Source organism: Callithrix jacchus, chromosome 16 (genome assembly GCF_049354715.1).
Source record: "Callithrix jacchus isolate 240 chromosome 16, calJac240_pri, whole genome shotgun sequence".
NCBI classification, from domain to species: domain Eukaryota; kingdom Metazoa; phylum Chordata; class Mammalia; order Primates; family Cebidae; genus Callithrix; species Callithrix jacchus.
Window position 1 is genome coordinate 27,818,676 of NC_133517.1, and position 288,358 is coordinate 28,107,033.

At 38.6% G+C, this 288,358-nt stretch overlaps 3 protein-coding genes and 3 pseudogenes across 13 annotated transcripts; 3 read left to right on the forward strand and 3 right to left on the reverse strand.

The window, feature by feature from the left end:
- Positions 1 to 2,738: 2,738 nt before the first annotated feature.
- LOC100399381 (septin-2 pseudogene) lies at positions 2,739 to 3,897 on the reverse strand (annotated as a pseudogene).
- Positions 3,898 to 15,452: 11,555 nt separating this feature from the next.
- LOC144579712 (thyroid receptor-interacting protein 11 pseudogene) lies at positions 15,453 to 20,870 on the forward strand (annotated as a pseudogene). The gene has a single exon (XR_013527887.1). The product of XR_013527887.1 is annotated as a thyroid receptor-interacting protein 11 pseudogene (transcript).
- A 10,657-nt stretch (positions 20,871 to 31,527) lies between these two features.
- On the reverse strand, positions 31,528 to 41,860 carry LOC100400472 (tubulin beta-4B chain). Its single transcript, XM_054246579.2, is given in 5 exon segments — positions 31,528 to 31,987; positions 31,990 to 32,919; positions 34,591 to 34,760; positions 40,638 to 40,727; positions 41,722 to 41,860. Coding segments are annotated over 3 exon segments (1,302 nt in total). The 5' UTR covers positions 34,661 to 34,760; positions 40,638 to 40,727; positions 41,722 to 41,860; the 3' UTR covers positions 31,528 to 31,685.
- On the reverse strand, positions 40,800 to 71,403 carry LOC144579711 (transient receptor potential cation channel subfamily A member 1-like). 10 transcript variants are annotated; one of them, XR_013527882.1, is made up of 12 exons: positions 71,139 to 71,403; positions 67,429 to 67,585; positions 64,749 to 64,924; positions 59,664 to 60,356; positions 58,337 to 58,445; positions 58,002 to 58,147; positions 51,992 to 52,091; positions 50,844 to 51,013; positions 47,757 to 47,920; positions 46,083 to 46,176; positions 45,298 to 45,505; positions 42,593 to 45,199 (listed from the first exon to the last, which is right to left on the reverse strand). XR_013527882.1 is itself a non-coding variant. In XM_078352631.1 (8 exons), exons 4-8 carry the CDS (start codon positions 64,800 to 64,802, stop codon positions 52,752 to 52,754), a joined length of 543 nt encoding a protein of 180 aa, XP_078208757.1. In that variant the 5' UTR covers positions 64,803 to 64,924; positions 65,751 to 65,864; positions 67,429 to 67,585; positions 71,139 to 71,403; the 3' UTR covers positions 52,622 to 52,751. The 10 variants fall into 10 exon arrangements, 3 of the variants coding, with proteins under 3 accessions (XP_078208757.1, XP_078208756.1, XP_078208755.1); XR_013527886.1 differs by lacking the exon at positions 47,757 to 47,920 and adding an exon at positions 65,751 to 65,864 and having other exon boundaries at positions 45,072 to 45,199; XR_013527885.1 differs by lacking the exon at positions 47,757 to 47,920 and having other exon boundaries at positions 45,072 to 45,199.
- On the forward strand, positions 68,897 to 229,578 carry LOC144579682 (uncharacterized). The gene is made up of 8 exons (XM_078352472.1): positions 68,897 to 68,922; positions 70,734 to 70,902; positions 71,002 to 71,612; positions 103,147 to 103,230; positions 106,600 to 106,722; positions 119,050 to 119,119; positions 219,719 to 219,839; positions 228,017 to 229,578. Exons 1-3 carry the CDS (start codon positions 68,897 to 68,899, stop codon positions 71,545 to 71,547), a joined length of 741 nt encoding a protein of 246 aa, XP_078208598.1. The 3' UTR covers positions 71,548 to 71,612; positions 103,147 to 103,230; positions 106,600 to 106,722; positions 119,050 to 119,119; positions 219,719 to 219,839; positions 228,017 to 229,578.
- Positions 229,579 to 285,776: 56,198 nt separating this feature from the next.
- On the forward strand, positions 285,777 to 286,620 carry LOC100405200 (dnaJ homolog subfamily B member 6 pseudogene; annotated as a pseudogene).
- Positions 286,621 to 288,358: the final 1,738 nt, after the last annotated feature.

Below are 288,358 nucleotides of genomic sequence, written 5' to 3' on the forward strand. Positions count from 1 at the left end.
CACACTAAGGAGCTTTTATCAAGGAGTTTTTATCATACGTAGTTCTACAAAACTGGAATGCTATGAGGCAGAACGCTCATGAAGACATTTCTTTCCAATGTGATATATATTTAGAGACAGATTGATTACAGTTAATAAATTTGCAACACTAATCTCTCATTTAAAAACTCAGTAACTGAGAAGAACATTATTTAGCATAAATATTCACTGAAGTTGCCCTCTTTCAAAAGAGAAAAACTAGCTTTGACTCCATGTAGCTTTCTGCTCCACCCACCTATAGTTGTGAAAGGGAGAGAGGCACCAAGCAGAATCAGTTATTGTTCCTTGCAGGAAACTAGAAATTCTTTCCACTTGCCCCGCTTCACCCACTTATTAAGTTGCAACTGGGACTACAGGTGTGTGTCATCATGCAGAGCTAATTTACTTTTTGTAGAGAAGGTGTCTCACTGTGTTGCCCAGGCCGGTTTCAAAATCCTCTCCTTAAACAATCCTCTCATCTTAGCCTTCCAAAACACTGAGATCACAGGCAGGAGCCACTGTGCCTAGTTGAAAAGCTCATATTTCTTAAAGTGCTTTGCTTGTAAATGCTGGACACAGCTTTTAAAAGCATATTTAAATAGCATGCGTACACAGGAGGCCCTCCACTTATTAGATGAATAACTCACATATGTCATGGAAAGAGATTAATAAAAATATTTTCTTCTTTGCAAGGGAAAAACCCAATGCTACTATTTCTTTAACATCTAAACAATAGTGCTTTATTGATAAAAGGTTAGTTTAAATGGATACAAAATTGCTGTGTAAAATAAGGGTTTTCAAAATACATTTCTGTAGATAGAGACTATCTCTTAGTAAAAGCAGTTATCTATTATCAAAAGTATAAGTTAGGTTTGGGTAGTACAACAAAAGGGGATCAGAGGTGCAGCAGTACAGGCGCTCCCTCGCGCTATTACCAGAGTGCCTGAAGTAGGACTTCCGTGCAAACATACACGGGGCTTACGTTAATCACTTGCAAATGCTTTTTTCTTTCTTTCTTTCTTTCTTTTTTTTTTTTTTACAGATTTTTCTAGCAAAGTTATTAAATGTCAAAAACTCAATTAATGGACTCTGCATGGATGTACTCTATAAAGTCATGGAACACTTTTTCTTAGTTACCTTCACACAATAAGCCATAACATACAGCTTTTGGCTATTTGCAAGCAACAGTGAAGGGGCAAAGTTAGCAAGAGCACCAGATTATTTTCTGTAGCACACTTTCATAACTAATATGTAACTGCCTCATTTTATGTTTTCTCTAATCCCCACAAAAAAACAAAAAACCCTGTCTCATCCTCAGATTAAGCATTTTCTCCATCTTCCTACACAACTATTGTCTCCTTTCATCTGTCACTTTCTGCGGTTGAATTTTCCAACTTTAGTGTAATTGATTAAAAAAAAAAAAAGGCAACCCCTGGAGCGTGCCACAGGGAGACGGGAGGAAAGGTGAGGCTGAGGCCACAGTGCACAGAAAACAGACCAGGCATGGCTTTGCCTGTGCACACCTGCCTACTAGCTACACTACAGACTTGAAATGTCTTCCGCTTTGACATGACACATGGTTATTACACAAAATGAATAAAATGACAATGGCTAAAAACAAATGAGACAGTTTGCACACACAAAAATGATTACTGCTATTTTCCTCCCATCAGAAAATCATGCAAAAAAGGAATATTTAAAGGAAACCCAAATCAAGAAAACCTGGTAGGCATCAGAAATCAGGGGTTCAGGGTGCCAAGGCCTTAGGGTGGGGACACTGTTCAATGGCAAGCTGGGCTCCAGGTTCATGCCCACCAACAGACCCCAATTTCCACAGGGAAGGCAGATCTTTTATATCTATGTTACAGAAAATCCACTAAAGTGCAGTATAAAATATAGAAAGGTTGGATTCTGAATAGGTAAACTGCTAATTTTCCTTAAATTTTTAAAAAATTTTGGTTAAGAGTTTACTGAATCTCATTTTGTAGGTAAGAATCTTAGTTGTGACTACTTTGATTTTCTCTATAGCACAGGATAACCAGTATTAGTGGAGATCATGTGGCTTACAGTGAGTTCTCTACATAGTGGTTTTAAAACGACCTAGCATCAGAATTAAGAGACTTCTTTAAAACTCACCTCTAAAAAAGCTATTTAAGTGTAAAGATATATCTCATTAGGTAATTCTACTGTTTTATTTGGTCAGCAGATAATAAACTCACAGACAAATGAACAGTATTTAATTATAGCAGCAAAACTGGTTTTAGATGTTGTGTACAAACATAAAAGCAAGGAAGCAAAGAGTCTTGACACGGTGTGATGTGGTAAGCAATGACCCTGCACCAGGCCAGCGGACCTTTCTACATTACCAGGCACACGCCTCTACCACCCAGGAACATAAGGGGTCAATCTGAATGGTCTAGATACAAATCAGGAGTGCTCATCAATGGTTAGTCAGTTGTTAAGTCAGTTAAATCAAAGAAATTCAGTAACTATACATGCTGATTCTTGGAAATCAATTCTAATGTTAGTGGTTAGGGAGAAAGAAAAGGAAAAGGTTCACCTCACAAAATACAGACTAACAGCAATGAAATACATATGTAAAAAGTACTTCATACACAAAAAATCAAATTGTTTTTAAAATTCAATTCTCAGGCACAGGTATGTTAAAATTATGAAAACACACGGCTGGATCACGCATCTGGAATGTTTTCTTTTTTATCCAGGAAAGTGTTTTCTTACACGTGGTCCCCGAGAGCCCTGCCATCACCGTCCCCGCCCTGCATCTGCATCTGCACCTGCGCCTGCATCCTGGCGATCATCTCTTGCATGCGGCGGAGCTCAGCTTCCTTTTCCAGTAAGATGTGGTCTTCATTCATGTGCTCGTTCTCCACTTTCCTGACACCTCTCTTGAGTCTCTCAGAAAGGAAGTTTTCATAATGAAGGTCCTGGGTCAGCTCCTGGAGACCCTGCATGTGGGTGATGAGCATGGTTCTCAGCTTCAGAAAGTCGCGCTCTGGGTTCTCCACCTCCACAACATCCCAGGGGTAGAGGCGGCCTCTGACCTTCTTTGCTTTGGCTTCAATCCTGACTGGATCCAACCACAGAGAATGGGATGCTAGCCTTGAGAAGTCTGGTCTGCTCTTTAAAATCTTCATCTTCGTCTGATTCTGCATCAGGTAAGTGATAGATTTTAATGTTATGTTCTTCAATTTCATCCAGAATCCTTTTCTTCAGCCGCTCCTGTTCCTTCAGGGTGAGGATGTCAGCTTTTGCAATGACAGGCACAATATTCACCTTGTTGTGTACTGCCTTCATAAACGCCACATCTAAGGGCTTAAGTCCATCTCCAAAAGGTGAAATGAAGTAAAAGCAACAGTGCACTCGATTATCAACGACATGCCGCCTGCTCAAGCCATTCTCGTCGTGCAGGTACCTCTCAAATTGCTCACCAATATAGGAGATGATCGTCTTAAAACAATCTCTGCAGTTGATGGCGTCACCATAGCCGGGGGTATCTACCACTGTCAGGCATAGCTTGACCCCTCGCTCTTCAATTTCAACAGTTGAAGCCTCAATTTGGACGGTTCTTTAATTTTCTCTGCAGCGCCAGGTATAACTCTTTCTGGGTAGAGATCAGTTAGGAATAGGCTGTTTATGAGAGTCGATTTTCCTAGACCTGATTCACCAACCACCATCAGTGTGAACTCAAGACCTTTTTTCACTGACTTTTGGTAAACTTGATTGGGGAGATTTGCAAATTCAACATAGCCAGGAGTTTCTGGATTTATAAACTGAGCTGGTTGTTGCTTAGACATCTTTTGTGAAGTTTCATCCGCCAACCAGCGAGAAAACAGGCGCCGACAGACCGCGCCACGGACCCTTCCTCCCTCCCTCCCTCCCTCCCTCCCTCCCTCCCTCCCTTCCTTCCTTCCTTCCTTCCTTCCTTCCTTCCTTCCTTCCTTCCTTCCTTCCTTCCTTCTTTCCTTCCTTCCTTCCTTTCTTTCTTTTCTTTTCTTTCTTTCTTTTTAGGTGAAGTTTTGCTCTGTCACCAGTCTGGAGCGCAGTGGCGCAGTCTTGGCTCACTGCAACCTCCGCCTCCTGGGTTCAAGCGATTCTTCCGCCTCAGCCTCCGGAGTAGCTGGGACCACAGGTGAGTGCCATCACGCCCAGCTACTTTTTGTATTTTTCATAGCGATGGGGTTTCACCATGTTGGCCAGGATGGTCTCAATCTCTTGACCTTGTGATCCACCCGCCTCGACTTCCCATAGTGCTGGGATTACAGACGTGAGCCACCGCGCCCGGCCCTCTTTTTTCTTTTTCTCTGTTGCCCAAGCCAGGTGCAGTGGCGCGATCTTGGCTCACTGCAACCTCTGCCTCCCAGGTTCAAGCGATTCTTGTGTCTCAGTCTCCCAAGTAGCTGGGACCACAGGTGCCCGCCACCATGCCTGGCTAATTTTTTTATTCTCGGTATAGACAGGGTTTTGCTATGTGGGTGGGGCTGTTCTCAAACTCCTGACCTCAGGTTTTCTGCCCGCCTTGGCTTCCTATAATGTTGGGATTACACCTATGAGCCACCGAACCCAGCTGCTGCTGTTTCTTTTCACATGAAGGAGCTCAGTTGGTGTAATTCCGGGCCTGAGCCTCCCTCTTTTCCTTTGCTCAGTTTGTCCCTAGGAGGTGGAAGACTCTTTGACTACTAGTGTCAACTCTGAGGAAGATACATTTCAGGAAAGATGAAGGGAGCTTGCTCAGCTCAGCTCTGCCCTCTTCCTTTTGGAAAACCTACCATTTCCCTCTGCACCCCAAAGCTCTGCCACTGCCTGTGAGCCCCGCTTCCACAAGCTGTACATTTGTCCTTCAAACTAAGCTTTAGTCTCCAACTTAGCTTTCCCATCATATATTTTACGTCATGCTTCACGTTTCATTTCTCAGCCAATTCAGATCTCCATCTGAGCTAAAAGTGTGTGTTTTTATTTTAGGACCTGTCCCATAACTCAATACTTAGCGCATGAACAAAGAACACTGACAAATATAAAGACAGGAAGGGAATTTGGGGAAGACAGGCTTTTAGTGGGAGCGAGGTCTTGTGGCTTTAGACTCATTGGACTTCAGTATATAAACAGTAATTGACCTTCACACTTTCTACAGGGTCATATGAGGTCAGATGCGCTTTTAAAATTGTGCAGTGGTCTATGGTGAGTTATTTTATTTTATTTTAAGTTCTAGAATACATGTGCAGAACATGCAGGCTTGTTACATAAGTAAACTTGTGCCATGGTGGTTTGCTGCACCTACCAACCCGTAGCCTAGGTCTTAAGTCCCAGATGCATTAACTATTTATCCTGATGCTCTTCGTCCCCCTGCCCCCACCCCCAACAGACAGATCCAAGTGTGTTTTTCTCCTCCCTGTGTCCATATGTTCTCGTTGTTCAGCTCCCACTTATACGTGAGAACATGCTTTGCTTGGTTTTCTGTTCCTGTGTTTGCTGAGGATAATTCACAATAGCAAATATATGGAATTAACCCAAATGCCCATCAGTGATAGACTGGATAAAGAAAATGTGGTCCATATACACCATGGAATACCATGCAGTCATAAAAAGGAAAGAAATCACGTCCTTTGCAGGGACACGAATGGAGCTGGAAGGTATAATGAAGTTTTTATCATACTGGGTAACCTCAACTTATAACAACTCTTTGTGCAAGCCATGGCTGTTTGTGTAGACCAGGGAGTGTACTTTGAGGACTCAAGAAAATGGTGCTGAGAACTTACTAAACCTACAGGGTTTGGGGCCTCAGCAAGGAGTGGAGAAGAACTTGGTTCTCCAATGGCCCCAACTGCAAGGGACCCAGCTTTTTTAGCACAAGCCTCCAGTGAGCACAGGGAGAACCAGATACAGGCTCACCCTGCAGCTCATCAAGCAGTCATTGCTCAGGAGAAGATGCAACCACAGAGCAAAGAGGCATCTTTATTTGTTAAAATGTTGGGGAGAAAACAATTTTCACTGGTTTTACTGTCTTCCTAGCTGGGGCTGCTAAGGCAATTCAGTCCTACGCTTGCTACATAATGCTTCTTTAAGTGATTAACAGCAACACAGGAAAGACTAGATTGGCTGCCCAAAATTCCATCTGCAAGCAGGACCAAGGAGAAAATTGGAGAGATTATCTTGGAATTCACTTGGCTTATGCATAGACTCCGGTTTCAAAATCCGGAATCATTTCTAGATGGGAACACAGTTACTACAGGTGTCTGTAGGTATGCCTGGAGGGAGAGCATGTGACAAAGACAAAGAATTCAAGAGAAAAACTGTACTAAGATCCTTATATTTGAGATATGTTTCTCTCTTATCCCCTTGGATAGTGCTTCTTAAGAGCTTAGGATGTATTCAAATCACCTAGAGGGTTTGTTAAAACCAGAGATGCTGAACCTCAGCTCCAGAGTTTCCAGTTCTGTGGAGCTGGGTGGGGTCTGAGCATCAGCATTCATAAAAAGGCCTCAATGAGGCTGATAGTTCTGGTCCAGGGACCACACTTTGAGAATCATAGCTCTGGGTGAGGAGGCATCAGAAGCATCAACAGCAGCTTCAGTTTAAGTGCCTGGCTGGGGTGATTTTCCAGCAGAAATGAATCTGGGTTAGAAGGGAAAATATTTTCCAGGCAGTGGGTTGATTAGGAATAAGCAATAGTATGATAAGTCCATTGAAAATCTATAATGGATGACAGTTTCTTGACCCATTAAATGACCTCACATTTTTAATAGAAAAAAAAAAACAAACAGAAAAACATTTCTGTATTTTTCTATTAAAATAATAAGTTTATTCCCATTTTTTCTGTTTCCTGGAACATGAAATAAACAGATGGTTGGCATCTCACATGTTGCCCCAGGTGAGAATATATTTTTGTTCAGATTTGCCCACTCACCACTTTTTCAACTTTTATTTTGGGTTCCAGGTACATTTGCAGCTTTGTTAAACAGGCACATTGCATGTCTCAGGGGTTTGGTGTAAAGATTATTTTGTCACGCAGGTAATCAGCATAGTACCTGATGGGTAGTTTTTTGATCCTGGCCCTCTTTCTACCCTCCACCTTCCAGTAAGCCCCAGTGTCTGTTGTTTTTTTTGTGTGTCCATGTGTACTTTATGTGGTTTAGTTCTGTGTCCCCCATTCAAATCTCATGCCAAACTGTAATCCCTAATGTTGGAAGAAGAGACTTATAGAAGGTGACTGGATCATAGAACTGGTATCTAATGGTTTAGCACCATACCCCTAGTGCTGTCTCATGATAGAGTTTCCATGAGATCTGGTTGTTTGAAAGTGTGTATCACCTCTTGCCACCCTCCTGCGGCCATGTGAAGATGTGCTTGCTTCCCCTTTGCCTGTCACAATGATTGTAAGTTTCCCGAGGACTTCCTAGAGGCAGAAAGCTGTCTAGCCTGCAGAACCATGAGCCAATTATACACGTTTTGCTTATAAATTATGCAGTTTCAGGTTGTTCTTCATTGCAGTACAAGAATGGACTAGTACAGTACTTAATGTTTAGCTCCCACTGATAAGGAAGAAAATGTGGTATTTGGTTTTCTGTTCCTGCATCTATTCCTTAAGATAATGGCCTCCAGCTACATCCATGCTCCTGCAGAGGACATAATCTCATTCTTTTATATGGCTGTGTAGCATTCCATAGATGTATCAGTTTTCTTTATCCAGTCTACTTTGGGTGGGCATTTAGGTTCATTTCATATCTTTGCTTTTGTGAATAATGCTGCAATGAACATATTCATATTCATATTCGGGTGTCTTTGTGGTAGAACAATTTATATTTCTTTGGATATATACCCAATAATGGAATTGCTGGGTCTAATGGTAATTCTGCTTTAAGTTCCTTGAGAACTTGTCAAACACCTTTCCATAAATGCTGAACTAATTTACATTTCATCAGCAGTTTATGAATGTTTCCTTTTCTCTGCAACCTCACCAGCATCTATTATTTTTTTGCTTTTTAATAATAGCCATTCCCACTGATGTGAGATGGTATCTCACTGTGGCTTTGATTTTAATTTCTCTATTTCTTGGTGATATTGAGCATTTTTTCCTATACTAGCATATGAAAAAAATGCCATGTCTTCTTTTCAAAAGAATGTGGCAAAAAAATGTCACGTCTTCTTTTGAAAAGTGTCTGTTTGGGTGCTTTGCCCCCTGTTCAATGGGGTTGTTTGTTTTTTGCTTGTGAGTTTAAGTTCCTGATAGATTCTGGGCATTGGACCTTTGTCAGATGCACAGTTTGCATGTATTTTCTCCCATTCGGTAGGTTGTCTGCTTATTCTATTGATAGTTTCTTTTGCTGCACAGGAGCTCTTTAGTTTAATTAGGTCCCATTCATCTGTTTTTGTTTTTGTTGCAACTGATTTTGGTGTCTTCATTGTGAAGTCTTTGACAGGGCCTATATCCAGATAATATTTCCTAGGTTATCTTTTAAGTATTTTATAGTTTTGGATTTTCAATTTAAGTACTAAATCCATCTTGAGTTGATTTTTGTACATGACATAAAAAAGGGGTCCAGTTTCAGTCTTCAGCGTGTAGCTACACAGTTATCCCGGCACCATTTATTGAATAGGGAGTCGGTTCCTCATTACTTTTTTCATAGACTTTTTGAAGATCAGATGGTTGTAGGTGTGTGGCATTATTTACGGGCTCTTTATTCTGTTCCATTGGTCTATGTGTCTGTTTTCATACCAGTGCCATTGCTGTTTTGGTTACTGTAGCTTGTAGTATAAAGTCAGGTAATGTAATGCCTTAAGTTTGTTCTTTTGTTTAGGATAGCCTTGGCTATTCAGTCTCCTCCTCCTCCTCCTGCTCCTCCTCCTCCTCCTCCCCCTCCTCCTCCTCCTCCTCCTCCTCCTCTTTTCTTCGCTCATGTGAATTTTAAAACAGTTTGTTCTAATTCTATGAAGAATGTGATTGGTAATTTGATAGGAATAGCATGAATCTATTAATCTCTTTGGACAATATGGCCATTTTAACAATATTGATTATTCCTATCTATGAGCATGGAATGTTTTTCTCATCTGTGTCATCTCTGACTTCTTTGAGCAGTGTTTCATAATTCTCATTATAGAGATCCTTCACCTTCCTGGGTAGTTGTATTCCTAGGTATTTTACTCTTGTCACTGCTGTGAATGAGATTGCATTATTTGCTTGGATGTTGGTGGTTTATAGAAATGCTACTAGGTTTTGTACATTGATATTGTACCCTGGAACTTTGCTGAAGTTCTTTATCACTTCCAGGAGCTCTGGGGCAGAGTCTACAGGATTTTCTAGGTGGAGAAATATACCATCTGCAAAGAGAAATAGTTAGACTTTCTCTCTTCCTACTTTGGTAACTTTTATTTCTATTTCTTGCCTAATTATTCTAGCTAGGACTTCCAGTACTATGTTGAATAAGAGTGGTGAGAGGGGCCTCCTTTTCTTGTTGATGTTCTCAAGGGAGATGCTTCCAGCTTTTGTCCATTCAGGATGGTGTTAACTGTGTGTTTGTCATAGATGGTTCTTGTTATTTTGAAATATGCTTCTTCAATGTCTAGTTTGTCGAGGATTTTTAATATGAATGAATGTTGAATTTTATTGAAAACATTTTCTGCCTCTATTGAGATGATGATGTGGGTTTTGTTTTCAATTCGGTTTATGTGGTGAAACATATTTATTGTCTTATGTATGTTGAACCAACGTTACATACCACAGATAAAGCCTGCTTGATCATGGTGAATTAGCTTTTTGATGTGCTGCTGTAGTTGGTTTGCTAGTATTTTGCTGAAGATTTTTGCAACTATGTTCACTGAGGATGTTGGCCTGAAGTTTTCTTTTTTTCTTGTGCATCTGCCAGGTTTTGGTAACAGGATGATGCTGGCCACATAGAATGAATTAGGGAAGAGTTTCGCCTCCTCAGTTACTTGGATTAGTTTTAATAGGAATGATACCAGCTCTTTATACATCTGGCAGAATTCAGCTGTGAGTCTATCTGGTCCTTGGATTATTCTGGTTCATACGTTTTCCATTATTGATCCAATTTCAGAATTCATTATTGGTCTATTGAAGGATTCAGTTTATTCCTGGTTCAATCTTGGGAGGTTATGTGTTTATAAAAGTTTATTCATTTCTTCTAGATTTTCCAGTTTGTGGGCATAGAGGGGTTCATAGTAGCCTTTGAGGGATTTTTTATAAATCTGTGTGCTGGATGGTAATGTCCTGTTTATAATTTCCTATTGTGTTTATTTGGATCTTCTCTCTTTTCTTCCTTATTAGTGTTACTAACAATCTATGGATCATATTTATTCTTTCAGAAAACAAACTCCTGGATTCATTGATTTTTTTGTATGATTTCTCCATCTTCATATCCAGCAGTCCAGCTCTGATTTTTGTTATTTCTTTTCTTCTGTTGACTTTAGATTTGGTTTACTCTTCCTTTTCTAATTTCTCTAGGTATGATATTATGTTGCTAATTTAATTTGAGATAGTTTTAACTTTTTGATGTGGGTATTTAGCATATACACTTCCCTCTTAACACTGTTTTAGCTGTGCCCAGAGATTCTGCTATGTTTTGTTTTCATTAGTTTCAAAGAATTTCTTGATTTTTGCCTTAAATTTATTGTTTACCCAAAAGTCATTCTGGAGAAGGTTGTTTAATTTCCATAAATTGTTTGATTTTGAGTAAATTTCTTAGTATTGATTCCTATTTTTTATTGTGCTATAGTCTGACAGTGTGGTTGGTTGTGTGTGTGTGTGTGTGTGTGTTAATTTGCTGGGGATTGTTTTGTAGCTGATTGTGTTGTTGATTTTAGAGCATGTGCAATGTGCAGATGAGATGAATGCATATTCTTCTGTCATTGGGTGGAGAGTTCTGTAAATGCCTGGGAGGTCTGTTTGGTCAAGTGTTGAGTTAAGGTCCCAAATATCTTTGTTAGTGTTTTGCCTTGATGATCCACCTAATAAATACTGTCTGTGGAGTACTGAAGTCTTCCACTATTATTGGGTGGTTATTGAAGTCTCCATAGATCTCTAAAACCTTGCTTTAGGAATCTGAGTGCTCCTGTGCTGAGTCCATATATATTTGAGATAGTTAGGACTTCTTGTTGAATTGAACTCTTTACCATTATGTAATGTCCTTCTTTTTCTTTTTGATCATTGTTGGTTTAAAGTCTGTTTTATCGGAAATTAGAAGAGCAATCTTTCCTTTTTTTTTTCCATTTTCTTGATAGAGGGAAATAAGGCATTGTGGCTTTTTGAGTTGCCGAAGTTCTTGTGCTGGTTCTTTCTCATCTGTGTGGGCTGATGCTCTTTAATCTTTGAAGTTACTGTCCTTTGGGTGGGTTTCTTCACTTGTATTTCTTTGATGCCCTCAGGAGTTTGATTGTGGTATAAGGTGGATTCAGTCAACTGGCCTCATTTCTGGAAGAAGTTAGGGGGCCATGGCTCAGCTCAGGACTACTGGACTGTATACTCTAACCCTAGAGGACGGGTGCCAGGCCCTGCCTTTGTTCTCTGGCCCCTTAAGAAACCTTCTGAGCTGAGGTGGTAAGGTGTTCCTGGTCTGCTGGCCACAACACTCTGATGGGTGGTGCCAGCTAAAGTGCTTCATCCGGGCAGTGGCAGCACGACTCATGCTCATTTGCACACGAGTTCGTGGCCATGGAAGTGCAGCAGGATGCACGGGTGTTGACTGGGACAGGGACCCGGGAGTGGGGCTGTGTCATCACTGTGCACTTGTGCTAGTGGCTGGAGTTGTGGGGGAGCAGCCGGAGCAAAGTTCCCGGAGTCCGTGTTTGCACTTGTGCTGGCAGACAGCTGTGGGGACTGGACAGTGGCGGGCATGAAGCTAGTGGCCTCCATACGCATGTTCACAGTGGTGGCAGTGGCAGCACAAGGTGGAGGCGAGGCCACCAGCAAACAGTGTTCATTCACACATTCACAGCGGCAGCAGTGTGAGTGTGGGGAGCGGGGTGGGGTTGCTTGCATCTGTGTGAGTGTTGACGCCAGCAGTGGCAGTGCAGCCAGGTGCCTGCTCATCAGGGAGGCAGGGGGAGCAGGGTGTGCTCACACAGGCACAGTACACAGGCACACACACACACACACACCAGTTGGGGAGAAGTGATCTCTGCCTGTGTGCCTTCTGGCAAAGCAGTGGGGATGTGACAGTGAGTGTGTGCGTGCTGTCAGTGCAGGCATGGAGGCTGCAGTGGGAGAGGGTGTGGAATCACCTGTGCAAGATTCCAGCTTGCTTATCTGTGTTTTCAACTCAATTTTTCAGATTGATTTTTGTGAGAAAAAAATGATTTGGGGACAGCATTTTGCTAAAAGGGAAACCCTGCAGAGGACTCTTTTACCCTATCTGCCTAAATAATGTCTTTCTAGCTCCTGTATCAACTAGGTGCTTGGTTTGGAAATGTCGGGACCCATGTGCTCTAGGCATTGAGCTTCAGTTTCCTCATCTATTAGAAAGGGAATATATTAGTTATTCTCTTATAGGCTAGTTATGATTTACTTTATGTGAAATGCTTAGAATGGACCATGCAGTGATGTACTGCAGTCGGTTTGTACTGGCTCACAATGATTGACAGTGACCTTTTTCTAACGCTGCCAATATCCTCATCCCCACATCCAGTGACGTCATGTTAACTGGCCATAGTGAGAATATCTACACCACAGAAACTGGCAAATACTATACATCAGGGGCTAGCTTGCCAGCACATCACTGATTAAGTGACATCATTAGTAAATTCTGTATAAATCTGAATGTTATTATTGCCCAGTAGGTACTACTGCTCCCTTATGGTTTTGAGAAGGCATCCTGATAGTTAAATAAATAAATTGAAATTAAAATAACACTATGGGGTACTTTTAGCAATATATTACCTCATGGGAATCAGTGCATACATTTGTGATCAAAATCTTAATCCTTAGTTTACTCAGATTGATTTTTGGCTCCATGAAAGTAGGAGCTTTCCTTGCTGCTGTAGCCCCCACATGTAGGACAGGTCTGGAATGGAGTAGGCACTTATAAATATTTGTTAAGTGAATAAATAAATGGATAAAAGTGTCCCAAACACTTGCATTTTCAAAAGACTTTCACATCTATTTCCTTTTCTTTTCAAAGCTACCCTTTAAGATGGATGGATAGGTCCTGTTTTATCCCCATTGCGTAGATGAGGAAATGTCAATGCAAAGAGGTGTCTAATTAGTGATTTGCTTCCTTTCATCATATGAAGTCCATTATGCCAGCGTTTCCCAAAATGTGTTCCAGAGATAATAAATCCTGAAGGATGTTAACAGTTAATATGTGCCGAGGGACCCATGGATATATAAGTTTAGAAAACAGTGAAGTAAAAAGATAAAAACGAATTGGCTCATTTACTGCTGGTTTTCTCAGAGCCTTATTAAGAAGTGTGCACTGTGAACCTGGGAGGTGGTGGGGACAGATACAGTGTGCAGCATCTTCCACATTTCACTAGAGTCTGCTTGTTGGGTTTTAAATGATGCCTCCGGCAGTATTAGTGTCAAGCATCACTAGGCAGTACTTTTCAGACTTTCACTTGCACAGGAACTGCCAAGATCTTAATCAAATGAAAATTCTGATGAGGATGGAAGAGGGCCTAGGGTGCGGCCTGAGATCCTACATACATTTTTTCTTTTTATTTGAAACAAGGTGTCACTCTTGCTCAGGCTGGGGTTCAGCGGCATGCTCACAGCTCACTGCAGCCTCAACTTCCTTGAGGTGTGGTGCCACCACACCTAGCTAATTTTTGTATGTTTTATAGAGATGGGTCTTCCTATCTTGCCCAAGCTGGTCTGGAGCTCCTGATCACAATCGATCTACCTGCGTCGGTCCCCACAAAGTGCTGGAATTACAAGTGTAAACCACCAGCCTGGCCAGGGATCTTGTATTTCTAAAAGGCTCTCAGAGGGTATCCAGGCTGCTGCTGGTCCACAGACCACACCTTGAATAGGAAGGCATTAGAACATATAAGAGTGAAGAAGAAATATTTGGCCTCTTATTGACAGAGCAAATGACAATGCTAAAACATCCTACTGACGCTCAGGACCAACTGTTTAAAGAAGCATGTTGTTTAGAGGGTGAGGGAATAAGGGACAAACCTCCATATTATGAGCAAGTTATGGACGAGCATAGAGCAGGACTTAACTAAATAGCTGGAGTAGGGCAGGTCCCTGCAGCTGAAGTCTAGGTGGTGAGTTAATTAATGAAGGACACAGAGATGACTAAAGGACCCTTGATTACTTTGTGGACTAAAGTAGCTTCATTTTTGACGTTAAAACCTAGATTCGAGGAGAAGACAGCAAGGCCCACTACTGGTTCAGAGTTAGTTATTGTTTTTTCTTTCTACCCACCAACTCAACTTTCATGAGTTACTAGTTTTTTTAAATATATATATGTATATATAATATATACATATATATTTATTCAAAATGAAATATAAATATGAGAAGCTGGAAGGGAAAACTGTGGACTGACATAAAAAGGTGTTAACTGACTGGGAGTGATGTCTCACGCCTATAATCTCAGCACTTTGGGAGGCTGATGCGGGCAGATCCCCTGAGGTCAGGAGTTCGAGACCAGCCTGACCAACATGATGAAACCCCATCTCTAGTATAAATACAAAAAAAAAAAATAGCTGGGCATGGTGGCAGGTGCCTGTAATACCAGCTCCTCAGGAGACTGAGGCAAGAGAATCACTTGACCCTGGGAGGCAGAGGTTGCAGTGAGCCGAGATCATTCCACTGCACTTCAGCCTAGGGATACAAAAGTGAGACTCTATTTAAAAAAGAAAAAGAAAGAAAGAAAGAAAGAAAGAAAGAAAGAAAGAAGGAAGGAAGGAAGGAAGGAAGGAAGGAAGGAAGGAAGGAAGGAAAAGAAAGACCATGTTAACCTGCATCAGGTGAGGAAGTAACACTGCACAAATAATCAGCTATTTAAAACCTTCAGAAATGCTCCTATCTCATGTAGATCCATCTTCTTGACCTCATCTGGTCCTTACTCTGGCCTGGAAACCTAACTTGGGTACCTGTGTTTCTCCAGCAGTGGCTGTTCTCTGCTGGTCCCTTGTCCTAGCAGACTCTTCTCTCCTAGTTCCTTGGCAACAGTGTTTTAATAACCCTTGTGGGTCACACAGTTCCTGAGTGCAGAGCTGGGATTAGGCTAATGCAGGTGTGGTAAGACTCCTCCACAATGTATCTATCAATGATTCACTTCTACTAATTATAAGTTGACAACATATTTTTATAACTTATTGAAAGCAAACATGTTAATAACTCAAGAATTTTTTGTGGATGAAATTTTTATCATTGTAAAGAAATAATTTTGCCTAACTTTATATTTTTTCCCTTGCGTTCTTTGGGTTACATTTATTTTGCCATTCCTGCTGTTTATATTTTTATTTTTATTTGTTCATTTTTCTGCAGTATTAATAGATTATTCTCTAGCAATTACATTTCTTAACCCAAAAGGGGAGTATTGTGTTTTTACTGAAGTTTGGATTGGCTGTCAGAATTAATAGGCTTAATTTTACTTGTGTAGTCTTGTTAATGTTGTTGAGTTTTTGTAGGTTTTGATTTTTTAATTAATTTCTTAAGCTTTTCTTATATTGCCTATTTTGTTCCTTTTCATTATTTTTCTGTGTACTAATAGGTACTTATTCTGCTGCAATTATATTACTGATTACATAATAATAAAAAATAGGCTATCCATCCTATATCTTATAGTTGCAGGTGTGTTATGGATTAACATCTTTAACTTTAATTTGAATAAAATTGAGTCCCTGCTAAGAAAAATGAATGAGGCAAGGTATTTAATTCCCTGTTCACCACCATACGTGTGAAAGGCAAACAGTCTGACTTTTCAAAATAGTTGTCAGTGATCAATGCTGAAGATATAACCTATAGTTACAAAGTGGCTGGCTTGGTCTTTGAAATGTAAACAGTGAAAATTTATAAACATGTTTTCTATAAACATCTGCCCATGTACCCTGTGTCATAACACATTCATGCCACTGCCGTCCTTGTCTGTTGTAACATTCGTTGATTAGTGAGTATTTATAGGTGTTTCTGGTAACAAAGTTTGGCTTTGGGCATGGTCAGCTAAGAATAAAATTTAAAATATCATAAAACAACTATGTAGTGCCCAAGAAGACCTTAGGAAATACTCTTTTCTCTTGTTTCTGCCCTGTGTTGTGTTGCTCTGGTATTATCTGGTACAATTGTCACACATGTCAAATGGGGATGAAAAATGAAACAAAGGGCGCTTTTCCCCATTACCCTATATCCTGAAATAGCCAAAATATACACATATGGCACCAGAAGAATGGGGAGTATGCCTTTTTCTAGCTTTTTAAAGAAGTTCAGTGTAGACAAGCTAAATCCAGCTGGGCATTCTGTGGGTCACAAGCATTATTGGTGCAGAATTGAAACCACTGTCTAGAACAGACTCTCAGAACATTTACATGCAAGGTTCAGCTGAAAGCATATTTTTTGTGCTGCCTGAAAGCTTCTCCTTTGAAGGTTATGGTAGCTGCTTAGTGAGTGCTGGTTGTTTTTTTGATCAGTGATACTGAAGTGATGTCGGAGTCTGGGGTAAACACCTGAGGTTCATTGTCTCACGCCAAGGAAACTTGAGTACGCAGACACACAAGAAGTGAGTCTAGGAGTGGAGGTTTAACAGGCAAAAGAAAGGGAAAGGAGAGCAGCTCTCTCTCCTGTAGAGAGAGAGGGTCACCTGAGGGAGACTTTCAGCCCATAGCAAAGTGCACCGGATTTTGTAGACTGGCTTGAGGAGGTGGTGTCTAATTTACAGAGGGCTGAAAGATTGGTTGGACCAGGTGTGAAGTTTACGTAGCACGTGAAGAAGCTGGCCACCCCACTCTCATACTTTATTATGCAAATGGGGTCTCTAGTTGGCCAGAGCTGTATTGTCTTCTCCTTACTGTACATGTGGTTGGCAAAGAAAAGGGAAGATTCTAACAGATACCTGAGTTTGGCATTTCTTCAGAATTAGATTGTTACAAGTTTAGAATGGCAGGTGGAGTTTTCCATTCACGTTTTGCTGGTACTGACTCACACCCGGACATTTCTGCTCATGAGCCATAATCTCCGTTCTCTTCATCCTCTTCTCTATCAATTTTTAAAACAACCTAAATTACCTCTGATAACTTTATCTTCTGAGAGTTTTCTCCCTCAATACTTATATTTTTTTAGGCTTGGTTCTGGAAAGGAGATTATGCCTCATGTAAGCTGCTAATTACTTGTGATTCACATAAAAGTATAGTAGTCCTCCCTTTCTCTGTTGGGGATGCATTCCAAGACCCCCAGTGGATGCCTGAAACCATAGATAGTTTTTGTTTTTGTACTAAACATACATATTTATAATTAAGTTTAATTTATAAATTTGGCAAAAGAGAAGACAACTGATAATAAAATAGAGCAATTATATAACTATGTTGTAATAAAATTTATGTGGCTGTTGTCTCTTGCTCGCTCTTAGAATATATTAGTGAACTGTACTCACCTATTTTCTGCTCGTGGTAGACTGTGAATAACTGAAACTTCAGAAAATGAAACTGGGGATAAGGGAGGACTACTGTACTACTTTATACACCTGACTTGTGTATCTATTTACTGTACTACTTTATACACCTGATTTGTGTATCTATATATTGTTCTGTGGCAATTCACATTGAAACCTTTAAATAAGTACCATCACCTGCCTTTGGACTTGCAGATGCCCATTAAGTCTCAGAAGAAAGAGGAGCAGCATCATAAGTAACATCACTGCAGGTTCTCCAGAGATGAGAGATCTTCCTGCACACAATGGAGGTCTCAGTCAATGAGGTTTTCTGGTTCCAGTTCAGTATCAATCACACCACTAGAGGGCGCTGCCTCCCCCAGCGATTTCCTTGTTGACAGTTTGCAGCTCAGGATCCTGTCTCCTTTTACTCCTTGGAACCTGTGAAAATGCTGAATTCCTTTTGTAGGAGGTCTGGAGCTGGGAATGACAAGGGGTAGCCCACAACTTCCTGTCTTCTCTGTTCTCCCATCACCTCACTAAAACTAACAAGATTCTGGTTCTTAACTGCTTGGAAAAGGGAATGGGAAAGAAATCTTACAATAAAATTATATGGGTAATTGATATAATATGAAAATTGTAGTGTTTTGAAACCCCTTTATATGTATATAGGTCTGGCTCAGGCCAGAACTAAATTTGGTTGTCTGCAAGTTTTGCTGTGATTACCTGTAGTTTCTAATATATTTGGAAGATTAGAAGTCTTAATAACATGTTGAGAAATAAAACAAGATGTTTTGCAAAACTTATTTCAGGGAAAAGACATCTTAATTAAAGCCAAAAGTGATCAATTACTTTCTTCCAATGAAAATTTCTCTAACAAAGGAAATGAAAACAAACTTTTGAGGCAGGAAGTCAAAAACCTGAAGGAGAGAATATTAATTCTGGAGATGGACATTGGCAAAGTAAAAGGAGAAAAGGAAAACATAGTAGAAACATCCAGAGAAAAGGAAACAGACTATCAAGCATTACAAGAGACTAACATAAAGTTTTCTATGATCCTGGGAGAAAAAGAGTTTGATGCTATTCAATGAAGGAGAAGGCTCTTGCTTTTGAAGAGCTATTGAAAGAAAAAGAACAGGGCAAGACTGGGGCGTTAAATCAGCTTGTAAATGCAGTTAAATCAATGCAGGAGAAGATAGTTGTGTTTCAACAGAAGAGAGACCAAGTCATGTCGTCCCTGAAACAAAAGCAAATGGAAAACACTGCCCGACAGAATGAGGTTCAACGTTTACATGACAACAAATTTCAGTCAAACCAGGAGCTAGAGAGATTGCGTAATCATCTTCTAGAATCAGAAGATTCTTATACCCGTGAGGCTTTGGCCGCAGAAGATAGAGAGGCTAAACTAAGAAAGAAAGTCACAGTATTGGAGGAAAAGCTAGTTTCATCCTCTAATGCAATGGAAAATGCAAGCCATCAAGCCAGTGTGCAGGTAGCATCATTGCAAGAACAACTGAATGTAGTCTCCAAGCAAAGAGATGAAAGTGTGCTGCAGCTTTCTGCCCCTCAGGAACAAGTAACGCAGTATGCTGTGTCACTGGCCAACCTGCAGATGGTACTACAGCGTTTCCAACAAGAGGAACAAGCTATGTATTCTGCTGAGCTAGAAAAGCAAAAACATCTTAGAGCTGAATGGAAGAAAAAGGAGGAACATCTGCAAAGAACAGTTATCATTACAGGAACATTTGGATGAAGCAAATGCTGCATTGGAATCAGCATCAAGATGTACAGAACAAATTGTAGAACTTAGAAAACAAAACGAGGTCCGACCAGAAATGCCGGTGATGTACAAAAGAAATTGACGAACTTAGCAAACACCTCAGAAAGAAAAGTGGACGAAGTCCTAATGAGAAACCTGTTCATTGGTCATTTCCACATGCTCAAAAATCAGCGTCATGAAGTGTTACGGTTGATAGGGAGCATCCTGAAGTTGAGAAGCAACTTTAGCAAAGTCTCAGGATAGAAAATCAATATGCAAAAATTACAAGCATTCCTATACACCACCAATAGCAGACAAACAGACAGCCAAATCATGAGCAAACTCCCATTCATAATTGCCACAAAGAGAATAAAATACCTAGAAATCCAACCAGCAAAGGATGTGAAGGACCTCTTTAAGTAGAGGTACAAACCATTGCTCATGGAAATAAGTCAGGTCACAAACAGGTGGAAAAACATTTCGTGCTTATGGTTAGGAAGAATTAGTATCATGAAAATGGCCTTAATTCCCAAAGTAATATACAGATTCAATGCTATCCCCATCAATCTACCATTGACCTTCTTCACAGAACTGGAAAAAAACCACCTTAAACTTCATATGGAACCAAAAAAGAGCCCACATAGCCAAGACAATCCTAAGCATAAAAGCTGGATTCATACTATACTACAAGGCTACAGTAATCAAAACGGCATGGTACTGGTACCAAAACAATGATATAGACCAATGAAACAGAACAAAGGCCTTGGAAGTAAAACCACACAACTACAACCATCTGGTGTTTGATGAGCCTGACTAAAGCAAGCAATGAGAAAAGGATTCCCTGTTTCATAAATGGTGTTGGGAAAAACCGGCTTGCCATGTGCAGAAAGCTGAAACTGGACCCCTTTCTTTCACCTTACACAAAAATTAACTTCAGATGGATCAAAGATTTAAACATAAGACCTAACACCATAAAAACTCTAGAAGAAAACCTAGGCAATACCATTCAGGACATAGGCATAGGTAAGGACTTCATGACTAAAACACCAAAAGCAATGGCAACAAAAATCAGAATAGACAAATGAGATCTAATTAAACTTAAGAGCTTCTGCACAGCAAAAGAAACAACACTAGAATGAACTGGCAATAAACAGAATGGGAAAATATTTTGCAAGCTGCCCATCTGACAAAGGGCTGATATCCAGATCAACAAAGAACTAAAGCAGATTTACAAGAAAAAAACAAACAACCCCATCCAAAAGTGGTCGAAGGATATGAACAGACAATTTTCAAAAGAAGACATTTATGTGGCCAACAAACATGAAAAAATGCACATCATCACTGGTCATTAGAGAAATGCAAATCAAAACCACATTGAGATACCATCTCACGCCAGTCAGAATGGTGACTATTAAAAAATCTGGAGACAACAGATGCTGGTAAGGATGTGGAGAAATAGAAACGCTTTTACACTGTTGGTGGGAGTGTAAATTAGTTCAACCATTGTTGAGTCTGGTGATTCCTCAAGGATCTAGAAATAGAAATTCCATTTTATCCAGCAATACCATTAATGGGTATATACCCAAAGGATTATAAATCATTCTATTGTAAAGGAACATGCACACGTATGTTCATTCAGCACTGTTTACAATAGCAAAGACCTGGAACCAACCCAAATGCCCATCAATGATAGACTGGATAAAGAAAATGTGGCACATACACACCATGGAATACCATGCAGCCATAAAAAACATGAGTTCATGTCCTTTGTAGGGACATGGATGAATCTGGGAACCATCATTCTCAGCAAACTGACATAAGAACAGAAAACCAAACACCACATGTTCTCACTTATAGGTGGGTATTGAACACATGGACACAGGGAGAGGAACATCACACACTGGGGTCTGTTGGGGGGTGAGGAGCCAGGGGAGAGACAGCGGGGGGTGGGAAGGTTAGAGAGGGATAATATTGGAAGAAATGCCCGAATGATGGGGGGATAGAGGCAGCAAACCACCATGGCAGGTGTGTATCTATGCAACAATCCTGCAGGTTCACCACATGTACTCCAGAACTTAAAGTATGATAATTTTTTAAAAATTTAGAAAATTTGTAGCCTAATAATGCCATAGAAAAGAAAAACCTATTTTCTGAAGAGAAATTCAAGCCAGCTGCAGAAATTTGCATAAGTAATTAGGACCCAAATATTAATCACCAAAACAATAGGGAAAATGTCTCCAGGGCATGTCAGAGGTCTTCATGGCAGCGCCTCCCATCATAGCTTCAGAAGCCTAGAAGGAAAATAAGGTTTTGTGGGCCAGCCCAGGGCCTTGCTGTCTTGAGACTTTGTACCTTGCGACCCATCCATGCCTAAAAGGGACCAAGGTATAGCTCAAACCTTTGCTTTAGAGGGTGCAAGCCCCAAGCCTTGGTGGTTTACATGTGGTATTGGGCCTGCGAGTACACAGAAGTCAAGAATTGAAGTTTGGGAAATTCGTCTAGATTTCAGATGGTGTATGGAAATGCCTGGATGTCCAGCTAGAAATGTGCTGCAGAGGTGGAGGTCCCATGGAGAACCTTTGCTAGGGCAGTGTGAAAGGGAAGTGTGGGGTGGGAGCCCCCACACAGTCCCCACTGGGGTACTGCCTAGTGGAGCTGTGAGAAGAGGGCTACCATTTTCCAGACCCCAGAATGGTAGATACACTGACAGCTTGCACCATTCACCTGGAAAACTGTGGACTCTCAATGCCAGCCCCCGTGAAAGCAGCAGGGAGGGGGACTACAACCTGCAAAGCCACAGAAAGGAAGTTGTCCAAGGCTATGGGAGCCCACCTCTTACATCAGCATGACTTAGATATGAGACATGGAGTCACATGGCACTTTAAGGTTTAATGACTGCCCAGCCAGATTCTGGACTTGCATGGGACCTGTAACCCCTCTGTTTTGGCTAATGTCTCTCATTTGAAACAGGAACATTTACCCAATGCCTGTACCCCCATTGTATCTTGCAAGTAACTAACTTGCTTTTGATTTTACAGGCTCCTAGGCAAAAGGATTTCCCTTGTCTCAAATGAGACTTTGGACTCAAACTTTTGAGTTAATGCTGGAATAAATTATGACTTTGTGGGATGTTGGGAAGGCATGATTGGCTTTGAAATATGAAAGGTACGTGAGATTTGACAGGGCCCAGGCTGGAATGACATGGTTAGGGTTTGTGTCTCCACCCAAATCTCATTTTGAATTATAATCCCCATAATGCCCATGTGTAAAGGCAGAGACCAAGTGAAGGTAATTGGATCCTAGGGGCAGTTTACATGATAGTGAGTAAATTCTCACAAGATCTGATGGTTTTATAATTGTTTCGTAGTTCCTCCTGCATTCATTCTCCTTCCTGACGCCTGTGAGAAATTGCCTTGCTTCCCCTTCCGCCATAATTTTAAGTTTCCTGAGATCTCCAGCCATGCAGAACTGTCAGTCAATTAAACCTCTTTCCTTTAGAAAGTACCCAGTCTCATCTCAGGCAGTTCTTTGTAACAGTGTGAAAATGGATTAATACTGTGTGTGTGTGTGTAAATGTGTGTTCTTTATTGCATATGATAAACAGCCTTACATACACACATACATATCTACACACACATGTAAATGACATGTGGAAAACAGTGACACTAGGAAAAACAAATAAAGTATAACTGTATTGTAAAAAAGATACTGAAAGGGTACAGTTGGTCCCCCACCCATCTGCTCTCACAGGGACAGTACATCTTTAACACAGATGCTATGGATGAGCCACCTGAAAAATGAGGGTAAATTTCACCCTCCTCTCAGTCCTTTCACATCTTGAGTTAATCATATTCATTTTTTAAAAAAGCACAACGATTTCTTTCTCATAGGCAGAGAAGGCTCTAAGTCTATAAAATGGGCCCCTTAGGGATAACACAAAGAATGGACGTCAAGCAGTGTCAGCTTGTTGATGTTATTCATTACGTGTACTTACAGATAATGTCCCACCAAATCTGGGTTTGCTGGGATACGCAGTGGTGGATTTCTGATCCCCTTTGTGTATCCAACAGCCTGGCAGCTTCTTTTCTAAGCTGGTATAGAGTTCCACCTAAAATGCATTTTGGATTTATTGATAGGATCATTAATGAGTATCTGAAATTCTTACATGCACAGAGACAATCATTAGTACAGCAAAACGAAAACTGATTCTTACTTCCTGACTTCTGCACAGCAGCTGCGCTGACCTCTCACTTTCCTTTCGGAGGATTCTAGGAGAGGACTAAACGACCCTGAACACATGCTACATGTCCCCTTCTGCTGTAGGTTCAGACATAGGTTTTGGAATGGATGCAGAGAGCTGCTTAAGAAACAGCTCAGGGGAAGTAGGAGAACAGCTTCCTGGTTTTCCAGTTGATGTGGTTTTTGATCCAAAACAAGGCACAGATAACATGGGGGTACTAGGATTTGTGCTGTTTACTTTCAGGGAGCAGAGTAAACAATACAGGATTGTGCTTTTCAGCTCAACCCCACCGACACTGTAGTTGAGCAAGCTTCCCCCAACACATTTATTTGGTGCTATTGCTTGTATTATTCTTTCTATTTATTCCCCAAGTTATTTTAAAGAGCTATTAGGGCAGTTCTGAGGTATTGCTGACATACCTGCCATGAAGTTCATACATCCCCTCTCCATATGACCTACCTGGAGTCCTGACCACCACCTTTGTGACAGTAATAGCCTGTCATTAGCTCTTCCTGCCTCTGATCTTTCCCCACTAAACCAAGATAATAGCAGATCACCATAGACACCATTTTCATTGAGGAAGAGCTAATAATAATGCTCCAATACCTTACAAATAGCTTGAAGCACTTCATCATTTACTGCCCTTTGCTCAGGTTTTTCTTTCCTGGTTTTGAATAAACCGCTCCATCATCTGGAGGAATCTAACCACCTAGTAACATGATGATCCTTCCAGGAAAGGGGACCTTGAGACAGTGCCTTGGCCATTTTCTCCAGGTCTGATGTGGCTCTTTGCTCTTGCTCGCCCCTCCTTTCCTGATAATCATTTGTTTTTGTTCCCTCAATGTTACAACAGCTCTATATCTCTGTATAATATATAGCCATGTCATAGAGCATAGAATTTATGAATAATTTTAAGTTGATCTTTGATATTTAGTTTTATGAATGCCTAGCTGGTGTGCTAAGCAGACATGGTTTACGTAATAGTCAGATGTCAATCACATCCCTCTGTTTCCTCTAGGCTCTCATGCTAAGTTGTACTGTACTTTGTACACACTATGTATTAATACATTGTTTTTCAATAAATAAATGCTAATGTATGGCTGAATGAATAACAGAGAAGAAAGAATTGTGACAAGTAAAAGTGAAGAGGCGATAAAGGTGAATAGAAAGTTATATCTTAACATGATTTTTCTATCACTCAAATTGGCCAAAGTTTCTGAATGCATATAGTCAACTGGTCACCAGATATCCTTGAAGCATCAAAAATGACCATTTGAATTTGAAATTTAAAAACAATCCAGTCAAAAGCATGAAAATAACTTGGTGTCATATGACAGGAAAGTACCTCACAAGATTCAATAGCCAAGGTCCTAGGCCAGGAAATTTTGACACCAAATTTTACATTAAGTTTTCCATAAAAATTAGAGAGATGTCACAAGAGATCAAAACCACATAGATGCAAGTAAAACTTCAATAGAACTTATGCTGTGGGAACCCTGTGATTCCCTGCACGAATGTAAGGAGCTGCTTTGAACAGTCAGGCTAGGATGCCTGTGATGCTCCTGATCCAGCTGCTAGCTACCTGGCTGGCCACCTGTTAACATAACAAAAGACGCTCAGGCAATTTCTCAATTTCTCTGCTATGATTGTTCTAGGACATTTTTTCGTCATCTTTGATTAGAGCAGGTATTTCATCATCTTTCATTAGACCAGATAACATGCAGACACAGGATGTGACTCCTCAAGATCAAGAAAACATCCATTCTAAATACCTGCTCTCAGAAAAAGAAGTAAGGATAATGGTATTAATTTTAGTAAGTTTCAGCAGTTGTAATGCAGACAATACCTAACTTAGGATGGTTCAACTCATGCTTTTTTGACTTTATGATGGTGTGAAAATGATACACATTCAGTATAATCTGTACTTCAAATTTTAAACTTTGATTTTTTTTCTGGGCTAGTGGTATGTGCTACTCTCCTGGGATGCCAGGCAGTGGCAGTGAGCCACAGAACCCAGTTAGCCACGTAAAAACAGCACGACTTTACAGTGTAAGTGGTAAAAATTTATCATTAGCTTATTCCTACAAAATGCCCATTTTTGACTTACAATATTTTAACATTATTATGTTGCGAAGCATTGTACTCACCTGCATAGCTATCAATGATGCATGTTTCCAGACCTCAGCAATGTTACTAACTGACAACCAATCTGAAGTTTGACACAAAATTTAATCACTGCAGTTCAAAGGCCCACGTAAAAAATGCATGTAATGTCTATCTTAGTCCATTCAGACTGCTATAACAAAATATTTTAGGCTGGGTGACTTCTAAATAGCATAAATTTATTGCTTAGAGACTCTGGCAGAGTTGGTTTCTGGTGACAGCTCATTCCTCTTAGGGTGCACCTTCTGTGTATTCCCACATTACAGAGGGGCAAAGCTCCCTCACACCTCTTTTATAAGGAGACCAATTCCATTCATGAGGGTTCCCTCCTTATGGCCTAATCAACTCCCAAAGGCCCCACCTTCTACTGCCATCTTCTTGGTGATTAAGTTTCTATGTACAAATTTTGAATAGGACATAAAAATTCAAACCATAGCAAGGTCTCTGTGGCTAAAATGGCAGAGTGGATACATGATCTAGTAGCAGGAGCTGCAGAAGACTTTGGTAACACACCTTATAGAAAGCTACAAGGCCTATATACCTCTGCAACAGGGATGGCCGCATTCCAAGGTTCAGTACTCTTAAGTGTTATGAAAACTTAAGACACACAAATTAATCTGAAATTCATTTCATTTAAGATAAAAATCTGTTATTTTTTGAGGCGACAGGGATGATGTGATATCAGATGCAACTGGATGTATCCACACAGCATGGTAGGGAACTCCATGAGTTTAGTAACTAAGGTAGACAAGGGTGATTTGACAACATGGAAAGAATACTAAAGTGAGAGAATGATCCTTTTTATACCTTACATATGTTCAGAAGCAAAAGATATACCATAGAGGTGGGAGAGACTCTGGTGAGAAACCAGAAATTTATGGCTAGATGGAATTAGGTAAAGGGAAGCTGTTATCTCAGTTCTACTCAATCTGATGAAATTGAGCTCATTTCACTTACTCATTGATTTTTCAGGTACTAAGTTTCTGACTTTGCTGAGCCAGCATCTTACATGCTGCACCACAAAGGAAAAGCCAGTGACTGCTCATGAGGAGCTTAAGGTCCAGTAAACTACATGAGAAAATGGACTACATGAGAAAATGGCTCTGTCAAGGTCACCACTGTATGCCCGGTGCTTTGTATAGAGCAGGCACATAACAGGTGTACAAAACAGTCACGGAATGAATGAATAGTGGGAGAGTATATTCTAGGGCTTGCAAAGTAGCACTGAGAACTGGATATAGCCAGGAAATAGGTTTTACTGAGGAGAATCATTTTTCGGTTTTTCATTGGCAATCCTTCAGTCAGGTGTTCTCACCAATTGACAGCAGCCTCCAGCAAAACCAAACATCTCTGATTTCTGCCATGTGCAGAAGCTCACATCTGTGATCTCAGCACTGGGAGGATCACTTGAGTCCAGGACTTCCAGACCAGCCTGGGCAGCAGGGCAAAGCCTTATCTCTACAAACATTAGCTGCGCATGGTGGTAAGCACCTGTAGTCTCAGCTACTAGGTAGGCTGAGGTGGGAAGATCAGCTGAGACTGGGAGGTGGAGGCTTCAGTGAGCCATGATCACTCCACTGCACTCAAGCCTGGGTCACAGACTTAAACCCTGTCTCAAAACAAACAAAAAACCCAAACTAACCATCTCATACCTGCTGCTTCACATATTTTAGATACTTGACTGGGCTCTGGAGACAGTTGAGCTTATAAGCCATAGAAGAGATCAATTATTAACTTTTAATGGTCACTAACATTTATAGAATGCTTATCATGTGCCAAGTACTGTTTTAAGTGCATTGTATTAGCTCATTTAATTTTTGCAGTCATCTAGGAAGTAGGTTTCATTATTATTATCTGTTTGTATGCTCAAAACTATGGTAACACAAGGAAAGACCACCCAGTAGAGTAAGGTAATTGGAGAGGGGTGGTGGTGAAGGAAGTCTGGCCTGAAGAAATGATACTTGAGCTGAGTGTTGAAAGCACAGCATTAACGCATGGTGGGAGGCTTTCCATGCAAAAGGAAGAGCCCACACAGAGTCTAGGCAGCATGAAGGAAAGTGTGGAATGTACACTCAGGGAATGTATATTTCTCAGTAAATCCAGGGAATGGTGGGGAGTTGGGTAAGATATAGGTAAATCCAGGTCACAGGGACCTTGGCTTGCTATGCTGATGGGTTTGGACTGGATTAAAGCTTTTGAGAGGCATGGAAAAACATTTAAAATAGCCACTGATACATTTAGTTTTTCATTATCAGAGCATCACTATGGTGACCATTTGTAGGAAGAAATAGACAAAGCGGTGAGATAAGGTAGAGATGCTCTTGAGGCTGCTGCAGCCATTTGGATGAGGAACCGTGACAGTCCAAGCCAACTGGAAGCAGATGTGGAAGCCAAAGAGTTATTGAAAGAACTGAGGAAAAAAGCGGGAGAGTGAAATAGAGACTATCTGCCAATGATCTGAGTAAGATGGCTGGGAGATTCTACTGAGAGGCCGTGGAGGTTCTGAAGGAAAAATAACACTAGTCTTGGCTCTGCTGGTTTTGATTTTCCTCCAGGACATCCAGGTAGAGATGCACACTGGGTGCCGGATGTGTGGATCTTCAGCATGGGGCCAGCCTGTACTACTGCTAAGCCCAATTCTCTTCTGGACAATTTTCTCCCAAAACATAAGCAGTTATAAGAGAAGAATGTGGGCTCTATGTCATTCCCCATTATTCCTAGTCCCATCCTTTGTTTTTCTAGATCACCAAAATAAAACTCTGGAGTTGTATCAAATAAGTGGATCAAAAAACTTACGAGTCTGCATAGTTTTTTCCAGAAACACTGCCTAGCACAGTCTCTGGTACATAGTTGGACTCAGGGAAAGTGTGTGGAATATGTGCATGTGCATAAATGTATAAAGGAAAAACAGGCACAAAAATGCCAGTAAGGGCTCTCCATGGACCTGCAGTGGACGCACCTCTGCTTGCATCAGCTAACATGCTCATGGGTTGAGAAGATTCTCTAGAGAATTCCACGTGAAAGGGCACTCTCATGTCTGCTGATAGTGTCTAGGCTTTGACTGGGTTCAAGGTGGCATCTGAATGTCACAGATGCCCTCTGCATGAGAGATTTCCCCACTTGAATCTCTTGTCAATGGTAAATTTGAGCATAAAGACAATATGTTCCATAAAACTCTCTGCCTAACCTCTGACCCCCTCTTCAACTCCAAAGCATCACACACCTTCATCTTTATTGCCTTTTCCTGCTTCTTAATTATTCATAGCTTTTATCATCCACATGACATTATGCTCCATATTTATTTATTACCTAACTTCCTGACTAGTTTGTAATCACACTGGGATTGAATATTGGTCTGCTTTCTTCCCCAGTGTTTCACAGAACTTGTAACAGTTCCTGGCATTTAGTAGATTCTCAGTATTTGCCAAGTGCAGGCATCTTTGCACGCCCTGAGCCTCTTGATGTGCCTGGTGCTCCCCAGGCACCAAATGAGTGTTCAATAAATACATTTTGTAGTAGATCCTTCCTCATCTTCCTCTTCATTAAAGTTAAAAATAATTATTATGAAATGTTTCAAATGATCAACAAACAGAAAATACAAGAAAAAACTACTTACAAGTAAATTCATGAGGACAATTGTGGCAAATATTGTGAAACTAGTAAGTAGTAAAAAAGACAGAAGTGGATATGTCCATTCATTCCTCAGAAATGGGTTTAGAAAGGACTGTCGATAATGGATGTCTCCTGTTATCATACTGATGGTCTGTATTACAGACAGCAAGCCGGGCACGGTGGCTCAAGCCTGTAATCCCAGCACTTTGGGAGGCCGAGGCGGATGGATCAGGAGGTCAAGAGATCAAGACCATCCTGGTCAACATGGTGAAACCCCGTCTCTACTAAAAAATACAAAAAATTAGCTGGGCATGGTGGCACGTGCCTGTAATCCCAGCTACTCAGGAGGGTGAGGCAGGAGAATTGCCTGAACCCAGGAGGCGGAGGTTGCGGTGAGCCGAGATCGCGCCATTGCACTCCAGCCTGGGTAACAAGAGCGAAAATCCATCTCAAAAAAAAACAACAACAACAAAAAAAAAAAACACAGACAACAATGGAGAGCTGAAGACACCCTGAAAACAGACAGCGAGGTACAAATAAAATGCAAAGTATACACAATGAAAAAATGTTTCCTGGAGAGTAGAATGATAAAAATTATATTCAGAATACTTTTTAAAATTCATAGGTATATGGTTACTGAAATCCAGTGATAAAATATTAAAAAACAGTGGCAAAGTCATCAATAGTATCTTTTTTGCATAAAGAATAAATTATTATACACTGTACATAATTTGTTTTTTCTTTTTGCGATGAGTTTTGCTCTTTCTGTCCAGGATGGAGTACAATGGTGCAATCTCAGCTCACTGTAACTTCTGCCTCCTGGGTTCACACGGTTCTCCTGCCTTAGCCTCCCAAGTAGCTGGGATGACAGGCATGAGCCACCATGTCTGGCCTAAACTTTTGACAATGGAAAAAATTTACTGAACAAGACCCTAATTTTTTGTAGGGTTCAAAAAAGGAAAATGATTTTTCTAAAATCACTGGAAAGACAGCAGATGAAAAAAACTAAAGTATTAAAATACTGTTGTGTAATTATGAATTTCCCAGACTATTCACATTTACATATCAATATATATTTCCATTATTCACAGTGACAAAATCAACTACTCATACAATTGCCTTACCTGAAAATTCAAGGGGACATAAAAGCTGAGTCCAAAAGCCAAAAGAAGGAAGACAAATACAACTGCAGACCTCAACAAAGTTTCAAAATTACCCCCAGCATAACAATGAAAATTCCAGTTTTCAAATCTATGAAAATAAAAAAATAAAATATTTACTGACTTTTGTAGTCAAAGTGTATTCATTCAGTGAAAATATTTATCATATTTTAAATCAGGTATTAGATTTCATAGATAAGATCATTGAGGCCACTTATTTTGAAAAAGAAAACATTAATTGAATAATCATGTCTCACTTTCAAAGTGTTAATCAAATTGTTTTCTTACTATTAATGTTAACTATTTTTGGATACAGGGTCTTGCTTTGTTTTCTTTTCTACCTATTGTATTCTATATTGGGAAATGTCTGGATAGATAATGAGTTTTTCACCTGGTCACTAACTTGTACTTTGCCATTGGCAAAGACGACTTGTTACAAGAGGAAATTACAGTATTATAAAGCAGAAAGGGACTTCAGCTAAGTTCACAGAGATGTGTGTAACTAACCAAAGCCACTAATAATGATGGTGCCAAGGATGTGGCAGTGCCTGAGCGCGTCTTAAATCTATTCCTTAGCCACTGCCTTTCTCACCACACCATGTCCTCTCCAAGAGGCCACAGTCAACTTTCTGTCACTGTGCTCATGACACAGTGATGCAGATGATATGGTAGAAAAAGCACGCTCCCTGGAGTCAGAAAGGCTTTGATTAAATACCTATGTCTTGACTGACTAGCTGAGATCCAGCAAGTTGCTGAACTCGGTGCTTCAGCTTCTTCTTTTAGACAATGCGAGTAATAACATTAGCGTCTTTACTGGAAAGATGTGAAATAACATGAAATTCAATATTACCAACTGTCAGAGGCTACAGTACTCAGCCTTTTTTCCTCTAGAATTAAATTATTTGGGCTTATTTTTTCTTTTATACCACTTTGATCCCACGTACTATCTATTTGTTCACTTTGAGTGTTTTAATACAAAGTAAATGCTTACATATAATATCAGGTAAAACAATATTTTTTTCACTATGAAAAGCTTTAATGGTGGTGTCTGTACAGCATGGAGTATGAAAGGGAAAACAGCAGGCGCACACGCAGTGGGACAGCCCAGAGGACAGGCTGTGAGTGAATAAAGAGTTCACACCGCTTCCCTGCTTTCCCCGGGACTGGAGGCTCTAGGCCACCTCCTCAGCCTCCTCCTCTAACTCGCCCTCCTCCTCAGCCATGGCGTCCTGGTACTGCTGGTACTCGGACACCAGGTTGTTCATGTTGCTCTTGGCCTCGGTGAACTCCATCTCATCGATGCCCTCGTCTGTGTACCAGTGCAGGAAGACCTTGCACCGGAACATGGCGGTGAACTGCTCCGAGATGCCCTTGAACAGCTCCTGGATGGCTGTGCTGTTGCCGATGAAGGTGGCAGACATTTTTAGCCCCTGGGGCGGGATGTCGCAGACAGCCGTTTTCACCTTTTCGGGGACCACTCAACAAAGTAGCTGCTATTCTTATTTTGAACATTAAGCATTTGCTCTTTCACCTCCTTCATGGACATGCAGCCCCTGAACACGGTGGCCACTGTCAGGTAGCGGCCATGGCGGGGGTCACAGGCTGCCATCATGTTCTTGGCATCAAACATCTGCTGGGTGAGCTTGGGCACCGTCAGGGCCCGGTACTGCTGGCTGCCCCGGCTGGTCAGCGGGGCAAAGCCAGGCATGAAGAAGTGCAGGCAGGGGAATGGGACCATGTTCCCGGCCAGCTTGTGCAGGTCAGCATTGAGCTGGCCTGGGAAGCGCAGGCAGGTGGTGACCCCACTCATGGTGGCAGACACCAGGTAGTTCAGGTCCCTGTAGGTGGGCGTCGTCAACTTGAGGGTTCTGAAGCAGATGTTGTAGAGCACTTCATTATCGATGCAGTAGGTCTCATCTGTGTTCTCTACAAACTGGTGGACTGAGAGGGTGGCATCGTAGGGGTCCACCACCGTGTCTGACACCTTGGGGGAGGGCACCACACTGAACATGTTCACGATCCTGTCTGGGTACTCCTCCCGGATCTTCCTGATAAGGAGGGTACCCATCTCAGACCCAGTTCCCCCACCCAAGGAGTGGGTCAGCTGGAAACCCTGCAGGCAGTCACAGCTCTCAGCCTCCTTCCACACAACGTCCAGCACTGAGTCCACCAGCTCTGTGCCTTCTGTGTAGTGCCCCTTGGCCCAGTTGTTCCCAGCACCACTCTGACCGAAAACGAAGTTGTCCAGCTGGAAGATCTGCCGGAAGGGCCCAGAGCGCAGGGAGTACATGGTGCCAGGCTCCAGATCCACAAGGACTGTGCGGGGCACGTACTTGGCGCCGGTGGCCTCGTTATAGTACACATTGATGTGCTCCAGCTGCAGGTCGCTGTCCCCGTGGTAGGTGCCTGTGGGGTCAAATATTGTCTGGCTTCCCTGTTCTCACTGGGCAATTGTCTGCTTGGTTCTCTCCCCAACTCCATGTTGTCTCAGTCTCCCAGCACCCCTTCAGGCCTTCCATGTGGGCTCCTAGACCCCACTACCCATCTTTACAGCCCCATTCCACAACTGAGTCCAGTGACGAGCTATTCTCAGCCAGAGCAAGTCCTTGAATGGTCTACCAGGTCTTGCTGCTCCAGATGTTGCCTTGTGGGCATTCCCTGGCACCATTTACTCTCTGGATCCTATAAGCTCCCAAGTGCAGATTGTCTTGGGGTACACCTGTGTGCCTGGCAACATCCGGCATTGTGTTTCTGCTCAATCTAGGTGTCCCATTGCTCCAACTGCCCTTCATAGAGCATCAAACCTCCGGCAAAGGAAGGCAACAACCCATGACCTGACCACAGGATCCAAGGGTTCAGATCTCACCGGGGATAGCCCAGACTTCAACTCTTGCTTTTCTGGGTATCAGGGCCCCAATCCCTTAGTGCCCAGGGACTCAAAGTTTGGAATAATCCCAGCCCTGCCAAGCATTAAGTGTGCTGGGTTGGGGAGTGTTTGCCTGCTGTTCGTGAACCTCTGGTGTCCTGGGCCTCTCTCCACTGGACATGGCAGCATCTCTGAGTTACAGATTGCAATGTGCTACCCTGCATGGTTGAACTGCTTCTGATGCAAGGCATCCTATCCCATGTGCCCTGTCCCCTCTTCAATGCCAGTGAGTCACGATGGCCTATGCTTATTCACAGCAATAATACCTAGGGAGTGCCCATGAAGCCCTTTTGTCCTGGTCCCTCACTCTGCATGGGTCTCTTGGGGAGGCAGCTGCTGAGTGGGTCAGTTCATGAGAACCTGCATTTATGAAGCCCTGGACTGTGCAGGCATTACCCTGGGATGCAGACAGGTGAGAGGCCCAGCCCTTAGAGGAGCCATGGCAGGGAGTATGCCTTCCAGCCTGGGGCCACCCAGACCTGGAGGAGCTGCAGGCCCCAGCTCTGCTAAAGGGTCTTTGAAGTGGGTGGGACCATCTCCCAGCTGGGCAGCTCTTGAGAAGGACACACAACGGTTTGTGTGCCCATTGCCTGCTCTGTGTCTCCATTGGTCCCTCTGTCTCTTCCTTTTCATATTTGTGCATATAAAATATACTGGTGTTTGTGTTCGGAAAAAGAAAAAAAAAAGCCAATACTTTTCCGATCTACTTCCCTCATTTAATCTATATTTGTCTAGGCCAGTGTTCTTGACCTGCGCTCATTTGGCACCCAGGCAACATCTGGCATTGTCTGTTTTTCGTCACAACTGGAGTGGGTAGTTACTATTGGTATCTAGTGGGTAGAAGCCAGGAGCCAGGAATGCTGCTAAGCATTTTACAGTATACAAGACAGCGCCCCCTTCAGGGAAAAAAAAAGAGAAAGAATTATCTGGCCACAAAGTTCAATAGTACCAAGTGTGAGAAACTCCGGTCTACGTTCTGAACTCTGGAACCATACTCCAGCCTTTCCTTAATAGGGTATAAAAAATTCTTCACATTTTTAAACAACTGGAAAAGGAATAAGCCAGTTTCAAATTTACACCACTTATAATAGTTTTTCTTTTGATATTAAGAAATGCTTAAGGGATGGGGAAATCATTCAAACTTGTTTTACCTTTGAAGATACAATACAAAATTAATCCAATAGAAGTAAATAGGCATTGCTCCACATCCCCACTGCACATGAGCTGGTATTTCAGTGAACAAGGGCAGCGCAAAAATGATGCCCGTTGTGTAGATAATCCATTCGACAATATTGTTAATCTCCATAAAGTAATTCCTTTCCTGGGATAGAAAAGAATAAAAAATTACCACATAGAGACCTTGCATCTATAGATAGTTATATATATGTACCCGGTAATAAAATGTTTTAGCTTTATAGCCATCTGGGGGATGTTTAGGACCAAGGAGTAACGTTATGCCATCCTGGATTGACTTCAGAGCCCCTGGGGATTGGATCGGTGTTGGAGATGGCCTAGGGTCCTCTGTTACCTGGTGTTGTGGGAGTCTGATGTTGATGCCTACAAATTGCTGGGTTTTCCCTGTGGAGTCCACTCCACAATGATAAAAATGCAAAGCATTATTATCATCAAATTTATAAATGCCAGTATCTATGCGCTTACATGATACAACAAAGAAAATTTCAGAGAGGTGTTATATAAAAGATATATGATTTATAAAAATAATACTCATAAAAATATACAACAAAGTATAAAAGACTTTACCTCCATACTGAGAAATGAAGGATTCATGCCATTTATCAACCAAAAAAAGGACCCGCAGATAATTTATATACTTGGTTCTGATCTGAACTTGGCTCACTCATTAGAAAAGTAGAAGATAAAGTAAAAATTATGCTATAAAAGTTCCAAAATTATATTAAAACTTGGACTTTTATTTAAAAGAAAAGCATTTCTGTTAAATTTCAAAGAAAGTCCATTGGAAATGGAGCTTTGGGTCAGATAACTTCTTTATAAACATTTACATTTAAAATTATAAGTTCAAAATCTAACCATTATGTTAGCAAAATCTTTAAAACTATGGAAGAGAAAAGCCAGAAAGGAGACTCATAATGACCATGTGTAGACAGGCAGGTCTTTAGGGAACAGTAAAAGTGGAGCATCTCTTTTATAGATGTATCAAACAGGCAGTGACCTTACCTAAAATCATATGACTTCTACATTTTGAGACATTTATGGGTGGTATTTCTTTTTTTTTAAGTTTACATAACATTTAATTAACCATTTTTAAAATATACTTTTAAGTTCTGGGATACATGGGCAGATCTAGCAGGATTGTTACATAGGTATACACATGCCATGATGGTTCACTGTATCCATCCCCCGTCACCTACATTAGGTATTTCTCCTAATGTTATCCCTCCCCAATCCTCCCAACCCCTGCTATCCCTCCCTTAACCCCTCTTCCCTCTAATAGGACCCAGTGTGTGATGTTCCCCTCCCTGTGTCCATGTGTTCTCATTGTTCAACACCCACTTATGAGTGAGAACGTGTGGTGTTTGGTTTTCAGTTTGCTGAGAATGATGGTTTCCAGATTCATCCATTTCCCTGCAAAGGACATGAACTCATCTTTTTATGGCTGCATAATATTCCATGGTGTATATGTGCCATATTTTCTTTATCTAGTCTATCATTCATGGGCATTTGGGTTGGTTCCAAGTTTCTGCTATTGTAAACAGTGCCACAATGAACATACATGTGCATATGTCTTTATAATAGAACAATTTATAATCCTTTGGGTATATACCCAGTAATGAGATTACTGGGTCAAATAGTATTTCTATTTCTAGATCCTTGAGGAATCGCCACACTGTCTTCTACAATGGTTGAACTAATTTACACTCCCACCAACAGTGTAAAAGTGTTCCTATTTCTCCACATCCTCTCCAGTGTATTTTGTCTCCTGATGTTCAATGATTGCCATTCTAACTGGTGTGAGATGGTATCTCAATGTGGTTTTGATTTGCATTTCTCTAATGACCAGTGATGATGAGCATTTTTTTTGTTTGTTGACTACATAAATGTCTTCTTTTGAAAACTGTCTGTTGATATCCTTTGCCCACTTTCTGATGGGGTTGTTTTCTCTTGCAAATTTGTTTTAGTTCTTTGTAGATTTTGGATATTAGCCCTTTGTCAGATGGGCAGCTTGCAAATATTTTTTCCCATTCTGTTTGTTGCTGGTTCACTCTAATGATTGATTCTTTTGCTGTGCAGAAGCTCTTAAGTTTAATTAGATCCCATTTGTCTATTTTGGCTTTTGCTGTCATTGCTTTTGGTATTTTAGTCATGAAGTCCAGGTCTTTCCTATGTCCTGAATGGTTTTGCCTAGGTTTTCTTCTAGGCTTTTTATGGTGTTAGGTCTTATATTTAAATCTTTAATCCATCTGGAGGTAATTTTTGTATAAGTTGTAAGAAAGGGGTTTAGTTTCTGTTTTCTGAACATGGTCAGCCAATTTTCCCAACACCATTTATTAAACAGGGAATCCTTTTCCCATTGCTTGTCTTTGTCAGGTTTGTCAAAGATCAGATGGTTGTAGATGTGTGCCAGTACTTACGATGACTCTGTTCTGTTCCATTGGTCTATATCTCTGTTTTGGTACTAGTACCATGCTGTTTTAATTACTGTAGCCTTGAAGTATAGTTTGAAGTCAGGTAGTGTGATGCCTCCAGCTTTGTTCTTGTTTAGAATTTTCTTGGCTGTGTGGGCTCTTTTTTGGTTCCAAATGAAGTTTAAGGTCAACAGTAGCTTGATGGGGATAGCATTGAATCTATAAATTACTTTGGGCAGTATGGCCATTTTCATGATATTGATTCTTACTAACCATGAGCATGAAATGTTTTTCCATCTGTTTGTGTCCACTCTTATTTCCTTGAGCAGTGGTTTGTAGTTACTCTTTATGAGGTCCTTCACGTCCCTTGTTAGTTGTATTCCTAGTTAATTTATTCTCTTTGTAGCAATTGTGAATGGGAGTTCACTCAAGATTTGGCTGTTATTGGTGTATAGGAATGCTTGTGATTTTTGCACATTGGTTTTGTATCCTTAGAATTTGCTGAAGTTGCTTATTATCTTAAGGAAATTTTAGGCTGAGAAAATGGGGTTTTCTAAATATATAATCATGTTGTCTGCAAATAGAGATAATTTAACTTCCTCTTTTCCTAACTGAATACCCTCTCTTTCTTTTTCTTGCCTGATTGCTTTGGCCAGAACTTCTAATACTATGTTGAATAGGAGTGGTGAGAGAGGGCACTTTTGTCTAGTGCCAGTTTTCAAAGAGAATGCTTCCAGTTTTTGCCCATTCAGTATGATATTGGCTGTGGGTTTGTCATAAATAGCTTTTATTCTTTTGAGATAAATTCCATTGATACCTAGTTTATTGAGAGTTTTTAGCATTAAAAAAACTGTTGAACTTTGTCAAAGACCTTCTCTGCATCTATTGAGATAATCATGTGGTTTTTGTCTTTGGTTCTATTTATGTGATGGATTGTGTTTACAGATTTGCACATGTTGAACCAGCCTTGCATCCCCAGGATGAAGCCAACTTGATTGTGATGGCTAAGCTTTTTGATGTGCTGTTGGATTCAGTTTGCTAGTATTTTATTGTAGATTTTTGCATCAATATTCATCATGGATATTGGCCTGTTTCAATAGCTGTATTGAACAAGCAGAAGAAGGATATCAGGGATTGAAGATCAATTCAATGAAATAAAACAAAAAGGCAAGATTAGAGAAGAAAGAGTGAAAAGAAATGAACGGAGCCTCCAATAAATATGGGATTATGAGTAAAGACCTTCTCTACATTTGATCAGTGTACCTGAATGTGATGGTGAGAATGAAACCAAGCTGGAAAACACTCTTCAGGATATTACCCAGGAGAATTTTCCCAACCTAGCAAGGCAGGCCAACGTTCAAATCCAGGAAATATAGAGAACAGCACATAGATATACCTCAAGAAGAGCAACCCCAAGGCACATAATCATCCAATTCGCCAGGGTTGAGATGAAAGAAAAAATGCTAAGGGAAGCCAGAGAGAAAGGTAGGATTAGCCAGAAAGGGAAGCCCATCAGACTCATAGCAGTTCTCTCAGCAGAAACCCTACAAGCCAGAAGAGACTGGGGGCTAATATTCAATATCCTTAACGAAAATAACTTTCAGCCCAGAATTTCATATCCAGCCAAACTAAGCTTCATAAGTGAAGGAGAAATAAAATTCTTTGCAGACAAACAATTGCTGAGAGATTCTGTCACCACCGGGCCTGACCTACAAAAGCTCCTGAAGGTAGCACTAAACATGAACAGCCAGAACCAGCCACCGCAAAAGCATACCAAATGGTAAAGACCATTGACACAATGAATAAACTGCATCAACTAACAGGAGAAACAACCAGCTAGTATCAAAATGGCAGGGTTAAATTCACACATAACAGTATTAACCTTAAATATAAAGGGGCTAAATGCCCCAGTCAAAAGACACAGTCTGGCAAATTGGATAAAGATTCAAGACCCTTTGGTGTGCTGTATTCAGGAGACCCATCTCATGTGCAAAGACACACATAGACTCAAAATAAAGGGATGGAGGAAGACGTACCAAGCAAATGGAAAGCAAAAAATATCAGGCGTTACAACAATCCTAGTCTCTGATAAAACAGACTTTAAATCAATAAAGACCAAAAGAGACAATGAAGGGAATTACAAAATGGTAAAGGGATCAATGCAACAAGAAGAGCTAACTATCCTAGATATATATGCACCAAATACAGGAGCACCCATATACAGAAAGCAAGTTCCTAATGACCTACAAAGAGACTTAGACTCCCACACAATAATAGTGGGATACTTGAACACTCCACTGTCAATATTAGACAGATAAACAAGACAGAAAATTATCACGGATATCCAGCACTTGAACTCAGAGCTGGACCAAGCAGACCTAACAGATATCTACAGAACTCTCCACCCCAAATCCACAGAATATACATTCTTCTCAGCACCACATGACACTTACTCTAAAACTCACCACATAATTGGAACTAAATCACTCCTCAGCAAATGCAGAAGAACAGAAATCATAACAAATGGTCTTTTAGACCACAGTGCAATCAAATTAGAACTCAGGATTAAGAAACACCCAAAACCACACAACTACATGGAAACTGAACAACCTGCTTTTGAATGACTATTGGATAAATAATAAAATGAAGGCAGAAATAAAGATGTTCTTCAGAACCAATGAGAATGAAGACAAAATGTGCCAGAATCTCTGGGACGCATTTAAAGCAGTGCCTAGAGGGAAATTTATGGCACTAAATGTCCACCTGAGAAACAAGGAAAGATCTAAAATCGACACCATATTGCCACAATTAAAAGAACTAAAGGAGAAAGATCAAACAAATTCAAAAGCTAGCAGAAGACAAGAAATAACTAAGATCAGAGCAGAACTGAAGGAGATAGAGACATAAAAAAACTCTTCAAAAAATCAATGAATCTAGGAGTTGGTTTTTTGAAAAGATCAATAAAATAGATAGACCACTGGCCAGACTAATAAAAAAGAAAAGAGAGAGGAATCAAACAGATGCAATAAAAAACAATAAAGGGGATATCGTCACTGATTCCACAGAAGTACAAACTACCATCAGAGATTACTGCAGACACCTCTATGCACATAAACCAGTAAATCTAGAAGAAATGGATAAATTTCTGGACACTTAAACACTCCCAAGACTAAACCAGGAAGAAGTTAAATCCCTGAATAAACCAATAACAAGGTCTGAAGTTGAGGCAGCAATTAATAGCCTACTGACCAAAAAAAGTCCTGGACCAGAGAGGTTCACAGCCAAATTCTACCAGAGCTACAAAGAGAAGCTGGAACCATTCCTTCCGAAACTATGCCCAGCAATACAAAAAGAGGGAATCCTCCCTAACTCATTTTATGAGACCAACATCATCCTGATACCAAAACCTGGCAGAGACATAATTAAAAAAGAAAATTTCAGGCCAATATGTTTGGTATTTCTAATCTATATGTTAGTCAAGCTATATGAGTTTATTATGACATAATGTTATCTTGAGTAATAGCTCATCAATCAATTTACATTCTGAAAATTAAAATATTTGCAACTTTAGAAATACAGAATGTATTACATACCTGTTGGAAAATTTGGAGCACTTCCTCGAAATACCCAAATATACTTGAGGAAAAAACTAAAATCATACATGTTTTTACTCTACATGAATTCTAAAACAAAAAAGGATAAGATAGTTAGGAGGAATAAAAAACTTTAATATTTTCACAATTTCTACTATTAAATTTCTTTTTTTTTACTTATTTTACTTAATTTCCACATACTGTCTACATTTGGGTTAAATAGAAATTTAACTGATGCAAATACTCATATCATTTACTAGAGATGAACACACCCACATTTCAGAATGTCATTATTAAGAGAAGTTCAAAAATTGCCAATGGAATTATAAAGAATATGAACCTGTAGACCTACATAAAGTTTTTATTGTGGTAAAATACACATAATACATAAAATTTTCCATTTAAAGGTCTTACATTTTACACATATATTTACAATTTAAAATATAAAATTCAGTGGCAATTGGTGTATCCACAATGTTATACCACCATCACCATTATCTAGTTCCATAGATAAGGGAATGAAGGGGAATGCTTCATTCCCCACAACCCACGGTCCCTGGAAACTACAAAAGTGCTTTCTTGTAGACCTATTTTAAAGTTTTACACTTCAGCATTTGAGCTAGCATCTAATGTATGTCAGTTCCTTTTAAATTAGTTTACAAACTCACAATTGACATGTTTGTTTCTATTCCCTTTCATTCCACAAAGGATTTTAGAAGAAATTAATACCATATACAAATTTTTACAGGCTATTTATAATAATTAAAGTCTTGACATTTCAGATTTATTATGGGTTTAGTATTCTTACAAAAAATGTTTTAACAATCCTTTACTTTAAAAAGTTAAAATTTTAAATTACCATGGTATCTAGTATTTCTGAATAATCACTAGTTTTATAGATGATTCCAGTTGAGTTGAAAACCATTCCTGGTTTTATACTGACAACAAGAAAGGTCATAGGTATGAGACTAAGATAGTAAAATCCTAGTTGTATCATATGGGCTTTAAATCCATAAGCCAAACTACAAAAAAATAAGCGAACCAGAATTGAGTCAATTTAAACAAAAATATTTCCTTAAGATACCTGTGGGGAAAGTGGTAGTAATCTCTTTCAGGAACGTGGTTGGGAAATTCACTGAAGTTTGAAATGAAGTAAATCATGTAATTCACCTTTTTCATTTTCAGAGAAGGAATCTCAAGTTCTGAGGAAATTATGACTTAACAAATTAATGAATGATTGCCATCTTTAGCCCATATAATCTGACACCAAGATGAACACTCTTCGCAGAACACACCTCTCACTTCATTGCCCACTACACTGTAGGCTCCAGAGTACCTTTCCATGTTTGACATAATAATTCCTTCCCATTCTCCAAATATTCATTTAATGTTAAAGATAGACAAATTGTAGGCTCTAGGAAGCTTCTTGTGTCTTCTATAATAATTTTCTCCCACCTCCTAAATATTTCATTTAATGATAAAGAATGCCAGTATTTTAATGCCAATATTTGCCTTTGATGCTTATTCTTTTCAAAGTATAAAACATTAAAATAACAAAATCAAAAACTAATTCTTGAAAAATCAAATATAAAAGTTTACAGTTCTGCTAAAAATCAAGTGATTTGAACTAAGTTGAATCATTTGGAGTGAAGAAAAGATATATTATTGCATATTAATTATAAAAATAAATATCCCAAAAGGATGTTATTCAATTGCTCTATATCCCATGGGCATGGAAAAAGATGAATTCTCAAGAGATTATTTTGATTTTTTAGATCTTAACTATTAAGGCAAAACTACCCAAGGAAATATAAAGACTAGAAATAACACTAAATGATGCTATTAGAAACTACTAAAATATTAGGGGAAAACTGAGGAGGTAAAGGAAAAAACTATCTTACAAGCAGAAACACAATCATATGGAAAAAAGAGACCAATATTTGACATCTCCAGTAGATTACACATCTATAGTAACAACATTTTTAATATTTTTCAAATAATTATAAAAAATAAATTTCAAAGTATAATGATAAAATAAACTTATGTGGTAGTCTTGGCAGGACTTGTCCATTGTGGAAGGCAACATGCAGAAATCTAAAAGTTTCTTTGAAACAGAAAAACCAGCTATAGCGGTAGCCCACTATATATTAGAAAGAATTTTGTCCCATATAAAAAAAAAACACACAAGATATTTCCATTCCTTTTCCTGGCTTTTTGCATCTCAAGGATAAATTATAATCTATGTCATCCAGGAACAAAGTTTAACATACAAACTGTTACAAATACATCTGCATGTTTCAGAAAGATATTTTCATTCCTTTTCCTGGCTTTTTGCATCTTAAGGACAAATTATAATCTATGTCAACCAGGAACAAAGTTTAACATACAAACTGTTACAAATACATCTGCATGTTTCAGAAAAAAAACAAGTAATTCAGAAAAATACCATGTGCTTGAGAGTGAAATTGCATGCACTAAAATTTGGGGAAGAGATCTTCTACTAGTTTTGCCTAAGATTTGGTGTCTTTCTGGGCTTCTAAAGGATATATAAATTACAGGTTGAGCAACCCTAATCTGAAAATCTAACATTCCGATATGTTTTGAACACCCACACAATGTCACAAGTGGAAAATTCCCCACAAAAGTGCTTAACACAAACTTTGTTTCATGCACAAAATTATTTAAAATATTGTAAAAAGTTAACTGTAGGCTATGCTTTTAAGGATTCCATGAAGCACAAATGAATTCTGTATATATACTTGGAGCTCATATCCAAGTATGCTCACATACTCATACTATGATAACCCAGTATATGTAGGCCAACATTTTGAAATCCAAAATACTTCTGGTCCCAAGCAATTCAGATAAGGGATAGTCAATATGTCTGATTCCTTTGCTCAGTTTCTTACAGTGACAACTTCATCCCTAATCAAGATGTTTCATCCCAGGACTGGAATCTTTCTATGGTTTAGGTTCAATCTTCTGAATTGCCCCAGTCTGGAGTAATATGTTTGTTTCTATACCTCGTATTCCAAGCAACATGGAGAGAGTATGTGTTTAGAGGCAGGTAGACAAGATAGTGGGGGAAGATGCTGTAACAAGAAATAGATGAACCCTCTAGATATTTAACTCAGAGAAAGAACACTTATAGAGTCACTAGAGCCACCTATGATGTGTGGTAAAAAAATTTTGTGGGGTTGCATAAACAATTTGAGACACCTCAAATCTGGTGGTCCAAATTTATGATCTTGAGAAAGAAACATCACTTGGCCAGGCTGCCCTCTTGGAACCATGACTAGACACAATACCCCATATGGAGCCATCAATGCCAACAGGAGCTCCTGAGGCAGCTGGTGGGCCCCACCTGCAGAACTTGAGGTACAGGGTCAGACTATATCTAGAAGGGAAGAAACAGGGCCCTGGATGGTCTCAGATACCAAAGGGACTTAGAAAACTTCAAGGAAGACTCTATTGGTGACTGCATGGCAGTACAGGGGATCTTAACAAACATTATGAAAAATAAAGACAAGATTAGTCAGTACTGCTGTTCAAGGTAGAAACAGGCATGTCTGGTTATTAGAGTTTGAAAACGTGTTAGTAATCAACATGGGCAAAATAAAGGATGGGCTGCCTTGGGTGAGAGCTGGACAGATTGCAAGAGCAACTTTTCACAAATGTTGTATAAGTAATTCAAATGTGTTATGTTGAGGTAAATTAATTTAAGTTCATTTATTTCCTTAAAAAGTATTCACAATACCAAAGTAATACAAGCAAGTCATTATAGAAAATTACCTAGAAAACATAGCAGCATAAAGAAGAAACTAAAAACTATGCACAATCCTATAACAGACCATTCTTATTAACATTGTGGTATAATGTTAGTTCTTTACTATGTTTTCACATGTGAATATTTCACCTTTTTATAATTATAAATGATGCTGCAGGAAGCATTCTATATAAATCTGTCTGTATCTCTGATTATTCATTAAGACGGATTCTAACAACTATGATCACTGAATAAGAAAGTTTGAGATCATTTTCAACCTTGAGTATTTATGCTTCCTTTGATGAGATTTAGCCACCTATCAAGATAATCTCTACACTATTTGTACTAGTACTGGCTCCAATTTTCATTAGGCATTATAAGGAAAAAAATGCACACAACGTTTAGCACATAGAAAGTCTGTATTCAATAAATAAAAACAAAATGCAGAAATCTAAAAGTAACTTTGAAACAGAAAAACCAGCTTAATGTTTTTTAATAATAACCACATGAGCAGTATAAAAAACTAGGAGGTATATTATATACAAACCATTATCCTTAGCACTTTGTATATTTTACCTCTACTTCTGTATTCACTCTGTAAACTCAGCATCATTGTTTTAGACAAAAATAAAACAGAAAATAAATCTCAGAGAGGTGAAATGACTTACCTAAGCAGCACAGGAAGAGGAAGCACCAGAATTAAATCCCATGACCTCCAGAAGTCTCCAAATCTGGTCTTCTATTCCCTCCGTCATTCTATCTTCCGGCCTCCTCCAGTATTTGAATATATGTTTCCCTTTGCATGACATTTGAAGTGATTCTGCTTTTTCTATCTGTCCCAACCCTCAAATCCCAACTTTCCCAGATCTTTTATTTGCACCCTTTAATACTCACCTGCTCAGCAGTTTGTGCATGTTTGTCTTATATGGGGTGTCAGGTCATATGTGGGTGTGTATTTAATGTAGCATAGGGAGTCACACAATGCAAATAAACCATGCCAGGCATAAGAGTTTTTTCCCATTGTTCTTGAGATGTTGGCTCTCCTCAGGCAAGCTTTAATCTTTACAGTTCAGATAGAGCCGTAATTCAGTATTTCTCTACTCTAAGGAAAACAATTGCATAAGAATGGCTATATGTGACAATTAACACTAGGCACTGGAGCTCAGTATAGAAAGGAAGAGGTGGGGCTTTTCAAACAAGAGAGTGATTGCCCCATCCTCCCAGCAATTCCTGCCTCGTGAGAAGGCAGGCTCAGGTACCAAATCTCATTCTTATGAGAAGCCAGATATGTGAAACCTTAAAGAAAGCATCCTGGTTTCAAATGTTAGCAATGAATGCAAATTTGAAACAGCAATAACATGCATGCTAAACAAAACGTATTTTAAGGCTTTATTCAGCCAGCAAACACTGGTTTGTAGTCTCTTTTATAGGCACAGATTGTTTGAATAAAAAAATCTGTTTACCATATTATCCTGCATTACACATAATAACTAATAGGATTCTTTAATCCAAGAAGGTCCTCATTAAATATTTATTGTCTAAATTCCCTGATAGCCTATGGGAAACTAGAAGCTTTATTTCATCATAGAAATTATTATTAGGTTGGATTATGACAATAAATCTTCACATCATATATGCCAAGCATAACCCCAGGAAGAGTTTTGTTTTAGAGAGCTTACCTTCATGCATTCAGGGAGGTATTCTATCATTTCCAAAACTGGACACTTATTGCTTGGAGAATTATGACTAAAAACCTTAAGACATTCATCCCGTCTGTAAAAAAATGAATACATAAGACAAGCATAGGTTTTCAACCTTCTGTTCTCACAACAGTTGAAACTCAAGATTATTTCTTTAGGAGAAATTTAAACTTAATCTTATTCATGAAATGCAATGTTTGCCCTTGGTTCTGATGGAAGCAACATGTAAATCAAGATCAACCCAGTAATAGGATCCTTGTCCATTAATAGACATTAGGAATATGAGAACATTTTGGGATAGCTGTTACAAGCATTGTTCTGTCTGTTCTTCTAAATGTCTTTCAAAGAAGCCAGAACTATATTTTCTTTCTATCCTGAAGTCATAAAATAGTAAGTACTTACAGACCTAATCATGTTGGGTGCAGATTCCACATTCACATACCTATACCATCAATGTAGTACTGGGCCGATATTTAATAGCTAACTGATGACGTGAACTACAAATTAACACATGTGAAGTGAATTGAGGAGCAGAGCCTCTGCAAAGAAAAGTTGGCCCCTTTTCTTCATCATTCAACTGAACAGGGTAAGAAGGTGCTTACCACCGAGGAAGAACTAAATCTACAGCAGGATACAGAGAAGAGCCCATTTGTCTCCAAGATCCTATCATGTTTTCTGTTAACTCTATCAGTAAAACCCATCTAGTGTATCTGTATTATCAATAGAAAAGTTCTGGTTGAACACGTTCATTAAAAAGAGCTTTAAAGGAACAATCAACAGAAGATTTTTGAGACTGCCCATGCTCAAAAACAAGGGCTTGATCTGCCTTGACTATGAGATTGTTCACTCTGCATCCACTATTAAGTGACACTGAGTGCGCATGTCTATCTGTGATTATACAGAAAGTGATATTATGAGATATTATGGACAAACTAACCTATAACTTTCATAATTAAAACTCTCAGAACACGGTTTGGAAACCCACAACCACAAAAGATTATGTGCTAAGAGATACCCCACTAGAAGACACTGATAACAACCTGTAGTTACCTTGGATAATATTTTTGCCAGCATCCAGTTTTAGGGTTTCTGTTGGCACCTGTCAGGCAAGTTCACGGAGGGCAGTGCAGAGTTTGCTTGACAGTGACATGGTGCCAGACACTACACATGCCTGAACCCCTGGAGTCTCCTAAGAGTGCTGTGAAGCTTGGTCTTAATGTGCCCATATTTTATTTTGTTAATAAATATAAATGGAAGATCACAGAGGTAAAGTAATGTGCCTGTTGTCACTAAAAAATTCGTTTGAAAATTACGTAAAAATTTAAAAATAAGAACTAAAGGAGTATAGTTGGATTGCTTGTAACACAAAAGATACACGCTTGAGGGGACAGATACGCCATTCTCCACGATGTGTTTATTATGCCTTGCAAGCCTGTATCAAAACATCTCATGTGCCTGATAAATACATATACCTACTATGTACCCACACAAATTAAAAAGTAAAGACTTCTTAAAAATTTAGGTAAACAACTGATATTTCAAAATTCTGATTAATGGCTGAAACTCATTTCTTTTCCCTTATTTTCTCTTAGACTTTGAATCATCCCCGACACCAGAAAACACTTAATGACAGTGGGCAGGAAGACAGTGTACCTTTTGCTCCTGATGGTCTAAAGAACCACCTCCTTCCTCTTACTGTGAAGTGCAAGGTGCAAAAAGGAGGCCTGCTGTTTGTTCAGGACTATGTCAGCATTGTGGCTCAGAAGGGCAACAGCTCTGGCGTGGCCTTCCCTTGCAGCAAAATGAAGCGCAGTATTCTTTTGAAAAAAGGGACACGGAAATTGTGGTGACGATGCCTAATCTGCCGTGTTTCACTGCTGAATTGCTTAAAAGATCTTAGCAACACTAAGTATTTAATACCAAAATATGTAGCATTTAAAACTGGTGCTCAAGCTTCAAAATAATGCGGTTATAGTTCAAACATGGTGTGAGTGTGCATGTGTGAGAAGTTGGTCTGTTTGTGTATGTGTGGGAAGTGGGTGTGTGGGGGGGGTGGGGCAGGGGAGAGACAGAGAGAGACAGAGACAAAGACAGAGAGACAGAGAGAAAGAAACAGAGAGAATGAATTCCAAGGGGGTCGTTTTGTGTTGCTTTTGCAATGGAATGATTCCACAAGGACAAAGGACAAGCTTTCAGGGTAAAAAGATATTGGGTCGAACACAGAAGAAAATACTCCTGTGATTTATCCTCTGGTAGAGCAGTGCCCTACAGATTTGGGATTTCCCAAGCTTGTACGTTTTTAAAAAAACAGAGACTGTTATAAGGTTGACCATGTTTAGTTTCCCCATGACTTTTTTTTTTTTTTTTAAAAAGGCAACAACAATTATGCATCTCTGTCATTACAAATGTACATTTCAATAGTTATTCTCCCCAAAAGAAGGAAGGACATAATAGCACAATAAAGGGCAGTCCTTCAAGTCAACACACTTTAAAATAATGCACTTATTTTAATGAAAACCTACCCCTTCCTTCATTTTTCCGAGTCTACCAGGGAGTAAAAGCTTTACCATCGACTCACAGTGGCCTGTGGACCAGCCTCTGTGAGACTAGGGGTTTTCTCAACATTCACCCAGCCCTTGGTATTCTCCCATTTCTGTTGTTTTTGATTCATACTTCACCTCAAGAGTCTGCTTGCTAAAAACCCAAAAAGCCTAGGAAAAGAGCAAAGAAGGAAAGAAGGTGTCTAGGAGGGTTTTCTGGTAATGCTGGAAGTTTCTGTTATGTCAAGATTTTGGGTAAGTGTGAGGACCACAGTACACACCCTGTCTTCATCTATGTGAATCTGTGCACTTCAAATTAGTATCAAGAATGACCTTCATGGTCTGAGTGTATCTGCCCATGGATGCATGATGCAAAGCTGTCCAGCCATTGGGGTCACTGATAAAGAGTTGAGAAAAGATGTGTGCATATACTTAACAGATGACATGCAGGATGGGATGCCACCTGGCTCTTTCTAGGTAAATTTGATGACAACAAAAAGCATAATTGAGATCTGGCAACTAATATTTATGAAATATTTATAATAAATGAGTGAATTTCAAGCTCGGTGATCTTAATCTACTTGTAATGTGATTCACTCATATTTTTTATTTAGTGGTTTAAGATATGAAAGTATATAAACACATTACCAAACACTTTGGGGTAGAAGTATACTTAACGTGTCTGTGTCATACATAATTTTTTCAAAGCTATAATGAACTGATACACATCAATTTAAATATTGTTTTAGTTTTTCATTGAATATTGTATCAAAAAAATTTTTATGAAGTGGTGTTAGTCTTCATGGTCAATAGTTATTGGTAATACTACTAATAATATAGTACATGGTTTTAAGACACTTAGCTTAATGTTACTTATTATTCTAATAGGTCAAGTCTGAAACACTTTCCTCTTGTGCTCTCAAAGAGGCTTACGCAATCACTTTGAAAAAATGTTTATTCTTTTTCACAGAAATTTAAGTTGTAAATATAATGAGGCCTTGTAACACTGCTAATACTTTTTTCAAATTAAACATAGAAAACATTTTCTGACGCAATTTAATTTCCGTGCTAGTGAGCAGATGTTTTAGGGTATAAGAGCCATGTTGCTATTTCAGTTATGATATAATTAAACAACAACTGTCTGGTCTGGGTCTACTTGGGTTGCCTTTGTAGGTCAGTTGCTTGGTGCTTCTTTGTAAACCAGAAGAAACTCAGCAAAGCATTCATTTTTGCAGCCATATCACTTAATTTTCTGGCATCAATATTCTGGCAAGAAAATTTGTTTCTAAACATTAGCCTAATAAGCTCTTTGCTACTGCTTTGGTGAAATACCAAATGAAATACCTCTGTAAATTATTTCCAGAATTTTTTTCTTTTTTTACAACAATATCATTTAATTATGCCACATATTTTATTATGATTACATATTTTAACTTGGTTTTGTTTCTTGTGCTTGATTTCCTTTAAGCATAATAAAATTCAGAAATTTTTACTGTCTCCTGTTGTCACTTAAGGGGAGCTTTTTATGTCTACCATTCATCAGATTGAAGAAGTAAGGTATTTGAACTTGTGTGTGTGTGTGTGTGTGTGTGTGTGTGTGTGTCCGTGTGTGTGTGCATGCAAATCCTCACATACACAACCATCGTTTTGTATCTACATTGGAAGATGCCAACAGGATGAGCTAAAATATGAAAAACTGTATTTCAAAGATTCTGAGAAAGACTCTGCTCAAAGCCACTTATTCTGTGACCTTGAACAAGGTTCTTCAATTCTAGAAACTTTAGTGTCTTTGTCACTTGGAAATGATACTGACTTCCCTTTCAGTATTTAAGAAGATATGTGTTGATGATAAAACAAAATGGGTTAAACTACTTAGTGACAACATAATTAAAATATAATGAAAAGATAGCCTGAAAATGGCTAATTAGAAAGACTAAACACTCCAATCATATATCCTCACCTGAGAAACAATGCACCTTTTTTAAAAGAAGCTGAACTACTTTTTCATTTCCATTCTTTGCTGCCAGATGGAGAGGAGTCATTCCATGAAGGTCCCCTTCATTCAGAAGCCTCATATCAGTTATGTCTTACAGGAGCCTCTGACAGGTATTCATATGCCCATAACTTGGAAAAAATTAGGTTTCATATTTTCAAAGAAAACATAAAACAGAAGACATACATTGCTAGACTGAACTCCTACCTGGCTGCAAAATGCAGAGGTGACTTTTTGTCTTTGCTTTTGGAATGAATGGACACATTAAAGCCAAGAAGGTTATTTACAGAACCAGGATCCCCCTGTCTACATGCATAATGTAGAGGGGTACACCCATAGTTTTCTTCATCCATTACCAGCTCTTTGATCTGTTGCATCTATAGGAAAAAATTAATATTATACAAATAATTCTGCTATTATGCTAATATGATGGTTTTCAAACTATTCTGTGGGAAAATATTTTCCAACAAGGGTCAACATGTATTCCTTTGGGTCAAAAATGTAAATAGCCTAAAGGATACCAGAATAAAATAAATGGGAATAAAGTTGAATGCTCTGTCTCCATGTTATGTACATTACTATATTAAAGGCTCTGAGAGATCCTACAAATAGGAAAATGTACTTAACATTTTTAACTCAGGATTTTTCAAACATATTTGATCACAGCCCTTCCCTCTGCCCCTCCTCTCATTTCCCCACACCCCTAAATAACACCCAACAGCTTCATGTTAATATTTTCTGTTAGGTAAAATGGAAAGGATGTTAAAACTAGGTTTGCTTTATCTTTTATATGTATAGTAAATTAAAAATGAATGACAAATGAGTAGCTTAGTCTAATCAATTATCATTTTGCAATTTTTGCTGAAAATTTTCAAATACATAATATTTTTCATTCCTTATTAAAGATAGTGACAATATTGAAATCTGTTTATGATAAAAATGTGAATTTCACATGCACTTGATAGTCATTCAGTATTAGCTGGTGAATATAAATATGAAAATAACACTTTTAATCTGTCCTCAGCAACTCAAGTATGCTGAGTAGTTTTTTTTAATTGATGATGTAGTGCTGATAATTCATACCCATGGCTGGTTTTCCACTGATACGTAAATCATAATGATAAAAGAATAAAGAAAAGCAAGTTAAAGATGTATACTCATAGATGATAGTATAGGAAATCCTGTAACTTAAAAAACTCAATCTCAATGCAATTAATTATCATTACCATTTTTGTTCTAAAACATTCTTAAAATTCCAGAATCAGCTTTTATAATAATTAAATTATAATAAACAAAATTAGTTCATACTCTGTTGAACCCAACTTAGTGAATGAAAATCCATAGATATACATTACCTGCTAAACTTAGGTCACATATTTTTTAATCCATAAGGTTGCTGCACAGTTAAATGCAGAAAATTACGTCAAAAATTATCTTTTATATCTACTTGGGCACCTAAAAAGAAGCACAATGTAAATATAAATTCTATTCACTTATTTAATGCATCATTTATGTGAATTTCAACTTACCAAAAAAGTTTTGACTTAAAATTTCACTGACTTTTAGTTTACAGGAAATTTTGTTTAGATGACAAAACTAAACATAATTAAAAATGGGCTTACTGTGTGAGTGTGTGTGTGTGTGAGTGTGTGTGTAAGTGTGTGTGTGTGTGTGTAAGTGGAGTAGAAAATATGTGATATATTACATAAATACATGAGGTCTTACCTCTTCAAGCATAAAATATAAATATATAGGCACATTAGAAATCAAGAAAGAGGAGGATAGCAGAGAAGGACCCCTCTTCTTTATCAGAGGCCCAGGTTAGACTCTACAATGGGGATAGTTATAGTGCCTATACCACATATGACAGATAAACTAAAAGAAAGTTGATTAAACATTCAGCAAATGCCTAGGGTACAACAATTGCTTTATAAATGTTACTTACTATTGTTCTGAAAGTATCTTTTTAAGTATTGATCCCTTACTGGACTGAAAATTATTCTAGACATAAAACATGTTCTATTTATCTTTGTATTCATGGCACCTGGCCCAGGGCCTGGTACATAATAGATGGTTAGTAAGTGTTCATCTAACCAAATTAAGTAATACTTCCAATTACTTGGCTTGGTTCCTCTTGGTACCTTTAGAGAGTAGCAAATTTACAACATTCCAAGATGCAGAAGCAGTTGCTAATATAAGTGGAGAGCGTCCTTCAGAATCTATGCTATTAATATCTGCTCCCTAAAAATCAAACAACCCATTTAACGAGGAGCTTACAAACTACAAACAGATAAATCAGCATACATTGCAGTCTCTAAATAAGGCTAATTCATTGATACAGAGTGTCTACTTTATGGCGAGCACTAAAGTATACAACTTATTATAGAACAATTTAAAATGTCTCCATAATTCATATGTTGCATCATCATAAATCAAAGCATTCTTTAATAATTTCAACAAAAAATGATTCTCTTGTTAGGCTCCATATTGACACCTGGCAATAGCTCTAGTTACTACTTAAACCATAAAAATAATATCCTTTTACCTAGATCAATAGTTTAGTTTCCACTGTAAGAAATAAATTTTAAATGTGTATAATTGTAAAAGTCTTCCAAATTAATTACATATATGATTAAGAAAATTTCATAAAAACATTCCCTTTTTAAAAAATCCTATTTTAACCGAAATAGATAAACTGAAATAACTGAATTGACATCACTCAAAACCTAAAGTAAAATTTTACTCAAACATTTATTTGAGAACATTTATATTTAAAAATCACATTAAGCATATATTGTTAACATGAATAAGTCAATGTTAACCATTATGTATCATAATATTTGATATGACAAGAAATCAAAGACCTTTTAAAATTTCATGGAAAGAATTCTACACTTTACACAGAGTAATAAAAAATATTAATAGCTTAAACTCCAAGCATGGATATTTCTGTGTTCATTTGGGACCCACCGACAATGGGGGCAGCATCCCCTTGGCAAGCTCCATGGTGGTCAGTGAAACCACAGTTCTCTTGCCCAATGAAGAGACGACAGCCTTTGTATGAAAACATGAATGACCAAGGTTTAAGGTTTATGGTATATAATACATAGTTTAAGATATATAATAAGTCTCCCCAGGACTCCTCTAGGTAAGTGTCACAATTTCAATAGTTGTTGTTGACAATACAAAATGTTCAACACTACCAATGGAAATCCGTCATTGCTGATATGGTGTGCTTAAATAAATTCACCATACATTTATCTGCATAATGGGCTTATAAAAATTCAACTCAAAAGCTGACTGATTCCACTTCTCAGAGTGTAAATGATCTCATGTTTCATGTTTTCACTTGCAATAAACCTTTGACAATAATCTTTAGTTCCTCAGTTTTTCATTGTTTGAAAGGAGGCACTGAGGCAGCTGCCATAGGAGCTTCCCCAGTGCTGCCTGTCCTGCCTCCACCTTAAAGCCACCAGGGAGGAAGAAGCATCACTGCCCAAGCTCACACTCCTCTAGGACCCTCTAACAGGCCATGGAAACAGCTTTCCTTGCAATGTACCCGCAAACTTCCTGCACTAAAAACACCGAATGGATATCCAAAAGTGCTCTTTGGCCCTTCGAACTTCACAGTAATGTCTGCCTTTACCTATTCATACACAATCTACTCTACTTGCAAGTCTGTCAGTCATCCTTTTGTATACTTTTTTTTGCTGAGAAGCAAGAAATTAAAATTAGATTATTTTTGAAAATTATGTAATTATATAATTTTTCAACTATAAATAATAATAATAAACCAATAAATGGAATAGTTACCACTGAAATTAAATAGTCTGCTAGTTTATGGTGATCAAATAATGTAGCTCTGAAAAAACAGAATTATAAATGTTATAATTATAGTACTATGGATGTAAATATAAATGTATTTAATAAAGGTACTATATTTAGAAAGTGAATTTAACTAATCATAGAATAACGTGATAGAATGTTGGAGAATTAGTAAGCTTTCAAAATTTGTAATTTGATTCTTATTATGGTAGCAGTTTCGAAGTAATAATAACAGGAAAACACCAAATACATCACAATATTTTCTTCCTCATCTTTTAGTAAACCTATTTTCTCCTGTAAAATCACCATGAAGATGTTTTGAAGTGAGTAGTAACATATGTACCAAGATAGAAAAGACAAGGAAATCACTGGTATTGCTATGATCACTGGGAATAGCAACAGCTACATACAAGGAATGTCTCAAATCACCTTTGGGGTTCAAAAAGCCCCTCTTTGGGAGACTCCTCTTTGGCAAAAGTTAAAAGGCAGTGTTAACTTCTGAGTTTTTATGAAGACAAAAATCATTATGGAAAGAACTGAAAACGTTTTAGCATCATCTCACAGTTAGTCCTAAGGATAATGTTAATTAACAAAGCCAGTAAAAGTTTTCAATCTACATTAAAGCACCACCTAACACATGTTAATACTAATGATTTAAACCTTTATGTTTCCTATGGCAAATCTCATTTCTTTGTTTCAAGATTGTCTCAACTATTCTTGGCCTTTTATATACAAATTTCAGAATCCGTTTGCTAATTTTCACCTCAAATATGACAAGAGGTTGCATTATATTTAAAATATATTAATTATATCTAGGGAATAAATATATTTTAGGGAATAAAATATAACATTAAGGACCCATCTACCTACGATAATTTCCTCTCATGCATATTAATATATTAAGTCTGTGTTCTAAAGACACACTTTAAAAATAATCAAATCATTGGGTTTCTAAATTGGCTACACTTTGGAATCAAAGAGGTTATTTTTTTTTCATTCCTGTCACTCATCACGGAGATTTTATATATTCAAGGGTATGAATTGGCACTGGGATTTTATGAGCTACTCACATGATTCTAATGTGCAACAGTTTGAGAATCTCTGGTCTCGAGATTAGTATATTGAGTATTCATTTCATTTCACTGGCTCTTTTTTAACGTTTTTGTTTTACTAGATCATTTTCATAACACCAATCCTGGAGTCATATATGACAATCTGTTTTTACAATTCTATGTTGTCTTACTTTTACATAACTGATTAACCTCCTTTAAATGTTTTAAGGTCTCAAATATCTTTATTTTAAAATTCTTTTCAGATTGCCCTATTATTTCTATTTTCTTGGAAATAAATTGGCTTTTGTTGACTTCGTTTTTTCATAAGTTTTCTTTTATGCCATACAATTTTAGTTTGTAGATTTATCCTAAGTGGGAGTTTCTTTCTTTTCACACATATTCTATCACGGCTGGTGGTTTTGCAAATGTGTACATTCATTAGAAAAAGATCTTATATTGGTATCTAGAGTTTCTTTTTTTCTAACAGATATTTAGATAGATTTCCAGGTCTGGCTACCTACTGAAAATATATTGGCAGCTCTGAGACATACACACACACCCACACCCACACACACACACACACACACACACAGAAAGAGAGAGAGTGCGCACCTGTGTGTGTGTGTGTGTGTGTGTGTGTGTGTGTGTCCGAGAGAGCAAAGGGTCAACTCAGACTACTCTTTCACCCACATGGGCAGCATCTGATACTTGTCTTTACAAAGTCTACAATGCTTGTTTAATTAATTTCCAGTGTACAATGTTTGTTTAATTAATTTTCAGTCCTGTCCTAGCACCTATTAAGCCTACAGTTTAATACATTTTCCCTGATGTGTATTTCTGTCAAATTTCACAGAAACTTTTTATCATTTTTGGCAACTTGGTTATAATTTCCTAAAAACTGTATCTTTTGAAACCATTTATCTATAATTGTGGGGTTAGCAGAAGGGATTAGAGTGGGAAACGTGAAATATCCATATGTATCCATTCCATTATTGTCACTGAAAATGGGGATAAAATAAATATGAGAAATTGGAACAAACTAGAAAGGGCTTGGAAGACCTTGTATGTAGACTTTTTTAGCATATAGAAAATTAATCTTAATCCTATATCTGCTGCACTCCATTCAGAATATGCCACAGGAGATTTTATTCTGTGAAATTTATTTAATGTTGTACTTCCATTCCCTGGTAACACAAGCAATTCCAGTAAATACACAGGGTCTTTGTTATTTTTCTCTCTTTTGAACAACATAATCTTTGCTTCCATTTGTGCTAACTGCTCTTTGCAATTTCTAATTCAACACGTGAAGACTAAAGTTCTGTATTCAGAATGGTAGGTAGGAAACGTGCCTGTGAAGCACAGTCTGATGGCTTTCATCAGCCGCATTAACAATATCCATGCCACCAGAATAGGATGATTTCAACAATTTACCAAGCTCAGTCTCTCCATGATGGGCAGCAAAATGAAGGGCTGTGCACTCTGCCTTCTGTAAAAGCCTTTAATACTAGAATCAATATTTAAATCCCGATTTCAGAATATAACTCAAATTCAGTTGTGAGTTTTTTTGTCCCAGGTAAATAAAATCAAGAAATATGTATCACATTTCAGATGATTAATTTCAGTTTCATCTGATCACCATGAATCATCTGAAATGTGACAGATATTCCTTGATTTTATGAACCTACAAAGAAAAAAACTGTAGCTAACAGTTGTGCTTGTTTCTAATAAAATAATTCTTGGCATATACTTCTACCATCATCATCTGGGTGCCATTCTTTTCCCCGGCAACATGAGAACAGTGTCTCATTCATTGCTGTAAGTACCCAGTGAATGAAGTGACTTCAGATTCCATACCACCAATGGCAGCTCTTCATTTCTATATTGAAGGGACTTAGGATCAGTGTCCAGAAGCTACATGAGATTAATGACCAATCTCTTCCTCCAGAAAGCACAGGACTTTGCAGAATCTCGGAGGGAAGCTTGTTGCCACCCAAAACTCAGACATTGAAGAAAAGGGACCGGAACTCTCCACTTTTGGTCAGAGATGCCTGCCATAAGGTCAGATCCCAAACACAGTCAACATTTTTATATACATAGTCTTAGAAATTGGTTAAGTGGTCCTTAATTTTAAAAATGATAACTCTTCCAAACTGAACTAAAGGCAAAGACATTCCTGATTGGGCCTTAATATTCCTGGCTGAATATTATCATCTTCTCAGTGTAGGCCTTAACTTATTTAATGGCAATTGAACTAGATATATTCTTTATTCTATGTGTATTTTTGTCTTCAACTGTTTTGGGGAGGTCTCAAAAATCTTTACATAGATTGAAATTTGGGGTATTCTCTTGTTCTGCTTCTGCATAAGCCGAAGAAAATAATATCTATTTCTTGTATGTATTTCAATGTAAACCCTAAAAGAGCTATAAAGCATTTTATATGCTATGACAGTTCTAAGATAAAGATATCATATAGAATATGAAAAGTTACCTCCACTAGGTCTATTTGTGCACCATTGTCCAGGCACATTTTGACAATTTCCAAGTCACCATTTTGCACAGCCAGGTGGAGAGGACTGGCTTTCCCATTGTTCACACAGTTGATGTACAACTGTCTACTGTACCCATGTTCTTCACCTTTAGGAGAAAATAACATTCAACATAACAAAATACATAAAATGAATAACAGGAAGAATTAAGAAAAGAAAAAAAGGTCACTGAGACACACAGAAGCCTGTCTTAAATTCTCTTATATATTTTTTAAGTTAATACCATCCACCAGAATAGACTTATTTATAGTGTATATATGAAAAAGCCTCTACTCACCAAACTTTAATATTATTTCCATGCATTCTTCGGAACCTGAAAGTACAGCCTGGTGAGTAGGAAAACATCCAAATTTATTTGATTTACGTGGCTGAGCTCCTTTGTTAAGCTGGAAGAAAAGACAAAACTAAAAAGTGACACCAGTTAAACTCCAAATCACAAATTACATTATATGTCTATGTAAAACTAAAGTATGTAGAGAGCTTCGTATATTATGAAATCTAAGCATGAAGGTAATTTTGAACTAAGCAGAGATTCTGAAATAGCGACATTTTATATCTTCCAAAGAAGTAGCAACATAGACACGAAACTATCAATCTTGATATCCCAGAAAACTAAAGTCAACATATTTTTAAATAAAATTTTTAAAGACATTGTCATGACTTCTATACCCATATTCAATTTCTTATGCAAATATAGTGACAATATTTCTCAGAAGCTGTTCCCTTTATTTATGTAAAATTAATAAGTGAATATGCCACCACTCTTGGTTAAACTATGAACATCAAGTATTTTCACTAATAATAGTTCTTCACTAAAAGGATGTTAGAAGAACTAAATGTTATATTACGTTGATGTCTGAGCCAATCATTTTAAAGTACCATTTTCTATAAATCATTAGCCTTAAGTTTTAAGTACTTTCAATTAATTCAAAAGAAAATATTTTGAGTAAACAGAAATTTATGTAGAATCAAACACTACCTGTAATCTCAGCTTTTAGAGATAGTATTAGTTTACTTTATATATTGTATATAATAGTCCAGAAATGTATATATAATATAGTGCAGAAATGGCAGATGTACTTTACAAAATCATATTATTACAGAATATTGCTAAGTAAAAGCTTTTTGAACAATATTATCACATAGTATACACATAAAAATTTGCAAGGAATTCAGAATTTTAAAATGTTGTTTTCTGTAGGACTTTCAAATTTACTATTTCTTTTGGTTAATTTAAAGCTCTTTGCCTAAATTCTTGTTTTGAGTGTTAGTTGATTTATTTTTATTCTCTTTATCATTTATTCTCTTTTTGGTCCAATCATGAAAGCTTAGAGTATGTACCTGTCTCTAAGTACATCTAGTAAAGAGGCTAAAACATATTTGTACGGTACATTTAAACATTAGGCAAATACTTTTAAATTATTTAATGTCATTTTCTTACTCTTTGGGATGGTAAAGAGGCAAAATCAAGTGGGAAAAATATAGACCCTGGCCTGGATAATATGCAAGTGATTAAGGAATATTTGAAAAATGGCTACTTGCTCAGAAGGAGCACTGCCGGGAGCAGGAGGAAGTCATGTGGATGGGAATCTCCATCAACTCACTGGATCACACCAGGAAGCCTCACCAGCGAAAAGATTGGCTCTACCATCAGGCATGTGGCTAAGAAACTTCATCATTACATCACTCAGGGCTCTGTTTTTGAGAAAACATGGCAATAATTTCTTCAGGTCTTCAGGAGTGGCTGTGTTTCCTTTGGCTTTTATCGTCTGAGCCCAATAATTCTGCAACTGACTATATTCATCTTTCTTTTGACAATTCAGAAGCTCAGAATCAAACATAAAATCCATCTTTATAACGTATAGGCCATTATACTTTGTACTTTGCATTCTAGCCTGAACACCAGCTTCATCTCAATCTTTTCTGCCTGTGTTTCCTTTTCACTTTGAATTTCTCATAGTTCTCATTACTGCTTTCCTATTAGTCTTTTGTCTTCTATAAGCAATCTCGGCTCCACTTAAGGCGGGGAGTGCATATACAAAAACACATAGAACAACTTTGTTTCTGACACAGTTTCTGTATTTTGTTTTTCTATGGAGAAAAACTTGACAGCTTTTGTAACTAATAATAATCCATGTTGTATTCATGAACAGATAAAGAAAGCAGAAAGATATGACGAATATGCAAACCAAAGTCTGCAGTGCTTCACTATTATTTTTGGTACATGCGATCATCACAGCTGTGTTTCCACTTTCTCCTTCCAAATTAACATCAGTACTTCTATGCTCAAGCAAGACCTACAGAAAAGGAAAGAATAACTGTCAAACTGTTTACAGATTTCCCAGCAAGGTACTTGTCTTCCACTGGATTTTTAGTTCTCAGATACCAGGAATCATGTCTATGTTTGTTCATCCTTCTCCCACATAATCTGGCACAAAATTCTGTACATTGTGGGCACAAAGTAAATTTCTCAAATAGATGAAACAATCATGATTTCAGTGTCACATCAAGGTGATAATGAGTTGTGGCATTGTAAATAAAGAACTGTAGATACTAGTTATAGCTTCACTTAATACTTTTGATTTGCTTTAAGTGAAGCTACGTTAACTAATGTTTTCAGAAATATATATTTGTGGAGCCACTGAAAATGTGTTCACGGTGAAGGAGGAAGACAGAAAGGGAAGAAGGAAGAAAGTAAGAGAGAGAGAAGAAGGGAGGGTGGGAGGCAGGAAGGGAATGGTTTCTTTTTCCCTTCTAGTCATTTTTTTTTTTAACTAGATTGCAAGCATCCTGGCAAATGTCAATTGAAATTATTCTCTTCAGTAAACAAAACAGAGTTTTGCATAAAATTTTGGTATGGCTTAACTCAATTAATTCAAACTTGGCCTGGAAGGGAATCATTTTCTACAATGGAAGAAATTAGCATCTTGGCCACACAGTGGCTCACACCTGTAATCCCAGCACTTTGGGAAGTCAAGGGGGGCAGATTACTTGAGGTCAGGAGTTCAAGACAAGCCTGGCCAACATGGCAAAACCCTTTCTCTACTAAAAATATAAAAATTAGCTGGGCATGGTGGCACACGCCTATAGGCCCAGGTACTTGGGATGGTGAGGCAAAAGAATTGCTTGAACCTGGGAGGTGGAGGTTGAAGTGAGCTGAGATCACACCACTGTACTCCAGTCTGGGAGACAGAGGGGAGGGGAGGGGAGGGAAAGGGAGGGGAGACAGAGGAAAGGGAAGGGGAGGGAAGGGAGGGGAGGAGAGACAGAAGAAAGGAAAGGGGAGGAGAGGGGAGACAGAGGAAAGGAAAGGAGAGGGAGGAAAGGAGAAGGGAGACAGAGGAAAGGGGAAGGGGAGGAGAGGGGAGGGGAGACAGGAAAGAGAAGGGGAGGGGACGGGAGACAGGAAAGGGAAGGGGAGGGGACGGGAGACAGGAAAGGGAAGGGGAGGGGAGGGGGCAGTCGGGAGGGGAGACAGAGGGAGGGGATGGGAGGGAAGGGAAGAGGAGAAAGAAAGAGGGAGGGAGGGAAGGAGGGAGGGAGGGAGGAAAGAAAAGAAGAAAAAAGAAAAAGCATACTGATAAAATGGTCAGGTAATTTTTCTGACGGAATTTCACTGAAGACCTGTTTCCTCCTCACCCAATTGACTACCAGCTGATTATTGCCCAAGAGTCTAAAGATCTTTGACCAGTCTTTTTTTACATTCAATGTAACAAAATTATCTCATCTAAATGTCTTATCAAATCTTTGAATAGGCCTAGTGGAGGCTTTTTTCTCTTGCAGAATGACTATGATAAACAATGGCATGTCCTTATAATTAAATAATGTTAAAAGGGTTTACTAAATAAGCTGTTTCTTAAAGGCTTTGACTTCTTTAAACAACTATGCAACCTCCGACCAGAGCCTCTTGTTAACAGAACGTGCCCTGTGTGTCAACAAATGAATGAGGTTTACTAAGTGGCCATGCTCATAAAAGAAACTCAAACTGAGATTTTCGTGTGTAAAATATGTGGGAAAGTGATTGATGGATTAAGGGAAATGAGAACACAAGATTCCTTCCACGGACTTCAGGCACCTTCGCATTCTTTTCTTAAGATCTAGATTCACATGTAAAATAACCTACCAAAGTCTGCAAGAGAGACTTTTCTCTCTTTGCCCTCTTAGAATCATAGATCACAAATTTGTAGCATTTATTGGGCTGTTATTATTGTACCATCAAAAGCACAATCTGTGAAAAAGCTGTGTTCAATTATATGTGGCAGGGATCCCAGAGAGAGCACCTAAGCTGTGCGCCTACTTCAAATTCAGTCATGACCAGGCAAGTCTGGAAGGTTCAGAGGTGAGGTCTCCGCAGGCCCCTTTGATGAGAATCCGGAAAGTCTCATGGAAGGGTCAAACAACTGGATACTTTGAAGTGAAGCCCCAAGGATGAGGACCTGCAGGCCACTGAGAAACAAAACCACCTCCTAATCCCCAGGCCAGTGTGTCCCAGGGAATAGTATACATGTCAAAGGTCATTTGTGCAAGCACTTGAAGTGATGCACAGATGACAGTTTTTTCTTTACAGCCATTATAGGCAGAAGGGGGAAGTTTGGGGGAAGGCTAGTGGAGCAGTCAATGGAGCAGGGGCTGGGTAGGTATGGGCTGGACCATAGGCATAACTGGGAGAGGCAGGTGGAGAGAACTGCTGTTTGCAAGCATGAGGGGAGACACTCCAAAACACTTTCTTCTGCTTCTATTTCTGTCATCTCTGGTGAACCAGAGTAGTTTGAAAATATTTTTAGACATAGTTGTGGTTGGTAAGACCAAGTAACGGACAGTCAATTTTTACTTAGAACTCTATTTTTCTGCATGTTCTGGTGTCACCAGGAAAATTCGTTTTATGTCCACCACTGAGTTTATGAATCAGTTAGACACTGGATACCTAACTTTTGGTATTTGTTGTTCTGGGGATTTCTGCTTTCTAATTAACAATAGTTTTTCAACAATTATCTGTCCTCATATTCCCAAACCACACTTTAAGAGCCAATATTAACCGAGTTAATAGATATTTGTTCTTGAAAAGAGCCTCCAGAGGGAGCAGAGCTCCATGAGGAAATATGTGACATTTCTGGGAATATTCCCTGTAGTTACTTGTGGCCCAATCCAGATGATATGGAAACAGCACTTGAATGAATAATACAGATATTTAATAAAACAACACTCTCCCCCCCCAAAAAAAATACAGCTTGTTAGGGAGCCACCCTGACGCATCTCACAGGTACTGAGACTCTACCTCTCCCCTTCTTCGTCAGCGAGAACTCCCATTGACTCATTCATTCATTCACTCACTCCCATTTACTCATTCACTCATCATTTGCCACCACAGTGCTGTGGCAAGAGCTCCTTCTAACTCTTCTATTCCAGCAACTTCTCCCACGGCTTGTGTATCATCAATCTTTTATCCATCACTATGCCCAAGAGCTTACTCTTACTCCATGAAAACCAATAAGATGTCTCCCAATGGTGTCCTCCTGTCTTCAGCTAACTAATCTCTCTGACAGGGCATTTGGATTAGTAGGACACCGCCCTCCACAAGGATAATTACTCAGTGGGCAAAAAAAAAAAGCACATGAATATTTGATCCCAATATCATGTGTTAAGAATTTGGATAGACCCATATCCACATTACAGTATGAAAGCAGAAAGTGGCTGCCTTCACACCCTTTTTGCCAAACGTAAAGGAGCCAAAGTTCAAAAGGCTGAGAGAAACGTTTGTGAGGTAAAGAGAGCCTGAAACCCATGCATCTCTTTGGTGATTTATAGAGAAGTAGGTTTTCTTGTGGCTTACCACAATAGCCAAATCATCATTTGCAATAATATTTCTAAAGGAAAATTTATTATTAGTTCCAAATAGCCTACCTTAGAGTGAACTTTTGGAAAATGATCCATTTGTAAACTGCATTCTTCATTGGTTAAGCATGTTTGTATTGTAGTGTGTCTGAGAGACTCTGAGAAGTAGTTTAAAAGCCATGGCATAATTCTTACCTTTTAGTAGTTTTCCAGGATTTCCTCTATTTGCCCAAGAGCTTACTCTTACTCCATGAAAACCAGTAAGATGTCTCCCAATGGTGTCCTGCTGTCTTCAGCTAACTAATCTCTCTGACAGGGCATCCACTCTTACTAAAACAGCAAATCATAATTGTTTTCTGCTTTCACTGAGGCTCTCATGACTTTCTTCCTTTGCCATGAAGTCAGTCAGGTAAAAGTGATAAAGGCTGAACTTGAAAAGTTCATAAAGATGAAAACAAAATTGCTTAGCCTTGCATTTTTTACTTGTGATGTGCCATTAGGCAAGCTATTCAAATGCTTTTGGCACCTCAGTGTACTCAGCTATGAAATAAGAATACTACTATTTTATTAGATCTTATTTTATAGAGGGTTTATTTAGATATTTAGATGAGAATTTAATAAACCAACACACACGAAGTTCTTAAAAATGCTTGGTAAATAAAAACTAAACAATAAAGTGAGAAATCGTCATCATCATCATCATCAGTCGGTGAGAAGTAGAGCAAATGTAATCATTACATATCATTTGCCCTGGAAGCTCAGAAGGTGTTCATCTTGGAGCAAGCAGAGAGAGCCGGCTCTGAGCCCCACCACCAGCACTGCTGGTCAGGCCCACTGGAGCTGGCCAGTAGCCTTACCTTCATCACCTCATCGTGCATACGCTGCACAGCTATGTGGAAGGGTGCCATCATATTGAAGTTTTGGATGTTTGGGTTTGCTCCTCTGCTGAGAGGAAACTTAACGCTTTCAATCTGGTTTTCTTCTACAGCATAATGCAGAAAGGTATTTCCATAATCATCTATTGCATTCAGCACTAGAAAAAGAAACCAAATATGGATTAGATTTTGCTTGTACTGTATTCAACACCTCTTTAGTGCCTATGCACTTCAAAAGTCAGTGCCAATGCAACTGAAATCAGTTGCATCTTTTCTGTGGAAACTAAAAATACAGCTTCAGTTCTCATGAAACATTTAATGGGCACCTAATGGGAATACACAGAAGCATGGCACTGACTTTATCAATTGAGTTAAATTTCTCTCAGTAGCAGTAATAAGAAACAGATCTTCCTATTGCTACATGTTTTCATCTATATGAGTTTGGGTGTTGTGATAAAATATTGAGATTATATAAAAGAAATAACTATATACTGGGCACTCTACTAAGTTCACATGACCATTATTTCATTCAAGCCCCAACAGCCTGCTAGGCATAACCAGACAATGTTCACAAGGAGGAAGATGCTGAGGTCCAGAGAGGGTCAAAATCTTGCCAACATCACAGAGCCAGTAAGGAGGCATGAAAGTTCCCATGCCTCTCTGAACCTCAGCTTTCTCATATTCAAAACTGATTAAACAAAAACAAAGACAAATACAAAACATATATTCATATGCCTAGATACACACACACACACACACACACACACACACACACACACCTTGAAACGTTGCAGTGTTATTGGGACAATGAAAATCATGTATTTAAAGATATTAGCGGAGTGCTTGGCCTATAACAATGTTTCAAAAATGGTAATGAGAAAAAGACATTACTAACAAACCACAGGACTAGAATTCGAACTTCAGCCCCTGATGCCACATGCAGTTTCCACATATTTCTATAATACAATGTATAGCACTACTTACCTTTCAGCTCAGCATTCAAGCAATATGTCGTTTCATCGTGCAAAGTTCTATCGCTATTTTAAAATAGACATGGCTGTCTGCTTTATCAACCTTGTAAATTAGTGGCAGCGTATCCTTATGTCCATAAAAGGAGAAAAAGTATTTAGATATAAATATGATTTGGGGATGATTCATGGTACTTGGAACCATATAGCCATGTTTTCTGTTTCTCTCCAGTTTAAAATGTATCTCTCCACTATTTTCTTTCATTCATTTAAGTGCTTCATTCTAAACAACACACACGTGCACACACACACCTCTTGACTGTTCTGTCTGATCAAGAAGAATCATTCCATTCATCATCCCATTTGGCACCAAATTTAAACAGGGAACTATATTTACAACTCCTAGTCACTAATTAAATAACTTGAATTTTGCTTTTATCCTCACCACTTATCAGAAATAATTTTTATGGGGTTCACTGGAGCCTTCTAAGGTAGGGGCTTTATCATGAACACCTTCCTATTTGATCTCTTTGTGGCAAGAGCTCCTTCTAACTCTTCTATTCCAGCAACTTCTCCCATGGCTTATGTATCATCAATCTTTTATCCATCACTATCTTCATCTTCTTCTGGCCTTCCTTCTGCCATCTGTCTCTTGATGTTTGTACTCTGCTCTTAGCTAACTTAACTAGCAATTTTGTGATCCCCTAAAGTATTTCACACATTTCCACTGTCTCATCGACTTCCTATGCAATCATGTTCCTGTAGGGCAGCCTCGTTCCTTCTACATTTCTGGATATTTCCACATATTGTAGAAGTTGCAGATACTGTCTGCTGAATATTTCCAAGTTGATGTCTCCTGGGCCTTTCAAACTCACTGTGACCAAATCTTACACCTTCACACTCAGTTCCTTTCTACTTTCTCATATTCTTCCTTTTGGGGGATGATTATATTATTAGCCTAATCTCCTAAATTTAAGAATTTCGAAGTCAGTTCCAACTCCCTGCCCCTTTCTCTTCCCATTTACTCTCTGTCATGCACTGTTGACTTTACACGCAATATCTCTTGAATCTCTCCCTGTCCCCTTATTGTACCCTCACAACCCTGATGAACTCTTATCCTCTCTTTACTACCAAAATAGCTTTTTAGCTGGGATTTCACTTCTAATGCATCTTCCACAATACCAACAGAATAATCTTATAAAGCGAAGGTCTTATCACACCACTTCACTGCCTCCATCTCTGTGGCATCTACCTTCCTCATGGTCTGCAGTTGAATTGCTTAAACAAGGCAGAGTGGACAAGGCTGGCATCTGGAAAACATCACCATGGGGGGATGGTACACCTTCTTGAAGTGTCAATTTTCTTCAATGATAATAATTTAGATGTAGAATAACCTCAATGGAAATAGTATAGAAAAGTACATAGATGTATATGCATTTTTATAATCTATCTAAAAATTCAAATAAAGTCTGTGCTTCTTGTGGGGTGTCCTAAATTTCTGCACTATGCTTTGCAGTATTTCAGTAGAAGAAGCTGAGTAGTGCTGGCATGTAGGACAACCCACACTTCTAAGTGAAATATACAGGCTTTTTATAATTGGCGCTAATTACCCTTAAGAATCACTTCATTCCACTTTTCCCAGTGAATTGAATGGGATGAAGAATTTCTACAAGATGCATTATAATTTTTGTTACCTTTATCAAGTTAATCTTCAGACATCATCTCCATCCAGAAAAATCAGCCTTCTCCTACAGCGTCTTGCAAAGGGAAGGCATTCATATCATCACAATTGTTTAATATCTTTTGTTCCTTAAATTTTTGTAATCCATATGCACCTCCTTCAAAATCCACCTAGAGGTATTTAAACACTATTACACCAAACAAACATATGAAAAACTTATAACTATAATCATTTTATAGCCTTCAATAATTTATTATTGTCCAAAATTCTTTATCATGCTTATAAACAAAGTAAAAGATTTTCTTGAAATATACAAAATGTTTACAGATACAAAGAAGGTATAAGAAAATGCCCCCAAATTGTTCAGTACATGAAATAAATGTTTCCATTTTTTTATCATAAACTCATATATGCTTACAAATAAAGGCCTTCTTCCTTGTTGCCAAGGAAATGGAGAAATCTTCCCCAAACAAATGAATCACATACTTGCTTAATTCTACCATTGACCATAACTACTCACATATGACCCATGATAATATATGTGTTCAAACTCTGGTTTGTTATTTTAAGGATAACTAGAGCATTTCTCACCATTGAAAAGAAAAGCTATCAATTAAAATAATGTATTAAAATATTGAATATATCTTAATACAGCTAAGAAATGACTCAATATGAAGATTTATTCAGTAAATGTCAGATTTACTTTGGATTTTGCTTCTGGGATCACAGAACAGTACCTAACAAATCATTCTTCTATGGTAGTCTCTTAAACTGAGATGTTTTACTTTTTAATTAAAAAAATAAATTCTATACAAGCTACATATAACTTTAGTGACTATAGGATATGACAATGAGCATTCAGCCACTTCTGAATTTAGAAATAGGGTCTTCTCCATGTCTTATGCTATCAAAGAAAGTGTTGATCTAAACTGATCTGGAAGCATTTTGACACCTGAATTTGATACGCTGTTTGGGTAATAAAGGGATTATGCTGCCCACTCCCTAGTGCCAGAATAAGCAGCTTGGGAGGTCTGCTCAGTGATGTGCTGTCAACACAAACCCAATTATTCCACACTCTTTAGAGGAAGTACTAGGTTCAGATGCTCACAGGTACTATTGAATTCACATGTACTATTGACTTTAACATGACAAAACAGCACCTAAATACTTTACATAAGCATATCAGAGGTGCTAGATCATCTCAACCAGTACCTGACATGTTGTCAGGCTTTGAAGAGATATTTTAAAGTTCTGAAAGTAAGCCAAGGATCTCATTTAGACAAATTATATATTCATTTAATGTAGTTTCATGTTGTCACAGAGACACTTCAGATTCCTTAGGATTCTGAACTATGTGACTAGATTCAGAATATAATAGACAAGATCACTTTTAGATGAGGTAATTATAACTAAACCCCTCAAAACAGAGATATCAGATAACTCTGTTTTAGGTTGATTTAATGAAATACATATAAGCAGCAATGTGGCCAAAAGGCGGGAAACTATGGTAAGAAATCAAATGCTGAAGTATTCACTATCTTGAAAGAAAATAATTGGAAATGGCCAAAAGCATCAGTCCAGTTGTTCTTTCTCCACATTTCTCATCTTGTAAGTTTTCTGTGATCCTTCAGTTTTGTTAGTGCTCCTCAATACTATGTGTGTACTGGAGAAAATATGTTATTTTCTTTTAAATTAGGAAAATAAATTAGCTTTGCTTTTAAATTAGGAAACCACCAAAAACCCTCCAGATTTTTTAAAACTCTTCACAGTATTATATGTGTTTCTTTGTAATGAGTCCAACCAGAGATTTTTACAAAATGATCTGTAAGTACCACACTTATTGAAATAAAATATATAATCCCTCAGTCAATGAACTCTAATGTAGCTTCAAGAAGCATTAAATAACATGAGTAGTTCTACTTAGGCAATAAATCTAAATAAGGACAATTAGAAACATGAAGAAAAATAATTTCGAGACTTGGTGTTAAGAAATCCCTCAGCAAACATCTCTAGAAAATAAAACCACAGGCCAGGTGAGAGGGCTCACGCCTGTAATTCCAGCACTTTGGGAGGTTGAGTCAAGCAGATCATGAGGTCAAGAGACCAAAACCATGCTAGTAAACATGGTGAAACCTGTCTCTACAAAAATACAAAATTTAGCTAGGCATGGCGACGCACACCTGTAGTTCCAGCCACTAGGGAAGCTGAGGCAGGAGAATCACTTGAATTAGGGACACAGAAGTTTCAGTGAGCCAAGATTGTACCATTGTACTTCAGCCTAGTGACAGAGTGAGACTCCATTAAAAAAAAAAAAAAAAAAACAAGTGATATTAGAAATTTAAAATATTCCTGTCCCATAATTGATTGTAAAGATACTATCCTAGAGAGTGAAATCTATTCATGACATCTGTGATCTAGCTGGACAGGCCAAAAGACTCGCCTTGGGAGGACTGGCTACTTGGTGCGTGATGTACTATCCATGCCTGATTCACACACACAGCTGGCAACAGTGCTAATTTGTGCAGCCTATTTAGAGAGCAATTTGTCAATTTCTACCAAACTTAGGACTGTAGGTACCTCTCGACCCTGCTGGGACTTTAACATACAGATTCTCCTGTAAAGGCACCAATGGACAGACAGAATTGCCACATCTACACTCACACACTGTGTCACATGTGTAACAGCAAAACAGAGTAAACACAAAAGAGCCTAAGTGTCCATCGGTGCAAGACTGGTTAAATAAATCATAATCTATTCATACAGTGGAATATTATGAAGCTGGTAAAAACAGCGTGGTAAATCTGATTTGAAGTGTATTCTAAAATATATTTTGTGAGTAAATCAAAGTGGGAAGCTATGAGTTCATACTTTTGTAAATAAAAAAAGATATACTGACATGCGTGTATTTGTATAGGCATTACTTTCACCTGGAAAAGATGTAAGAAACTGTTAACATGGTTCCACTGTGGGAAAAGATTTGTGACGAGGGTTTGGAAAGGCTTTTTAAATGTCGTCTCAACTTTTTAAAAGAGCCCCTTTCTCCTGCTGGCAATCTGATGAAATCCAGTGTTGGGTTCTGAGCACCCAGCAGCCTCTAATCCTTAGACGAGGCCATCAGGTAGTAGCTAGCGCTGCCTTTTGGTCCCAAGAACTGCATAAGAAGCAGAAGTACCCATCCTAGAGCCTCAGGCCACCCACCCATCTTCAAAAGGTCACCTCCTCCACCGCGTTTCCTGGTGCCCCCAACCCCTGAAGAAGGAATTCGCCAGTCCTGTCTCCATTTTACAGGGGACATTTTCTCTGGTTTCTCCGTTTCAGTGTTAGACCAGAAGGCTTGTCAATTCCCCCACCCCCACAACCAGAGATAGCCATTCGGCTATTTGGTTCTAATCTACAAAATGCTCCAAGTGAAACGGCACAAAGTCTAAATTGTCCTGATTTTAGGCAGCTGCCCGATCTTGTACCAAATGATACAGATACTTTTGAAGTAGGTTTCCCTGGACGGTAGTTGCCCATCTAGGAGCAAGAATAGATTGGACAAACAAGCAAACAAAATAAAGCAGGCGCTGTGCCGGCGCGTCATTAGCGGGGTCTCCTCTTGGATTGTGCACACCCCACCCCGAACACTCCTCCAAACCAAGGGCTGACCGCAAGGAAACCGCCAGCCGACCCCGACCCGCCCCGAGGTCGGAACCCGTCCGGACCCCCGAGCGCCCAGGGTACCTTAAGCGATTGCAGTCGTCCGTGTCGTTCGGCACATCCTCATAGAGCACGGCCTGGGGCTCCTTCTTTTCTCCAGGGCGCCACATCTTCTTCAGGCTGCGCTTCATTGACGCCACCTGGTGCAGCTTCTGCCCACGCGCGGAGGCACCTGGGCGAGAGGGCGCTGTCAGACCGCCAGGCGCTGAGTCTGCTCCAGCCCGAGCTCCCCCGCGCTGCAGCCCCAGGCAGGGAGAAACCCCCTCTGCCGGAGCGCTGGAGAACTTCTGGAAGGAGGTCTCAGGCCCGCGCTACTTATAGTGCAGGACGCAGGCGCGGCTCGGAGAGGAGGGAGAAACACAGACCTCCTTCGCAAAGAGGGCGGCGGTGCGGCTTCTGCCCGGAACTCGCCCCTTCAGGGGGGACAAAGTGACCCGCGCATCCCGCGGTCCTGCAGCTGCAGCAGCGCACTGCCAGAGTCACGCGCGTCAGGTCATGGTGAGAGCCCCCTTGCCTCGCCCTGCCCCCTAACTGTGTGTGTGTGTGTGTGTGTGTGTGTGTGTGTGTGTGTGAGAGAGAGAGAGAGAGAGAGAGAGAGAGAGAGAGAGGGAGAGAGAGAGAAAGGACGGGGGGAGGGAGAGGGAGAGGGAGAGAAAGGCTAGGTACATTTCAGGATTTTTTTCCTACTAAAATTCTATTATACCTGTGTTTCCCTCCAGGTGCACCTCCTTCTGAGGGCCTCTTTGATATGAAAATGAGGTTTTTAACAAACCGCCTCATTACAAACCTCTGAGAGAATAGCTAAATCCTAGCACTGTTTTCAGGGACCAGACTAAGTCCTCGTAAATTCAGGTCTCATTTCCTGTGACTAATGATATTGATCCCTCTCATGCTTTGGTGTTTAAGGGTGGTTAATAAAACGGTTAAGTTTAGCTGGGCGTGGTGGCGCACACCTGTAGTCCCAGTCACTCGGGAGGCTGAGGCAGGAGAATCGCTAGTACCTGGGAGACAGAGGTTGCAGTGAGCCGACAGAGCGAGATTCCCTCTCAAAAAAAAAAAAAAAAAAAAAAAAAGACGTTAGATTAAACATAAGCCACTCACTGGTGTGTTTATTTGCCCCCAGCTTTGTTTGAGAAATTTCTTTTCATAGGTCTGCTCTGCGTAGGTGTCAATTGTGTAGAATAAAAGCTGTTGTTCCCTCTCAATCAAAGAGGCTGATTCTATGTTTATGTACAGACAAGGGAGCCTCTGAAACTATTGCCGGTATGCTCAAGTTTACAAGTTAGAAAGCAACAAACCTTTCCAAGGCCGACTATACTTTGCATGGGACAGAACGTAGCTTTGACAGACTGTGCTCTCTGAAGGCCCTGGATTGTCATAATCACCCTGTCATCCCCAGCACCTAACACAAGACCCCGGTGGCTCCAGGACCTGGCATAGGGGCACTCAGTAATGGTTTGTGGACTGTCTGATCTAGGGGCTACGGTGGGCTGAACTTAGGGGTAGGCAGACTGGGCGTGATGATGTTGAGGAGCCATGAAAAGTCCCCCCCAAATCTTCAAATGGATACGGCAGGTTGCCATCAATTCCACCCCTGGAGTGGAATTCCTTGGAAGGATAATATTGAACTGACCTCATCATGAATCCATGAATGGCTTGCTGAAGGATACAGGTGTTCACCTTCACCATTGCACACTTTTCCCACCAGTATCTTTGTTCAGGGTGTGCAGAACAGGAATCAGCACAGCCTGCTGTCATTTGGTTGAAGGAGATAATGCATTTGGAGTAACCAATGAAGACAAGAATCGGAGGGATGGTAAAGAGAATAACTCTCATTGAGCCACTGCTGTCTACCTGCCATTTTCCATATACCAGCTTCATGTTTTAAAATGGAAACTCCTCATAGACTATTAAGACGTTTTATTCTTTATCATTGATTACTTTGATCAATAGCTTTTCTCATAACACTTAGCTGTAAAGGGTCACTAAGGCAAAAAGGGAATAAAGAGGAGGTTCAAGTGATCATTTTGGAAGCTGGGGCAGAGGGCATGTCATCAGATGGCCCTGTTGGCCCTTAGAGACAGGGGGCGGGGCGGGGGGGCGGAGGTGGGGGTGGTAGGGAACTCCAGCAATGGAGGATGGAGGGGAATGCTGGGAGAAGCGTGGCACCAGGTCAACAGCACCCCTCCTTTGTAACATTCTCTGGGGTCAGCTGGCAGCACAGAATGATTCTTTCTGCATTCTTCTTTCTGTACCACATTGGCATCCTCAAAGCATGTCTTCTTTTAAATTTGTCTTCTTCAGCTTTAACAGTGACAAATATAGGTGGTTAGTATTATAGAACTTAATTTTTCCCCGCTTTCTGCTTATAAAAGCATAGATTAAATGCTAGTTTAATTTTAAAAAATATTTGGGGTGACTTGTTCATTTTAGGCACTTTTCAGGAAGTGTCTTCCTAAGACCTCTCAGGAATTCCTATGACTGTTTCTTCTTAATTATTCTAAATAATTGAATTTCCTACCCATCAAAAATGTCCCTTTCATAGGTAGGCCAGGCAGCTTGCTTTTTAAATTAACTGCAAATCTTGGTCTTAGAATGTATAATGTAGACAGGAATAAGATGAAATCTAGCTATTTGCAATCAGGAACTTACTTCTTTTGAAATTTAATTATTAATAGCAATAAAGTATAATCTTTTTATATCAATTATACTTTTAAAATAATGATAATTATTAGAGAAAATGAATCTTCATTGAAATTTCCTGAAGGTAATTTTTATTATCAAACTACAATTTGACATTACACAAGAACTTATTCAAGAAAATAAGAGTGCCTCTTCTCCTCCAAATGATCACCACACCTCTGCAGCAAGGGCACAGTACTGGACAGAGGATGAGATGGGTGAACTGACAGAGGTAGGCTTCAGAAGGTGAGTAATAAAAAAATTCCACTGAGGTAAGAAAAAAAAGTTTGTTCTGACCTAATGAAAAGAAGCTAAGAACCATGATAAAAGGCTACAGGAGCTGCTAACTAGAATAACCAGTTTAGAGAAGAACATAAATGACCCGATGGAATGGAGAAACACAGCAGGACAATTTCATGAGACAAACACAAGTATCAATAGCCTAACTGATCAAGTGGAAGAGAGAATATCAGACCTTGAAGATTATCTTGCTGAAATCAGGCAGGCGGACAAGATTAGAAAAACAGGAATGAAAAGGAATGAGCAAAATTTCTGATAACTATGGGACTATGTAAAAAGACCAATCTTACGAATGATTAAAGTACTTGAAAGAGAGAGAGAGAATAAAAAGAAGTTGGAAAACACCTTTCAGGATATCCTTCAGGCAAACTACCCCAACCTAGCCAGACAGTGCAACATTCAAATTCAGGAAATAAAGCTAATGCCAGTAAGATACTCCATGAGATTATCAACCTCAAGACACATAATTATCAGATTATCCAAGTTTGAAATGGAAAAAAAAAAAAAGTTAATAGCCAGAGAATAGCCAGGACACCTACAACAGGAAGCACATCAGAGTAACAGTGGACCTCTCAGCAGAAACCTTGCAAGCCAAAAGAGAGTGGGGGCAAATATTCAACATTCTTAAAGAAACTGCATCGGTGATGCACTTAATACCTAGGTGATGGGTTGATAGATGCAGCAAACCACCATGGCACATGATTACCTGTGTAACAGACATGCACATTCTGCACATGTATCCCAAACCTTAAAATAAAAAGTTTTAAAAAGACACAGACATATAAGACAATACTAGTAAAGACGGTTTAGTACTTCCTTTCTCAAATGTATGCCTTTCATTTTTTTCCACCCCAAATACTGATTAGAAGCTCCAGGACATTGCTAGATAGAAGTGGACAGAGTGACTATCCTTTTTCCTAGTCTTAGAAGGAAAGCAATATCTTTCACCATTAAATATGACATTAAAGTATGATTTTCACAGAAGCCTATTATCAGGTTGAAAAAACTATTTTTATTCTTTATTTTTATCAAGAGCCGGTATGGAATTTCGTCTGATGCTTTCTCTACAACTAGTAAGATGATCATGTGTTTTTTCTCCCTATCCTATTATTTTATGTTAATAAATTTTTTTAATATTAAATCAACCTTTTCATATGTTATTAGATTCAGGTTGCTAATATTTTATCAAAGATTTTGTGTTTAACCTCATGAAGAATACTAATCTGTAGTTGCCTCTTTTATGTTATTTTTATATAACTTTGCTATTAGTATAACAATTGGCTCCCTGAATAAGTTGAAAAATATCTTCTATTTTCTGAAGTAGTTCCTATAATATTGGTATTATTTTTTTTTAAGTTTAATAGACTTGACCAGTGCAGGTCTTTGGGAAGATATTTAAGTAATTCTATATTTTATCTTTTATAAATATATTTTGATTTAATATTTCTGCATGAGTAAATTTTGATAATTTGAGAAATTTGTCTTTTTCATCTTTTTTTATGTATTCGTTGACATAAAGTTATTCATAGAATTCCTTCTCAATCAGTTTCGTCAATTTCTTGTAATGTCTGTCATAACACCCTTTCTTTCATTCTTGTTTTTTGTATTTCTGTTTTCTAGCTAACAGTTAAGTTTTATCCAGTAGTTTTTAACGAACCAGTTTTGATTTCACTGATTTCTTCTGTTGGTTTTTCTATTTTGGGTTTCATGCTCTCTCTCTGATTTTCCTTCATAATTATTTGGGTTTGATTTGCTCTGTTTCCTCTACCTTCTTGAGGTAGAACACTCAGTTGTTGATTTTGGATCTTTCTTTCTTCTAATATAATTATTTAAGGTTACAAAATACTAAGCTTTATATTAGATGCATCTCATGAATTTTAACTTGATATGTTTTCATTTGTGGTTTCTTGTTCAATTCACAAGTTAGTTTTGAAACTCTACTTCTTAATTTTTAAGTATGTGGGATTTTCCCAAATTTCTTTCTGTTGTTAATATTCAATTCAATCTGGTGATGGTCAGGGAACACATTTCGTATAATTTCAGTTCATCTAAATTTAAACGTAGAATTGTCGAAACATGTTTTGTGGTTAACATATGATCTATCTTGTAGATTGCATTACATACACTTGAAAATAATGTGTATCCTGCTATCATTTGGTAAAGTTTCTTAGTATGTTATTGGGTATACTAGGGTGACAGTGTTGTTCAACTTTTCTACATGCATAGTGATTTTCTATTTGTTATGTTATCAGCTACTGAGAGTATTAAAATCTCAAATTATAATTGTTAAATTGTATATTTCTTCCTGCAATTCTGTCAGGGTTTATACTCCATTGAGACGGTGTCTCTGTTCTTAGATTCATGCACACTCATAATTGTTGTCTTCCCACTATATTTTCCTTTTCAGCATTATGAAATTTTCTTTATCACATTTAGTAATATTTCTTGTTTTAAAGTCTATTTTGTCTTATATCATTATTCCAGATTACTTACGCTTATTGTTCACGTGATAGATCTTTTTCCATCCTTTTAATTTTAATCTACTTGTCTTTAAAGTGTTTTTGTTTATTTGTCTTTTGGTTTTATTGCTTTGTTTTGTTTTGTTTGAGATGGAGTCTTGCTCTGTCACCCAGGCCAAAGTACAGTGGTGTAATCTCAGCTGACTGCAGCCTTTGCCTCTCAAGTTCAAGTAATTATCCTGCCTCAGCCTCCCAAGTAGCTGGAACTACAAGTGCATGCAGCCACACCAGGTTAATTTGTATATTTTTAGTAGAGAAGGGTTTTCACCATATTTCCCAGGCTGGTCTTGAACTCCTGACCACAGGTGATTCACCAGCCTTGGCCTTCCAAAGTGCTCAGATTATAGGTATGAGCCACCATGCCTGGCCTACAAAGTGTTTCTTATAAATAGCATATATTGAATCTTTCTCTTTTATACAGGTTGACAGTCTCTCCCTTTTGATTACAATATTTATTCATTATCTCACTGATATTTAACATAATTGTTGATATGGTACTGCCGTTTCAATATTTGATTTTTTGTATTGCACCTTTTTCTCTCCTATGTTTCTCTACTGCCATCTTTTGTATTCAAGTTATTTTCACATATATTTTAATTCATTGGTAGATTTTTTAGATGTTTTAAAGCTATTTTCATAGTGTAGTGGTTTTCATACAATGTTCATCTTTAACTTATTAAAGTCTACTTTAGGTTAATTCTTATTTAATTTAGTAAACTCCAGCAACTTTGCTATAATGTATTACCATTTCCTCCCCCATTTTGTGTTATTATTGTCATATTGAAATGGCATTATTCATCTGGGGTAAATATCTGAGATTCATTGTCTCACAGCCATAAAAACCTAGGACATAGACACACTGGGTGAACTTAAGAGTGGAAACTTAATAATTGAAAGAAAAAGAAGCGCTCTCTGTGGCAGAGAAGAGGGGTTCTGGAGAAAATGGTTGCCACTTCTCTGGTGAAGTGCAGGAAGTTTTATAGATGAGCTTGAGAAGGTTGTGTCTGATTTACATTGGGTATGAATCATTGATGGTCCCAGGTTTGCCATTTGCACAGAGCACGAAAAGCTGCCTCTTTCTGCCCTAATCTTTTATTATGGGTTCTCTACCTGGCTGATACCATGTTGCCTGCTTCCTTACTGTACACATGTTGACAAAAAAAAGGGAAGTTGGAGCCTCGGTGTTGGACATACCTGGCCCCAAGGTATCCTTTTCTTATTGGCACAATCGTCAACATTCACTTGTGCAAGCTTTCAGCTTACTTATCTATGTTTGCAGCTTGATTTTGCAGGCTGTTCTTTGATAGAAAAAATGATTTGGGGGGTTGATTTTTGTAAAAGGGAAGGTCTGCTGAGGACTCTCTTACCCTCACTATCTACCTAAATAATTTATTTCTATCTCCTCAAGTTCAAGTAATTATATTTTCCCCCTCAGCAATGGTAATCCTAACTGTTGTCAGGGAGTGTTGGACGATGAGAGTGGTATTATATTGGGGACAGCAGTTAGAGGTCCTGCTGGAGTTGATTTCAGGACCTCAGAAAAAAAGTGTGTCCATGCATTATTCCATCTGCAGTACCATTTGAAGTTTAATAGCTTCTAGGTAGGAAGATATAAATTTTATAAGAAGTTTATAATATAAATTCCAAATATGAGTATTAAGATTACTATTGATGGAAGTACTATAGGCCACATGACACTAGAATTTAAAACGATTCTGATGAGTTGTATTACTGGTTTGCCTCCACCAGATGTTGCTGTACTTTACCAGAAGTGTTAATAAAAAAGTAACATTTTTATTAGGCTAAGTGGCATTAGATTGAATGGCTAGATTAACTTTACTGTTAACCTTGGCTAAGTCCCTCCTGTAATTATTAATTTTTCACGACTCATGCAGACCATCTATGACATGATTAAACTTTATGACTTGTCCTAAACATCTCTCTTTCTCTTTAAACAACCAGTTATTTTCTTTAGGACAAGAATTTACCATACACAATTCTTTCCTATACAAAATCACTCTTCTTTTTTAACCTTCTTTCCAGGTGCATGGTTTATATCATATGAGCTAAAAGGTGACACATCAAACCCAATAAAAAGTCCTAGTAGACTCAGTGATAGTAAAACTTTCATGTTTACTTTTTGTTGGTATTATCCCTGCTATAAGGATAATAATTAAGGAAAATACTACAGCAATTGAGATATTTTTGTCCAATATTCCACTTTGAGGATTCTACATTATATAGTAGAATGAGTAAACCAATTCCTGCAAGGGTGGTGTAGTAGTTAATTTTCATCTAAAATTTTATTCAAAAAGATACAGAATTTGGGGGGTCTATGAAGTTACAAATATAATTCCATGGATAATCCAAATCTTTCTGCAAGTATGCATCAAGAGGAGTTTCTAATATCTGATAGCAAATTTCAAGATAAATAGTAGAAATGACTGAAAGTATCTGGTAAGTTTGTGGTGGAACTGAGTAGAATGAGTAGCCATCACTCATTTAATTATCTTTTATTATTTTTAGCTTAAGACGTATTGTTTCTTTGCATTGATATCTAGGAGGTTCCCTTAGGCTGTCTGGGGACAGCTCTTCATCTGTGACATGTGGGTGAAGTCTGTCTGCCATTCCTCCCCTGGATAGCTTCCCATCCTTTGTGTTTGAGGAGGAAGGAGCCCCCTGTTGAGGGGATTTTTTTTTTTTTTTTTTTTTTTTTTAGACAGAGTCTTGCTCTGTCACCAGGCACCAGGCTGGAGTGCAGTGGCGTGATGTCTGCTCACTGCAACCTCTGCCTCCCAGGTTCAAGCAATTCCCCTGCCTTAGCCTCCCGAGTAGCTGGGACTACAGGTGCTTGCCACTACACCCAGCTAATTTTTGTGTTTTTAATAGAGACAGGGTATCAGCATATTGGCCAGGATGATCTCAATCTCTTGACCTCGCAATCCACCCACCTCGGCCTCCCAAAGTGCTGGGATTACAGGCGTGAGCCACCGTGCCTGGCAGAGGGGATTATTCTTAAGAGAGACTTCACAAGTATGAATAACCTATTTTACTGTTTTTTGGTAAATTCTCTCCTGAAAACAATCTGTGGGCACACTGATAAGTTTTATCCTTTTTTGAGTAAAAAGCTCGGTTTAAGATCTTACGGAATTTACACTGGCTGAATGCTGGCAAGTGGAGCTTGCCATCCTCCGACTGTAGATATCCTGAGGGCTAGAAATTGTACTCTCGACAGATAGTGAATGTCCTCTCTTCAGGTGAGTACTGGGGCTTAGTTTCTTTTATGAAGCCTTCCCAAATTAGAGGGACTTTAAGTGTGTTGAGGCCCTGAGGCTTCCTTGCCCCTGACATGGCTGCCTGATCAGCTAACTTGTTTCCTTTAACTATTTTATCTGTTCTCTTCTGATGTCACATTTAATATATGAGTGCTTCCTCTTGTGGATGGAAAACTGAGGATAATAATTGGTAAATTTCCTGAGAGTATTTTATAGGAGGTCCATTAATATTAAGCAAGTGTCTTTTTCTCTTTTTTTTTTTTTTTTGAGACAGATCCTTATTCTATCACCATGCCAGAGTGCAGTGGCATGATCTCAGCTCATTTCAACCTTTGCTCCTGGGTTTAAGTGATTCTCCTGCCTAAACCTCCCAAGTAACTGAGATTGCAGGCATGATCCATCACACCAGCTAATTTTTGTATTTTTGTAGAGATGGGGTTTCAACATGTTGGTCAGGCTGGTCTCGAACTCCTGACCTCATGATCCATCCACCTCAGCCTTCCAAAGTTCTGGGATTATAGGTATAAGCCACCATGTCCAGCCAAAAGTGTCTTTTTCTCTAAATGGCAGCATGAGCATGAAGAAGTAAGAAAGCATATTTGGAGTCACTGTAAATGTTAGTTACGTAATCACATTTCCCTTGCCTAACTCAAATGCTTTTCTAAGAGCTATCAGTTCAGCTCGTTGAATGCTTGCGCCTGGAGAGAGAGGTGCACATTCAATAACATCATTCAGAAGGACTGATGCACCTCCTGCCTTAGGGACCTCTTGTTCCACAAAGGAACTTCCATCTGTGAAGAGGTTCCAGTCTGGATTTTCTAGGGAAGTTTCCCTCATGTCCTTCCTGACTGCATAGGTTTGTAACATGACTCATTCATAGTCATGTTCAGGTTTCCATTTCATCGAGGAGGAAAGTGGCTGGGTTTAGTCAGGAACAAGTTTTTAAGTGAACTGCTGACCTCTCAAAGAGCAGAGGCTGATGTTTAAGCAGCTATTTTTCTGTCAGCCAAAGTCTTCCCAGAGAAGACAGCATTTCTACTACATTATATGGGGCATAAGCAGTTAAGACATTTCCCAGGGTTAATTTGATGGCCTCTGGTACCAGCAGGACCACTCCAGCAATTGCTCAGAAGCATGTTGGCCATCCTTTAGCCACCAAATCAAGTTCCTTGCTCAAATAGCCCACTGGCTGTTGAGCTGGTCCTCGAGCTTGAGTTATAACTCCAAGGGGCATTTTCTTCTTTTCTGATACATAAAGATTGAAGACCCTCCCTACAATGAGGCTGAGGGCTGGTGCCTTAAGTAAGGTTTGTTTTAGCTTGTTAAAAGCCTTTTGAGCCTCAGATTCCCAAGTTAGGAAATGGCTTTTAGTTGCTTGAGTTTCTTTTATGAGGTGATATAAAATATAAAATGCCTGTTTCACCATACCCAGGTATCCATAGTCTGAAAAACCCTGTAATGTCCAAAAACTCTCTTATTTTCTTGAGGGCTTTGTGGAGGGGGATGGAGGAAATGTGCTAATTCTTTCTTCCTCTAATGCTCTGGTCCTTCAGACAACACTAAACCCAGGTATGTCACTGAGGTTTGGCAAAACTGGGCCTTGGATTTTGAAACCTTATATCCTGTCAGGTAAGAAATTAAGAAGAGCTCCAGTGCCTTCGAGAGAGGCTTCCTCACTGGGGGTGCAGAACAGAAGGTCATCTACATATTGCAAGACCCTGACCTGAGGATGGGAAAACACAGAGAGGTCCTTTGATAGTGGCTGTCCAAACAAGTGAGGACTATCTTGAAATCCCTGAGGCAGCACCATCCATGCTAACTGCGTGGTTTGGCTGGAGGGATCTTTGAAGGCAGGCAGATATTGAGATTCATAATGTAATGGCATAGAGAAAAAGGAATCCATTAGATCTAGGACAGTGAACCATTTAGTTCTCTCAGGTATCTGGGTCAGCAAAGTGTAAGGACTAGGGACCACCAGATGAATTGGAACTACAGCCACATTAATGAGTCAGAGGTTCTGAACTAGTCTCCATTCCCCATTGGGTTTTTGTAATCCTAGTATTGGGATGTTGCAGGGGCTGTTACAGGCTTTGAGGAAGCCCTGCATTTCAGGTTATTAATAATGGCTTCTAGCCCTTTCCTAGCTTCTGGCTTTATGGGACATTGTCTCTGGTTAGGAAAAGAAGTGTAATCCTTAAGATGGATTCAGAGTCTGTTAGCAGTTACAGCTCAACCCATTCTTCCTTGAGTTGTCCACATTTCTGGATTAATATTAGCTTCCACCAGTGGGAAACAAAGAGTTTATACTCAGGCTATAAGGATGCTGGTCCCCACATGAGCTAAAATGTCTCTATCTAATAAAGGAGTGATACTTTCAGGCATGATTAGGATGGTAAATAATAGGTAAAGAATAGGTCTCCCCAATGACAACAAAGGGATTAAGAAAAACATTGAGTTAAAAGCTTTCTTGAGATGCCTATCACAGTTACACTACATGAGGAAGGGAGACCTCAATAAGAGAGAAATAAAGATTGGCTCTAGTGTTCAAAACGATATCTACCCTCCTTCCTTCAGTTTCCAGAATCACCTGGGATTCCTGAGCAATAATGGCAGTTTGAGCCAGTGGAGTCAGGATTTTGAGCCCCAAGACCCATCAGTCCCATTGGACCATCTGGGAGACTGGTTCTGAGCCCAGTGCCTTCCATACATGGGGGCAGTCCAGTCTCCAGTGGTCCCTACCACAGGCTGGACATGGTTGCAGTGGTTTCTTTTTTGCTTTCTCAGCACTCCTTAAAATTACCTAACTAGCCACACTGGTAGCAACTTGCAGGTGCATTTTGGGGATCCTGGATTTTACAAGCCTGCAAAGCAGCTACTAGAGCCTCTGTCCTTGTCTTGTGTTTCCTGTCTTTCTCCATGGCCTTCTCTTTGTCCCTATTGTAAACACAGAGATAGTTACCTTCAGCAGGTTTTCCAAGGTGCTATTTGGTCCTATGTCATCCTTCTGTAGTTTTCTCCTAATATCAGGAGCTTCCTGTGTAATAAACGTGTTCTTCAGACTTAGCTGTTCCTCGACTGACAGAGGACATAAGGAGAGTGTTTTATTGGTTCCTCTCTTGGCCTTTCCATAAAGACTGTGGGATTCTCATCTGGCTTTTGAATTATCCTGGACAGTTTAGAGTAATTAAGAGGTTTGGCCCTCATTCCTCATAGGCCCTGCAATATGCAGATTAAAGCACATTTTCTTTTTTTTTTTTTTAATCTGTGAAGACATTGTGGTTCCAATCAGGGTTGTCAAGAGGCACTACATCTTTTTTATTCAGAGTGGCGATTTCCATATTTCTTCACCTTCTCTATATTCTCTTCCTTTTTGGCCCACTATGGGAGACATTGCTCTCTCCAAACTTCTTTCCTGTCTACAGAGTTGCCTGTCTCTCAGCTGTGATTAAGGTTTGGCTCATGAGCAGCATAACATCCCTCCCTAAGAGATCAAACACCTGAGTTAAAGTTTGGCAAGCTTCTATATACCTACTGAGGGTTAGAAAATCAGCCTAAGTCTCCCTTTATTTTCCTAAGGTCCTGAAATGAGATTGAAACTTGAACACCAGTGACATCACCTCCACTGGGCATTTCCTACAGGGCTAAGAGTGAAGCTGGGTTGACTATGCAACTCTTGCAAAGGTTTAGTAAGAAGGCCATACCCTTGCACAAAAAAAAATAGAATAAAAATAGAAGAGCAACTTTTTTTTTCCACAATGTTTTTGTTTAAGGTGTTCCAGTGCTTCAGAATGCACTGCAGAGGGGTGCAGGCTAAAGATGGCTTGTTACTCATCTAGAAAGAGAAGCAAGAAAAAGGAGTTTCTGTAATATCTCTTCCTTCCTTAGAAATGAACTGGAGGGGCGGGGGGAGACAGTAGGGGCGTCCCCCCACCTGTTTTCCCTCCTTGGTTTCCTGAGCTCAGCATCCATTAAAGATGCTACCCATGGATGCAGACATGATCCTCAGCCATGGAACCAGAGGAGCTAAGCAATTTGGATGAGTCGCCTTCACCCATGTGACTCTAGACCTCTGCTGGTGATTTCCCTTTGATTTCCTAGGCTTGTGTAATCTGTGTGACTCTCTGATACATGGATCTTGAAAGAGACTATGTAGCGGTTGTAGTTAGGCAAGGCCCCTTAATGGAGGGAGTGTATTGGGTTTGAGCTCTATATTCTGCTATTATGGACTGGACTGAAGTATTTACTCTTAGGCAGTGGCTCTGGTTAACTTTCAAAAATAAAATCTCCTTACTATTTAAGTACCATTTTAATTAGAGGCAGAATAAGTGCCTTAAAAGAATATAGGGGCCAAATGGAAGTTTTCCTGCTGATGGGACAGTACTGAGATTAAATTTGGCTTTGGAGGACATTTTTCTCCTCATTGTTGAATTTCCCATTCACAGAAGGAAACTTAGGGCCTGACAAATGTCTATTACAAAGAAGAGGGCTTTGGGTAGTAACTTTGAGGGATCACAACCTAGTAATAAATTTTTAATATCTGCTCAGCTCAGTCCCTGATGAGACTCAGTGGATCTGGAATCCCAAGGACTACAGCACGGGTGCTGGCTAAAAGCAGATGCAAATTTCTTAAGGAAGGAAAATAATGCTACCAAGAGCCACAAATTATTTATTGCTTTTTATATTCAAAAATAAATTTAAAACACACTAAGTTGAAATTTCATGGAACATTAATAAATCCAGGCTCATATTCTTTGCATGATGTTTAAATTGAATTGGCACCCAGTAGGTTACACCTCCCTAAACTAAATATTATGTATTATTTTCATCATCATTGGTGATTACCAAGAAAAAATTAAACAGCAACTGTTTGGGATTTTACATACTTACCATGAAAAATATCTAGAGTTTGAATGCTAAACTTTTTTTAGGCGTTATTAAGTTGTCCTTACACAAAGACCAAATACTTTTAATTTGTAGTTTTAGGTATTAAGTGTCTTTGCTTTTAATAAACATTTGATACAAATTAGTGCAGATTTTTTAACATATTTTTGAATTACCACTCTTAAACAGTTGTGTTTTGTAGATACCACAGTGTAGAAAAATGGAACTAAACTGACTAAACCTTCATAGAGTTCTCAGGATATGTGTTAAGTTGATGATTGGGCTGCGTCATTCCCTGAGGCTCTGAGATACCAATCTTGACCTCCTGCAGTGGAAACTGGTTGGAAACTGGAACTGAGTGGGAGGGATCTGAGGAGATCTTAGAAGTTTCAGGTAGAGGAGTTTGGTCCATTTTTATTGTTTTATTGGATTTAAGTTCTAAATTAAGGTGGAAGTCACCTTTTCTCAAAGAAGAGAATGTAAAAAGACATGAAAACTTAAAAAAAAAGTGGCAAAATTATGAATACCCACATAGGGGAATACTTAGGAATATACGTGAAGATTCTGGTCATGCTTGCTTTGGACTTGTATAGAAATACCATACATAACAATATATGCTGTTGAACATATCCTTTCCAGCCTGTTTTTTGTATTATAGTTTGTGAAAATGTTAAATTGCCTCCAAAAGGCTTTGAGGAAATAAGAAAAATAAGTTGATGTCCTTGGGTTAGTTATTTTGAGTAGGAATAGTGAATTAGGGGACCCAGCCCTAGAAGGCACCCTGGGAGTCATTATTCTGGGGTAGGTAGAAAAGAGCATAGAGCAGGAAGCTGGGTCTGTACCTAAATCTGCCCCATTCCATCCAGAGATTACCCTGTGCACTGGCTGGTTTAAACTAAGAGTTATTGAAATTCGCCTGGATAAGGAATGTCCTTACCTTAAACCAATGTGGAGTACTTACTGAGAATGGTTTTACGAAAGTAAATATTGTATTATTTCTTCTGAAGCATTTGAATATAATTTGACATAGGGAGAAGGGACTTTTTTGGTTTCTTGGAACACCTGGTTTGCTTCAAATGATGAAATTATACTGGTAGCACCTCACAATTGCACAATTGCCACTGTTAAATGGCATTCCTTCAATAATTTAGGGTGATCTCATTCTAGTCTTAACCAACTAAAAAAGTCTCTCCTCCTACCATTATTACTGCTGTTGAACACTTGTCAGAAAACCACTTTCCTATTTCACTAATGTATCCTCTTCCAATTCCTATGGCTATTTTGTTGATGTTTCCCAGTAGTTTCTACCTTATTACTACCTAACTAACAGGCCTGAGGTTTTCCTCAACACTTTCTGAACAGGAAATTTCAGTTGACTGTGAGAAGCTTAATAATAATACAATGGTGCTTTTAGATAGCACTTTTAATCTTTCTAATGCTTAATATTACCTGTCAGGGTTCTCACTAGATGAATATAATGAGGTTTTTAAAACCCATTAGCTTTCCAAGAGCATTTCCTTTTCTTTCTTGTATTCAGATCATTTTCACACCATTATCTTCTTGGAGTGGCACCAGTAACAAGGGAATCAGCAGCTCTTACTGAGTTCTTGAAATTAAGTTTATTAGAAAGACTCTTCTCTCAGTAAATTTTAATCCCATATCCAGTTCTTTCTGTGAGTGTGTGAAGTTTTTTTCTTTTTGATTGTACTTTAGGTTCTGGGGTACATGTGCAGATCATGCAGGATTGTTGCATAGGTACACACATGGCAATGTGGTTTGCTTCCTTCATTCCCCCATCGCCTACATCTGGCATTTCTCCCCAGGTTATCCCTCCCCGACCTCCCCACCCCCCTGCTGTCCCTCCCTTGCCCCCCCACAATAGACCCCAGTGTGTGATGCTCCCCTCACTGTGTCCATATGTTCTCATTGTTCAACATCCGCCTTTGAGTGAGAACATGTGGTATTTGGTTTTTTGTTCTTGTGTCAGTTTGCTGAGAATGATGGTTTCCAGATTCATCCATGTCCCTACAAAGGACACAAACTCATCATTTTTTATGGCTACGTAGTATTCCATGGTGTATATGTACCACATTTTCCTTGTCCAGTCTATCATCGATGGGCATTTGGTTGATTCCAGGTCTTTGCTTTTGTAAACAGTGCTGCTATGAACATACATGTGCATGTGTTTTTATAATAGAATGTTTTATAATCCGTTGGGTATATACCCAGTAATGGGATTGCTGGGTCAAATGGAATTTCTATGTCTAGGTCCTTGAGGAAGCACCACCCTGTCTTCCACAATGGTTGAACTAATTTACACTCCTACCAGCAGTGTAAAAGTGTTCCTTATTACGTAGTAATAATGTAGAAACTCTCCTGAGAAACATCAACAAAATAGCCATAGGAATTGAAAGTGTGTTTCTCCACATCCTCTCCAGCATCTGTCTCCAGATTTTTTAATGATAGCCATTCTAACTGGCATGAGATGTTATCTCAATGTGGTTTTGATTTGCATTTCTCTAATAATCAGAGATGATGAACATTCCTTCATATGTTTGTTGGCCTCATATATGTCTCTTTTGAAAGTATCTGTTCATATTCTTCTCCCAATTTTGGATAGATATGTTTGTTTTTTTTTTTCTTGTAAATCTGTTTTAGTTCTTGTAGATTCTGGATATTCGCCCTTTATCAGATAGGCAGCTTGCAAAACTTTTTTCCCATTCTGTTTGTTGCCAGTTCACTCTAATGATTGTTTCTTTTGCTGTACAGAAGCTCTGAAGTTTAATTAGGTCCCAGTTGTCTATTTTGGCTTTTGTTGCCAATGCTTTTGGTGTTTTAGTCATGAAGTCCTTGCCTATGCCTATATCCTGAATGGTTTTGCCTAGGTTTTCTTCTAGGGTTTTTATGATGTTAGGGCTTATGTTTAAGTCTTTAATCCATCTAGAGTTAATTTTAGTGTAAGGCAACAGGAAGGGGTCCAGTTTCTGCTTTCTGTACGCTGCTAGCTAGTTCTCTCAACATCATTTATTAAACAGGGAATCCTTTCCCCATTGCTTGTTTTTGTCAGGTTTGTCAAAGATCAGATGGTTGTGGATGTGTGGCATTCCCTCCAAGGCTTCTGTTCTGCTCCATTGGTCTATATCTCTGTTTTGGTGCCAGTACCATGCTGTTTTCATTACTGTAGCTTTGTAGTATAGTTTGAAATCAGGTAGTGTGATGCCTCCAGCTTTGTTCTTTTAGCTTAGGATTGTCTTGGCTATGCTGGCACTTAGCATTTTGAGGTCTACAGAGTCACCTAGTGAAACAGGAATTCTCTCTATGAGGCACCTTGTTTGTCCTTTGCCAAAAAACACTAGTTTTATAATTCTCCTCCTTTTTTTGCACCCCTCTACTTAAGATCAGACTTTACAATTCTTCTGTGAATGGGAAAACTCTTCCTTAAACAGTAGAGCAGAAAATGTCTTCCCAAAACACATTTTACCCCATATACTGTTCCATAAGCAGGAATTATCCTACGTCCTAAATAGGAATTATCCTATTCAGTCCCTACGTACATTTTTTGCACATATTCTGCCTCCAATTAAAATGATACTTAAATGTTAAGAGGATCTTGTGTCCAGGAGTTAACAAGAACCACTGTCTAAGAATAAATACTTTACCCTGGGCCATGATAGCAGAAAATAGAGCTCAACTCGGTGCACTCCCTGCATAAGGGGTCTTGCCCAAATGCAACTGTAAATAGTTTTTACCAAGATTCATCTATCAGGGAGCCATGCAGATTATACAGGGCTACAAAGTCAAAGGGAATCACCAGCAGAGGACCAATGTTGCAAGGGTCAGCATGACTAATCCTACCACTTAGCTCCTCCTGATTCATGGCTCCTCATCCTACCACTTAGTTCCTCCTGATACCCCTGCATTCATAAGTGGCATGGATGCCAGGGCCTAGGGAATAAAAAATAGAAAACATTTAGGGGCACACCCTCCCATCTACCCTTCCACCTTGGACCATTCCAAAGGAGGAGGAGAATGAGGGATTACTTGTTACCTCTGTATTTTTAGCCATCTATAGCCTGCACTTTCTCAAGTATATTCTGAAACACTGAGACTCCTTTCATTCTAAAACTCTGCTTTTGAACAAGGTCATGACCTTTGCACTAGACCTTTGCAAGCATGACATAATCAACCCAGCTATTTTAGCAGTCATATCTGGCAGGCCCATAGGGAATGATTCCCCAAACCTAAAGAAGCAAATTCTGGAGCAGTAATCTGAAACAGCTATTGAATGCCTTGACCCTTCCTGTCCTCATTATTTGGGGCCCCCTCCAAATTAGTCATCAGCTCCTTCAATTCCCCCACCTCAGAAACTCCCCACTCCCCTGGCTTCATTTGTACCCTTGCAGAATATGCCCAACAAAGGTGATGCCACTAGGATTCAAGTTCCCTTCTCATTGTAGGGAACTTAGGCAAATAAAGGGAGAGTTGGGCTGATTTTCTGCTGATATTGATAGATATATAGAAGCCTTCCAAAATTTAACTCAGGTGTTTGACCTCACATGGGGGATGTTATGCTACTCCTAAGCCAAACCCTAATTGCTGCTGCAAAACATGCAGCTCTGCGGGTAGCAGAGGAATTTGGAGATGAGAATTATGTCTCCTACAGTAGATGTAAAAGGAAAAGAGAAACTACAGAAGGTGAATAAATAGAGGAACAATCATTTCCAATAGGAAGAGAGGTGGTACCTTTTGAAACCCTTGATTGGAACCCCAACAACCCCACAGAAATAATGGGGGAAAAAGGACAGTTTTTAGTGTGCATATTGCAGGGTCTATGAAGAACAAGAAACAAACTACGTAAGTACTCTAAACAGTCCGTGACAGACCAAAAGCCCGATGAGAATCCCTCAGCCTTTATGGAAAGGCTATAAGAGGCAGTCATAAAACAAGTCTCTTTATCCCCTGGTTCAGTTGCATAACAGGTAATGTTAAAAAAAAATAAAGACTAGTTTATTGTACAGGCAGATCCTGATATTAAAAGGAAATTGCAAAAGCAAGCTATAGAACTGATAACACCTTGTAAAACCTCCTGCAGGTGGCCACCTCAGTTCTTTATAATAGCAACCAAAAGAGACCCAGGAGAAATAGAGGAAACACAAAAGAAGGACAGATGCCTGAATGACTGCTTTGAAGGCTTGCAAAGTCCAGGGTCCCCTAGATCCATCCGCTAGTTGCTGCCACTGTGGCAAGTCAGAGCACTTTAAGATTTCCCAGGCAGCAAGAAGAAGCCACCTCAACCCTGTCCAGCCTGTGGCAGGGACCACTGGGGATTGGACTGCCCCTGAAGGTGGAGATCACTGAGTTCAGAACCACAGTCTTACAGGTGATCCAACAGGAAGGTTGAGCCCCAGGGCTCAAAACCCCAGCTCCAGTGGCTGAAACTGCCATTACTTCTTAGGAGCCCTGGGTGATTCTGGAATTGAAAAAACGGGGTGGAACACTTTCTGGACACTGGATCTAGTCACTCTCTCCTCCTCTCTTATCCAGGCCTCCCCTCTTCTTGTATCATGTCCATGAGGAGCATCTCAGGAAAGATTCTAATTCAGTATTTTCCTCAACCCTTTAGTTGTAGTTGGGGGGATCTATTATTTTCACATGCCTTGTTAATCATGCTGAAAGTTCTATTCCTTTATTATGTAAAGAAATTTTAGCTCACATGGAGGCCAGCATTCTTACAGCCCCAGAACAAACTCTATGTCTCCCCTGGTAGGAACTAATATTCATCTAAGAATAGGTCAAGCTGTTACTGCTAGGCCAGTCCAGATCCACCTTAAGATTACCACTTCTTTTCCTAACCAGAAACAATATCCCCTAAAGCCAGAAGACAGGAAAGGGCTTGAAGCCATAATTAAAAACCTAAAAATATAGGGCCCTGAAACCCCATAACAGCCCTTGTAACACTCCAATATTAGCGGTGTAGAAACCCAATGGGGAATGGAGACTAGTTCAGGACCTCCGCCTCATTAATGAGGCCTTAGTCCCAATTATCTGGTTGTCCATAATCCCTACACTTTGCTAACTCAAATACCAGAGGAAACTACATGGCTTGCAGTCCTAGATCTAAAGGATGCCTTTTCTGTATACCATTACATCCTGACTCTAAATACCTGTTTGCTTTTGAAGATCACTCTGGCCAAACCACCCAGTTAACATGGATGGTGCTGCCTCACAGATTTTAAGATAGTCTTCATTTGTTTGGACAGGCACCATCAAAGAACCTCTCTGAGTTTCCTCATTCTTAGGTCAGGTCTTACAATATGTAGATGAAATTCTTTTCCGTGCTCCAAGTAAGGAAACTTCTCAGAAAGGCACTGAAGCTCCTCTTAGTTTCTTAGACAGAGAATACAACGTTTCAAGATCCAAGCCCCAGATTTTCCAAACTTTAGCCACACACTATAGTTTAAGATTGTCTGAAATGGCCACAGCCTTAGGGAAAGAAGTATTAAGCTCATTTTCTCATTCCTCCTCCCTAAAACCTTAATGCAACTAAAACTTTGGGGCATTACAGGACTTTGCAGACTATGTATACCTGAGTACCGTAAGATGACTCATCACTTATATCACCTCGTGAAATAAACACAAACGGCTAAAACTCATTTACTAACCTGGGAAACGGAAGCACAAAAGACCTTTAACCAATTAAAACAAGCCTCACTTAGGGCACCAGTTCTCATCTTCCAATAGGGAAGGACTTTAATCTTTTTTTATCAGCAAAAAAGGGAATAATCCTGGGAGATTTAACTCAAGCTCAAGGACAAGCTCAACAACTGTGGACTACCTGAGCAAGGAATTTGATTTGGGGGCTAAAGGATGACCAGCATGACTCCGAGCAACTGCTGCAGTGGTCCTGTTGGTACCAAAGGCCAGCAAATTAACTTTGGAAAGTGGCTCAACTGTTTACACCCCACATAATATAGCAGAATTGCTGTCTTCTACAGGTAGCCTTTGGCCAACAGCTGACTCCTTAAATACCAGGCTCTGATTTTAGTGGGGTCTATAATTAAATTAAAAATGTGTTCCCACCTCAACCTAGCCACTTTCCTCCCTGAAGAAAGGGGGAACCTGAACATGTCTGTGAACAAATTGTGGTATAGGCCTATTCAGCCAGATAGAATCTCAGGAAAACTCCCTTAGAAAATCCAGACTGGACTCTCTTCAAAGACGGAAGTTCCTTTGTGGAGCAAGGTGTCAGTAAGGCAGAATATGCAATAGCCACTCTGAGTGATTTTACTGAAAGTGCTCTCCTCTTTCCAGGAACAAGTGCTCAATTCCCAGAACCGATAGCTCTTACAAGAGGACTTCAAAGAAGCAAGGGAAAGATGCGTAACATTCACCCTGACATTTTATATGCTTTCTTAGTTCCTCATGCTCATTCTACCAATTGAAAGAAAAGACACTTTCTTACCACTAATGGATCCCCTATAAAATATCATCAGGAAATTAACATGTTTGTATCCTCAATTTTCCTTCCAGGAGAATTAGCAGTGATGCATTCGCAGAAACATCAGAAGAAAACAGATGGAATAGCAAAGAAAAACAAGTTAGCTGATGAGGCAGCCAAGTCATTGCCAAGAAGGCCTAAGGGCCTCTACACTCTTAAAGCCCCTCTAATCAGGATATGATCTCTAAGAGAAATTAAGTGTCAGCGCATCCCTACAGAGATAGAATGGGCCACTTCTCAGGGGTACATTTTTTACCCCTAAGAATAGCTATAGTCAGAGGATGGCAAACCCCACTTGCCAGCTTCCAGCAAGTAGAAAATCCTTAAGATCCTTCACCAAGCTTTTCACTTGTGAAAACATAAAACTTAGTATGTCAAAAATTGTTTTCAGGAGAGAGATTATTGAAGAGTCCAACAGCTTGTTAATGCTTGTGAAATCTGTCTGAAAAATAATCTTTTTAACAGGCAGCTCCTTCCTTGTCAAACACAAATGTGATAGAATTCTATCCAGTAGAGAACGGGCAGATAGACTTTGCCCACATGACAAAAATGAAAGCCATTTAATACCTCCTTATAAAGGTAGATACTTTCACTAACTGGGTAGAAGCATTTCCATGCTGTACAGAAAAGGTCTCTGAGGTAATAAAAGTGTTAGTCATTGAAATAAGTCCCCACTTTGCTATACCTAAGTGCCTCCAAGAGGACAATGGCAGCCATCATACATGGGGTCTCAGTGGCACTAGGCAAACATTACCATCTCTATTGTGCTTGGAGATTCTGGTGTTCAGGAAAGGTTGAGAAGACAAATGATATTATCAAGTGACACCTCAAGAAAACTGTCCCAAAAAACTCACTTTCTTTGGGTCAATCTTTTTCCCATGGCTTTACTGCAGGTAAGAAATATCCCTTCAAAGTTAGGTCTGGGCCGTTTTGAAATCCTGTATGGATGGCCTTATTTAACAAATGATTTTCCAAAAAACAAAGAAGACCTCCGAATTGATCAAGCATGTAACCTCACTAGCTCACTTCTAACAGGAATTAACACAAGTAGCAAAGTACAACTATGAGAAATAGAACAACCTTTTACTAAACCAGGATATTTGGTATTGATAAAGGATTTCCTCTCCATATCTTCTTCCCTTAGCCCAAGCTGGGAAAGGCTTTACACTGTTCTTTCAACCACGTTAGTGGTAAAATTTACAAAAATTGACTCCTTAATACATTACAGTAGAGTCGAATCTTGGAAAGCTGAGGAAGTAGCCCTGGATGGCACAGAGGAATATCTTGGATATCAATGTGAAGAGGTAGGGGATCAAAAGCTATAAACAAAAGAAGCAAATTCCAGAACCACCTGAGACAGCTGAGTGTCCCACTCTTCCTGTTCCCCTTACTTGGGGCCTCCTCCAATCATGCCATCAGTTCCTCCAGTTTCACCACCTCCAAACCTCCCCACTCCCCAGCTTCACTGTTAGCCCTACAGAAATGACCCATGGAGGTGATCCCACTAGGGTTCAATTTGCTTTCTTTTTGCAGCACCTTAGGTAAACAAAGGGAGGCTTGGGCCAGTTTTCTGATGACCTTGATAGATATATACCTTTCCAAAATTTAACTCAAGTGTTTGACCTTACATGGAGGGATGTTATGCCTCTCCTAAGCCAAACTCTAACCTCTGCTAAAAAATAGACAGCTCTGCAGGGAACAGAAAAATTCAGAGACTAGCATTATGTCTCCTATAGTAGGCCAAGAAGAAAAAAAGAATATAGGGAATGCAAATAAATAAGGGAGCTGAATCATCATTCCCGATAGGAAGACAGGGTACCACTTGACAACCCTGATTGGAATCCCAATGACTCCACAGATGAATAGAAAAGAAAACACTTTGTACTGTGCATATGGAAGGGCCTACAGAAAACTAGGGTCATATAATTTTATGACTCTTAACTTTTCATGATAAACCAAAAGCCAGATGAGAAATTAGAATCTCTCAGCCTTTATGGAAAGGCTATGAGACACATGCTTCTTTATCTCCTGATTCTTTTGAAAGATGGCTAATTCTAAAGGATAAGTATATTATATAGGCAGCTCCTGATTTTAGAAGGAAAATGCAAAGGCAGGCTATAGGACCAGATAGTACCTTGGAAAACCTGAGGGTAGCCACCTTGGTATTTCATAATGGAAACCAGGAGGAGGCCCAGTAGATAGAGAGAAAACACAAGAGAATGACAGAGGCTACAGTGGCCGCTTTGCAGGCTTTCAAAGTCCAGGAACTCTGAAGTGCATCTGCTAGTTGCTACCATAATGCAAGTCAGGGTACTTTAAGAAAGATTGCCCAGGCAGCAAGAAGCCACCTGGACCCTGTCCAGCCTGAGGTGTGAACCACTGGAGATTGGACTGCCCACAGAGGTGGAAGGACTGGGTTCAGAATCAGTCTCAAAGATGATCCAACAGGACTGATGGGTCCTAGGGCTCAAACCCCCAGCTCCAGCATCTCAAACTACCATTACTTCTCAGGAGCTGTGGTTGATTCTGGAAATTGAAGGAAGAAGGATAGACCTCCTTCTGGATACTACAGTCAGTGTCTCTCTTCTCTCTAATCCAGGCCTCCCCTATTCCCATAGGACTACTCCGATGAGCATCTCAGGAAAAATTTTGACCCAATAGTTTTCTCAACCCTTTAGTTATAGTTGGGAAGGCTTACTTACTATTTTCACATGCCTTCTTAATCATGCTGAAAGTCCTCCTTCATTCAGAAGGAACGTTTTATAGCTCAACGGCCAGCATCTTTAAAGCCCAGGGACAAACTCATTAACTTTTCCAGTGGAAGCGAATATTTATCCAGAAGTGTGACCAAGTCAAGGAAACATAGGTTGAGTCATAACTGCTAAGCCAGTCTTGATCTACCTTAAAAGTACCACTTCTTTTCCGAACCCAAGACAATATTCCCCAAAGCCAGAGGCTAGGAAAAGGACAGAAGCCATTATTAAATACCTGAAAATGCAGGGCCTCCTCAAACCCTTACAACATTCCAATATGAGGGATGCAAAAACCCAATGGGGAATGGAGACTAGTCAGGACCCTCACCTCACTAATGAGGTCATAGTCCAATTCATCCAGTGGTCCCTAATTTTTATACTTTGCTAACTCAAATACCCAAGAGAGCTAAATGGATCACAGTCCTAGATCAATTTAAAGGATGTTCTGTATACCATCCTGACTCTCCTGATTCTCAATACCTGTTTGCCTTTGAAGATGCCTCTGGCCTAACCAACCAGTTAACACAGATGGTTAACTCAGGGATTTTGAGACAGTTCTCACTTGTTTTGACAGGTACCGTCAAAGGGCCTCTGTAGGTATTCTCAACCTCAGGTCAGGGTGTTACAATATGTAGATGACATTCTCTGTGCTACAATTGAGGATGCATCTCAGGAAGACATTGAAGATCTTCTTAATGGCTTAGCTGACACTGAATATGAGGTTTCAAAACCCAAGGCCCAGCTTTGCCAAACTTCAGTAAAGTATCTGGGTTGAATGTTGTCCGAAGGGACCAGAGCATTAGAGGAAGAAACGATTGAACCCATTTTCTCCTTTCCTCTCCCTGAAACCCTCATGCAGCTAAGAGGATTTGGGGGTCTTTTAGGATTTTGCAGACTATGTATACCTGGGTATAGTAAGATAGTTCACCTGTTATATCATCTCATAAAACAAACTCAAGCTGCTAAAACTCATTTTCTAACCTGAAGACCTGAAGCATGAAGGACTTTTAACCAGCTAAAAGAAGCCTTATTAAGGCACCAGCCCTTGCCCCTCCTATAGGGCAGGCCTTCAATCTTTATGTATCAGAAAGGAAGGGAACAGCCCTGGGAGTTATAACTCAAGTCCAAAGACCAGCTCAACAGCCAGTGGGCTACCTGAGTAAGAAACCTGATTTGGTGGCCAACACACCTCTGAGCAATTGCTGAAGTGGTCCTACTGGTACCAGGGGCCACCAAATTAACCCTGGAAAATGGCTCAACTATTACACCCCCACATAATGTTGCAGAATTGCTGTCCTCTAGGGGGAGACTTTGGCTAACTGACAGCTGCCTCCTTGACTATCAGGCTCTGCTCTTAGAGCGGTCTACAATTCAATTAAAAACTGGTTATCATCTAAACACAGACACTTTCCTCCCTGAGGAAACTGGGGAACCTGAACATGACAGTGAACAGACTGTGCTACAGACCTATGCAGCCAGGGAGAATTGCAGGGAAACTCCATTAGAAAATACAGACATTATCTTCAAGATTTTTTTGTAAAAAGAAAAAAAAAGAAAAACCAGACATCATCCTCTTCACAGATGGAAGTTGCTTTCTGGGGCAGGGAGTCTGTAAGGCACAATATGCAATAGTCACTCTGAATGATGTTATTCAAATTGTACCCCTCTCTCCAGGCACAAGAGGTCAACTAGCTGAATGAATAACTCTCATAAAATCACTTGAATTAAGCAAGGGAAAGGTAGCTAGCATGCACACTGACTTCAAGTATGCTTTCTTATTTCTTCTTGCTTATCATTTCATTTGGAAGGAAAGACATTTTCTTACCACTAATGGATCCCTTATAAAATATCAGGAAATCAACAGGTTACCATTCTCAGCTTCCACGAGAAGTAGCAGTGATGGATTGTAAGGAACAACAGAAGGGAAAAGGTGAAATAGCCAAAGGAAACAAGTTAGCTGATCAGGTGGCCAAGTCAATAGCAAAAAATCCTCAGGGCCTCAACACAGTTTAAGCTCCTTTAATCTGGGAAGGCTCAGTAAGAGAAATTAATCCTCAGTACTCCCCTACAGAGACAAAAAGGGACATTTCTTGAGGGTGTATTTTCCAGCCCTCAGGATGGTTACAGTCAGACACTGGCAAGCTCCACTTAGCAGCCTCCAGCCAGTGGAAATTCCTTAAGATCCTTCACCAAGCTTTTCATCTGAGAAAGGATAAAGCTTATTAGTGTGCCTGGAGATGGTTCTTGGAAAATAACTTATTAAAAACAGTAAACCAGGTTGTTAAGGCTTGTGAAGTCTCTCTTAAAAATAATCCCCTCAACAGATGGCTCCTTCCTCCTCAAACACAAAGAATGGCATTCTATACAGCAGAGGACAGGCAGATAGACTTTGCCCACATGCCAAAGATGAAGGGCATCCAATACCTCCTTGTATGGGTAGATGTTTTCACTAATGGGATAGAAGCATTTCCATGCTGTACAGAAAAGGCCTCTGGGGTAATACAAGTGTTAGTCAATGAAATAACTCCCCACTTTGGTCTATCTAAGTGCCTCCAGAATGGCAATGGCTCCTTGTTTAAGGCAGCCATCACACAAAGGGACTCAAAGGCACTAGGCATACAGTGTCATCTGCATTGTGCTTGATACCCCAGTCCTCAAGAAAGGTAGAGAAGACAAATGATGTTATCAAAAGACACTGCAGAAAAATGTCCTAAGAAACTTACCTTCCTTGGGTCAATCTTCTTCCCATGGCTTTACTGCAGATAAGAAATACCCCTTAGGGGTCTGAGCCCTTTCAAAATGCTATTTAGGGCCGGGCGAGGTGGCTCATGCCTATAATCACCGCACTTTGGGAGGATGAGGCAGGCAGATCACGAGGTCAAGAGATCGAGATCATCCTGGTCAACATGGTAAAACCCCGTCTCTACTAAAAATACAAAAATTAGCTGGGCATGGTGGTGCGCGCCTGTAGTCCCAGCTACTGGGGAGGCTGAGGTAGGAGAATTGCTTGAACCCAGAAGGCAGAGGTTGCAGTGAGCCGAGATCCTGCCATTGCACTCCAGTCTGGGTAACAACAGCGAAACTCCGCCTCAAAAAAAAAAAAATGCTATTTAGACAGGCTTTCCTTATAAATGATTTTCTATTATACCAAGAGACCTCTGAATCAGTTAAGCATATAACCTCACTATCTCACTTCCAACAGGTATTAACACAGCTAGCAGAAGTACAACCCAAGAAATAGGACCAGCCTTATTTAACCCAGGAAGTTTGGGTTCCTTCTCTCTCTCCTTCCCTAAGCACAACTGGGAAGGGCCTTACATTGTTCTTCTTTCAATCACCTAAGTGGTAAAAGTTCCAGAAATAGACTCTGGGATACATCACACTTGAGTCAAAGCCTGGAAAGCTGAGGGACCAGCCCCGGATGGCCCAGAGGAACATCAAGATATCAATGTGAAGAGTTAGGGGATCTTAAGCTGAACATAATAAAAGATAAGTAATATGTGAGGGTTACTTGTCTTATTCAGTCTCACTTCTACCTTAGCAGATACTTTCAGTCATTTCTACCTTTCTGCTTGAGATGTACCGTCAGAGGTTAGAACATCTTTTGATGCAAACTTGCATAGAGATTTTGATTATCTGTGGGATTATACCTTCTACGTTTTGATTTATGATTTTATCTACAATTCTTGTCTCCCTAAAACATATAAAACCAAACTAACCCAGCACACTTTCTCAGGATTGCTTAAGCGCTACAGTCACTCATTTTGGCTCAAAATAAACCTCTTTAAATATTTGGCAGAAATTTTATTTTTTTTAATCAGTAAGACTTTACTTTTAGTCTTGTAAAACTATCCAGATTTTAAAAACATGTGCACGTACAACTGTGATAAAAATAAGAATATAATTAACTAAAATGTTACCACATTTATAGCACTATAGACCTTAACCAAAATTATAGCCATCTTACAGAAATTAAAGTGATTCTTATTTTCCATTTTGGAAAACAAATGTTTCCATCAATTTTTGGATCTAGTGGATGTTTAGCACCAAACTGATTTCCAAATCCTCTGTCTCTCCTTGCAGCCAATTTTCTTTACATAAGACAAGAAATAGTAAACATGGATAATTTAAAATAGAAATTATATAATAACCTGTGCATAACTATGATAATAACATGATGCCAACTAAAATTTCCTGGACAATTTAAACACTCAAGAACAGACATTACAGATTATCTCCTGACAAATTAAGAAAATACAATCCACACTCAAAATAGTGTTTAATTCCATTTCTAGACATAGAAAGGATAAAGAGGAAAAGAAGAAACAACAGTTAAGCCTTGAGCTGTGAACAGTGTTAAGATGTATGCCATCCTGAATTGAAATATGCCAATGTGGAGGCTTTAGAATGAAGAACCAAAAGAAACTACCAAGTATAAAGCCCTCCTGAAAGAATTCTAATACTCTAATTAGTTGACTTACCTGTACTGATTTGATTTAAAAAAAAGTAATTTTAAAATAAAGCATATTCATTTCTGTAGTGCTTTATACAGAGATACACTTTGGGACTACAGACCAGTTTTATCCCAGTGGAGAAGAAAGGGGTAGTGATTGATATAGGGAAGCAGAATTTCCACCAAACTGCAGGTTCTCAGGGTACAGTCATTTTGATCTGGCAGATCAAAGGACAAAACGTCAGTAGAGGGTCCCAGGAGGGGCAGCAGCATGAGCTGGCTGCATAGCCTGATTCCTCAGATCATCCTGGTGATGATCTACAATCTTCTTACAGAGCCCCCAGGCTGTGATCCTGCCTTCTACCTACACTACACTGCTGGGCAGCCCATGGCAGGACCAGGTTCTAGGGGAGGCAAAGAAGGTCTGGAGCATTCCAGGCAAACATAATACAAATATTTTAAAACAGCATATGTAAAATAAATTACAACATGCATATTAAACATACAATGGTGCTTAAAATTTGCAGTACTCTACAGTTGCAAGGTTTTATCAATTATCTAGGCTTTGTATCGAAAGCTTACAGGCTTTATTCTAAAAATGCTTAATTCATTGCTGGGCATCATGTAATTGTATCAAGCAGTGAACAAATGAGTAAATGAATGGTCGGGGCTGTTTAAAAATGTGTGTCTCCTTGGATCACTGCTGACCAACCTAAAACTTCCTTCCTGCATTTCTGCCTCCCAGCTGGCCCCAGCTCCCTCTCCCCTTCCTTGTCTTAGACGTCCACTCCAAGCCATCAGTTTTTAACTTTGCCTGCACTTTGGTATCCTCTGGTGATTTAAAACTATAGGTATCTTCTTGGTCCTGCCCCTGGAGATTTTGATTTGGTTGATCATGGGTGTGGTTCTTTTAAAACACCCTACAGGATCCTATTGTGCAGCCCAAGTTGAAAATGATGTCTTCCTCACTCTGACTGAGGACCTCGGTTTTGATGTCTGCCTCAGCACCTGCTTGCCACCTGCTTTTCACCTCTGTAATCTGCACCACTTTATCAGGAGCTGCTCATTCTGGCCAGAAGCAGGCCTAATACAAGATGCTTGGGTGCACATCAGTGACATGTGCACCAGTGGTGAGCAACTCAGTCCCTCCATCCCAGATTGTCTGAAAGACGGCTTTCAAATCGCTGTTTCCCATGCATTGAGCCACCTAGAAATGTTCCATGTAACCACATACGATAAGGTGATGTTCTCCTCCAGGATGGCCTCTCCTAGGGAGGACAATAGTCCATCTACTTCTCTCATGCTGGGCTTGTTTCTTTCTGTCCTCGCCCCATACCACCCTCACTCTTTTGAAGCAGACACTGTGTAAATTACGTATATTATGCTTAAAATCTGTCATTGTCAGGGTGAAAGCAGATCTCTCCTGAGGATATGGCTACTTAGATTGTGCTACTGGCTTTGTCTCATAAAGAGCAATGGTTAAGGTTGTGTATATATCTGTTACAATTCCATGTATTAAGAAGAGTATGCCGTCCAGGCACGGTGGCTCACGCCTGTAATCCCAGCACTTTGGGAGGCCAAAGAGGGCAGATCACTTGAGGTCAGGAGTTCAAGACCAGCCTGGCCAACATGGTGAAACCCTGTCTCTACTAAAAATACAAAAATTATCTGGGGGTGGTAGCGGGCACCTGCAATCCGAAGTACTCAGGAGGCTGAGGCAGGAGAATCGCTTCCACCCAGGAGGTGGAAGTTGCAGTAAGCTGAGATCACGCCACTGCACTCCAACCAGGGCGACAGAGCGAGACTTTGTCACACACACAAAAAATAAATAAAAGACATGCCTTCTTACCCGCAGCTCTTCTGCCACCTCATGGTTGCCTTTAGAATAACAGCTTTTCAGATCTTGCAAAGTAACTTCTGTTTTTCTTGGACATTATTACTTTACATTTTGCATTTTTCTTATTTTCCTTCCCTTCATATTCTTACCACTACTCTTCTAGACTTTGATTAACTGTTTTGTAGCTCTTATAAATTCATATGGCAAAGCTGAGAATTTATTTTCATTATAGACCTGGCCCATTCAGAAAAACCAATTATACCAGTGATTTGGGATCATACATCTGTGCACGCACATGCGCTCTCTCTCTCTCTCTCCCCCCCCAACACACACACACACACACACACACACACACACACACACACAAAGACAATTAGCCATTTGCACTTTGCTGCGGGTTAAGCAGGCACTTGTTATATCCCCAGGGAATGCACCAGCTGGCACCGCCATGCTTGAATCAGCCATAGCAGCAGCATCCTCCACCTGGCCAGCATCCTCATGTGTATTATTTGTCTATTCTTGCATTGGTTAAAGAAATGCCTGAGACTGGGTAGTTTCCAAAGTAAAGAGGTTTAATTGGCTCATGGTTCTGTAGATTATGTAGGAAGCATAGTGGTTTCTGCTTCTAGGGAGGCCTCAGGAAACTTACCATCATGGTGGATGGCAAAGTTGATTTTGATTTGGTTGATAACAGATGTGATTCTTTTAAAACACCCCATAGGATCTTATTGTGCAGCTCAAGTTGAAAACGACGCCTGGAGTACTCCATGGCATTTTACATAGTGGGAGAAGAAGGAAGAGAGAGAGGAGAGAGCTACTACACCAGATCTCTTGAAAACCCTATCATAAGAACAGCACTAGAAGAATAGCGCTAAGGCATTAGAAGCTGCCTCCATGATCCAGTCACCTCCCGCAAAGACCCACCTCCAGCATTGGGTATTTTTGTTTTGTTTTGTTTTTGTTTTTGAGACAGGGTCTCCTAATCTCCTGGGCTTCAAGCAATCTTCCCACCTCAGCCTCCCTGGTAATTGGGAGGACAAGTGCCTACCACCATGCCTGGGTTTTTTTGTTATTTTTGATTTTGGTTTTCGGTTTTTGGGTTTTGTATGTTTGTAGACAGGGTTTTCCAATATTTCCCAATATTGCTTGCCCAGGCTTGTCTTGAACTTCTGAGCTCTAATGATCCGCCTGCCTCTTCCTCCTAAAGGGCTGAGATTACAGGTATGACCCACCATTCCTGGTCCAGATTTGGGTGGGGACACAGATCCAAACCATATCACCATGGTAGCCATGGTTTCATGATTAAAGGCAGTATTAAATAGCATAGGAAATAACATACCAGTATTAAATACCATATTTGGTGAATTCCTACCTCCATCTTTTAAGTCGTTTCTATGTTAGGTGTTAATTTCATTTTAATGTTTTGTGATTATTATTGTTTGTTTATCAGTAGAAGCTAGCATTACCACTTTCCAATATGAAGAATGACTTCTTAAAAAACACAAATTTAAGAAGATACTTTTACTTTTTAGCATACTTTTTTTTCTCAGTGAAAGAGTATTTTGGGGCTCACTGACTGACCTCTCACTTTATGCCATTGAACTTGTAACCAGTTAGATGATTGATTTGGATTAGAGATGGTAAAAATATTTTTTTTTTCTAAAAGCAAAGTATTCCTTGGTACATATAAGGTTAATGTCATTTGGCAGATTTTGAGAAAGTAAATGCAAACTAAAAATGCTTAATTTTTTAGACTGGGCAGGGAAAATGTGGCACATATACACCATGGAATACTATGCAGCCATAAAAAATGATGAGTTTGGGTCCTTTTCAGGGACGTGGATGAACCTGAAAACCATCATTTTCAGCAAGCTGACACAAGAACAGAAAATCAAACACCGCATGTTCTCACTCACAGGTGGGTTTTGAACAGTGAGAACGCATGGACACAGGGAGGGAAGCATCACACACTGAGGTCTGTAGGGGAGAATTAGGGGAGGGACAGTGAGGGGTGGGGAGTTGGAGACGGATAACATGGGGAGAAATGCCAGATATAGGTGACAGGGAGGAAGACAGCAAATCCCACTGCCACGTGTGTACCTATGCAACAATCCTGCATGTTCTTCACACATACCCCAAAACCTAAAATGCAATAAAAATAAATAAAAACGCTTAGTTCAATTTTCCTAGTCACCCAGATGATGGCAGCATATCTACATTTTATCAACTGTGAACCCATAAGGAAATGGGACTTGCCTCTACTTAGTCTGTAATTCTAAATACTAATTTCCTGTAATTACCTTCAAATAATTTCAATCTTCAAAGTATTTTGGTACTAATACTGTAATGTGTTATATTTAAATGTAGAACAGAATAATTACTGAGACCACACCTTTAATTTTCCTACAGGTGAGCTGCATTTTGATTGCACAGCTCCTTTCTTGGGCAGTAACAGACCCATCAATTATTTTCTAGATTAGCAATGCCCAACAGAACTTCCTGTCATATATCTGTGCTGTTCAATAGGGTAGCCACTAGGATCATAACCAGATGTGGCTATTGAGCCCTTGAAATGTATTAGTGCTACTAGTACTACTCAGAAGTAGTGCCACAAGTTCCACTGAGGAATAAAGTTTTAATTTAATTTGAATTAATTTAAATATATATAGTCATGTATAATAGTAGTTATTATTACTGGAGAACACAGTGCTAGTTGATACAAATGATTTACCCAACAAGTCAGCATGTTTCTCAGACTGATTCATTGCTACTCTGTAGTAAAAGCTTGCTCAGTATAAGCATATTTAACCAGAGGCTGTTAAACTTTTAATGGGACTTCCCAGTCTCATTCTTGACCCAACTCTTGATCAAATTCGACAATCCTACTAGTTCCTTCTAAAGCTCACCTCCCAGTGCCACCCCTCAGCCCATGTCTTCCTGACTCTTCTGTGAGCTGATGGATACTTTTTTTGTCCTTGAAGACCTCCCAGTCATATGCCACCTCTGATCATGGGCCTCTATATTCCACACATTCTCCCTGGGTTATCCCACTCACTTCATGGTTTTAATTCCTCTCCCTGAGCTGCTGACTTCCAAATATCGAGCGGTAGTCTTGACTTCGGCAATACTTCTAAAGGGCAGATTCAAATTCATTATGGACATCTTCACCTGAGAAGCTTCCATGTAAAATATCCATAACTAAACTTATATTCCTCTAAGTCTGCTTTTCATGTAAGCTATATTTCCATTATAATCCATCAGTTACCCAAGTCAGATACTAAGTTCACCATCTTAACTTTTTCTCCTTCACTTTCCCCACATTCTATTAACTTTAGCTCCTGATAATTTCCATATACATCTCCCATCTCTCCATCCTCGTTCAGTCTTTCATCATTTCTCTCCTACTGCAATGCTTCACTTGATGTATTTTGTTTTGTCTGCCTCAAATCCTTTCTCCTCACAGCCATGTCTTTCTAAAGACATCTTTGCCACTGAATATTCTCCCATGGCTCCCGCACTGCCTAAGGATTAAGACCAGAGCTCTTCACCATTCACGGTGACTTGCTCCACAACCCAGCCTCAGCCCCACCCATTCAGTCTCTTAGTCTACCCTGTCATACTTTCAATGGCTTATGAATCCCTGGACACACTGCTGTGTTTCCCATCTCTCTTTTCATAACTTCTGAGGTTTTATCCATTCTACTCCATCCACTAGAAATATTCTCTGCTCACCCTCCCGTCTTTCCTGGCTAAGACCTATTTATTTAGGCACAATTCAAGGAGCATTCCCTCTAGGAAACTCCCATTCAATTCCCAGACTAGACACAATCACCTGACACAGCCTTGTTGCATATCTTTGTCGTTGTAATTATAATTGTTGATTTTGGAATGCCACTAAGTAGAACTCTCATGAAGTCATTTCCTTTTTTTTTTTTTTTTTTTTTTTTTCTTTTCTTTTTTTGAGATGGAGTTTCTCTCTTGTTACCCAGGCTGGAGTGCAATGGCACGATCTCGGCTTACCACAACCTCCACCTCCTGGGTTCAGGCAATTCGCCTGCCTCAGCCTCCTGAGTAGCTGGGATTACAGGCACACGCCACCATGCCCAGCCAATTTTTTGTATTTTTAGTAGAGATGGGGTTTCACCATGTTGACCCGAAGATGGTCTCGATCTCTTGACCTCATGATCCACCTGCCTCAGCCTCCCAAAATGCTGGGATTACAGGCGTGAGCCACTGCGCCCGGCCCCATTTCTTTCCCATGTAATATATATTTAAAGGCAGATTGATTGCAGATGACAAATTTTTAACACTAATCTCTCATTTAAAAACTCAGTAACTGAGAACAACGTTATTTAGCATAAATATTCACTGAAGTTTCCCTCTTTCAAAGGAGAAAAACTTGCTTTGACTCCATGTAGCTTTCTGTTCCACCCACCTATAGTTGTGAAAGGGAGAGAGGCACCAAGCAGAATCAGTTATTGTTCCTTGCAGGAAACTAGAAATTCTTTCCCCTTGCCCTGCTTGACCCACTCTTTGAAATTGCACCCTTTTTAACATGTGGTTTTTTGATCATCAGTTTTCTGTGCAGTTTTATAAACCAAACTGTGATACAAATTTTAACTCAAGAAGCTCATATTCTCTTTCTTTCTTTCTTTCTTTCTTTCTTTCTTTCTTTCTTTCTTTCTTTCTTTCTTTTCTTTCTTTCTTTCTTTTTTCTTTCTTTCTTTCAGAGATAGGATCTTGCTCTCTCACCCAGGCTGGAGTGCAGTGGCACAATCATAGCTAAATGCAACCACTAACTTCTGGCCCAAAGCGATCCTCCTGCTTTAGCGTCCCAAGTAGCTGGGACTACAGATATGTGCTACCATCCCTGGCTAATTTATTTATTTTTTATTTTTTGTAGAGAAACGATCTCACTATGTTGCCCAGACTGGTCTCAAACTTCTGGCCTCAAGCAATCATATTGCCTTGGCCTTCCAAAGCACTGGGGTTATAGGTGGGAGCCACAGTGCCTGGCCAAAAAGCTCATATTTCTTAAAATGCTTTGCTTTTTAAGCAAACTTGTGTTGGACAACTTTAACAAGCATATTTAAATAGATCTTAGGTAACATGCATGGACAGGCCCTCCACACCTTAGAGAAATAGCTCACATATGTCAGGGACGGAGACTATTTAAAATTTTTGTTCTTCTTTGCAACGGAAAAACCAATACTGCTGTTGCCTTCCACATGAAGAAGCTCAGTTGGTGTAATTCTGTGGCTGAGCCTCCCTCTGTTTCTTTGCTCAGTTTGTCCCCAGGAGGTGAAAGACTCCTCTGACTACTAACTGTCAACTTTGAGGAGGATACATTTCAGGAAGGATGAATAGAGCTTGCTTGGTGCAGTTATGCCCTCGTCCTCTTGAAGCAGGGGTGAGTAGCAAGCTCCCATTTCTTTCTGCACACCCAAGCTCTGCCACTGCCTGTGAGCTCAGCTTCCACTACCTGTGCATTTGCCCTCCAAACTCAGCTTTAGTCTCTAACATAGCACTTGTTATAATACATTTTCTGTCTTACTCCATATTTTATTTATCAGCTTATTCAGATCTCCAGCTGAGATAAAGTGTGTGTCTTTATTTTAGGACCTGTCACATACTCCAATACTTACTGCATGAACCAGGAACACTGACAAATATAAACACAAGAGGGGAGGTTGGGGAAGACAGGCTGTTAGTGGGAGCAAGGTTTTGTGGCTTTAGACATTGGACTTCAGCGTATAGGGAGTAATTGACCTTCACACTTTCTACAGGGTCATATGGGGTCAGAATCGCTTTTAAAATTGTGCAGTGATCTATGGGGATTTTTTTAAATTTAATTTAAAATTCCAGGATATATGTACAGAATGTACAGGTTTGTTACATAGGTAAACGTGTGCCATAGTGGTTTACTGCACCCATCAACCCATCTCCTAGGTATTAGGCCCTACATGCATTAGCTATTCATCCTGATGCTCTCCCTCCCCTGCCCCCACCCCCAACAGGTTCCAGTGTATTGTTCCTCTCTCTGTGTCCATGTGTTCTCATTGTTCAACTCCCATTTATACATGAGAACATACAGTGTTTGATTTTCTGTTCCTGCATCAGTTGCTGAGGATAATTCACAATAGCAAAGACATGGAATCAACCCAAATGCCTGGATAAAGAAAACGTGATACATATACAGCATGGAATACAATATAGCTATAAAAAGGAACAAAATTGTGTCCTTTACAGGGACATGGATGGAACCAGAAGCTATAATGAAATTTTTTATCAGACTGGGTAACCTCAACTTATGATCACTTTTGTGCAAGCCGTGGTTCTTTGTGTAGACAGGGGAGTGTACTTTGTGGACTCAAGAAAATGGTACTGAGAACTTACTGAATCTACAGAAGCTTGGGCCCCAGCAAGGAGTGGAAAAGTACTTGGTTTTCCAATGGCGCCAATTACAAGGGTCTCAGCTTGAACACCAGCCTCCAGCAGAAACAGGTAGAACCAGCTAGAGGCTCACCCCACAGTTTATCACGCAGTCATTGCTGAGGGGAAGACACAACCATAGAGCAAAGAGGAATTCTTTACTTAGGACTTTAACATGTTGGGGAGAAAACAGTTTTTTCTGGTTTTACTGTCTTCTTAGCTGGGGCTACTAAGACAATTCAATTCTACACATGTTACATAATACTTTCTTTAAGTGGCTAACTGTTAAACAGGAAAGACTAGATTGGCTGCCCAAAATTCCATCAGCAAGCAGGACCAAGGAGGAAATTGGAGAGATTATTTTAGAATTCACTTGGCGTATTCATTGGATCCGGTTTCGAAATGCCAAATCATTTCTAGGTGAGAACACAGTTACTACAGGTGTCTGTAGATATGCCTGGAGGGAAAGCATGTGATAAATATACAGAATTTGAGAGAAAAAAACTATATTGAGATCCTCATGTTTGAGATACGTTCCTCTCTCATCCCCTTAAACAGTGCTTCTCAAACATTTACAGTGAGATTATATTGCCTAGAGAGTTTGCTAAAACCCAGGTTGCCAGGCCTCAGCTCCAGAGTTTCCAGTTCTCTGGGGCTGGGTAGGGTCTGAGCATCAGCATTCATAAAAAGGCCTCAATGAGGCTGATAGTTCTGGTCCAGGGACCACACTTTGAGAATCATAGCTCTGGGTGAGGAGGCATCAGAAGCATCAACAGCAGCTTCAGTTTAAGTGCCTGGCAGGGGTGATTTTCCTACAGAAATGAATATGGGTTTGAAGGGAAAATATTTTCCAGGCAGTGGGTTGATTAGGAATAAGCAATAGTATGATAAGTCCATTGAAAATCTGAAAACATAATAGATGACACTTTCTGGACCCACTAAATGACCTCACCATTTCTTTTTTTCTTCAATTAAAACAAGAGGTTTATTCCCATTCTTTCCATTTCCTGAAAAATGAAATGAACAGATGGTTGGCATCTTACATGTTGCCCCAGGTGAGAATATATTTTTGTTCACATTTGCTCACTCACTGCTTTTTTTTAACTTTTATTTTAGATTCAGGGGTACATTTGCAGGTTTGTTAAACAGCCACATTGCATGTCTCAGGGGCTTGGTGTACAGATTATTTTGTCACCCAGGTAATCAGCATAGTACCTGATGGGTAGTTTTTCGATCTTGGCTCTCTTCCCACCCTCACCTTCCAGTAGGCCCCAGTGTCTGTTGTTCCCCTGTTTGTGTCCTGTGTACTTTATATGGTTTAACTCTGTGTCCCCACTCAAATCTCATGTCAAGCTGTAATCCATAATATTGGAGGAAGGGACTGGAGGGAGGTGATTGGAACATAGAGGTCATTTCTAATAGTTTGGCACCATCTCTCTAGTGCTGTCTTGTGATAGAGTTCTCATCAGATCTGGTTGTTTGAAGGCATGTAGCACTTCTCCCAATCCTCCTGCGAGCCAGGTAAAGATGTGCTTGCTTCCCCTTTGCTTTTCACCATGATTGTAAATTTCCTGAGGCCTCTCCGTAAGCAGAAGCTGGTACAACCTGCAGAACTGTGAGCCAATTAAACTTGTTTTATTTATAAATTATCCAGTCTCAGGTAGTTCTTTATACCAGTGCAAGAATGGACTAGTACAGTACTTAATGTTTAGCTCCCACTGATAAGTCAGAGCATCCAGTATTTGGTTTTCTGTTCCTGCATTAATGCACTTAAGATAATGGCCTCCAGCTGCATCCACGTTCCTGAAAAGGACACAATCTCATTCCTTTATATGATTGTGTAGCATTCCATGGTGTATATGTACCAATATTTTTTTATCCAGTCTACTTTTGATGGGCATTTAGGTTGATTCCATACCTTTGCTTTTGCAGATGATGCTGTAGTGAGCATATTCATATGCATATTCAGGTGCCTTTGTGGTAGAACAATTTACATTCCTTTGAGTATGCACCACATAATGAGATTGCTGGGTCTAACGGTAATTCTGCTTTATGTTTAAAAAATTGTCAAACTTCTTCCCACAATGGCTAAACTGATTCCCATCAGCAGTGTTTAAATATTCCCTTTTCTCTGCAACCTCACCAGCATCTATTACTTTTTGACTTTTTAATTATAGCCATTCTGACTGGTAGGAGATGGTATCTCTGTGGTTTTGACTTGCATTTCTCTGCTTATTAGTGATGCTGAGCATTTTTTCATATGCAGTTGACACGTACATGTCTTCTTTTGAAGTGTCTGTTCAGGTTCTTTGCCTACCATTCAATGGGTTTTTTTTTTTTTTTTTTTTTTTGCTTGTGAATTTAAATTCCTTATGGATTCTGGATATTAGACCTTTGTCAGATGTACAGTTTGCATATATATATTTTCTCACACTCTATAGGTTGTCTGCATATTCTATTGATAGTTTCTTTTGCTGCACAGGTGCTCTATAGTTTAATTAGGTCCCATTCGTCTGTTTTTGTTGCAACTTATTTTGGTGTCTTCACCATGAAATCTTTGACAGGGCCTATATCCATATGGTATTTCCTAGGTTATCTTAAAAGGATTTCATAGTTTTACATTTGCTATTTAAGTATTAAATCCATCTTGAGTTGATTTTTGTATATGATGCAAAAAGGTTTCAAGCTTCTACATATGGGTAGCCAGTTACCCCAGCACCATTTATAGAATAGGAAGTCAGTTCCCCGTTACTCTTTTCTGCAGACCTTGTTGAAGATCACATGGTTGTAGGTTGTGTGGCCTTATTTAAGGGCTCTCTATTCTGTTTCATTGGTCTATGTGTCTGTTTCTATATCAGTACCATTGTTTTGGTTACTGTAGCTTGTAGTATAGTTTGAAAGCAGGTAATGTGATGCCTTCAGTTTATTTTTTTCCTTAGGGTAGACCTAGCTATTCAGGCTTTTTATTTTTTTTATTTTTATTTTTTTGCTTTCATGTGAATTTTAAAATTGTTTCAATTCTATGAAGAATGTCATTGGTAATTTGATAGGAATCACATGAATCTATAGATCTCTTTGGGCAGCATGGCCATTTTCACAATATTGATTCTTTCTATCCATGAGCATGGCATTTTTTTCTCCTTTGTGTCATCTTTGATTTCTTTGAGCAGTGTTTTATAATTCTCATTGCAGAGATCTTTCACCTCCCTGGTTAGCTGTATTCCAGGCATCTTTCTCTTTTTGTGGCTATTGTGAATGAGATTGCATTCTTGGTTTGGATGTTGTTGGTTTGTGGAAATGCTACTGGTTCTGCACATTGATATTGTACCCTGAAACTTTGCTGCAGTTGTTTATTACATCTAGCAGCTTTTGGGCAGAGTCTACAGGATTGTCTAGGTAAAGAAACATACCATCTGCAAAGAGAAATAGTTTCACTTTCGCTCTTCCTACTTGGATGCCTTTTATTTCTATTTCTTGCCTTATCATTCTAGCTGGGACGTGCAGTACTATGGTGAATAAGAGTGGTGAGAGTGGGCCTCCTTTTCTTCTTGAGGTTCCCAAGGAAAATGCTTCCAGCTTTTGCCCATTCAGGATGATGGTAACTGTGGGTTTGTCATAGATGGCTCTTCAGTGCCTAGTTTTTTGAGAGTTTTTAAGATGAAAGAATGTTGAATTTTATTGAAATTCTGTTCTGTATTTATTGAGATAACGATGTGGGTTCTGTTTTCAGTTCTATTTATGTGGTGAATCATGTTTATTGACTTACGTGTGTTGAACCAACGTTACATACCAGAGATAAAGCCTAGTTGATCATGGTGAATTAGCTTTTTGATGTGCTGCTGGATTTGGTTTCTAGTATTTTGTTGAAGATTTTTGCATCCATATTCGTTAAAGATATTGACCTAAAGTTTGCTTTTTTTGTTTTATCTCTGCCAGATTTTGGTGTCAGGATAATTTTGGCTGCATTGAATGACTTAGAAACAAGTGTCGCCTCCTCAATTTCTTAGATTTGTTTTAGTAGGAATGATACCAGCTCTTTATACATCTGGCAGAATTCAGCTGGGAATCCATCTGTCCTAGACTTATTCTGGTTGGTAGGCTTTTCATTGCTGATCCAATTTCAGAACTCATTATTGGTCTGTTCAAGGATTCAATATCTTCCTGGTTCAATCATGAGAGATTATGTGTTTCTAGAAATGTATACAAAAGTCAGAAATTTCTTCTAGGTTTTCTGGTTTGTGAGCATAGAAGTGCTCATAGTTGTCTCAGAGTTTTTTGTATTTTTGTGGGGTGAATGGTAATAATGTCCTCTTTGTAGTTTCTTACTGTGTTTATTTAGATCTATCTTTTCTTTTTTATTAGTTTAACTGACAATCTCTCAATCATATTTATTCTTTCAGAAAGAAAACTCCTAGATCCATTGATTTTTTTGTATGGTTTACCCCTCTCAATTTCCATCAGTCCAGCTCTGACTTTTGTTATTTCATTTCTTCTGGTAACTTTAGAATTGGTTTACTCCTCTTTCTCTAATTTCTCTAGGTATGATATTATGTTTTTAATTTTAGATTGTTTTAACTTTTTGATGTGGGGTTTAGCACATATACTCCCCTCTTAACATGGCTTCAACTATATCCTAGAGATTCTGGATTTTCTTTTTTTAATTAGTTTCAAAGAATTTCTTAATTTTTGCCTTAATTTCATTGTTTACCCAAAAGTCATTTAGGAGAAGGTTGTTTAATTTCTGTGAAATTGTTTGATTTTGGGTGATTTTCTTATAATTGATTTTTATTTTTATTGGGCTGTAGTCTGAGAGTGTGGTTGGTTTTCTGTGTGTGTGTGTGTGTGTGTGTGTGTGTGTCTTTGCTGGGGATTGTTTTCTGGCTGATTGTGTTGTCAATTTTAGAGTATGTGCAATGGAGAGTTCTTTAATGTCTGTTTGGTCTGTTTGGCCAAGTGTTGAGTCAAGGGCCCGAATATCTTTGTTAGTGTTTTACCTCAATGATCTGTCTAATAAATACTGTCAGAGGAGTATTGACTACTATTACTGTGTGGTTATCTAGAGCTCTAAAAACTTGTTTTAAGAATCTGAGTGCTCCAGTGCTGGGTTCATATATATATATATATATAGCATAGTTAGGTCTTCTTGTTGAATTAACTCTTTACCATTATGTAATTCTCTTCTTTTTCTATTTTGGTTATTGTTGGTTTAAAGTCTGTTTTTTCTGAAATTAGAAGAACAACCCTTACTTTTTTTGTTTTCCATTTTCTTGGTAGATCTTTCTCTTTTCCTTTACTTTGAGCTGGGTGGGTGGCATTACATGTGAGATGGTCTCTTGAAGACAGCATATAGTTGGATATTGCTTTTCTATTCAATTTGCCACTACCCTGTATCTTTTAATTGGGGCATTTAATGCATTTACATTCAAGGTTAATATTGATATGTGCAGATTTGATGCTGTCATCATGTTGTTGGCTGGTTATTATGCAGACTTCATTTGTGGTTCTTTTATGGTGTCAACAGTCAATGTACTTCACTGTGTTTTGTGGTGGCTTGTAATGATCTTTCATTTCCATATTTAGCACTCTCTTTAGGATTTCTTATAAGGCAGGTCTGGTGGTAATGATTCCCCTTTGCATTTGCTTGTCTGAAAAGGATCTTATTTCTTCTTCATTTTTTAAGCTTACTTTGGCTTGAAATGAAATTCTTGGTTGGAATTTATTCTCTTTAAAAATGCTGAATGTATGTCCCCAATCTCTTCTGGGCCTGTAGAATTTCTGCTAAAAGACTACTGTTAGCCTGATTGGGTTCCCTTTGTAAGTGATCTGACCTTTCTCTCTAGCTGCCTCTGACATTTTTTTCTGAGTTTTTTTTCCCAGCTGGTTAATTCCACTGCTAATACTTGTAATTGTATTATGAAATTCATAGGTGAGGTTTTCAGCTCTGTCAAATCAGTTTCATTTTTTCTTAAAATGGCCATTTCATCTTTCATTTTATGTATCCTCTTATTGTATTCTTTAGATTCCTTGCATTAGATTTCAACTTTCTCCTGAATGTCAGTCATGTTCATTCCTATCCATATTCTGAATTCTCTTTCTGCCATTTCATCCATTTGAGATTGGTTAAGAATCATTGCTAGGGAACTAGTGTGATCATTGAGGGAAATAAGATCCTCTGGTTTTTGAGCTAAGTTATTGTGCTGGTTCTTTCTAACCTGTGTGGATTGCTGTTCCTTGAATCTTTGAAGTTTCTATCCTTTGGTTGGTTTTTTGCTTGTATCTTCTTTGACACCCTTAGGAGTTTGATTATGGTATAAGGTAGATTCAGTCAATTGGGCCACGGCTCAGCTCAGCACTCCCGGGCTGCTTACTCTAATTCTAGGGGGCTGGTACCAGGCCCCAGCTCCTTGAGGTAGGAACCTGCTGAGCTGAGGTGCCAAGGTGTTCCTGGTCTGCTGTCCACAACATTTTGATGGGTGGTGCCAGCTAAACTGCTTCATCTTGGCAATAGCAGCAGGACCCATGCTTATTTTCAAACATGCCTGCAGCCATGGAAGTACAGCAGGATGCACAGGAGATGACTGGAGCAGGGAGTGGGGCTGTATCACTACTGTGCACACTTTTGTCAGTGGCAGGGGTTAGAAGGGGAGAAAGCTGGGGCAGAGTTGCCAGCGTCCATGTCTGTACTTGTGCTGGTAGAAGTTGCTGTGGGGACTGGACAGTGGTTGACACAAGGCTAGTGGTCTCCATGTGCATGTTCACAGTGGTGGCAGTGGCAACACGAGATGGGGGTGGGGCCACCAGCCACCAGCATCCATTCGCACATTCACAGCAGCAGCAATGGGGGTGTGGGGAGCAGGGTGGGGTTGCTTGCATCTGTGTGATTGTTGATGCCAGTAGTAGCAGTGCAGCTAGGTGCCTGCTAATCAGGGAGGCAGGGAGAGCAGGGTGCGCTCACATAGCAGCAGACGAGTGGCACAGTACACATGCATACACACACCACTGGGAGGAAAAAGTGAGCTCTGCCTGTGTGGTTGCTAGCAAAGCAGTGGGAGTGTGGCCATGTTTGTGCATCCTGGCAATGCAGGCATGGAGGAGGCTGCAGTGGGAGAGGGTGTGGGTGGGCTTTTGTGTGTCAGTGGGGGCTGCATTGATAGAGTTCTGTGATGATCAGGTGCAGTCTGTTGGTGAAGGAGCTATGATGTGAGCCCCCAGGAAGCACCTTGATTGGGCATCCAAGGCTATGCTGCAAGCATGTACAGCCAGATCGGGGCCCCATGAGAGGCCAGCAGATAGGGTGCTCTCAGATAAAACTGGCTCCATCTAACCAGCATTAAAAGAAAAACAGGATTTATACCTCTCTGTGTTTCTTTGATCCCAAGCAGTTGCTTAGCTAAAGAAATGAATTGTTTTTTGTTTGTTATTTTTTTGTCTCTAAAGATCTTCTCCAAGATGACAGTATGACAAACCATTAACAACCAATAAGATCAGCAGAAACTCTGAACTAGTGAGGAATTCTCCATAAGTGTATTGCTGTCATTGGACTCTCTGTATATTAGTTGTTAATAAGTTTATCATATTTATTTATGGTAAAAATATTCAATTATCTGCTACATAGTTAAAGAAACAGGATGCTATAGAAATGATTTTGATAGTTAGCATTACCTATAAATTTAGCTATGAACCTGGTTGGTCTCTGTTAGGAAGACACCTGTCATTTCTAGGCCTGACATAGATTGCAGCTGATTTTTTTTTTTCTTAATTTTATTTAATATTAAGTTCCAGGATACATGTGCAGGATGTGCAGGTTTGTTACAAAGGTAAACATGTGCCATGGTGGTTTCCTGTGCCTATCAGCCCATCGCCTAAGTATTAAGCCTTGCATTAATTTTCTATTTATCTGATGCTTCCCTAATCCCCACTCCCCTGACAGGCCCCAGTGTGTGTTATACCTTCCCTGTGTCCAGGTGTTCTCATTGTTCAGCTACCACTTAAAAGTGAGAATGTCAGTGTTTGATTTTCTGTTCCTGTGTTAGTTTGCTGAGGATAATAGCATCCAGCTCTATCTATGTCCCTGCAAAGGCATGATCTCATTCCTTTTTATGGCTGCATAGTATTCCATGGTGCATATGTGCCCCACTTTCTTTATCTAACCTATCACTGATGGACATTTGGGTTGATTCCATGTCTGTGCTATTGTAAATAGTGCTGCAATGAACATATGTATGTGTATATCTTTATAATATAATGATTTATATTCCTTTGGGTATATACCCAGTAATGGGATTGCTGGGTCAAATGCAATTTCCAGTTTTCAGTCTTTGAGTAATTGCCACACTGTCTTCCACAATGGTTGAACTAATTTACATTTCACAAACAGTTTAAAAGTGTTCCTATTTCTCCACAACTTCACCAGCATCTGTTGTTTCTTGACTTTTTAATAATTGCCATTCTGACTAGCATGAGATGTTGTCTCATTGTGGTTTGATTTGCATTTCTCCGTTGATCAGTAATGTTGAGCTTTTTTACATGTTTGTTGGCTGCATAAATGTCTTCTTTTGAGAAATGTCTGTTCATGTTCTTTGCCTACTTTTTGATTTTTTTTATTGTAAATTTGCTTAAGTTTCTTGTAAATTTTGGATATTAGACCTTTGTCAGATGGATAGATTGCAAAATTTTCTCCCATTCTGTAGGTTGTCTGTTCACTCTGATGATAATTTCTTTTGCAGTACAGAACCACTTTAGTTTAATTAGTTCCCCTTGGTCAATTTTTGCTTTTGTTGCAATTGCTTTTGATGTTTTTGTCATGAAATCTTTGCTTATGTCTATCTCTTAAATGGTATTGCCTACATTTTCTTCTAGGATTTTTATAGTTTTGGGTTTTAAATTTAAGTCCTTAATACATCTTGAGTTAGTTTTTGTATAAGGTATAAGGAAGGGGTACAGTTTTAGTTTTCTGCTTATGGCTAGCCAGTTATTCCAGCACCATTTATTAAATATGAAATCCTTTCCCCGTTGCTTGTTTTTGTCAGGTTTGTCAAAGCCCAGATAGTTGTAGATGTGCAGTCTTATTACTGAGATCTCTATTCTGTTCCATTGGCCTATGTGTCTGTTTTGGTGTCCCTACCATGCTGTTTTTGTTACTGTGGCCTTACAGTATAGTTTGAAGTCAGGCAATGTGATGTTTCCAGCTTTCTTCTTTTTGCTTAGGAGTCTTGACTATTCAGGCTCTTTTTTGGTTCCATATTAATGTAAAAGTAGTTTTTTCTAATTCTGTGAAGAATGTCAATGGTAGTTTAATGGGAATAGCACTAAATCTATAAATTACTTTGGGCAGTATGGCCATTTTCACAATATTGATTCTTCCTAGTCACAAGCATGGAATGCTTTTCCATCTGTTTGTGTCCTCTCTTATTTCCTTGAGCAGTGGTTTGTAGTTTTCCTTGAAGAAGTCCTTCACATCTTTTGTTAGCTGTATTCCTAGGTATTTTATTCTCTTTGTAGCAATTGTGTATGGGAGTTCATTCATGATTTGGCTCTCTGTTTGTCTATTGTTGATGTAAAGGAATGCTTGAGATTTATGCACACTGATTTTGTATCCTGAGACTTGGCTGAAGTTGTTTAAATTGCTGCTGATTTTATATGACAACCTCTGCATGCCGTAACATAACTATTTAGTACCTAAAGCTATCTGATACATTTTCTTTAACACAAAATCTTCAGTCTTGCAGAAAATTTAGCATTTTGCTGTTTACCCTTTCAAATATCAAAATGGTAATACATCTTACTAGGTTACCTGGTTTACAAGAGAATGAGACTTTCAGAAAATATGGTTTATCACGCACAAAAAGATATGAATGTAAGAGTCCTGGGTCAATACTCCTTGTGTGCAAGAATATCAAAGGAAGGGGGAAAAAGAAGAATAAATTAGATTCTTTAAATTGGGACTGACTTCTAAACCATAGCAGATGGTAACCTAAGGGGAAGAGATGACTCACCATATCTATTTAGAGAAAGCCAGTGAACAGACTGTTACCCATCCTCTTATGGGTTTGTTTGCCTGTGAACTGACCTAAGAAATACACCAAATTTATCCATTGTCTCATTGAAAAAATGGCTTAGTACCAAAAGAGGCAGGAAATCACTATTGACCATCTTTAAACACCCACCAAACTAAGGCTCAGGGAAGAAGACGTTTCCAAGGGAGTAATTTTCCAAGTTAGCAGCTGCTTATTTGCTTATGTAGCTCAGTCTTCTGCAGTGCCCTCTTCTGTGAGAGCGGAGAACTTCAGCCATGTCAACAGGCACACAGAACTTGCCTATCAGTTTCCATCATAACTCAAAGCACATCAAGCATTTGATTAGAGTCATAAGGTTCTGCTGCAGAGCATGTAGCCCTTAAAATGTCTTTAATCTTCACTTCCTATGCACATATTCTACATCTCAGCCCACCCCCACTTGCTGAAGCTAACTTGCATGCTTTGTTTTCCCTCCTCATAATTCTTAGCCAGTTGTAATGCAAAGCACTTCATCTGCCCCACATTACCTCAAACCTAGGTACCATCACCCGCCAAAGCATTTAGCATTCTAGTTAGGACACTCATGCCTTTTAGAAAGATTCATGAATTATAAGGTTTTTTTTTAATGTTTCACTTAAATATACTCACATATGCAATGGATTCCCTCACAATGTTTAGCAAGAAATTTAGCCATATTGGTAAAATCTGTTTCAGAAAAGGCCAGTTCATGTGTTTTAATCCTCCTGGGAAGAAGCTAAAGATTTCACATATGTACATCCAATGACAAAATCTTCAAAAACTAATACATATTTATACATTATGGTAGGAAGTTTACAAGGTAAAGGAAGGTGGGATAAAATTAAACCAAAGCTATATCCTTTCATGTATCAGTAGGATTAAAAGAAATAGGATAAGCAAATAGCCTGGAAATTAATCTGCTTAAAATAAATAAAATTTGGTTTACATAAGTATTGTCCATAAGGTAGGTCTATATAGTGCATACGAGTTAGAGTGTAACAAGTTCTTCATCCATAGAGTTCCCAGAGTTACCAACCCCATATTATATTTTCTGCTCATTTGTAAACAAGACAGAGTTTGGCTAATTCTTTGAAGCTGTTATACCCACAAACAAAGTTGCACATAAGTACAAAAATTCATGTGTTGCATGCAGTCACCACATTTCTTTAGGCTAGTTTAATCTGAAAGAATTCCAATCTTATGAGCTGATAATTTTATAGAATGCCTCCCTGTTTAGGCTTAGTCTGGTGTTTCCTCCTCATTCAATTTAGGTTACGCCTTTCTGAAAGGAGTATTATGACTTGTGACAGTCGCGTTACAGAGGATGTTAACTTTATTCAGGTAAGTGGCCATGTTCTTCCTAGGTAAGTTAATATTTTCCCCTTCCTCATTAATATCCCTCCTGTGGGAGGTATTTTGAGACTATATAATAACCTGTTACTCATCAGATTCTCAGTTTCTAATTTTAGCAGCTGTTGACAACTATTTTACCAATTCAATTATCACTCTGATGGTTGAAAAGCAGTGATTTTCTAACTCTATTATCCTTTTACACGATTACTTGGCAATCTATTGTAAAGAAAAAGCCCTTTTCTTTCGTACTTCTCCCGTTTACTTATTTACATTATGTGGGTGCAACTCATAGACTCTTATTTTATTCTAGGATGAGTTTGTTGTCCAATCCTGCATAGGCAATCATTCTAAAAGTTAGTGATTTAAAACAACAGTAATCATTTATTGTCTCGCACTCATCCAGTGGGCGGCAATTTCAGCGAGGTTTGTCCGGATGGGTCTGGCTCAGGGCTTTGATGATGTTGCAGTCTGGGCCCAGCTTGTCTTCTGAACATCAGACTGGAAAGAGAGGGGTCTGCTCCAGGGTGGCCACTCACAAAGTGGGACATTTGGTGTTTGTTGTTGGTGGCAGGCCTCTCCCCAGGGCTGTCTGAGTGTCCCACAGCATGGACTCTGGGTTCCCCCATACTGACCCATTCAAGAAACTAAGGTGGGAACAGCAATGCTTTTATGACCTACACCTGGAAGTCGTGCTCTGCTGCCTCCACTGCATTCTATTGCTAACACAGCCCCATTCAGTATGGGAAGGACTGCACAAGGGTGTGAGCTTTAGGAGGTGATGATCATTGTGGGCCAACTTAGAGCTTATCTGCAAGTGGATCATTACTCTACTATCATTATTCATTCTGAAACTCACTTTTCCCCAGATTTGGCCAGTGAGGGGCCCGTCAACACGGCTCTTACATCCTCTTGACACTCCTCCATTATTCACTGAGAACTTCCTTAATCCCATCTTCCTTAAAAGATGGGATTTTGGCCAGGCGCAGTGGCTCAAGCCTGTAATCCCAGCACTTTGGGAGGCCCAGGCAGGTGGATCATGAGGTTAAGAGATCGAGACCATCCAGGTCAACACGGTGAAACCCCGTCTCTACTAAAAATACAAAAATTAGCTGGACATGGTGGCTCACGCCTGTAATCCCAGCTGCTCGGGAGGCTGAGGCAGGAGAATTGCCTGAATCCAGGAGGCGGAGGTTGCGGTGAGCCGAGATCGCGCCATTGCACTCCAGCCTGGGTAACGGCAGCGAAACTCTGTCTCAAAACAACAACAACAAAAAAAAAAGATGGGATTTTAAGAAATCCCATTTTATACCTTCCTTGCTCTAGCTCTGGAATTAACTAAATTAATTAATCCATTAATTAATTAATCCACACTCTCTATGGATTCCTCTTAGTGAAGAATGGTTTTCAGAAACCAAGATCTAGTGGTTACGTGTGCTCATTGTTACCAGAGTATCATTGCTTGTCGGTACTCTCTGAGAAAGAGGTAGTAAAAGGAAATGCATGCACATAAAAAAATATATATATACATCTATAGCCATGAATTTATATTGATACCTACAATTCCAATTCAACAACACAAAGGTTATTCTAGCCTTCACTCTTTTTATATTTTTAAAGTTCTTCTGCCAAGATAAAAATTTTTGTTGCATTTTCATCAATATATGTATTTGCTCGACCTCAGAAATTACTAAAAGTAGGTTCAAAATTATTAACTCAAACCACAGTAAAAATAAATGATGAGATTAATATGTGCTTATAGTATTTTGTCTTTAATCTAAGGATATAAACTAACAATACTGTGTTCAAAATTACCTGGCTTTTTATCCCCTTCAGTATGGCTCTATTAGTCATCGAAAATATAATTAGATAAGTTTGTTCCTGTTTATATTGCATTTTTGTTTCCTTCCCATCTTTAAAGCTGTCATTTTACTTTTAAGTAGAAAAATGAATAAACTCAGGTGAGGAAAGTGATTCATTCTTTAGATGTCAGCTAAATTCTTTCTCTAGTTACTTCACTCTTTGTTCAATGGACCCATTTACAAGTCCCTGTAATGTCTGATATAGAGGATGTACATAGGCCAAACAGCTTAGATCCCCTCACTGGAGCCTGGAACCTGAACGCCACCATTGTTGACTGCCCAACTGACTATTAGAAGGGACTAATGCTAAACCTCTGATATGACACCTGCCATCTAGAGACATGCTGGTTGCAATAGACCCTTCTACCCTACAGGGAACAACGATACGTCCTTACTGAAATAAAGACCTTTCCTTGATACAGGTTTATGTTTAGCCCACTGTATTTCTCCTAGCTTCATCACATGTAGTGCTATATTTACCATCCTGTTTTCCATTATAGCATTGCCACTAACAAAGAAGCTCATTTTACAAAAAGACAAGAGTGAAAATAATGCCTCAGTCAGATAATTCATTGGTCTTTCAACGTCCTTCATAGAATTGGTTTAGTGAAAACCCAGTCATGGAGCTAATTCTCTGCAAAGTATACGTGCCATCCAACAGGGCATGTTGTATGCAAAAAATCACTGCCACTATTTGATTATCTTTCTTCTATAGCCAGAGTATATGAGTCCAGGATGAAAGCCTGAAAATTGAAAGGGTTTGTCTAACTATTATACCTAAAAATCATTTACTAAATTTTTGTTTCTCATCTTCATGTCTTTAGACTCTTCTGTGTTCTCAGAGAACACAACAATTGTTTCCCAATTGGAAGCTGGGACTGCCATTTGGTAATTTTGGTCTTACCATGCTATAGAGCAAATAGATGAAGAAGGAGGTTACAGTGCAGGCAATTATTAATGGTCCCGATTAGCAAGAGGAAAGTTGGTTGCTGCGACACACAGAGGTGGAAAGGGAGGAGTATGTCTGGAGCCCAGAGGATTTTGTGAGAGGCCTCCTGATATTTCTATGTCAGTTAGTAAAATTAATACAAAACGATAACAATTTAATTGAGGCAGACTCTGGGGACTTTGATCTTCCAAGAATAAAAGTTTGCGGTATTTAGGTAAAATATCCTAACTAGCTAAAGTGCTGAGTGCAAAGAGAACACAGAAAGGGTAGTGGAGCAGGAAGTCACAGATACCAACTTCAGCCTTAGGACATGTTACAGAAACAATTACAGCAGCCACATACATTTTCTTTCTTTCTTGTCTTGGTAGCCAGTTTCCAAGATAGTCCCAATGATTCCTGTGATTCCTGCTTCCTGGTATTTCCCTTCTCTCTCTCTCTCTCTCTCTCTCTCTCTCTCTCTCTCTCTCTCTCTCTCTCTCTCTCTCTCTTTCTCTCCCCTCCTCCCCCCTTCTTCTCTCTCTCTCTCCCCTCCTCCCCCCTTCTTCTTCTTCTTCTTCTTCTTCTTCTTCTTCTTCTTCTTCTTCTTCTTCTTCTCTCTCTCTCTCTCTCTCTCTCTCTCTCTCTCTCTCTCTCTTCCTCTGTCTCCCTATTCTCATTTTTTCTCTCTCTCTCTTACCACTGGCTCTGGCAGAAGCCAGCTACCAGGTCATGAACAGTCCTAAGGAAAAGCCTACATGGCAAGGAACTGAGCACTCCAGACAACAATCGTGCATGAGCTTAGAAATGAATCCTTCAGCTCCAGTCCAGCCTTCAGATGTGTATTAGTTCATTCTCACACTACTATAAATAATTACCGAGACTGCGTAAGTTATAAAGAAAAGAGGGTGAATTAGTTCACAGTTCTGCAGGCTGTACATTCCATGCATCCTCCTGCATGCCTGGGAGCCTCAGAAAACTTGCAATGATTGTGGAAGGTGAAGGGGAAGCAAGCACATTTTACCATGCTGGAGGAGGGAAGTGATACACCCTTTTAAACAACCAGATCTTGTGAGAACTCACTCACTATCATAAGAACAGCAGGGGGAAATCTGCCCCCATGATCCAATCACTTCCCACGAAGTGAATCCTCCAACATTGGGAATTACAATTCAACGTGAGATTTGAGTGTGGACATAGAGCCAAACCATATCAAGATGACTGCAGCCTTAGCTAACAGCTTGACTGCAACTTTATGAGAAGCCCTAAACCTGAACTATCATTAAGCCACTTCTTGATTCTTGATTCTCAGAAACTGGTGAAAGATGTTTTTCATTTTAAGCTCCTACATCTTGGGGTAATTTGTTATACAAGAACAGGTAAATAATGCATTTGTTATATTCACATATATAAATACTGGCTAATCTCCTTTTTATTATAATTTTGTATTATAAGTACTGTGTTAGTTTAATTAAAAATTTTGACTCTTGGGTTCAGAATAATCTGATGAGATTGTGGCTGAACAAGAGATGAATAATGTGATTGATGGATCTTTGTATCTCAGCTTGTTTTTAAGGGAGGGAAAGGCTATCTTCCCTTGTACAAGGGTTAATTGCATCATACCAGGTGGAAGCATAAAGATGGTGTTATTGCTTCATGGAAGCTTAAATGTGGGTAAAGGCAGTGTTTGAATATTGAATAGCTAATGGTTGGGCTGGGCTGATTATTTTTGTTTGGTCTTAGCTCCCACACATTTCTATTCTTTCATCAATGCTGCTGGGCTTGGTAATTGAAAACTACACTTCCCAGATGCCTTTGCCAGCTGCCTTCCTGTTTGTTTTGCCAATGGGAGGCATTGAGAGGACAGCAGAAGGTAAAACCTGCATGGCCCTTGTACTGACAGTAGTGACAGTTGCCAGCAATGAGGGCAGTACAAGAAGGGGTAGGCTGCTGTGAGTCTAGCAGCCCAGAAAGTGCACACCCTCTCTGGTGACTCTGCTACCTTGGTGACCCCTGTTTGATTCCAACATTGTCAGACAGAATAGGCTCTCAGCATTTCCAGAGCTGGCAGCTGCAGAGGCTATCCACGGCACAAAAGTCAAGTGCAACACATGGGTTCCAGTTAGAGGTACTAGCAACTTTCTGATATTTTACTCTCATGCCTCCCCCTTTTAAAAAGTTCTCTAGGATCCCCTACTAAATCTTTTTGTTCTGCAGTCCTCCTGATCACTTTATAAATCATTCACTATATTATATCTCTTCTAGTTTAAATCCTTAAAATGGTTTATATTTTCCTGACAGTAATAAGATTACAGATTCACAGGCTTCATGGAGATGCATTTTGGGAAACAAGAAGCTTAAATATTCCTCAAATGTTTATCTTTATCTCTAAATATTTCAGAATACATAAAATGATACATAAAATGATAGCATTTTACCTGCATTGTTCTCTAGAAGACTATGCATAAGATCAAAGTTTGTTAACATCTGGAAACTAGTATAGTGCTAACACTTGTAGTAAGGACCAATGCAAAGCAATCCATAATCCAGAAACTAGTAATATGAAACACTTAATTCAGTACTTAAGTATTCAGCTACAAAGTCAAATGTTCTCACACTAAGATACGTTTATACTCAATATAATTATTTGCTTATTTAACTGGAAACTCATGTTCTCATCACATGTTGTGTATTAACAGTGTTTGTAGACATTTTCAAATCTTGTTTTTTCTCTTTTTTTCTATTCTGTGGTTTTTAGTGTGCTTCTATTGTATTAAATAAAGGAGGAAGTTGAGAGTGAAAACACTGATGCAGAGATGCTCGTTAATTGATAATTGATCAATGCTAATTGCTTCCTATCTGATCTGGCTTCTGACAACCTCCACCTGCACCTCTACCACTTTCTGTGGTTCTGCAGCCACACTGGCCTTCTTGCTATTCCTCAAGTGCACTAATCTGTTCCCATCTCAGGAACTGTTCCCTCTGCCTGGAGTGCCCCTCCCTGTATCTCCATCTGCCTCACTCCCTCTCATCATTACTGTCTTTGCTAAAATATTAACTTTAAAGACAGCCTTTTCCTCTCCCCACATCCTGGGCATCCAGATTGCCTACCCACCTACTCCTTCTCCACTGGGCCTACTTTGCTTTTCCTCTCAGCACTTGTGTCTCCCTGAAAGCATAGTCTATAAATATATGCTTATTCTTTTACTCTCTTTCACCGAGTGTAAATTCTGCCAGGCCTAGAAAACTGTCTTTGCTCACCACCTTATATCCTGTGCCTAGAACAGTGGATGCTTGGCATTTACAGAGTCAGGTGAACAATTATTAAATCAGTGCTTTGGTTCATATGTTTTCACTACACGCACGTTTCATATTTTTGCCTCTGCCAATTTTGGAGATTAAATAAGCACTTTCAGCATTATATGTTTTAAGCAATACAGAGTGTGATGATTTATTGTATGTCTCAACTTGACTGGGCCATGGGGTGCCCAGGTACTTGACGAGATGTTTTCTGAGTGCTTTTGTGAGAATGTTTTTGGATGAGTTTAATATTTAAATCAATAGATTGAGTAAAGCAGATGGTCCTCCCTCATGTGGGTGGGCCTCATCCAGTCAGTTGACAGCCTTAATGGGATTTATAACAAGAGAATTTATAATAAGAATAAGAGGGAATTCCTCCTGCCTGACTGCCTCCTAGCTGGGGACATTGGTTTCTTTCAGTCCAAACACTGGGTCTTCCTGGATCTTGAGCCTGCTCACTTTTGGCCTGAACTCATCAATTGGCTCTCCTGATTCTCCGGCCTCGGACTTGGACTGGAATCCACCATTAGTATTCCTGGCTCTCCAGGTTGCCAACTGCAGGTATTAGGACTTGTCAGGCTCCAAAATTTATGATCCAATTCCTTGTAAGAAATATCTTGATAGATAGATAGATGATTGAAAGATAGATAGATAGATAGATAGATAGATGACAGACATTCTATTGGGTTCTGTTTCTCTGGAAATCCTGGCTAATATACACATTATCTAATTTTTCTACACATTTTACATAGATAAAGCACTTTCCATGTCAACTGAGTATCTCACTGGTGAGTGCTGTTGGTCAAATTTTTCGTGACAATGTTCATGAATAGTGTGGTTCTAGTTGCCACTACTTTGAGATACATACCTCAATGATGCTATGAATCTTGGCTCATTACTTTCATTCAAATGTCTGTACAGAGGTCAACATACTCAAGTTAAACTTAACAGCATTTCAATACTACTTTGCAATAAAAGTACCGTTTATCATGCAGTCACATTCGATAAAGAGATTTGGCTCAATAAGGTGAATGAATCCTGCCACTGCTAAGAGTGCCCTAAAATGATACACAGTGTATATCACAGTGTATAGCACCCCATATTTAGACTGTTTTCTAAAGTGACTTAATTTTGTGTTACTAAGCTCATTTTAATAAAGAATATATGTGCCTCTCACTTTTGAGTTCCTTAAATCAAGTTCTTTTCCCCCCACTCATACATTTTAAATTTCAAAGCATTTTAAACGATGCTTATGCTAGAGGAGTTCTGGTTGTGCAATACTGAGAAATTGACAGTTGAAATACAAGAATCAATTTTGCGTTTTGCACTGTTTTCCTATATGAGTCTAAAATATGTATTTTCTTCTCTATGCTAATTAGATGTTAACTGGAATATAAGAGAGTAAATTTACAACTCAAGTCTCCTTCCATTGCCTTATATTTTGTTTGCATCATTTTGTTGATTCTAAGTCAGGATTTTAAAAAGGGAGAGAGAAGCCCAACAAAGAATCCCTTAGTCATACATCAATTACAAGTCCTTTTTGTTATGCCTTAATCCCTTTTCTTCGCAGGTATCCGTATCTTGCTTATATCCATCCTCTTGAGGTAAGAGAGACCAGTCTAAGCCATCTTCACATGGTCAGTGTCTACTTGTACATAGGAGACACTCAACATGGTTTTTGATAGTAGTAATTACTTTTTGTTTAAATTAATAAAACAATTTAATTTGTCAATGCTCTATAAAAATGAAATCATGCAAATATTGAGATAGATTTGACTTGCCTGTACCAAATTATTCTGCTTTGAATAATAGTTCTTGTTTTGTACTTGTGGGTTTTGGTAGGTTTCATGTTTTGCTGAGAAGGCACACAGCCCTCCTTCTCCTAGTTTGCCCTCGATACCTGGATGCTTGTATTGTACACTGATGCTTCCACCTCACTTGGAGAGATTGAGCTTACTTGCCAGTGTGCGGTTCATCCACATGAATTCCCTGTAGAAAAATGTAAAGCAGATTGTTCTGTTTTCTGACCATTCTTGAGACAAGCTTAAGCATTCCCCCACCCTTTTCAATTGGATTGGCTACTTTCATTAATCTGGAACTAGCATTCTATATAACATATAATTTCCACAGTCTCGATGGTAGGCTTGTCCCATGCCATGACCTCCATCCTCTCTTCATTAAGTAAGTGTGTGAACCAACGAAAGCCTGCGATTCTTCCCAAAGTCGATTTAGTGGAGTCATCAGCTTGAACAGGTCGATATTCTCTGATCCTCTAATTTAGAGAGAAAGCACAATGTGAATTTTTAAAAGATTTATTACATTGCAAACTGAATGGGAAAGATAACTTTTATCATTGTGAAACTTCTGATTAATATCAAAATAATTTTGTTCTAGGTACTGTAACAAATTAAAGATCAAGGAGCAGAAACATGAGGGCAGGGACTCTTTAAAGTATCTGTGAAAAATCACAGAAAAAAATCACATGAAAAGAGAGCCATTCAAAATATACTAACACAATTATGACAATTTTAGTAAAGTTGTACTGGAAATGAGGACAGAATATTTTAAAATTATCTGGTCAACTTAAATGAGCAGATGTTAAATAGTCCAGAAAAAAATGCCCACTTCATCATTTTAAATTTCAGGCTGCAGTCTCCCAGGGAAAGCCCTAGAAATTTCATCAATTCAAATTCAAATTTTAAATTGTATCAATTTAAAAAACAATTCTAAAATTATAAAGAAAATTATTTATAAGAAACAGGTTTTAATGGACTTTTTAAAAGTTTCCCAAAAAGTCAGTTCTTTCTATAAAAGTTGTGGTTTCAAAATAAGTCAAGCATATCATTAGAAAAATACATTTACCCTAAAATAAATCACAATAACACACTGTTTAGTAAATTTTATTTCTTCTTGTCTGGTCACAGAAGAAGTTCTCCCTCACATCCTATTCACAGAAGAGGCAGTGCTTAGGGAGGAAACTGTGGTATGTGATTTGCTGGAATGAATAAATTGGGTAGTACTTTGAGGAATTCATAAAAGGAATTCTGAGATATTCTTTCTGACGAAGTATTGGGGCAGACTCTGTAAAACTCAGATGTATGTTTCTAATTATGCTGGACAACAGGCTTTTGGAAATACACTGATTAAATAAAGCCTGCTTTTCCTTGTTTATAAATCTTGATTCTAGCAGGTAGTTGGTGACTCTGTAGAAATTTTATGAATTTATGAGCACTTATTTGTTTAATCTCAAAAAAAATCAAGCTCACATTTCTGTAGCACATCAGTTAGTTTAAACTTAAACAGTGAAAACATTTTATGAGAATTGTTTTTGTTTTTAAGCATTTATTCATTTAAAGTTTTAGGAATTAGGACTATGGTTGAACTTTGAATTGGAATTTTGAAAAGAAGACAGAAAAAAGGCTAATGAAATATTAAAGAGACATCCAAGGAGCAGCAGGCCCAGATTGAACCTATATGTTTCTTTCACAGAGAACCCAAAGAAGCAGAAGAAACACTGGAAACAGGAAGAGCAATTATAAAGGGTTACCCGATTTGAATAAACCTCTAACTGTAATAAATGTAGGATAACAAAAGAAATACTTCATCCAGCCGTGTGCTCAGCAATCCAGGCGTGAAACGTCAGTTACAGAATCTGTAATACTGATGAAAATTTTTTAGTCATAAATGTTTTAAAGAACTCAGTTTTTGTTAGTTTTGGTTTTAATTCAATAGTATAAGAAATTTAATTTTTTGTGGCTCGTGATTACAAAACTTTGATTACCATTGTAATGTTAGTTATTTAGGGGAATGGCCTTCCTTCTATTTAATAAAATACCATCTTCTCCCACTGGATGGCAACAATGGTTCAAAAATCAAAGGAGTTTTGCCAACTGCCTGAGTATGCTGAAGATCTCAATTAAAGGACAATCGAAACAAATACATGAACAGATAACTACAAAACCACAATACTCTAGTTATGGACCCCATGAGATGAAGTGCGCAAGTTCATGAAACTGTACAGTATATAGAAATGAGCATTTTTTAAAAAAAAGGGTTACTGGGTTTTATGATCTATTGACAATATTGCTTATAATTTTTAAATTTGAATAAGAAAACCATTGTAAATGGTATCATAATTCCAAATGAATTAACTGCCATCAGACATACAAAGGAGACACATGGACATGTCCAGACATCATTTTTCTCAAAACCAAATTTTAAAAGTTACACTTTGTCTTGAACTACTTTAAACTGGGACAAATATCTTAACTATCATATTATCCTGTATACCTGAAACATTGGCTGGTACCTACGGATATTTCTTGAACAGAAACCAAAGATACTCAGTCTCATAAGGATCGTTAGGTTTTGTAAAATTCTCTTCAAGACATTCTTGAAATTGTTGCAAAGGAATGTCAGTATTTACTTACCCCCTCAACAAGAGTATTGAGGCTCACCATCTATCCGTCACTGGCTAGGGGCAAAGTTTAAATTCAAATACTACCATGTTCCTGCCCTCAGGGCATTGACCCTTCAGTGGAGTAGAGACTTGTAAACAAATAATTCTAGGAGACTCAGAAATATTTACAGATATATATCTATATGCACTGCGGTTAGAGAAGAAAAAAAGGGGCAAGAAATTCCAATAAGGGACAGATCTTGGTCTTCAAAAAGAAGGACCACTGAGGTGTTTTGCAAACTGTTACCTGCTAGTCAAAATCTCATCTATCATCAGTCAACAACATAAAATATCAGTACCATTGCACTCTCAAGAAAAAAAAAACTTGAATTAGAAGTCATGGAATGCCTATTAAAAATCAGGCTAATAAAAACAAGATTCAGTGAAGAGATTCTAAGTGTGTGGAAGACATGATCTATTTACACAGTTAGAAAATGAAATAGGTTTGGGCTGGGTGTTTCTGCCTCTCCACACCCCTCCAAATCTTGGTCAAGAGCTTCATGAGAAGAGCGCCCTTTATCCCAAAAGGTCATGAAAAACAGCCCTGCTGATGCTCTTCTCTCCAGTGTCCCTCTGCTTCTAATCCTCCTCCATGCCCCTCCTGAGTCAAGGTATCTGCTGAAGAGCCCTTACATGGATCAGCCTCCTGTGATCCTGTGAGCCTGTGCATCCACAAGACATCTGCGGCTCTAACCTCCCTTGGAAAGGATTTACATAGGATTGAATGGAGGGAGAGTTACTTTTGTTTTTACTTCTTCTCTAAGACATGTTTGCTCTCTCACACACCAGATTTCAATGACTTGACTTCTGTGAACACAATTTGCTGTCAGACACTTATTTTGTTGATTTACTTCTGTTGGTAAACACTGGAAAACAGTCTCAAGTCATCCCCCCACAGCTACAACTGTCAGCTAGTAGGAACTAAAAATAAGAGGGACTCCTAGGCATTTAAACAAATATTACCATTCAACATAATCTCCTTCTGTATTCTAAGAATTCAAAAAATAAAGTCCAGGTGGTCTTTTTTCACATACCTAAGTATAATCTAGCTAAAAATAGTGCCATTCTGTAACATCTTTAATCTAGAATCCTTATCCAGGCAAAAATATTTTAATTTATTATAGCCCTATTGTGGTAAACCCCACTTAAGGAGATTAATTCACAGATAGATGAGCACTTAATTTTAGACGTGAATCCCCAGAGAAAAACATACTTTCATTGGCCGATAAAATTCTCTCATCCCCTCAATTACTTTGCTCTCTCCAGTGTAAGTCCTTTTTAGGAAAAATGGAATGACAGCTGGCATTATTTAATCTCTGTTATGTTCACGGGTGTCTGATAAGTAATTTACACACATTCTCCTCTTCAGGTCTTATAAGAAACATATTTCTCTCTTAGGAAGACGTATTATCTCCATTTTCCTCAGAAGGAAACAGACTTGGCGGATTAAGTAACATTTCCAAGACAACATAGAAAAGTGTCAATGATGGAATTTGAGCAATGGTTGATCTGATTTTTTTTTACATATTTTTTATTGCATTTTAGGTTTTGGGGTACATGTGCAGAACATGCGAGATAGTTGTATAGGTACACATGTGGCAGTGTGTTTTGCTGCCTTCCTCCCCTTCACCCACATTTGGCATTTCTCCCCATGCTATCCCTCCCCAGCTCCTCCCACCCCCGCTGTCCCTCCCCTATTCCCCCCAATAGACCCCAATGTGTAGTGCTCCCTTCCCCGTGTCCATGTGTTCTCATTGTTTATCACCCACCTATGAGTGAGAACATGCGGTATTTCATTTTCTGTTCTTGTGTCAGTTTGCTGAGAATAATGTTCTCCAGATTCATCCATGTCCCTACAAAGGACACAAACTCATCGTTTTTGATGGATGCATAATATTCCATGGTGTATATGTGCCACATTTTCCCAATCCAGTCTATCATCGATGGACATTTGGGTTGGTTCCAGGTCTTTGCTATTGTAAACAGTGCTGCAGTGAACATTCGTGTGCATGTGTCCTTATAGTAGAATGATTTATAGTCCTTTGGATATATACCCAGTAATGGGATTGCTGGGTCAAACGGAATTTCTATTTCTAGGTCCTTGAGGAATCTCCACACTGTCTTCCACAATGGTTGAACTAATTTACACTCCCACCAGCAGTGTAAAAGTGTTCCTATTTCTCCACATTCTCTCCAGCATCTGTTGTCTCCAGATTTTTTAATGATCGCCATTCTAACTGGTGTGAGATGGTATCTCAATGTGGTTTTGATTTGCATCTCTCTAATGACCAGTGATGATGAGCATTTTTTCATATGTTTGTTGGCCTCATGTATGTCTTCTTTTGTAAAGTGTCTGTTCATATCCTTTGCCCATTTTTGAATGGGCTTGTTTGTTTTTTTTCCTGTAAATCTGTTTGAGTTCTTTGTAAATTCTGGATATCAGTCCTTTGTCAGATGGGTAAACCGCAAAAATTTTTTCCCATTCTCTTGGTGTTCCAGTCTTACCGTAGACCAGGGGATTACAGCCTGTGCCTCGTCCCATCAGGACTCAGCAGGTGGATGTTGCCTATTATCTTCTTAGTTACTTGCCAATCAAGAAGTTGAACAATGGCCTGTGCCACTTATAAAACAGCAGAACAGTCCAGGCCTTTCTTGGTTCAAAAGCTTCTCAATATTGGCCTAGAAGCTTTGGCATCTCCGCGTCATTTGGAATTTGCAGTGGCTCATAGTCATAACTTTTGGGATGCAAGAATGTAGCCTTCACCTCGAACATAACCTTCAGTTCCAACCTCTAACTCCATTTGTATTTCTCAACTATTTGTTTCTGCCCTGGTTCTTGTCTGACATCTTGATTTTGGTGCCAAATTAGTCTTTCAGAAGAACCAGTCTAAAAGTAGGCTCTGCTGTTTAAGTTTTTCTTAAATCCTCTGATTTTCTTCCTAGGTATGTCTACTTGAGTTTAACTATAAGCAGTCCCTTTCCAGATCTGAATTTTATTGGTTCTCCTAATATGTTATCAGGAGAATAGTTTTGCTGCATGTCATATAAACCTGGATTCCAACAGGTTTAAACCGACCATTATTCCACATAGCAGGAGGTCCAGAGACAACGCAGGCTTCAAGTTTGGTTGACTTGGTAACGTCATCAAGGATCCAGAATCATTTCACCTCTTCTCAGCCATTCTCAGTTTTGTCTCCTTTTTCAGGCTGGTAGAAATATAGCTGCAGCCACTCCTGTTTTCTCAATTCTGATGCAATATCCAGGGGAGAAGATACCATTTTTTCCTCAAGGTCTCTCTTTGAGCTAAGGAAATGTTTCCTGAAGGTCCCTGAAGTCTTCCTTTCATGTATCACGTAATGCTTTAAGGTAAAAGGTTAGGGATTTAGCTATTAATCACAAAATGCTTCCAGTTTCAAAATTCCCAGTCTAATTTGTGTGGCGTATATAGATACTACATGGCATTTCTTGATTTATGAATGGTCAAAGGGGCTTTGATTAACTTAACTATAGCAAACATACCATTCTTTATGAGACTATCTGATGTGCAGCCATGGCCCCAAGGAGATTTTCTACACCAAATCCCACAAATTCCCACTCCATTCATATTTACTGTAGGTGACAATAACCAAAAGTTGGTCAATATAATGGTATAATTAAAATGTGAAATTATTGTTAGATTAGGCAAAGAAATAACTGGATAAATGTTTAGTGTTTTAAAAAGTTGAGCTAATATTGAGTTGGTGCTGTGTTATCTGATTTCAAAGTTTCAAGGTTTCTTCAGAATTCTCCAACCTTGCACAGTTTGAACAACTGTGCATTGAATGAAACTACTGACAGAAAGTAGCATACAATAAGCAGATAAAAAGTGTGCAGTTATATAACTCAGGCATATTGCTGGACAATATTATTCTGACCTTAAACAACTTACTTAACCTCTCCGAGCCTTAGGTTTTTCATCTTCAAAAATTAGAGCAATAATATGTTTCTTTCAGTGTATTGAATGAGACAACACAAGTATTAAAATAGTGTAAGGAATACATGGTATTATTTATCCTAAATGAATTTTTCTATATTCAATTTACTCCAAAAAGAATTATTAGTCCGAATGTTGCCATTCCAACCTAAATTGTTGTAAAATCAAGTAAATGTTTAAGGTCTATTCTAAGATGCTGCAAAAACTTAAAGCAACATTTTATATTTCTTTTTATCTCATTGGGCAGAGGAATCTAAAAACAATGCAACACCCTTTTCAGTAATAGACACTTTATCCTAATCTTATATTTGTTCAAAAGACTAATTTATGATCACTTACCATGTTCTAATGTTGGCAAAGAACCCTATTATTTGTCTAATGGAATTGTTCTATAAATTTTCATACTTCAAAAGCCTTAGTAAATAAATATTAATCAGAGACTCTCACAAAAGCTGTGACTGAAAAATGTACATGTGAGTTCAATCAAGAAGGAAATGAGTATAATCAGACTGCTACTCGATTTTAATATTGGAGAACAAAGAAGGTAAACAGCTAATTTATGACAAAAGAGGATTTACTCATTGTCAGAATACAATGGATCATTTGTTGCAGACTCAAAAAGGTAAGATAGTAATGAAATGTAATAATACTGGCTTTTCTAGTAGCCTTTTTTGTTATTGCTCATACAAAACTTGAATTTTTCAACTTAATTAAACTGGAATTTCAAAAGTGGTGAAGTATATTTTAATTATCTGTGGTTTTTAGTAAATTGACCCATCACTGACAATCAAGGAATATGTGCATATGGATATTACTGTCACTCTTACATCACAGGCCACATTTACTGACTTATTTGAATGACTCAATATTGTGCATATGCAAAATTAAAGGCTGATCATTTTAAATTTCTAATGACTTTTGACAGCTTGATTCTACTCTGCCTAGTAGTAATATTTGATGTAATTCAATTCTCACATTATAATCTATCTGGGCCCATTAGAATCATTGAATATAACATGTAACTATTAAGGCCAAGAAGAAGCACAAAATCCCGCACATGCACATGCACACGCACACACACACCTCCTCCCCTATATATGCCCCTTAGCTATGTTATGAACATGTTTACTGACTATATCCTGCTCATTCATTAATTTAATGAGCAAACAAAATTGAGCTCTATATCATTGTGTCAGGAATTTGACTAAAGATAAAATATTGAACAAGACATGGTCACTATCCTCAAAAAATTCACAGGTCGGCCAGGCACAGTGGCTTATGCCTGTAATCCCAGCACTTTGGGAGGCCGAGGCAGGTGGATCACGAGGTCAAGAGATGGAGACCATCCTGGTAAACATGGTGAAACCCCATCTCTACTAAAAATACAAAAATTAGCTCAGCATGGTGATGCGTGTCTGTAATCCCAGCTACTCAGGAAGCTGAGGCAGGAGAATTGCCTGAACCCAGGAGGCAGAGGCTGCAGTGAGCCAAGATCGTGCCATTGCACTCCAGCCTGGGTAACAAGAGAGAAACTCCGTCTCAAAAAAAAAGAAAAAGAAAAAAATTCACAGGTCAGTCAGAGAATAGAACAGGTAATTATAATTCCCTGTCATAAGTGAATTATGGTATCATAATCAAAGAATAGTGGTATCATATGATCATATAAAAGGCCAACTTCTATTCTCTTTCCACAATCGGTAGACTACTTCCAGGTGAGTACCCTTGACCATGTGGATATAAAAAATATGGATGACTTTTTACATCAAAATAGATGACTTTAGAAAATCTAGTCAATCCATGAGTATGATTAACTATGGACTTCTTGTCTTTGTTTGAATTAAAACATATTTTTTAAAAATCTAGTTTGCTAAAATACTAAAACTAAAGTCAATTTGATTTGATATTAATATGCTCCAGCTCTCTTATGGTTGTTGCTTGTGATGGATCTTTTTCTATTTTTTTACTTTCTGTCTCTATCTTTGAATCTAAACTATGTCCCCTGTAGACAGCATGTAGTTGGATCACATTTTTAATAATCAAACCTGATAATCTGTCTTTTAATTTTTTTGTGTAATCCATTCATTTTTTTTTTTTAATATATATGATGTCCTAGTCTGTCACCCAAGCTGTAATTCAGTGGCAAATTCTTAACTCACTGCAACCTCTGCCTTTTGGGCTTAATCTATCGTCCTACCTGAGCCTCTTAAGTAGAGATGGGGTTTCACATGCTGCCCAGGCTGCTCTCACACTCCTGAGCTCAAGCGATCCACCCACCTTGGCCTCACAAGGTGCTGGGATTACAGGTGTCAGCCACCTGTAATGCATTAACAGGCCAATGCATTAACACATGGCTGAATTTACATCTGCCATTTTGTTTTTTGTGTATTTAATGTCCCATTGCTTTTTTTATTTCTCCGTTCCTCATTTATTATCTTCTTTTGTTTTATGTAGTTATTTTCTAATGTAAACTTTTTATTTCTTTAATTATTTTAATTATATTTTTCAAAATATTTTCTTAGTGGTTGTTTTAGGGCATACAATATACATCTTGACTATACTAACTAACAATACATTCTATTTCAGATTTATACTAACTAAAACCTAGTGAAATATGAAAACTTCACTCCATATGGCTTCATCCCTTCCCTTGCTTTTTGTTATTGTTTATCTTTTTGTGTTACTACATATCTATGTATATTAAAAACTAGTATTCCATTGTTATAATTGTGTTCTACAAATTTATGTCTTCTACAGAAGCAAAGAGAAGGAAAATAAGTATATATTTATGGATTTTGTTACCTTAGCCTTTTAATTTACCTCTCTGGTTCTCTTTTTCTTGTGAATTTAAGTTACCATTTTTTGTCATTTTCTTATTTTAATGCAGTTTTGTGTCTATCTGCGTCCATTATGTGATCATTGTCACATGTATTGCATTTCTGTATTTTCTAAGTCCAACAATACAACTAACATCTATATATGTATATACATACACAAATACATAGATACATATTTTATGCAATTACTTTTAAAATCAGTTAAGAGAAGAAATGAGAAAAAATATTCAATTAAGTGGTTTTTTGTAATAATGTACCTAATTACCTGTACTGGTGTTCATAGTCTTTTCCTGTGGGTTTGCATTGCTGTCATATCACTTGCTTTCACCCAGGAGAACTTTAGTATTTCTCATAAGGCATATCTGCTAGGAACAAATTCTCTCAGGTTTTGTTTATCCAACAAAACTTTCATTTTACCTTCACTTTTGAATAATAGTTTTTCTGGCTATAAGAGTCTTGGTGGAGAGGATTTTTTTTCACTTTGAACACTTTGAATAGGCCATCGCATTGCCTTTTGGGCTCCATTACTTTTGATAAGAAATCATCTGTAATCTTACCGGGGTTCCCTTGTGCGTGGTTAATTATTTTTCTCTTATTGCTTTAAGATTTCCTCTTCCAACATTTTTACCATGATGCATATGACTGTAGTTCTCTTTGCATTTTTTACACTTGGGCTTTATTGGATGTGTAGATTAATGTTTTTTACGAATTCGGAGAACTTTTAGCCATTATTTCTCCTGATATTTTTTCTGCCTCTTTTTCTCATCTCCTTCTAGAACTCAAACTATGTGTATATTGGTGTACTTAAAGGTATTTCACGTTTCTCTGAAGGTCTATTCAATTTCTTATTTTTCTCTTTGTTCTTTAGATTGTATGGTCTCTATTGATCTACCTTCAGGTTCACTGATTCTTTTTCATTTTATTATACTTTTCAGCTTCAGAACTTTCATTTGGTTATTTTTAATAATGTCCACAGTTTTACTGATATTTTCTATTGGATGAGACCTTGTTTCTGTGTTCCTTTCATTCTTTAGACATGGTTTGCATTAGTTCTTTCAACTTTGTAATATTTGCTTTGAAGTCTTTGTAAGTTCAACATCTTGGTTTTTTCAAAAGCAATTTCTATTGCCTGCTTTTTTTCTTGAGCGTAGGTCACACTTCCTAGTTCTTTAAATGTGATATAATATTTTATTGAAAAAATCGGCATTTTAGGTAATACCTTGTCCAGACACTTTTATTCCTGGAGCTATTATTTAATTTTAAATCCTATAAATATTTTACAAAATAATTCAAATGACAAATGTTAATGACTAATCCAACTTACAAAACTTTGAAATCCTCTTGTGTTCTAGTATATTCTTAGATATAGCACAGGGTCAAATACATAATAGGAACTAAATAATGTTTGTGAATACATGGATTTTATGCAATGGATAGAAGACAGGAAAGGCTGTGGCACAGCTGGTGGTGGCAAGAAAAACAAGGGGACGTTGGTAGGATTCCCACCAAGGTAACCAACTGGTTTCCTTTCTGTAGTTCTTGCCCCATCACATATTCTCAACACAGCAGCTTTTAACAGTGAGTAACGTGTGTCACTTTCTGCTCAGAATCCTCCAGTGGCTTCCCATCACCCTCAGAATGCAAGGCTCTCATTGCATCTCTGCCTTATCTCCTGTTACTCTTTGCACCTCACTCTTCTGCCATCCTGGCTGTTGAGATTTCCTAATACTTAATATTTTGCCAGCCACTCCAAGTGAATCTCAACACTGGCCTCCTTTCAAGGTATTCTCCCTGCTCTTTTGCATCTTAGATTATGTATGCTTAGAATGTTCCTACTAAATTCACATGATTATCTGTCCTAGATCCCTCCAATCTTCCCTCCGATGTCACTTTATCCACCAAGATTTCTTAGCCTCTCCTTCCTGTTGTGTTTTCTCCTTGGGATTTATCATTACCTAATTACTATATAGTTTACCTTTTTACCTAACTTATTTTCCTTTTCCTCTACCGGAATGTGAGTTCTGTGGTCGGCTTTGCTGCTTTTGTTTCTGCTCTATCTCCAGTTCCTTGAAGAGTATGTGGCCCGTAGTCAACAATTCAAAAATATGTGTAAAACTGTATAAAATGAATAAACAAACATGGCAGTATGAATAGCTAATAAATAATACTCTATTTATTCTACTAGTATGTATTGAGTGCCATTGTTATGCCAGGAACTCTCTTTGGTACTGAAGATACATTGGAAACCCAGACACATGAAGTCTCTCTTCTCATGTAGCTGCAGTGAACAACTAAAGGCAAAATATAATTTTTGTTGTTTAAATATATTATGAAGAAACCTATCGCAGGGTAAAAAGTAAAAAATGTGAGAAAATAAACACTAGTGACAAAGAGAAGACTAGTTGAGAAAATCTCTGTATGGAGGTGACATTTGATGACGATGATGATAATGGTAATTGATGATAGTGAAGAAGGTAATGATCATTGTGACAATGATGAGGAAGACAGTGATAATAGAGGTGGCCAAAAATTAAGCAGAAGGTTGCTGGGCCCTAACTGCAGTTTTGTAAAATTTCCACTATGTAGTGCTGATTCCCCAGAACAAGTTCTCTCTTGTATCTAATTTGTTAAATGCTTGAATGAAAGATTGTGTAAAAATGTGAGACTGGTACCATTAATAACATCCCTGAATCTGTTACATCTTGTTCTTTCCCAAATTGCTTGTTTACTCTTTTTAAAAAAATATCTCTTATACTTGCTTGAAAGGATCACAGTGTATTTTAAATGAGGCCATAACCAAAACTATCCTTATTGAATAGATAATTACATAACACTTGAGATGTCAACAATAAGTTTTCATTTTAATAAAGACTTTGACCTAAAGTAAATTGAATGTGTGGAGTGAGTCTCTTGAAGACAGCAGATACTTGGTTAATAAATCCTTACCCATTCTTCCACTTTATATCTTTTAACTGGTGCTTTTAGGCTATTACATTCAATGTCAGTATTGAGATGTACTATTATATTCATCATGCTATTTGCTGCCTGATACACTTTGTGGGTTTTTTTCATTGTGTTTTTGATTTATAGGTTCTGTGAGATTTATGCTTTAAGGAGATTACTTTGGTGTATTATGTGGATTTGTTTTAAGATTTAGAGGTCCTTTTAGCAGTGCTTGTAGTGCTGGGTTGGTAGTGGGGAATTCTCTCAGCATTTATTTGAAAAAGACAATATCTTTTCTTCATTTATGAAGCTTAGCTTCACTACATACAAAATTCTTAGCTAATAATTGTTTTGTTTAAGGTGGCTAAAGATAGGGCCCCAATTCCTTCTAGCTTGTAGGGTTTCTGCTGAGAAATCTGCTGTTAATCTGATAGGTTTTCCTTTACAAGTTATCTGATGCTTTTGCCTCACAGCTCTTAGGAGTCTCCTTCATCTTGACTTTATTAACCCAATGACTATGTGCCAAGGTGAGGATCTTTTGTGCCATAAATTTCCCGGGTGTTCTTTAAGCTTTTTGTATTTGGATGTCTAGATCTCTAGCAAGGCTGGGGAAGTTTTCCTCTATTATTCCCTCAAATGTATCTTCCAAACTTTTAGATTTCTCTTCTTCCTCGGGAACAGTAGTTATTCTTAGGTTTGGTCATTTAATATAATCCCAAACTTCTTGGAGGCTTTGTTCATGTTTTAAAATTCTTCTTTCTTTGTCTTTTTTGGATTGTGTTAATTTGAATGCCTTGTCTTCAAGCTCTGAAGTTATTTCTTCTACTTGTTTGATTCTATTGCTGAGACTTTCCAGTGCATTTTGCATTTCTGTGTGTCCTTCATCTCCTGAAGTTGTGATTGTTTTTTATTTATGCTATCTATTCCACTGGATATTTTTCTATTCATATCCTGTATCATTTTTTGGATTTCTTTAAGTTGAACTTTACCTTTCTCTGGTTCCTTTTTGATTAGCTTAATAATCAACCTTCTGAATTCTTTTTCTGGCAGTTAAGAGATTACATCTTGGTTTGGATCCATTGTTGTTAGGCTAGTGTAGTGTGATCTTTTGGGGTTGTTAAAGAATCTCTTTTTGTCATATTATCAGAATTATTTTTCTGTTTCCTTCTCATTGGATAGACTAGGTCAGAGGGAAGATCTGAGACTCAAGGGCTTCTGTTCAGATTCCTTTGTCCCACAGGGCTCTCCCTTGATTTGGTGTTCTCCCCCTTCCCTTATGAATGGGGCTTCCTGAGAGCCAAACTGCAGTGATTATTATTTCTCTTCTTCTAGACACTCAATAGAGCTATTGTCCTCTGGGCTGGCATTGGGGAGTACCTGCAAAGGATCCTGTGATGTGATTTGTGTCCAGGTTTTTCAGCCATAGATAACAGCACCTGTTCTGCTGGAGTTAGCAGGGAAGTGAAGTGGACTCTGTGAATGTCCTTAGTTGTAGTTTAGTTAAAGGCATTGGTTTTGTGTTGGTTGGCCTCTAGCCACGAGGTGAGGCTATCGAGAGCACATCGGCTACAGTAGTATAGGGAGGATACAAGCTTGCCCTGGGGTCAGGTGGTGGGTAGGGTCATAGAGTTCTGAAGAGATGATATCCTTTTTCTTCAACTACCAAGGTGAGTAGAGAAGGGCTATCAGATGGGGGCAGAGTTAAGCCTGTGTGAGCTCAGACTCTCCTTGGGTGGGGCTTGCAGTTGCTGTGGGAGATGGGAATGTGGTTCCCAGGCCAATGGAGTTATATTCTCAGGGGGATTATGGCTGTGTCACATAGGTCACCAGGGAAGTGGGGGGAAAGCTGGCAGCCACAGGCCTCACCCGGCTCCTATGCAGTCTGAAAGACTGGTTTCACTCCCACCATGCCCCTCTTAACAGCACCGAGTTTATTTCCAGGCAGCTTGTGAGCAGGCTGAGAACTTGCTCCAGGCTGCAAGCCTCCCAGCTGAGAAAGTAAGCAGACTCACAATTCCTCAGCTGTCTCACAGAGTCTGCAGCAGCAATCCACCTCCTTTAGAGGGTCTGTGGATTCTCTCAGCTTTCCCAGTATGTTCCTATGGTGGATTTTGAAGCAAAGGCTTATGATGTGGGTCTCCACACACTGCTCTGTTTGTCAAGTAGGAGCTGCAAGTTAGTCATGCCTCCCATCGCCAGTTACCTCCCATCTGTGGCTTACTCTTAATTCATTCCTAGCTAATTTCAGGTAACTACTGAAGAAGTTAGTTTCTTTCAGTTTTTGATTGCATTACATTACTCCTCCAGTATGCCCCAATATGACACTTTGTTTTTTTTTTTTTCCCTTCTTGGAGAAAGCAATGGCTTCCACACAAAGTCTTATATCATTTTTTCCACTGACTTTTTTTTTATAAGGCAAGGATACCTTCAAACTGTGATTATCAAATTCCAAAATTTGTCTGTTACAAATACCAAAATCTGTCCAGAAAATGGCCCATGAGTTTAGCCGTTTACACTTTAATCTGGCTTCTAGGCAATGGTTTTCTATGGAATTTGGGTCAGATCATTTCATCTTCCTTGTATCTCAGTTTAATAATATTGATTTACCTTACACGGCTATCCTGAAGATTAAGTAATATTGAATTGAAAACCATTTGGAAAATACAAAGATAAATGTAAAGGTTAAAAAAAGAATGACCCCTCTTGACCAGAGAGGGAAGTTCAGGTCTTGATTAATTCACATTACTATCTAGCCACATGCCTTTCTCAAAGAATTTCTTTTGCAAGAAACAGATTAGTCATTAAATTTGAAGAAAGTCACCTTGTAAGATAAAATTGATATATCTCTTCCTGACTTCAAATTATCCGCATTTCAGTCACTATATTAATGATAATAGCAGGATAAAGCAATGTTTCTGCTTTTATACATTGTATATTCACATTGCTCTTTTTCTGAAGTATTTATTATAGGAAAACCTGACAGAATTTATCATGATCCTAAGGCATAATATACTACAGCTCCTAAAGCTATAGACAGACTCCATGTTTAGAGTAACTGAGATATCTCCTCTATTTGATTTCTATAGATATTATATCATTTAGGGAGGAAAATGGGTCATTATAATTCATTTCACATCCTAATTTTCGTAGCTTAAAGTAGTTTATCTTTAAGAGTATACAGATTGGGCCATCAAGATCTGCCCAGGTAATGGAATACGTAAGTCATGTTCTTTTGTTAATTCATTTTATGAGGAGTTTGTTCACTGCTGCCTCATCCTGTGCCCCAGTTGAACATTGTTATTGCATATAACTCTGAGGTTAATTTTTATTTATCAACTTATTTTATTTGCTTATTTTTACAATTATATTTATGGCAGATTTATCTTTCAAGGCCCTTGAACTCAGGACATTAAGGAGAAAAAAAAATGGTGAACCTAGCCAACATTCCATCCTCCCCATCATCAGAGGTGAAATGGCTGTCATCCCTCCTCTTTGGGATGGGAAGGCAGTATAACTTGAAACCCAGGACGCACTGGTAGGCATGGAATGGCTTTGTGAAATGCCAGATGCTTGGTTACCTCTTTGATTGAGTTTCTATGTTTCCTGTTGGCTTTAAGGTAGTCTCTAAATTCTCATGCCCTTTCCCGTGTTGTCACTTAAACACTGTCGTTTGCTAAGTATTAGAGGAGATGTGTAGGTTAGCCTCCTATTCCTTACCTGCAGGAGATACTCAAGTGTGGTCACCTGTCAGGACTTAGGGTCTCTTGTGGAAGCAATCTGACTAGAGGTGAGAGATGACAAACCTGTCCTCACTCTTTTGGAGCCATGAGTGTTGGGCTCTCCACCTGACATCACCTCCTACCTGCATTCTGAGAAGGGGCTCCCTGTGAAATCCTGTTCTGTGCTCTTCCCTGAAAATATCTTCCCTTCCTTCCTTACATTTTCCAAAGTTTACTAACAGGAATTTGTAGCATCTTGAAATTCTCTAATCAGTCAGGCGTTAGTGTAAATAACCCCTGCGTCAATTGTTTTAATAGAGAGAGTTTACATTTTCTCTTCAGGAGTGCCCATCTGTACTATCGCTTGCAACTGCCTTTTGGATCCAAATACATAAGTGGTTATCTTCTCCTCCTTTCCTTAAATGCACAGTTAAAAATCTAAGATGAGATATTCAATCACTACCACTCACTCACTAAAATGACTTTCTAGGGGTGCCTGTTCAAAATGTAGATTTTCTGACCTTAGCCAAGGAATACTAACAGCAGGTGAATACTTATGCAGGTATGAGGTAGTTCGCCTCCAAGGTAGCTGTCATCAGTTCCTTCCCTCCTTGTATGGAACTTGAATGGAAATGCCATTCCACTGTCAAGGAACAAAGTCTGTTATTTCACCTCTTCAGGTCAGGCTGACCTGTGGCTGCTTTGATCAGTAGAATACACAGTAAGTTACACTATGGTTTGAGTGGGCAGTTTCCACCTGTTTTTGTTTTTGTTTGTTTCTTTTTTGGACTTTTCAACCTGTAAGATGTTATCTACCACTGACACGTCTAAGTACCCTGACTAAAGATGATAAATGATGCCCACACTGGCCACATGGAAGGGCTATGGAGGAGATATGCTTTATTCAGCCCAAGCTGGTCCAGCCATCCCAGCTCAGGGACCAGACATGTAGGTGAAGAAGTCTTCAAGCAGCTGCATTCTTAGCCACCATTTAACTGTAGCTGCATGAGAGACCACAAGGTAGAACTCTCCAGCTGAGTTCCACTAGCCTCCAGGACCACAGGATATCATAGTAAAATATTCATTTTTTAAAAGCCACTGGACTCTGGAGGTAGGTAGCAGCAAGTACATTTTCATGCAGGTTTCAATGGACCACACTGAGAAAATACTATGTTAGGTTATCAGCCAAAGACACTACAACATTTATGTGTCCAGGCTATGATGGCTTTAAAACTTCAGCCCCCTTTGCTTCACTGACCAAAGCACCAAGAGTTTCCTTTCTCTTCAGTCTCTATCCAACATCTTAATATCATCTAGCTCTTGGCTTGGCCCTTACAGGAGATATAGAATTGTGGTAGCATTTGGCTGCTTGCCTGATTGTTCAATATGAGCCCAGTCCTGGATTCTGTTCTGACAAATAAAGCAGGTCATGGTTTCTGCTTACTCCAGACACCTTTGCCAGAGATTTCCTTTCCCCTACCAAGACAGACACCAATTTTAAAAGACATGCGATATCCTGAAATCCTGGCAAGCTAACTCAAAATCTCCCAACCTGAGGCTCTCATGGAAATTCCTTTGGAATCATCACTCTAATAAGCTCTCCCTAGAGTGTATATACTTTTCTACCTTTCTGAAATATCCAATCTGAAACAGTATATGAAATCAACTTCTAAAAGGCCAATGTCAGAGTTGTTTCCTACCCTTCCTCTGACTTATGCTAGCGTTTCCAGAACAGGCACAGCAATATGCAGGTTTTAGTTTCTCCAGTTCAGCTGCCATGGTGAAAACACTGTTCTGTTTCAAATCTGGTGTGGTGGTTGACTTACAAAGGCAAGTGGATCCTTCTTCACAATTAATTGCATCCCAGAATGAAATGCTGTAGTGTAGCCCAGATGGAGGCCTCCCTGCATTCTCCTCAAGAGCCACCTTTTTTTTGTGCATGCCTCTATAAACAACCAACCAAACAGAACCCAGAGCCTACCCATCCACAATGTACAAATAATTCATTTATAAATCACATATGAAAGATATACATACAAATACAACTTTAAACAAATGAGATCATAAAGGAATGAAAACTTTTCATTGTAGCCCAGGAGATCATCTTGCATGGTGTTCCTGGAGGCTGCTGGTGGAGTACATTCAGGGGAAGCAGGCTCATTCCACTGCCAGGCCCCCATCTGCATTGCAGCCCCACCATGCTCTCAGGTCCACTCTGACCTTTGCATACTGCCTTAGATTCCCCCATTAAAAAGAAAACCAAAACCACTTTTTATGATAAAAATCTTTTAAAGATATGCAAACATAAAAAGAGTGGTGCAATGAACTCTCATTTACCCATCACTCAGCTTAAACAAAAGAATGGTCAAACTGCTTTCAACAATACCATTCTTCTCCCTACCTCCTATATTCTGTCTTTAGTATTTTGAATAAAATCATATAATTTCTTTCACAATATTTTATTTTGCATCTCTAAGTGATAAAGATTTTTTTATTGGCATTAAAAGTTTTTCTTTAGAATTTGATTCACAATGTATATGTTATTTACAAGGCATGAAACTGGAAAACAGCACAAAATGCAATTGAGGTATGTTTCAATTAATATAATTTAAAATTTGTAAACTAGGTGACCAGATACATGAGTCTTATTTTTAGTAAAACCATATAAAGTATTTTTTTTGTGTGAGGTAGAGGACAGTTACCACCCTCAATGCACCAAATCTCATCTGATCTCGGAAGCTAAGTAGGGTCAGGCCTGGTTAGTACTTGGATAAAGACTTTTTAAACCTATTACACCACTATCAAATTCACAAAAATTAACAATAATTCCTTAATATCTTAAAATATCCATTCAATGTTTAAATGTCCCCAATTGTCTCATGCATTTTTTTTTTTTTTTTTTTTGAGATGGAGTTTCGCTCTTGTTACCCAGGCTGGAGTGCAATGGCGCAATCTCGGCTCACCTCAATCTCCGTCTCTTGGGTTCAGGCAATTCTCCTGCCTCAGCCTCCTGAGTAGCTGGGATTACAGGCACGTGCCACCATATCCAGCTAATTTTTTGTATTTTTAGTAGAGACGGGGTTTCACCATGTTGACCAGGATGGTCTAGATCTCTTGACCTTGTGATCCACCTGCCTTGGCCTCCCAAAGTGCTGGAATTATAGGCATGAGCCACGTCTCATGCATTTTTAGATGGTTTCTTCAAATCAGAATGCAAATAAGTTTCAAGCATTTTAATTTGTTGATATGACTCTTAAATATTTTTAAAAATCTAATATACTCTTTTATTTGCCATGTCTTGGTCCTTTCAAGTTTTCTATGGTCTGGATTTTCCATGGTCAAGTTTTCCTGTGGCATTTTTAAAACCTGTTTCTCTCCTTCCTATATGTTCTAGGAAGTGATAGTTAAATCTGTAGACTCAATCAGGTTAAATTGTTTTGCCTCAATTTTTTTATTCTTCCAAGTCTAGGTCAACTGTACCATAGTTGGTTGATGGTTCGTGTATTAGTGATCTGTGGCTGTATAACAAATTACCACAACAGTGTGGCTTAGAACAATGTATGTTTAGCATCTCTCAACATTGTTGGGTCAGGAGTCCAAGCATGACTTAACTGGGTCATCTGCTTAGAGGTCTCACAGGGATATAATCATGGTGTTGGGCAGAGCTGCAGTCTAATTTGAGGCCACCTCACAAGTATACTCTTCCACGATCACTCAGGTTGGCAGAATTTCTTCCTTGCATTTCTGTTTCTTGCTGGTTTGGCTCAAGGCTACCCTCATCTCCTAGAAGCTGTTCAAAGTTCTTTGTCACATGGACAGCTCCTCACAGGCAGCTTGCTTCTTCTAAAGCCAGCCAGGAAGACAGAGGACTCCAGCAAAATAGGCATTATAAACTTAGGGTCATAATCATAATTAGATAATTCCCATCAATTTTGCCATATTCTAACTAATAGAATTTAGTAATATTCTAACTAATAGAACATGGCAAAATTGATGGGATTAATCTAATTATATGTACATGATTATGAACCTAATATTATCTAAAAGTCTATTAGCAAGTCACAGGTCACTCCAAGGGAAAGAACTATCTATGGGCATTAACATCAACAGGTAGGGTCATATGGCCCCCACCCCACAGTGTGCCCACCACTCTGAGGATACCGGAGGGGAATATAGCACAGCATAGAATGCTGGTGACTTTCACTTTAATGTGTATTAGATATACTATTGCTTCGGGCAGTCTTGCCACTAGGAACATTTTACTGGCCACTTCTCTCTTTTTGGCTCTCAATGCCCTTCTAACTAGGTTTTGTGCTATTCACACACTGGGCCTCATCTCCTCTTCCTGGACTGCTCTGAATAGTTTGATTTGGTCCTGAGAAGAATTTAGTTCTCTTTGTTCTGATCTTTCCTTTTCCTGGCCATCCCCTAAGGCCATTTTCCCCATAGCTAGATGGCTTAGCAAAGAGTTTTTGCTAAAAAGTAATAAAAAACAAAAATCTATATTTTCCAGTCTTCATTTACATGAGCAACACAGCGAAGTTATTCTGTTTTCACAGTATTCAGCACAATTTGAAATGCTTTCAGAAGCTGAACAATGAAGAATGTCATGTGCAGGTTATTGCTGCACAAGGTCTTGCCTGTGCTTGTTTACAGTGGGGGCTATACAATTTTCTGTCTCCTAAAGTTCTTAAGGATTTCAAAATGTTCCTTATATATGGGTGAGACTTAGGCTCATTAAACCAAAGGTACTTTGTTGATCACAGCTGTGGAATTCTACAGGCTTTAGTCTCCCTCTCCATCTGCTCAAATCAGGCAGTTCACTTAAAGAAAAGATGAAAGAATTTAAAATCCTGACTCATTGACAAATTTAAATTCCTGGTCATAGAAGGGGAAGAACACTATTTCCCAGGAGATCTCTCTAACATAGTGATTCTCAAACTTTAGTGAGCATCAGAATCATCTGGAGAGCCCGTTAAAATATAGATTACTGGGTGTCACCTTCAGATTTCAGTATGAGTATCTGGGGATGCCGCTCCCATATTTTTATTCAGTAAGTCTGTAGTGGTGCCCAAGAATTTGCATCTCTAACAAGTTGCCAGATGGTACTAATGCTGCTGGTTTGAGGATCACATGTGGAAAATTACGGCTCTAATGCAGTGTTCAAAATACCTCCCAACAAGACAGAATGGGGTAGGACCATGTAGATACCATGTCTGCAAATTCTGAAGGTCATGCCACCTTCGCAGTAGCCATGACAAGTAGCATAGCAGACAAAATGTCCAAGTAGTCCCAGACTCACTACCAGTGCCACTGAGTTTTCCAGGGTAATCGCGGTTTTCTAGAGAGAGTCATAGAACTACAAGATCTGAGAAAGTATACATGGCTATATTTGAAGAGGATCTGAAGCCCTGAAGCACTGAGGTATTGATGAGTACAGCTGAAGCTCACTGGACTCAATACAGCATTGCGAGAGAAGCTGAATGTGAGATTATAATCAATCAGTCATTAGCATTAACATTTTCAAATTAAAGAGAAGTCATAAAGATGCCTTTTGGAACATATACACATTTCACTACTTGGATTCATCCATTGTTACCAATAAAGAATAATTTGTTCCTAGTGTTTGCAGAAGATGATTTGTAGTGCCCCTTCTTAAATACTTGGTGTTAGGTAGCATTTTTTATTGGTTTGATTTTTTGGGCTGTTGTTCTTTAAATAAGTATACTGTTTAGATCATTTGTAAGACTAAATGGAAAATAAATCCCTGAGTCTTACAAAATAAAACTTTTATATAAAAAATAATCAACTTCAATATAAAGTAATTTTTGTACCTACTATGTTTCATACCTAATATATTTCATACCTAATATGTCAAATGTCAAACTGACATTTGACGCTATCTCATCTATCCACTCTAAAGGTATTTTTTTCTTTCTCCTCTCCCTTATACATGTGATTTCAATATCTGTTAGGTTGAACCACTTGATGATTTTTAATCTGTAAGCCAATTTCATATAGCACAACCTAGTGCTTTATCAGGAACAATGGTTATAATATGTATATTTATAACTAGAAAGTGCTGTAGAGAACACTGAAATTCAAATCTCAAAAAATGCCATGGGGAAGAAGGTACAGCTAGGGCACCCAAGGACCTTTTCTTCTTCAGTTATAAAAAGATTAAGTTAAAATAATTATTGAATGAACAATCAATTGCAGAAAATGACTTGAATATCATAAATTTCATACATCGCTGGAAAACTAAAATCCTACAAAAAGTTTATATTGTACCTTACCATAATCTTCAAGAATACAGGAAAGACTCAATTTTAACATCTGGGCTCAGTCAACACATAAGAGAAAACTTGGCAGAATATTTGGGAAAAAGAAGCCATATTCATTCATCCATTTATTTACCTATGTATTAAGCCAATATTTGTTGATTGCCTACCTTAGGCCTGGCACTGTTGTATCAGCTAGGTTTACACTCCTGTAAAAGACAGAGACATTCTCTTCGCTCACTGAATTTACCTTATAGTCCAATAGTATTGCCACTAGGAAGGGTGTGAATGGTCTAATTACCTATGCAAATGCCTGACTAATAATCCACTGGCTATGTACACCAAATTGACTGTGGTTTATCATATATATCTGACTTTTATTTTTTGTTTAACATTATTTCTTCCTTCATACTCTAAATGTCTTTTTTCTAATGTTCTTACCTAATTGCACTGGCCAGAACCCCTAGTAAAATGTTGATTAGAAGTGTCAAGAGCAGACATCCTTGTCTTCTTTTCTTTTTTTTTTTTGAGACGGAGTTTCGCTGTTGTTACCCAGGCTGGAGTGCAATGTCATGATCTCGGCTCACAGCAACCTCCACCTCCTGGGTTCAAGCAATTCTCATGCCTCAGCCTCCCAAGTAGCTGGGACTACAGGCATGCACCACCACGCCCAGCTAATTTTTGTATTTTTAGTAGCAACGGGGTTTCACCTTGTTGACCAGGATGGTCTTGATCTCTTGACCTCGTGATCCACCCGCCTTGGCCTCCCAAAGTGCTGGGATTATAGGCGTGGGCCACCGCGCCTAGCTGTCTTCTTTTCTTAAAAAACACTTTATGACGTAGAAATAATGTGCACAGATCTGTAGTATGTGCAATTCCAGGAGTTTGGGGATAAGTAGTCACCTATGAAACTATCACTACCGTCAAGGTCACGTCCATGTCCATCACCTTCCAAAGTCTCCTCTCATCACCTTCATTATCATTATAGTTTTGTGTGCATGGCAAGAACATTTAACATAAGATCTACCATCTTGGCAGATTTTAGATATACAATACAGTTCAGTTAGCTACAGGTATTATGCTGTATACTCTATCTCCAGAACTTATTTACATTGCATAACTGAAACTATAGCCTTGGACCATCATTTTCCCATTCCCCCCTCCCCCAGGCCCTGGCAAACTTTAATTAGAAGAATAGTTACAAGAAGCATAATGAACTTGATAGTGATAAACTTGCATATACTCTGGATTCTGTCATTATCTTGGAACTAAAATTTCTTAATAATAAAATGTTACTTTTTACAGTGTGACTCTACATGTTGTATGTCCTCCTTCACATGTGTTAAAAAACACTTATTTCTTCCCAGCTACTATGGTCGAGGGAAAACAGGTTATGTGGCTCAGTTATTCCCAGCCAGGGACTTTAAGCAGTGTCTCAGGCAGGTGTATTTTGTTGTCACTAGTGGCATCTGGTGACTAGAAGCCAAGGACCCACACTACTAAACATTGCTACAAGGCACAGTGCAACAAACCCCTGCTCTTGCCCCCAACCCCCATCCCAAACAAAAAGTATTTCTGCCCAAAATATCAGTAGTGTTGAGGTTGAGAAGCTCTGCTTTTACTAATATAAAAGATTTATTTTCTTCATATCTTATATTTTCTGTCTCTAAACCTGACTTTAAAAAGTTTAACTCTGTTGGTTTATCCAACCATTCATTTATTAATACATTCCTCCCAAAACCATTGTTAAGATGTTGTGGGGAATGCAAAGATACAGAAAATAGGATAGTTGGTCTCTCATTTATATCTGAATTCAGGAACCTACTTTACACATCACTGTAGAATCATTTGGCTTTCTGAGAAGGAAAGTGACCAATTAAACGTTTCTTGGCACAATCACACTGGGGCATCTTTTGTGCATTCTGCTCATCTTTCCAGTTCTCTCTGGCTCGAAGTGAGTGCCATTTTGCATGGTAGAAGTCTGGTTGTGAATTCTTTGGAAGAGGAAAATGCAGTTCTATTGTTCAAACTGCTTCAAAGGCAGAACCATGTGGGGGTGAGAAGGACAAGAAAATACGACCCTTTGTAATTACAATGTGGGGAAAATGTTTGGCTTAAAAACAGGTTACAAAATAGATTTCTTAATCTAAAATGATAAAATCTCCCAAATAGGGGAAAGCTGACACCTCAGATAATGAACAAATAAGGCCATATTTTTTCACATTATATACCCTGGGGAAGGTCTAATAAGTAAATCTTTCTTGTCTACAGTTAGTCACATTTACACTTTAACAGTATACGATTCTTTCTCATTTGCACTAGAAATGATGAGTCAAATTGGGAAGAAAACAAGTAAGAATTGTGTGACATATTTCTGTCTGAATAGTCAAATATAGTGTCCTTTGACTGCATTTGACTGAAAAAATACAGATACAGGAAAGCTAGATTTAAACAAAGAATACAACTATATTTTTCATTATCCATCACTACTGAACATACACCACATGTATGCATATACACACATGTATGAATACATGTGGGCATGTATGTTACAGATGTGTGTATATGTATACACACATACACACACATGCACACAGTGGTCCTCTGTGTCCATGAGTTCCTCATCTGTGGATTCAAACAACTGCAAATGGAAAATATTAATTTAAAAGGATGGTTCTGTCTGTACTGAACATGTACAGGCTTTTTTTGTCATCTCATAAAGAATACAGTATAACAACAATTTATATAGCATTTACACTGTATTAGGTATTATAAGATCTAGAGATGACTTAAAGTATATGGGAGGATGTTTGTAGGTTACATGCAAATACTACTCCATTTTATATTAGGGAATTGAACATACATAGATTTTTTTGTACTTGCAGGGGGTTCTAAAATCAACCGCCCACAGATCCCAAGGCATGACTGTACAAATAGACAGACACACAAATACACACACATATTCTATATTATTCAGAAACACCCATGTAATGAAGAGGTGCCCTGCTTATCTTTTCTTTAAAGAGCTGATTAAGTAGCTCATGATAGAGCCCTGGGCTATTTGCTCTTATCCTCAATTTTCCTGGTGATTCACCTAGAGTATGGCTATCTATCTGGAAACAGCTAAAATTAGCAGAACAATTCAGAAAACCCACTGAGCCAAAGTTGCACAGCGCAGACTGAAAGAAGGGAGGAAGACGAGTGACTCGGGGGATTCGTAATGGAATTTTAAGCCTTTTGTATTCACACTCCCTCAATTTATGGATGGAGCACTGTTCTCACTGATACTTTCAAAGTGCTTTTTGGAAAGCTTATTACTTCAAACTGGTGAAGGCAGATAGCAGTTGTGGTGTTTCAGGAGCAAGTCAGGACTAGAATGTACATTTCTGGCTCTGAATTTCTAGTGTTTTGAAATGTAGATTGTAGGGAGCATCAGCAGTGCCTCAGGAACTGGTACAGCACTCACAGCCCCTCCAACCCTGAAACAAGGTTTTCAAATAAAGTAGCCCAAAGGTCTGAAGGTGGTTCTGAGAATCCATTGGTCCAGGATGACATTCAGGGATACAAAAACAATCCAGTGATTCCTCCCAGAGTAGCTTACATCCCCAGGAGTGTTTAGGGGTGTACTAGGAGTGTTAGGGCCCCCAGAAGGGGACCCCTAAACACTTCTTACACTCACAGATGAGCATCTCTCAGGCTGGCTACTAATCCGCAGTGGGTGCTGTCATTTCCGTGCACTCCCGGCCCCTGAACACCCCTCCACTTCAGCTCACAGCACTTCAGTGGTCACAAGATCTGGAGTAGTTCAACCATTTAAACATCTGGGATGGAAATACTGCCTTTTCCTAAAACATCATCATAAAAATTGGTGTAACCCTTTCCCAAGGCCCACACTCATTCCACTGCACTGTTTCCCAAGTCTCAGATAAAACTGGATGATGGATGGGTATTTTGTGAAAGATACCTCCAACTCAGTATTGTTATTATGGAGACAGATTCTCTCTTTAATTCATGACCCTGAACTTCAAGTGGGCCCTGAAGGTAAAATGAAATGAAAGAGAAGCTTCTGGAGAGGTCTACGAGAAGCTATTGCCCCACTTATTGAAGTCTCTCCTGGCCAGGAATGCCAGCAGCCAGGAAGAAGAGCTAGACACAGAGTAGAGGAGAGCAAGAGGAAGCTACATGAATCTATCGCCACATCTCAGAGCAACCACATTCTGAGGGTAATGGCCATCATCTTCCTCTTTTGATGAACTCTAACCTAGAAGCACACAGAGATGAGAATTCTGGGAAAGATAGCCTCTGGCTTAACAAGTTAACAGTAACACACTCAGAAAAAAAAAACATGGCCAGTTTAGATAAGACTAAAAATTCATTGTTAGATCTTATGGTGATGTGTGTATAATGTGTGTATATATGTGTGTGTGTGTCTGTGTGTATATATAAATATATATGTCAGATTACATATATATAGAACTAGATCTAAGAACAGAACTGAATCTATAATTTGTGAGGCCCAGTGCAAGATGAAAATGCAGAGTTTTGTGTTCAAAAATTCAGAATTTCAAGATGTGATTTTTCAGAAATCACAGAAGAGCATTAAACCAATCACAGAGTCCGTCTTAGTTCAGATGCTTATGTGACTGCACAGTTAAAATGTTGACAGCCCTACCTAGTTATTCCCTTTTTACAATCTTTAGATAAAAATTTGGTTTGCTTGCAATTAAAATATATAAAATTATAGATATAATGTATTATGGTATAAAATTATAATTAACATAGTTATATTATTATTGACTATCATGCTATCTTTGGCTAGAAGCTATAAAATGTTGAGGATTATAGTCCATGGATATATTCCACATTGTTACTGTTATACATATCATCCATCTCCTCGAACACTAATGTTTTATGTTCTAATTCATCGACATTGTTTACATAGGAGAAACTTCAAGATAGCTGATGAGATGCAGAGGGGGTGTGCCTCTTCCATGGAGAGGAACCAAAATATCGAATGAATATTCACACTTCAAATAGATTTTTTGAGAGACAAACCTGGAATTCAATAGAGAGGTGAGAAGAGACACTCAGGATAAAGAAAGAAAAATGGGGGTCCCACCCTGGGGTCACCGGGAATGGGCACTTGTGCGGTGTTGGCACCAAGGGCTTGAGACAGCAGCGTGACTCACCCCATCTTGGCTGCGGGACCTATCTGCACTCCCCCATCTCAAGGGCTGTCCAGCTGAGACAAAGGCCGCGGGCTGAGTCACTGAAGCAACAACAGAATGCAAAGCAAAGGTGTGCGGTTTATGAGGGCATTGTGTTGTCTGCTTTCATGTCCCCATCAGTCTCTGTGTAAGCAATAAACTTGCTGCAATTGAGATGCCTAAGAGGGACAAGAGACCCCTGCCCCTATTTTCCCTGGAGCTAAGCCTTTGATCTAATTCCTGTTGGAAAACAGGTTTAACAAGCCACCTTAAAGGCGCCATTGTTTGCACTGGGTATCTTTGAAAAACAAACTGCTTTGTAAACTATTATCACAAGCCCCCTTACACTACTTTGTGAGCTGTTATCACAAGCACCTGATAACTATTTTTATGGAGTTTCTATTTCCTTTCTGTTTACCCCTTTTTCTGCTGAGATAAAGTAAATGTAAATGTAACAAGAAAAAAGGTATAAAAGCTGTAACCCACAAGAATAAATTTGCTGCGTTTTTTTAATTTTATTGCATTTTAGGTTTTGGGGTACATGTGCAGAACATGCAAGACAGTTGCATAGGTACACACATGGCAGTGTGTTTTGCTTCCTTTCTCCCCTTCACCCACATTTGGCATTTCTCCCCAGGCTACCCCCCCCACCTCCCCCTCCTGCTGGCCCTCCCCTTTCCCCCCAATGGACCCCATTGTTTAGTACTCCCCTCCCTGTGTCCATGTGTTCTCATTTTTCATCACCCACCTATGAGTGAGAATATACGGTATTTCATTTCCTGTTCTTGTGTCAGTTTGCTGAGAATGATGTTCTCCAGATTCATCCATGTCCCTACAAATGACACAAACTCATCATTTCTGATTGCTGCATAATATTCCATGGTGTATATGTGCCACATTTTCCCAATCCAGTCTATCATCATTGGGCATTTGGGTTGGTTCCCGGTCTTTGCTATTGTAAACAGTGCTGCAATGAATATTCGTGTTCATGTGTCCTTATAGTAAAATGATTTATAGTCCTTTGGATATATACCCAGTGATGGGATTGCTGGGTCAAATGGAATTTCTATTTCTAAGGCCTTAAGGAATTGCCACACTGTCGTCCACAATGGTTGAACTAATTTACACTCCCACCAACAGTGTAAAAGTGTTCCTTTTTCTCCACATCCTCTCCAGCATCTGTTGTCTCCAGATTTTTTAATGATCGCCATTCTAACTGGCGTGAGATGGTATCTCAATGTGGTTTTGATTTGCATCTCTCTGATGACCAGTGACGATGAGCATTTTTTCATATGATTGTTGGCCTCATATATGTCTTCTTTCGTAAAGTGTCTGTTCGTATCCTTTGCCCAATTTTAAATGGACCTGTTTGGTTTTTTCCTGTAAATCTGTTTGAGTTCTTTGTAAATTCTGGATATCAGCCCTTTGTCAGATGAGTAAACCGCAAAAATTTTTTCCCATTCTGTTGGTTGCTGATTCACTCTAGTGACTGTTTTTTTTGCCATGCAGAAGCTGTGGAGTTTCATTAGGTCCCATTTGTCTATTTTGGCTTTTGTTGCCAATGCTTTTGGTGTTTTGTTCATGAAGTCCTTGCCTACTCCTATGTCCTGTATGGTTTTGCCTAGATTTCCTTTTAGGGTTTTTATGGTGCCAGGTCTTATGTTTAAGTCTTTAATCCATCTGGAGTTAATTTTAGTGTAAGGTGTCAGGAAGGTGTCCAGTTTCTGCTTTCTGCGCATGGCTAGCCAGTTTTCCCAACACCATTTGTTAAACAGGGAATCCTTTCCCCATTGCTTGTTTTTGTCAGGTTTATCAAAGATTGTATGGTCATAGATATATTGTGTTGCCTCCGATGCCTCTGTTTTGTTCCATTGGTCTATGTCTCTGTTTTGGTACCAGTATCATGCTGTTTTGATTACTATAGCCTTGTAGTATAGTTTGAAATCCGGTAGTGTGATGCCCCCCGCTGTGTTCTTTTTGCTTAGAATTGACTTGGCTATGCGGGCTCTCTTTTGGTTACATATGAAGTTCATGGTGGCTTTTTTCAGTTCTGTGAAGAAAGTCAATGGTAGCTTGATGGGGATAGCGTTGATTCTGTAAATTACTTTCGGCAGTATAGCCATTTTCACAATATTAATTCTTCCTAGCCACGAACATGGAATGTTTCTCCATCTGTTTGTGTCCTCTCTTATTTTGTTGAGCAGTGTTTTGTAGTTTTCCTTGAAGAGGTCCCTTACGTTCCTTGTGAGTTGTATTCTAGGTATTTTATTCTTTTTGCAGCAATTATGAATGGCAGTTCATTCTTGATTTGGCTCTCTTCAAGTCTGTTATTGGTGTAGAGGAATGCTTTTGATTTTTGCACATTGATTTCATATCCTGAGACTTTGCTGAAGTTGCTTATCAGTTTCAGGAGTTTTTGGGCTGAGGCGATGGGCTAGGTATACTATCATGTCGTCTGCAAATAGAGACAATTTGGCTTCCACCTTTCCTATTTGAATACACTTTATTTCTTTTTCTTGCCTGATTGCTCTGGCTAGAACTTCCAGTACTATATTGAATAGGAGTGGTGAAAGAGGGCATCCTTGTCTAGTGCCAGATTTCAAAGGGAATGCTTCCAGTTTTTGCCCATTCAGTATGATATTGGCTGTTGATTTGTCTTAAATAGCTTTTATTACTTTGAGATACGTTCCATCGATACCGAGTTTATTGAGGGTTTTTAGCATAAAAGAATGTTGAATTTTGTTAAATGCCTTCTCTGCATCAATTGAGATAATCATGTGGTTTTTGTTTTTGGTTCTGTTTATGTGGTAATTACGTTTATAGACTTGCGTATGTTGAACCAGCCTTGCATCCCTGGGATAAATCCTACTTGATCATGATGGATAAGTTTTTTGATTTGCTGTTGCAATCGGCTTGCCAATATTTTATTGAAGATTTTTGCATCTATGTTCATCATGGATATTGGCCTGAAGTTTTCTTTTCTAGTTGGGTCTCTGCCTGGTTTTGGTATCAGGATGATATTGGTCTCATAAAATGATTTGGGAAGGATTCCCTCTTTTTGTATTATTTGGAATAGTTTCAGAAGGAATGGTACCAGCTCCTCTTTGTGTGTCTGGTAGAATTCGGCTGTGAACCCATCTGACCTGGGCTTTTTTTGTGTGGTAGGCTCTTAATTGCTGCTTCAACTTCTGACCTTGTTATTGGTCTATTCATAGTTTCAGCTTCCTCCTGGTTTAGCCTTGGGAGGACACAGGAGTCCAGGAATTTATCCATTACTTCAGGTTTACTAGTTTATGTGCATAGAGTTGTTTGTAATATTCTCTGATGATGGTTTGAATTTCTGTGGGATCTGTGGTGATTTCCCCTTTATCATTTTTTATTGCATCTATTTGGTTGTTCTCTCTTTTCTTTTTAATCAATCTGGCTAGGGGTCTGTCTATTTTGTTGATCTTTTCAAAAAACCAGCTCTTGGATTTATTGATTTTTTGAAGGGTTTTTCGTGTTTCTATCTCCTTCAGTTCAGCTCTGATCTTAGTTATTTCTGGTCTTCCACTGGGTTTTGAGTTTTTTTGATCTTGCTCCTCTAGCTCTTTCAATTTTGACAATAGGGTGTCAATTTTTGATCTCTCCATTTTCCTCATATGGGCACTTATTGCTATATATTTTCCTCTAGAGACTGCTTTAAATGTGTCCCAGAGATTCTGGTATGTTGTGTCTTCGTTCTCATTGGTTTCAAAGAACTTCTTTATTTCTGCCTTCATTTCATTGTTTATCCAGTCAACATTCAAGAGCCAGTTGTTCAGTTTCCATGAAGCAGTGCAGTTCTGGGTTGGTTTCTGAATTCTGAGTTCTAACTTGATTGCACTATGGTCTGAGAGACTGTTTGTTATGATTTCAGTTGTTTTGCATTTGCTGAGGAGTGCTTTACTTCCAATTATGTGGTCAATTTTAGAGTAGGTATGATGTGGTGCTGAGAAGAATGTATATTCTGTGAATTTGGGGTGGAGAGTTCTGTAAATATCTATCAGGTTTGCTTGCTCCAGGTCTGAGTTCAAGCCCTGGGTATCCTTGTTGATTTTCTGTCTGGTTGATCTGTCTAATATTGACAGTGGAGTGTTGAAGTCTCCCACTATTATTGTGTGGTAGTCTAAGTCTCTTTGTAAGTCATTAAGAACTTGCCTTATGTATCTTGGTACTCCTGTATTGGGTCCATATATGTTTAGGATCATTAGGTCTTGCTGGTTGTATCGATCCTTTTACCATTATGTAATGGCCTTCTTTGTCTCTTTTGATCTTTGTTGCTTTAAAGTCTATTTTATCAGAGATGAGAATTGCAACTCCTCCTCTTTTTTGCTTTCCATTTGCTTGGTAAATCTTCCTCCATCCCTTTATTTTGAGCCTTTGTGTATCCTTGCCTGTGAGATGGGTTTCCTGGATATAGCACACTGATGGGTTTTGGATTTTTATCGAATTTGCCAGTCTGTGTCTTTTGATTGGTGCATTTAGTCCATTTACATTTAGGGTTAATATTGTTATGTGTGAATTTGATACTGCCATTTTGATGCTAGCTGGCTGTTTTGCCCGTTAGTTGTTGTAGATTCTTCATTATGATGATGCTCTTTAGCATTTAGTGTGATTTTGGAATGGCTGGTACTGGTTGTTCCTTTCTATGTGTAGTGACTCTTTCAGGAGCTCTTGTAAAGCAGGCCTGGTGGTGACAAAATCTCTGAGTACTTGCTTGTTCACAAAGGATTTTATTTTTCCTTCACTTATGAAGCTCAGTTTGGCTGGATATGAAATTCTGGGTTGAAAGTTCTTTTCTTTAAGGATGTTGAATATTGGCCCCCACTCTCTTCTGGCTTGTAGTGTTTCTGCTGAGAGATCTGCTGTGAATCTGATGGGCTTCCCTTTCTGGGTGACCCGACCTTTCTCTCTGACTGCCCTTAGTACTTTCTTTTTTATTTCAACCTTGTTGAATCTGACGATTATGTGCCTTGGGGTTGCTCTTCTTGCAGAATATCTTTGTGGTGTTCTCTGTATTTCCTGCATTTGAGTGTTGGCCTGTCTTGCTAGGTGGGGAAAATTTTCCTGGATAATGTCCTGAAGAGTATTTTCCAGGTTGGATTCATTCTCTTCGTCACATTCTGGTATTCCTATCAAACGTAGGTTAGGTCTCTTCACATAGTCCCACATTTCTTGGAGACTTTGTTCATTCCTATTGGCACTTTTTTCTCTGATCTTGGTTTCTCGTTTTATTTCATTGAGTTGATCTTCGACTTCTGATATTCTTTTTTCTGCTTGGTCAATTCGGCTGTTGAAACTTGTGCATGCTTCACGACGTTCTCGTATTGTGTTTTTCAGCTCCTTTAATTCATTCATATTCCTCTCTAACGTATCCATTCTTGTTATCATTTCCTCGAATCTTTTTTCAAGGTTCTTAGTTTCTTTGCATTGATTTAAAACATGTTCTTTTAGCTCACAAAAGTTTCTTATTATCTACCTTCTGAAGTCTAATTCCGTCATTTCATCACAGTCATTCTCCGTCCAGCTTGGTTCCCTTGCTGGTGAGAAGTTTTGGTCCTTTCTAGGAGGCGAGGTGTTCTGGTTTCAGGTGTTTTCCTCCTTTTTGCACTGGTTTCTTCCCATCTGTGTGGATTTATCCACCTGTCATCTGTGTAGTTGCTGACTTTTCAATTGGGTCTCTGAGTGGATGCCCAGATTATTGATGAAGTATTTCTGTTACTTGGTTTTCCTTCTACCAGTCTAGCCCGCCACTGTACAACTGCTGAGGTCCACTCCAGGCCCTGCTTGTCTGGGGTGCACCTATCGCAGCTGCAGAACAGTGAGGGATGCTACCAGTTTCTTTTTCTGCTATCTTTGTCCCAGAATGATGGCTGTCAAATGTCAGTCTTCTGGATATAGAGGGGTCAGGGAGCTGCTTGAGGAGACAGTCTGTACTTTATAGGAGCTCAAGTGCTGAGCTGTGAGCTCTGTTGTTCATTCAGGGCTGTTAGGCTGCTATGTTTAATTCTGCTGAAACAGAATTCATTAAAAAAACCCTTTTTTTCCTCCGATACTCTGTCTTGGGGGGGGGTGTTGGGGCTTTCTTTGTGAGTGTCCATTGTGCTATCTTGCCAGCTAGGAGGCAGTCTAGTCACTATTTGCCTGCCGAGGCTCCGCCCTACTGGTGTGAGGTTCGCCCTGTTGCTGCAGGCTCTGCCCTTCTGCTGTGGTCTCTGCCCTGCTGCCATGGGCTACAACCTGCAGCGGAGTCTCTCTGTTGTAGCGGGTTGCCTCAGCAATGGCAGGCTGCGTCAGCAATGGGCATGTACCTCAGTAGGGGCAGATTGCCTCAGTAATGGCGGACGCACCTCCCCACGGAGCTGCACTGTACTGGTTTCAGCTGTGCCGTAAGGAAATCTCTCCACTGGGAGCGTATGGAATCATCATTTTGTTTGTCCCACTCCTCTACCCCAAATGCTGTTTCCTGGAATCTCCTGGGCTGGCTCACTGTCCAAGTCCCATTCAGCCCTCTCAAGTCTCAGATTGCCGGTTCAACAGGGCACCCGGACCAGTGCGCTTTGTGCAGAGCACTGGGGAGCACCACTGCACTACAGTGCCGGCCACCGGCCGCACCGGCTACCGGCTGCACCAGCCAAAACCTCTGCCTGGCGTCCCATGTCTCTTTTATACCTGGGAGTTTCCCCATTCTGTGGGCAACAAAGATCCATCTGGAAATGCAGCCCTGACTCACCCTCTCCGTGCATTCACCGAGAGCTTCAATCCTGGGTTGTTCTCACTGCACCATCTTGAGTCCTCCAATTTGCTGCGTTTTAACCATAATTTACTCAGACCTCCAGACTCCACTTTCCTTTATTATTTCACTTCCATGCACTATCTCCCTCAGGTTGAACGAGACATCTATGTTGGCAGTCTCGGGGACTCCCACAGGTTGGTAGCCCCCCGGCAGACATGCCAGACCCCAACAGTCACTGGACCTGCACCCAGAGAAGAAGTAAGTGGAGGATCCTGGGACTCATATCTTTATCATAACCTTTGTGATCCTAGCTGCAACAGAGTTCCATGGCTTGACAAACTGACTGCAAACTGCTTGGTTCTGGCCTTGCCATTCTAACCTGCTTCTGCTGGCTGGACACTGAAGAGAAATACTTCAGGTTGAGGTGTGGGAGCTGGGTGGGCCCCACTGCCACTTGCTAGGCTGAAGACTCTGGCAAGCCCTCTTCCCCTTCATAAGTACTGTGGCCCAGGAAAAGAACTTTTGCCCCTGAAAAATTGCTTCAGTGGCTTGAGAGCTGCCCCCTAATCCCCACTGTGGTCAGCACTTATGCCTGCCATGATAGCCTAGTTGCAGCTTCACTGACCCACCCAGCCCAGATGTAGCCCCTACAATCACCTTGGAAGCAGAGCAGCAGTATGAGTAGCCTTGAGTTTTCCACAGCCCACTCATCACTGGAGACACATTAGCACTTCTCCTGTTTAATAAAGGCCAAGAAAAAAACCCACTGCTACCACTGTAGCTGCCCCTCCTCTGCAAGCACCATTTACTGGCTGGGAAGTAAACATGCATAAACTATCACAACTTTGCTGACACTATCATATAGCTCTCAACCAGTCGTTATCCACAAAAGTGAGACAGCTACTGGCCAGTAGGGGGAACTGCACAACCCATTCCAATTCCTGAACAGAATTGTGCAGCGCTGGGGAATGAGACAAGCCTTTGAGACCTTCACCTTTCTGGCTCTCCTGATGGCAGTGACCCCAAACACACACCCAGCTTACCACTGTCACCACCTACAAACAACCAGTGTTTATGAAAATCACTACATTAAGACTATCTATGACCAAAAAATTCATGCAGAACTATGACCTCTTAAAAGCGCAAAGAAGCAAAGTCAAAGGACCCTGCCCAACATATACAGTCAAACCCTCAAGAGCTAAGAAATAAAGTTCCACCTAAATGAAAGTAAATTTAAAAATAAGAAGTGACAGTTTCTTCAGATGAGAATGAACCAGCATAAGAACCCTGGCACCATGAAAAAGCAGACTGTAGCAACACCCTCCAAGGATGTTGCTCACATCTATCCCTCTGATGATGACTCCTCACCAAAATGAAAACTGAATAAAAGCTAATTCAAAATATGGATTTGAGGGAAAACCAAAGAGATCCAACAGAACATTGAAAGCCAACACAATGAAATAAGAAAAAAATAATTCAAAGTATAAATAAAGCATTCTCTAAAGAGATAGATATTTTATAAAGAAGAATTTTTGGATATGATAAATTTGCTGAAGGAATAACAAAATATAGTTAAAAGCCTTAACAACAGATCGCAGAAGAAAGAATTTCAGAGCTTGAAGACAGCTATTTAGAATTAACCAAGTCAGATACAAATAAAGAAAAAAAATTTTTAATGAACAAAGCCTTCAAGAAAGATGAAATTATGTAAAGTGACCAAACGTATGGGTTATAGGCATTCTGAGGAAGAAGAAGAAAAAAGTAGGAACTTTGGAAAAGTTATTTGAGGAAATAATTTTTTAAAAAAATTACCTTGTCTTCCTGGAGATGCAGACATCCAGATACAAGAGGCACACAGAACATCTCTGGAAGATGCTTTGCAATACTAACATCACTAAGGCATATAGTCATTAGATTATCCAAAGTCAATGTGAAGGGAAAAAAATCCTAAAAGCAACAGGAGAGAAGTATCAAGTCACACATAAAGAAAATTCCATGAAACTAACAGAGGATTTCTCAGCAGAAATCCTTACAAGCCAGATGGCACTAGGGTTCTATTTTCAGTCTTCTTAAATAAAAACACACCCAGCCCAGAATTTTGTATCCTGCTAAACTAGGTTTCCTAAATAAAAGGGAAATAAAGTATTTCCTAGACAAGGTGCTAAGGTAATCTGTCACCACTAGACCAGCCCTTTTAAAAATGGTCACAAGAATTCTAAACAGAAACAAAAGTGTGATACTTGCCATCATAAAAAGACATGAAACTATAAAATTCATAGATCTTGTAAGGCAACCACATAATTGAGACTACAAAGCAACTAGGTAACAATTATCATCACAATAGAAACAAACTTTCACATAGTAATATTAACCTTGAACATAAGTTAAATAAATGCTTCACTTAAAAAATATACACTGGCAGAATGGACAGGAATACCAAATCCAAATATATGTTTCCTACAAGAAACCCACCTAATTGGCAAAGGCATTTATACTTGAAGTGGTAGAAAAAGATATTTCAGGCCGGGCGCGGTGGCTCACACTTGTAATCCCAGCACTTTGGGAGGCTGAGGCGGGTGGATCACGAGGTCAAGAAATCGAGACCATCCTGGTCAACATGGTGAAACCCCGTCTCTACTTAAAATACAAAAAATTAGCTGGGCATGGTGGTGCATGCCTGTAATCCCAGCTACTCAGGAGGCTGAGGCAGGAGAATTGCCTGAACCCAGGAGGAGGAGGTTGCGGTGAGCCAAGATTGCGCCATTGCACTCCAGCCTGGGTAACAAGAGTGAAACTCTGTCTCAAAAAAAAAAAAAGATATTTCACACAAAAGAAAAACAAAAGTAAGCAGGACTAGCTATAGTTACATCAGATAAAACAGACTTTAAGTCAATGACAATAAAAATAAAAAGATGAAGAAAAGTCACTGTATAATGATAAAGGAATCAGTTCAGTAAGATGTAGCAATCCTAAATATATATGCACCCAATACTCGACCATCCAGATTTATAAAACAAATATTACTAGATCTAAGAAAAGAGATAGAAAGCAATCCGATAATAGTAGGGAACTTCAGTATCCCCACTGAAAACACTAAACAGAATATGAAGGCAAAAAAAAAAAAATCAACAAAGAAGCTTTGGACTTCAAGTAGTAGACTCTAGACCAAATGGATCTGACAGACATTTACAGAACATTCTACCCTACAGCCATGGAATATATAGTCTTCTCATCTGTGCATTGAAAATTTTTATATGGAACATTTTTTACACACACAGGATCTATTGATGATTGGATAAAGAAATATATACAGTATTCCCTGAGGGGTGTGTGTATATGTATACTAAGAGACTGGAGACTACAAAAGATGGAAGAGTGGGAGGTGGGTGAAGTTTGAAAAATAACCTATGGGGTACAATGTTCACTATTCATATGATGGTATACCAAAAGCCACTACACAATAAATGTACATAAGAAATCTGCACTTACACCTATTAAAAAAACAAATAAATAAGACTGTTTACCTAGGGTCACTGCTTAACACATGGTAAATACTTGATAAATGTTCAATAGACAAAAAATCTATTCACTTTCATCTTAGTAAAATAAGTATTTCATCAGAATTCCTGATCAGTGACAGAGAGAGGTGATGGGAGAGAGAAATTTATCATACCATGTATGCCTATGTATATAAATTTTTGAATATACATGGTAGTGTTTGGGAGCTATATTCTAAAACCTTCCCTTAATAAAGATAAAACATTGCATTTCGTAATAAGTTTTAAAATGAATAAACACAGCTCAGTCCTGCCATTCAAAGCATATTCACAAAGCAATAGAAAATAGCATTTTCTACCATGTGACAGATCCTTTTCATGTCTGTGTTAACTATAGTTCCTTTGCTCTGGCCCCCTCAGAATACAGATTCCTCAGCTCCTCTGGTAGTGACTGTATTCGTCCATCCTCACAGTGCTTTAAAGATACTGCCTGAGACTGGGTAATTTATAAAGGAAAGAGGTTCAATTGACTCACAGTTCCACATGGCTGGGGAGAACTCAGGAAATTTACGGTCATGGTGGAAGGCAAAAGGGAAACAAGGACTTTTTTCAGATGGCAACAGGAAAGAGAAGAGCTAGCAAGACAAGGGAAAACTGCCTTAAAAAACTATTAGATCTCATAAGAACTCAATATCATGAGACTAGCATGGGAGAAACTGCCCTTAAGATCCAATCACCTCTCACTGGCTCCCTCCTTCAACACATGGGGATTATGGGAATTACAATTTGAGATGAAATTTGAGTGGGGACAGAGAGCCAAACAATATCAGTTACCAATACCCAGAAAGTTTTCTATGTGCCACTCGGGTACCATATTCGGTTTTCTATATCCCTTCCTTTCATCAATTTGATTGTTCTACCTTGTGTGACTTAATACGATTATAGTCAGAGTCCTACAAATCAGTTCTAAAAAATTAGGTGTATTTTTGTAACATTTTTCAAGTGCTGAAAGCAGGCTTTAATCTCCTGCTTTACTTCAGTGATTACCTGACCCATGTGACACCTACTGACTCATTTTTCTTCAAGGCCTATGATATACCAGCCACTATACTAGATACCTGTACATATATTATCTAACAGCCAGAAATACTTGGGAAGATAAATCAGAAGCTTATTATAAAGAACTCAAAATATTTAAATGTGTTAATAAAATTCTGAGAAAAAAAGCTTATCTAAACAAAAATAAGCTAAATTATTTATTTTGGATACTGGAAGTCTAAAAATCATATGAAGTTACCGTTGTGAAAAACCCTTTTCTTTGTATGGTACTAGAAGGAAGTGAAGTTGAGGTCTAAGATACAGCATTTCTTTACTTGCCACTGGAAATATATGCAATGATGTGTTCCCATGGTCTCTGGGTTTAAATCATTTTTTTTCCATTTTCTTTTCTCCTTTCAATTGACTAGCAGGTGAAACTGATATAAAGCTCTCAAATGAATATCTTTTATATAAGTGGGGCTTATTTACTGGAGCTTCATACAGTTAGGTTTCCTAAGGGCTCTCACAGCTAAATTTTCTTCAGAAGCATCATCACTGATGTTGATTATACCACTTTACTACAGAGTCTATTATACATAAGAATATGTTTGTACTTTAAAGAACACCATGATGAAAGTGAAAAGACAGCATAGAGAATGGGAGAAAATATTTGTAAATCATATAACTGTCAAAGGACTTGTATGCATAATACATAAAGAACTCTGAATACTCAATTATTAAAAATGCCCAACTGACTGGTTGCATTGGTTCACCTCGCTAATCTCAACGCTTTGGGAGGCTGAGGAAGGAGGAACTCTTAAGTCCAGAAGTTCAAGGCCAGCCTGGGAAATATAGTGAGATCCTGTCTCTACAGGAAATAAGTTAGCTGAGCATGGTGGTGCACACCGGTATTCCCAACTTCTTGGGAGGCTTAGGTGGGAGGATGACTTGAGCCCAGGAAGTCAAGTCTAAAAAAAAAGAATATTGGTTTAATTTTATTTAAATTCTGCCCACTTCTTAATAAGCTATTTAGAATAAACTAATATAGACCAATATAGAAAAACTGCAGAATGTATCCACTTTTTTTTTTCTGATTCATTTCCAAAGGTCAACTCACAGTAGCAAGGGACATATCCCAGGGCTCAGTTTATGGAGACAAGCTGGGGCATGCTAGATAAAGTATAAGCTAAGTGATCTCCTGCAGGAGCAGCAGTGTCTTCTATGTAAGAAAAGCATAACCACTTTTTGTAGTTAGGAGGGGAGGAGCATGAGTGGTAACCAGAATATAGATGTGCAGTCAAAGAGAACTTGTGGAAATAGCAGATTTAGATTTGACAAATGTCTTTAAGTAGGTTAAACGTGTGCTATTTACAAGCTGAACCACATTAAAATATGCTGCAAATAAGGAAAACTGACCTAAAGACAAAAAGGATAGAGATAAATGGAAAAGTGTGAAAATAATATACTATGTCTTAATAACTGAGTGAGATTATATGATGCCTTAGTCTGTGTTGCCACAAAGGAATACTTGAGTCTGGGTAACTTATAAAGAAAATTACCTTTTGGGCTCACTGTTCTGAAGTCTGTACAAGAAACATGGTGCCAGCATCTGCTTCTGGTGACGGCCTCAGGAAGCTTCTACTCACAGTGTAGGGCAAGGAAATTCAGTGTGTACAGAGATGATATGGTAAGACAGAAAGTGAGAGAGGAGTAGGGGTCAGACTCCACCAGCCAGGTGTTTTGGGAACTAGGAGTGAAAACTCACGCCTGTGAGAGTGGCAGCAAGCCGTTAATGGCTCCCCCACCCAAGGATCGGAATATCTCCTACCAGGCCCCACTTCCAACAATAGAAATCAAATTTCAGCATGAGACTTGGCAGGCCAAAATGAGCAATATTCACACCACAGCATGTGGTAATACCTCTAAATTCTTAGGTATATCATGAACCTTTAGCTCCAAACACAGAAGGCTAAGCTATACTAGCTCAACCACAATGCAAGTTACTGGCTTACTTAACTGGAAGTCCAAAGGTGAGGCGGGCCTCAGGATTGATTAAATGAGCAACATCAGCTCGGTTCTTATCCCTTCCTCTCCTCCACCTTTTATCTTTGGGCAGGGAGTAAGATGGTGGCAGCTGATTAGGTCTCCTCTCAACACAAGACAATTTCCCTACAAAGAGAGAGTTGCTTCTTGAAGTTCTTCAGGGAGAGGAGTAAATTACATTGCTAGAAGCTTCCATTTTAGTCTCATTGGCTCAGGTTGTGTCACACTCCCAATCACAAAGCAATCATTGCCCCCCGCCCCCAAAAAAGCTATTCCCTCTCTTCAGCACATCAGGGCCCATCTCTAGACTTGGGATTTAATTAGCTTGAAGTCCAATCAAACCTGTATGAGAACTGTACCAATTTTCTAACTCTGGGATGTTGAAAAGGTAAATTTTATTTTCTGCTACAGGAAGTACAGTTATATTTGAGGATATCTGAGTAGCATATTTTGTAATGAAGCTTTTTCTATTGTAGGAGAAAAAAACATGCTTTCAAAAACTATTTTCCTTCTCTTATAATACACTTTTTTTAAATCATGGGAATGATACTGCTCCCTTTAGAAAACTGTAAATATTCAGAAAAATATTAAGAAGATAATAAAAGTTATATGCAATTTCTCACTGTCATTAACATTCTAAAAAGCTCTTGATACTCTGTTTTATGTGTATATTTGTTTATCACACATTCAATTGGCTGCTAATGACAGAAACCCATTTTGAACTGACTTAAACAAAAATGGGAATTTATATAAAGCACATAGGATATTCCATGGAACACCAGAACAGCTGAACTGTACTTGGCACCAATACCAGAAATTAGAAGGCAAGCAGAAATTTAGAAATTAGAGGCTCTATCCATCTTTATTTTTGCAACCTGTTTTCCTTGCTTTTGGGGACAGTCAAAAATAGCCATCCCATCGGTCTCTCTATACCTTCTTCTTTCTCCATTAAGAACAAGCCAGTGTTCCTAGAGGAGTCAATCTGCTTTCCCAAGCTCATGCCAAGAGTTCACATTTGGTCCAATCAACTGTGATGAGGAAACAGTTACACAGAATAACACAGTTACTGAAGACCCAGCATTCAGTTTGACTGCTGGGTCATTTATCAGAGAAAGAGAACCACTGTTCCCTGCACGGATGCCCCTAAAGTTTACTACTACTCCTCCTATTATACTACTACTGCCACTGCTACTATGCAGACACAAAACACAACCACAGAAACCTATAAATGTCATTGAGATTACCCTGAACACGAAGTTTTATAATCTGTCTTTTAAAACACTTTCCATGCATTCCAAAATGAACATCTCTCCCATATGATTATAATTGCTTCTAAAACACCATTTTCTGTGGCTGTGTTATATCCCATCTAATAGAGGTATCATTTTTTAGTTGTCCAACAATTGAAGAATAAATGCTTAAATCATTCTCAATTTCTTGCTGTCATAAATAATAATGCTTGAATAGAAATCTTTGTAAAGTGGTTTTTGCCTGAATATTGGATTACTCCTGTAGAATGGAGTCTAATAGCAGAAATAATGGGGGCACAAGACTTATTGAGACTCTTGCTGCACATTGCCAAATTGTGCTCCAGAAAGGTTGTACTAAATTACATTTCTTGCAGCAATGACTGAGGGTTCTCATTTTGTGGAGTGAATCTTTAGTAATGTGGAATCTAATTACCAAGAGCTATCCTATTCAATGAACTGTGTCATCATATCAGAACTATTTTACAGGTACAGTAGACTCAATTCCAACCATTTTAGCAAGATAGAATTCCCAAACACTGCCTCTTTCTACATCCCGCCCAGCAGTAACGAATTCTGTGTTTCTCTCCTGAAAGCTTGGGGCCACCAGGCACTGCAGGTTCGTTGAGTGGGTCTTTCTGACCTTACAACAGGGAATGGGTGAGAGTAAGGCTCTTCTACTTTGACATGTATACCCAGGTGGTGATCATAAACCAAGTCTTTAGTGAATGCCAGATCAGATGGAGAGAAAATTCTCTGAAATTGACGATCAATCAAGAGGAAGTTGGCCAAAAGCAGTGCTAAGATCTCATGCCTGTAATCTTAGCACTCTGGGAGACTGAGTCAGGAGGATCACTTGAGGCCAATAATTCAAGATGCAAGCCTGGGAAACATAGCGAGACCCATTTCTATGAAAAACAAAATTAACTGGGCATGGTGGTGTGCACCTGTAATCCCAACTGCTAGGGAGGTTGAGCCCAGGATTTGAAGGTTACAGTGATCTCTGATTGTGCCATTGCACTCCAGTTTGGGTGACAGAGAACACCCTATCTCTAAAAAAGGTAAAAATAAAAAGAGGAAGTCAAAATTGTAAGCAGCAAAGGAAGTTTTGGGTTATCACCCAAAGGTGGGTGGAGGGAGATTACAGGCAGGATTACAAGTGTCTGTAGGGTCAAGCAGATAGTGGAGAGAAGTAGTTTGGGTGTGCGTTGAGGCCAACTGAAAATCCCACCAACTCTCTAAAGTCTCTGCTCCTCACCTCCCACTACTGCTACCATGGGAGATACCCTGGAGTTCTAGGATTCACAATCTTTTTGAAAGAAACCAGAAATGTGAATTTTAATAGATCTCCTAATTGTCAAATATTGTTTCAAGTTTTTAGAAAAACTGTATGTGTTCTTCTGTTTCTTATTTCATTTAGCATAATGTCTTCCATTTCCATGTTGTCACAAATGGTAGTATTTCCTTCTTTTTTAAGGCTGAATAATATACATGGTCTGTATTTACCACATTTTCTTTATCCAGTCATCTGTTGATTGACATTTGGGTTGTTTCTACTTCTTGGTTATTGTGTATAAGGCTGCAGTGAACATGGAGTGTAGATATCTCTTCAAGATCCCTGTTTCAATTCTTCTGGACATATACCCAGGAGTAGAATTGCTGGATCTTATGGTAGTTCTTTTTTTAGTTTTTTGAAGAACCTGTATGCTCTTTTCCATAGCAGCTACAAGATTTTATCTCCCCATCATATTATAAATGTATTCTAATTTCTCTTTCTCACCAACACATATTATCTTTAGTTTTTAAAATAATAGCCATCGTAATATGTGTGAGGTGACTACATGGTTCCACTTACATGACAAATTTAAAATAGTCAAATTGCTTAGCACTTTGGGAGGCCAAAGAGATAGGATCACTAGATGCAAGGAATTTGAGACCAGGCTGGGCAAGATAACAAGATCTCTGTCTCTACAAAAAAATAAAACTTACCCTGGCATGATGTTATATGCTTCCCATAGTCCCAGCTACTTAGGAAGCTAAGGTAAGAGGATCCTTTGAGCCCAGGAGTTCAAGGCTATACAGTGAGCTATGATTATGCTACTGCACTCCTACCTGGATGACAGAGTGAGACCCTGTCCCTTAAAATAAAATCAAATAGTCAAACTTACAGAAGGAGACAATAGAAAGGTGGTTGCTAGGGGCTGAGGCCCTGAGGGAGAAGGAAATGGGGCATTGTTCAGTGGATGTAAAGTTATAGTTATGTAAGATGAATAAGTTCTAGAGATGTGCTGTACCACAATGTGCCTATAGTTAACACTACAGTGTGTGCACTTAGAAATTTATTTAGACATAGGTTAACCATTCTTACCAAAAGAAGTAGAGGAGGAGGAAGAAACAGCAGCAGCAAAGGTATACAGGAAATCTGACAGTAATTAATGTGTTTATTACCTTGATTGTGGTGATAGTATCATAGGTATATGCATGTGTCCAGATAAATCAATGTGTATACATTAAATATGTACAGTTTTTATCAATTATATTTTTAAAAATCTGTAAAAATGATAGTCAAAAGCAAAAGAGCAAATGAAAAGATAATTTTCAAAATGTAGAAAACTAAAAAGCCAAAAGCATGTGTATTGGACAAATGCTTCTGTGGTCTAGAGATTGTCACAACTTTTGTGACCTCTGATATGGAAGCTGAAATGTCACCTGCTGAAATTCTTTATGTGGTTTTCATGGTGACAGACACAGTATGGCTGGGAACATTTTTAAAGTTTCAAGGAGAAGGGACAGTTAAGGGTCAGGCAAGTATGAAGCTGGCTGGAAGCTCTAAGTGTAGAATGCATTTGTCTGTAAGTAGTAAGACCTCTAGATACAGAGAACTCCCTTTTATAAGAAAGAAGGTAACTCTTACCTTGACTGAGGCTATCCCTCCAAAAATTGTGAGTATTGTCACATTCTTATGCAAAAAGTACATCATCTGTGAAGGAATAAGCATCTGAAGTAATGTGCTCAGGTAATTGATTTCACTGACTAGCCTCAGCAAGCCTGGATTCTGCAACTGTTTTATAATGTATCACTTCAGCATGTAGATGAGTTCCAGATAAGGCATCAATTTGTGATGTTCAGGTCTAAAAATAGAGCCACAGCCTAGTCAGTTTGCCCTTTAGATTCTATTTCCTTTTTACTCTGTTGTCAGCTGAGTCCCTGGGATCATCATAAATCTGATAATAAAAACAAGTACTGTGTTTGGGAAGAAAAACTGATGTGTTGGAAATCAGTGGGCCTGGCTGTTTCAACTGCCTTTCTTTCCCCAGGAAACTTTAGCAACCCCATCTATCATCTTGGCAATGCTAGGCCTTACATATGGAGCCTTCAGACTCATAGCCATCTAAGGACCTTTCGTTATGTATCAGTTTCCTAAATGCAGGGGAGCAAAGCTCCTCCTGGTCTTGCTTCACACATCACCAGGAGCAGTGAATTCCTGGCACCCTAATCAGCTCAGCTCAGAAGGCACTGTAATCTGTCTCTGATGGGATGGAGGATCACACGAGAAGAGAAACCTATGTTGAAGCACATTCTCATGATATGGACATAGATTTCAAGCTACAACCTAAGCAATAGCTTAATATTTCCTCTTTGCAATAACAAAGGGGCCACAGATCCCATGTAAGGAGTTTAGCAGAACAGTCAACATACAGGCTTTTCAAATAGACTGCTGGAGATTCACAGACCAGCTCTTGGTTTGGGAGCTACTGATTGCTTCCTGCAACATTTCATGCTGTGTGAGTTTGAATACTAAGTAAAAGAGCTTATCCTGCATCCTGAATTAGATGTGCAATATATGTGCCAGCATGTTTGTGATCTAGAATTATATGAGAAAAAAAATATGAATGTAAAAAAAAAATGTATCTCTCCTTATTAGGCTATTAGCTCCGTGACATTAGGGACAATGTCTTAGTCATCATTCTATTTCCAAGGTAACTTTTCTGACTTGTACCTGCATGTCTTAAGAGGCCTTTATATGCCAATATGTGCCAAATTAATATTAGAGGACTTCAGAAAGATTTCCATTGATCATGCCACCTTTCTGATTTGCCCTTCTTCCAACTACTCCTGAATGCAGAACTGGAAATGATCTTTAGAGTCAGCCTATCTTCTGCTCTGGAAAGGGGTACAGCCACAGGGAAAAAAAGTCTTACTCCTGGGGTTACCTTTTTTTTAAAAGATACTATGCAATATAATACTCTTCTGTCATGAGAATATTTTTTAATTAGTTAGCTTGATATGCAGGTATGGGTATAGAAAAAAGTTTGATAAAACTACACCAACCTGTTAACAGGTTATCTCTAAGAGAGCATGAAATATTTACTTCCTAATTTTATATATTTTTGTAAGGCATGGTTTTCTTTGACAGAGAACATACACTATTTGTATTAGTGTGTTAGTCTGTTTTCATACTGCTGATAAGGACATAGCTGAGACTGGGCAACTATGAAGAAAAAAAGTTTAATTCACTCATAGTTTTACATTGCTGGGGAGGCCTCAAAATTATGGTGGAAGGCAAGGAAAAACAAGTCACATCTTACATGATGACAGAGAAGACAAAGCTTGCACAGGGGAACTCCTCTTCATAAAACCATCAGATCTTGTGAGACTTATTCACTATCACAAAAACAGCACAGGAAAGACCTATCCCCAGGATTCACTTATCTCTCACTAAGCCCCTCCCACAAGATGTGGGAATTGTGGGAGCTACAATTCAAGATGAGATTTGGTTGGGGACACAGCCAAACCATATCATTCTGGTCCTGGCCCTTCCCAAATCTCATAACTTCACATTTTAAAACCAATCATGCCTTCCCAACAGTCTCCCAAAGTCTTAACTCATTTCAACATTAACTCAGAAGTACACAGTCCAAAGTCTCATCTGAGACAAGGCATATCCCTTCAACCTATGAGCCTATAAAATCAAAAGCAAGTTAGTTACTTCCTAAATACAAATAGAGGCATTGGATAAATACAGCCATTCCAAATGGGAGAAATTGGCCAAAACAAAGGGGCTGCAGATCCCATGCAAGTCCAGAATCCAGTGGGGCAGAAGGCCCCAAAATGATCTCCTTTGACTCCATGTCTCACATGCAGGTCATGCTTATGCAAGTGGTGGGCTCCCATGGCCTTGGTGCAGCTCCACCCCTGTGGCTCTGCAGAGTATAGCCTCCCTCCCAGCTGTATTCAGAGGCTGGCATTGAATTTCTGTGGCTTTTCCAGGCACACAGTGTAAATGTGGTGGCACCCACCCCACATTTCCCTTCTGCACTGCCCTAGCAGAGGTTCTCCATGAGGACCCTGTCCCTGTAGCAAACTTCTGCCTGGACATCCAGGCATTTCCATACATCCTTTGAAATCTAGGCAGAGGTTTTCAAACCTCAGTTCTTGACTTCTGTGTTTCTGTAGGCTCAACACCATGTGGAAGCTGCCAAGGTTTTGGGCTTCCACCTTCTGAAGCCATGACCTGAGCTGTACCTTGGCCCCTTTTAGTCACAGCCAGAGCAGCTAGGATGCAGGGTAACAAGTCCCTAGACTGCACACAGCAAAGACAACCCGAGCCCAGTCCACAAAACCATTTTATCTTTCTAGGCTTCTGGACCTGTGATGGGAGGCGTTGCTACACAGGCCTCTGATATGCCCTGGAAATATTCTCCCCATTGTCTTGGTGATTAACATTTGGGTCTTTGTTACTTATGCAAATTTCTACAGCCGGCTTGAATTCCTCCTTAGAAAATTGAATTTTCTTTTCTATTACATTGTCAGGCTGCAAATTTTCCAAACTTTCATGCTCTGTTTCCCTTTTAAAACTGAATGCCTTTAGTAGCACCTAAGTCACCTCTTGAATGCTTTGCTGCTTAGAGATTTCTTCTGCTGGATGCACTAAATCATCTCTCTCAAGTTCAAAGTTCCACAAATCTCTAGGGCAGGGGCAAAATGCCACCAGTCTCTTTGCTAAAACGTAAAAACAGTCACCTTTGCTCCAGTTCCCAACAAGTTCCTCATCTCTATCTGAGATCACTTCAGCTTGGATTTCATTGTCCATATCATTATCAGCATTTTGCTCAAAGCCATTCAACAAGTCTCTAGGGAGTTCCAAACTTTCCCAGATGTTTTTGTCTTCTTCTGAGCCTTCCAAACTGTTTCAACCTCTGCCTATAAAGTCACTTCCACATTTTCAGGTATCTTTTCATCGGTGCCCACTTTACTGGTACCAGTTTACTGTATTAGTCCATTTTAACACTACTCATAAAGACATACTTGAGACTTTATAATTATAAAGAAAATTATAATGGTAAGGATAGAGGTTTAATTCACTCCCAGTTCCACATAGCTGGGGAGGCCAAACAGTCATGGCCCAAGGCAAAGAGGGGCAGGTCACATCTTACATGGCAGCAGACAAGAGAGAGTTTGTGCAGGGAAACTCATCTTTATAAAATCATTAGATCTTGTGAAACTTACTTGCTATCATGAGGACAGCACAGGAAAGACCCACCTCTATGGTTCAATTACCTCCCATGGGATCCCTCCTACAACACATGAGAATTGTGGGAGCTACAAATCAAGATGCAATTTGGTGGGGATTCAGCCAAACCATAATACTATTTTTGTAAACAGAAAAAGCATGCACACTTTTGAAATAATTAGGTTTCATTTGTTTATGCTCACTTTATATTAATCAAATTAAAGGAGAGACCTTTCACTCGTCAGCAAAATCTTTATCCACCAAGGTGGGGTATCTCTGAGATGCCTCGCCAGTGTTTTTTACTGATTCATGTTAGATATAAGTTTAGAGGACTATACTTTCTGACCTTCTAAGGTTGCATAATATTGAGGGTCTACAGTTTCAATTAAGCCAAATGTACTGATGACATCACAGAAAAGTTGGATATGACAGAAATATAGATTCTTAATGATGTAGAGTTGAGAAGCCTTGAGGGTAATGTAATCCAATCTTTCTCACCCTGCTGGCCTTCCCCTGCATCAACCTCTTTAGAAAGCTTTCTGGGAGGAGGAGCATGGAGACTCACCAGGGAGTACTCTCCCTGCTTGTGCAATTTTTTTAAAGAGAACTTCCCTTATACACTGAGCTGCAACTTGCCCCACCAGAATATCCATCCATTCATTGATCCCCTCTCTGCCTTCTGGAGCTGCACAGCCAGGGCTGTGTGCCCAGCACCATGGCTCTCTCCACCTGTCAGAACATATGCAGAGATGCTTACAGATTTGTGAGACAAACTGGCTGACAGGAGTTGGAGGGAGTTGACAGAAGGGCCTGGTAAAGAATGAGTGGAAGGGGCACAAATCGGTTTTGGAAGTGAGTCTTCATCAGTTTCACATAATCTTGAAGCACAAAAGACTGACTATTTATTTTGCAGGAGCAAAGAAAAATGTAAACTAGCTTTAGATGACAAAAGAAGAGTCTGGTCTTACTGAGATATAATAATTTCTAACCGTAAAAGATCAAAATACTTATTAGGTAATGGGTGTATTCCACATCCAGATTTAAGAAAAGAAATTTCTTGGTAGCTTCCACCAATTCTGCTCCAAATCTAGAGTGTGGGCTTTTTTAGACATGACCCTGTTGGTAATAAGACTTATATGGTGTTCTAACAAATCTGTGCTCTTGAATAGGGCCTGGAGTTGAACTGCCTAAAATGCTATCACCCAAATTACTTCATCTTGCTGGGTGTTCAGCAAGCTGTACAAGTTATTGTAACAGACAATATATATGTACTATGGGGGTTGCGTTGGGGGTTCAGCAAGCTGTACAAGTTATTGTAATGTAATTGAGAGGAGCTAACTGGCCTAGGCCATTTCTCTCTCTCTTTCTATCTCTCCCTCCCTTTCTTTCTCTTTCATGATTTAGAAGCCAGTGAAAAAAGTTGCAGAAAATTCAGTAAAAAGTAGAAAAGTGAAATTGACGAAGATTTAGTAGGAGCTTTTATATTAAATAATTAGGAGTCCTTCAGTAACTTTTAAAAGAGAAGGAAACAGAATTCCCTGTATAGACTAAAGACAGGAGAGAGATTAGAGAAAATATTCTTGAAAGAAGAGAAGATAGTCAATGAAAATGAGTCTGCAGTTAAAGAGATCAACTTAAAAATGAGAAAAAAATTTATATTCTTCAGAATTAGGAAAGGAAGGAGGGAACTTTGGATATATTGAAGTGATAGAGTAGTGTATTAGTTTCTGTATTTGCTATAACAGATGACCACAAATTCAGTGGCTTAAAACAACGCATTTACTTTCTTAGAGTTCTGTAGGTTAGAAGGCTGACCACTGATGGTGCTAAAATCAAGGTGTTGGTCGGGCTGCCTCCTTCCTAGAGGCTCCATAAGAAAGCCTGTTTCCTGGTCTTCCCGCTTCTAGCAGAGCTCACATTATTTGGCTCCTAGCCCCTTCCTCCATCTTCAAAGCCAGCAATGGCTGGTTGAGTCCTTCTCACATCTCATTACTCTTACACTAATTCTATTGCCTTCCTTTTTCACTTTTAAAGACCCCTGTGACTGCACTGGACCCATATGGGTAATCCAGACTAACCTCCCTATTTTAAAGTCAGCTAATTCGCAACTATAATTCCATGTGCAACTTCAAGTCCCTTTTTCTATGCAAGCTGACAGTTTCTGGGGATCAGAACGGGGGATCTTTGAGAGGCCATTAGCCTATCACAGATGGAAAGTTAAGGAAACTTGGGTAGAGTCATTGTGTTTAGTTAATACAATTGAAGATTTAATCATTTTCTCAAAGTGAGAAAGAAGAAATACAGCTGGAATTCCTTTTGTTTTCAAGAGGCCAAACGAAAGAACCTGCAGCAGCTTTGACCAGCATTAACTGTGTACTCTGAAAGAATCCAGAAAATAGTACATGCATCAGACGCTTCTATGGTATAAAGCTGACTTCAGTTATTTTGATTGTTCAGTTGTTTACACTGACTTGTTTAATGTCTGTTTCTCCCTTAGGCTATAAATACCATGAGAGCAGTAAACCATGTCCTTTTTGTTCTCAGCTGTATCCCTTGCACTGAGCATTCCCTGCACCTAGCATCTTTACTAAGCACTAAATAAATATTTGTTGACTGATTTTTAAACAAATCTTACAGTCTTACTGGATAGTCTGACACTTCCACATTTGCACATTTCAAATGGCTTTACTGGCAATGGAACACAAAAGCTTCCACATTCAACTACAGCTCAGAGCAAGGTTTTCACTCCATATGGTTCAAAGCCTCTCCTAAGCTTACCATGCCTATGACCCCCCAGTCACTCCCCTGGTCATCTGAATTGGCCCTGCGCTCTCCTAGGCACTTGGAGACTTGACAGGATGGTATTTACCATGGTGTCTAATAGCTCACTTCTTTCATCAGACTCCATATCCCTGATTTCAATGTCCTAAATTGGGATCCTTTAAAAGCATCCAACAGCTTGTCCAGGACAGAGTTGTTTCTTTTTCTTTTTTCTTTCTTTTTTAAAGGCTTTATTGAGGTATAATTAATGCATCAAAAATACACACATTTAAAGTATACAATTTGATGAGTTTTGACATATGTATGTATGTCCCTGTCAAAATACCACAATCAAAGCAATAAACATATCCATCACCTCCAAAAGTTTCTTCTTGCCCCTTTGGTTTTGTTATTTTCTGTTTTGCTTTGTTAAGTGTCCTTTGTGTCAAGGACACTTAACATGAGATCTACCCTCCTAACAAAAACTTTAAGTGCACAAGATAGTTAACTGTAAGCACGATATTGTACAGCAGATTTTAAAGAAGCTTCTCAAAAGGCAATGTCTTTCTTTCTTCTTCCAGAGCTTATACACTGACCCATTGAAAACAAGGGGCCCTTGCAGTGTTTCTGGAGCAGCCAGTTGTCCCCAGGCCCTCCTTTCTTTCCTCTCTAGGTGAATCATCCTGCAAGGGCAGAGGTCACAATGACTAGTGCGCCTCTTGGAAACGATGTTTAATTGACAACAGCCACTTACCTCATATTAAATTCCAGCCACAATTCTATGTGCTATCTGGCCACGACCCTCACAGTTCAAATCACTGTGTACTTGGATTATGTAATTCTGAGCTAAATATTTCCTTCAGACATGTAGTTGGTTTTCCTGACTCACTGAGGTCAGGGCACTTTCTAAGCATTGTTTTTCTGTTTGAAATGATAGATTTGTGCTGATCCATCCAGTTTTTGTGTGGGTGCCTAGCGGGAATAGTTAGTCAGATCATAGACTTGGGTCGGGAGGACAGACTAATCATCAAAAATTAAAGGTAAATCAATCTTTGGTGATGCACTCCTTAATCATTTAAGAAATTTTAAGAATTTAAGTAGTTTAAGGTATAAAATACAAAAGATTTATTCAATTTTGTTTATCCAAAGGCAGCTTCACTCAACATCCCATAAGGGAGTCTGTGAGTCCTAAAAGGAATAAACTCATCAACCATTTAGAAGAAACAATTCATTTATAATCTCATCTCACTCCCTACAACAGAGTAAATTCTAGATATATGGAAGTGATAAATATAAAATTAAATGTAGAAAAGTAGATGCAATGATTCATCAAACAGGAGAAGAAATGTCTAAATGTGAAAGCAATCAGAGAAATTACAGAATAAAAGGCTATAAACATAAAGATTTATATGACATAAAAACATTAAATGTCTCTAAGTAATTTGTTATATTGGAAAGAATTACTATTTTTATATAAGTAGTTAATTTAATTTAAAAAGTAAACACTAAGACCTGAGAAGACAATAGGCCAAAGACAAGAACACTCTTAACTAACCAAAGAGAAAACATGACTAGTTGATAAAAATACAGAAAATGCTTCTATGTCTTTTTTGTTCTCAGCTGTATCCCTTGCACCTAACATCCCTTGCACCTAGCATCTTTACTAAGCACTAAATAAACATTTATTGACTGATTTGTTAAAATCATTTCAGTCAATAAATGGTTGAGTAGAGGGAAGAGCCAAGATGCCAGAGGAGAGGCAGCTAAGGTCTGCTGCTCCCAGCGAGAGGAACGCAAAAGGAGAGTGATTTCTGCATTTCCAACTGAGGTACCTTGTTCATCTTATTGGGGCTGACTATGTGGTTGGTGCAACCCATGGAGAGAAAGGAAAAGTAGGGGGCAGGGGGTGATGGTTCATCCAGAAACTGCACAAGGCAAAGGGACCTCGCTCCCCAAGCCAAGGAAGGTGGTGAGAAACTGTCCTATGCACCCAAGGTACTATGCTTTTCCCACAGATTTTCGCAATTGGTAGATCAGAAGATTTTCTTGTGAGCCTGTGACACCAGGGCCTTGGGTCTCAAGCAGAAAACTGGGCAGATCCATGGCAGCTGCTCTAGTCAGCGGCTGTCGGGACAGGCACAGACCTTCAGGAGTTTGTACATACTCTAGCGGTACCTGGAACTCCAATGAGGCAGAACCATCCACTCCTGTGGAAAGGGGGCTGAAGCCTGGAAGCCAAACAGCCTCACTCAGTGGAACCCTGGAACCCCATGGGAGTGGAAGTCCTACTCCCATGGAACCCTGCAAGCTAAGACCCACTGGCTTGGAATCCCTGCTGACCAGCACAGCAGCCTGGAGTCTGCCTAGGACTACTGAAGGAGGTGGGGCAGGAACCACCATTACTGCAGCTCTGTTGGCAGTTTCCCCAGGCAGTTCTAGGGAGACTGGAAGGTTTGGACTGGGCGGTCCTCCTCACATTACAGCACAGTGGCTGTGGCAGATCGTGGCCAGACTGCTTCTTTAGGTGGGACTTAGATCCATTCCTCCTCACCAGGCAGGGCCTCTCTGCAGTAATGCGGACTTAATCGTTCAGGCCTGCCAGCTCTGAAGAGTCCAGCTAATCCAGACAAGGGGGATTCCCCCAGCTCAGCGGACCGGCTTGCCTAAGGGACAGGCAGACTGCTTCCATAAGCAGGTACCTGATTCCATGCCTCGTGACGGGGTGATACCTCCCAACACATTTTGCCAGACACCTCATACAAGAGAGTTCTGGCTGGCATCAGGTCGGTGCCCCTCTGGGATGAAGCTTCTTGAGGAAGAAGTTTTGCTGTTCTGCAGCCTCTGCTGTTGATACCCAGGCAAATAGGGTCTGGAGTGGACCCCTACAAAAAAATCATATCTGCAAAGAAGGGCCTGTTAGAAGAAAAACAGACAAACAGAAAGCAACAACAAGATCATCGAGAAAAAAAAAGCCCACAAAAACTTATCCAAAGGTCAACAGCCTCAAAGATCAAAGGTAAATAAATCCATGAAGATAAGGAAAAACCAACACAACAATAATGAAAATTCCAAAAGCCAGAGTGCCCCTTCTCCTCCAAATGAATGCAACACTTCTCCAGCAAGGACACAGAATGGGGCTGAAGCTGAGATGAATAAACTGACAGAAGTAGGCTTCAGAAAGTGGGTAATAATGAACCTCACTGCACTAAAGGATTATAACCCAATGCCAAGAAGATAAGAACGATGATAAAAGATTACAGGAGCTGTTAACTAGAATGACCAGTTTAGAGAGAAACATAAATGACCTGATGGAGCTGAAAAACACAGCATCAGAACTTCATGAGGCAAATATAAGTTATCAACAGCCAAATTAACCAAGTGAAAGAGAACATCAGAGCTTAAAGACTATCTTGCTGAAACTAGGCAGGCAGACAAGATTAGAGAAAAAAGAATGAAAAGGAGCAAACAAAACCTCCAAGAATGATGGGACTATGTAAAAAAGCTGAACCTATAACTAATTGGACCTGAAAGAGACAGGGAGAATGGAACAAAGTTGGAAAGCACACTTCAGGATATCATCCAGGAGAACTTCTCCAACCTAGCAAGACAGGCAAACATGCAAATTCAGGAAATTCAGAGAACTACAGTATGATACTCCATGAGAAGATCTACCCCAACATATATAATCATCATGTTTTCCAATGTTGAAATGAAGGAAAAAATGTTAAGGGCAGTCAGAGAGAAAGACCATGTCACCTACAAAGGGCAGCCCAACAGACTAATAGTGGACCTCTCAGCAGAAATTCTATAAGACAGAAGAGATTAGGGGCCAATATTCAACATTCCTAAAGAATTTGCAACCCAGAATTTGATCTCTGGCCAAACTAAGATATATAAGCAAAAGAGCAATAAAATCCTTTTCAGACAAGTAAATGCTGAGAGATTTTGTTACTGCCAGACCTGCCTTACAAGGGCTCCTGAAGGAAGCACTAAACATGGAAAGGAAAAACTGTTACCAGCCACTACAAAAACACACTGAAGTACACAGACCAATGACACTATGAAGCAACTACATTAACAAGTCTGAAAAATTAACTAGCCAGCATCATGAAGACAGAATCAAATTCACATATAACAATATTAATCTTAAATGTAAATGGCCTAAATGCCCCAATTAAAAGACACAAAATGGCAAGCTGGATAAAAAGACAAAACGTATCGGTGTGCTGTATTTGAGAGGCACATCTCACTTGCAAAGACACACACAGGCTCAAAATAAAAGGATGGAGGAAAATTTACCAAGCGAATGGAAAGCGGAAAAAAGCAGGAGTTGCAATCCTAGTTTCTGACAAAACAGACTTTGAACCAACAAAAGTCAAAAAAGACAAGGGAGGGCATTACATAATGGTGGAGGCTTCAATTGAACCAGAAAAGCTAACTATCCTAAATATATATGCACCCAATGCAGGAGCACCCAGAATCATAAAACAAGTTCTTAAAGACCTACAAAAAGACCTAGACCACCACACAATAATAGTCAGAGACTTTAATACCCCACTATCAGTATTAGACAGATAATCAAGACAGAAATTTAACAAAGATATTTAGAACTTGATCTCAGTTCTGGACCAAGTGGACCTGATAGGTATCTGTAGAACTCTCCACCGCAAAACAACAGAATACATATTTTTCTTGGCACCACATGGCACTTACTCTAAAATTGATCACGTAATTGGAAGTAAAACACTCCTCAGCAAGTGCAGAAGAACTGAAACCATAAACAGCCTCTCAGACTACAGCACCATTAAATTAAAACTCAAGATTAAGAAACCTACTCAAAATCACACAACTACATAGAAATTGTGCAACCTGCTCCTGAATTACTTCTGGGTAAATAATGAAATCAAGGCAGAAATCAAGCAGTTCTTTGAAACCAATGAGAACAAAGAGACAATGTACCAGAATCTCTGAGACATGAAGAGGGAAATTTATAGCACTAAACACTAACATCAAAAAGCTAGAAAGATCTGAAATTGACACCCTAATATCACAACTAAAAATACTAGAGAACCAAGAGCAAAAAAAAAAAAAAAAAAAAAAAAAACCCTGAGCTAGCAGAAGACAAGAAATAACCAAGCTCAGAGCAGAACTGAAGGAGAGAGAGATAAAAAAAGCCCTTCAAATAAAACAATGAATACAGAGCTGGTTTTGTGGGGAAAAAAATCAATGAAATAGGTAGGCTGCTAGCTAGACTAATACAGAGAAAAACCAAGAAGATTCAAATATACACAATCAGAAATGATAAGTGGGATGCCACCAGTAACTCCACAGAAATAAAATCATCAGAGAATAAACACTTCTATGTGAATAAACTAGAAAATTTAGAAGAAATGGATAAATTACAGGACACAAACATCCCCCTAGCCAAGATTAAACCAGGAAGAAGTTGAATCCCTGAATAGACCAATAACAAGTTCTGAAATTGAGGCAGTAATAAATAGCTTATCAACCAAAACAAAACTCCAGGTCTAGATGGATTTACAGTTGAATTCTACCAGAGGTACAAAGAGGATCTGGTATCATTTCTTCTGAAACTATTCCAAACAACTAAAAAGGAGGAACATCTCCCTAACATATTTTATGAGGCCAGCATCATTTTGATACCAAAATCTGGCAGAGATACAACAAAAAAGAAAACTTTGGGTCAGTGAACATCGATGCAAAACTCCTCTAAAATACTGGCAAACAAAATCCAGCAGCACATCAAAAATTTATCTACCATGATCAAGCTGGCTTCATCCCCAGGATGCAAGACTGATTCAACATACACAAATCAGAAAATGTAATTCATCAAATAAACAGAACTAAAGACAAAAACCACATAATTATCTCAATAGACACAGAAAAGATCCTCAATAAAATTCAATATCCCTTCATGTTAAAAATGCTCAATAAACTAAGTATTGAAGGAACATACCTCAACATAATAAGAACCATGTATGACAAAACCACAGCCAGTATCATACTGAATGGACAAAAGCTGGAAGCATTACCACCCTTGAAAACTGGCACAAGACAAGGATGCCCTCTCTCACCACTCTTACTAAACATAGTATTTGCAGTTCTGGCCAAGGCAATCAGGCAAAAGAAAGAAATAAAGCATATTCAAATAGGAAGAGAGGAAGTCAAATTTTGTTTGTTTGCAGATGACATGATACTATATCTAGAAAACCACATCAACTCAGCCCAAAAACTTCTTAAGCTGATAAGCAACTTCAGCAAAGTCTCAGGATACAAAATCAATGCGCAGAAATCACAAGCATTTTTATACACCAACAATAGACAGGCAGAGCACCAAATCATGAATGAACTCCCATTCACAATTCCCAAAAAGAGAATAAAATACCTAAGAATACAGCTAACAAGAGAAGTTAAGGACCTCTTCAAGGAGAACTGCAAACCACTGCTCAAGGAAATCAGAGAGGTCACAAGCAGATGGCAAAACATTCCATGCTAATGGATAGAAAGAATGAGTATTGGGCTGGGCCGGTGGCTCACGCCCATAATCCCAGCATTTAGGAGGTCTAGGTGGGTGGATCATGAGGTTAAGAGATCAAGACCATCCTGGTCAACATGGTGAAACCCCGTCTGTATTAAAAATACAAAAAATTAGCTGGGCATGGTGGTGTATGCCTGTAATCCCAGCTACTCAGGAGGCTGAGGAAGGGGAATTGCCTGAACCCAGGAGGCGGAGGTTGCGGTGAGCCGAGATCACACCATTGCACTCCAGCCTGGGTGACAAGAACAAAACTCCGTTTCAAAAAAAAAAAAAAAAAAAGAAAGAAAGAATCAATATCATGGAAATGGCCATACAGCCCAAAGCAATTTGTAGACTCAATGCTATTCTGATTAAACTACCATTGACATTCCTCACTGCATTAGAAAAAAACTATTTTAAAATTCATATGAGACCAAAATGAACTCTTATACCTAGGACAATCCAAAGCAAAAAGAACAAAGCTGGAGGCATCATGCCACCTTACTTCAAAATACACTACAAGGCTACAGTAACAAAATCAGCATGGTACTGGTAAAAAAACAGGCACATAGATGAATGAAAAAAAAATACAGATCTCAGAAATACAACTGCACATCTATAGCCATCTGATATTTGACAAACATGGAAAAAACAAGCAATGGGGAAGGGATTCCCTGTTTAACAAATGGTGCTGGAAGAACTATCTAGCCATATGCAGAAAATTGAAACTGGACTCCTTTATTACACTTTCTACAAAAATTAACTCAAGATGGGTTGAAGACTTAAATTGAAAACCCAAAACTATAAAAACCCTAGAAGGAAATCTAGGCAACACTATTCAGGACATGGGCATGAGCAAAGATTTTATTATGAAATTGACAAAAGCAATTGCATAAAAGCAAAAATTGACAAATGGGATCTAATTAAACTAAAGAACTTCTGCACAGCAAAAGAAACTATCATCGGAGTTATCAGACAACTTATAGAATGGGAGAAAATTTTTGAAATATATTAACCTGACAAAAGTCAAATGTCCAGAATCTACAAGAAATTTAAACAAATTTATAAGAAAAAAAACACTAAAAAGTGGGCAGAGGATATGAACTGACACTTCTCAAAAAAAAAGACATACATGAGACCAACAAACATGAAAAAAAGTTCAACATCACTGATCATTAGAGAAATGCAAATCAAAACCACAATGAGAAACCATCTCATACCAGTCAGAACAGTGATTATTAAAAAGTCAAGAAACAACAGATGCTGGTGAGGCTGTGGAGAAACAGGAATGCTTTTATACTGTTGGTGGTAAATTTGTTCAACCATTGTGGAATACAGTGTCATATTTCCTCAACAATTTAGAAACAGAAATACCATTTAACCCAGTAATCCCATTACTAGGTATATTCCCAAAGGAATATAAATCATTCTATTATAAAGATACATGCAAGGGTATATTCACTGTAGCACTATTCACAATAGCAAAGACATGGAAGCAACCCAAAAGCCCATTTATGATAGATTGGATAAAGAAAATGTAGTACATATACAACATGGAATACTATGCAGCCATAAAAAAGAAACTAGATCATGTCCTTTGAAGGGACATGGATGAAGCTGGAAGCAATTATCCTCAGCAAGCTAAATCAGGAACAGAAAACCCAACATTGCATGTCCTCACTTATAAGTAGGAGCTGAACAATGAGCACACATGGACCCAGGGAGGGGAACAACACATACTGGGGCCTGTCAGGGAAGGGCAGGTGGCGGACGAGCATTAGGGAAAAGAGCTAATTCATACTGGGCTTAATACCTAAGTGATGGGTTGATAGGTGCAGCAAACCACTGTGACACACATTTACATATGTAACAAACCTGCACGTCCTGCACATGTACCCTGGGACTTAAATATATATATAATGAAATAAAAAGAAAATGCTTTACTTTGTAGCAAACAAAGACATTTTAAAAAATAGATTCCATTTTAACTCCTTTATTTACTTATTCAGTAGATGATTGATTCAACTGGCCTTTATTAAACAGGCACATGCAAAATTTAGTTACTGGACGCCCAGAGTCCCTGACCTGTGAGGTCCCCCAGCCCAGTGAAGGAAGAAAGACTCAAATAGGAAAAATAGGTACAAAAAAAAATCAAAGGATGGGTCACATATACCTGGGCAGGGAATGGTTTTATAAATATTTCATATCATTAATAATACCATTGCTAGTAAGAATTTAGCACAAATGGACCTTCTTAGATACTGCAAATAGGAGTAAAAATTGTTACCATGCCTTTGAAAAGCAATTTGTCAAATTATTTTAAGAACTCTAAAAATATTCACACTCTTTGACCCAGTTATTATTCTTCTGGGCATCTAATCAAAAGAGAGGATTTTACGTCCAGAAAAAAAAATTATAGACAAAGATTTTCATAACACTATTAGTGATGATTAAACGGGCAAAAAACTGGGAGAAATTTAAATAACCACGTTATAGAGAAATTGTGGTCCCTCAGTTTATATTATATAGCCATTAAAGATAATTTTCATGAAAAGTATGATATGGAGCAAGTATTGGAAATCTCAAAGGATCTATGTAATGAAATTGAAACTATGTAATAAATTTGATATGCTAGAAAATATTCCTGAGTGAAAATTTTAGTAGAAGTGGTGTCTGGATAAGGAATTGTAATGATATTTTTCTTCTTAATAATTCACTTTCTCAATAAGTATAAGAGGGTTGTACCTTCCTGTGCTATTGATTCTGGGCTTAGCCATGTGACTCACATTAACCAGTGGAATGTGAATAGATGTGCCATGTGCTTTAGCCCTGTAGAAGCTTTAAAGGCAAATGCATAATCGAACTTAGTCTCTTGCATTTTTCTGCTCTGCCACGAGAACTGTACATCCCAGACAGAGGCTACTCCTTAATCCTGGAGCTCAGAAAGAGAAGACAACAGGTCAACCTACAGACCACTTATTATGGGATAGGGCAATAAATTTGTCATTATAAGTCCCTGGAGTTTTGTAGCTCTTTGTTACTTCAGCAAAGTCTGACTTATACAAAAACACTGTGTGTTTAATATTTTGAAATATGGTATTTCCAGAAATGTCTTCATAAGTATTTAATGATTTTCAAGGTTTTAGATATAAACAAGTGCCTCTGTCTGAAACCTGAGAACAGCCTTGGAGGGGAATGAAAATAGTTATTTTCAAGGAAGATGGAAGACGATGTCTGAGTATCATGGGAAATTATCATGATCTGTCCTGAGGAATTTAAGGCATCTCAGTTAAAGTAAATAACTCTTTTTTTTTTTACTCTTAAACTTAGTTTACTTTTTACTTTTCTTATTGAAAATGAGGGAGAACACCATTTGCATTGAGAACAACTAATGAAGATCTAGATTCAGGAAAAATTTCTCCCTGTAAAGAGTGTTCTTTCCCTTACTAGCTCATTCTAATTCTGCCCAATTAATGTTCTCTTCATTGCTTCAGAATAATAAGAATCAGCTCTGTCACCATTATGCTAGTGATGAGTTCAGTGGCTTTGTCTGTTAGCAGAGGTGACAGCAAAGAATTCTTAATATTTAAAGTACAGAATGAGCCCATAATAGATAGCAGCAAATAACATTCAAATTGTTGTTTGGAAACAATCTTTTTCTTATTCCAATAATGAGAATAAGAAGCTGTCTCTAAACTCACTGCTGCCAATAATATATCTAAAATAGTACATAGCAGATTTTTACCTTTGTGGGAAAACCTAAGAGCCATACTTTGGCGTTGGGTTTAGGAACAACAACAGGAAGTAGACTACTAAGTTCTCTAGCAAGTTTGAAAATGTATAATCAATTTATGATAATTTGATACTAATGTTTATTGGAATATATGCATTTATTTAACCAGATGCTATTTAGCATCTACTGAATCTCATGCATTCTCCTAAGTACCAGGAATACAATGGTGAATAAGATCGACATAGCTTCTGCTTTTTTAGATTCTTCAGAGAGTGATGTGACTCTCGTCTTCATTAACCATACAGTCCAATGGGAAAGACATTTAAATAACCAGGAAGGAAAAAGTTGCTATGGAGGACAGCAAGAGCAACTCAACTAGAGGAAAAGGGAGCTAAGGAAAGGAAGGCTTCTAGAGGAAGTCAGGACTGAGCTTATTTCCAAAGGATCAGTAAAAGTTATCCAGGACTATAGAGGGATGAGGACCCTGTGGTCAAGAAAAGTCCAGAAACACCATATTAAAAGTGAGATGGGACATGTGCATTATGTGAAATTAAAGAGGTTCACTGAGTGAGCATGAGTGAGGGATGATCAGTAGAGGTGGCTGGAGGGGTTGGCAGGGGCCAGATCACTCAGAGAATTGAAAGCCATGCAAAGGAGCCAGAGCTCTGTCTTATGAAGAATGGGATGCCAATAAAAGGATTTCAGGCAGAGAATCCATATGATCTGACTGATTTTTCAGTGAACTCATTCCACTAATATGATTGTGAGTGGGTCATTTGCTATATAGTGTCTAGAAAATAAGCAATGTATCCAGAAGTAAAGTGGGTACAGGGAAGGTGGAGAGTGGAAGGGTCCAAAACATATTTAGGGGATAGAATCAGTTGGGATTATCAGGATCATCCAGATCACTTTTTTTCCTCCATCATCACACTCCCCATTACTGTGCTGAAAATTTGGGTTCCTAGGTGTTTTATCTCCCTGGAAGAAAATACCCTCGTATGGCTGACTGCTATATTTAGACCACTAAATTTCTCATTGTCTATTAATAAGTTATATTTCTAGTTGCACACTTCAGGCTCACTTAAATCAGGATTCTCAAGTCTGATAATCTCCAGTAAGATTATCTGGATCTACAAGGCCAAGGGCCTCTTTCTCATATGACAAATTCACGAATCATGCCATCCTGCAAATTCTCTTGATAGGGGTTCTGCTACCCACATTTATGTTACAAGGTATCTCCTTTGAACTTCTATCTGTCTCAGAGAAGCTTTGAGGCATTTATTAGTTCTAGTTCCATTTAGTTCAGAGAGCAACAGCAGCACTAAAAGCAGTCAGTGTTAGGAAAAATCTTCTTAGAGTAGAACAACAGTGAATTGGAGTTCCTCAAATCTATCATATTTATAGTCACAAAACTTTCAAGATTGTGCAAGGCAAAGAAATACAAACCACAAGCTATGCCTAGAGAGTGGTAAGGGTCATTCGGGAAGGAAGCCCAGCTATCTCAAAGAGAAGATTTATGCTGCTCCAAAGCCTCAATGCAAACAGTTTTTTAAGTTAAATCAGTCATGGCTCTGTGAATTTAACTTTTTTGATTTGCAAGTAGCATTTCATTTGAGCTAATCATCAATTAATTGTTCAAGATTTGCTTTCAGTCATGTGGGTTACATATATTTCCTCATGATTGATCTCATAAATCCATCTAAATTTGTAACTCCCATTTTACTCTCAAGGCATCACGAATATTTCTTTCAACCAGTTATTATCGTTTTCAGTTACATAATTGTAAAATAATTTCCTTAACATTCACTTCTTCCAGTAGTTCTGTGGTGCTACCACCATATTCTTATGGTCCATTGCCTGTTAGGTACTCACCAAATACTTATTGGTTAATCATTTGGGTGATCGATTGCATGGATTAGCAAGATGGATTACAAGACTATAGAGGTTTGTGGTTTTATGATCACGCATATTTCTTCAGGGAAGGATTTCTTGATGATCCTGAAGGATTTCATCCTGATTCCCCATAGCCGGACATATGCTGTGAGTAAAACAGCATATTACACCATAATGGTTAAGAACATCAATCCTGGAGCTGGACTAGCTCCACTGCTCCTTAAATATACAACCATGGGCAACTCACCCAACCCCTCTGTGTTCTAGGCTTCTCCTTTGTAAAATGGGGATAATAAAAGTATCTGTATCATGAGCTTGTTTTAGGCTTCAAAGTACTTAAGAGAGTGCTGGGCACCAAGTAAGTATTACTTACTATTAGCTGTTATTATTACAAATTGAAAATAATCTAGGCTTTCTAATTCCTAGAATTCTAAGTCCAAACTTGTATTCAACACTGTGGTTGGGTTTTCTGTTACCTGTAGCTGAGTACATTCCTAACAGACACAAAGAGGCAAAATTGAGGATATATTTCAAGCAAAAGAAAGTCTGCACAAAGGGTCTGTTTTCCCAAGAGACAGGTTAGACACTTAGCATGGCAGGCATGAATGTGGATAGTGAAAAGAGAGAAGTGTGTGGGGCATGGCAGGAAATATGGCTATAAGTGGAAGTCCCTGAACACTATAGGTGTGGATTTGTATTTGTATTTTATAATAACAAGCTAACAGAATGTCAGGCAGTTAAGTGATGTGATTAATATTGCTCATTTAGAAAAGAAATCCAGTCATTTTTCTACAACGCACCGGAAGCAGGTTAAGAGAGGGGTATAGTAGTGTGAAGAAGGGATGAACCTAAACAGCAGTAATGGAGTGAAGAAGAGAGGCCATCTGCAAGACAGCTTCATGTTTCTGGCACCAAAAGACTCCTTACCTAGCAATAGCTAAAAAGCTGGGAAGTTTGGGGAAAAATTTAGAATTGAAGTAGGACTACGGAGTGAAACTGTTGGATTGAATCACAGCTCCTCCACTTGGTACCTACATATACTTCCGCAAGATCTTCAACCTCAAAAAACCAGTGTTATCACGCGGAAAGATCTTCTACGTTGTCTTCCAGATGCTTTACGGCTTCATGGTTTGCATTCAAGATTGCGATCAATTTTGAGCAATATTTTGTATATGGCAAGAGGCATGAGTTATTTTCCATATGGATGTCAAATTATTCAAGCATCATTTTCTCAATAAGACTACTCTTCCCCCTCATTGAATTACCTTGGCACATTTATTGAAAATCAATTGTCCATATATGTATGTCTATCTCAAAATTCTATTCAGTTTTACAGCTCAGTATGTTTTTCCATTGTCTTAATTACCGTAGCTTTATGGCAAGTTTTGAAATCAGGTAATGTGGGTTTCCAAACTTTGTTTATTCTTTTTCAAAAATTTTGGCTAGTTTAGGTCTTTTGATTTTCCATGTCAGTAAGGTGAGCTTGTCAATTTCTAGAAAAAGACTTTAAACTTGGATTATACTAACATACATAAATCTATAGATCAAAAAGAGAAGAACTGGCATATTAACAATTTTAAGTTTTCTAACATGTGAATATGGTGTATTTCTCCAATTATTTATATCTTCTTCAATTTTTAGCAGCAATGTTTTATTTTTACAAATAGTTTGTGTCTCACACATATTTTACTAGCTCTCTTTCTATATATTTCCTGGTTTAGTACTATTATAAATGGCATATATTCTAAATTTCTGATTGTTTGTTGCTATTACATAGAAAAACAATACATTTTTATTTTTTTGGTATTTTGGATTATTTGTGTTTATACATGGATTAAATATTCAAATAAAGACAACATATTTTTATTTCCAATCTGTATCTCTTTTGGTTTTTTGTTGCTTTACTTCACTGAATAGGATCTCCAATACAATGTTGAATAGAGCTGGTGAGAGTGGATAGCCTTGCCTTATTCCTTATCTTAGAGGATAAGCATTTAGACTTCCACAATTAGTATAATGTTAGCTGTTGGTTTTTCAAGGATGATCCTCATCAGATTCTAGAAGTTTCCTTCTATTTCTGGTTTAGTGAGAATTTTTATGATGAGTGGGTATTAGATCTTATCAAATCATTTTTCTGCATCTGTTAAGCTGAGCATGTAGTTTTACTCTTATAAGCTGTCAAACTGACAAGTTATATCAATTTTTAAATGCTCAAACAACATTTAAATTGGTGAATGGGGAGTGGGTATGAAAACTTCTACCTGTGTTTTAAACTCGAAATTCATTTTTACTATTTTGCTTTAAATACGAAACTGTCTCTTCAAAGTTTAATGTTGAGAAAAAGTATCTTTTCTGTGTGACATCATTTTTACCATTTATGGCGGTCTTCATTTTTCCACATAGTGACTAAAATTTCCATCTGGTATTATACTGTGTCTTCCTGAAAATTTTCATTTAACATTTCCTATGGGGTATGTCTGCTGCCAATGTATTTTCTTTTTAACTTTATTTCAAGTTCTGTGGTACATGTGCAGGATGCGTAGGCTTGTTACACAGGTAAACATGTACCATGGTGGTTTGCTGCACCTAACAACCCATCACCTAGGTATTAAGCCTCGCATGCGTTAGCTATTTATTCTGATGCTGTCCCTCCCTCTGTCTCCCAACAATGTATTTTCTCAGCCTTTGTTTGTCTGAAAAGTATTTGCCTTATTTTTGAAGGATATTGTCACTAGGTATAAAATGCTGACTTGTATAGTTTATGGTGATAAGTCTGCTTTAATTCTTATCTTGGTTTCTCTATGTTTCTTTTTTCTTCTGGCTGCCTACAAAGTTTTTTCTGTTTTTGGTTTTCAGCAGTTTCAGTCATTTTCATGTGCCTACGGGTGTGTGCATGTGAGTGTTTTATTCTGTGTAACCTCCTCATCTTGGGTGTGAGTGGCTTCATTCTAAAGAAAAGAATATGGCAAATGTGATGTGTCATCGCTTGGGAAAGTAGGTTATAAAAGCCAATGATTCTGTCTTGTTTGAACTTTCTCTCTCTCTCTCTCTCTCTCTCTCTCTCTCTCTCTCTCTCTCTCTCTCTCTCTCTCTCTCATCTGTTTGCTATGTTGTGAGCTGCACTACAGAGAGACCCATACGACAAGAACCTGAGGGAAGTCTCCAGCCAATAGCGAGTGAGGAACTGAGGCTTTCAGTACAGCAAGCCGGGAGAAACTGAATCCTACCAAAAACCAAGTGGCCCAGCTTGAAACAAGATCCTGCCTAGATTGACCCTTGACATTATGGCAGCTCCAACTGATAGCTTGACTGCAGCCTGTGAGAGGATGAATCAGATAAATTGGAGAAGCCATGCCCAGATTCCTGACTCACAGAAACTGAGATAATAAGCATTTAGTGTTTCAGGTGCTAAGTTTTAGGACTTGGTACACTGCAAACAATAATTAAAACTACCTTCAAGAGGGCACCCTCCAGTCTTGGGATAACCCAGAGGGGGCCCAGGGCACAAATCTTGTGAGGGAGCACAGACTTGCCTAGTGTCATGGCTCACCCAGACTCTATTTTTTTTTTTTTTTTTTTTTTGGTGGAGTCTCACTCTGTCACCCAGGCTGGAGTGCAGTGGCACGATCTCGGCTCCCAGCAATCTCTGCCGCCCAGGTTCAAGTGATTCCCCTGCCTCAGCCTCCTGAGTAGCTGGGACTACAGGCGCACACTGCCACACCTGGCTAATTTTTTGTATTTAGTAGAGACAGGGTTTCACCATGTTGGCTGGGATGGTCTCAATCTTCTGACCTCGAGATCCACCCGCCTTGGCTTCCCAAAGTGCTGGGATTACAGGCATGAGCCACTGCACCTGGCCAACTTCCCCAGATTCTAAACTGCCAGGCTAGCCTACACTCTGCCTTTGAAAACTGATGAACATGTCAGCTTTTTACTTCTTCCTCGTCCTCCCATGATCTGCCAAAGGCACTCTGTCTCTCCTTGAAGGAGTTGTCACTTTTTGTAATTCAACATACCTGGATGCCTTACCTACTCAGCTCCCTCACTGGCCTAGGAAAAGTTAGAATTCTGTACACTGTCCAGACTTTTCTCACTGTTCAAGGGTGATAACAGTATCCTGCAGCTTTCTACATACTACTCAGAAGCAGAACGTTCACAATTATTTCTTAAAACTTAAATCCTTCCCATGTCCCCTGCTAACCTCACCCTTCACTTATGGCAGGATGGAAATGTAGTCAATGTCAATTTGGAGCACTTTTCTTTCCTCTAGGAGACCATATGGAAATCTGAGAATTACATGATGTAAGAATACCAAGGCCTGGGTCTATGGCACTGCCATCTTTGGTACTGTTGCATTGACTTTACTCCACTGTGGTCATTCTCCTGTCCCCACCACCCAGTTCAGGAAACAGGCCCTGAGTCTCTCTCCTCCTCTCTGACCACAGAGCCAACTTTCTGTGGCATTTTTCATGTGGAGGCCTGAGTCCCCGGGAGATACCTGGCTTCCTTTATCTCCTAAGTCTGGGGGAAGTTCAGACATCTTTCCAGACCAAATAAGTCCTTTCTACATGACCCTTTTTCTGTCCTAACCCTTCCCATAAGAAAAGGGTTGGTGGAGTCGGGGGTTCCTAAGATTACTTTCTCTTTCCTGGTGCATCTCAGCACAGCTCTCTCTGAGGACCTTTAGGAAGGTAATGGCGGCCCCTCTTGGTTGGAGTGGATGTGAAGAGTGGTAGTGCTGCCAGCAGTTATTCTAATTTTTTAGTAACAAATTGTAATGCAAATGACCTACGTCTTCTTAGTTTCTGAATTCCAGGAGTTTAACTCCCAAGTACAAGAGAAAGACTTAGGGCTTTGTCTACAATCAAGAAACATGACATAATTCCTACGTTGAATTCACTGACAAGTGAACAACCGAGACCTATAGGAAGATATCTTTCAAGCAATTAGAGGCTTATTACACATTCAATTTTGAATTAGTGCATTAAAGAATGACTATGATAATATCATCTCATTCTTTGGGAGGTTCCCTGTGGTTATACACTTCTCTCCTCGTTTCTTGCCTACAGTTCTTCTACTCTCATTCACAGCTCATGACATCCTTTCATATTTCAGAGCAAAAAGAAACCCACTCCCCTTCTTTCCACTGGAGCTGCACAACTCACACCTGCATCTTTCCCCGGGGGATGCTCTTCTCCCCTCACATTCTGTATGTCTGCAACTATTCTTACTGTCCGAAGGGCTTCCCTAGCCCGCAATTATATTCTCATTTTCTTGCATCATCTACCCATTTTCTCTATACCATAATTCTCATCAGTGTATTTATATGTTCTAGTATCTCCTCCCTAAAGGCAAACAAGCTTTCTGCTAGAGAGGAAGCTGGAGTCAAACCTTTCTTGACCCCAACTTCCTCCCCAGAAACTGCCACAGTCACTGCACCCTTTCCCAACCAAATATATTTGAAAAGATGTTTCTCCCTGCTCTCTCCTCATCCCTATGTACCCTTTTCTCCCTTTGGAGTGATTCCCCACTCCTCCTCCACTTCCAATTTCACCTTATATGTCCCTCAGAGAGGCCGTCTCTGATCTTGCTGCCAAAAATAGGTCTTCCTCTTTTAGTCTCTTTCTCAAAGCATTTGCCCAGTTCCTGCAGAGGAATTACTATGACGCATGTTTTTTTCTGTTTGATTTTCTAAATGGTCAGCCGATTGTTTGCTCCCTTACCAGAATGTAAACTTCATGCAGACAGGAACCATGCCCAACCTCCCCACTATTGTATTGTCTCTGACAACCATAGACCCTCGCATGTAGGGGAGGCTCAACGTACTATGTAATAACTGACTGACCACATGAATGAAGAGATGAATGAAACACACCATTGAAAACAGGGCATTGGTTGTGATGTTTAAAATATACTCTTTGGACTGTGGCATGCCTATTTTAAAAAATTAAATGTATTATTCTTTATTTTGGTTGAACCTAAAATTTATTTTATTGCAATGCTCAAATGACAAAGCTGTAGTGATATCAGGTTGTTGTCTGTACACATCTTTCATGAGTAATGCAACTGTAAATATATATTTTAAGCTATTTCCTGACCACAGCTACAAATCCTTCATGAGTTTCTGATTTCCAACTTTAAAGAATTCTAAGACTAGATGATTTACAGTGTTCAAGTCCTCCATGAGGCACATTTTCTCAGTTTTTTTCTTTAATCTTGGGCACTATCCAAAGTTGCATTCTACAGGAAGGCAGGCAATAATTTTGTAATATATATGGCACTGTCATTTCAAAACTGACTAAAATGTAACTTTATTAAGATCTCCATCTATCAAATTTCTTGAACTTTTCAAGAAGGACTAACACAAATTCAAATGAGCTTTTAATATTATTTTACAAAAGTCCATTAAAACACAATCCTTTTTTCCCCAGTATTTATACAAAAGACTTTTTTTGTTTTCTATGGTGTTTTTTCCTCTTTTTTTAATTTGCATTTTAGGTTTGGGGGTACATGTGCAGAACATGGAACATAGTTGCATAGGTACACACGTGGCAGTGTGTTTTGCTGCCTTCCTCCCCTTCACCCACATCTGGCATTTCTCCCCATGCTATCCCTCCCCAGCTCCACCCACCGCTCTCCCTCCCCTATTCCCCTCAATAGACCCCAGTGTGTAGTGCTCCCCTCCCTGTGTCCATGTGTTCTCATTGTTCATCACCCGCCTATGAGTGAGAACATGTGGTATTTCATTTTCTGTTCTTATGTCAGTTTGCTGAGAATGATGTTCTCCAGATTCATTCATGTCCCTACAAAAGACACGAACTCATCGTTTTTGATGGCTGCATAATATTCCATGGTGTATATGTGCCACATTTTCCCAGTCCAGTCTATCATCGATGGGCATTTGGGTTGGTTCCAGGTCTTTGCTATTGTAAACAGTGCTGCAACGAACATTTGTGTGCATGTGTCCTTATAGTAGAATGATTTATAGTCCTTTGGATATATACCCAGTAATGGGATTGCTGGGTCAAATGGAATTTCTATTTCTAGGTCCTTGAGGAATCTCCACACTGTCTTCCACAAGGTCGAACTAATTTACACTCCCACCAGCAGTGTAAAAGTGTTCCTATTTCTCCACATCCTCTCCAGCATCTGTTGTCTCCAGATTTTTTAATGATCACCATTGTAACTGGCATGAGATGGTATCTCAATGTAGTTTTGATTTCATTTCTCTGATGACCAGTGATGACGACCATTTTTTCATATGTTTGTTGGCCTCATGTATGTCTTTTTTTGTAAAGTGTCTGTTCATATCATTTGCCCATTTTTGAATGGGCTTGTTTGTTTTTTTCTTGTTTTAGTTCTTTATAAATTCTGGATATTAGCCCTTTGTCAGATGGGTAAACTGCAAAAAAATTTTTCCCATTCTGTTGATTGCTGATTCACTCTAATGACTGTTTCTTTTGCCATGCAGAAGCTGTGGCATTTAATTAGGTCCCATTTGTCTATTTTGGCTTTTGTTGCCAATGCTTTTGGTGTTTTGTTCACGAAGTCCTTGCCTACTCCTATGTCCTGAATGGTTTTCCCTATATTTTCTTCTAGGGTTTTTATGGTGTTGGGTCTTATGTTTAAGTCTTTAATCCATCTGGAGTTAATTTTAGTGTAAGGTGTCAGGAAAGGGTCCAGTTTCTGCTTTCTGCACATGGCCAGCCAGTTTTCCCAACACCATTTATTAAACAGGGAGTCCTTTCCCCATTGCTTGTTTTTGTCAGGTTTATCAAAGATTGTATGGTTGTAGATACATTGTGTTGCCTCCAATGCCTCTGTTCTGCTCCATTGGTCTATGTCTCTGTTTTGGTACCAGTACCATGCTGTTTTGATTACTGGAGCCTTGTAGTATAGTTTGAAGTCTGGTAGTGTGATGCCTCCTGCTGTGTTCTTTTTGCTTAGAATTGACTTGGCTCTGTGAGCTCTCTTTTGGTTCCATATGAAGATCAAGGGGGTTTTTTCCAGTTCTGTGAAGAAAGTCAATGGTAGTTTGATGGGGATAGCATTGAGTCTGTAAATGACTTTGGGCAGTATGGCCATTTTCAAGATATTAATTCTTCCTAACCATGAACATGGAATGTTTCTCCATCTGTTTTTGTCCTCTCTTATTTCGTTGAGTAGTGGTTTGTAGTTTTCCTCGAGCAGGTTCCTTAGGTTCCTTGTAAGTTGTATTCCTAGGTATTTTATTCTCTTTGTAGCAATTGTGAATGGCAGTTCATTCTTGATTTGGCTCTCTTTAAGTCTGTTATTGGTGTAGAGGAATGCTTGTGATTTTTGCACATTGATTTTATATCCTGAGACTTAGCTGAAGTTGCTTATCAGTTTCAGGAGTTTTTGGGCTGAGACAATGGGGTCTTCTAGATATACTATCATGTCATCTGCAAATAGAGACAATTTGGCTTCCACCTTTCCTATTTGAATACCCTTTATTTCTTTTTCTTGCCTGTTTGCTCTGGCTAGAACTTCCAGTACTATATTGAATAGGAGTGGTGAGAGAGGGCATCCTTGTCTAGTGCCAGATTTCAAAGGGAATGCTTCCAGTTTTTGCCCATTCAGTATGATATTGGCTGTTGGTTTGTCATAAATAGCTTTTATTATTTTGAGATACGTTCCATCAATACCAAGTTTATTGAGGGTTTATAGCAAAAAGGCCTGTTGAATTTTGTCAAATGCCTTCTCTGCGTCAATTGAGATAATCATGTGGTTTTTGTTTTTGGTTCTGTTTATGCGGTGAATTACGTTTATAGTCTTCCGTATGTTGAACCAGGCTTGCATCCCCGGGATGAATCCTACTTGATCATGATGGATAAGCTTTTTGATGTGCTGTTGCAGTCAGCTTGCCAGTATTTTATTGAAGATTTTTGCATCTATATTCATCATGGATATTGGCCTGAAGTTTTTTTTTCTTGTTGGGTCTCTGCCGGGTTTTGGTATCAGGATGATGTTGGTCTCATAAAATGATTTGGGAAAGATTACCTCTTTTTAAATTATTTGGAATAGTTTCAGAAGGAATCGTACCAGCTCTTCTTTGTGTGTCTGGTAGAATTTGGCTGTGAACCCATCTGGACCTGGGCTTTTTTTGTGTGGTAGGCTCTTAATTGCTGCCTCACCTTCAGACCTTGTTATTGGTCAATTCATAGTTTTGGCTTCCTCCTGGTTTAGGCTTGGGAGGACACAAAAGTCCAGAAGTTTATCAATTTCTTCCAGGTTTACTAGTTTATGTGCATAGAGTTGTTTGTAATATTCTCTGATGATGGTTTGAATTTCTGTGGACACTGTGGTGATTTCCCCTTTATCATTTTTTATTGCATCTATTTGGTTATTCTCTCTTTTCTTTTTTATCAGTCTGGCTTGTGGTCTGTCTATTTTGTTGATTTTTTCAAAAAACCACCTCTTGGATTTACTGATTTTTTGAAGGGGTTTTTGTGTCTCTATCTCCTTCAGTTCTGCTCTGATCTTAGTTATTTCTTGTCTTCTGCTAGGTTTTGAGTTTTTTTGATCTTGCTCCTCTAGCTCTTTCAGTTTTGACAATAGGGTGTCAATTTTGTATCTCTCCACTCTTCTCATGTGGGCTCTTATTGCTATGTATTTTCCTCTAGAGACTGCTTTAAATGTGTCCCAGAGATTCTGGTACGTTCTGTCTTTGTTCTTGTTGGTTTTGAAGAACTTCTTTATTTCTGTCTTCATTTCATTGTCTATCCAATCAACATTCAAGAGCCAGTTGTTCAGTTTCCTTGAAGCTGTGCGGTGCTGAGTTAGTTTCTGAATTCTGAGTTCTAACTTGATTGCACTATGGTCTGAGAGACTGTTTGTTACGATTTCAGTTGTTTTGCATTTGCTGAGGAGTGCTTTACCTCCAATTATGTGGTCAATTTTAGAGTAGGTATGATGTGGTGCTGAGAAAAATGTATATTCTGTGGATTTGGGGTGGAGAGTTTTGTAAATATCTATCAGGTTTGCTTGTTCCCGGTCTGAGTTCATGTCCTGGATATCCTTGTTAATTTTCTGTCTGGTTGATCTGTCTAATATTGACAGTGGAGTGTTAAAGTCACCCACTATTATTGTGTGGGAGTCTAAGTCTCTTTGTAAGTCATTAAGAACTTGCCTTATATATCTGGGTCCTCCTGTATTGGGTCCATAGGTATTTAGGATCATTAGCTCTTCTTGTTGTATCGATCCTTTTACCATTATGTAATGGCTTTCTTTGTCTCTTTTGATCTTTGTTGCTTTAAAGTCTATTTTACCAGAGATGAGAATTGCAACTCCTGCTTTTTTTTTGCTCTCCATTTGCTTGGTAAATGTTCCTCCATCCTTTTATTTTGAGCCTTTGTGTATCCTTGCATATGAGATGGGTTTCCTGGATACAGCATACCAATGGGTTTTGGCTTTTTATCCAATTTGCCAGTCTGTGTGTTTTGATTGATGCATTTAGCCTATTTACATTTAGGGTTAATATTATTATGTGTGAATTTGATACTGCCATTTTGTTGCTAGCTGGCTGTTTTGCCCATTAGTTGATGCAGATTCTTCATTTTGTTGATGCTCTTTATCATTTGGTATGTTTTTGGAATGGCTGGTACTGGTTGTTCCTTTCTATGTGTAGTGCCTCTTTCAGGAGCTCTTGTAAATCAGGCCTGGCGGTGACAAAATCTCTGAGTACTTGCTTGTATGCAAAGGATTTTATTTTTCCTTCACTTGTGAAGCTCAGTTTGGCTGGATGTGAAATTCTGGGTTGAAAGTTCTTTTCTTTAAGGATGTTGAATATTGGCCCCCACTCTCTTCTGGCTTGTAGGGTTTCTGCTGAGAGATCTGCTGTGAGTCTGATGGGCTTCCCTTTGTGGGTGACCTGACCTTTCTCTCTGGCTGCCCTTAGCATTTTCTCCTTCATTTCTACCCTGGTGAATCTGACAATTATGTGCCTTGGGGTTGCTCTTCTTGCGGAATATCTTTGTGGTGTTCTCTATATTTCCTGGACTTGAATATTGGCCTGCGTTGCTAGGTTGGGGAAATTTTCCTGGATAATATCCTAAAGAGTATTTTCTAGCTTGGATTCATTCTCTTCATCACATTCTGGTACACCTATCAAATGTAGATTAGGTCTCTTCACATAATCCCACATTTCTTGGAGACTTTGTTCATTCCTTTTTGCACTTTTTTCTCTAATCTTGGCTTCTTGTTTTATTCCGTTGAGTTGATCTTCGACTTTTGATATCCTTTCTTCTGCTTGGTCAATTCAGCTGTTGAAACTTGTACATGCTTCGTGAAGTTCTCTTGTTGTGTTTTTCAGCTCCTTCAATTCACTCATATTCCTCTCTAAGTTGTCTATTCTTGTTATCATTTTCTCAAATCTTTTTTCAAGGTTCTTAGTTTCTCTGCATTCATTTATAACATGTTCTTTTAGCTCACAGAAGTTTCTCATTACCCACCTTCTGAAGTCTGATTCTGTCATTTCATCACACTCATTCTACATCCAGCTTTGTTCCCTGCTGATGAGGAGTTTTGGTCCTTTGTAGGAGGCGAGATGTTCTGGTTTCGGGTGTTTTCCTCCTTTTTGCACTGGTTTCTTCCCAACTTTGTGGATTTATCCATCTGTCGTCTGAGTGGTTGCTGATTTTCTGATTGAGTCTCTGAGTGGACATCCAGGTTGTTGATGATGACGTATTTCTGTTTCTTAGTTTTCCTTCTAACAGTCTGGCCCCACTGCTGTAGGACTGCTGAGGTCCACTCCAGGCCCTGCTTGCCTGGGGAACTCCTGTAGCAGCTGCTGAACCATGAGGGTTGCTACCAGATTCTTCTTCTGCTATCTTTGTTCCTAAATGATTTGTGAGGTGACTCTTTGGATATACAGCGGTCAGGGAGCTGCTTGAGGGAACAGTCTGTACTTTCTAGGAGCTCTAGTGCTGAGCTGTGAGTTCCATTGTTCATTCAGGGCTGCTAGGCAGGTACTTTTAAGTGTGCTGTAGCAGAACTCATAAAGCCCCCCCTTTTTTTTCCTCAGGTGCTCTGTCCCGGGGAGTTAGGGCTCTATTTATGAGTATCCGTTGCACTTTCCTGCCCAGCGAGGAGGCAGTCTAGCCACTGCCTGCCTGTAGTGGCTATGGTGAGCTGCCATGGGCTCTGCTCTGTTGCTGTCGTGGGCTCCACCCTGCTTCTGTGTGTAATTCCCTGTAGTCCTGTTTATATGGGTGTGGTTAGAACTGCAGTGGGGATGGTGGCCCACCTCTGTAGTGGCAGACTCTCTGTTATGGTGGGTTGCCTCGGCAACAGCAGACTGTGTCAGCAATGGCAGAGTACCTCCGTAGGAGTCGCGTGTCTCGGTAGCGGTGGACGGCCCTCCCACACCAAGCTGCACTGTCCTGGGTTCAGCTGTGCTTGCTGTGAAACTCTCAACCCCGAGCATTTCCAATTTCAGTTTGGGGCTATCATGAATAAAGCTGTTATGAACATTGCTGTACAGGTTTTTGTGTGAACATAATTTTCATACGTCTTAATAAATACTACGAGTGTAACTGTCGTGTAGAATAATACATATACGTTTGTTTTACAAGGAACTGCCAAACTATTTTCTGGAGTGGCTGTACCATTGTACATTTCCATGAGAATATGTGAATGATCTAGTTTCTCTACATCCTTACCGACATTTGGTATTATTATTTTTTTTATCTTGGCCATGCTGATGAGTTTGTACTGATCTTTTGTTATGGTTTTAATTTGTATTTTCCTAATGACTAAGGGTATTGATCATCTTTTCATATACTTAATTACCATCTGTATATTCTCTTTGGTGAGATGTCTATTCATGTATTTTGCCTATGTTGAAATTCGATTGTTTAGTTTTTTACTGTTGAGTTTGGCGAGTTCTAGATACTATTCTAGATACAAGCTCTTTTGTGAAATATGTGGTTTGCAAATGTTTCCCCTCAGTCTGTAACTTGTCTTTTTGTTCTCTTAGCAGGGAATTTTTATTTATTTATTTATTTTGAGACGGAATCTTACTCCACCACCCAGGCTAGAGTGCAGTGTTGTGATCTTGGCTCACTGCAACCTCTGCCTACAGGGTTCAAGCAATTCTACTGACTCAGCCTCCCAAGTAGCTGGGAATACCGGCGCCTGCCACTGCACCTGGCTAAATTTTGTATTTTTAATACAGACAGGGTTTCACCATCTTGGCCAGGCTGGTCTCGAACCCTTGACCTTGTGATCCACCTGCCTCAGCTTCCCAAAGTGCTGGGATTACAGGCATGAGGCACCATGCCTGGCCAGCAGGAACTTTTATGGAGCAAAAGCTTTCCATTTTGATGAGGTTTTATTTATCAATTTTTCCTTTTATTTATGGTGCTTTTGGTGTCAGGTGCAAGAACTCTTCACCTTGTCTTAGGTCCCAAAGATTTTTGTCTCTAATTTTTCCTAAACATTTTATGTTTCCTAATTTGAATATAAAACACTTTTAAGTTTATTTTGCGTTATTAACATTCTTAAGAATGTTGGAGGGGACACAAACATTCAAACTGTAGCACTATATTATCTGATATTTTCAAATGCCTCTTGTTATTTTATTTATTCTAATTCCAATATCTTGGTTCCTTGTGGCAATGATATTTTGAGCTATGGAAGTGAGCGTAGTGGAAAAAAAATACTTTCTCAATTTTTCAATCGACCAGACAATATATCCAGGCCTAATGTGTAAGATTTGCTAATTCCTCTTGCATAAATACTCACACTATGACCAATTTCTAGCCGTCAACCTGATTTCTCTCAGTGCAAGGTTGGGAAGAAATGTACACTAGCACACTATTACACAACATTCCACTATGAAAATAAAATAGGCATAATAACCTTGAGAGCATAATGGTAGTAAAATGTAGTAAAATATCTAGAAAATGATGTTTTGAGTATTTGTTTCCTTTGTATTTAATATAATTTATTTTAAAATAAGTTTATATAATTTGTTTTGTAATAAATATTGTTGCTTCTTACTGCTGAATAGTATTTCCTTATATGGGTATACAACTTGATAACTCATTCACTTGTTGAATAAGTGGATATTTGGCTAGTTGGGTTGTTTCCATTTGAGGGATACTATGAATGAAGTAACTATGAACACTTTTCTATAAGGCTTTGTATAGATATAATTTTTTTCTATTGAATAAAAATAAAGTTAAAAAAATTACAGTCAGCTCATACAAGCTCATATTTATCTAGCAAACCATTGGGTAAATAGCTACAAGTGGATTTGCTGGGTCATAAGGTAGGTCAATATTCAATTTTGTAAGGAATTGTCAAAATAGTTTCCAAAATGGTTGTACTATTTTATTTTTTGAGATAGAATCTCCTTCTGTCACCCAGGCTAGAATGCAGCAGTGCAATCTTGGCTCACCACAACCTCCACTTCTGGGGTTCAAGCGATTTTCCTGCCTCAGCCTCCCAAGTAACTGGGACTACAGGGGCGTGCCACCATGCCTGGCTAATTTTTTGATTTTTCCTAGACACAGTTTCTCCATGTTGGCCAGGCTGGTCTTGAACTCCTGACCTCAGGTGATCCACCTGCCTCCACCTCCCAAAGTGCTGGGATTACAGCCATGAGCCACTGTGCCTGGCCATACCATTTTATAGTCCCACCAAACAACACAAATAATGTTCTTATTGTGTCATATACTCACTAATATTTGGTGTTTTTATGGGATTAATAATGTCAGCCTCCAAAAATATGTTGGAAGTCTCACCTCCAATAGCTCAAAATGTGACCTTATTAGGAAATAGGCCCATTGCAGATGTAATTAGATAAGATGAGGTCACCAGAGTGGGCCTAATTCAATGTGACTGTCCTTATAAAAAGGGGAAATTTGGGCATATAGACAGATAAACACACAGAGAAAATGACATGAACATGAAGGCAGCGATTAAGGTGATGTATCCACAAGCCAACGAGGACCAAAGATTGCCAGCAAACCCCCAGAAGCCAGCATAATCTCCCTCACAGCCTCAAAAGGAACTGACCTTGCTGACACCTTGATCTCAGACTTCTAGCCTCCAGAACTGTGAAGCAGTAAATGTCTGCCGTTTAATTCACCCAATTTCTGGTACTTTTTAATGGCAGCCCTAGGAAATTAACGTTGTGTTGTTCATCTTTTTAATTTTTCTATTCTGTTTTATACAGCTGTAACTTATTGCACTTTTAATTTGCATTTCCCCAATGACTGATAATAATGGTGGGACCTTTTTCAGGTGCCTATTAGTGATTCATGCATCTTCTTTTATGAAATACTTGTTCAAGTATTTTGCCCAGTTTTAATGGAGTATGTGTCTTTCTGCTATTTGAGATACAGGAGTTCTTAATGTATGTTCTGGATACAAGTCTCTGCAAATATTCTCCTCCTCTCTGTGGCTTGCTTTTCTTTTTTGTAGTGATGGCCTTAGATGAGCAAAAATTTTTAATTTCGATGAAGTGAAGAGAATTCGTTGCCCTACATGACAAAAGTTCAGGGTGGAACTTTTTTTCTACTTTGTTGCTTTCTTCAACATCTAGATAAAAGTTTAGCCTCTCTAGGAAGTTCTACTTTCCCATCCTGCTCCACTTTATTTCTCTCTTTCAGGGGCCTCAGCACTGTTTTTATTATGTGTCTTACTTAGTCTGTTTGTGCTGCTGTAACACACACCAGAGACTGGGTAATTTATAAGTAATGAAATACATTTTGTTACAGTTCTAGAGGCTGGGAATTTAAGATCAAGGCACCAGCAGGTTTGGTTTCTGGTGAGGGCCTAGTCTCTTTTCCCAGCATGGTGCCTTGTTGCTGTATCCTCTGGAGGGGAAAAATCACTGTGCCTTCACATGGTGAAAGGCAGAAGGGCAAAAAGGGCTTCAAGACCCTTTATAATAGCACCTAATCCCATTCATGGGGGTAAAGCCCTCATGACTTAATCACTTCCCCAAAGGCCCCACCTCTTACTACTATCACAATGGGCCTTAGGGTTCAACATATAAATGTTAGAGGGGACACAAACATTCAAACCATAGCACTATGTTATCTGATATTTTCAAACTCCTCTTGTTATTTTATCTATTCTAATTCTGATATCTTGGTTCCTTGTGGCAATGATATTTTGAGTTATGGAAGCCAAAGTAGTGGAGGAAAAAAAATGCTTTTGTGCATCTAGGAGTGAAGGCATAGGACAAGAAGAGAGAGGCAGAATATAAGAAAAACTTGGACTTCTGAAGGAGAAAACCTTGACTTCAAATCCCCTTCCTCACTAATTATTGATCTTGAGCAGTCATTGAAATGTCTTGATCTCAGAATTGTGCCATATAAGATTTGCATGATAATTATCAACTGATAAAGTTTCTAAAATTGCATAAAATGCCTAGGAAGAACACCAAAAACATTGCTGGCACACAGTAGGCACTTGGAACAAGGATGTATTACTGTTATTGCTGTCATTATTAAGTTACTGAATGGCTGAAACTAATAACTTAAGATGAAAAGCCATAAGTAATTTGCTGAGCAAATCAAATCACACCACCATCCTTAGCAACCTCCACTTCCCATGGCTCAATCATCTTCCTCTTCAATCAGTGATATGCTGGTGAATGTTTAACAACTGGGTGTCCAGGAAGAAAGGTTTTCATTTGTAACATTAGCCAATTTCCATAAATACTCCTATTATGATTGATTTCAACCCACCAATGTGATGTCACTGAATGCAGCATTAGGAAGAGATGTACACAGTCTTGTCTTCTAAGCATATGTGTGTGGGCTCCAGCACTCCTCTGTCTTCAACTTAACTTGGAAACATCACTGTTTTGTTTTAATAATGTACGTCCCTTCCATTCATTTGCCTTCTCCATTCTGTAATCAGTTTAACAATTTTAAATAAAATTTAGTTATGTTTCACATGTGTATCACCCTATTTCAACTCTAGCATCACCACTCAAAATCATTAAGTAGCTTTCTTGCAAGGGTATACATAATTTGGCCTTTCCTAACTCTTCAGAACCATGTCAGACACACTGTTCCTTTTCCAAACCCCCAACTTTCTTCCCAACTATCTGTTCTGCTTATCATTTGGGTCTCAGCTTAATCAATTCCACAGGAAAGTCTTCCCTGAGCTTTTGTCCACCTCCAGTACACAGAATATTCCTTTGTTATATTCTTTCACACAACCAGATTTTTTTCTCAAAATACTTACCCCACCACTCAATAGTAACTATTGGGTTAATATCTATTGTCCCACAATATGTAAAATCTGCTGCAACAGGGACTGCACCTGTATTTTCTCCAGTACTAGAACCAGGAAAGAGTAGGTTCTTAATAAAAAGTTTTTCAGTCAATGCATTTATGAATAAAGTCATTGATTTATATCTATTATATCTAGTTGTTTGAATTAGTCTGTTCTCATGCTGCTAATAAAGGCATACTCAAGTCTGGGTAATTTATGAAGGAAATTTAATTGACTAACAGTTCAGCATTGCTGAGGAGGCCTCAGGAAACTTACAGTCATGGAAGAAGGGGAAAGAAACACATCATTCTTCTTATGGTGGCAGAAAGGAGAAGTGCAGAGTGAAGGAGGGTGGGAAAAGCTTATTATAAAATCATCAGATCTCATAAGAATGCACTCATTATCATGAGAACAGCATAGAGGTAACCACCCTATGATTCGATTCCTCCCATTGGGTCCCTTCTACAACACACGGGAGTTATGGAAACTCTAGTTCAAGATGAGATTTGGGTGGGGACACAGTCAAACCACATCATTGTTCAATTATGCATGTTAATTTAACCTAGCATTTATTAGATGCCTACTATATGCCAGTCCTATGTTAGACATTTAAAAGCATTATTTGTAATTCAACAAAATATGCAATATTTAATTTTTAAATTTGTTTATTTGACAAATTGTTTTAGAGTGTCCACAATGTATAAGATTTTGCATTAGAGGCTTAGACTCTGGACTACTTGGTACAATACTGAACCTAAAACCCCTAACAACAAAATGAAACAGAATTTATTTAATGTGTTTTAAATAGCTCTAAGAAGAACTCTAAACCTGTAAAATGGTGAAAATCAGTGATGTTTTTAAAATATGCAGCCTCAATTCACCTACTAATATAGTTTCAAAGGAAGAAAGAAACTTAAGTTTTTTTACTCTTGTTCTAACAGATTTGGGACATTAAAAAAGGGTCTCTTGTTGATTTATTTTTAAAAGTGATTTGTTCAGTTTAGTGAAGATATTTTCAAATTTTATGGTAGAAAACTTGGACGACAGATGGTCAAAAAACAAAAGAGATGAACATGGAGAATTTAATGGAAGGAATTGAAATTACTAAGTTGGGAAGGGTTTGTATTTAGTCCCAAATGTAGCACAGAAGCAAATGCATCAGTGCAGGGACACATTTATCAACTTACCACATGTCCATTGTGTCACTACATCCCACTTGACTGTAGTGAGCTTCCACATTCAGTGGTGTTGGCTGGAATCTCTTTATTTGTTTATTTTTGGATGTGCAAATCTGTGCCCTGTGCTCAAAAGTTCCTCTGAGTATACCAACCAATATCAATTACCAAGCAAAAACAAAGGACAAAGGAAATAAGATAGTAAATGACAAAAGACTCAGATCCTTTCCTCTAAGGTGGTGTTTCCAATCAATATGGCAGAACTAAGAATGACATAGAGGCCAGCCATGTGGCCAACACGTTACCCTCAGAGGACATTTTCCCTCTTTCCTTTTTTTTAGGTTTATACAAGCAAGGTGTCAGGTGAAATAAATCATACTGTATACTCCCTTTTTCATAATATTTTTATACAGATGAAGTCAGACTAACAGAAATATTTATTGAGGGAAAATGGTTCAAATAAAATGGCATGTTTATAACATGCTAGACGCTGTTTTACCATGTGAGTGCCCTTCTATTTTAGACTCTATGCCCTCAAAACACTTACATACCATCGCCAGTTTAGTGAGGTGACAGGTTAAGTAAAAATTGAAATAAACTACATGTAACCTTATTAAAAACTGAAATATGTCAAAACTATTATGTCTTAAGTCATTTTCAGTGAAACAAAAAGAATAAATTGATCACAGAGAACCTAAGTTTGACCATTGGATATAATACAAAAATGTAGATATATAAGGAATAAAGGTGGTGAGTAATATCAGAGAGAGGCTTAGGTTATTCTTGCTTAACTCCTAGGAAATTTATTTACTCAACTCTATAAGACAAGGTCAAGAGCTATGATCTTTATAGAATTCCTGACTATATGTGCGTATTGCTCACTCATATGCTAGAGAAGATTAAAAGGCTTAAGCTAAATAAACTGTGAAAAATTCTCTCATCTTCAGGACTGTACAGGGACTGCAGTGGATGAGGGGGTGTCAGTCCTTCATTTTTCTTTTCTTCTTTTTTACTCGCTCTTTTCAATGGTTGGAACTCACAGTACAGGCTATCCTAATTTTTTAAAAGGAATTTTGTTCTTTCAAGATATTAAACCTAATAGCTTAACATATTCCATTTGAAATTTTTGTCTCCTTTTTGAAAGACTGTAATCCTGGACTCAGGGGGTCAAAATTCTAGACAAAGAGCGGACAGGTCTAATATATAGCATTTCCATTATGGCAACTTAGATTTACATTATTATGTTATAGGAGAAATTTGCTGAGAATATTTTAAGGTTATTTGCAGTTTTCTATTTAAAAAAACTTTTCCTTGCCTTTGACTCAGGTAATCGGTTGATTATAGGTTATGATGAATTAATTTAGTGCAGATTCCCAAGCCTGTGACATAATGCTATTTCAAGAATTTGGGGGAAATGACACCTTGAAACAGGAAACAATAATTTCCAGTTTGTCATTGAAAAATTGACATGTTCTGCCTATTACTCACTAACAACCCCCACCATTTAAAATTTTTTTTACCCCTTATTAAAGAAAAATTCAAACATATACAAATAAAATGGGTCAATATAGAACCTGTTATTTACTCATAATCCAGCTCCAATAATTATTAGCTTTCTACCTTTTTATTTCATCTATATTCTTCAATCTACCTCCCACTTCCCCTCCAGATTATTATTTTTTGAATTTTTTCCCACAATTTCTTTACATTTGTAGCTTGACTACTTGATACCACCTCTGAGTGGTGTGGACCCATGCCTTCTACAAATAGAAATATAGCCATTCTTGTACATACAGAATATAAAGATGTGTCATTATCTAGCTTTTATCAACAACTAGTCTGGCTATACAATTCCTGCCAAAGAGAAGAACTGCAAAAATAATTTTGAAAGTGAAGTCATTGTTTCTGTCCATTGTCTAGGTTTTAGCCAGCCTGATAGTCCGCCCTCTGTTGGGAACATAACCACTTTCTTCTTAGCAGAGTGTATTTCCTGTGGTTCTAGTGAAGGCAGCCCTGCCTTGCCAGGATTGAACATATGATCCAGGCTCTTCAAAGAACTCTTCCATTCCTATGGTAATTCCTGTGACATGATTGGCACAGGACAATGTCAGCCCTGGGGCAGAGGCTCTTATATTTTGGAAGATATGGGAGATTGGGAGCTATGAGGTCTGTGTGAACCTGAAGCTAAGGGTCATTTTATCAGGGGGAAAGAGCCTGAGAACAAAGCCAAACAGAAGAAAAAGAGGTGGAGACAGAAAGGAAGATGAGAGAGAGAGAGAGAGAGAGAGAGAGAGAACACCATTTGGACACTTGCACGTAAGCTGTGCCTAAAGCACTCCTGAACTTTTCAGATACATGAACCAATCAATTCTCTTTGTTGATTAAGAAAATTTAAACTGGATTTCTCCATTTAAAACACAAAGAATCCCAATGCAGTAACTGTCTCCCAGCATTTTACTGGTTCCCAGACATAGATACCACACTGCAAATTCATTCAATGTTCAGCTACCTGGCAACATGTTTCCTAACAACACTAAGTGGGGCCTGTGCCCCAGGTAGGGCCACATCCATGAGGAGATGGGATGTCAAGATTGTTAGAATAGCATGTCCAAAAATGAAATCCTTATCTTTCCTTGCAATATCTTTCTCCTTCCATATTTCCCATCATATAAATTGTGTCTCTTTCCACCAGTTGCATGAACTGGAAACTTAAGAACTATTCTTGCTTCTTTCACTCCTTCATATACCACCAGCAATCCATTACCAAGTCTTCTCTGTTCTATCTTCAAAGCACTGCTCAGCACCATCCACTTCTCTGCATATCTTCTGGCTCCACCATACCCAAGCTGTCAATGCACATGCACTAAGCAACAGCAGCCTTAATCTCTGTTCTCTATTTCAGTTCCTCAATCAATATTCTACCCAGCATGTTTGCAAAGATACCAGATCCTTTCACTCTCTGCCTTAAAACCCATCAAGGCCTCTTCATCCCACATAGAATTATTTTCAGACCCCTTAGAAGAGCCTCCAATGCCCTATACAAACTAGTCCCTGAATCCTTAGTAAACATTAACTGCAAAAAGTAGCTTGCTACAAGAGTATACAGTTAAACCATGAACAACACAGGCTGGACTGCATGGGACTACTACTTACATGCTGCCCCTGAGACAGCAAGACCAATCTCTCTCCTCTTCCTCCTCCTCAGCCTACTCAACATGGACATGAAGAGGATGAAGACCCTTATGACAGTCCAATTCCGTTTAATGAGTAGTAAATATTATTTCTTGATTATTTTCTTAGTAGCATGGACTTTTTCCTCGCACTTACTTCATTATAAGAATACAGCACATCACTGACAACATTGACAGTAGTTGCTTCCTTTAAGTGGCCAACACCAGAAAAGGAAGTAGATAGAATATTTCATCCAATGACTTAATTTCCTTGTGTTAGATTTAGTATCCCTTCAAGCTTTTTTAAGAGGCAAATTGAGGGAATTTCTGGAAGGTGAGCGAATGGCTCTATGCTTCCTTCCCTGCTTGCTTGCTTGCTTCCTATACTAAGTTGTATTTAGAATTTGAATTTGGTTCTAAGAATTGCCCTTCTCTTGTTTTTTTGTTTTGTTTTGTTTTGTTTTGTTTTCTCAATAGGTTGAGCTTTTTCTTCTTGCCATTTTTTTTTTTAAGCAAGACAAGGTCTTGCCCACACAGGACTCGAATTCTTCGGCTCAAGCTTTCCTTTCTCCTCAGCCTACCAAGTGGCTGGGGTTACAGGTGTGCACAACCACAAACATATATTCTAGTTATTTTTAAATAGATAAAACTGGAGATGATTCAGCCTCCCCTCCCTCAAAACATTCCTAACAACTAAGCAGTTTTCCAGCTTCTGCCTGAGCTGGGGGATTGAGGGCAGGTAACTCTCTCTCAGTAGCTCCAATGTATGTATCAAAACAGTCTCAGAGCCTCAACAATGGGTAGTGATATAGGGATGTCTCTCAGGGCAACACACAATCAAGCTACTTCCTGGCAAGTTTATTCTAGTATAGGATAAACAGCCCTAAAAAAAAATACAGTATAGAATGCATATAACATACAAAATAGGTAGTGTTTATTTTATTAACGAATAGTGAATTTATTTTCTCTTATGATTTTCTTAATAACATTTTCTTTTTTATCTTGATTATAAAAATACCATATACGGCCGGGCGCGGTGGCTCAAGCCTGTAATCCCAGCACTTTGGGAGGCCGAGGCGGGTGGATCACGAGGTCAAGAGATCAAGACCATCCTGGTCAACATGGTGAAACCCCGTCTCTACTAAAAATACAAAAAATTAGCTGGGCACGGTGGCGCGTGCCTGTAATCTCAGCTACTCCGGAGGCTGAGGCAGGAGAATTGCCTGAACCCAGGAGGCGGAGGTTGCGGTGAGCCGCGCCATTGCACTCCAGCCTGGGTAACAAGAGCGAAACTTCGTCTCAAAAAAAAAAAAAAAAAATACCATATACAAGATATATGTTTATCAACTGTTTATGTTATTAGTAAGACTTCAAGTCAACAATAGGTTATTAGCAGTAAATTTTGAGGGTGCGACAAAAGTTATACACAGATTTTTAACTGTGTGGGGGTAAATACCCCTAACCCTCATATTATCCAATAATTAATTGTGTATATTTAAAAGCTTTAGACAATAAAAACTATTGTTAAATATTCAGGAGAATATTGTTAAATATATAGAAGCCTAAACAAATTTTATTGTGAATTTCTATTACTAATCTATTATAATAATTAACGACCTTTATGTCAAGTTGCACTGGAGGCACCTTTCATTCCATGGCTGCTAATAACACCTTGACCATAGAAGCAACTTGGGTTCATACATGGGACCAAAGGCAAAGCACTCTGTCTTCCTGATGAACCAAGCCATGACAAGCCCAAGCCATTGTGACAAGTTTTGAAATCAGAAATAGGACTATTGATTGCAACTGTGATAAATTCAAACATATGTTTAGTTTGGAAACCTTGATAATTCAGATACATAAATTAACTGTGCAAACAAAAGTTGTTTTTGTACTTTATAAGCAGTCCTGTTAATGTACACATGCTTGCATACAAAAAATAGAATAGGCAAAAACACATCGGAATGTCTACTGTGGTCTCTTTCTTGAATGGGGTATTTGTTTTGCATTTCTAATTTCCAAACTTTCTACAATGAGTATAAATTATGCTTAAAATGAAAAATAAATGTTAACCCATGAAATAGGAAAGTACAAATGATACCAAAGAGATGAAATTATAGTCTTGAACATCTGCACATTTTGCAGGCCACGTCACAGCAGGAAATACAGGAGAAAGGTCACTGACCTAGCATGCTGGTAAATTTCTGAGCCACAGCTCATCACATCCAGTATCATTAGGGTACAATTTTACTTCAGCATTATAAGAGTCTTTGTGACTAACAGTAACTAAATCGAATAGTTAACATTTTACTGATATTCTATTATGCACAGACATGCGAATCCTTATCATATATTATCTTCATTTAATCCTTACTCACAATCTTACAGCTTAAGTAGCCAGTTCTCACAGTCTTATGGCTTAGTTCATGCAGTCAGGGATCCCTGAGAGTCTTTAAGATCTTATCGGGGGGTTGCAAGTTCAAAACTATTTTTAAAAATTATACAAAACATGATTTGTCTTTTTCACTCTCTGTTTTATAAATGAGAAGATAGGCTCAGAAGTTAAGTAGATTGAACAAGATTACATAGCAAATGGTGGATCTGGAATTTAAACCCTTGTGACTCAGGCAGAAACCTGTGCTTTAACCACTACAATCTATCATTTAGATTTCTTCCGCTTCTAGGATAATAAATTTATCAAGTGGAATTGAGAAAAATCTTTAAAAGTTGTCAGTGTCCCTGTTGTTTTCAACCCATCTGCTCAGGGTAACCTCGAAAGGTTAAGATTTTGTTAGATTGAGGGGACCAAGAGACAATGATTCCTTCTCATGTCTGTGACTTAGAGGTAAAAAGGTTGCTTTCACTTTCCTAGGTTTGGGCTGAAATTTTATGGTCATTCAAGGAAGATGAGAGAAACTCATTGGCTTTTCAATAAGGTTCCATCTTACCTTACTTACCTCCTGGCTTGTCCATCAATCCTGTCCCATCCAACATGACTTGAGGTGTTCTTATCAGAACCACTCTTTGGATTAGACATTCCAGTATTTCTCAATGCGGCATTTTTATCAGAACATTTAGAAACGTTGGACTCTGGGATATTAATGATCAGCAGCACATCTCCCCCTCACCAGGATAGCTAAAAATGCTGCCCCACGTTTTTACACTTTCCTTAGGAATAACTCCTGGTTAAGAACCATAGAGAGGCTGCATTATCTCCAGATTTGATCTACTATGGACATATTGATCAAGGCAAATTCATCTATTATCATGGAGGCAGGATCTTGGATCCTTATAATCTATGAGTATTTATTGTTAGCACCAATAATAATGAACTGATTAATCAGATTAGTAATTGCCATCTTGGACAGAAAAAGATATATCAAAATTAGAAGGTAGTATAGGGAAAATTTCACAAGCAGAGCAAGACTGTCCCAGGCAAACCAAATATATGGTCACTGTAGGCATACAGTGGAACTCTGTATTGAAGGACTCAGTTGAACAGCTAAAGCCATCCTGAATCCCTTGGATCCCTGGAGGTCGGGACTGGGCACGAGGCATAACTGCTAGAGAAAGATCAAAGGTGACCTCTACCTCCTTAAACCTTTCACCCATATTTTCCATGCTTAGCATGCAAGACAGAATTTTAACCCAGAATCTTAGAACCAGGCAAATGTTGGAAGAATTCGAATAGAAAAATAAATGATTATTGCCTTCTTCATCTGGATGAAAAGCCAGGGTTATTTTAGTAACATAATATACTCTTCCCAGATATATCTCTGAATTTGAAGACGTCTGAAGATTGAAAGGGTAAATGCCAGACAGGAAGCCATTCATGAGGAAGGTCAACAAAAATAGGTTAAAATGCACACCGGCCATTGCTGGAAACTCAAGGCATCTCCGGTGCTCCTCCCCAGCCCTTACTGCTGTGTTCATCCTAGGTAACAGAGCTCAAAGTTCATAACCAAAACTCAGATTCTTTGTCTTTGAATCTCAATTCAATACTCTTTTCACCAAAGCAGTTAAAATCATCATACACAAAATGGTGTGATCTACCCATCTAAGATTCCCACCACTTATGTCAACCGAGTGAAATACCAAAAGCAAAACATAAACAGTCAGAAAGCCCTTGGATGAGAGTCTTAAGGCCCTATTATTATTCAATTAAACAAGGGTAAGTCTTTTAAATCCAAATGATACAGTTGAATGTGTCTACTGTTCCTCTTCTCCCTCCCACAGGACATTAAATCTTATCTCAACTGTTCTGACAATTGGTTAAATATTACAATGAAAACTGAGTTTCAACTGTGAGTTCAAAGATAATATGTGCAGTGTATCCAAACTTGGCTCTCATGGAATAGAGTCTTTTATTGGGAGTTAAGAAAATATAAGAAAATTCCTTTGTTGGTGTGTGTGTGTGTGTGTGTGTGTGTGTTTTACATCATTCTTTTTATAATTATTAATGCTAGTTGATAAATAATGATAGCTAATATTCATTGAGCATCTTCTACAAACTTCAGAAAGCACTGCTTTACGTATGGTATGAGTCTCATTCCACATAGTCAAGCATGCAATAAATATATCTTCACTTTTAATAAATCAATGTAAATTTTATTTTATTGGCCATCCCTCTGGCTGACAGGAACCTTAGTGTCAGTCCTTCACTGCCTTTCTCCTCACCAACCCCAGAGTTGTACTACTACCTATGATCATATGAAAAAACAGAGTGGGAGGACTGTCCAGTGCTGACAATGTATCTTCACAGGTCCCACTGAGTTGCGCATCCTCCCTATCTGTAGGGCTCCTCAAGCCCCGCAGTGCTCAGCTGCTTCCAGGCCACACACAGGACAGGCGCCATTGTGAGGTTTACTGTGGTCTCCACAGCTTGCACTCACCATGTAGGCACTCCCCTCTCTGGAGTTTTGCTTTCTTTCTGGATGCAGCCAGAAAGCTGCACGAATACCTCCTGCTTTCAGAATCCACAGACCTCTCTCTGCCCCTCTGGCAGTCACAGGGCTATTTGTGTAAACTGAGGGAAATCCTTCTGCCAAGTTTTCCAGCTTTTTTTCTTTTCTATTTCTTTCTTCCTTCTCCTACCTATGTACAGCCTGTACATTCTCCTATGAGCTTTCGCTTTTGGAAAGATGAATCCAGATACAGTTTCAGGCTGCTTTTGCTTCACACCTTCCCCAACCCCTGATAGGAGTAAGTCAAGGGAATCAGCCACTTGGAAAGGGCAAAGGGAGAAAGAAGAAAAGGTGAGGAAAAGTGCAAGAGAAAAATACCTTAAAATATCCAGCCTGGTTGAGTGCGGTGGCTCATGCTTCTAATCCCAGGACTTGGGGAGGCCAAGGCAGGCAGATCACTTGAGAGGAGAAGTTTGAGACCAGCCTAGCCAACATGGTGAAACCCCATCTCTACTAAAAATACAAACATTAGCTGGGTGTGGTGGCGGGGCACCTGTAGTTTCAGCTACTAGGGAATCTGAGTGAGGCTGATGCAAAAGAATCACTTGATCCCAGGAGGCGGAGGTTGCAGTGAGCAGAGCTGGCACCACTGCACTCCAGCCTGGACCACAGAGTGAGTGAAACTTCATCTCAAATAAATAAAATAAAACAAATTTAGCCTAACATCAAGTCAGCACAGTGACATAAGGTGACAGGTATTACTGTCTCAATGTTATGAACAGGAAATCTCAAAATAGTTAAAAACAAAGGAATATAAATTTTCCCAGGTCACACAACTATTAAGTACTAGACTGGAAGTGTAGCTTTAGGTATGACAGATCCCAAAAATGTAAAACCAAACTTGTGAAATAGGCTATATCATAAAAAATTATGGAATATATTTATAGGTATCTCATTTATTTGGGTTATTCTAAGTATCTACCTAGCATTTTTTTTTTTAGTTACGAGGGAAACTTCTTCAGCATTGCTTGAAACTAAAATACAGACATATATGTTGAATGCATTGCTTTTCTAGTTTTTTCTCATGAACTTGACTAAGTATTACCTCCACCAGTATCAACCCAGGAGAAAGTATTTCCAAGGCAGCTTGACAAGTGTTCAGAGTGTAGAGGATCTGAACAAGAGCAATAGCTCAGTGGGGCACTGCCTGCCAGGACTCTCCTGCCTGCTGGATTTCTGGCTTTCAGACATTTTGACAATGATGTAGTCTTTAATTGGCCTCTTTGCAAAATGCCTGCTCCTCACTTTTGACATTAATGGCTAATTAATAAAAGCATGAAAATGTCAGCATATCAGCATAAGAGCCAATATCTTGATGCTGAGGAAGTACATAAAAGCACAGCTTTTAGGTTTAGGATAGGGAAAATGTAAAAAACTAACCAGTTGCAACATCCCTTCTTCAAAGTTGCTCTCATATGGTTAGAGTCCATTTTCACAAGACCCTCAGTACCTTCCCTTCCCACAGATTCTTAGATAAAAAGTTTCTGCACAAGCAAGGTGCTGTGTGACTATTGCCACCCACTACAAGGCACCCACTCACCGCCTAAAGTCAGGGGAGATTCATATGACCAGAAATCACTACTTACCAAACTTGGGATGCTTTGGGTACAAAACATAAATGCACAAATATCACACATTTGAATGGTTTCATTACTTGGAACCATTGGATAAGATTTGGACTTGGCCTTGGAGAGGGGAAGAAACTCCCCCAGGAACATGAGCCTAAACCACCTGCCCTGGCTCAGATCATCAGAGCACTCCTCACTACAGCAATCAGCCATATTCCCTCTGGTAAGGAAGGGACACTCAAAATGTTCACTTGCTTTAATAACTTCTGAAAATATATTTCTTTGAGAACCTTATGAGGAGAGATGGATTTGCAAATACTTCTCCTCAATAGCATCCACTAAATACCAGGAGGTAGCATCATTTTGAGCTCAGAAAATTAAGAATATATACATATCAAGAGCACTTTCCCTTGACTCTTTATTCTGCTGCTAGAAGCTTCTGTGAAGGCAAAAAAAAAAAAAAAAGAAAAAAAGAAAGAAAAAGAAAGAAAAAAAACTATAATTAAAATGGAGAGGTTCTAGTACTTTTTGAATATACTAGATATTCTAAAATTATTTGATTTGAAATGGGTTAACTTTCATCATCTTACTTGAAAGTAATACTTCCAGGTATCATGGCAAACTTTGAAGACCTTATCACTGTTGCTAGTGGAAAATTGATATTTGACAGAAATGACTATCCTAATTCTCTACTTTGCTTTTTGTTAAAGATAAAATTATTTTAGAATATTTTTATGGAAAAATTTCAAAGGTAATTGAGACATTTTCCTTATACTCCTCACTTCAGGTTCCTTTAATGTAAGCATTTTACATTACCACTATCTATTTGCTGAAACTGAGCAACCAGTGATGACACAATGCTATTAATTAAACTCCAAACTTTATTTTGGTTTCACTAGTTTTTCCACTAATGTCCTTTTTCTGTTCCCAGGTCCAGTCTAGGGCACCACATGGCATTCAGTTCTCATGTCTCCTGCATTTCCTCTGTTCTGGGACAGTTTTTCAGTCAATTTGTTTTTATGACCTTGACAGCTTTGAGGAGTACTGCTCAGGTATTTTATAGAACATCTCTCAATTTGGGTTTGTCGGGTGCATTTTAATATGATTAAACTATGATATGGGTTTTTAGAAAGAATATCAGAGGTGAGGTATCCTTCTCATTCTCTTATGTCCAGAAGTATTTGAGGTATCTGAAGAGGTATTTGATATTAACATGATATAACAAAGCGATGCTAACTTTGATTACTTGGTTAACACAACATTTGCCAGATTTCTACACTGTGAAATTACTGCTGATTCCATTTCATACTCTATTCTTCTGAAGCCAGTTCATCCAGTCCATGCTTAAGCTGGGGAGAGATTAAGATCTACCTCCTGGAAAAGGAGAGAGTGGCTACCTATAGCTTTCAGAATTATTCTTTAAGGAAAATATATTCTTTCTCTACAACTTATTTATGTATTCAATCATTTAAAAAATCAGTATGGGCCAGGCACTTTGGGAAGCCACCGAAGGTGGATCACAAAGTCAGGAGATATAGGCCATCTTGTAGTGAAACCCCTTCTCTACTAAGAATGAAAAAAAAAAAAAAATAGCCAGGCATGGTGGTACACATCTGTAGTCCTAGCTACTTGGTAGGCTGAGGCAGGAGAATCACTTGAACCCAGGAGGCAGAGGTTGCAGTGAGCAGAGATCAAGCCATTGCACTCCAACCTGGGCGACAGAGCGAGACTCTGTCTCAAAAAAAAAAAAAGGAACAAACAAGAAAAAAATTATGGATTCATATTAATTTTATTCTTTTAGAAATGCATCATTTGTTTCTTTTTTGCCTGAATTATTTCTGCTTTAGTCATTGGGAGCTCTTTGATGATGGCTCTTGTGTCCCTTTGACGTGCTCCATCCTTTGTTTTTTGACCACTTCTTTCGTTTCTGGTGCCCCAAGATGCTCCAAGATCATCTTGTACTTTCTCTGTCCTGGTCCTAGAATTAGAGACTTCTCCAAGGAGCCCTGGTTCCTTTTATTGGAGAATTCTTCTTAGAAACCAAAACCTGGGCACTGGGATGCTCATTGCTACTGGGCTTACTGCTTGTAGGTTCTCTGAGCCGGCAGAACTACCAGCTTATGCATACATACTGACCTATGTATACTCACACCTTTATCATTATTTCTGTATCTATCCATTTGTAGAAATATTAAGATAAATAGTAGTTCATACTGATGTCTCTGGTTCTAATCCAGTATTATGAATTTCTCTCTATTCAGCTCTTATTACCTATGTGTAACTCTCCGTTCCACAGTGAGAAACCTATCTCCTACCATCTACAATTCATATACTTATAACATTTGCTTTTTGAAGTGAAGGTATTGGTTAGAATATCAAAATATACAAGCAGATTGAAGTAGTGTTTCATGTGTTCTATGGACAATGATCAACTTAAGAATTGTTAAAAATAATTATGAAACTATATTTATAAAATTAAAAAATCATTTCTATCTCATAAGATTACTTGTGTTAATTAAAATGAGAGAACACATTTAAAGATTTTAGTAAAGAGTAAGTTTGGAATCAACAGTTACTACTATTGGTAATAACCAAAATTGTTAAAATGAAATTTTTTCTAAAATTACATTTTACAGCCTAAATTTTCCCCTTTACATAAAAACCGTACATTGGTTGAATAGGACCAAAGACTTGAGGCCCTTGTTTGGAACCAACTGGAAATTGGCTTTGACATCAAAGTGGTAGGGATGGCCAAGTTGACTGACAAGTACAAAAAAAAAAGTGATCTGGGTAAGATCATGATTCTAAGCTATGCTGCTCTTGATGAATCCCTCAAAGACTAGCAGGCCTGAGTATTATGTGAAACCCAAAATGTATCACTGAACAAAAGTGCAGTGAGCTCAATCCAGAAGTTAGAGGAGCACTTGGAAAGTAAGTCCAGCACAGATGAAGACAACCGAAGCACAGCTTACTAAAGATAAAAACAGGAGCCGTGTTTTTCCAAAATAGATAGAGGGTACTGTTTCCCACTCAATAGTGTATAAATGCAAAAAGTCAAAGATAAAAGAAAGATTAAAATATAGCCACAGAAAATGAAACACATGAGCAATTAAGACAAAGACTCAACCAACATCATGTCTTCTGCAAGTCAGGCTATAACACCCTCATAGCCAGTTGAGTATAGAGATGTTATTCTACTGCTTTAGAGTCACCAGGGTTGGTGGTGCCAAAAGTATAGTCAGTGTCCTACTGCTTCCAGGTTCTCTGGAACAGGCTGAGAATTGATGCAAAATGCAAATTCTTACTTTAGTTTGTATCAGTGATATCATATATATTTCTATGGATGTTCATTTTTATACACAACTAAGTCATTTTCTTTTTTTTTTTTTTTTTAATTTTTTATTGGATTATAGGTTTTGGGGTACATGAGCAGAGCATGCAAGACAGTTGCGTAGGTACACACATGGCAGTGTGCTTTGCTTTTCTTCTCCCCTTCACCCACATTTGGCATTTCTCCCCAGGCTATCCCTCCCCACCTCCCCCTCCCACTGGCCCTCCCCTTTTCCCCCCAATAGACCCCAGTGTTTAGTACTCCCCTTTCTGTGTCCATGTGTTCTCATTTTTCATCACCCACCTATGAGTGAGAATATGCGGTGTTTCATTTTCTGTTCTTGTGTCAGTTTGCTGAGGATGATGTTTTCCAGATTCATCCATGTCCCTACAAACGACACGAACTCATCATTTCTGATTGCTGCATAATATTCCATGGTGTATATGTGCCACATTTTTCCAATCCAGTCTATTATCAATGGGCATTTGGGTTGATTCCAGGTCTTTGCTATTGTAAACAGTGCTGCAATGAACATTCGTGTACATGTGTCCTTATAGTAGAACGATTTATAGTCTTTTGGATATATACCCAGTAATGGGATTGCTGGGTCAAATGGAATTTCTATTTCTAAGGCCTTGAGGAATCGCCACACTGCCTTCCACAATGGTTGAACTAATTTACACTCCCACCAACAGTGTAAAAGTGTTCCTTTTTCTCCACATCCTCTCCAGCATCTGTTGTCTCCAGATTTTTTAATGATCGCCATTCTAACTGGCGTGAGATGGTATCTCAATGTGGTTTTGATTTGCATCTCTCTGATGACCAGTGACGATGAGCATTTTTTCATATGATTGTTGGCCTCATATATGTCTTCTTTCGTAAAGTATCTGTTCATATCCTTTGCCCACTTTTGAATGGGCTTGTTTGTTTTTTTCCTGTAAATCTGCTTGAGTTGTTTGTAAATTCTGGATATCAGCCCTTTGTCAGATGGGTAGACTGCGAAAATTTTTTCCCATTCTGTTGGTTGCCGATCCACTCTAGTGACTGTTTCTTTTGCCGTGCAGAAGCTGTGGAGTTTCATTAGGTCCCATTTGTCTATTTTGGCTTTTGTTGCCAATGCTCTTGGTGTTTTGTTCATGAAGTCCTTGCCTACTCCTATGTCCTGGATAGTTTTGCCTAGATTTCCTTCTAGGGTTTTTATGGTGCCAGGTCTTATGTTTAAGTCTTTAATCCATCTGGAGTTAATTTTAGTGTAAGGTGTCAGGAAGGGGTCCAGTTTCTGCTTTCTGCACATGGCTAGCCAGTTTTCCCAACACCATTTGTTAAACATGGAATCCTTGCCCCATTGCTTGTTTTTGTCAGGTTTATCAAAGATTGTATAGTTGTATGTATGTTGTGTTGCCTCCGGTGCCTCTGTTTTGTTCCATTGGTCTATATCTCTGTTTTGGTACCAGTACCATGCTGTTTTGATTACTGTAGCCTTGTAGTATAGTTTGAAATCCGGTAGTGTGATGCCCCCCGCTGTGTTCTTTTTGCTTAGAATTGACTTGGCTATGCGGGCTCTCTTTTGGTTCCATATGAAGTTCATGGTGGTTTTTTCCAGTTCTGTGAAGAAAGTCAATGGTAGCTTGATGGGGATAGCGTTGATTCTGTAAATTACTTTGGGCAGTATAGCCATTTTCACAATATTAATTCTTCCTAACCATGAACATGGAATGTTTCTCCATCTGTTTGTGTCCTCTCTGATTTCGTTGAGCAGTGGTTTGTAGTTCTCCTTGAAGAGGTCCCTTACGTTCCTTGTGAGTTGTATTCCAAGGTATTTTATTCTTTTTGTAGCAATTGCGAATGGCAGTTCGCTCTTGATTTGGCTTTCTTTAAGTCTGTTATTGGTGTAGACGAATGCTTGTGATTTTTGCACATTGATTTTATATCCTGAGACTTTGCTGAAGTTGTTTATCAGTTTCAGGAGTTTTTGGGCTGAGGCGATGGGGTCTTCTAGGTATACTATCATGTCGTCTGCAAATAGAGACAATTTGGCTTCCACCTTTCCTATTTGAATACCCTTTATTTCTTTTTCTTGCCTGATTGCTCTGGCTAGAACTTCCAGTACTATATTGAATAGGAGTGGTGAGAGAGGGCATCCTTGTCTAGTACCAGATTTCAAAGGGAATGCTTCCAGTTTTTGCCCATTCAGTATGATATTGGCTGTTGGTTTGTCATAAATAGCTTTTATTACTTTGAGATACGTTCCATCGATACCGAGTTTATTGAGGGTTTTTAGCATAAAGGGCTGTTGAATTTTGTCAAATGCCTTCTCTGCGTCAATTGAGATAATCATGTGGTTTTTGTTTTTGGTTCTGTTTATGTGGTGAATTACGTTGATAGACTTGCGTATGTTGAACCAGCCTTGCATCCCTGGGATGAATCCTACTTGATCATGATGAATAAGTTTTTTGATTTGCTGTTGCAATCGGCTTGCCAATATTTTATTGAAGATTTTTGCATCTATGTTCATCATGGATATTGGCCTGAAGTTTTCTTTTCTCATTGGGTCTCTGCCGGGTTTTGGTATCAGGATGATGTTGGTCTCATAAAATGATTTGGGAAGGATTCCCTCTTTTTGGATTGTTTGAAATAGTTTTAGAAGGAATGGTACCAGCTCCTCCTTGTGTGTCTGGTAGAATTCGGCTGTGAACCCATCTGGACCTGGGCTTTTTTTGTGAGGTAGGCTCTTAATTGCTGCCTCAACTTCAGACCTTGTTATTGGTCTATTCATAGTTTCAGCTTCCTCCTGGTTTAGGCTTGGGAGGACACAGGAGTCCAGGAATTTATCCATTTCTTCCAGGTTTAGTAGTTTATGTGCATAGAGTTGTTTGTAATATTCTCTGATGATGGTTTGAATTTCTGTGGAATCTGTGGTGATTTCCCCTTTATCATTTTTTATTGCATCTATTTGGTTGTTCTCTCTTTTCTTTTTAATCAATCTGGCTAGTGGTCTGTCTATTTTGTTGATCTTTTCAAAAAACCAGCTCTTGGATTTATTGATTTTTTTGAAGGGTTTTTCGTGTCTCAATCTCCTTCAGCTCAGCTCTGATCTTATTAATTTCTTGTCTTCTGCTGGGTTTTGAGTTTTTTTGATCTTGCTCCTCTAGCTCTTTCAATTTTGACAATAGGGTGTCAATTTTGGATCTCTCCATTCTCCTCATATGGGCAGTTATTGCTATATACTTTCCTCTAGAGACTGCTTTAAATGTGTCCCAGAGGTTCTGGCACATTGTGTCTTTGTTCTCATTGGTTTCGAAGAGCTTCTTTATTTCTGCCTTCATTTCGTTGTTTACCCAGTCAACATTCAAGAGCCAGTTGTTCAGTTTCCATGAAGCTGTGCGGTTCTGGGTCGGTTTCTGAATTCTGAGTTCTAACTTGATTGCACTATGGTCTGAGAGGCTGTTTGTTATGATTTCAGTTGTTTTGCATTTGTTGAGCAGTGCTTTACTTCCAATTATGTGGTCAATTTTAGAGTAGGTGTGATGTGGTGCTGAGAAGAATGTTATACACAACTAAGTCATTTTCACGGATCCTATTATGTTATGTAAGATGGGTACATCCTTAAAGTTCAGTGTGGCTCCCATACAAAGCTGAGCAATGTTGAAGAGCTACACTGTGCACATGCACAATCAGCTAGTTGGATTTTGCAACTGATTCGTTTTCTGGAAGAACCATTCATTCCAAATACATTATTGGTGTGGTCTTATATTGGCCACGTTTTCCACTCACATCTATTCCTGCATTTTACTTACAAAAACTAATAGCACTCACAAGTTATCTTCTTAACTAAAAGTTCAATTTGAAATTACCTGGTTAATCCTCAAAAAGAGGGTGCTGTGTGCTCACATAAACAATATTTGAAACCTGCAGTTCATGTTTGCTTATTATTTAAACCATTAATACCAGCCCAAGCAAGTGGCTCACACCTGTAATCCCAGCACATTGGGAAACCAAGTCAGGAGAATAACTTGAGGCCAGGAGGTTGAGACCAGCCTAGGCAAAATAGTGAGATGCTGTCTATACATATTAAAAACATATGTAGCTGGGCATGGTGGTGTGCCACTGTAGTCTTGGCTATTTGGGAGGCAGAGGTGGGAGAATTGAGCCCAGGAGTTCAAAGATGCAGTGAGCTATTATACCACTGCATGTCAGCCTGGGCAACAAAGTAAAACCTTGTCTCTAAAAATAATAACATAAAATAAAAATAAATTATTCATACCCACATTGTTAAACCAGAAATACCTAATCGTTGCCAACATCCATTCCCTAACAAAACAAATGTGCTAGACAATGACATTTAATTGTTCTCTCCTCGATTATTATTATTATTTTTTTTTTTGAGACGAATTTTCGCTCTTGTTACCCAGGCTGGAGTGCAATAGCGCGATCTCGGCTCACCGCAACTTCCGCCTCCTGGGTTCAGTCAAATCTCCTGCCTCAGCCTCCTGAGTAGCTGGAATTACAGGCACACGCCACCATGCCCAGCTAATTTTTTGTATATTTAGTAGAAACGGGGTTTCACCATGTTGACCAGGATGGTCTCGATCTCTTGACCTCGTGATCCACCCGCCTCGGCCTCCCAAAGTGCTGGGATTACAGGCGTGAGCCACCGCGCCTGGCCGATTATTATTTATTTTTAATGAAAAGTGCTTTAGGGAAGACCGAGGGGTGGAAAGTAGTAAAGACTGGGGCCAGAGTGGATGTGGCCGACTGTCAGTGTGTGTCTGAGCTCCCAGCAAACTGTGCCTACAGCTGCCACTGAGATCAGAGATAGGCGAAGGTATGTGCTAAAGCACTTGGATCCCTTGTTGCTGATGCACAAAAACTGTTTTGTATCATTGGATTGAGCAGGACTGTTTCTACATTAGCTGTTCCTCTCTTCCCCTTTTGGGATGATTTACTTATTTCATTCTCACATCACAGTGGCCAAAGATACCAATGTATAGAGATAAGAAAAGTGTCATGTGGCATTCAGTATCTCCTCATTTTCTGGATTATATGCCTTATCAACTTTAAAAAGTTGAGAACTTGATCCAAATATATGTATATTTGGTTATTTACAGATTATATATAAGTATTATAACTGTTAAATTATAGAAATGGTGCAATATAATATAGAGTATATATATGTATATAAAGATAGCAGTGCAATATAATATAACATATAATAATGTAATAAGTTTTAAATACATATAAATATAAATGTAATCATTTATTTCAACCTCAATATATCATCTGACATATTCTTATTTTGGAGACTAAGAATTTTGAGATTTATGTAAACATCTTGTTTTTCCCCAGAATATGAGTCTGAAAACAGGAAATTGTGGCTGCACAGCTTAACTCCTGTTTCAAATTTGTTCGTACCTGGTTACTAAAAGCTACCAATAAATTTCATTTTACATGAAGCTCATTAATGTTATAAGCTCCATTAATTTATTCTAATTCCTGTGTTTTCTGGTAATAGTAGACTAATAGAAGGAAGCATATTCTTATATTCATTAGATTTACTGTCCACCATGAAACCAAGTGCATAACTCGCTAATCAGGTTTGGAAAGGCATTCTTCTCTTAATTTATGAATGAGATTAAAGCACACTAATAATATCCCTGCAATGCTGCCAGTGTATCCAAGTAATTAAATACTCAGTTCAGTCCTCAGAAGGAATTTTTAGCAATTCCACACTCCTATTCGAAATATTCATTAATATTCAAGCTTACAAAAGGTGAGTTTCCATGATTTTATTTTAAAAAATTATGTCAGCAATGAACCTGCTTTATTTTGCATATATAAACACACTTGTTTTATCTAATGACAAAAATTGCTAAATGAATTCTTTTTTCTATTTTGCAGAGATCAACTGAAAACCATCAAATTTGAAAACCATCAAATTACCTGATGGAAACTTGATTGGAAGTGTAATCTGACCTCGTTAATCATTTTGTAACCAGCTCCCAGGGAGATCTATTTCTTATCCAGTTCCTAATCCCAAAACTAGTATGCTTTTTTTCTTTGTTGCTCATACTGAGTTTTTCTGACAGTCTTGCCCTAGTCTGGTTTGTTTTGAAATATTTTTTCCATCTGCTGGTATTTAACACTGCTATCACCATGGTTTTTTTCCAGAGCATCTCATTCTTTAAAGGTTATTTGGGAAATGAACTATGTATTATATTTATCTTTCAATGTCTTTAAAACTTCTTGTTTGTGAGAGAGAACGAATGTTTACTCAACATACTAACAGAGCTTACTTTACCTTATTTTCAAACCAATAGTATATGCTAGCGGATTGCAGGATTTCCCAACATTTAGAGACTATTATTTAAAACATTCATGAAAGCATGAGCCTAAATTATGAAATTATATTCAAGTAAATTATAATAAAGCAAAATTTACATGAATTTAAAGCAAAAGTTCCATATAGTTAGGCAAGAAAATTTAAAGAAAATGTGGGGTGTGTGTGTGTGTGTGTGTGTAATACTACTCAGCCACCAAAAATAATGAAACCATGTATTTTGCAGTGACATGGATAGAACTGGAGGCCATTATTTTAAATGAAGTAACTCCAAAACAGAAAGTCAAATACCACATGCTCTCACTTGTAAGTGGGAGCTAAATAATGTGTTCACATGGACATAGAGTGTGGAATAATTATCACTGTAGTCTCAGAAGGGTGGAAGAAGGGTGAATAGTAAAAATTACTTACTGGGTTCAGTGTAATTTGTATTTGAGTGATGGCTACACTAAAAGCCTAGACTTCACCAGTAGACATTATATTCATGTAATGAAACCACACTTGTATCTCCTAAATTTATATAAAAACTTAATCTGACATGAAATAAGGAGAAAGAAAAGAAAGAAGATATTGGCAGTGAGTAGTGGGCAGAAGCCTTTGTGATTGTTATAAAAGTATCATATTCCTCTTCTTTCTCTGTTGTTCCATTCACCACAAGTTGTACACCATGGTTCTTAATTTTGGCCATCAATCCCCTGAAAAAGAGGTATCAATGGGGAGGATGGGCTCACTTTGGGGAATGACAGGACCACATACAGGAGAGGGAAGACTGTTCTTGGATGTGAAGGGCCAATGATAAACAAGTCACGTTTATTGCTTCCATTCCTGACGATCCTGTGAAACACTGGAAATTATTTTGGTGGTGAATATTGTGATGATTAAAAGCATGAAGCCTTTATCCAAACTACCTGGATTGAATGCCAGCTTCATCACCTGCCGGCCAATAATTTAGGGCAAGATAGCAAGACTCTCTGTGCTTCAGTTTCCTCCTCTGTAAAATAAAAGTACTTGTTGTGTAAGGTTGTTAAGAGGATTAAATTACTTACATATCTGTAAATTCGTATTGACTGCCTAGTATTTAAAAAATATGTGTGTTATCAAATTAAAAGTACAAGAACTAAAACATTAATCCTTTCCTTGCCATTTCTTCTCAAAATAAAACACAAAGTCCTTCCAATGGTCTGTCCCTTTCAGTCTGTTCCCCATTCTCATCTGACTTTGCTGCTTCTGTTCTGGTACTCAGTTAGATTGCAGTTTCTAGGCCCCTTTGTATCATGTAAGGTTGTGTAACTGACTTCTTGCCATGGCATGTGGCTCATCATGATGCACCTCTAGGCCCAGCCTACAGTCACCAACCATTCTGACTTGCTCAGGACTGTCCTGATTTTAACACTGAAAGTCCCACATCCTGGGGGAATCCCTCAATGCTGAGTTAGCCACCATAACCCTGGCCTATTAACCTCTTGAAATCTTTTCTGTACTCTTCTAACACCTGCTGGATATCAATGTCCAGAGTGACCGTGAAAGTCACATGTTGACAATAACAGAACCACCATCAGCCTGGGCTTCTGAGTGAGGGAGAGTTATTGCCTCTTCTCCCACTGGACTTTATGTGAGCAAAAATCAGTTTCTGTTTTGATAAACCTAAGATTTCATTGCATTAGCTTAACCAGTAAATTAACTACCATGCTGGTCATTCTAGCCTCCCTCTTGTTCCTGCAACAAATAGAAAATTCACTAGCTGTTTACTCTCCTCAGAACGCTCCTTTCCAGACATCTGCATGGCTAATTTCCTCACTTCTGTCCATTTTTCACTTAACTCTTGTATTCCATGGCACCTTCTTAACCAGTATATTCAAAATAGCAGGCCATCTCCCTGCTCTCATCTCCTTATTCTTTTTTTTTCTTTTTGCCATAGTATCAACACTTTCTGATTTATACTGTATCATCTACTCTAATTTCTTATGTTCTTGCTGTCTTGCCTCCCCCACTAGAATAACTAGAATATAAGCTCCAGAGGTCCGAAAGCATTGTTTGCTCACTGTATATCTCAAAAGTCTAGAACCTTGCCTGACACAAAATAGGCACTCTATACACACTCGTTAAATGAATTACTTCATTTCTTTTTCAGAGTTTATAGACTTTAACCCACAAAGAGGTAACCCATCTCATACAGCCTTTATGTGATGATTCCTTCCAACCATTTCCAGAATATTGTGATGAAGTCTAGAAATTATGGACAGAACAATCCGGCTACTTACTACGTCACAAAAACCTTTATTCCTGGTTTGCGTCCAAATTGAATATGTTTAAAATCAAGTATTCAAATCTATGGGTTTCTGGGCACTTGGAATCACCTTAATTACTGGTTAAACTTCACTGTGCCTCATATTTTGCTCTCTATCTTTTTAATGCTGGAGCATTAAAGCTACAGCAATAGATTTCTATTGACATTTCATCTCTTTCTGCCTCTCTGTACTCATATTAGTGCTTGAGTATCAGCAGTTCTGGGGGTTTCAAAGAGTGTTAGACTTAGCCAATATTTACCCTTATAAATTGTAAATTCTTATGCAAGTGGGAGGCACAGAATCTTCGAGGAGGGTGAAGGAAATTCAGAGTCAGTTGACTTTGCTATTGTTTCATCATTTAAAAATTAAGAACGTATTTGTTGTGTTTCTTGCTTAGAGCAGGTATTGGTTACCGGTCTTTTGTGGCAATGATTATCATGCAGAGATATACAAGTCACGGTTTGTGTCTTCTTTTCATCTCATCAATAAATAGAGCACGAGGTATCACTTGTTCTATGGGCACTCTTTTCGGTCCAAGGTTCCAGCACATCAGAATTTGCAGTTGTGAGGAGTAGCATCCCTGAGTGGTTGCTTTCAGAGTGCAGAGATCTTTTGTGTTCAGAGGAATGTTACCATGGAAAAGTCCCCTATCCACTGGTAGGATCAGTATGATTCCAGAAAAGATTAAACAACCCACCACTGTGTATTTCCACTGTTTATTTATATACCTCTGAGCACTGTTTCAAAACTGTTGTTATCACTGAAGGGTGCATATTCACAAAAGCTGTCTAATGAGAGATCAGTTTTGAATGACTAGTTACAGGTCTGATCCAAAACTTTTCAGAATTAATTTTTTCATAGTTCATTGTGAATTTATTTGCCTACAAATTTTTTCAATCAAATCCCAGATCAACTGTGAGTCTGGAACTGGGCTAGGAGTCGCAATGATGTAGTGAACCAATCTCTGTTCATGACCTCAAGGAGCTTGCAGGCCAGTAATGATGGTAGAGACGAGTAAATCGGAGAATGTAATTCAAATGCATTCAAGTGATGTGAAAAAGGAAAGTGCAGAGTATCTTATCCTAGGTTGGGCTTGTCAGAGACTTGAGGTGAGGCACTCAGTAGTGGAGATGACAACGGGTGTGGTGCACTAGGGGAATGCAGACAGTCCACAGTGGCCGGTTGTTGTTGGAGAGGGAGTGAAGGAAATGTTACAAAGTGGGCGGAGACAGGCTGGGGCTAGGATTCTGTGTACTGCCAAGGAGTCTGAACTCCATCCTGAACATAAGGAAACTTCTAAAGCTGCAAGCAGAGGAATAACACTATCAAATGTGCCCTTCAGAAAGTTCAGTCTTCTATAGCGAGGTGGCACAATTTAAAATGATTAAAAGATAAACAGAAACAAAAACAGGGGACTGAGAGACCTATTTTGACAGGCTTATTTGAAGAGGTTCAATGATGGTGGTAGCCCAAAAAGTCAACTAGTGGTGAAGACAATGCAGGAAAATAGAATACAGTCTTTATGTGTGAACTGATGAGGCCATTCAGCAAGGCGGAGAATATTGGAAGAGTTAATGAAGTCAGTTTGGGACCCTTTAATAATTGGAATTATTAATAGGGCAACTGTAAGATGCCCATACTCTTTGTGTTGGCTTTCTATTTTTTAGTCTTGTTAAAAGTACAATTAGGAGAAAATTAGAAAAAGCGTAATGAGGAGGAAAAAATAATTTCTCCATTTTAGAGGTCTGCCAATATTTCACTATGACCCATAGTAAGAATTATATTCTGCATTATTATACACATAGGCACAGATATGGAAACAAAAAACTCAACGTAGCAGTAATTAACCTTATTAGGTATAATGCACTCTGGTATTTTCTATTCCTATGTTACTTTATTATCCCTCCATAATGTGATACATTTAGTGACTGAATATAAAAGTTCAACTTAACTAACAAAGAGCACTTGAGGAGGTTTTTGCCCCTTAGAGTAGAAAGCTTTACACGTAAAAACCTACTGGGAAAAAGACCTGGACTTTGGGATCGAGCCTAGGTTCAATCCTGCATTCACAATGTATTAACTATGCTGTCTAAGGCAATCTGCTTACCCTTCAGAGACTTGTGATCATGATACCAATTATCATTGATAAGTATCTTCTCCATACCAGGCATGGGCCAGGTCCATGCAACAAATGAAGGATTAATTAGAGGAATGTTGTTCTGAATAGGTAGGATGAACCCCCTAGAACAGGGACCAGCATATGTTAGTTCAGAAATGAATGAATGAAGAAAACATATAATATTTCATTTTTTTCTGAATGAATAAATTTAATTCAGAATTATATACAGATATATGTATATACATATAATTCAGGATTATGTTTGTAATTTTGAAATAAATTTATTCATTCAGAAATAAATGAAAAAGTACTAAACTCCCATTAAATAGGATGTTTCATTTCTTATAAAGTTGTTTCAAACATTCAGAAGAATACAAATATATGTGCATACACACAGACATATACACACAAATATGAGTGTAAAAAATTATAAAAATAGTCCTGACAAAATATAAATCAATGTGCCCAGAAGAAATAATATAGTAGCCGCACCTTCAAAGTACCCTATGTGCTCCTCCCTATCATGTCTGAGGCTGAGGCTTCGCCTTCCCCAGAAGTGATTGCTATCTTGAATTTTGTGTTCATCTTCCTCTTGCATAGCTGCATTGTAGTCCCACATTTAAACAATCTTTAAAAATGAATCATTTCCTTTATATAACTTTGAAGTTAGAACTGTGGAATCAGTCTATGTGCATTTCTTCCATGACTTGCTTTTTTACTCACGTGGGTTTTTTATTCTGTTCCAATCCACACCAGTCAGAATGGCTATTATTAAAAAGCCAAAAAATAACAGATGTCAGCAAAGTTAGAGAGAAAAGGGAATGCTCATACACTGTTGGTGGGATTGTAAATCAATTCAGTCCCTGTGAAAAGCAGTTTGGAGATTTCTCAAAGAACTAAAAATAGAATTACCATTTGACCCAGTGATCCCATTACTGAGCATATACCTAAAGGAAAAGAAATTATTCTACAAAAGACACATGCAATTGTATCCTTTTCACAGCACTAGTGACAATAGCAAAAACATGAAATCAACGTGGGTGCCTATCAGTAGTGAATTGGATAAAGAAAATGTGGCACATATACACCATGGAATACTATGCAGCCATACAAAGAATAAAATTATGTCCTTTGCAGCAACATGGATACAGCTGGAGGTTATCATTGTAAGAGAATTGACATGGAAACAGAAAACAAAATACTGCATGTTCTCACTTACAAGGGAGCTAAACACTGGGCACACATGGATGTAAAGATAGACTAGCAGACACTGGAGACTCTGGAGGGAGGGAGAGGAAAAAAGTTAAAAACCTCCTCCTTGAGTACAGAGTGGCTGTTTCCAGTTCGTTCATTTGTTTTTATATTACAAGCAATGCTACAGTAAGCAATCTTGTACATGTTTCCTGTACATATTTCCTATGTACATGTAAATAAATTTCTAGAGTTGCCAAAGAAAATATAGGACACTCAATTAAAGTAGAATTTTAGAGAAACAATAAATGATTTTAAAAATATAACTGTATCTCATGCAATTTTTGGGAGATACTTATACTAAAATTTACTTTGTCATATCATTGCAATTAAGTGTAACTAGGTGGCCTACATTTTAAATTTACTAAATCTAGCAAATTTATGAAATACTCGTGCCAAAAAGTGCTCATGCCATGGTTCTTGCTAAGCCATGGAGAATGCACAACTTTAATGCTTCAGGCGTTGTCAAAATGTTCTTTTTTTATTTTGTTTTTTTGTTTGTTTGTTTGTTTGGTGGTAAATGCTTTTATAGTAAGTTGTTTGCTCTTTAATTTATTTACCTTTAATTGTTTAAAAAAATTAGACTTAGTGGGTACACATGCAGATTATTACAGGAGTAAATTGTGTGATGCTGGGATTTGGGCTTTAATTAAACCCATCACTCAAAGCAGTCTCTTAGTAAAATAACACTAGAATGAAAACATTGTTGTCTGTGGTAAAGCATTAGAAACCTTCCATCTAAAATTCATGAAAAAGACAACTATACTCAACAATACCATTTCTATTCAACAGCATATTCAAGGTATTAGCTAGCACAGACAATAAAAAGAAGAGATTGTAGAAGATGAAATAAAATAATTCAAATAAAAGTTAATGAATTTTTAGAAAATTGATTTTATATGAATTGCTATAAAACAATTAATGAATTTTTAGAAAAAAATTTAGTCATACAGAAAGCATGACTCATGGATTAAAAATGAAACATATTTAATACATGTTAAATATGGTAATAAAAGATATTTGGACTTCTGCTTTCCAATCAAGCATGTAAGGTACTTGGAAGTTCATTACTCTGTTTTAACAATTTATTTGAATTTGTTGAGATTTACTTTATGAATGAGCATGTGGCTAATCTTAGAATATGTTCTGTGGTTGTTGGTTGAAGTATGAAAATGTTTTCTAAAATTGCTGAAGCAATATGCCACACACACACCCCCACCACCACCAGGAAATTACGAGTTTCCATTGTTTCATATCCTTGGGGTTATTAATTAAATTCTGTCCCCTAGATTTCATATGTTGAAGTCCCAATCACCAGTGTGACTATAATTGGAGATAGTTTCTTTAGGGAGGTGATTAAGGTTAAATGAAGTCATAAGGAAGGGTGCTCTATAGGACTGATACCTTTATAAAAAGAGGAATAAATCCTGGATACCTCTCTCCTCAGGTGCACACAGAGGAAAGACTGTGTGATGAGACAGTGGGTAGGTAGCCATTTGCAAGCCAGGATTGGGGGGGGTCTCATGAGAAACCAACCCTGCCTACAGTTTGATTTTGTACTGCTACTAGGGCTGTGAAAAAATCAATGTCTACCCAATCTGTGGTATTTTGTTATGGCAGCCCTAGCAAAGAAATACATTAATCAACACCTGGCTTACTAGCCATTTTAATTTTTGTGAACATGGTGGTAGGAAATGATATGCTTTGTGGTTTTAATATGTGTTCCTGTGATTGAGCATCTTTTTGTATATATATAGTATATATTTTTTGTATTTATTGTATATATGTTTCCTCTCCTGTAAAATCCCTACCCATATTTTGCCCATTTTCTTTTTAACTTCTTTGCCAATTTATGACCGAATTACTAGAGATTTTATACATCACATTTATTATGTGTGTGTACATGTGTATATAATATTAGTACTTAAGCATATGTGTTTCAAATATCTTTCTCCACTTTGTTACTTGTCCTTTAATGTTTAATAATATTTTTTGATGAACAAAATTTATTTTTTGATGAACAAAAATTATTAATTCTTGGCTACTCTGGGTACACTGCCCATGGATGAGCCCTGCTCTGCAAGGAACAGTAATAAAAAATTAAAAATAAAATATTTTAAGAAATTATTTTCTGATGAAATTGAATTTATTCATCTTTCCCTTTATGATTTATGCCTATTTCTCTTGTTTACGAAATTCTTTTCTAAGTTGATGTAAACAATAGTTTCCTCAATTTTCTCTAGAAGTTTACATTTTTTCCTTTCACATTTTCACCTTTAGTCTTTTAACAAATAATTTTTTGTATGGTATAAAGTAGAGATCTCCTATCACTTCTGTTTCAGTATTCCAGCAACATTTATTGAATTAAACACCCTTTCTTCAAGGACATACAATGTCTCCTATCTTCTAAGTCAAGTTTAAATGTAAGTCTGAATCTGTTTCTGAGATCACTATTTTGTTCCATTGGTCAATAGCTATATACACTATACAATTTCTTATTTATTGTAACTTTATATGAAGTCTTGATCACTGGTGAGCAAAGTCTCCCAGCTTATACATCTTAAGAAGTCATGGCTCTTTGTGTTTTCTGTACTTCCATATACATTTTAGAATCATCTTGAAAATTTCCTTAAAAAACTCTGTTGGGATTTTCATTGCATTAAATCTGTGGATCAATTTAGGAGATTCTTTGCAATTTGCAATCTTCCTATCCATAAAACATGTAAGTCTGTAATTCATTTTGAGTTGATTTTTGTGAAGGGTGTATGTTCTATGTCTTCATTTATTTATTTTTGTGGTTGTTGTTGTTTTGGCATATAGATGTTCCATTCTTTCAGCACTATTTGTTGAAAAGATTATCTTTTCTCCATTGTATTGCCTCTGCTCCTTCATCAAAGATCAGTTGATTATATTTCTATGGGTCAGTTTCTGGGTTCTCTATTCTGTTTCATTAATCTACTTGTCTATTTCTTTTTCTAACACTACCTCGTCTTGATTACTATAGTTTTATAGTAAACCCTGAAGTCAGACAGTGTCAGTCCTTTGACTTTGCTCTCCTTTAATAGTGTGTTGGCCATTCTAGGTCTTTTGCCTCTCCATATAACTTTAGATTCAATTTGTTAATTTCCATAAATTAACTTTCTGGGATTTTGATTGGGGTGACATCTGTGTTTCTGACCTATACCATTTTCTTTCTCTCTGTAAAAATTCTTTTAACATTTCTTGCAAGGCAGGTGTAGTGGCAACAAATCCCCGAAGTTTTTGTTTGTGTGGAAAATCTTTAATGTTTTTACTTCTGAAGTAGAATTTTCCATGCTACAAAATTCTGGGTTGGTGGGTTTTTATCTCCACATTTTGATTATTTCACTCCAGTTGCTTCCTGTTTGCATGTTTTCTGAGAAGAAGTCAGATGTAATTCTTATCTTTGCTTTTCTATAGATAAAGTGAAGTTTTTTCCCTCTGGCCTCTTTAAAGGTTTTTTTTCTTTATCTCTGATTTTCTAAAGTTTTAGTATGATATGGCTAGGTGTAGTTGTTTTCATTTTAATTCTATTTAGTGTTCACTGAGCTTCCTGGGTCTGTGGTTTAGTGTCTGACCTTAGTTTGGGAAAACTCTTAATCATCATTGCTTAAAATATTACTATGGTTCTTTTCTTTTTTTTTTTTCTCCTTGTATTCTATTACATGTATGTTATATCTTCTATAGTTGTCTCATAGTTCTTGGATATTCTATTCAAACTTTTTCAGTTATTTTTTCCTTTATTTTCCATTTTGGAGTTTCTACTGAAATATTCTGAAGCACAGAGATTATTTCCTTGACTGTGTCCAGAGTACTAAAGAGCCCATCCAAGCTGTTTGTTAATTCTGTTACAGTGTTGTTGATTGTAGCAGTTCTTTTGATTCTTTTTTAGAATATTCATATCTATCTCTGCTTATGTTATATATTTGTTCTTGCATGTTGTCTACTTTTTCCATTAGCTGTTGGTGCCCTTAGCATGCTAATTATATTTATTTTAAATTCACAGGCTACTAATTCTATCATGCCTGCCATGTCAGAGTGTGGTTCTGATATTTGTTCACTCTCAGAAAATTGTGTTTTTTGCTTTTTAGTATGCATTTAATTTTTTTGAAAGCCAGATTCCATGGCATAACCCTTTAGTTGCATGGTAGTAAGTTATCTGAGAAGGGGAAATGTTCTGCAGTCCTGTGATTAGGTCTCAGTGTTTGGTGAGCTTGTGCCCCTCGGTTGTGAACTTTGCATGTGCTTCTCAGGTTTTTCTCCCCTTTCAGTGGGGCAGGATGACTACAGTGACTAGAGTTGAGTATTTCCCTCCCAAGATCAGTTAGTCTTTGATAAAACCCCACCAGGTGAGGCTCTGGTAAAACTGTTTTGCTTGAGAATAGTTCTTGTTAAGAACAGAATGCTCTGGAGTGTTTCAAAATGGTTATTTTGTCCCTCCCATTGCCTCAAGTGTGAGGTTTTCCTCCAAAATTCACTGTGAGGACTTGGTGAAGCTCTTTTAGATAAAACTCACAAAAGCATGAGGGTCCTCCCCTGACTACGCTTCCTGAGGTTTTTCTTTGCCAGGCTGCTCTACACTGAGCCTCCAGCAATTTGTCAGTTCCAGTTTAGGTTTCCCTACTCTGATAACAGTTCATGCAGAAATCTCTGCTTATGAGTTTCTGATCTGGTAAGTTTGATTCTCTGTATTCACCTGGCTGTCACTCTAACTTTGGGGGAAGTGGTTTGCTACATAACTTACCTTTTCTGGTAGATAGAAGAAGAGTTGTTGGTTCTTCCATCTATTCAGTTTTTTACTTGTTAAAACAGTGTAATGAACTTCCAAGTACCTTACATGCTTGATTGATTGGAAAGCAGAAGTCCAAATATCTTTTATTACCATTAGTTCCATTTTTAATCCATGAGTCATGCTTTCTGTATGACTAAAATTTTTTCTAAAAATTCATTGTTTTATAACAATTCATATAAAATCAATTTCTAAAAAATCATTAACTTTTATTTCAATTGTTTTATTTCATCTTCTACAATCTCTTCTATCTTTTTATTGTCTGGTTGTGCTAGCTAATACCTTCAATACGCTGTTGAATAGAAATGGTATTGTTGAGTATAGTTGTCTTTTTCATGAATTTTAGATGGAAGTTTTCTAATGCTTTACCACAGACAACAATGTTTTAATTCTAGTGTTATTTTACTAAGAGACTGCTTTGTTATTTGAATAAATATTGGCTTTTATTACAAGTGTATTCTGCATCTTTTGAGATATATAAATTTTTCTCCATTAATCTTTTTATATGTTGAGTCACATTTATAGATTTTCCAATGCTAAGCCACTTTGAATTCCTGGGATAAAACAAAACTGGTTATGATGTACAGTCTTCTTTAAACATCACTGCATTTGCTAGTATTTTACTTAGGATTTTTGCATCTATGTTCATGGTTGAAACTTCAATATTTTGTTTTCATCTTACTGTCCTTTCCAGCTTTGTGTTTCAAGGTTTCACTGTCTCACAGTAGGCAACTGTATTCATCAATTTATATTCTGGCAACAAGTAACCCTCAAATCTAAGTGGCTCTACTAGCAAATTACTTACTTTTTGCCTGACAGTCTGCAAGCCAGCTGCAGCAAAGCTGCCCTGCCCTGTAGTCAGCTGGGTTCCACGTGTCTCCTCAAGCCAGGATGCAGGTTAGAGAGCAGCCACTCAGTGGAACCTGATCTTTGCACAGCCAAGCCAATGGGAAAGCCACATGAATAGAATGTGGGTGTATTATCTTATTTTAGAGATGAAGGAAAAGTTAGGAACCATACTACAATCTAACACAAAGATCATTCTTTTTTTTTCTATGTTTAGAAAATTTTGTAAAAATTTGGATAATCATTTTCTTGAATTTATGGTGGTTCTTATCTATGAAAGCTTCTGGGCTTAGTGTTTTGCAGTTGTTGTTAAAATAATATTAACTACTGTTTCAATTATTTTATTGACTATTGTCTTTCAAATTTTCTACTCTTTCTCTCTTGGGAAGTTATATTTCTAGAAATATATACATTCCATTTATATTTGTAAAACTATTGAAATTAAGTTGTTTTAATATTATTTAATTATTTTTTAAACTCTGCTGGACTCAAAGCTATGAATGCTTTGTCATTTTTGATTTTATTCTGTTCATATCCTTCACCCACTTTTGAATGGGTTTGTTTTTTTTTTTTTCTTGTAAATCTGCTTTAATTCTTTGTAGGTTCTGGATATTAGCTCGTTGTCAGATGAGTAGATTGCAAAAAATTTTTTCCCATTCTGTTGGTTGCTGGTTCATGCTAATGATTGTTTCTTTTATTATTATTATTATTTTTTAATTTTTTTATTTATTTTTATTATTTTTTAATTGCATTTTAGGTTTTGGGGTACATGTGCAGAACATGCAAGACAGTTGCGTAGGTACACACATGGCAGTGTGTTTTGCTCGCTTTCTCCCCTTCACCCACATTTGGCATTTCTCCCCAGGCTATCCCTCCCCACCTCCCCCTCCCACTGGCCCTCCCCTTTTCCCCCCAATAGACCCCAGTGTTTAGTACTCCCCTCCCTGTGTCCATGTGTTCTCATTTTTCATCACCCGCCTATGAGTGAGAATATGCGGTATTTCATTTTCTGTTCTTGTGTCAGTTTGCTGAGAATGACGTTCTCCAGATTCATCCATGTCCCTACAAATGACACAAACTCATCATTTCTGATTGCTGCATAATATTCCATGGTGTATATGTGCCACATTTTCCCAATCCAGTCTATCATCAATGGGCATTTGGGTTGATTCCAGGTCTTTGCTATTGTAAACAGTGCTGCAATGAACATTTGTGTGCATGTGTCCTTGTAGTAGAACAATTTATAGTCCTTTGGATATATACCCAGTAATGGGATTGCTGGATCAAATGGAATTTCTATTTCTAAGGCCTTGAGGAATCGCCACACGGTCTTCCACAATGGTTGAACTAATTTACACTCCCACCAACAGTGTAAAAGTGTTCCTTTTTCTCCGCATCCTCTCCAGCATCTGTTGTCTCCAGATTTTTTAATGATCGCCATTCTAACTGGCGTGAGATGGTATCTCAATGTGGTTTTGATTTGCATCTCTCTGATGACCAGTGACGATGAGCATTTTTTCACATGATTGTTGGCCTCATATATGTCTTCTTTCGTAAAGTGTCTGTTCATATCCTTTGCCCAATTTTGAATGGGCTTGTTTGTTTTTTTCCTGTAAATCTGTTTGAGTTCTTTGTAAATTCTGGATATCAGCCCTTTGTCAGATGGGTAAACCGCAAAAATTTTTTCCCATTCTGTTGGTTGCCGATTCACTCTAGTGACTGTTTCTTTTGCCGTGCAGAAGCTGTGGAGTTTCATTAGGTCCCATTTGTCTATTTTGGCTTTTGTTGCCAATGCTTTTGGTGTTTTGTTCATGAAGTCCTTGCCTACTCCTATGTCCTGGATGGTTTTGCCTAGATTTCCTTCCAGGGTTTTTATGGTCCCAGGTCTTATGTTTAAGTCTTTAATCCATCTGGAGTTAATTTTAGTGTAAGGTGTCAGGAAAGGGTCCAGTTTCTGCTTTTTGCACATGGCCAGCCAGTTTTCCCAACACCATTTGTTAAACAGGGAATCCTTTCCCCTTGCTTGTTTTTGTCAGGTTTATTGAAGATTGTATAGTTGTAGATATGTTGTGTTGCCTCCGATGCCTCTGTTTTGTTCCATTGGTCTATATCTCGGTTTTGGTACCAGTACCATGCTGTTTTGATTACTGTAGCCTTGTAGGATAGTTTGAGATCTGGTAGTGTGATGCCCCCGCTGTGTTCTTTTTGCTTAGAATTGACTTGGCTATGAGGGCTCTCTTTTGGTTCCATATGAAGTTCATGGTGGTTTTTTCCAGTTCTGTGAAGAAAGTCAATGGTAGCTTGATGGGTATAGCATTGATTCTGTAAATTACTTTGGGCAGTATAGCCATTTTCACAATATTAATTCTTCCTAACCATGAACATGGAATGTTTCTCCATCTCTTTGTGTCCTCTCTTATTTCATTGAGCAGTGTTTTGTAGTTTTCCTTGAAGAGGTCCCTTACATTCCTTGTGAGTTGTATTCCTAGGTATTTTATTCTTTTTGTAGCAATTGTGAATGGCAGTTCGTTCTTGATTTGGCTTTCTTTAAGTCTGTTATTGGCGTAGAGGAATGCTTGTGATTTTTGCACATTGATTTTATATCCTGAGACTTTGCTGAAGTTGCTTATCAGTTTCAGGAGTTTTTGGGCTGAGGTGATGGGGTCTTCTAGGTACACTATCATGTCGTCTGCAAATAGAGACAATTTGGCTTCCACCTTTCCTATTTGAATACCCTTTATTTCTTTTTCTTGCCTGATTGCTCTGGCTAGAACTTCCAGTACTATATTGAATAGGAGTGGTGAGAGAGGGCATCCTTATCTAGTGCCGGATTTCAAAGGGAATGCTTCCAGTTTTTGCCCATTCAGTATGATATTGGCTGTTGGTTTGTCATAAATAGCTTTTATTACTTTGAGATACATTCCATCGATACTGAGTTTATTGAGGGTTTTTAGCATAAAGAGCTGTTGAATTTTGTCAAATGCCTTTTCTGCATCAATTGAGATAATCATGTGGTTTTTGGTTTTGGTTCTGTTTATGTGGTAATTACGTTTATAGACTTGCATATGTTGAACCAGCCTTGCATCCCCAAGATGAATCCTACTTGATCATGATGAATAAGTGTTTTGATTTGCTGTTGCAATCGGCTTGCCAATATTTTATTGAAGATTTTTGCATCTATGTTCATCATGGATATTGGCCTGAAGTTTTCTTTTCTTGTTGGGTCTCTGCCGGGTTTTGGTATCAGGATGATATTGGTCTCATAAAATGATTTGGGAGGGCTTCTCTCTTGTTGGATTATTTGCAATAATTTCAGAAGGAATGGTACCAGCTTCTCTTTGTGTGTATGGTAGAATTCGTCTGTGAACCCGTCTGGACCTGGGCTTTTTTTGTGTGGTAGGCTCTTAATTGCTGCTTCAACTTCTGACCTTGTTATTGGTCTATTCACAGTTTCAGCTTTCTCCTGGTTTAGGCTTGGGAGGACACAGGAGTCCAGGAATTTATCCATTTCTTCCAGGTTTACTAGTTTATGTGCATAGAGTTGTCTGTAATATTCTCTGATGATGGTTGAAATTTCTGTGGGATCTGTGGTGATTTCCCCTTTATCATTTTTTATTGCATCTATTTGGTTGTTCTCTCTTTTCTTTTTAATCAATCTGGCTAGTGGTCTGTCTATTTTGTTGATCTTTTCAAAAAACCAGCTCTTGTATTTATTGATTTTTTGAAGGGTTTTTTGTGTCTCAATCTCCTTCAGTTCAGCTCTCATCTTAGTTATTTCTCGTCTTCTGCTGGGTTTTGAGCTTTTTTGATCTTGCTCCTCTAGCTCTTTCAATTTTGACGATAGGGTGTCAATTTTGGATCTCTCCATTCTCCTCATATGGGCACTTATTGCTATATACTTTCCTCTAGAGACTGCTTTAAATGTGTCCCAGAGATTCTGGAGTGTTGTGTCTTCGTTCTCATTGGTTCAAAGAACTTCTTTATTTCTGTCTTCATTTCATTGTTTACCCAGTCAACATTCAAGAGCCAGTTGTTCAGTTTCCATGAAGCTGTGTGGTTCTGGGTTGGTTTCTGAATTCTGAGTTCTAACTTGATTGCACTATGGTCTGAGAGGCTGCTTGTTATGATTTTAGTTGTTTTGCATTTGCTGAGGAGTGCTTTACTTCCAATTATGTGGTCAATTTTAGAGTAGGTGTGATGTGGTGCTGAGAAGAATGTATATTCTGTGGATTTGGGGTGGAGAGTTCTGTAAATGTCTATCAGGTTTGCTTGCTCCAGGTCTGAGTTCAAGCCCTGGATATCCTTGTTGATTTTCTGTCTGGTTGATCTCTCTAATACTGACAGTGGAGTGTTAAAGTCTCCCACTATTATTGTGTGGGAGTCTAAGTCTCTTTGTAGGTCATTAAGAACTTGCCTCATGTATCTGGGTGCTCCTGTATTGGGTCCATATACATTTAGCATTGTTAGCTCTTCTTGTTGTATCGATCCTTTTACCATTATGTAATGGCCTTCTTTGTCTTTTTTGATCTTTGTTGCTTTAAAGTCTATTTTACCAGAGATGAGAATTTCAACTCCTGCTTTTTTTTGCTCTCCATTTGCTTGGTAAATCTTCCTCCATCCCTTTATTTTGAGCCTTTGTGTATCCTTGCATGTGAGATAGGTTTCCTGGATACAGCACACTGATGGGTTTTGGATTTTTATCCAATTTGCCAGTCTGTGTCTTTTGATTGGTGCATTTAGTCCATTTACATTTAGGGTTAATATTGTTATGTGTGAATTTGATACTACCATTTTGATGCTAGCTGGCTGTTTTGCCCATTAGTTGTTGTAGATTCTTCATTATGTTGATGCTCTTTAGCATTTAGTGTGATTTTGGAATGGCTGGTACTGGTTGTTCCTTTCTTTGTGTAGTGCCTCTTTTAGGAGCTCTTGTAAAGCAGGCCTGGTGGTGACAAAAATCTCTGAGTACTTGCTTGTTCGCAAAGGATTTTATTTTTCCTTCACTTATGAAGCTCAGTTTGGCTGGATATGAAATTCTGCGTTGAAAGTTCTTTTCTTTAAGAATGTTGAATATTGGCCCCCACTCTCTTCTGGCTTGTAGTGTTTCTGCCGAGAGATCTGCTGTGAGTCTGATGGGCATCTTTTTGTGGGTGACCCGAGCTTTCTCCCTGGCTGCCCTTAGTATTTTCTCCTTAATTTCAACTTTGTTGAATCTGACGATTATGTGCCTTGGGGTTGCTCTTCTTGCGGAATATCTTTGTGGTGTTCTCTGTATTTCCTGCATTTGAGTGTTGGCCCGTCTTGCTAGGTGGGGGAAATTTTCCTGGATAATGTCCTGAAGAGTATTTTCCAGCTTGGATTCATTCTCTTCGTTACATTCTGGTACACCTATCAAACGTAGGTTAGGTCTCTTCACATAGTCCCACATTTCTTGGAGACTTTGTTCATTCCTTTTTGCGCTTTTTTCTCTGATCTTGGTTTCTCGTTTTATTTCGTTGAGTTGATCTTCGACTTCTGATATTCTTTCTTCTGCTTGGTCAATTTGACTATTGAAACTTGTGCATGCTTTGCGAAGTTCTCGTATTATGTTTTTCAGCTCCTTTAATTCATTCATATTCCTCTCTAAGTTATTCATTCTTGTTATCATTTCCTCGAATCTTTTTTCATATCTTTTTTCAAGGTTCTTAGTTTCTTTGCATTGATTTAAAACATGTTCTTTTAGCTCACAAAAGTTTCTCATTATCCACCTTCTGAAGTCTAATTCCATCATTATGTCACAGTCATTCTCTGTCCAGCTTTGTTCCCTTGCTGGTGAGGAGTTTTGGTCCTTTCTAGGAGGCGAGGTGTTCTGGTTTTGGGTGTTTTCCTCCTTTTTGCGCTGGTTTCTTCCCATCTTTGTGGATTTATCCACCTGTTGTCTGTGTAGTTGCTGACTTTTCGATTGGGTCTCTGAATGCACACCAGATTGTTGATGATGAAGTATTTCTGTTACTTGGTTTTCCTTCTTCCAGTCTAGCCCCTTCGTTGTATGACTGCTGAGGTCCTCTCCAGGCCCTGCTTGTCTGGGGTGCACATATAGCAGATGCAGAACAGTGAGGGATGCTACCAGTTTCTTTTTCTGCTATCTTTGTCCCAGAATGATGCCTGCCAAATGTCAGTCTTTTGGATATAGAGGGGTCAGGGAGCTGCTTGAGGAGACAGTCTGTACTTTATAGGAGCTCAATTGCTGAGCTGTGAGCTCTGTTGTTCATTCACGGCTGTTAGGCTGCTATGTTTATTTCTGCTGCAACAGAACTCATTAAAAAACCCTTTTTTTCTCAGATGCTCTGTCTGGGGGGGGTTGGGGCTTTATTTTTGAGTGTCCGTTGTGCTGTCCTGCCCAGCTAGGAGGCAGTCTAGTCACTAATTGCCTGCCGAGGCTCCACCCTGCTGGTGTGAGGTTCACCCTGTTGCTGCAGGCTCTGCCCTTCTGCTGCAGTGTCCGCCCCCCTGCCACGGACTACATCTTGCGGCAGAGTCTCTCTGTTGTACCGGGTTGCCTCGGCAACAGCAGGCTGCATCAGCAATGGGCGTGTACCTCAGTAGGGGCTAATTGCCTCGGTAATGGAGGACACCCCTCCCCCATGGAGCTGTGCTTTCAGGGAACCTCTCCACCGGGAGCCTTTGGAATCACCGTTTTGTTTGTCAAACTGTGCTACCCCAAACGATGTGTCCCTGGAATCTCCTGGGCTGGCTCACTCTCCAAGTCCCGTTCAGTCTCAAGTTCAGCCCTCTCAAGTCTCAGGTTGCCGGTTCAACAGGTCATCCGGACCAGTGCACTTTGTGTGGAGCGCTGTGGAGCGCCGTTGCGCTACAGTGCCGGCCGCCGCTGCACCGGCTGCCAGCTACACCAGCCAAAACCTCTGCCTGGTGTCCCGCATCTCTTTTATACCTAGGAATTTCCCCGTTCTGTGGGCAACAAAGATCCATCTGGAAATGCGTCCATGACTCACCCTCTCCATGCATCCACCGAGAGCTTCAATCCTGGGTTGTTCTCACAGTGCCATTTTGAGTCCTCCCCGCTAATGATTGTTTCTTTTGCTGGGCAGAAGCTCTGGAGTTTAATTAGATCCCATTTGTCTATTTTGGCTTTTGTTGCCAATGCTTTTGGTGTTTTTTTCTATTTAAAAGAAAAATCAACTTTTTATTATGCTGATTCTCTTGATATTATCTTTATTTTCACATTACAGTGAATTTTTAACCTTATTTTCTAAAAACACATGAAAGATATACTATACATGATGAGAAGCATTTACATACTCCTGTATAAAAAATGATGCCCAATTATAAACTATAATTATTATAAAATAATATATTTTTTATAAAATAAAGGTTTTATAAAATAATAATAGTAGTATTTTATATTTATTAAAGAGGTTGGAGAAGTTGTTAGTAGATTGAATACAAACGTTTATAGTGTAAATTATCTAGAGTATAATCATCTTTCATGCAGCCTGTAATAACTTTCACAAATTTAGGTAAGTTCTTAGACTAATTTAAAAATTTCAAATAACCTTTTCTGAAAATATTATGTATATGTCATAGAGATATTTCTATCTGAGCTTGGAACTTGATAATAGGCATATATTTGTATAAATCACATAGAAGTAAGCTTTTCGTTATAGTAAATGTCACATCTCTATGCTATATCAATGTCATTCAGCATGAAAACATACATAGGACAAGAATATTTAAGGAAAGTAGGTGCTTGAGGGTATTTATTTTGAGATTTCTTAAATACATCTATTTCCTAATGGTGGTTGTGTCTGCACTTGGAAAAAATTATAAAAAATACAGCAATCACTAACAATTACTATTTAAAACATTTGAATATTTTGTGGTTTTTTGTTTAACCATATTATTGTACATTTTAAAATATTTTAAAATACTCTAAATCATGTTTCACTAGTTTTTTTCTTCATTGTATAGGACTTAATCCATGTGCTGTCCTATTCTGGCTTGTTGTTATCCTTTTAGATCAAATACTTACACTGAATGTTACCTTCTCTTTTTTGTTTCCTGAAATGTATAATAACTGCAATTAGCATCCCAGAGATTTTTTTTAATTTAGAAAATAAGAGAACAGCACAAATAAACAGAATAATCACAGCAGTTCATTTTTCACCTTATGCACAAGACAGCATAATTTTCTTTATGTTTTGTCTGGCAAAGCAGAAAAGATAGGACATGTTATTATGAGGTTTTATTATAATATTTCTAAGACATAAACATAAGAATATGGTAAGTGAAATTATTCTGTATTTCTCTGCTTCTTTTATTACTAAAAGTTGATTGTAACCATCAACTGATTCATAAAGGATTACCCAAAACAAAAATGAGTAATGCAAGTTATTTTATATTTTTTCTGCATTTGTAAAATGTTTTTCAAAACTCAGATCTTTCCATGTCTGCGACATACTGAAAATTACAAAATTTTGATACACAAAGTTTTCTGATAAGAAAGTCAGAGAAAATAATGTTCCCTGCAAATCAGACTTTAATCAGATGGAAAAAAAAAAAAAAAAGCACAAGTGGCAAATGTTAATACATCCATCTAAGGTCTCTAGAGACTGTTTTTCTTTTACTCAAAGTGAACCCTCTTTTTCTAATACAAACTATACTATTTAAGCTTCAAGAGATGAAGCTTAATAATAAAAAATACATTACTCAGATTAAAATACAGTCATTTTAGAAGCAAAGATTGATGAACTTGAAGACATAGCAATAGAAAGCACCAGAAGTTTTTAAGAGACTGAAAATGATAAACAGAACATTTGTGAGCGGTGTGACAACTTAAAGTGGTTTATTCTTGTCCAGTTGGTGTCCCAGAAGGATCAGAGAGTGAGAGACAGAAAAAATATTTGAAGAAATAATGATCAAAAAATGCCCACACTTGATGAAAACTTTAAGACCAAGGATTTAAGTAATTCAATCAGCCCCCAAAACAAGAAGCATGAATAAAACCACACCAAAACATTATAAGATCATATTATGTAGGACAGGGGTTAGTGAGAAAATATTAAAAGCAGTGATGGGGAACACATTATATATACTGAGAAATAAAGATCAAAATAATAACAGACTTCTTGTTGGAAACTAGCCAAAAGACAGAGGAGTAACATTTTAAGATACTGAAAGAAAAAAACCATGAGCCCAAAACTCTGTACCCAGAGAGAATATCATGCAAAAACATAGGTATAGTGAAGACTTTTTTAGACAAAAATATCTAAATTCATCACCAGGAGAACTAACCTGTAAGAAATATTCAAGGAAGTTTTTAGGAAGAAAGAAAAGATAAGGAATGACAGCACAGAAAATGGTAAATGTGTGGATAAAGAAATTTTTATCTTATTTTCAAGTCTTTTCAAAAAATAATGATTAAAACCACAAATAATGTGACATTTATGAACTATGTAGAAACAAAATGAATGACAACAATTTGCTAAGAGGAATCGGAAGTATACTGTTGAAAAGTTTTTATACCATATGTGAAGTCATATATTACTTTACGGAAGACTATAATATATTTAGAGTTTATAGCAAAAACTCAAAAGCAAACATTGGGATGGAAAAAAAACAAAAGAATAACTAATAACCCGAAAACTAGATAAAACGAAATCACAAAAATTACTCAACTAACCAAGAGTCATGACAAAAAGGAAAACTAAGAACAGATGAGATAAATAGAGAGTAAGTGGGTAGATTTATACCAAGTAATATAATAATCATATTGAATATAAATGACCTAAACACAAGATTTTACAAAAAAAGCAATACCCAATTGTATTCTATTTAAAGGAAACCTGTGTTAAATATAAAGACATGAATAGGTAAAACTAAAATAATACAAATGACGTACTCTGATAACACTACTGTGAAGCAAACCGTGGTGGCTATATTATCAAAGTATATTTCGGAGCAAAGAATATTACCGAAATAAACAGTCATTTTATAATGCTAACAGGATCAAATTTTCAACAGGACATAGGAGCCCTAAATATCTATCTATGTTCTTAACATCAAATCTTCAAAAATCATAAATCAAAAATGAAAAGAACAGAAATAAGAAATGCATAAACTCATGATAATAATCAGATTTCCTCATCCTGGTTCTCAGTAATGGATAAAACAAATAAGGATAGAACAGAAAGGATAGAAAAGATTTAAATATAAGAAGACAAAAATCAGCTGGCAGGGTTTAATTAGGTTTAGAAGCCAGAATCTTGTAGGAAAGGATAAGGAATCAATAGAGGAAAAGAACAATCATGCCAGCTTGAGTAGTATCAATGCGTGAACACTCCCAAGGATGCTAGAGGGTTGGGAGCGCATACAAAGGTGGAGAGGCAAAGGGGAAAATGAAGATTTCGGAGACTTTGAGTTGAGGAGAATGAAATTAAAGAAGCCTACAAATCCTTCTTCTCTCCTCTTGCATTTGGGTTACTCAGAACCAACTGCAGATCCCATGTAGTCCTATAGATGGATGCCAGTTCAGATTTATGGTATCAATCTCATGTTCGCTGTCCTTAATGAACTATCGCTCCTTCTCTTCTCAAAGACTACTCCAAAACCTCAATCTTCTGTTGAAGTTGCTACTATGCCCTTCCTAACTGTGGTCTACTTGCTCTCAGATCCATTTCTTCCCTTTCTCTGCTCTCTTCTGTATTTCAGCAGCCTGATCTCTATAGGCTGCCTTTTCCAGCCTGGCGTCTGGGTGTTTCCTCCAGTAGACAGCACAGGTTGGGGATTGAAGGTGGAAAACGAAGAGCCTGTATATATTTTACTCTTCCTTTGTGCTTCAAGCAGCTGCAGCTCTTCCGCAGCCTCGACTCTAGAGGCTAAGTCTTCAACTCCCTGGGGAAACATTGCTTGTGAATTGGGAGTAATTCACAAGCAATGCCCACTTCTACCCAGAAGTACAGTCCACTAGACTCCAGACGCACTGCCTTCTTCTTCTGTCCCTCTCTCCTAGAGATGGCAGTGGTTTCCCACTGACGCTTCTCTCTGGAGTCAACTGCTATTCCTGCTTGGCTTCTTAACTCTTCCATTAACTTCTGTAACCAATTACCTACATTAAAATTTTTCTATATGAAACATTCACATGCTTCATGCTTTGCCTCTTGTCGGAGGCTAACCACCTAACTGTGAGATCTTGATTCTTGCTCCTTTGGAATTACTCTGTTCATGTATTGACTCTGATCATCATTTTAGCTCTCTTTTATCCCTCTCCTAACTACAACTCTCCTTTGGACAACACATTTCCCTTTAACTTGTATTCTCTTCTTTCCTGAACACAGTTCTACAAAGAGTGATCTACACTTACTGCCTCTGCCTTCACACCTCCCATTCCCTTCTGAACCTACTCAAATCCAGTTCTACCCTCACCATTCAAGTAGACCTGATTCTTCTCCTCGGTTGTCACTTAGCATGCTTTGTACGCTTCTCACCCACAGTGAAGGTGTTCTCAAGGCTCCTTCTCCTCTACTTCTTCATTCTTCCCCTTCCTTACTCACTCTACATATTCTCCCTGGACGATCTTATGCATGCTCATGACTTTATTATAATCTTGCTGCTTATGACTTCCAAATTTACAGCTAGCTTTAGCATCTTGCCTGTTCCAGACCCATATGTCCAATGTCAATGTCTTCTACTCAGCTTGACAAGAAGCACTGTCAGATTCAAGATGTTCAGTGAGGGATTTCTCTTCCTCCACAAGCATGTTACAGCATACATTCATTATCTTGTAGAATTACATCACCATCACCGATTTACTGAAGCCAGAATGAGGAGTCATCCTAAATCTGTCCTTTTCATTTATTCTCTGTATTGAATCCATCATCCTCTTTATCAGCTATTCCTCTTCTATCACCCCCACTGCTGCCATTTTTGTACAACTGACATATTATGGCCTTTTGTCTGTTTTCTCTTTTAGAAGAACAATAAAAAATTTCTGATTATCTCTGTTTCAAATTTTACCCATCCCCAGTCATCCTTTCAATTTGCTGCCAGAGAGCTTTTATAGTTCGTAGTTTGGATCATGTCATTGACCTATTTCATAACAGTTTGAATGGTACCTCATTACATCAAATGATAAGATCAAAATGCTCTATGTAACTCTTCCTGCCAGAGCCTCTTTTTGACCTCACCTCCCACACTGCTAGTCTCAGAACAATTCAGATCCTCACACAGCTCTGTGCCTGCCCATGAGTGACCCTCTTCCTGGACATACTCATTCCATATCCTGGCTTCCTCAATAGTCTTGAAATTTCCATTGCATCTTTAAACTCTCCTTTCAGAAACCTCTGTAAAGCTTTCTGACACTTTTCCAGTAAGGCCTAAGTGCTCCTTAAGTGTACCTGAGGAACAATTCAGTGCAAAAATACACCTGTTTGCATTTTGAGTTTCATATGCCTAGGTGCTGAATTTGGTGCAAATAAAATCCTGATAAATCAAAGTGTACCTTCACACCGATAAGATTATGTAAAGATTTCCAATGTAGGAGGATTTGGAGTGGGAAATAAACTTCAGAGGATAAAAAGTTTAGATACTGATTGAGCCCCGCACCATTTGGACTGAGCTCTATGAGAGGAGAAGAGGGGGTGGGGGGTGGAGGGTGGAAGGTAATAAGTCAATGTCCACAGATTTGTAGGATCTGAGAGTGGAGAAGATCATAGCCTGTATTCCTGAGTAGATCTTCAAGGAGGCAGTTGAATCATAGCAGAGAAATGAATACATAGTATATCTCAGCAGGCAGGAGCTCTCAGAATGGAGCAGAAATGGGAAGATACCATCATAGGTCTGAGAGCTACATGCAGGCAGATAGGATCTTAAAGAGGTGTACAGTGTATTTTCAGACCCAATGGGTCTTGTGGCAGCAGCTGATTCCTGTGCATGAATCCAGGGCACAGAAGTGGCCAAAAGAGTCACCAGAACTGTCATGCCACATTGGAACCAGGAATAATGCATCATGACTCCTATAAATAAATGACTTAAAGTCTATTAGGATTTATTCTTGGAGTTGCTTGGGTGTTCAACCTTTTTTCCTGTCACCAAGTCACAAGGTGAATTTTAACTGCTAGCCAGTTATAGAGGCTATGCCAGGGGATGGTGAGTCTACTGGGTAGTCTGAAGAAAGCTTTGTTCATTGCCCAAATGGAGGCCCTGGAAGAGAAAGCCCCGTTCTGTACCTGAGTGCTGCTCCCTCTTGATCATCTCTCTAACTGCTACAGCTATCCTAGTCTTGAGGCAAGACAGCTTGAGAGCAAAGCTAAAGTGGGGAGAGGCAAATAAAAAGGATGAAAAAACTAAGACTCTTCATGATGTCAAACTGCTATATCAACTCTGAAGCTAGCCCTTAGGGAGGTGAGGGGAATATATTTTCCTTTATTATTTAACATTGAGTCTGAGTTTTCTGTTATTCATTTGAAGCCAAAAGCACTCTGATTATACAATGTTCATGAGGAAATCTCAAGAAACCAGAAATTTGCCCTTATGAAAGCCAGCATAATCCTTCTTTTTGTTGTTGTTGTTTTGTTTTGAGACTGAGTTTGCTCTTGTTGCCCAGGCTGGAGTGCAATGGTGCAATCCTGGCTCACTACAACCTCTGTCTCCCAGGTTCAAGTGATTCTCCTGCCTCAGCCTCCCGAGTAGGTGGGATTACAGGCATACACCACCACACCTGGCTAATTTTGTATTTTTGGTAGAGACAGGGTTTCTCCATGTTACTCAGGAATGTCTTGAATTCCCGACCTCAGGTGATCCTTCCTTGTCCTCCCAAAGTGCTGGGATTATAGGCGTGAGCCACTATGCCTGACCAAAGATGATTTTAGAGTTTATATAGTGAGGAAAAAGACACAGACAATTCAATAAAAGTAGAAGATCAAAATCAAAAGACTGACATTACCAAACTTGAAGATCTACTGTGGAGATATAGTAATCAAGACAGGGTGGGGTAGACTAAAAAAATAAATAAATAAATAAATACATCAATGGAACAGAATAGAGAGCCCAGAAATAAACATACTTAAATATTTCAAGTGATCTTTGACAAAGGAGCAAAGACAGTCTTTTCCATAAATGGCGCCAGAACAATCAGACATACATAGGCAAAAAAAAAAAAAAAAAAAAGAATCTAGAAACAGATCTTATGCTCCTTACAAAAAAAAAAAGCCAAAACCTCAAAATAGATAGTAGATCTAAATGTAAAATGAAAAAGTATAAAACTCCTAGAAGGCAACACAGGAGAAAATCTGGATAAAATTGGCTATGACGATGACTTTTTGATTCACCAAATATGTGATTCATAAAAGAAATAATTGGACTTCATTAAAATTAGGCATCTGCTCTGAAAGACAATGTCAGAGGTTGAGAGGACAAGCCCACAGAAAGGTAGAAAATATTTGCAAAAGACACATCTGACAAAGGACTGATATCCAAAATATACAAAAAAAAAACTCTTAAATCTCAACTATTCTTTTTTTTAATGAGGCTTAGGTGGTTTTTGTTTCTTCAGGATGGTATATTAGAGACTTTAAGCATACCTCAGCCATTTGGGTATAGCAAAATAGTACATAAAACATCAACTCTGTGAGCTCTAATTCAAGAAAAAAACATGGGAATTCACTAGAATAGTGAAGGACACCTGAGGCCCCAGGGAAGAGATGATGAGCAGCCCCCCGATGGCATTTGGCTAGTAAAGTGAGTGAAGCCCCAGTTCCTGAGTGAGGCAGCCGGTCTCCCTCTGTGTCACATGTTTCTGCTCCTGATGTGTGTAACCCAGGACAAGGGAGGGCATCCTGCTACTCCCAAACCTGGGAGCTAGCTCAGGTAGAGGCTGAGAGATAGAGAGAGAGAAAGACACCAGGGAAAGCTGCAGATACTTTCCCAGACCAAGGACTGAAAAATGAATGCCATTTTTAATCCAGGCTCAGACAAAATCAATCATTATTTGGCAACCTGGCAACGGCAGCCACTGCAGACATTTCAGTCTCTGGCCAGATAGATTAAAGTGCTTCCACTGGAGTGGGATAAAGGCCCCCACAGCCAGAATTCAGCAAAAAGTGTGGAGAGTGTCCCAATAGAAGCCTCTTGGAATTAGGCTCTCTCATTTAGCAGAACTAGAGAAGAAGGAGAGTTGCTGAAGCTGATGTTTATTTTGGATAGCATGACTTGCAGCCAGTTGTAGCTTTGCCCCAGTCTATACCCTTTGTCCATTGGGGGAAGAGTGCCTGATCAGCTCTGAGGACACAGAGGAAGGTGGACTTCATTCCCTTGGAGATCTAACCCTTATTGTGAACTGCCCCTAAGGGAAGGGTAGCACAGCCTGCCAAAGCCTGCCTAGGGTCAAAGGAAGTGCAAATGTGGTGCCAGCCATTGAATGGGGCAATACCAAAGCCTGGAACAGACTTAGAAAAGGGATTATCTCTCCCCATTCCCCTGCTCCCTCTCCAGTGCACTGCTGTAGACATGGCAGTGGCTCATCCCACTGGGCTTTAGGGAATTCTGGCTGAAAGATCCATTTCTAGGTCTTCTCCAGCAGCGCCATCCCAGCTGAAGCACAGCAGTATTGGGGAGGGTACTTCGTTGGCTTCTCCATTTTGTCCACCCCAGATGAGGGTGAGCACACACAGAGTAAGAGCCTCCTGCTGACTCTTACTCTTAAGCACCATATACTGGATTGCAGCCTGAATTACACACGAAACAAGAATACACAGCTCACCAAGCAATGTCTGAGTAAGCCATCATATGAATCTATCTGCAGTGAAGGAACCTGTACAGAGCCCTGGCCCTCTGAAGGCACTCAGAATTGAAACAAATCAACCATACATAACATACACCAGAGCCATCACCTAAAGAGAAAAAAGAATTAAAATGTCCCGTCTAAACAATACCATATTCAAGAAAAGAGGCATCAGCACCCTCAAATGAGAAGTAACCAGCACAAGAACTCAGGCAATACAAAAGCCAGAATGTTTAATCACTTCAAAAATATGGCACCAGCTCCCTAGCAATGGATTCTAGCAAGAATGAAATGACTGAAATGACAGATATCGAATCCAGAATATGAATGTCAAGAAAACTCAATGAGATCCAATAGAAAGTTGAAATCCAACACAAAGAACGCAGAAAAACAATCTCAGATGTGAAAGACAATGTAACTATATTAAGAAAGAACTAAACAGAGCTTCCAGAATTAAAAATTTTACTACTAGAATTTCAAAATACAAATAAGAAGCCTTCACAACAGATTAATCAAAGAAGAAGAAAGAATTACAGAGCTGGAAGACTGATCCTTTAAATCAACCCAGTCAGACAAAAATTATATAAGCATTTTGTAAAAATGAACAAAGCCTTTGAGAAATATGGGATTACATAAAACTATCATATGTACAACTTATTGGCATTCCTGAAAGAGAAGAGGAGAAAGTAAGATATGGAAAACATAAACATGTTTCAGGATATAACTCATGAATTTTTCCCCGATTTTACTAGAGAGCTTAACATGCAGATACAAGAAATCCAGAGAATTCCTGCAAGATACTCTACAAGATGCAAGATACTATCCACAAGGCACATATTCATCAAACTATCCAAGGTCAATGCCAAAGAAAAAATCTTAAGGGCAGCTAGAGAAAAGGGCCATATTCCCTATAAAGGAAAGCCTAGCGTAAAGGGCCATATTCCATATAAAGGAAAGCCTGGATTTCTCAGCAGAAAATGTACAAACCAGAAGAGACTGGGGATATTTTTTAGTATTCTTAAAGAAAAGAAATGCTACCCAAGAATTTTATATTTCACCAAACTAAGCTTCATAAATGAAGGAGAAACAAAATCTTTTACAGAGAAGCAATCACTAAGAGAATCTGTCACCACCAGATAGGCCCTACAAGAGATACTTAAGGGAGTTCTACACATGCAAATGAAAGAACAATACTCCTTACCGCAAAAGCACATAAGCACATAGCCCACGAACCCTTTAAAGTAACTACACAATTGAGATTACAAAGCAACTAGTTAGCAATGCTGTGACAGGAACCAAGCCTCACATATCAATATTAATCTTGGTCATAAACAGCCTAAATACTCTATTTAAAAGACAGAGTAGCAAAGTGGATTTAAAAAAACACAAGACTCATCCTCTGCTGCCTTCGGGAGACCCATCTCACATGTAATGACATCCAAAAGCTCAAAGTAAAGGGATAGAGAAAAACCTATCCTGCAAAGAAGAAGAATGAAGGGCACTATTCTTGTATCAAATAAAACAGGCTTTAAACCAACAACAGTGAAGAAGGAAAAAGAAGGGCATTACATAATGACAAAGGGTTCAAGTCAACAAGAAGACTTCACTATCCTAAATATATTTGCACCCAACACTGGAGAGCCCAGATTCATAACACAATTACTTCTGGGACTAGGAAAAGATTTAGACAGTAGACAGCCACAAAATAATAGTGGGGGACTTCACCATTCCATTACCAGCATTAGACAGATCATCAAGGCAGAAAACTAACAAATTCCGGACTTCAATTCCACACTTGACAAACTGACACTAAAACACATCTGCAGAATACTCCACCCAACAACCACCGAATATATATTCTTCTCATATGCATGTGAAATATGCCTTAAGATGGACCACATGCTAAGTTATAAAGCAAGTTTTAATAAATTTAAAGAAAAATAAAAATCATGCCAATCATCTTCTCAAATCACAGTGGAATAAAAATAAAAATTAATGCAAAAAATAACTCTCAAAACCACACAAGTGTATGAAAACTAAACAATTTGATCCTGAAGGACTTTTGTGTAAACAACAAAATTAAGGAAGAAATCAAAACATTCTTTGAAACAAATGAAAATAGAGACACAAATACTAAAACCTCTGTGAAACAGTGTTAAGAAAAAAGTTTAGAGGGCTAAATGCCTACATCAAAAAGAGAGAAAATATCAAAATAATATTCCACCGAAAGGAACTAGAACAACCAGATCAAGTTAATTCCAAAGCTAGCAAAGGAAAGAAAATAATTAAAATCAGAGCACAACTAAATCAAATTCATACCCATACACCCATACAAAGATTCAATGATATAAAATGTTTGATTTTTGAAAGGATAGACAAGATTGATAGACTGCTAGCAACAGTAACAAATAAAAGGGAGAAGGTACAGATGCTCAATCAGAGATGATAAAGGTGATATTATAAACGATCCCGCAGAAATACAAAAGATCCTCCGAGATTACCATGAACATCTTCATACATACAAGCTAAAAAATCTAGAGGAAATGAATAAATTCCTGGGAAAATATAACCTCCAAAAATTGAATCAGGAAGAAATTTAAACCCTGAACAGATCAGTAATGAGTTACTAAATTGAGCCAGTAATAATAATAATAATAACAACTAGCAATCAGAAAACACCCTGAGGCATATGGATTCAGAGCCAAATCGTACCAGCCATAAGAAGAAGAGCTCGTACCATTCTGACTGAAACCATTCCAAAACACTGGGAAGAAAGGATTCCTCCCTAACTCTTCCTGAGACCAGCATCATCCTGATGCCAAAACCTGGCAAAGACACAACAAATATAGAGATTTCAGGCCAATATTCCAGATGAACACAGAGGCAAAAAATCTTCAACAAAACACTACCAAAACAAATCTAGTAGCTCTCAAAAAATTAATTAATCACAATTAAGGAGGCTTTATTCCTGGGATGCAAGGTGGTTCAACATACACGAATCAATAAATGTGATTCACCACACAAACAGAATTAAAAACAAATACCACATAAGCATCTCAATAAATGAAGAAAAAGCCTTCAATAAATTCCAACATCCCTTAATGATAAAAAGCCCTCAACAAACCAAGCATCAAGGAAACGTACCTCAAAATAATAAGAGCTGTCTATGATAAACCCACAATCAACCTCACCTGGAACAGGCAAAAGCTGGAAGCATTCCCCTAAGAACTGAAGCAAGACAAGGATGTCCATTCTCACCACTCCTATTCAACATAGTACTGGAAGTCCTAGCCAAAATAATCAGGCAAGATAAAGAAATAAGAGATATATATACTCAAAAAAGGGGAATTAAATTATCTCTCTTTGCTGATGATAATTCCAGATATAGAAAACCCTAAAGACTCTGCCAGAATGACTTCAGTAAATGACTTCAGTAAAGTTTCAAGAACGTTACAGAATGAATGTATAGAAATCAGTGGCATTTCTATATACTTCTAACATTGAAGCTGAGTGTCAAATCAAGAATGTAATCTCACTTACAATACCCACAAAAAGAAGAAAATACCCGAGAATGCATATAAACAAGCAGGTGAAAGATCTCTACAAGGAGAACTATAAAACACTGCTGAAGAAAAATCATAGACAACATAAACAAATGAAATTACATCCCAAGGCCATGGATTGGCACAATCAATATCAGTAAAATGTCCGTATTGCCCAAAGCAATCTACAGATTCAATGCTATTCCTATCAAATTTCCAACATCATTTTTCACAGAACTATCAAAAACTATACTAAAACTCGTACTTTAGAAGAATATGAATTTCAACTTGAAATTATAGTAAAAGGCTACAGAAACAAAACAGCATGGTAATGATATAAAAATAGATACCTAGACCAATGGAGCAGAATAAAGAACCCAGAAATAAAGCTGTACACCTACAACCAAATGATCTTTGCAAAGTTGACAAAAATAAGCAATGGGAAAAGACTCCCTATTCAATAAATAGTGCTGAGATACATGGTTAATCATATACAGAAGAATGAAACTGGACCTCTACCTCTCACCATATGCAAAAATTAACTCAATATGGATTGAAGATTTAAATATGATTTTACACTATAAAAGTCCTAGAAGAAGACCTTAGAAATAGTCTTCTCAACATTGGTGTATGCAGGGAAATTGTGATTAAGTTCTCAAAAATAAATGCAACAAAAACAAATATTGGCAACTGTGATCTAATTAGACTGAAGAGCTTCTGCACAGCAAAAGAAACTTAACAGTAAAAAATACAGCCTACAAAATAGGAGAAAATTTTCACAAACTATGCATCTGACAAAGGACTAATTCAGAATCTATAAGAAACTTAAATCAACAAGCCAAAAATCAAATAACCCCATTAAAAAGTCAGCAAAGAACATGAACAGACACTTCTCAAAAGAAGACATACAGGCAGCCAACAAACATAGGAAAAAATGTTCAACATTACTAATGATCAGAGAAATGCAAATCAAAACCAAAATAAGACACCATCTCACACCAGTCAGAATGACTATTATTAGAAAGCAAAAAAACAACAGTTGTTAGCAAGGTTGTGGAGAAGAAAGAATGCTCATACACTTTTGGTGGGATTGTAAAGTAATTCAGCCCCTGTGGAAAACAGTTTGGAGATTTCTCAAAGAACTAAAAATAGAACTGCCATTTCACCCGGCAATCCAATTATTGGGTGTATACCCAAAGGAATATAAATCATTCTACAAAAAGACACATGCACTCGAGGCCAGCCACAGTGGTTCAGGCCTGTAATCCCAGCACTTTGGGAGGTCGAGGTGGGCAGATCACCTGAGATTGGGAGTTCAAGACCAGACTAATCAACATGGAGAAATCCCATCTATACTAAAAAATACAAAACTAGCCAGGCATGGTGGCAGGCACCTGTAAACCTAGCTACTTGGGAGGCTGAGGCAGGAGAATTGCTTGGACCTGGGAGGCAGAGGTTGTGGTGAGCGGAGATTGCACCATTGCACTCCAGCCTGGGCAACAAGAGCAAAACCCCATCTCAATAAAAAAAAAAAAAGGCACATGCACTCATGTTCATAACAGCCCTATTCACAATAGCAAAGTCAAGGAATTAATCTAGGTTCCCATCAGTAATGGATTGGACAAAGAAAATATGCTACATATACACCAGGAACACTATGCAACAATAAAAAAGAATAAAAGCATGCCCTTTGCAGCAATGTGGATGCAGCTGGAGGCTATCATCCTAAGTAAATTAACACAGAAACAGAAACCAAATACCACATGTTCTCACTTATAAGAAGGAGGTTGGCCAGGCGCAGTGGCTCACGCCTGTAATCCCAGCACTTTGGGAGCCTGACGTGGATGGATCATGAGGTCAAGAGATCGAGACCATCCTGGTCAACATGGTGAAACCCCTGTCTCTACTAAAAACACAAAAAATTAGCTGGGCATGGTGGCACATGCCTGTAATCCCAGCTACTCAGGAGGCTGAGGGAGGAGAATTGCCTGAACCCAGGAGGCAGAGGTTGCAGTGAGCTGAGATCGCGCCATTGCACTCCAGCCTGGGTAACAAGAGCGAAACTCCATCTCAAAAAAAAAAAAAAAAAGAGAGAGAAGGAGCTTATAAAGGTGCTTACACTGGGTGCACATGAATGTAAAATGGGACTAATAGACACTGAAGACTTCAAAAATGGGAATTAAGGGAAGGAACAAAGGCTGAAAAACTTCCTATTGGATATCATGTTCACTATGTGGGTGACAGAATCAATAGACACCTAAACCTTAGCATCACGCAACATACCCTCATAACAAACATGCACATATTTCCTTTAACATAAAATACAAATTAAAAAATAAAAGAATTTTTTAAATGAACAACCTGGTTAAAAATGGACGAAATACTTAAAGGACTGAACTACTTTGCAATCCCACCAACAGTATATGAACATTCTCTTATTTCCACAACTTTACCAACATCTGTTATTTTGTTTATTTTTAAACTATAAATACTCCTCATTAAAGAAGATATAGACATGGCAACTAACAATATGAAAATATGTTCAACGTTATGTGCCTTAGGGACTTGCAAATTAAAACAGAAGTGAGATACCACTACGAACCTATCAAAATGGTCAAAATCCAAAACACTGCCAACATCAAATGCCAGCAAGGATGTGGAACAATAAGAACTACCATTCATTGCTGGTGGGATTGCAAAATGATACAGCCACTTTGGAAGATAGTTTGACAGTTTTTACAAAATTAAATATACTCTTACATACAATCCAGCAATCATGATCCTTTGTATTTACCCAAATAAATCGAAAACTTATATCCACACAAAAACCTATGCATGGATGTTTGCAACAACTTTACTCATAATTGCCAAAACTTGGAGGTGACCAAGAGGTCCTTCAGTAGCTGAATACATAAATAAACTGTGGTGCATGTAGATAATGGAATATTATTCAGTGGAGGGAGGAATGAACAGGCAGAGCACAGAGGATTTTTAGGGCTGTGAAACTGGTTTGTATGATACTAAAATGGTGGATACATGCCTTTATACTTTAAAACACCAAAAGAATGCACAGCACCAACAGTAAATCCTAAATATAAACTACAGACTTTCAGTAATAATTATATGTTAATGTAGATCCATCAGTTGTAATAAATGTATCACTCTGGTGTGGGATATTGATAGTAGGAGAGATGCAAATACTCTATTTTCCATGCAGTTTGACGTTGAACCTAAAACTACTCTGAAAAATAAAAAGTTATTAATTAAAAAAATTAATTAAGTTCTGGCATGCTCCCAGGTCCTACTAGGAACTAAGAGCTTGACTACAAAATATCGGTGACTATGCAAATAGATTCCCATCATGAATTGTGATTGCCAGATCCTCAAGTTCTTATGATTTGTAGGTTCTAGAGCAATTTCTTATACAATGTAAATGATACACTGGGACCAAGACCAGCCTGCTACAGCCAACATTAGTGAAATACATGAAAATGTGGCTAGTATTTTCATTTTACCCATGACTATTGTATTGTCACTTCCTACCTATGGCCTTGTGAGAATTTCCTGAATTAGGGAGGAAAATGCTTATGCCAGACCAGGGTGGATTGGCTCCATATGTCAGTGAAAGACAAAAATGATTCACTCCTAAATTACAATCCTACTCAGAGTCGTTCCTGAAAGTTACAGGTGAGGAGAAATTCTCTCTGTGGGTAGAGCTGTGCGTATTCCAGGTTATCAACTTGTGTGAAGGAATAAATGGCCTGATTATAAGAATATAAACAATGGCTTGGCTGGTTGGTCAAGGGCCTTGCTATGGTCTGAATGTCTGTGTCCTCATAAAATCCATATGTTCAAACCCAATCTCCAATGCGATGGCATTTAGAAATGGGACCTTTGGCTGAGATGATTAGATTGTGAAAACAGAGGTCTCATGAATGGGATTAGTGCCTTTATAACAAAGGCCCCTTCCCCCATGTGAGGACACAGTAAGAAGGTGACAACTATAAAGCAGAAAATGAGCCCTCACCAGACCCTAAACCTGCTGGTACCTTGATCTTGGACTTCCCAGCCTCAGAACTGTGAGAAATACATCTATGTTGCTTCTGAGCCACCTGGTTTATGGTATTTTAATATAGCAACCTGAATAAACCAAGATAGGTTTAAAATATTAGAAAAATGGAGGCAAGGGGTTTGAGGTTAGTAACATATGGATGGATGTGTGAAATGGAATAAATTGGAAAGATCTGTGCCCATGTCATTGCCCACCAGAGATTATACTTCACAGAGAATGAGCTTATGATTCCAACGGACTTGATGACTCTTCCAGTGGCTATCAGCTAGACTCTGTCTTTAGCCATCCCAGTATGCAAGAGGTCCATGAATAGAGAAGGTGTGGTGGTAGAAATAAAGGGTATTTATGGATTGAAGCTCCCTCTTACCAATGCTACTGCTGAAGCTTGACTTATCAATGGCCCTTGTTATGGTACCATACCTCAAGGGACAAGGCTGCCACTTAATGGTATGTTAATTGCAATGGATCTCTATTATTCTGGAGAGGTCAGCTGTTAGTCCTGAGTGGAACTGATGCTTAGACCAGAGAGTAGCATGTTTTCTGTCCATTGTGCCTCTATCTGGATCACAATAAGGACTCTATGAGACCTAGTTTACTGATGTGGGGTCTCTTATGGCGTAGCGTCATAGCTTTAGTCCAAGGAACCCATTTGATGCCAAAAGTGGTGCCTTGAATGACACATGACCCTTGTATCCATTCTTTCTCACATACACCACAAACACACTCAGCCTGACAGGTATTGGAATAGCTGATGAAAGGCTCAGCTAACATACCAACTTAGGTATTACACCATGAAGGATTGAAGTAGTTTCCCAGGGTGCAGCATTTACATGAAGCAAAGGATGATTGTGTGGAAGTAGGATTGGTGCCTCTTGCCATCATCCTAGTGTACCACTTTGAAAAGCTGTATATCTCATTCCTACTGGAGGCTGTATAAATTAGAGTATTCTTCAGTAAATATTAACTTCCCCCAACATACACACGCAAAGTCCATGGGAAGAGTGTACTTCTCTGCTCTACTGATGTTGAATTTGACAGTGTGGTATGCTTGGGCCTTTTGGAGTATAAATTTTCATACTTTGACTTTGGATTCAGAAAAGTGCTTTGCTTTATCCAGTGATACAGTAGTAGAGATGGTGCAGGCAAAGGTTTGATATGTGCTAGTGCAGCTGGCCTTGCTCTCCTATGTTTCTGCCATCACCATGAGAAGAGCATGCCCAGGTAATCTGCCTTTCCAAGAAGAGTAAGAGAAACATGAAGCAGAATCATCCTAGCCAACCAGAGGACCCACAGCTTAAAACAGAGGTTTCCCAACAGGTCTGTGAGCATGGTAATAAATGTTTATTGTTAGAGGTTACTGAGCTTTGAGATGGCATATCACACAACACTAAATGAATAACAGAGAGGCTCTAGTTCCAACAGAGATGGGAGACATTTGCATTAGGAAATGCAGCAACAGTTCCACTGAACCTAAAGCTATGATTACTGCCATCACTTTGAAATCCTCTAGCTGGCAGACCAGAAAGCATTTATGCTGGCAGAGCAATCAACCCTACTAATCATGATGACCTCAGGTTGTTGCTATATAATGGGACTAGGGAGAACTATGAAACATAGCATATTCATCAAAACATCTCTTGTTGCTTCCATATTCATTATAACAGCAAATGGGCAATTGCCACAATTGCAGCCTGATAAAGGCAAAATTACCAAAGGCTTAGAGTTCTTAGGGATAAAAGCCCATGTTCCTCCAGACAAGAAACCAGACTAGAATGACCTAAATGGTCAAAGCTGAAGAAATTATATAATGGAATAAATGATGAGAAAGGAAGATAATGGAATAACACCTATGGCCCGACCAAATAAATCACAGAAGTATGGACGACTACTTTTTCCTCTGACTCTTCTGACCCAGGTCTTTATGATTTTTTTTTTTCTTAAGAGAAAGTGTAACCACCTTGAAGAGTTAGTGACAGATTGGAATCAATGTAGAACATGAAAGGATCAAAAGCTGACTGATGTGAGGTGTTGATTGAGAGGAACCAAGGAAGGAGGGAAGGATAGAAGAAGAGAGGGAAGGAGAGAGGGAGGGAGGGGTTAAGTTGTGTCACTCAAAAATATATGTCCAAGTCTTAACTTCCAGTACTTGTGAATGCGGCCTTAATTGGAAATAGGGTCTTGGAAGATACAATTAAGATAAGGATTTTAGGATGAGATTATTCTGGATTTAGGGTGGCCCCAAATCCAATGATTTGTGTTCTTATAAGAAAAGAAAGCAGGATATTTGAAATAGGATAGGCACCAAGGAAAAGAAGGCCATGGGAAGACGGAGGAAGATTGGAATTCATGCTGCCATGAACCAGGAAACACCTGGAGCCAGAAGCTGGGAGGGGCAAGGAAGGATTCTTCCCTAGAGCCTTCGGAGGAAGCATGGTCCTGCCAACACCTTAATTTCAGACATGTGACCTCCAGACATTTATGTTATCTTGAACGACCGAATGTGCGGCAATGTGTTGCAAGACCCCTACAACCCAAATACGTGAGGCAAGAAGGTAAACAAGCAAGAATTGCAAGTGCTTGAAAATGTCCTAAACTTTTACATAATTTATAGAATGAGGCACCAGTAAGTGATTGTAATGATTCCTTCCAGTCCAAAACATTCATGGGTCTATAAAGGTTTTGCACTAAATAATTACTTAATGTGTTTTTAAGGAACTAAGGGAAGATGAGTGAGATGAAACTCTGATGTGCTTCTTAGCTAGGGCCATGCTACAGCAAGGATTCCCTGCAGTACAGGCTGATCATACTTAGTACATCTTTTCCCCAAAAATGGGAATAAGAACATTTCCTTTGAATTGTTCTGTGAAGTATATGTGTGAAGTATACATGTGAAATTGCCCTTCGAAGAATTTCAGTGAAGACTATTTGATTCAAAATAGTTAACACAATTTTAAAATATATAAAATAAAATAGATTTTACTGTAGCCTTAATGCAGCAGAGATCAAAGAAAATTGAAAATAATGATGAGTGTAATTTAGGTATAGAGAAATGAACTTCATAAGCAAATTGGCCTCCAGCCTTAATATTAGGATTCAGTTCTGCAGGTAGAATTACAATGTAAAAAGAAAAAATATTTTTTACTCAGTAGCATATTTGGTTCTTAATTCATTAATCAAGAAGGAGAGCTGGAGGTAAAAAATTATGCCTCTGGCTCATAGGCAGAGATGTAGAGTGAGTAGGTTTAGAATTTGCATCTCAGAAATTCAAATACGCAGAAAGAAAATACAGGCATTCTCGTACTTTTTGAACACGGATATTCAGCTGTGAGTGATATGAATTCACTTGCTTCTATGTGATTTTATTAACTACACAGTTTGTTATTCATCATCACTTCCTAGTGAGCTCATCCAGTTTCACTGCTTTAAGTACCATTTTATCATCAACTCCCAAATTTATGTCTTGAGTGCAAACTTCTCCCCAAACACCAGACTCATACATCCAACTGCCTCTTGACAGCTCCATGTATATGTTGAATAAATAGCTCAAACTTCACATGCCTCGAGCTCCTGACCTACTCCACAAGCCTCTTGCAACCACTCATGGCTCCATTTTCATGAGTCCATCTCCATTCTTGTCACGATTTTTCCTTTCACATCTCACACTCAATCTTTCAAGACATTCAGTTGTGTTTCCCCTAAGTGTGCATCCACATTCTGATCACTTCTCATCATTCCACCCTAGGCCAGTTTGATTATCTCTCACCTGGATCTCACAATCTTCTCCTCACTGGTATTTCTGTTTACACTTTGGGCCTTCTACAATCAAATTCTCAAATAGCTGCAGAAAAGATCCTTTTAAAACTTAAGTTAAGCCAAGGGTGGTGTCTCATGCCTGTAAGCCCAGCACTTTGGGAGACCGAGGCGGGCAGATCACTTGAAGTCAGGAATTCAAGGCCAGCCTGGCCAACATGGGGAAACCCCATTTTCCTAAAAATATTAAAAAATAAAAAAATAGCTGTGCTTGGTGGCAGGTGCCTGTAATCCCAGCTACTCAAAAGGCTGAGGAAGGAGAATCACTTAAACCCAGGAGGCAGAAGTTTCAGTGAGCCAAGATCGCACCACTGCACTCCAACCTGGGTGACAGAGCAAGACTCTTGTCTCAAACAAAACAAAACAACTTAAGTTAGGTCATGCCCTTTCTCCATCCAGAAGCCTGTAGTTTTTTCCTTCTCACTCAGAGTAGAAGGTCCCCATTACCCACCTCTCTGGCCTTGTCTGCTACAACCTGACCCACTCACTCCTCCATGGAACCTGGTCTCTTTGAGAACAGCAGGGAACACTCCTTCCCCTCCAAGCCTTTGCTATTGCTATTTGCTTGCCTGGAATGTTCTTTCTCCAAATACCCTCCTGGCTAGCTCCCTTCACCTCCTGCATGTCTTAGTTCAAATGTCAATGTTAAAAGAAAAATGATAGACAAATTAGACTTAACAGAATTTAATAGGAGAAGAACAATTTGTGAACCAGGCAGCCCCCAGAACGAGAACAGGTTCAGAACGACTCTGGGGCTGCCACGTGGTCTGATCACATTGATGGACAGAAAAAGGAAAGTGACTTAAAGAAAAAGGAAATAAGGTACAGAAACATCTGGGTTGGTTAGAGTTTAACATGTGCCTTATTTGAACATGATTTGAACAGTTGGCTGCCTGTGATTGGCCAATACTCTGTGATTGACACAAGAGTAGGTTACAATCTGTTTACACATCCAGTTAGGTTACAGTTCCCTGTGCATGGAGAAATCTTTAGGCTGAACTTAAAATATATAAGAAGAAAGCTTTAGGCTCAATTGAATTTAACATCACCACTCACTGAGGCCTTCCTCTACCGTTTATGTTCATATGGATTCTCCAAAAAGCAGACACCAAGATGGGGGTAATCATGCAAGGATTTTATAAGGATAAACACCTATAAGGGAACATTAGTAGAGAGTTAGAAGGGTTAAGAGAATTATATCAGGCTGACCCTGGGGGAAGGAGAGAGGGAAGGGAGTCGGGTATAAGTACCCTACACAGCTAGGCAGTTCCAATGCACTAACTCTCTCTCTTTGCCCCAGGATACCTGGAGTTTTGTCACCTCACCACACACAGGAAGACTGTTGTCCTCTACCTGGAAGGGTTTTTTACTAGTTTTCACTGGACCAAGTGTCACTTATTATTTTGTTCTCAACTTCATGTCATTTCTACAGAGAGGGCTTATTTAACTCCTCTATCTGAAGTAGTTTCCTCCATGTGACCCTTCTGTTTATCTTTATTCTTTTTTCCTTGGACACTCTTGTCACAATCCTTAATATTGTTCATTTCTGGGACTGCTTGTTTAAATTTTGTTTCTCCCTTTAGGCTGTAAGCTCCATGAAATTTATACTAAGGCTCCCTTTCTCATGATTGTGTCCCCAGGGCCTACCTAGCACCTTCTAGCAGAGTGCTGAGCAATAGAGGACACTCAATAAATAGATGCTTAATAAATCTTCAGTAAACAACTGCAACACATGACTTTCTTCAAAAGTATGTCTCTTACAGATGCTTTAGAAAACAAAAAATAGTGTTAAATACATAAAAGTCAGAGCTAGCAAAAAGGGGGTCATAAGGTCAACTTCTCAGGATATCTATAAAGATATTCACACCCCATGTTTCAGAATCCCCTGGTCTTTGCATAGCAGACCTGTATAGGCTAAGCATCCAAACAGCTCTGTGACTATAGCAATTGGGTCTTCAGCCTACCTTCAGTTATGTCTGCCCTGCCAGGCAGGAGATAAAAGCTTCCTTGAATGCCAAAAATAAGGCCTGAGACTGTCACACTTGCTGAGAGCCTAATTTGTTCATTATAATTCTATAAGATGTAAATTCAACTTAGCAATAACTACCAACTCTAATGTCTTTGTAGACACTGATCCCTTAATATTTTGCAAATGCCTGTAAATATCACACCTGCTCCAACATTCCCATTCCCAGTAGGTCACAGCTACAGGTCACCACCAATGAAGTCTTTAGCAATGGAGGTGCTACTGGTGTCCCACCTACTGGCCAGGAGAGCATTATCTCTACCTGCTACCCCCATTTGCTGCTCCTTTTTTCCTAGGACCACTGAGGGTACCACTTTTGTTTGTTCAGGTCCTGTAAGAGGCAGATGCCAAGGAGGGATTAAAGTCACATGCATTTTATTAGGGGAAATTCCTTAATGTTATCCTAACCCAAGTGAAAGAAAAGAGGAAAGAAAGGTTGGGTGGAGGCATCATAGACTTCTGCGTTGCCTAAGGAAGGTTCTGCAAAGCTCTCAGGAAGTCCTCAAGCCAAATTCCTCTGTGAGTGGAGTCCCATGTGTCCCAGGAATGGGCCTGCCTTAGTATTTCTGCCACATTCTGTCATTGAGCAACCCATGGAAAACATGGCCTCAGCACAAACCCAATGATGGATTTCAAGGTGCAGCGCTTGGAGCCCTTGAACTGCGTGATGGGCAGAATGTCCCCAAAAGATGTCCACATCTTCATCCCTGTAACCTATAAATATTATATCACATGGCAAAGGAGAATTTTCTCCAACTAAAGGCAGAGTGTGACAGAAGGGTAAGTCAGAGAGATTGAAAGTATGAGAAAGACTTACTGTGCTGCTGCAGTACAAGTGGCCTTTAGAAACCAAGAGAAGCTCCAACTGACAGTCAGCAAGGAATTCAGTACTGCATCTTCAGGTGATTGGTTTCTGCGGAAGATTTGAGTGAGCCGAGAAGTGATTTCTCCCACAGAGCCTCCATATAAGAGCCCAGGCCTATCAAGATCCTAATTTCAGCCCTGTAAGATCAAAAGCAGTAGAATCAGCCAAGCCTGCCCAGGCTTCTGACCTACAGGAACCATGAGATGATAATTATGTGTTGCATTGACCTACAAGGTTTGGGGTAACTTGTTACAGCAGCAATGGAAGACTAACATACACCCTGTGTAGCTGGAGGAGAGTGAGGCACATTCTATGGGCTTCCACACCACCCTGGGTTAAGTCTCAGCCTTTGTTACTCTCCATATACATGTCACTTTCTAATAGTCTATAGCATTTGCTGGTTTATTTTGTTTGTTGTCTGCTTCCCTCTACAAGGGCAAGAATTTTTGTCCATTGTTCACTGGGGTTCAAACAGTGCCTGGAACATAATAAAATGCTTTTGAAAATTTCATTTAATTGTATAAATGTTAATTTTTCTGCATTTCCACTTGGTTTGGATTTTGGCAGTATACAACCGAATGCATGGAAACAATGGGTCAAAAAGCTTGAGAACAGAAGGAAGAAAAGCTATAAAAAATGGGTATCGATTCCATCGATCTCCTCTTTCTGCCTAGGATTTATGTGGTCACTGATCATCTACATAGCAGCGTATTTTCACAGGGCGATTAATACTTTGTTTTCAGGGACAACTAGGTACAAATCTTTTGGCTCATTGATTGTCAAGAATATGGCCAGGCCCTTCTCCCTGTCACTCCTTAGATATACTGGAGTAACCCCCCCAGCCCAACTAAGCTGACAAGCCCCGACTTTGACATTTTATAGTTTACAAATCACACTGACATCTATAAACTGATTTTTCTGATGAGGTTATTCACCTGAGGTCCAGTTGATATAATCTCCAACTTGGAGATAAACTGAGGCTCAGAAAGACAGTCATTTGCTTAAAGTCATACAAGTAATAAGAAGCAGAGCCTGAACTCAGACTCATGACTTCCCATATCAAATCCCGTGTTCCCCACATTGTGACATGCTCCCTTTTGGCTTGATTGACTTAAAAAATGATGGAGAAGGTGGGAGGCATGTGGAAACAGAGAAACTGATTTAAGAGGTTTAATTGTGGGAACATGGGTAGACTTTGAGAGAAGAAAAAAATCTGGGCAAAACAAACTTAGGAAGAATATCTAAAAAGCCTTATTTTTGAGTATGCTTAAAAACAGAATGCATGCATTAAGTATGTACACAATCATTTGGGATTCACACATATATTTCATTAACCAGGATGTGACCTTGGAAAAATTACAATGGAAACCATGCCTTTAGGTATAGCTTTCTCAATTTGCCAAGTACAAAATAAGGAAAGAATCATATGCACTGCTGAGGTCAGAGCATTGTAAACTGTTAGCATCTCAAATGCACTGTAACCTATACCTGACGGGAGAAGAGCGTCAAGCATAGACGACAAGGCTTTTCTTCTATCCCATGCTGACTGCTACCCCATTTTCCTTCTAAAATGAAGGATTACATGATTGTTTCTAGTAATGTGAATGGTTAAAAACAAAGAGGGGGAGGGAGAATTATAAAAATAGTACTTGGTCATTTTATAATAGAAAAATTGACAAATAGAGAGTAGTACAAATTCCGCCCCAAATGCCATTCTCCAGAGGCACTGACTGTTAATATTTTAGTATATCTGTCTTTAATTTTTTGCACATTATAAATAAAATGTTTGTTTTAAATAAAATTAAATTACTTTTAATTTTCTCTCTGCAGACCGATCTCTAGAGTCAACCACTTTTAAAGATGTGACACACATTCTTCAAGGTGATAGTTTATATTTTTCTTAAATATATGTGGGTATTATATGTCTTTTGTGATTTTAAAATTTTACATAAATACTGTCATACTTTACTAAAGATCTCTGCAAGGCCAAGCATGGTGGCTCACTCCTGTATTTCTCACACTTTGGGAGGCCAAGGTGGGAAGATCTCTTGAGCCCAGGAGTTCGAGACTAACCTAGGCAACATAGGAAGACCCCATCTCTACAAAAAAATAAAATAAAAATAAAAAATTAGCCAGACATGGTGGTGCATGCCTGTAGTCCCAGCTACCTGGAAGGCTGAGGTGGGAGAATTACTTGAGCCCAAGGGGTGGAAGCTGCAGTGAGGCATATCATACCACTGCACCCCATTGGACTTGTCTCAAAAAAAAAACACCTTCAATTCATTTTTTATTCAATCTAGTATTTTGATCTATTTATATTGTCAAAAATTAGTTTACTGTTCATGAATTGTAACTGCTATCTAAAATTGCACAATATGACTAGACCACAAATATTTATTCCTTCTGAATAATATTTAGTTCTTTAAAATTTTTTCTCTCATATTCCAAAAAACACTATAGTGGATATTCTTAAAATATGACTTCCTGGAGCATATTTGCAAGAATTTATCTGGACAATATTTTTAGAAGAGAAATTGCTAGATCAGAAGGTATGCACAATGTTAACTTCACTTGATTTTGCCCAGTTACTCTCCCTGTAATGGTTGTGCAAATTTGCATTACCACAGCAGCGTGTGAGTTGTTCTCCTCACGTGCTTTGGTATGCAATACATGCATATGCATACATATATATATATCTAGACACACAGCTGTACATACCCACATATTCTGGATGTCAATTTTGATTTATATTTCAAATATCATCTTTCAAATATCTAATGTTTGCCCTTTTTTCTTCTTTTTCTGACAGAGTCTTGCTCTGTTGGCCAGGCTGGAGTGCAGTAGCATGATCACAGCTCACTGCAGCCTCGATCTCTCAGGCTAAGCCAATCCTCTCACCTCAAGCCCCCAAGTAACTAGGGCTACAGGTTCATGCCACCATTCCTTGCTAATTATTATTATGATGATGATTGATAGAGACAGGTTTTGCCACATTGCCCAGGCTGGTCTCAAACCCCTGGGCTCAAGCAGTCCTGCTTCAGTCTCCCAGAATACTAGGATTATAGGCCTGTACTCAGACTGCTGCTTGTCTTACACTAGATTATCATACAAGTTTTACATATGATTATTGTCAACCTCATCAATCTTTTCCTCTAAGAGTTCAGCTCTTATGGATCTTATCCAAAAGTTCTTTCTTGATAATTGACTATTCATAGGCAGAGTATGAAACTGTCCCCTACCTCTCATCATATAACAAAATTACTCAAGATAGTTTAAAGACTTTAAAAAGTCCTAGAAGAAAACCCAGGATATATGCTTCTGGAGATTGGCCATGGAAGAAAATTATACCCACGTCCTCAAAAGCAATTGAGACGAAAACAAAAATTGACAAGAGGGACCTACTTAAACTAAAGAGTTTCTGCACAGCAAAAGAAACCATCAACAGAGTAATCTGACAACCTACAGAATGGGAGAAAACACCAGCAAAGTATGCATCTGACAAAGGCCTAGTATCCAGAATCTATCAGGAACTGAAATCAACAAGAAAATAACTACTAACTTATTAAAAAGTCGGCACAAAACACAAACAGACACTTCTCAAAAGAATACATACATGCAGCCAACAAACATGAAAAAATGCTCAGCAGCACTTTGATTTATATCATCACAGAAATGTAAATTGAAGCCACAATGAGATGCCATCTAGAAACAGTCGGGATGGTTATTACTAAACAGTGAAAAAACAACAGATGCTGGCAAGGCTGTGGAAGAAGGGGAATGCTTGTACACTGTTGGTGGGAATGTAAATTAGTTCAGCCACTGAGAAATGCAGTTTAGAGATTTCTCAAAGAACTAAAGTTAGAACTATCGCTGGGTGCAATGTCTCACACCTGTAACCAGCACTTTGGGAGGCTGAGGTGAGTGGATCACTTGAGACTGGGAGTTCGAGACCAGCCTGACCAACATGGAGTAACCCTGTCTCTACTAAAAATACAAAATTATCTGAGGGTGGTGGTGCATGCCTGTAATGCCAGCTACTTGGGAGGAGAATCACTTGAACCTGGGAAGCAGAGGTTGCTGTGAGTCAAGATCGTGCCATTGCACTCCAGCCTAGGCAACAAGAGCGAAACTCCACCTCAAAAAATATATATATATAATACCATTCAACACATAAAACCCATTACAGTGTATATACCCAAAAGAAAATAAGTTGGCCAGGTGCGGTGGCTCAAGCCTGTAATCCCAGCACTTTGGGAGGCTGAAGCAGGTGGATCACGAGGTCGAGATCGAGACCATCCTGGTCAACGTGGTGAAACCCTGTCTCTACTAAAAATATAAAAATTAGCTGGGCATGGTGGCGTGTGCCTGTAATCCCAGCTACTCAGGAGGCTGAGGCAGGAGAATTGCCTGAACCCAGGAGGCGGAGGTTGCGAGGTGAGCCGAGATCGCTCCATTGCACTCCAGCCTGGGTAACAAGAGCGAAACTCCGTCTCAAAAAAAAAAAAAAAAAGAAAAAGAAAAAGAAAATAAGTCACGCTATCAAAAAACATATATGCATTCTTACATTCATCAAACACTATTCACAACAGCAAGACATGGCACCAACCTAGATGTCTGTCAATGATGGATTGGATAAAGCAAATGTGGTATATATACACCATGAAAAGCTACACAACCACTAAAAAGAAAGAAATCATATCCCTTGGAGCAACGTGGGTACAGTTGGAGGCCATTGTCCTGAGTGAATTAATATAGAAACGAAAAACCGAAACCACATTTTCTCACTTATAAGTGGGAGCTAAACATTGGGTACACATGGACATAAAAATGGGAATGATAGACACTGGGAACTGTAAGAGGGGAAAGGGAGAGAGGGCGATAAGGGTTGAAAAACCACTTACTGCTGCCGTGGTTTCAACATCCCTCAATCATACCCCAGACCTCAGCATCACGCAGTATACCCTTATCATAAACCTGCACAGGTACTCCTTGAATCTAAAATAAAAATGGAATTTTTTTATGTTCATGCTTCACACTCAGTCATTGTGTTGTATATTCACTGTTCATCATCCTAGATCCACCTACCACTCTTCTACATTCTGTTCTGTGCTCTGTAAATCCAACCTCTACAGAATCCATCAGTTGGGCTCCCTTGACCTCCAGCTTCCTCTTGAGTTTGACCAGTGGGAGACATCTGCAGGAGTTAGTTCAAGGGACAGGAGGAGAGAAATTTGAGGTATTTGTATTTCTGATTGTGAAATTTTGGAAATGTTGCATTCCTCTGTCTAAGGCCATGGCTTCTATTGAGCAGCTCTTTTTCTGCAACTGGAGGTCTCCACATTTTATGTGACAATTCCCTTCCTCTTCCCCTTTAAGCTTAGAGATTGAGACAATAAGGGCTGTTAGTCCTTGCCAGTCCCAGAATGCTACACCATCTTATGTCAGTTTCTCTTAATCATCTCTACAACTTGATAACTAATCCATTCATTTAACTCTCTTCAATTATTTCTTTTTTCCTGTCCAGACCCTGAACAATATAGTCATGAGTATATTCTGCTATATATCATTTTAATAATTTTCTCTATATTTTAGAATTTATATAAGTGGTATAATCTTTATGTATATGATACAAGGTTAATGTATACAGTATGAGGTCAGGAACTAATTTCATTTTTTCCCATGTGGAAAGCCATGTGTGCAACACTATTTATTGAATAGTCCAGTCTTTGCCTTCTGACATATCATACACACTTCTATCATGCACCAAGAAAGCACATACACTTGGGTCTGTTTCTACGTTATTTATTCAGTTCCAGAAAGGCAAGACATTTGAGCTCCCTATATGATTACCATGTATTTTATATTGCTGTGGTGAGAATTGAGCTCATGCTTTACTATTGATCAGCACAGGCTATTACTTTGATCAATACAGGGCACACAGAGGAGCTAAAAAAATCATTTATTGTTTTCATCAATTTTTATATATCTTTACATAAATCCCACATTCTTTAATGACTATAGGTTTACAGTTAATGTTGGTATCTACTGGGATATGTCTCTTTTCCTGTTTTTTGTTTGTTTGTTTGCTTTATTGTGGCTTGACAGAGATTCTGTGTGGCATTTTTATCTTCCAACAGATCCTTCTAGCATGATGGGATCTGCCATGTTCGAGGGGCCCAATTGGCAAGTAAAATGTGATTTCGGGTGAATCCTCAGCCTTGGCCTTATCTTGCAGACAGGTAGATAGTATAAATAACAGCACAGAGTTTTTTCCATCTTGAGGAAGTAAGCTGGTCTTTTCTATTTCTCTATCAGTCATTGGGTTGCTTCAAGTTGGGTGAAGGATAGGTCAATCCTGGATACCTCCACCTCTCAGCTGTCTGCATGAATCAGTTTGAATAGCCTCATGCTGGTTCTTGAGGAAAACTACAGGAAAAAATCCAGTAGGAATGAAGAGCGCTGAAGTCAGAGGACGGCAAAAGACTGTGAGGGGCACTGAGCAGAGCATCAGCATAATCCATTACAGCAGGTTCAATCATGGCTCTCACCAAAGGCATTGACAGATGGAGCTCAAAGCCCCATCAACTGCCAGATGCAACAGAAAACCCTCCCATCCGAGAGCAATCCTTGATGTCAACAAAAAGATGTATTCAGTCCCAAATACAATCCAGCAAGCTCTATATTTTTATATAGGATGTGTATAGATGCATGAAATATCTATCAATCTCTCAGCTCTTATACTTTCCTTTTATGACTTCTTATTCACAAAAGGAATTTTCTGTGTTCTGAATTCATTTATTTTATGCCTTACAGTTAGTTTTTTTGCTCTAATTCAATAGATAACATTGTGGTACTAGCATTATTATTAAATAAGACTTTAGGTCCCATGCTATGGTATTTTCTAGAACTAAGCTCAGTATTTTGGAGTAAAGGTAGCATTAATGATGGCATCTTCACCAGAATTATTTTTTATCAGAGTTGATTTTGTAAAGAACTCTCAGTATTTATAGTGTATGGCTCTAGTTTTAGCTTGCTGATGGGTACCTCTGTGATCTATTGGGAAAACTATTTGTAGTGATGACAACCATGAAGCAAAAAGAACGTGTGGGCATAACATCATTACAGAGGGATGAAGGCTATCTTCATGAAAATAGGACAAAACATTTGTTAAGCATGATAAATCCAAGCAAACAAAATTGAATAAAAATTTGGAAATAGCTATTTTAGCATTTAAAAAGTAAATAATCCCTTACATTCATATATCCTTGGAAGAGATTATACAGTGTTTGGGGTCATCTACTCAGAAGATTGTGAGAAATAGTATGACATTTTAAAAACATAGTTTAGCCACTGGGCTAATCTCAAGCGAAAAATGAAGCGATTTGTTCCATTAGACCCAAGAGGTCACAAAACCTAATTATTCCATTGCTTCCTCTGGCATAATCTCTGGGTCTGTTGTTTTAAGATGTTAATTCTCCGAGGATGCTATTAGTACCTCACTTCTGCACTGTTTGTCCCACACTGACAATAGTGCAGGTGTTGTAACTGTCACTGTGTTTCCAAAGCACGAACCTCCATTAGTCATGTATGTTTATGGTTTATCAAGAACTAATGTTGCTAAGTGGTAATAGGATACTATTAGGTAATGTAAGGGGATACTGAGAATTCTTTAAGAACATGTGCACTTTTATGCATCTGTGCCTTAGTGTGTGCCATTCTCTTGGCCCAAAACCCTCTTTACTTCTCTCTGCTATTCAATTTCTGCCTGTATTCAAGGAGCAAATCAAAATCAGCTCTGTGAAGCCTTCCCTGTTCTTCACAGCAAAAAGTACTCCCTCTCTTCCCTTTGCTTATACAAGCATTTTAATACTTATCTGCCTCTGACTGTGTGTCTCTCTCTGTCTGCTTCTTGTCTGTCTGTCCTATCACAACCTAAGATCTTAGAATGGATCCTTCTCAGGTTCGTTTCCTTAATACCCAGAAAAATACTTGACACACAGTCAGCACTCAGTGGATGTCTCTACCATATGTTGTTCTTCTCTGAAGAGTTCCTTCACTCCACCAGTGCCTTCGTCAGTACCTACCATATGATGTCTCTATGGAAATGTTTGTAGAATTGAATAGAATTCATTTACATGTAATACAAATATTTGATGAATATTTTAATTTTCTTAACACTCTCCAAATGGCAATAATAATAGTACATCAATGCTTATTATCATTGCTGTTGGCCGTCCACAATGGCACTTAAGAATGAATAGTTGGTTCCAATTTTCTTCATTTTGACCAGGTGTTAATGAGAACCAATATTTTTACTTAAAATTTTACACGTCGGAAGATAAAAACAATTTTTAATGTGCTTACTAGCCATTAGGGTTTTCAGTTCTCAGAAATGTCTGTCCATATTGTTTCCCCATTTTGACACTCTTTTTATCTTTTTCTTATTGATCTGTAAGTATTCTTTATATATTCTGGATACTTCTGGCTTTGCAAAACCTTCTCTATTCTGATTTCATAAAGATATACCGCAATATTTTTTAGGTTTAAAGTCTTCCCCTCAACACACACTTAGGCCTTTAATGTATCTGAAATTTGTTTTCTCAAGAGCTTATCTTTTTTTCACAAAAAGATAAATAGTTATATTGTCACCACTGCTGAATAAACCTTTCCTCACTGAGTTAAGATACTATCTCTATCATAAAATAAGTCCTGACAAGTATTTTGATCTAGATAATACACACATATCATAAAGTCATGTATAGTCGGCCCTTCATATTAGTGGGTTCCACATGCATGAATTCAACCAACTGCTGGTAACAAATATTCAAAACAAAACCAATAAAAACAGCAATACAACAATAAAAAATAGCACAAGTAAAAATGCAACATAATTATTTACATAGCATTTATACTGAATTAGGTATAATCCAGAGAAGACTGAAAGTATACAAGGATCTACGTAGATTACATGCAAACTGTAAGCTAGGCCATATTATGTAATAGATTTGAGCATCCATGGATTTTGGTATCCATGGGGGTCCTGGAACCAGTCCCTTGTGCATACTGAGAGATGACTGTGTGTAAATTTCTGAAGTAGACACATAGTAAATGGCAGGATATCCATAACCCTGTTAAAGTACATTATTGTGACTAACAAATTCTTCCAGAGAGAATTCTGGAAAATTTCAACATTTTAAGGTTCAACAACTTTGAAAATTGTATTAAGCTTGCTTTAATATTTTCTTCTTGAATTTACAAATCTTATAACTGTTTTGTAACAATCAAACTAGAAGAAGCCTCTTGATTTTAGCCTAAACTAATAAAAAAAACTTTTTTATTATAAGTTCAAAGAAATAAGGAATGCAATATAACAAATTGGAAAAAATATATACACTTCTGATCAGAGAGAAAGAGAAGAGAAATCCCTGGTGCTAAAAACAAAAGGAGAACCTAACAGCAGAGCTGTGAGCCCCTGAGCTGAAGTTGTAGCATCCTGAAGAGGTATGGAATCACAGATAAGATCTAGGGTACAGGAGCTGGGGTTTAAATCACGGTTCCAGGATAGAAATTGTGCCTTTGGGGCCCATCTGCTCTAGGTGTGTTGCTGGACCCGAGACACCTGCAGCTCTGAGACAGCTGCTTCTTCAAAAACTGAGCTCTTAAAGAGTTGCCTCCTCAAAAACTGAGCTCTGAGAGGCCTGCCTCCTCAAAAAAAAAAACGAAGCTTAAAAAACTTCCTGTGGCAACACCTCTACCCAGGGAAGTGATAAGAAGTTGTAAATGAAGAAGAAATAAACAAAAGCCTGAGCCATGCACCAGTGAATTTTACCAAATGCAAAGTAAGGGAACGACCACAACAACAACAAAAAATATGTCAGAAAGTAGCCTTGATCTTGGGAAACACTCTAAGCACCAATCACAAACAAATGCACAACCGCTGTGTAGCAGACTTCAAGCCAAAGTATACATGGTTTTCCACAAAAAGCAATCTTCATCAATAATAAACTCACGTTCCAAAATTACAAAATGCGCAAGGAAATGATCCATCTTATATGTAAGAGTCAACATAAATAAACTGTGAAGTTGGACTTTGAGAATCTTAGTGTATATGAAATGTCTCAAAAGTAGTTATACATAGAACGTTAAAGATTCTTTTAAAAAATAGAAACATAGCAAAAACAGGACATTATAAAATATAAAAGATATTTCTTAAAAGAATATTTAGAAATGAAAATTTAATTATTTGAAATTTACAACTCAGTGAATAAATCAGGCTTCAGATGAGAGAGTAGAAGAAAGAGTTCACGAGCTAGAATATCAATGTGAGGAAATTTAGTAAAATGCTGCACAATAAAAATAGATGAAAATATGAAACATTTCTTAAGAGACAAGAAATAACCAAGGAGAATGTGTAAAGAGTAGGACTACTGAGTGAAATAACCACTGATAAATTTTCAGAATTTAGATCATTAGGACAAATACCTAACACATACAGAGCTTGAAACTTAGATGACAGGTTGATAGGTGCAGCAAAGCACCACGGCACATGAATACCTATGTAGCAAACCTGCACGTTCAGCACACGTGTCCCAGAACTTAAAGTGAAATGAAAAATGAATTTAAAAAATTTCAGAATTTATGTAAGACAGATCCTCAGATTAAAGAACAATTAGGACGAATAAAAACAAATTCACACCTGAAAAAAATTGTAGTAAAAGTATGAAACATTGATAACAATAAGAAAATTGTTAAATCATCCGGAGATAAAAGGTAGATTGTCAACAAAGAAATATTTAAACTGATAGCTGTTTCTGTATGACTGAAAACAGAGGGACATATTCAAACTGCCAAGAAAAAATTGCCATCATCTTGAATTTTAAAAGTAGCTAAACGCTCAATTAAGAATTAGACAAATATATATATATAAATATTTGTTTTATATGTAAATATATTTATATAACATAAATATATTTATATAACATAGTATATATTTACATAGAAAAATACAATATTTATAACATAATATATATTTATATGTATAATACATATTTTATATATATTTGTTTTAGATATTTCATACTATGGAAGATATACAATATGAAAAAAATTAGATAAAAATAAATGCATTTGAAGGTAAATGTTTTATTTTAAACTATGAATGGATGTGCTTTAGGAATAAGTAAATTGAACATGGAAGGAAGGAGGAAGATGTAAGAAACAGGAGTGAATGCAGGAATTGAAAAACATCTGCATAAATCTAAATAAACATTGTAAAAACCACAAGAAGAAAGGCTAATTTAGGGTGAAATGATGTGAAAAGAAGGTAAAATTAAAATACTTCAGAGCCACAGCATGGAAGATAGGAAGAGGAAAGTGGTAATGTAAATTCAAGTGTTCGAAGTTGCTCTTATTATGCAAAATGAAGTCAGGCCTATTGATTAGATTAGTTCTTTAGAGTTAAATATGCAGATTAAAAATGTAAAAAATAATTACTAAATAAATAAGAAAAGAGTTGTAATACTAAACCAGTCAAATGGTAAAAAGATGGGGAATAAATAAGACTTTCCAAAAGAAATGGTCTGTGATCCTACAATTCCACTTCTAGCTACATAACTTGGAGAAACCCTGGCATGTGCACACAAGAAGGTATAGACAGCAACATGCATCATTAATCTCCATTCATAGCAGAATGAATAAATTGTGGTAAAATTATACAATAGAACACTTCAGGCAATAAATATGAATTAATAACATCAACATCGATAATGCTGAAAAGGAACCTTGAGCACACAAAAACAAGTATCAGAATGACAGGTTAAAATGATACCAATTATATAAACACACAAAAAGAGATCTCTATTGTTTATGAATAAATACATAGGCACATGCAAATTATAGAATCAGGCACAGGAAGAATTCATCCTCACATTAAGACAGTGGTTACCTCTGGGGAGAGTGGGAGGAGGAAATGGGAACACGGATGTGGGAGAAATGACTGTATCCGTGTGACCCTTCCTCCTTTTTGAAAAAGAAAGCTGAAGCAAATATGTCAAAATATTGCCATTTTATATACTTAAGTGATGGGTAGACAAATGTCATGTTTTCTGTATTTTCCACATATTAAACAGTCATTTGTTTTAAAATATTTTCAAAACAATTTAAATTCTTTATAAGTATACAAAGCAAAATAAGGCTTCTCTCCTCTGAAAATTTTATCTTTCCAGATTTCTCTTTTGCTTGTATAAGAAGATATACATATATTTTAAACTGTATCATTGTACCTAGATCAACTTCATTCTTCATATTTTTCCACAATATAGATTTGTCATAATTTTATATTGATTATTCTATTGATAAGGATTTCATCTTCCAGAAGTGTTTTTTGTTGTTGTTGTTTATTTTTTTGTCATCTTGTTCTGTTTGTTTAGGGAGAAACTGCTACTAAAAGAATTCTGTAATGAATAAATTTGTATATTAATCTTTACGTACTGCACTTTTAATTCTGCCATATAAATTCCCAGAAGTTTCTAGGTCAACGACTATGTACATTTTATGTTTCCATGACTTATCGATTGCTTGCAATAACCGTTGTAATATTTTATTTTTCTGCTAATTCTGTAGTATTCCACACATCCTGGCCAACACTCGAAGTCATCAATCTTTTCCATCTTTGACATGCTAAATCATTGCGGTTTTTTGTTTTGTTTTGGTTTTGGTTTTTTGGTGGTGGGGTGTGTGTGTGTGGGTGCGCGCGCGCGTTTCATTTTCCTGAAACTTGTAAACTTGAGCGTCTTTCCTATGTTTACTAAACATTTGTGTTTTCTCCTCTGAGAATTTCCTGTATTTTTTTCTCTTATCAAAATCAATGTGTTATCTACTATGTAACTCATTCATTTGTTCCGTAAATTTATGGAACAGATAGTATGCTCCTGAGACTAAGTTAGATTCTGAGCAGTCGAAGGCAATTAAGCTACTGATTGTATCCTCAAAGAGTGCAGGAGAGGGAGATAGGCTAATTTGAGTGACAAAGTGTTACAGGCACTGGGAGAAATATCTGTCTAAACCCAGCACAATGAGCTGCTTTTGGGAACCCAGGACAGCGTGGGAAACCTTAACACAGCAAGTGATGCTTCCGCTGCTGGATCCTGCAAATGAGTAGGTACTAGCTTCTAGTTCCTTTGAAGTGCCTCAGCAGTCTCTCCACAGCTGGAGATCTACGCAAGAGAAAAAGGCAAAGCAAGTCGAGAAAACAGTGTGAATAAAACCATGTAGGTAGTATGTCTAGATTAGTGTTCAGAAATAGGACCACTGACGTAGAAAATCAGGAGGAGATGTTGCCATTTCCAAAGAGAAATGAGGATGAAGTATTTGAAGAGCCTGGAGAATATCCAGTTGGAGATATTCTGCAGACAGTTGAATAATGTGTCTGGAGCAAGGAAGAATCGTTGAGTTAGAAATCTAATTGTGAGCATCCTCAAAATACAGGGAGCGATGTGTCATTAGTTAAAGCAATGTTGAAGCTACACCAGCCCTCTGGGCTTTCCGGTGTGTAGTGTGAATTAAATGTCCAGCAAACTAAATGTCCTCCAGTTGCTATTTTCGAAAACTCTTGTGCCTGCTTTATTGTTTTTTGTTTGTTTGTTTTTTGATATTGTTTCCCTTGCTTTTAGTTGTCCCTTGATGCAGTCGAGAATCTCCTATTCCACTCCCTTTCTCTCCCAGTTTTTAAGAAATTCTGCACATAGGTATCAGCTAAAAAGAAAATTTTAGGATGGTGTGTATATATTAACATCAATAGCTATTAATATATCTCTTACAGGAGGTGGATGAGAATCTCTTGGTAAAATCCTGAAACATGAACTTCATGTCTTTTAAGAACTTTGTGGTTTATATCCTGATTCAGGTGTGTTTTTCAAGATATGTTAAGAACTCAGATCCTTGAGTTCTGGATCAATGAGTCTGTTTATAGACTCAGACATTATCTTAGTACATTATGCACCTTCACAAGTAAGCTATTTATGAATTAAATTTTTAAAGGAAACTTTTAACTCAGATTTACATTTGCATTTCAGAGATGCTTGAAGATGAATCTTTAGTAGCCCTTCTTTGACCACTTTAGCTTGAACACCATCTTCATCAAGTACTTTATATGATTTGGGACTAACAGTAAAATGCAGATGGAGCCCTCACTATTTAATGAGATCCATCACTGACTCCTTAGCAAGCTAAATATTGTTTTATAATCAAATCATTGCCTCAGATTATACTGACTTATAAATTCTTACCTGATCTTATATTTTCTTTTCTTATTTGGCATGAAATTTTATATTTTATCTTACACTATCAACAAGATATACACATGGCTGGAAAATCAAATAGAAGAGCTTGTAATGAAAAGAAGCTTGCTGGTTCCTCTTTCCAATCCACTTCCTTGCTCTTTAGAGGCAACCCTTTAAAAATGTTTGTTTTTAGCACTTTTGGAGTGCAGTAACAATCTTCCAACTTGCTTATTAAGGGTTATTGCTTATTGTTGTTTGTGGTTTTACAAGTTTTTTTTAGTGTCTATTGACTTCCTACTCTGATAGGTGAGGGTTGATCTCACCTATACCTCCTCACTCCACCTGTATTTATCACCTCCATGTTCTTTTACCACTATTCATATTTCTTTTATTGGATCCCTACACAATTTAAAACAACTTGCATAAACCTCCATATTCTAGCCCAATAACCATAGACAGTTATTGACTTCCCTGCATTGTAAATGATCAGGATATAGACGCACCAGCTTTCTCTTCATTCCTTCAACTCCAATACCATCTTCCAATTTCTTGTCTTTTATATTGTTAAGGTAGATAACCCTAACACTCTTTTTTGTAATACAGTAAATTCCTGATTTGTCTATGGGTTACTTTTTAAAATTGAAAGTATAATGAAAAATTCAAAGTTTATAGTACTACGAACGTGTAAATTTTGTTTTCTGCAGAGCCAAGTTGTGTGATAAAATTACATTTCTTCTCAGCTACTTGGGAGGCTGAGGCAGGAGAGTCACTTGAACATGGGAGGCAGAGGTTGCAGTGAGCCGAGATTGTGCTGCTGCACTCCAGCCTGGGCAACAGAGTGAGACTCCATCTCAAAAAAGGAAAAAGAAATTACATTTCTTCTTCTACAGATCTAATGTCACAATTGCTGTGCTACTCAAAGGAAACATTTCTACAGTCAGGTTGAAATGGATCATTTTTTTCTCTGTTCCACCACACGTCTTTACCATATTCTCAAGTTTATCAAAACTCTCACTCTATCTAATTAATTGAATCCCCTTCTGTCCCTAAGACTAGTATTGGAAAACCTCTCACCCCTCACTTCAGTTTGGACTGGATTTTCTTCAGGCTTCAGCAAAACTGTAATTTGGGGATTGTATACATTGTTATTCTGGTTTGATACTTCTGTCTCCCAAAGACTACCTTGTCTTTTTCCTTGTTTTGGTTGGAACACCTCCGTAAGTAACTTTTTAAGAAATCATGAGCATCATAAATATAGATATATAGACCAATGGAATATAATATGGAGCCCAGAAATAAACCCTCACCTATATAGTCAAATTATTTTTGACAAGGTACTCAAGACCATTTAATGAGGAAATGATAGTCTTTTCAACAAATGGTGCTAGGAAAAGTGGACATCAACATGCTAAAGAATTAAGTTGGATCCTTAACTTATACTATACATAAAAATTAACTGAACATATCAATGCCTTAAATGTAAGAGCTAAAACTATAAAATTCTTAGGAGAAAAAAAATAGAGGAATTTGTCATGGCGTTGGATTTGGCAATGATACCTTAGGTAAGACATCAAAAGCACAGACAACAAAAGGAAAAAATAGTTAAATTTCATCAAAATGGAAAGGAAAGCATGAGGAGCCGCGGACACCAGTGCAGCAGTGCTGGAGCCGTGAGGAGATTCGGGCCTTCACCCCCACATCCCCGGGGTCCCGCCACCGACCGCCTTCGTCCTCTGACCTATTCCAACAATCTCTTGAAACATGGTGTATTACTATGAAGTTCTAGGCGTGCAGAGACATGCCTCACCCGAGGATATTATAAAGGCATATCAGAAACTGGCACTGAAGTGGCACCCAGATAAAAATCCCGAGAATAAAGAAGAAGCGGAGAGAAAATTCAAAAGTGTAGCAGAGGTGTATGAGGTGCTGTCAGATACTAAGAAACGGGACATCTATGACAAATAAGCAAAGAAGGATTAAATGGTGGAGGAGGCGGCGGAAGTTATTTTGACAGTCCATTTGAATTTGGCTTCACATTCCGAAACCCAGATAATGTCTTCAGGGAATTTTTGGTGGAAGGGACCCATTTTCATGTGACTTCTTTGAAGACCCTTTTGAGGACTTCTTTGGGAATCGAAGGGGTCCCCGAGGAAGCAGAAGCCGAGGGACGGGGTCGTTCTTCTCTGCTTTCAGTGGATTTCCATCTTTTGGAAGTGCATTTCCTTCTTTTGATACAGGATTTACTTCATTTGGGTCACTGGGTCACGGAGGCCTCACTTCATTTTCTTCTGCATCATTTGGTGGTAGTGGGATGGGCAACTTCAGATTGATACCAACTTCAACTAAAATAGTTAATGCAGAAAAATCACTACAAAGAGAATTGTCGAGAATGGTCAAGAAAGAATAGAAGTTGAAGAAGACGGCCAGTTAAAAGTCCTTAATAATAAATGGTAAGTAGCAGCTGCTGCGCTTGGATAACAAGTAACTCAATACACGCGCTTAACAGAAATGTTAAAGTATAACAAGCACCATTTGAGGATTAACAGGAACTTTTTTTGAAGATTTCAAACGAACTCGACTTTCAGTATAATTGTACCTGAAGTATTTATAAACAGCTCATTGGGGCCTCTATTTGTCATAGGCTTTTGACATAAACTAAAATTGTTGTAAATCTCTGTATGCATTTTGCTTTTTTATTAAACGTACTTCAAGGTGAGTCTTGACTCTTCAGTGTAGGACAAGATTGCACACTAACACCAGCATGGACCTGCTTTTCATTGTGTCTGAAATGTGAGCCACGTAGTGTCGGCCTGCTGTGAAGTTAACATTGCCAGGACGAATCTTCTATAGAAATAATTTCCATTTCTGTAATAATTTTCATTTCTATTAATATCTAGTGAAAGATATTAATGCATTAATGGTAATACATTTCTGGTTTAATATAAATTACGGATGTTTTCTAGTTGTGCATGAATGCTGGCAACTCAGTAAGTTTTGACAGTTGTTTAAATATGTAATGTTAAGCTTAAGTTTAAAAAAGTGAAGCTGGTAAACCAGGTCTTTGTCATTTGCTTAAAAAACAAACAAACAAAAATAAATGTAAATGTGTTGGTGCAAAAAAAATTTTTTTTTCATCAAAATGAAAAACTTTAGTGTTGAAGGACAAAAATCAAGATATTGAAAAGGCAGCCTATAGAATAGGAGAAGATATTTGTGAATCATGTGCTGATAAGGGATTAATGTCCAGAAAATATGAAAACCCCTATGACTCAAAAACAAAAAAATAAACAACCAAAATGCAAATCAAAACCACAATGCGATATTACTTTTCCAGCAAACCACCATGGCACATGTATACCTATGTAACAAACCTGTACATTCTGCATATGTATCCAAGAATTAAAGTATAAAAAAAAAGTAATGGCAAAAAACACAATTATTTTTGAACGAACATAATATTATAAAACAAAACAAAACAGACACTAACATGCGTTGGGGAGGATGAGGAGAAACTGGAACATTTGTGCATTGCTGGTGGGAATGTAAAGTGGCGCAGCTGCTGCAGAAACAGTATGGAAGTTCCTCAAAAATTAAACACAGAATTACCACATGATCCAGCAATTCCATTTATGGGTATACACCCAAAAGTAGTTAAAGCAGAGACTATAACAGATACTTTCACATCAATGCTTATATAAGCATTGTTCACAGTAACCGAAAGTGGAAACACACTAAATGTCCATTGATAGATGAATGGATAAACAAAATGCAGCATATACATACAATGGAATATTATAAATTCAGTAAAAGAAATGAAATTTTGATACATATACAACATGGATAGACCTTGGAAATATTACACTAATTGAAATAAGTGAAACACAGAAGGTCAAATATTGTAAGATTCGACTGATACCAGGTATCTAGAATAGTGAAGTTCATAGAGACTGAAAGTAGAAGAGGGGCTACCAGGGCTGCAGGGAGGGAGTAATGGGCAGTTACTGTTCAATGGATACAAAGTTTCTGTCTGGCATAATACAAAATTCCAGGATGGATAGGAGATGATTGCATCATAATGGAAATGTATTTAATGCTGCATAAATCATACTCTTAAAATTACTAAAATGGTAAATTTTGTAATGTATATTTTACCACAAAAAATTTTAACAATATGTAAAAATAAGATAAGCTTTTTAGAATATGTTTTAAAAATGATGAGTGAG

Coding starts and splice junctions, on each gene's coding strand:
- LOC144579711 (XM_078352629.1), bottom strand. CDS start 59,948: ATGCAAAGTACAAAGTATAATGGCCTATACGTTATAAAGATGGATTTT. Junction 58,148..58,336: donor GGAAATAATATTAAAGTTTG/GTGAGTAGAGGC, acceptor TTTCTCCTAAAG/GTGAAGAACATGGGTACAGT. Junction 52,878..58,001: donor CACAAATAGACCTAGTGGAG/GTAACTTTTCAT, acceptor TTTGATTTTTAG/GGAGCAGATATTAATAGCAT.
- LOC144579682 (XM_078352472.1), top strand. CDS start 68,897: ATGTGGCCAAAAGGCGGGAAACTATG. Junction 68,923..70,733: donor CCAAAAGGCGGGAAACTATG/GTAAGAAATCAA, acceptor TCTCCGTTTCAG/TGTTAGACCAGAAGGCTTGT. Junction 70,903..71,001: donor ATGATACAGATACTTTTGAA/GTAGGTTTCCCT, acceptor GCGCGTCATTAG/CGGGGTCTCCTCTTGGATTG.